Source organism: Clarias gariepinus, chromosome 26, assembly GCF_024256425.1.
Source record: "Clarias gariepinus isolate MV-2021 ecotype Netherlands chromosome 26, CGAR_prim_01v2, whole genome shotgun sequence".
Classification (NCBI taxonomy): Eukaryota; Metazoa; Chordata; class Actinopteri; order Siluriformes; family Clariidae; genus Clarias; species Clarias gariepinus.
This window is the reverse complement of record NC_071125.1, coordinates 4,815,182-5,103,539: the sequence shown is the minus strand read 5'-3', so window position 1 is coordinate 5,103,539 and position 288,358 is coordinate 4,815,182. Positions and strand designations below refer to the sequence as shown.

At 39.3% G+C, this 288,358-nt stretch overlaps 5 protein-coding genes across 6 annotated transcripts; 4 read left to right on the top strand and 1 right to left on the bottom strand.

Moving 5' to 3' along the window:
• The first annotated feature begins 2,540 nt into the window (after positions 1–2,540).
• On the top strand, positions 2,541–6,532 carry LOC128513836 (free fatty acid receptor 3-like). Its single transcript, XM_053487386.1, has 2 exons — positions 2,541–2,568; positions 5,535–6,532. The coding sequence occupies exon 2, from the start codon at positions 5,552–5,554 to the stop codon at positions 6,530–6,532; it is 981 nt and encodes a 326-aa protein (XP_053343361.1). The 5' UTR covers positions 2,541–2,568; positions 5,535–5,551.
• A 4-nt stretch (positions 6,533–6,536) lies between these two features.
• LOC128513995 (free fatty acid receptor 3-like) lies at positions 6,537–26,172 on the top strand. Of its 2 annotated transcripts, XM_053487604.1 has the most exons (3): positions 6,537–7,134; positions 21,086–21,169; positions 23,286–26,172. In XM_053487604.1, the coding sequence occupies exon 3, from the start codon at positions 23,309–23,311 to the stop codon at positions 24,275–24,277; it is 969 nt and encodes a 322-aa protein (XP_053343579.1). In that variant the 5' UTR covers positions 6,537–7,134; positions 21,086–21,169; positions 23,286–23,308; the 3' UTR covers positions 24,278–26,172. The 2 variants fall into 2 exon arrangements, with proteins under 2 accessions (XP_053343579.1, XP_053343580.1); XM_053487605.1 differs by lacking the exon at positions 21,086–21,169.
• A 21,635-nt stretch (positions 26,173–47,807) lies between these two features.
• LOC128513996 (free fatty acid receptor 2-like) lies at positions 47,808–51,101 on the top strand. The gene is made up of 2 exons (XM_053487606.1): positions 47,808–47,935; positions 49,791–51,101. The coding sequence occupies exon 2, from the start codon at positions 49,814–49,816 to the stop codon at positions 50,777–50,779; it is 966 nt and encodes a 321-aa protein (XP_053343581.1). The 5' UTR covers positions 47,808–47,935; positions 49,791–49,813; the 3' UTR covers positions 50,780–51,101.
• A 5,500-nt stretch (positions 51,102–56,601) lies between these two features.
• LOC128513994 (free fatty acid receptor 3) lies at positions 56,602–62,928 on the top strand. Its single transcript, XM_053487603.1, has 2 exons — positions 56,602–56,685; positions 61,711–62,928. The coding sequence occupies exon 2, from the start codon at positions 61,771–61,773 to the stop codon at positions 62,749–62,751; it is 981 nt and encodes a 326-aa protein (XP_053343578.1). The 5' UTR covers positions 56,602–56,685; positions 61,711–61,770; the 3' UTR covers positions 62,752–62,928.
• A 14,422-nt stretch (positions 62,929–77,350) lies between these two features.
• iglon5 (IgLON family member 5) lies at positions 77,351–241,090 on the bottom strand (the record flags this gene model as incomplete). Its single annotated transcript, XM_053487385.1, has 8 exons — positions 77,351–82,206; positions 84,775–84,926; positions 91,790–91,910; positions 93,743–93,874; positions 104,546–104,665; positions 106,284–106,516; positions 109,270–109,351; positions 240,718–241,090. Coding segments are annotated over 8 exons (1,314 nt in total), but the record flags the coding sequence as incomplete, so codon positions are not given.
• Positions 241,091–288,358: the final 47,268 nt, after the last annotated feature.

Here is a 288,358-nt window from a genome sequence, read left to right as displayed (position 1 = left end):
TGTGGTTGTTACATGACAAAATGTGGAAAAGTTCAAAGGGTGTGATTACTTTTGAAAAGCACTGTATATAAAGAGCTGCTCTCTTTTCTGGCATACAAACTGGCATGCCTTTTCTTTAACTTTTAATTTTGTGGTGGAACACTTACGTTTGAAAATCAAATTTGTTTTCGTATTAATTGAATATTAAATTCCTAGAAAACAGGAAAGTTTGCTTAAGAAATTATTTAAATGCTGTAATTATTGCTGCAGTAGCTCATATACAGTTCACTGATAATCTTCAATGACAAGTGAAAAATGTCTCCATTGTCATGAGTGTGTACATTTCCGCAAGTGTTCTGTAATACTCCTGAGGTTAAGTCTGTTCTGAGAGATGCTTTAGATCTACGTGATTATTACTGAGCAGAACTAAGAAGGCCTCCTGCTGAAAAACCTAAAAGAGGAAGTAAGTGTTGTGTTTTTCTTGTGTGTATCATTGCCAATTTTTTATATAGAACCCTAGACAACATTTTGACCAAACATGACATGTCAAGATCATGTGTTATCACGAACAACATCATTGTAAGTTGCTTTTTATTATATTCTTTGGATTGCATTAATTTAATGTTTAACACTTTAGGCTCACTTTTTATAAGTAAAGCCCTCAAGGGAGTGGTGTATAGGGAAATGATCAAATAAGCCATGATAGGGTTCTGGTTCTGTGACCAGACATAAAGCAGCGTCACTGTTACTACCCAAAAATTGATCGATTTCTAATAAAAGCACACCGCAAAGTGGTTTTCATTTCACAGAAGTCATTTTGTCACTGATTATTATCCGTTATCAACTTCAGAACAATACATCATACTTTTAATTGACATATACTGCAGTTACTGTACATTCAATCTTGTAGAAACAAATTAATTCCTATAGACTTTACATTATAACAATCAAGAACATTCTCTCATTAACCACTCTCTCTTTAAAAAAAAAAAAAAGACATATTGTAAAATGCACGGAACGAAACCATCGCTTATCTTGTAACATTGAAACCAACATCCTGAAGAATTTCCTGTTGCATTGAAAAAAACTAAACCATCTGTTACAAATAACAAAAACTGAAACTCCTTCCAGGAATGCTAACTAAATATGTTCCTAGTCAAAACGTCATCCTCTTAACAAGTTTGTAGTTGTTTGTTAAATAACAACACAGATAACGTAGATTATGTAGCGCTTTCAAAGAATATAAATTACCCATACTGTGCCAAAGTATTGAACCCACCTCATTTAAGTTAAAGTATGTCGATTAAATTGAAGAAATCGGACCAAATGTTTTACTGTGACAGGCCGCACTAGGGCATAAAGATAAAGATAGTTTAAAAATGGGTTGTTTACGAAAGAAACTTAGCAGCAGCCTCATTTCCCCTCTCGTCTGTTTCAGCCGCTCAGTATTCAGCATCATCAGTATACAGTACTCATCACTGGCCAGATCATCTGTTATCATCTGCACCTGTTTCTCACTGGTTCATGCCTTAAGTTAGGTGAATCTTTACGCTTGAAAGACTCATACTGTATGTCACTGTGAGGCTTAACAAACAAAAACATTCCTCTGAAACTGCTCAGGTACAGGGACTGGACTGTACATGAGAGACGAAAAAAGTCCTTCATGAAGCCTGGATATCTGTTCCTCAAGACTATATTAACCCTACTTTTCCATTGCAGAAAACAAAAACTCCATGCATGTTGTTTTAGTCAAGACCTTTATAATTATTCTACCATCATCACTTACAGTAGCAAAGAGTTTTGGCGCTGTGATTACATTTCCATCTTTTCCGCACGTCGGTCCTCGCATAGTCAAACTGCATAGGTGGGATAACAGAGGATAGGATAGGAATAACAGAGGGGGCGGGTTTTCAGGGGCGGGGCTTGTAGGACGACTCTCACACACACACACACACTAATGGATTAAAAATGTCTGTTGTATGCCTTACAAATAACATAAATTGTCTGAATAACGGATGACATTTTTCGAAATAATAATAACTAAATAACTGAGTAAATAAATGGCGGACATAACACGTTAGATTACTCGTTACATCAAAAAAGTAATCCAAGTACTCTAACGCGTTACACCCAACACTGCTGACCAATCAGAGTTCATATGAAGGATATATGAGAATGCAGGCTGTTGTGCCATATCCTATGCGCTGCCTTTGTCATTTTTAAACTGATTTTTTGAACCACTGCACATTGTCTGTCTTCTTTAAACTCCTGTTTCTCCATCATATTGGAGGTGATTCAAATATTTATGTATTTTTTTTCATTTAAGTGTTACTTTTGGTAATTCCTAAGTACTACTTTATTTGCTACTGGGTATTGTCTATTTTGTACAAAATCTTGTTTATGCATAATGAATGCTAAGGAAAAAAAAGACATTTGTAAAAAAATGCAATCAGTTTGGTAAACAGTGAAGCAAGCATTTCGTCTTTCCTGTGTGTTGATCTTTAACTTACAACATTGGTAAAGTGCACACACAACAGTAAAATCTCAGACAAACTAAAATCTCCCCACGCAGACAAGCAAAGGTAAGAGGTACGAGTATGTAGTTATTTTTTTGTATTACTGTATGAGGTGTTACTTTGGGAATATAAAAATCCAGTTTAATAATAATAAGAATAAGAATAAGAATAAGTATTGCACTTTGTGCTTCTTATCATAAATCATCATTCTATACCATGTCTTAGTTTTCGTCTTTGAATTTTATATGGTTGATTTTTTTTAAATAACAAAAAAATGAATACTGTAAAGTAATACTGCATATACTTAGGCATTGCTAAGCCTATTGTAACCTATATAAAAATATAATAAAGTAATATATTGTACCTATGTAAAAGAAAAAATGAAAATAGTAATTTATTGGCTTATTAGTTGCTAAATAATATGGCAGCAACTGTGACAGCAACAATTTGGTAGAAGAAAATAAGGTAAAACACTTGTAAGTGGGAAATAATGCTTGACTGAAGGCCTAAAATTTTTTATAAATGCATAGCACGAACTCATGAACCACAAAAAAAAAAAAAATCTTGTTACTGTAGATAACAAGATTGCAACATTGGTCTTAAAAGGATGGCGATTGCAAGGTTGGTCACAGCTCAAAAACTGTACAGCATTTTAATTTAAGCACGACATATTTTCTTTGCCTATGCCTACTAAGACCTTTGCTTAGTACTGTAGTTGTCAAAACCAATGGTTACTAAAAGTGTAAACCAGGCTTAAATAATATTATTGCCTTTATAATCATCAGTAGTAAGTATAGGCAAAAGTTATGGGTGGGCCAATACACCACTCCCATGTATCATATAATATAATATTATTTTAATGTATGAAATAATAATGATGAATTAAAATGACTAGTACTTATAAAATGGTTGGATTACTTGTTTCAATGTAATTAGCATGCAAAGAATAACACCTTCAAGTCTTTGCAAGCATGCAGCAGTAGCCGTGGAGCAAGCACTTACACAATGAATTGAAAAGGAAGAGTAAAAGACCAAACAACATTTTAAAAAAAGATAATTTAAGCGGAAAAAAGAGAAAAATCTCTTCCAAGCAGGAGGTATGCTAATTCTACCACTATGGCCCTATTACTCATAAATAGAAAAAAAAAAAAAAAACTATCACTGTCTTAGCTGAACTGTAGCTGAAGCTAGCTTGGCTAACAAGTACATTTGGAGATAGAGTTGTTTCAATATGTCATTTCCTCATAAAATTAAAGTGAAGCAGCCTATTTGAAAAAAAAAGTTTGAGGATGATAAGCAACAGTGTAACTTGCTAGTGATCAAGTACTGTACTGTAACTAGCAAGTTAAGTAAATTGTAATATATTGCTAATACAGTAATTAGCAAAAAGGATCAAACCAGCATAAAGTGTAACTAGCCATCTTTTGTGCATTTTCCGTCCCACATTCTATCAAAATTCCTAATATATATACACTCACCTAAAGGATTATTAGGAACACCTGTGTAATTTCTCATTAATGCAATTATCTAATCAACCAATCACATGGCAGTTGCTTCAATGCATTTAGGGGTGTGGTCCTGGTCAAGACAATCTCCTGAACTCCAAACTGAATGTTAGAATGGGAAAGAAAGGTGATTTAAGCAATTTTGAGCGTGGCATGGTTGTTGGTGCCAGACGGGCCGGTCTGAGTATTTCACAATCTGCTCAGTTACTGGGATTTTCACGCACAACCATTTCTAGGGTTTACTAAGAATGGTGTAAAAAGGGAAAAACATCCAGTATGCGGCAGTCCTGTGGGTGAAAATGCCTTGTTGATGCTAGAGGTCAGAGGAGAATGGGCCGACTGATTCAAGCTGATAGAAGAGCAACTTTGACTGAAATAACCACTCGTTACAACCAAGGTATGCAGCAAAGCATTTTTGAAGCCACAACACGCACAACCTTGAGGCGGATGGGCTACAACAGCAGAAGACCCCACCGGGTACCACTCATCGCCACTACAAATAGGAAAAATTTGCACGAGCTCACCAAAATTGGGCAGTTGAAGACTGGAAAAATGTTGCCTAGTCTGATGAGTCTCGATTTCCGTTGAGACATTCAAATGGTAGAGTCAGAATTTGGCGTAAACAGAATGAGAACATGGATCCATCATGCCTTGTTACCACTGTGCAGGCTGGTGGTGGGGGTGTTATGGTGTGGGGGATGTTTTCTTGGCACACTTTAGGCCCCTTAGTGCCAATTGGGCATCGTTTAAATGCCACGAGCTACCTGAGCATTGTTTCTGACCATGTCCATCCCTTTATGACCACCATGTACCCAACCTCTACTGATGGCTACTTCCAGCAGGATAATGCACCATGTCACAAAGCTCGAATCGTTTCAAATTGGTTTTTTGAACATGACCGTGAGTTCACTGTACTAAAATGGCCCCCACAATCACCAGATCTCAACTCAATAGAGCATCTTTGGGATGTGGTGTAACGGGAGCTTCGTGCCCTGGATGTGCATCCCACAAATCTCCATCAACCGCAAGATGCTATCCTATCAATATGGGCCAACATTTCTAAAGAATGCTTTCAGCACCTTGTTGAATCAATGCCACGTGCAGTTCTGAAGGCGAAAGGGGGTCAATCACCATATTAGTATGGTGTTCCTAATAATCCTTTAGGTTAGTGTGTGTGTATATATATATATATATATATATATATACACACACAGTACAGGCCTGTACTGTATATATAAACAATCACTGTCTTAGCTGAACTGTAAGCTACCTCGGCTAACAAGTACATTTGGAGATAAAATTGTTTCAATATGTCTTTTCCCAATACAGTAAAATTGAAGTGAAGCAGCTTATTTGAGAAAAAAAAAAGTGTAACTTACTAGTGATCAAGTACTGTAACTAGCAAGTTAAGTAAACTGCTGTTTGTAACTGCTAATACAGTAAGAAGCAAAAAGGAGCAAACTAGCATAAAGTGTAACTAGCCATCTTTTGTGCATTTTCTGTCCCACATTCTAATATTCTTATATATTTCCAGAGCTCTACAAATCAACCATGTACTGGACAAAACCACTTAGCGATTTGATACTGACGGTAGACAGCATTACCCTAATGATTGGCCTCCCTGCCAACCTGCTGACTCTCTACACCTTTGTTCGGAGGATAAAACAACAAGCTATGCCCCTTGATGTGATCCTGCTTAGCCTCACCATCTCGGACCTGCTCACCCTCATCTTCCTCCCAATCCGCATGAAAGAGGCGGCTGACATGAAATGGACCTTGAGTTATTTCCTGTGTCCTCTGAAGAGATATGTCATGTACACCACCATCTATACCAGCACCTTACTTTTAACAGCTATTAGTGTGGAGCGCTATCTGGGAGTGGCCTTTCCCATTAAGTACAAACAAAAACAAAATCTCCGGAGTGCCACGGTGGCTGCTGTCTTATTTTGGGTGGTAACCATGGCCCATTGTAGCTTTGTCTACATTGTGCAGCAGTATGAAAAGAACAATAATGACACCCATGCTGTGCTATTGTCCAGGAACTCTTGCTACACGATGTTTAATGATAAGCAGTTGAAGATCATTTTGCCGTTCCGCCTAGAGTTGTTCATTGTGCTTTTCTGCATACCTTTTATCATCTGCAGCTTTTGCTATATCAGATTAATTCTTATCCTTTCCCGGTTACCTAACTTCAACCCTAAGAAGCGCTGCAGGGCCATTGGGCTTGCCCTAGTCACGTTCCTGGTCTTCATCATTTGCTTCCTGCCTTTTAATGTGTCTCATCTGGTGGGTTTTATTAAATGGCATAGCCCCAGCTGGACAGTGTACACTTTGCTACCCATCACGTTCAATGCCTGCTTGGATCCCTTCATCTTTTATTTTTCCTCTTCAGCGCTCCGAGAGACTTTTAGTCAAATCTTAGGGGGACTCGTCAACAGGCTTAAAGTATCCAGCTTCGGGAGATTGTTCAAATGCTCTACAGTTGAGAAGGGATTACAAAATTCCAGGGACAGTGTTCAATTGACTTTCTGACTGGAAACAAGTTCAGATTCATACTGTATTGTGGCTCTGCTTATCAGAATGTAAAGGGGGAAACCTAACAGCTGTTGATAAAGCAAAGGGTAAAGCATTGTTTATCTGTAAGGTGTAAAAAGTAACAATTTCCTTCTGCCAAAGAAGACTTAAAGCACAGTAGGGTTATGAGACTGTAAGCCACAGTAAAACATTTCAATTGTGAAAACGGCAGTACGTCCGTGAATGAGAGGTTTTTACTTTTAGAACTATCTTCTGTTATACTATATAATCAAAAGTCCTGGTTTGACTAGAACCTCTCTCATAAAAAAAAGGAAGAAGAAATAGGGCCTTTTTAAAAGGTGGATTTATGTATTTTCACTTTGAGTGTGGGGAGAGGCAAAAAATGTGTCAGTTATGTGGCATGTGTCACTTCCTGAAATGCCATGACGAAAGTCTATTCTGTAGCGTCATTTATATGCGTGATGCACAACAGGCAGTCAAATTACATATGGACATGGACAGAAGATTTTAACTGTATTTCACATTCGCTAATCGTTATATACAGTAGGGCACTTGAGCAAATTCTGGAGACATCAGAGCCAAGAGTTGAATTAACAAAGGTAAGAAGTCCTTAGGTTTATTCATGTACATTAGTATTACATTCCATATTAATGTATTATTTGTATAATCACAATTATATATATATACACATGTGCGCTTAATTTTTGGAAACATTTCAGAAATAAACCTCTTAATGTGTGATCATCATGTTATCAGATTATAATCTGAATTTGCTCAGACAGGTTGAAATAAAACGAGTGGAATTTTAATGACAATGAGAAAGGCTTGTCCCTAATTGGTCTATATTGTCGAATCTATTAATGCATTCCTCAAATGATTGTGTATATCTTTGCCTTATACACTAAAACAGTCTCATTCTAAGTTTTTATATACTGTACATTCTCTAGATCAGGGACTAATAATAACAACTAAAAATAATAATATATTTTATGTAATAATAATAATAATAATAATAACAGATTGAGAAAAATTTAACAAGTAATTAAATTCTGCCTAAAGAAAGGCTGTTGTATAAGCAGAGGATGGACAGGTCTGCTCAGAGGATGGTCAGGTATTCTCCATAAACAAAAGCGTTGGCTGACATAAGCTTTATAACAAGAAAGGAATTAATATTATCAGAACTTACATATCTGGGATAACTGGGATACTGTATGTCAGCAAGGCTTACAGTTCTGAAAGAAATGTCCCAACAGGGCCATCTACGTGTGTAGATGTGTAAGGTACCAAGTAAATGTCATAGACACACGCAAGTTGGGCATGTCTTGCACTTTAACCACTTTTGCAACAGGGACTCTCCGAGGGTTTTGCCATAAAGCCATTATACAGTATGTCTTATTCTAAAATAAGCCATACAAATATAATTACAAGCCATACAAATATAATTTTTTACCATTATACCTTAAAGGTAAAAAATATCTTGAATCTAGTTAAATTTATCAAAATTATTAATCTTCTTGACATAAGATTTTAACAAACCAAATATAAGATTATTAAGGCTATTTCTAGGCAAAGTCTACTTTTATTTTTTAATAAAAACATACATTTATTGTTCTATTGGCAGAAAACCTTGATTATTTGAAGAAATAAATGTTTAAAACTCACTAGCGACCTACTGTGCAGTATTTCCTCTGGACCATATTCTTCCCAGACAGTAAAGCCTGGCTATATACAGTACAGTACAGTAGATAATTTATTTGCCTCATCGCTAGGAGTCAAGCAGAGTCCAAATGAGCAAGAGTAACAGTCAACATCTTGGATACACCTTCTAAATAAATGTTTTTTTTGTTTTGTGATCTACTTTCTATATTCCGGAACAATACTAAAGATTTCAAAACTATGAAATAACAAATATGGCATTAGGTAATTAAGTAACAACAACAACAGTCAGATTATTTATTTTATGTTTCTTTTTAACTTAGGTCAAAAGAGGTCATTAAGATTACATTAAGGTCAGCTGTTCTGGAATAGTTCTTGCAAAAATTGTATCGTCAAGTGCATTTGCAAAACCATGATGAAACTGGCTTTCATAAAGACGATTCCCAGAAAGCAAGACCAAAACCAAAAGTTTATTTAGAGTTATCAGCCTTGAAAAGCACCAATTAGATTAGAGTTGTTGAGAAGGATTAATAGAGCATAAGTTAGCAGTGTTACTCTTTATGTTCAGTTTGCAGACTTATTCGCCTGTAACAGGTTTGAATAAAAGTTACAGATGTTGATTTTTACAATGCCTTTCCATAAGAGCTAGCACACTGGAAAAACTGTACATTTTCCTGCCTCACTTTTCAAACTTGTAACCTACTGTACCTGTAGTGAATTAAAAAAATTTATATTTTCTGTTGCAAAGTTTTGACATTAGTTTTACTTTTTATTGAATCTTATCAAATCCATTCTTGGAAATAAATGACATTAAACTAACTGCAGGGGATCCTGCTAATCTGCTGGGACTCTACATCTTCATTTAAAAGATCAAGCAGCAGTCTATCCCTATCAACCTGTTCTTGCTCAGCCTCACCATCTAAGATCTGATCGTCCTCTTCTTACTTTTCTTCTGTATGACATAGACATGACTGACATGAAATTTCTGGGTGGTTTCTCTGGCCCATTACAGTTTACATTTAGGCATTTGGCAGACGCTCTTATCCAGAACGACTTACATTTTTATCTCATTACACATCTGAGCAGTTAAGGGTTAAGGGTCTTGCTCAAGGGCCCAACAGTGGCAACTTGGTGGTTGTGGGGTTTGAACCTGGGATCTTCTGAACTGTCGTCCAATGCCTTATCCACTAAGCTACTCCTGGCCCAGTTTGGTCTTTATTGTTCGGTAATACAAACTCAATGACACCGTCCCTGATTTATCTGACAGTGGACTGTGCGATTACAAGTTTAGGGAAGAAAAATAAACGAAAAAGTTAAGCCTGTCAAATTTTCACTACGTTACATTACAATTAAATCCTGCTCTTCACACACCCCAGCATAAGACATCAGACTTAGAGCACTAGGGTCAGCCATAATACATTGCTCCTGGAGCAGACAGGATTGAGGGCCATGCTTGCATGCATTTGCAGCTTGGTGGAGCTGGGGCTTGATCTGCTGACCTTGTGTGACCCAGTAACCGAGATCCTTAACCTGCTAGTTTTTTAAAGCCTTTTTTCGTCTCTATTCGGTATTGTTCTTCATGCTTCTCTACATTCCATTTATCACCTGCTGCTTCATGAAATTCACTGGCTACCTGGTATCAACCCTCAGGAGTGTTTCAGGGAATTTGGGCTTGCCTGAGCCAGCCTCCAGGTATTCATCATCTGCTTCATGCCTTACAATGAGTCTCATGTAGTGGGTTTGTATTGGATGGTACAATCTTGGCTAGAGAATGTATGCATTGCTCACCAACACCTTTAATGCCTGTTTGGACACCCTCATTTTTTATTTCTGCTCTTCAGTTCTCCAGGGTACTTGCAATCATTTGAAAAGCAGACTCATCAATCAGATACAGCCTTTCTATTCTATTAAAGATTGCATAGCTGTCCCCAGTTAAACTGCACACAGCATAAAAATGGCATATGAAAGGCATGTTGAGTCTTGAATTGGATTGTCACTGTGAATGTATTTGCTAGAATGTTATACAGAACTCTTGGTAGACCAGTAGTCTAGCCCTTATACTCACCCATTAAAGTTCACTGAAATCCATATTGTATATCAACTGGTTTAATGAAGTTAAACTTTCCTTTTGTTTAAGTCAAATTAATGTCCATTTATGCAAATCAATACAGCTAAAATAGGTTTGTGCCGTAATGTCCCTTAAGGTACCCTCAGTGGTGTTAATAAATAAATAAAAAGCTAGTAATGTCTCTATTTTGATTACCATGTAAATGTATAGTTAAAAAATTGGTAGAGAATGTTATGCAAAAGTCACAAATTAAAGAGGAAAAAACGAAATACAAAAAGTAAGGAATCAATCCAGTTTTATTATTATTATAGACATAAGAGCATGTTAACTTAAATCAGTACTACTTGTTTAAACTGCGATTAAAAAAAGAAGAAATTTCATGAAGGCATAAAGCAGATTCATATTTATAAAGACTTAAAGCACAGTATGATAATGAGACTCTTAACCGCAGTGAAACTTTTGAATGGTGCAAACATTTAAAAGAAGGCTGTATTTCTGTGAATGACAATCCGATCCAGTTTACAGTTCAGGGGCCCACTACTGTCATTCCTGTGAAAATTTAAAGTGAAATGCTCACAGGGAAAATGGCCTGGTTTAATAACCACAGGTGTTCTGTTTTTGCAGGACAATGCACAACCTCATATTGCCCACTGCACAAGTTGCACATTACAGGAACTTGCATCTATACTTAGGCAATTGTCAGACACTCTCATCCAGAGCGACTTACAAAAGTGCTTTGAAGTTTCCGTCATTAGATCGATCCTGGGTTACTACAGGGTTACATTGGGTTACTGGGTTACTAACTAAATACCATCACTCAAACAACGCTGAAAAGTTTTTTTTTTTTTTTGTGGAATTAACCTAAATATCGAAACAGATGGGTCTTTAGTCATTGTTTAAAGATGACTCAGCTGTACAGGTATCTAGAGGAAGTTGTATCTTGACCACATACTTCACAGGAACTTGGCCACATCACATTGCTACATGTCCAGTACAGTCGTGTTTTTCAAATATTTAGGCCATTAAAGGAGTTCCTGGGAGGCCAGTGATTCAGACATGAAGCAGGCAATTTAAATATGGCTCCGGCATACTGGGAAAACTTCTTTCTACCATTATGGTTTCCAAGCACTAGTGAAACACTAGGATAAGTGCTTTAGTGTAGCAGGTGCCTATATAGAGGAATTACGGTAGTTTTGCCTCTTTTAGTTATAAAAATGGTTTCTCTAGGTTCATTGACTGTGGGCAGCATTGGTACTGTAGGGGGACCAGATGACAGGCTTGGAAATCAGCCTATGTTACCATTATCATTGTTGTATTCCTTTGAGATTCAGGTAGTAAAAAATCCATGGGTATATGCGAGCAGTGGTGTCAGGGAATATCGGATAACTGCTATAGAGTTGTATGTACTGTACCACATACTTTACAGGAATGAAAAAAACACCAACAGAATTTGTTCGTGACTCAATTATGAGTTCTCTATATACCAGGACATTCAGAGTTGTGAAAACCTCTGCTGTTAGATTTGGGACATTATGTCCAGTGTGTGGAGCTATAGTGCAACTGAGAGGAACGATAGCTGGAATTAATTCCTCCATTGCAGATTCTTCAAAGAGCATCCATTATCATGTTCTTGCATCCAGGTCGGTAACTCAGACTGAATTTGAAACAACTGAAGCACCTGCCCATCTAAGCTTAATGAAAATAAAGTCTATTTGTGTATTTAACTTATTCTACATTAACAGTGAAAATGAAAAAAAAGAATTATGAGGGAATATGTGCTGCTTGGCTAGGAATAGCTAGGAACTCATGGTATCCAACATCATGACTGCTTTTCTGCAGAATTTTAACTGCATGGATACATTTGTTGGGGGCTGCTATGTTTTTGTTCTAAGATCCCTCCTAGGATCCTTTCTGAAACATCTACTGCTACTTCAAAGGGTAAGCCTGGACCTGGATGATGAAGAAATGGAGTGCTGGTAAATTTGTTTTTAGGATGTTCAATGCACTGGGGCTTTCTTCCTTCATTTTAAGGTTCTTGAGATTTGCTCTGAACCAGAACTTAAGAAGAGCAGCCAAGGATTTGAACTCATGAAAATCAAACAACAGTCTTAAGAATCTTCACAGTTCTTTGATGTATAAAGTCATGATTATTGCATTACTGCTTTAACTCTCTCATACTGTACACCTTACCTCTTTGGGTGTCTCTGGTGTATCCAAGACTCATATTTCGTGAATAATAATTCGATAATGAGTATCAGTGTATCATCATAACATTAATTGATTAATGTTAAGACTTAACGATCAGTGAAGATGTGGTTCTGTCATGTTTTTATTTGTTTTTGAATTTTTTTCTGTGCAAAAACCCAGAACCAGTGGAACAGCTGAGAATAAAACAGGTTTCCATCCAGTGCCTAAGTGGTCCCCGGGATTTTGAGAGATCCCTGATATTTTTGCTATTTTTTTTGTTAAAACGACATATGTTTAATATGTTGCAACCTTTTTTCCTTTTACAAAATTTAAAAAGCAATGTTGTGCAAAGTAACTAAGAAACTCTTCCCATAAATGTTAAATTAATGGCTGCTTACAGAAAGTCTCATCATACCAACTGTCCTCTTTACTGTAGATTCTATACATATTCATATACTGATATACTCGTTGTGCAATACATTCACTCTTATAATTCTAATATTAGGACAAGCATTTTTAAGTACAACCCATGGTTTGGTCAGAATCTAGAATTGAAAAGAGCTATAAAAAATCCACTTAAACAATGTGCTGATATGGCTTTGTACAGTATGTGTGAAATTTCTTATGAAATTTCTCATGAATTTCGTCATGAACTGACGTCTACAGATAAAGCACATTGGAATGATGATAAGACACATCTCTCTGTGGAATCCGTACATATAATCCTTTATGAACACCACTTGCACATTAGTTGGCTGGGAGTTATTGTCCAGCCCTCACTTCAATGTGATTTCAGTGGAGACCAGTGTTTCAGAAATGAAGCATGGTTTCGGAGTACTGAGAAAAACTTTCTACCTTGATGCTATACAAGCACTAGTGGATGATGATGAAACATTGGGATAAGTGCATTAGTGTTGCAGGGGATAACAAAGCAGTAGTTCCTAACCTTTTCTCCTTGGAGCCCCCTGTTGGCATCTAAGAAAAGCTGAGCCCCTTTTAAAAACTGCCAGGTTGAGAACCTATAGAGAAAAAAAGAGTTTTCTCTCATAACTGTCGTGTTATTCTACACAATCAAATCTGTTCTGTATAACTAACATTGTACTCTTGTTGTGTCATATGTGTTTAATTGCAATCTTCGTCTTTAATCTAAGAAGCGCCTCACTTATCGGGTGTGCATTCACTTCCTAAATAGAAGTGAAGATCCTTGCTATTTATGTACATTGTCTGCTACTCATGAGTCACCAAGGGCGTGTGATCTGAAGACCAAAGATGCTGGAAGGAAGCATTTGCATATCGAGTTAAGGGAGGGTACTCATGTGAAACAATCCAAATGATAAAACTGTATTTTTTAATCACAGTAGAAACATCAGCCTTCTCTTCTTTGATTAATTGTTTACTCATCAGATATTGTCCTGTTTTTTTATCCTGTTTTCATTTTTAATTTTTTTCTTGCTGATTTGTCATCCACAAAATATCTAACATGGTAAAGCTTAGTCTTGAGTAATCTCACATGGATAAAATGATCTCTTCAGATGACGACCTGAAGTACGTAACTTAGCATGCTGGTACTGTATGCTCTCTCTTCTCTTTGAAGAGAGAGGCTTTTAATTATTTTAGTAAAATCTCTGATTTTTTAAAATCTTTTATTCCAGTCACTTTCGCTGATACAATGCCATATTTCAGTGCACAATCAGCTGCTGATTGTTTCCCTGGATTTAACAACAATTGTTGGTCTCCTGCTTGTCTCTTTGAATTTAAATTCTCATTCAGACTGAGCAAACAAGCTAAAATCTGAAGTCACCTATTTTTATTTATTTATGTAATTTTAATCTATTTTTCTTTTTTGGGGCAGGGGTGACCAGTTCACTAGAATAAAAAATGTCTTGTCCTATACTACTACTACTTCTTCTATTAAAAAATAGTAGTAAATATTAAAAATATTTGTATTGGAATACCAAATTTTACCTTAATAATTCGGCTCCAGGACGAATTAAATTCGTAGGCCAAGGTTCCACTGTACTTCAGTTTATTTGCTTGTTATAGCTTAAATTCAGTGTAAAGGTCATAGTCGTGTATTGTAATGCCTACATTCTATACATTTGTCGGTTCTTAAAATTTGCTCTTAACTCATATTCACCTAGTTTTAATCGTGGATACTTTTTTGCTTTTACTCCACTACATCTTAAAACAAATATTTGTAATTTTTATTCCACCACATTTTTGCACGACATTTGCCTTATATAATAAGAGTGGCGTGTTGTATTCGAAGAGGTAATCTTTGCATTAACCTCTGCCTGATTGACAGATTTGCCTTCCCTAAACATGTAGCGGGCGACTAAAATCAGGAGTGCAGACAGTTGCAGAAAGAAATGAAACAGAATGTTTGCAATCAGGAAGCAGAAAACCCTAGTAATGTTAAACGTTTAACAGAGACATAGTCCCTAACAAGTTTACAGAAATCCGAATGTGTAGAACTAGATCCATAATGAGCCAGCCAAAGGGGACAGTGGTGGTCAAAATTTTCAGAATTTACATTCAGAAGAAGAGGAATCAGACTTTGAAGTGGAACCCATCCTCTTCTGGGTGACGTTGGATGGCGGGATTATAAATCGTTATAGTATGCAGCTATGGATGGACAAATGCAATCAGTGCTAAATTATCCACTTACAGTACTAATGTCCAAGCAAGACCAAATCAATGCATTTGGTCTGTAAAGCTGTGATGAAAATCACATCATAGCAACACTATTAATTACTAAGAAAATATGCCACGGGGCACTGAACCTAATTCACTAAACAACATTAGTGGAGCCAGAGGTGGACGTGCAAAACTTACTTTTGCTCAAACATGAGGAGTAGCAGTGGCACCAAGAAAAAGGTTTGCCTGATTTGACCTAGCATTCTAAGAATGAGCTATTGAGAACTGCTGAATTTTATGTAGGAAGTAAAAACACTTAAGGATGTGCTTGTCCCTGTAGGAAGATGATTCAAAGTTGGTTGGCTAGTGTACTGTGGCTACAGCTTTTACCTTTCTGTAGGTAATTAGTTCCCTTTTAAAGGCTACACTCGATGCTGCGAGAAAGCGCTATAGGAACATCTTTTTGTGTTGCCGGGTGTGAAGCACCCACTAAACATTGGACGTCGGATAGACGTGCAGATCATGTCTATATTGGGTCCGTCGGTCCATGACCAATTCTGGACATCTATTCGACGTCCAAACTAGGTCCACTATTTGGACGTCCAACCATGACTCAACTTGGACAGTAAATGTGTTTTACAAAATAGAGCCTATCAACATACGATTATACATATGAATACAGATTATTTATAAACTAACAATATTTATTATCTGTATGACTATTTATTCATTTGGTAGACCATATATATATATATATATATATATATATATATATATATTTTACATTTTCCTGTTTCCCTAACAGTTTTTATTTTATTTAAAGTAGCCTATGTTAAGGTATTTAAATTTTTATTTTATATTGTATTGTGGCCTAGGCGGGGCGGCGGCTAACGACCATCATGCATTGCAGGAGGGTTTCTGTGTGTTTACCATGTTGGGGAAGTCAACATTAGACGTGCGGTAGACGTCGAAAATGACATTGCACAGTGGGCATGTGTGTGTCAAACACGCCAAATTTTGGCATATATAACCCACGGTCAGGTGACGTCATCTGATGAAGCGCACCTGCAGGTTATAAATAGGAGTGAACCGGAAACATTCCTCAGATCTTTTTGTCTTTAAAGGACCAAATATTGTGTTTGCATGTGATGTGTGCAAGCGAATTTAAAAGTATTAACTCACTGATATGGTGAAGTTTGTTAGGAGATCCATGCCTCCGCTCTTTCGGAGCCCGATTTCCACACCATTGTTTCGGCGCATTCCTGGGTTAAACAGTGCAATCTGGCCGACGTGCACGAGACGGGAATCCCCCTTTCTCTTGCGTCCTCGCCGGATCAGGAAGTTTTCCGTCCACTTCTCAAGCGCTCTGGTGCTTCTTGTGAATGGATAGGAAAGACTTACTCTCGCTTCCGCAGGTAAGTAACACATGCGATCGAGCGATCGCGTTTAGTATTTGGCCGCGGAAGCGGGATTTTCCAAAGCGCTCGGAAAAAAAAACTAAAACGACAGATTGGCCGGGGGGAGGAGCCTCGAAAAAAACGGCGCTCTCTCTCTCTCTTCTTTCTTGGCAACCTTCATGACGAGTTAACTCTTTCATGGAATAGCCTTATTCATCCCGTGTTTTCGTGCCATCATCTTCGAATTATTCGAATGTTGTTGATGCGAAGGCATGGTTATATGATGATGTCACAGTTAGAAGAGACGCTTGGGCTATCTCTCCCCTGGGACATCATCCTGCCTAAAAAGAAGCATACACTCCCCACCAAGCTGTGTAGACTGACATCTTCCCTGGTTCAGTCAGCTGATCAGGCTGGTGCTCTACTGCACACCATGGCGGTTTTGCAAGCTTACGAGGCTGACCTGCTGACCTGCTGACTTGAGCAATGGCGGGGCTCTACAACGTCGTTCCTGGAATTACGCTGAGCCACAGACCTGTCTCTTCGTGCAACAAAGCAGACGGTCCATGCTGTTGGCTGTTTATGGCTGTGATGGTGTTTCGCAGAGTTACCTGTGGCTAAATCTCATGGGAGAATCAAGGATAAGGATCGTGCATTCCTCCTTGATGCCCCTCTGGCATGTTTTGCGACGCTGTTAACGTGTTAAGGTTCGGGCGGCGAAATCATATGAACAAGCCTTCGGGAAAGTCCTTCCCCGCCATGCTCAAGTTGGGACTGTCGGCCACTCAGCCCCGACCAGGTCTGACTCTTGCGAGGCGCTAAAAGCAGGAATAGAGCGTTATGAGCCGGGCACCCACTGGTGTTTCGGACAACACCGGTCTACAAGAAATGTTAGTTTTTCGGTTTTTCCTTGCCATGTTCAGGATGCCGAACAGCTAATACTCTATCCCCCCCCCAGTCTAACCGCAAAGACTCTGCCCCTTTCCAAGAAACTGGCAGTGTGAAAGCTACTGCCAAGTATATCTCCTTGGGTACTGAGCACTGTAGTGAGAGCTACAGGATCCAGTTCTCACATTGCCTTCCGCGTTTTAACGGCGTGGTTTCCACTTCCGTGAAACCGGAAAGTGCGAATCTGCTGACTCTGGAGTTAGACGTTCCTGGGAATAGGGGCCATAGAACATGTTCCTCTACCAGGCAAAAAGTCAGGCTACCACAGTCGTTTTTTTTCTTGGTTTCCAAAAGGACCCGGGGGCATTTTGGTCTAGCTAACCCGCAGATTAGACGACTAGCTATGCTGGCTCAGTATCAGTAGCTAGCGCTTCGACATCAGGATGTCATCCTAGCTCATCTCTGTTCCTGGATTGAGACTCAACGCCATAAAAGCGTTCTCTTTCCTGCTCAGAACACAACATTTTGGGTGTCACCTAGGATGTGATTGCAATGCGGGCACAGGGGTCTCCTGCGCGTGTCAAATCCATTTCAACACCCTGAAGGAAACCATGCTAGGCCAGAAAGTGACTGTTCATAACTTTCAGATATTTTTAGGTCTCATGGCAGCTGGCCCACGGTGATACCTTTGGGCCTCTGCACATGAGATTGTTTCAGTTGTGGCAAAAATCAAGGGGATTGTACTTAGGGCCAATCCCCAGAGGCAAATAAGGGTTACGCGCCAAGGGCTTTGTACCCTTTCTATGTGGTTCAGACCCCGGTGGACAACACTACGGTAGTCTTGTACATAATTGCCAGGGCGTACTGTGCTCGTGCCGCTTGAATAGCTAGTGCACCAGGTTCCCCTTGGGGGCACAGGACAAGTTCCTGTCCCGCAGGGCGATGTACATTATAGCTAAAATCCAGGGGATAACTCTAGGGCCAATCCCCGGAGGCAAATATGGGTTAAGCGCCAGGTGGCTTCATACCCTTTCTATGTGGTTCAGATCCCGGTTTCTGACTTTGGGTCCCACTCTACGTGCATCCTTTTGTCGTCACAGATGCTAACGACAGACGCTTCCCTCACGGGCTGGGGTGCGGTCTTAGATGGCCGTCCAGCCTAAGGGAGCTGGAGAGGCCATCTTCTCGCGTGGCACATCAATTGCCCCGAACTGATAGCTTTATTTTGGCCCTGAAACACCTCCTCCAGTAGTTGAGAGGCTACCATGCCCTAGTGCGACTGGACGACACTAGGGTAGTCTCGTACATAATCGCCGGGGCAAACTGTGCTAGTGCCGCTTGAATGAGCTAGCGCACCTGTTCTGTTTTGGGCACAGGGCAAATCCCTGTCCCTCAGGGCGATGTACATTTTGGCCCATAATCGCCAGAGTGCACTGTGCTGCGCTGCTTCAATAAGCTAGCGCACCAGTTTCTGCTTTGGGCACAGGATGAGTTTCTGTCCCTTAAGGCAATTTACACTTCAGGGCATATGGAGCCCTGGTACCTTCAACGCACTAGAAGAACGTATGCCCTCAAGGAGAGGGTATTTAAAAGTGGTGCATGGCGGAACATGTAGACCCAGTCCAATGCCGAATTGTTTCAGTGCTGGAGTTCTGCAAGAAGTTACTCGGGCTTATGCCCTAGTACCCTTGGAATTTAAGTAGCCGCTATTTCGGCTTGTCAAGTTCTGACAGATGGGGACTGGTTGACACCCCTCCCAAACTACTAGAGTCAGCGCCTGTCTGGCTTCTGACCCCTTATTACAATCACTTTTGGAGATCTGCAGGCTTCCCTTCCTGCCTAGACTTAGTCCCTGGGCTCGTCAGAGCTATTCAGCATCCTCACCCGAACTATTTTCATTCTTGACCATGCACCCAGTTTCCTCGAAGCCTTCTGTCCTCCGCCTTTTACAGCTCCGGAGCAGGATAGGTTTCACTTACTATCTTTAGTACGCACTCTTCAGATTTACGTCCACCGCACTAGCTAGTGCCGTAAGTCAGAGCAGCCTTTTTCATCACATCAGGAAAAGATGCTATTGCCCTAGCCTACAAGGCGTGTGGTCTCACTTCGCCTAGAGGAATCTGGGCTCATCCAACCAGGGGGATTGCCTCATCTATTGCGCTGGCAAGAGGGTTTCCCCTGCAGCAAGTGTGTCATGCGGCAGGTTGGTCCTTTCTGACCAAGATTCTATAGTCTGGATGTTCATGTTACTCCGGGCTCACAGGTCCTGGAGTCAGCCTCCCAGAGATTGTTCTGAGACCTCCTCTGCCTTTGTGCACACACGCTTCACAACCTTGGGGTCCAGACACTTGCAGTGCGGCGACGTTGGTATTCTCGTTCCCATAGCGTTTTCCACACTGCACTGCCTGGACGTCCTTTTTAGACAAAATTGATCTGAGGAATGTTTCCGGTTCACTCCTATTCATAACCTGCAGGTGCGCTTCATCAGATGACGTCACCGAGGTTATATATGCCAAAATTTGGCGTGTTTGACACACACATGCTTCACAACCGGCAACACAAAAAGATGTTCCCATAGCGTTTTTACGCAGCACCTTGTTCCCGCCTTTTCAGGGAATAGGGTTACACCAAAGTAACCCGAGATGTTTTCAGCAACCATGGCTTTTTTTTTTTTTGTTAAAACAACATATGAAATATGTTTTATCTTTTTTCCCCTGTTTCTAAATTTAAAAAGCAATGTTGTGCAATGTAACTGAGAAACTCTTCCCATAAATGTTAAATAAATGCCTGCTTACAGAAAGTCTCATCATACCAACTGTCCTCCATAGATTCTATACAAACTCATATACTAATATGCTCATTGTGCAATACAGTACATTAGCTCTAATAATTTAAATATTTAAAAAAACATTTTAAGTACAACCTACAGTTTGGTCAGAATCTAGAATTTAAAAGCTGTAAAAAATTATAATTTAAACAATGTTCTAATATGGCTTTGCATGCATGAAATTTCTCATGAAATTTCTTGTGAAACTGAGTGAAACCAATTGACATCTACAGATGAAGCACATTGGAATGATGATGAGACACATCTGTCTGTGGAATCTGTACATATAATTATTAATGAACACCACTTGCACATTACAGGAACTCGGCTGGGAGTTATTGCCACATGCCGCGTATAGTCCAGACCTCACTCCAAATGATTTCCGTGGAGACCAGTGTTTCAGAAATGAAGCATGGTTCTGAAGTACTGAGAAAAACTTTCTACCTTTATGCTATACAAGCACTAGTAAAACATTGGGATAAGTGCATTGGTGTAGCAGGGGATTATAAAGCAGTGGTTCCGAACCTTTTCTCCTTGGAGCCCCCTGTTTGCAATTAAGAAAAGCTGAGCCCCTTTTAAAAACCGCCAGGTTAAGAACAAAAAAAGGAATAACTGCCCTGTTATTCTACACAATCAAATCCGTTTTGTATAACTAACATTGCACTCTTGCTGTGTCATATGTGTTTAATGGTAATCTTCGTCTTTAATCTAAGAAGCACCTCACCTATAGCGTGTGCATTCACTTCCGGGAAAGCCTGTGAGTAAGTCTATTCTGTAAAGCATATGACATGAAAAAAATGGCAAAAACTGATGATTAAATACCAGACATTCAGGCGATGTCTCTGGTGTGTTAAAGAGGATGTACTGTAACTGCTTCTTCTTTTTTTTAGTGTGTTTCAACACTGGCAAATTAAGCACTTATCAGTTGTTTTGGACCCATCTGAGCGTAAATAACATCGCACAGAATAACAAAGGTAAGCAGATCTAGGGTTTGTTCATTAAACTCATGGCTACGTCCAATTAAAAAATTAACAAAAGTAATCAGATTTATTTATAAAAAACTTAATTTTGAAATTTGCTGGCTGAAGTTCACAGAATTGATAACCAGTACAGAAGTCCTGAAGCATTTACTCCAATATTTAAAACTTACAAATTATTGGACTCTTCATGTGTGATCAGAAAACCTGTTTAAACATAATCTGAATTTGTCCTGAGCAGTTAAATCAGTGGAATATATATATAAAAAATTGGAGATACTTGCATGTAATTGGTTTACTTTAGAATAACTATTGTTGCATTTGTAATATGTTTTTCTTAGCCTCATTTCTTAGCTTTTAATATAAAAATTATTCTAATACTTCATCTACTATAATTTCTGCATTAAAATAATTTTTGGATGCAATCTTAAAACTAGGTAGGAGCTGTAATGCATTTCTATCACTCACATTGATAGAAATAAACTCAAACATGTGCCTTAGCTTTCAGCTTACTTAAGACAAATGTTCAAAGTGAAGTGTTTATTAAAGGTTTAACATCTTGCTAAAAAAAACAAAAAAAACATAGAATAACTCCTGTCATACTGTTATATTATAGATTTTTTTTTTTTTTAGTAACATTCTACAACATTCTCTTATTCTCTTAAATTGCTGATGTCTCATAGTTTTTCTTTTCCAAAAGAGAAGCGTTTTATTATGATGATAAACTTTAACCGCTGAACTTCAGCAGCTTAAATTGCTGATGTCTAATAGTTTAAAAGTCACACATTTTGCTGCACACTTCTTGATTAATTAAATATTTTAGATTACCACTATTTTTTTTTTTTTATTACTAGGCACACATAATGTTTCACTCTTTAAAGTTCTTTCTTTTTCTGGACGAACCCTTAAATACGACCCTAAAACAGAACCCATCTCCTGCCCCTTGATAAAGATTTTTAAGTTAACTTATTTAAGAAGAACGCTTACCAATACAACTAAGCCTTTAAAGTATCTGCTTTCTAAGATAACTCTTTTCTTTGGGAAATGCATTAGGAACCGTTAAGGATGTAAAATATCATTTGAGGAGTGCTTTTTTATGGGAATGTATTAAACACTGTCAGTGATCTTCTTATCGTCTTATTTGGATCGCATTGAAAATTAAGAACCATTGAAGAGTGTGGTAGATTTAAGGATCTTTTGACTGATACTGGCTGCACAACTGTCTGCACAGCAAGGCTGAGGGGTGAAAGTCTATTTAGTAACTTCACACATGTCATCTGTATTGTTTTTTAGGACAGTTAATGTAAATCCTTGACACATTCTAGGTATTAAAAAATAATTCCAAATCCTATTGGAGTAAGGAGATCATGGTGACACACCAGGTAGTGTTGTCACCTACTGTAACAACTCCAGAGTGCTCACTATGGTCAGCTTTCTACTCTTAATTGCCCAAAGATGTTGATGTGTGAATACCTGTGATAGACTGTATATACTCTGGATCCACCAGATAAAAGTGAGTCAGAATACGTTGAACAAATGGAGTCTTGGATTTCTTGTCCTCCAAAAACGTGTTTCGCTGATTGGAAAACCCTTTTTTGGATGATCCTACATAGAACCTTTAAGGAATTGAAAGCCCTGACTGTAATGGTGTGATGATGTTATTTCTAAAGTGTGTAAAAGGAGCTTAATGTTTTATATAGACTGAGCTTCTTACAAAAAAAATCATTCTGTAACGCTCTGGCAGCACAAAGTCTTTTTCTAAAAGTAAGCCTCTTGTGGAATTCTGAGCTGCTTTCAAATGAAGGGAAATTCTTCTTTTCAGTAATTGCACGTCTTTAGCTTCAGAGGTTTGCTAATTGGTTGTCATTCAGTATTTGAGAGTTTCTCTCTGTTTCAAAAAAGAAACAAATTTAGCAGTTTTGGCTGGAAGTAATGGATTTTAAATTACTGTGTTAGTAACTTAGAATATAGAACTAACATGAAGTAGAACTGCTCTTCAAGCTAAAGTATTTACTCTTTTGTCTTTCAGGTCTAAATAATGTAGGGTGGCAATTGTTAACTGAAATGGAGAGAACAATATTTTCTATTAAAATTAAACTGTTTCTCCTTACAGGAAGATTGGGTTAAAAGTCAACCATGAAGTGGAAGGACAATCCTGAACTAAGCAATTTGGTCCTGGCGGTGGATGGTATCACACTGATCACCGGCCTTCCTGCCAACCTGGTGGCTCTCTACACCTTTGTTCAAAAAGTGAGGCATCGACCTACGCCCATTGACGTGCTCTTGCTCAGCCTCACAATATCAGACCTGATCTTCCTTTTCTTTCTTATGTTCCGTATGAAAGAAGCTGCCGACATGGACTGGACCCTTCCGCAGTTTCTCTGTCCTCTTTCGGGATTCTTCTTTTACACAACCATTTATAACAGCACGTTTCTCTTGACGGCTATCAGTGTGGAGCGCTATCTAGGAGTGGCCTTTCCAATCAAGTACAAACTCAAACGACATCCACGAAACGCTGTGATTGCCAGTGCCATATTCTGGATGGTTTCCATGGCTCATTGCAGTATTGTCTATATTATTCAGTACTACAAACCCAGTGAGGTAAATAATACCTGCTATGACGAGTTTAGCGTCGAACAGTTGAAAATTCTTTTGCCTGTCCGTTTGGAATTGTTTGCTGTGCTGTTCTGTATACCTTTCATCATCTGCTGCTTCTGCTACGTGAAATTCATCCACATTCTCTCCCGCTTACCCAACATTAAAGCTAAGAAGCGTTTCAGGGCCATCGGGCTTGCCCTAGCCACCCTCCTGGTCTTTATCATCTGCTTCATGCCTTACAATGTGTCCCATGTTGTGGGTTTTATTCAAAATGCCAGTCCTGACTGGAGAGCGTATGCCCTGCTCCCCAGCACCCTGAATGCCTGTTTGGACCCTCTGATTTTTTATTTCACCTCTTCAGCACTTCGGGCAACTGTAAAAAAGCTGATATATGGATCCAACAAGCGGATGCATCCTTCCTGCTGCCGGAAATTGCTCAACTGTCCCAAGTTGAGCTGTATTGCACGTGAAGAAAGCACACAGAGTTCTAATGACTCTACTCTCTAGAGCTTACAAATTTAATTACAGATATATGGGGATAACTAGATAATTACACACACACACACACATACACACACATATTTTAAAGGGTCAAGTTAACCAATAATTTAACTAAAGTAGCTTACTGATGCTGATAAACAACAGCTAAGGGTGTACTGTAAGTCAGCCAAATACAGGATTTTAATTGTTATATATATCTTCAGCTTCAATGACTCTTCGATGTCTACACTGATAACCAGAAGATATTCCTAAGCTGATGATGCACCAAAGGCAGCACAATGGCTTAGTGGTTAGGACTGTGGCCTCGCACCTCTATGGTTGAGAGTTTGGGTCTGTATGTGTGGAGTTTGCATGTTTTCCCCATGCTTGATAGGTTTTCTCCCACAGTCCAAAGACATACAGATTAGGTTAACAGGTTGTCACCCTGTCCATGGTTTTTCCCATGACCCTGTATAGAATAAGTGCTATAGAAGACGGGTGATTAGGCCCCAAAAGTTGAACAAACATATTTAGCTGTAGCTTCAGTAGTTTCTGAAAATATTAATCTATGCTTTTTTGGCCACTTGTTGTTTGTCCAACTTTTCTCTGCAGATCAACCCAAATCACTTGGTCCTTACTTTAATCATAATAGGCCCATAGTGTTTATACCAAAACAACGACCGTCAAATCTGTAATTTGTTTGTATAGGGATAGCACTGTGTCTACCCAATAAACGTAAATATTGTCTTCTATTTACTGTAGATCAGAATAGCATTATTGGGCAAACACCATGGAATGTAATAAACAATGAATGTAAAAACACTGAATGTAGGAAAACTGTTATAAAAAACTGTTTTCTTCTTCTTTAAATTATAAGCTACAGTATTTATAGACGTTTATTTAAATATAGAAAGACTGGAATTTTTGCAACATTTATTTATAGTTTTTTTTCTTTTTTGTTACTTTTCTGTTTTTTTTTTAAAAGCAATTAAGCTACATTTCATCAATTAGTAGCTTGCCTTCCTTGCATTATTATGATACTAAAATTCTGCTGCACTATTTGTAAATTATTATTTTTTTTTTATTCACCTTGTATATCTATTTTTTTCTTTTCCCCCTTGTTCTTTTTCTAAGTTATTCCACAAATTATTGGTACAGGTTTAATTTCAAATGCCTTTCCTGCTGCAACCTACTCATTTCTCTAGGCTTCGGACTGGCATGGAGGATGCTCTGTATCTTAGTGGCTGAGTACTGTTTATGGGCAGTTTATGGGCACAGGGTCAAACAATAGTGGCAACCTGGCAATAATGATGTTCAAACCTAAACCCTCAAATCAGCAGGGAAAAAATGGCATGAAAAAATGTAAGAAACTGAAGATTTTATGTTACATAAATTAGCATTATTTAATACCATATTCAGTGATTCTTCTTCATAATAATAATAATTATTATTATTAATAATAATCTATTGTATTATTCCAATCTAGTGATGGAAAAATATTATGCCTATTGTATATTATGTACATTCCTCTGAGTTTTAAATGTTGCATTAGGTTAAAAAAATGAATATGGTATCCAATGTATATTTGATAAAAACATTTTAATCAAAGCGACCTGTAGGTAATAGGTTTAATTGCCTTTAAAGGTATGTGTGTGTGTGTTTTTTAATGATTACTATAATTGTTGTTAAAAAATTGTTGAATTTAGCATTTTGGATAAATAATGGCATTTCTAAAACAATGGCAAAGTCTATAATTAGAAGGTTTGGAGTTTAAGTCCCAGCATTGCCAAAGAGTGCCAGAGGCAGTTGAACCAGAACCTTCAAAGAGAATGTGCTTAGGTACAGAGTTGTGCCATTGCAAATAAGGAATGTATTTAAATGTATTCTGTTTGAACAACTGCTGTAAATTAATAAAGTTTTTTTGTTTATCTGTTTGTGAAGGTCATTACTATTGGCTCATGAAAATGCGGATGAAAGCAGAACTGGTTAGCACTGTGTAAGGACAAAGTGAAGAAATAATAGTAATAATAATAATAATGTCTAATTCTTACCATTAAACAAGCTCAAAAAGTCAAAGTCATTTCACTTAAAAAGTTGTCAATTACTATGTATATAATTTTACATGCAGATCTTATAAGGTAGTATAGACCATCTTTAAAAAGGATGTTAAAAGGGATGCTTGTTACGTGCGGCTGTAGTGCACGTATGTGCGCGTGCGTGGCTGCTGGTGCTGATCTTTCTCTCCCTGCCTTTCTCTCTCTCCCTCGCTCTCCCTGCTGCAGGAGGTCCCGCCCTGATTGAGCGTGCTGTGACGTGCGACGGGATTGGCTGGCCGTGAAGAAAGCGCGTCCTTTTAAGCTGGCTGGTGAAACCCGGAAGCGCGCGTTGTTGGGAGTTGGAGATTTGTGTTGTGTTGGATATTGTATTGGCTATTGATTATAAAACTGTTGTTTCGCGCCGGTATTTTGTGGGTTGTAGAGTGTTGGTTTCTTTTTTTCTTTTGTTGCTATCTTTATTCTGTTTTTGTTGTAAATATTGTAAATAGTTTTTCGTTTGTTTATATATACCTATTTTTCTCTTTGGAAGCAGTAGGGGTTGGGTGCCATTTTCTTTAAACCCATTTTTTCTCCTGTTTTTGTGATAGTTAGGAAGTTAGGTTAGTTTATGTATTTTGGTTAAAGTTTTCTTTGGTAGGTTAGTTAGATTGCGGGAGGAGATAGGGGGAGTTTTTGTTTATTGTTTTGGCCTTGGCCCAACCCTGAAGCCTAGAGCTTCCTGTGTGTATGTGTGTGTGTGTAAAAATAAAAGACCACGCACACTCTCTATCCTGTTGTGAAGGATTTCTTTTTTTTAATTTTTCTTTTGTTGCGGCCCTGAAACCTAGACTAAGGGGTCGTAACAATGCTAATATCTGAGTATGAAATATCTTGAAAATATAACAGTATTCAAAAATCTGCATGGTTAAACTAATAATGCAATAGCTTGTTTATTAAAGCTAGCTGGGTTAGAAAACTTAATTTTAAACAACTAATACGGTGGAACCTTGGTCTGCAAACGTTTTGCAAGATGAGCAAATTTTTTAAATAAATTTAAACTTGATAAATTAAGAAGGTCTTGACATACGCATGCGTTTTGTCGGTCGAGCATCACATAATCAGATTGTCACAGTCAGACCAGGCTCCGAACTCAATCTAACACAGCGCCCCTTTTCACCCGAGTATTAATCACCACCACCTGTCGGTAATTAGCACTTGCACATAAAAACCACACACCATGCCTCAGTTGACGTCCGAGCTCGTATTCCTGAGTGTGGACTCAAATTCTGTCTTCCAAGCTAGAAGATTGATACCTACCTGTTTTACTTACCTGATACCTTTGTTTTCAGAAGTGTTCCAGTCACCGTCCCTGATCGTGGAGCTCCCTGTTGCTGTGGTGTGTGGGTCATCCGGCCATCATTGGTTCGCGGTTTAAGTTCCAGGACATTCTAGGTTATCTCACGAAAGAAGGAGAGGTGAAGTTGAGCCTTGGGTCTGGTTACCACTCGATATTCCCTTAACCGCTATCTTAGCCCGGGCGGCTAATTAAGCTAAAGAGTTTTATTCAGCCGTGACTTCCTCTAAACTAAATAAACTTTGCTCAACGTGATATTTATCTTTGTGTGGAGTCCATCTGTGTTACACAGATCTGAGCCAATGTGTCTTTTCTCTTATGTGCTGCAGGATTGTGGGTAATCATAAAGCAAAAGCAAGTGTCATTAGTTAAAGATTAGAGGTTCCTTGTTAAAGATCCAGTTACCTGAGAGCAGTGATTCCATTAGTGTGTGTGTATATATATATACACATACACACTGCACTCCATGTCCCAGACCATGACCTTGGACATTCCACCACCCCTGGAATTTCTGGTTGGTTGAAGCATATTGATAACGGCTTTCTTTCCCCACAAAAAGTCACGCAAGTCTGCAACTCCTCGAGCACTTGTTTTAGGTGGTGTAGATGATAACATTATCCAAATATGCGATGGCAGATGGGCGGTGACGAAGTAGTACAAGTCTATTAGTCACTGTAAAGTAGCTGGGGGACTGTGCAGACTAAAAGGACGTGGCACTGCCAATGGCTCCTTTTCAGTTGTCATGTCAGTTTTCTGGGCCACCTGCCAATAGTCCTTGGTCGTATCTAACATCGAGATATATGCACCACCATATGGATTGTGATGACATTGAAAAATGTCGATTAGCCACTGAAAAGTAGCTGGGGCACCGTGCAGATTAAAAGGTTCCAGTACTGCCAATGGCCCTGGGCAATTGTGAAGACAATTATCTCCTTGGCTTGCAGTGTAAGGGCCAACTGCAATTAGTCCTTGGTCCAGAGACAACAGTGGGGGAGGAGTGAGCCTTATTTGGGCTCGCTGCTGCCAATCTGGACAGTATTAGTGGAGGTTTTGGACTTTAACATTGAGCCCTGGACAGTGAAAGAGATCTCTAATTTTCTCAATGGTATTGTTGGCCCTAGGTAACTTCTGAGTTCATGTTGAGTGTTCATGTTGATATTTTGGCTTAGGACACCACTAGGAGATGGCATGGCTCACCTCTCCATAGCAATTGATAGTATTGTACTATAGTACTTTACTATAAAGTAGTAGTTGGGCCATCCGATACGGGGATGCATCGGTCAGAACCTTCTGCCAATTGCAATGGAGACAGATAACTGGGAGAGGTTTACTTGGCAGAACACTAGACTGAACCACCGAGTGGAGGGCACTTCCACATGCAGCCAATTCTTTTTGCAGAATGGTACAGTGTGCATTCCAACATGCTCACTATTTCTTAAATCATCTCAAATAAAATGAGATGCTCTGTCTGGTGCCACCAGCAGGATATTTAAGATCCAGCTGGTGTTGTTGATCTCAATCTGGTTTAGACCATTCAGTTGAGCCCTTGGTGCAGTGTGTAGATCGTATGTCCACTTGTGTAACCCTTAAGCGACCCTGCATGCTGAAGGATCATAACTTTCCACATCCTTGTTGGAGAGAGAGAAATAGGCTTGTTGGGCCTCACCTGTAAGCAGTGGAATGTAAATGCTCTATTCGCTTTGAGGAAATTCGTGTTCCTGCTACATGGTATTTTTAAAGGTGTGTAGGAATTATGTTTCATGCGGCATGAGCTTAGTTAACAGGTGCTGCGCATCTCTGCGTGAATCAGGAGGGGCGCCTCTATCTGCCTCTATCGGCTGCTGTCATCTGCAGACCCTGTAATAATTGGATAAAGTGGAATAAAACATGGAAACCAAGTTCCACCAAACACAAAGTGTTCTTTATTAACAGTACCCTAAAGCTCAAGTTTCCATCTAATGCTTGAGTGCTCCCCGGGATTCTTAGAGATCCTTGCTATTCAAATAAAAGTACATAAACATTGTCTGCTACTCACGAATTGCCAAGGGCATATATTCAAAGTGTGATCTGAAAACCAAAGATGCTGAAAAGAAGCATTTGCATGTCTTAAGTAATAAGGTAACTAAGGGTGCTCATGTGAAACAATCCAAGTGAAAAACACCAGCCTTCTCTCCTTCTACTGTTTACTCATCAGATTCATCAACTTGTTATTCACTAAATATCTAACATGGTAGTGCTTAGTCTTGAGTAATGTCACATGGATTCATTTATCTCTTTAGATGGCTGATTGGGCGATTTGCCTTCCCAAACCATGTAGCAGGTGACTAAATTTTAGAGATCTGTGATGTTGTGATTACAGATCCCTAATGGTGGTGTAACGGTGGTGGTTAGCCTTGGTCCTTCTGCAGCAATAGATAAAAGCTTGGGCAGAAGGAACCACATCCTTCTCCTCTTTTAAGGGACATAACAGTGGCTGATAACCAAGGTAGCAGTGGAACGGGGACATCCATGTGGAGTAGGTGGGGAGCGAGTTGTGGGCATAATTTACCTAGGAAGCGGCTCCAGGAGAATACATTCCGAGAGGTCATGCACTATAACATCTTCTCAACTCGGCTGTTTCCTTGGCAGACGGAAGCTTTGGTAATGGAATGAAATGGGCAGGTTTGGAGAACAGTTGTCGGATGGTGGTAGTCCAGTAACAATGTCAATAGAGATGTAAGACAAGGGGTGATGTGTCACAAGAGGCTACAAAATCCTCAACATTTTCCTTCATGGTAGCCCACCAGAACCATTGCTGTAGGAGGGAGTCGCCCCAGGGTGTCACGTCAATCTGAAACTGTGGGCCCAGTCTAGTACTTGGGTTCTCACTGAAGCAGGAATAAAAAAGTATTCTATGGGGGATATTACCTGGTTTCTGTAAAAAAAAAGACAGGGGGAGAAAAAGCAAGGGTGAAACTTGTCTTTGGGGGATCTTTGTCAAAGGACAGCCCCTACGCCGGTTTCAGAAGCAAGGGAGCACTAAGACAAAAAAGAGCAGCAGGTAAACGGATCTCCATGTGTTTGCTGTAGCTGAGTGACATTAGGGTTTCTTAGATTTTTTGGAGCATGGAGGTCATCTGCTTGTTTTCTTGTTGGTGAGTGCCTAGGTGGGCTCCTTGGCTCTCTAGTGCCCCCTCAGGCGAGCCACCTCTGCTGTATCCATTTGTGGCCAGATTATACTGTTAGGCATATGTGAGGTCGTGATTGATCCAAGTCCAGGGGAGAGATTGGAGGAAGATCCTTGCAGTTTATTGTGTTGTATATTGGTTTTAGTGAAGTTTGAAGCGGGTTTGGCAGCTGACGTGGGGTTCTTGTTAACACGCTTGGCGCTGGAGCACTGGTTGCTCTGTGTCAGGAAGCATTGTGTGCACAGAGATGTACCGGAGTGCGGAAGTGCAGTGAGCTAGTGAGAAAGCTCTGTGTGCAGCCTAACCCATGCAGGAATGCTGAAGTGCAGAGCACAAGCCTTGCATGGAAAGGCACACAATAATCTGGCAATCGGGTGTTGTTAGGTGCATGGCTTAAATAGGGAAAAGAAGTGATTACTAATGAAGAACAGGTGGGCAGAGTGGAGAACGAGGCGGTGGGAAGAAAGAAGCAGGGTGGATTATGGAAGCGGATCGCACGGGTGATCATCATGCGGCTGTGGCTTGGCGAGTTGTGACACTAAAATCAAAAGTGCAGACGGTTGCAAATAAAGATGAAACAGAAAATTTGCAGTCAAGAAGCAGAAAAAGAGAGAGAAAGAGTGACTCTTTTACTTTGACTTTAATACAAACTTAATAGTTTTGATACTTACAGTAGGCAAATACTTTTGTACTTTTGCTCAAGTAGAACTGGAAATGAGGGACTTCTACTTTTATGCAATAATGCAATAAATGCAATAATTTAATCCTAAGGCATGTAAGCAAATAAAAGATGAATCCAATGAACTTGACCAAAATTATTTCTAATTATGTTAAACTTCTAACTATACTTAATTTATATAGAACATGTATGAATAGACATTGTATGAACAGACAAAGTCCCTAACAAATTTACAGAAATCTAAATGTAAAGAACTAGTGTAGATCCATAATTGAACAGCCAAAGGGGACAGTGGTGGTTAAAGTTTCCTGAGATTGAGATTCTAAAGTGGAACGCATCCTCTTCTGGGTGACATTGGATGGCGGGATTATAAATTGTTGCTCACTCAGAAGTGCACTGAAGCTCACTCAGGAGTGAAGATGTTTAGTATCAGTATTGTATTTAGTTGTAAAACCATGTCATTTTAAATCCCATTTACACTTTTATGGTAGTGGCACCAAGAAGAAAGTTTGCCTGATTTGACCTAGCATTCTAAGAATCAGCTGTTTGAGAACTGCTAAATTTTATGTCGGGAATAAAAACACTTGTCCTAGGATGTGCTTGTCCTAGACAGATGATGTAGTGCGCTGTGACACAAGATGAAGCACCTTCCTGTAGATAATTAGTTTTCAGCAACCATGGCTTTCTTTTACTTTTTTGTTAGAACAACATATGAAATATGTTGCACAGTGCAATGACAATAAGACAACTCTGTCTGTGGAATCTGTACATATATTCATTTATGTATACCACTTTCACATTACAAGAAAAGAGTGTTCTGGTCCCTTTTATAGAGATCAATAGAGATGAACGGTGTTGCTTGTATCTCTTGAGACTTACTCTAGTACAGTAACTGATGCAGAGATTAATGGCTAAGATGATAAGTCTACTCCATTAGCCTGTTTTCCCAATTGAGTCTTGCACTAAATTACTCCTTTGGACAGATCTATAAGAGGAGTTATTGTTTTACAGTGACTAAGGAAAAGCTTCGGGACTCGGCTGGTCCAGACTTATAATACTCAAAATAATTTCCCATAATTGCGAAGAAGTTAATGGGAGACCAGTGTTTCAGAAATGAGGCATGGTTCCGGAGTACTGAGAAAAACATTCTACCTTGATGCTATCCAAGCACTAGTGAAACACTGGAATAATTGCATAATTCAATTCAATTCAATTTTACGGTGGCAAGGAAAAACTCGGTAGTAGGAAGAAACCTTGGGAGGAACCAGTCTCAACAGGGAACCCATCCTCATTTGGGTGAAACAGAAAGCAGGAATTGATCTGCATTTATACTGTGTGGTACTGTAGGTGGCAGGCAGTTCAGCTATAACAGTTGATGTTAATTGATGTTTATATGGAGTCCAGGTAGTTATTGGAGGCTCAGGTAAACTTGTAGGAAATTCCAGTCTTGAACTATCGAGCAACTGCAGCCAAGTCAAGTCCTCAGAGAAACAGCTGTCAACATCAGTCGATGCCAGAACCATCTTCATGGTAGAGTGAAACTGAACCCAGACACCAGATGCATCCCAAAGAGACACACGGGGCATCCATGTGATGAGATCTACAACCAGAAGAGGGGCACCAGGATGGGTCAGACAGGTCCAGAGGGCAGAGGGAGTTTGGATCACTGGCAGCTCAGGAACGACATGTGTAGCTTGACAGAGAGAGGGAGAGAGGGAAGAGAAAGAGAGGGGGAAAGAGAACAGGACAGGGGAGAGCAGAAGAGGAGAGATAACAGTTTGGTATGGTCGCAGTGACATAATATATAAGGTGAATATATATTTAGTGTAGAGTGCAAGTAGGGACTCCGGCAGGACTAACTATAAAAGCATAACTAAAAGGGAGAGCCAGAAGGAAACACAGACATGAGGGCTCCCTGAAAACAACATCTAAACATACCATTTCATGAGTCCCCCAGATCTGCTCCTTTACTCAAGACAAATCTATTTATAAAAATACTTGATTAAATAAATAGGTTTTTAGCCTGGACTTAAACACTGAGACTGTGTCTGAGTCCTGAACGTTAATTGGAATTATGCCATAACTTTGGGGCTTTGTAAGAAAAAGCTCTGCCCCCTGCTGTAGTTTTTATAATACGCGGTACTGACAAGTAGCCTGCATTCTTTGATTGCATTAGTGTAGCAGGGGACTATAAAGCAGTGGTTCCTAATCTTTTCTCTTTGGAGCTCCCTGTTTGCGTCTAAGAAAGGCTAAGCCCCTTTTAAAAACCACCACGTTGAGAACCATGGCTATAGAAAAAAAAGAAAATTTTTTTTTTTTGATGACTGTCTTGTTGTTCTATGCAATTAAGTCGGGTCTGTACAGTATAACTAACATTGTACTTTTGTCATGTCATATGTGTTTAATAGTAATCCTAATCTTTAATTGAAGAAGCGCCTCACTTATCAGGTATGCATTCACTTCCTGGAAAGACCGTGTGTAAGTCTATTCTGTGAAGCATATGAAATGGAAAAAAATGGCAAAAACTGGTGATCAAATACCAGCCATTCAGACTATGACGCTGGTTTGTTAAAGAGGATGTAACTGCTTCTACTTTTCATTGTGTGTCAATACTGCCAAATTAAGCGCTCATCAGGACCCATCTGGGCATGAATAACATCGCCCAGAATAACAAAGGTAAGAAGATTTTGGGTTTGTTTATAAACCTCATGGCTACGTCTAAACTTGTTTAAACATAATCTAAATTTGTCCTGAGCAGTTGAAGTTTAATTACTAAATATTAGAAAATAATTGGACACATGTGTATGTAATTGGTTAACTTTATTAAAAATAAAAATTCATATTTTATTTGTCACATAAACTGTACGGTGTGCAGTGAAATGCTTATACGACTGCCTATGGCGTTAAACACGATAATCAATAAGAAATAAATTATGGAATAAAATTGAAATAAAATATAAAAAAAAACTTTAGCTATAGAAAATAGAAGGTGAGTTTGTAATATGTTTTTCTGATGTTTGTTAGCTTTTAATACAAAAATCATTTTAATATAGCACTTCATTTATTATAATCTCTACACTGAAAGAACTTCTGGATGCAATCTTAAAGAAAATAAGTAGAAGCTGTAATGCATGAGAGCACATTCATGTTAATGGAAATGAAATCGAACCCATGCCTTACCTTTCAGCTTACTTGAAGGTTTAACCTCTTGCAAAAAAATTAAAATAATAAAGCCTACAGTATAATAACTTTCCTGTCATGCTGTTATATTATGGGTCTTGGAATTTTTCACAATTTTATTAACATTCTTCAAAATCCTCTCATTTCTCTCTGCAAGGTTTGTTTTTCTACAAGAGATGCTATTTACTAGGATGATAAACTTTAACCGCTAAACTTCCGCAGCTTAAATTAATGATGTCTAATAGTTTAGTAGTCACATATTTTGCTGCACACCTCAGAATTAATTAAATATTTAATATTACCATATCACTATAATTACCAGAAACACATATTTTTTAATCTTCAAAGTTCTTATGTGGTTTCTGTGGGCAAATCCTTGAATATGACCCTAAACCAGAAAATGTCTCCTGCCCCCTGATAAAGATTTTAAGTTAAAGAAGAAGTTAAGTTTAACTTATTCATAAAGAAAGGTTACCAATGCAACTAAGCATTTATCTATACCATTCAAGGGATGTTTTTTTATTTATTTAATAGGAATGTATTAAATACTGTAATCTTTTTATCATCCTATTTGGATTCTATTGGACATAAAGAACCCTTGAAGAACCATTAAAGAGTGTAGTAGATTTAAGGATCTTTTGACTGATACTGTCTGCACAACTGTCTGCACAGCAAAGTGGTAACGTCACACATGTCATCTGTATTGTATTTCAGGACAGTTAGAAAATGTAAATCCTTGACTCATTCTAGGTATTAAAAAGAAAATAATTCCAATTCCTATTGGATTAAGATCATGGTGACACACCAGGTAACTTCATCACCTAACAACACCAGAGTACCCACTATGGTGAACTTGCTACTCTTATTTGACCATCTATGTATATGTGTGTGAATTTATTTGTGCATGATGGCATGAGTGGGTCAAAAAACATGTTCTACTGATTTTAAAACTATTTGTTAAAAGATCCTACATAGAACTTTTAAGCAACTGGAAGGCCTGGTTATGATGGTGTAATGATGTTATTTTTAAAGTGTGAAAATGGAGCTTAATGGTTTATATAAACTACTTACCAAAAAAAAAAAACAACAACAATAAAAATAAAAATCTGTAAAGCGAGGTCTTTTTCTAAAAGTAAGTCTCTTGTGGAATTCTGAGCTGCCTTTGAAAGAAGAATGAAGAGCAATTCTTCTTTAGCTTGAGAGGTTTAGTAATTGGTTGTCATTTAGCATTTGAAAGTTTCTCTTTGTTTCAGAAAGAAAGAAAACTAATTTAGCAGTTTTGGCTGGCAGTAATAGATGTTGAAATACCATGTTAGTAAATATAAAAATAGAACTAGCATGCAGTTGTTAACTGAAATGAAAATGGAAAAGACCAATATTTTATATTTAAATTAAGCTGTTTCTCCCTAAAGGAAGATTTGGTTAAAAGCCAACCATGAAGTGGACAGACCAACCTCATCTGAGCAATTTGGTCCTGGCGGTGGATGGTATCACACTGATCATCGGCCTTCCTGCCAACCTGGTGGCTCTCTTAACCTTCATTTAAAAGGTGAAGCAGCTACCTATGCCCATTGATGTGCTCTTGCTTAGCCTCACAATATCAGACCTGATCTTCCTTTTCTTTCTTACGTTCCGCATAAAAGAAGCTGCCGGCATGGAATGGACCCTGCCGCAGTTTATCTGTCCTCTTTCTGGATTCTTCTTTTACACCACCATTTATAACAGCACGTTTCTTTTAATGGCTATCAGTGTGGAGCGCTATCTAGGAATGACCTTTCCAATTAAATACAAACTTAAACAACATTCACAAAATGCTCTGATTGCCAGCTTTATATTCTGTGTGGTTTCCATAGTTCATTGCAGTATACATGCCTTGCAGTATTATCATTTGCTTCATGCTTTACAATGTGTCCCATGTTGTGTTTTTTTTCAAAGAAAAGAATCCCGACTGGAGAGTGTATGCCCCCCTCCCCAGCACCATAAATGCCTGTTTGGACCCTCTGATTTTTTTATTTCTCCTCTTCAGCAGTTCGGGCAACTGTACAAAAGCTGATACATGAATAGCTGATGCATCCTTCCTGTTGCCGGAAATTGCTTAACTGTTTCCAGTTGAAGTGTATTGCAGATGAAGTACAGTAAGCAAACAGAGTTCTTATGACTCTACTCTTCAGAGCTTTTAAATATAATTCCAGATAATTGCAGATAATGAGATAATTATACACAACAAACATATATACACATGTGTTAAGGGGCATGCTAATCAATTATTCAATTAAAGAAGCTTACTGATGCTGATAAACAACAGCTAAAAATGTCCAGCAAAAATTACAGGATATTAATTATATATATCTTCAGCTTTAACAACTTTTTGATGTCTACACTGATGTTTAGGAGATATTCCCAAGTTCCGCACCAAAGGCAGCATGATGGCTTCGTGGTTAGGACTGTGGCTTCGCACCTCTATGGTTGAGAGTTTGATTTCTGCCTTGGATCTTTATGTGTGGAGTTTGCATGTTCTCCACATGCTTGGTAGGTTTTCTCTCAAAGTCCAAAAACATACAGATTAGTTTACCAGGTTGGCACCCTGTTCATAGTTTACCCCATGACCCTAAACAGAATAAGTGGTATGGAAGATAAATGATGAGGGCTGAGAAGTTGAACGAACATGTTCACCTGTGGCTTCAGTAATTTCTGAAAATATTAATCTATGCTTTTTTGGCCACTTGTTGTTTGTCCAACATTTCTCTATTAAAGATCAACCCAAATCTTTAAATGCAGATGCTACTGTATAGTAGTATCCATCATCTTTAAAAGGGATTATAGAAGGGATATCTGTAATATCTGATTATGATAAATATTTTGGAAATATAACGGTATTCAAAAGTCTTCAAGTTAAGATAATTTAATAGCTTGTTTTTTAGCTGCGTCAGTAAATTTTATTTTAAATAAGCTGTTAAGCATACCTAATAAAGCAGAACTTTGGATTGTAAGTAACTTGCTTTGTGAGTGTTTTGCAAGACAAGCAAACATTTTTTTATACATTTTAACTTGATAAACCAGTGAGTTCTACGGTGGCAAGTGCAAAACAAAATAACAAAACAACAAATTCAAAACCAAATTAACAAAATGGAAAACAAAATAACTAATATCTGACTGGCCGAGAAGTGCAATACAAATTAACAAAACGGAAAACAAATTAAAAACCAAATAACAAAACCTAAAACTATTTTTTTTTGTTTTGTTGTTTTGTTTTTGTTTTTGTTATTTTGTTTTCGGATTTGTTCATTTGGTTTTGAATTTGTTAATTTGTTTCCAGTTTTGTTAATTTGTATTGCACTTCTCGGCCAGTCCGATACAAACCGGAAAAGGTAGGTATAGATTGCGAATGAAATGCTTACCGCTAATTGGACGAGACATCTGTCACTCAAGATATACAGGAACTACTGTTGTAGTGGTAGATTTGTGTGTGTATGAATGTGCAAACATTATTGTGGTTTCAAATATGGCGTACTTACGGTGGCCCTGAAGTCAGTTTTGTTAATTTTTTTGCACTTCACGGCAATCATAGTTTAAATTGAAGCAGAACACACAAGAAACAAAGATAAAGAAACAAGTTCCTACTTCCTGTATATCTTGAGTGACAGATGTCTCGTCCAATCAGTGGTAAGCATTTCATTCGCAAACTTTACCTACCTTTTCCGGTTTGTATCGGACTGGCCGAGAAGTGCAATAAAATAAAAAAAACTGGAAACAAATGAACAAATTCAAAACCAAATTAACAAATCCGAAAACAAAATAACAAAACCAAAAACAAAACAACAAAACTCCCCCCCTCCAAAAAAAAAAATAGTTTGGGTTTTGTTATTTGTTTTTTAATTTGTTTTTTAATTTTGTTAATTTGTATTGCACTTCTCGGCCAGTCAGATATTAGTTATTTTGCTTTCTGTTTTGTTAATTTGCTTTTAAATTTGTTATTTTGTTTTGGGTTTTGTTATTTTGTTTTCAGTTTTGTTAATTTGTTTTTCACTTCAGGGCCACCGTAGAGTTCCCTTTCAAAAGCTACACTCGGAGGGCGATCTCCACACTTTTTGCCTGAGTGTTTGGGTAATAGTCCTCCAAGAGCTCCAAGGGATCTCGCCCTCTCTTCCGATCTGGAAGTCTCTCCTTCCACTTCACAAGCACACTCCGGTGCTTCTTGTGAGTGTGTAGAAGAGACTCGTTCTCTTGCTTCTGTAGAAATGGAAGTAGCTACCTCAGAACGCTCCTCTAAGGAAGATAGAGAGTATGAGGAGCTGCTTGAAGTTAGAACGCGTGCAGTCGAGCAGTTGCACACTGATTGGCTACAGGAGCAAGCCTTCCCCAAACGTTCAAAATTAGACGACATATTTCTGTTGTGTGGCCAGGAGATGGAGCCACAACACCGCTCTAGCCCCCTTTTTGACGACCTCCACAACGAATTAACTCGTTCTTGGAACAAGCCTTATTCATCCCGTATTTTTGTCGACTTCGTTTTATGCGAATATCGTTGATGCAAAAGCACAAGGTTGATGCCCCAGATAGAAGAAGTGCTAGCGGGCTATCTCTCTCCCGGGACATCATCCTCACTAAAAAAGCCAACACTTCCTTCCAAGCCTTGCAGAACAACTTCTACCCTGGTAGGAAAGGATTTTCCAGCAGCAGGTCAGGTCGGCGCTTCTTTGCACACCATGGCGGTCTTGCAGGCGTATCAGGCTGATCTGCTAAAGGATTTGAGCACGAACAGCACTGTGAATGAGATAGCAACTTGTCCCTTCGCGCGACCAAGCAGACGGCCCGTGCTATCGGCCGTTCTATGGCTTCCCTTGTGTCCGCAGAGAGGCACCTGTGGTTGAATTTGACAGGCATTAAGAATAAGGATCGAACATTCCTCCTTGATGCACCTGTCTCACCTTCCGGGCTGTCCAGCGACGCTGTTAATTCCGTTGTCACTAGGTTTCGGGAGGCTAGGCTATATGAACAGGCTTTTGGGAAATTTCTCCCCGCCGTGCTTAATAGTCAAGACTGTCGGCCACCCAGTCTCGACCAGCTCTGATTTTCGCCAGACGGGAGGCACAGAAGGAAAGTGTCAGCAGCCGGGCACCCCCTTGTAAGTACTGGGGTACGGCTCGCCGCCCCTCACAAGCCGCCTCAAAGAAATCAGACCGCCGCACTGTCTTCTTTTCAAAGAAGAAGTCCTGAAGCTTATGCGCCCAGGACCGTGGGGGTGACCCCCCACCAGGGGAGGGGCGTGTAACATTCTTACCTATAAGAAGGTGCCCTCCGTGTCGGTGTTCAGTTTTCGCCGCCTTTGGTGTTTTGGACAACACCAGTCTCCAACAGCATGTTAGTCCTTCTGTCATATCCTGCTGTACTCCAGGATGCTGAACCACTAACACCCCCCCCCCTCCCCCGTGCAGCCGAAGTGCTAAGACTTGTGCCCCTTTCAAAGAAATTGGCAGCGTGGAAGCTACTGCCAGGCATATCTCCCTGGGTGTTAAAGACTGTAGAAAAAGGCTACAGGATTTAGTTTGCACATTGCCCTCCACGTTTCAATGGCGTGGTCATTACTTTTATGATACCGGAAAGTGTGCATCTGCTGACTCTTGAACTGCAGGCGTTGCTGGAGAAAGGGGCCATAGAACAGGTCCCCCTTCCAGACATGCTTCCAGGCTATTACAGTCGTTGTTTCTTAGTCTTTAAGAAAAACAGGGGGCTGTGTCCAATCCTAGATCTTCGCGGGCTGAACCGCTATCTCAAAAAGTACAGATTCAAAATGTTGACTGTCAAAATTATTGTTTTACAAATCCAACCAAGGAATTGGTTTGTGACAATAGATCTGAAGGACGCATATTTTCACATAGAAATTTTGCGTTGAGACTCAACGCTACGAAAAGCGTTCTCTTTTAGGCTCAGAGGACAACATACTTGGGTGTCACATGGGACTCAATTGTCTCAAAGCAGCTTCACAAAAATGAAATAATTTTTTAGAAAAGATAATATTTGGAAGTGTGTATGTGTGAGAAAAATGTGTCTAGATAATAATGAGATGAATGAATGATGAATGAAATGTCTCTGATGAGCAAGCCAAGGGTGACGGCGACAGTGGCAAGGAAAAACTCCCTGAGATGGCAATAGGAAGAAACCTTGAGAGGAACCAGACTCAATCAGGGAACCCATCCTCATTTGGGTGATAACAGATAGAAATAACATCATGTGTGTTGTGCAGGTGAAAGTTCAATATAACAGAAGTTATTTAAATTAACATGGAGTCCAGTTCAGCACCGGGAATCAGTAGGCAGATGGAGAGAATTAGCGTAGTTAGAATTCAGGATAGGTGTACTGGAGTATGAGGTTATGGGATGAGGTACGTGTATGCCAGATTAAAGAGATGCATCTTAAGTCTACTTTTGAATTGGAAAACCGTGTCTGCTCCCCGAACACCGTCTGGAAGGCTATTCCAAAGCTTTGGAGCTAAATATGAAAATGCCCTACCCCCTTTTGTAGATTTTAAAATTCTGGGAACTAACAAAAGTCTGGAGTTTTGTGATCTTAAGGAGCGTGGTGTATTTTAGCGTATCAGAAGACTGGTTAGGTATGTGGGTGGTTTAAGGCCTTGTATTTAAGTAATACTATTTTGTAATTAATTCTAAACTGAACAGGTAGCCAGTGCAGCGATGATAATATTGGGGTTATATGATCATATTTTCTGGATCTAGTGAGAACCCTGACGGCTGCATTTTGGACTAACTGAAGCTTGTTTATAGAGGATGCAGGACAACCACCTAGTAATGCATTACAATAGTCCAGTCTGGAGGTCATGAATGCATGAACTAGCTTTTTTGCATCAGATATGACTAAGATGCTCCTAAGTTTGGCAATATATTTAAGATGCAAAAAGACTGTTTTTGTGATATTGGAAATATGATTTTCAAAGGACAAGTTACTGTCTAATATTACGCCCAGGTCTTTTACTTTTGAGCTAGTAGTAACAGTACATCCTTCTAAACGCAGGCTAAATTGTAAAAGCTGTTGTGTGCTGGTTTTAGGACTGATAAGTAATATCTCCATCTTATCTGAATTTAGTAAAAGAAAGTTATTAGTCATCCAATCTTTTATGTCCTGGACACACTCAGTTAATCTAGACAACTTGGGTATTTTATCTGGTTTTGTTAGAATATATAATTGGGTATTATCAGCATAACAATGGAAACTAATCCCATGTCTTCTAATGATGTTACTCAAGGGAAGCATGTATATTGAGAACAGCAGAGGTCCTAAAACTGACCCTTGTGGGACCCCATATTTCACTGGCATTACACCAGACGGTTCTCCATTCAGATCAACAAAATGGTATCGATCAGACAGGTATGATCTAAACCATTTTAATGCCTGCCCCTGGATACCTATATGATTTTGTAGGCGATCTATGAGAATATTATGATCTATAGTGTTGAATGCAGCACTAAGATCAAGTAAGACTAGTATTAAGATGCAGTCTTGGTATGAAGCTTAAAGTCGTTTGCAATCTTAACTAGTGCAGTTTCTGTACTATGATGGGGTCTAAAACCTGACTGAAATTCCTCAAGGATGTTGTTTTCCTGCAAGAATGTGCATATTTGAGCTGATACTACTTTTTCTAATATTTTTGATATGAACGGAAGGTTTGAAATCAGTCTGTACTTTGTTATTTCATTCGCGTCCAAATTAATTTTTTTAAGAAGCGGCTTAATAACTGCCAACTTGAAAGGTCTCGAGGAAAGAAACGGAAAGGACTCGATCATTATGCGGGCACAGCTGTCCCCCGCTCCTATCGAATCCATTCTTAACGCCCTGAAGGAAATCAGAGAGTGACTGTACATTACTTTTAAAAATGTTTAGGCCTCATGGCAGCTGCATCCACGGTGATACCTTTGGGCCTTCTGCACATGTGAGCTTTTCAGTTGTGGCTAAGAGCCAGGGGATTTCATGCAAGGGCTAATCCCCAAAGGCAAATAAGGGTTACGCGCAAAGGAATTCGTACCCTTTCTATGTGGTTCGACTAACAACAGACGCTTCCCTTACCGGCTGGGGTGTGGTCTTGGATGGCTGCGCTTGCGCCACTTGAACAAGCTAGCGCACCAGGTTCTGCTTTGGGCACAGGACAAGTTCCTGTGCTTCAGGGCAATTTACATTCTGGGGCACATGAATGTGGGAGCAGACTTACTGTCCAGACAAGCTGTGACACACAGGGAATGGAGAATGAAGATTCTTTGCAGCAAAGGTGGACCTCTTTGCCTCCCAAGAGACAGCACAATGTCCCCTCTACTACTCTCTGACTCGTCCAGCTCCCCTGGGTCTGGACGCCATGGCCCATACAGTATGTGGCCCAAATTACGCCTTTATGCGTTTCCTCCGATAGATCTGCTCCCGGGAGTCCTGGCATGCCTTTTGAACCACTAGAGTCAGCGCCTGTCAGGTTTCTGACCCTTAAGATGTTTTTTCTGATGGCCATTACCTCTTTGAAGAGGATTGGAGATCTGCACGCGTTGTCAGTCTCCCCATCCTGCCCAGACTTTGCCCCTGGGCTAGTCAGGGCTATTTGGATCCTCACCCGAACTATCTTCCGAAAGTTGCATTCTCAACCATGCACCCTGTTGTTCTTGAAGCCTTCTGTCCTCCGCCTTTTACAGCTCAGGAGCAGGAGAGACTTCACTTACTGTGTCCAGTACGTGCTCTTCAGATTTACGCCCACCGCACCAGCCAGTGGCGTAAGTCAAAACAGCTTTTTTATGCTATGGGGGCTGCAACTGGGGGGTGGCCACCACTACACAGACCTTGTCACACTTGGTGAGAGTTGCTATTGCCCTCTCCCATGAGGTGCGTGGGGTCTTTAGGAATTTGGGCTCATTCAACCAGGGGGATTGCCTCAATTATTGCGCTGGCAAGAGGTATTCCCCTGCAGCAAGTGTGTGACGCGACAGGTTGGTCCTCTCCGCACACATTTGTTAGATTTTATAGCCTGAATGTTTATGCTACTCCGGGCTCACGGGTCCCCGAGTCAGCCTCCCAGAGATAGTTCTGAGACCTCCTCGGCCTTGTGCGCACACGCTACACAACCTTGTAAGTTCCGCTTCCGCGGAGATGGAAACTATCACTTCAGAGCGCTCCTCTAATAATGAGGGAGCGTATTAGTTGTTATTAGAGGTGGTAACGCGCGGACAAACGCATACGCCTCAGATCGCCGTTAAAATTTTTTTATTAATTCCCCAAACACTCAAGTTAGACGACAGGTTTCTGTCGGGCATCAATGATGGCCCCTCCCCTTCTTGGCGACCTCCATGAGTGCTATTGACATTGATTTGTTCCAATGTCATTGATGGAAGCGCGGTCCTTTATGATGATGCCCCAGATTAAAGAGATGCTTGCAGGCTATCTCTCTCCTGGGAGCTCATCCTCCAGGAGCAGCAGCCTCCAGCGAAATGTTAGGTGTTTGGTTCCTTCCTGCCACATTTCAGGACGCCGAACATCTAACCCCCGTCTAATCTTACATATCATGGGTGTTACATGGGATTTCATTCCATTCTCAATACCCTAAAGGAGATCAAGCTAGGCCAGAAAGTACCTTTTACTACTTTCAGAGAGTGTTAGGTCTTATGGCAGCTTTTGGTTTCCACGGTGATACCCTTGGACCTTCTGCACATGAGACTGCTCCAGTTGTGGCTAAAAGCCAGGGGATTTCATCCAAGGGCCCCATTCCCTAAAGCAATAAGGGTTAAGCGCTGAGCGCTTCGTACCCTTTCTATGTGGTTCAGACCCCGGTCTTTGACTCTGGGTCCCACTCTAGGTCTGTGTTGTCGTCGCAGATTGTTAACAACAGACGCCTGTGGTCAGGTCTTAGATGGCCGTCCAGCCCAAGGGATCTAAAGAGGTCATCTTCTCGCGTGGCACATCAATTGCCTTGAAATGATGATTCTATTTCTGCTCCTGAAATACTCCCTCCAGCAGCTGAGAGGCTGCCATGTCCTAATGCGGGTGGAGAAAGCCCTGGCTCTATAATTCCAGGGCATCCGTATTCTGAAATACATAGACGACTGGCTGATTCTGGCTCAGTCTTAGCAGCTAGCGCTTCGACATCGAGATGTCATCCTAGCTCACTCTGATTCTTAGGATTGAGATTTAACACCACGGAAAGTGTTCTCTTTCCTGCTCAAGTACGACATATTATGGGTGTCACATGGGATTTGCCCGCAATGCCAAAAAAGCATGGATTAATATTTTACACATCACACTGGACTTCAAGCAACTTGCAGTGTGTGCCTCTCCATTCTTCCTTCAGACTCTGGGTCCTTTGTTTCCAAATGAGATGCAAAAGTTGCTCTCATCAGAAAAGAAGACTTTGGACCACTGAGCAATGGATCAGTTTTTTTTTTCTTTAGCCCAGGCAAGACATTTCTGATGTTATTTGTTGTTTAGAAGCGGTTTGACAAAAGGAATGCGACATTTGAAGCCCATGTTCCAGATCTGTCTATGTGTGGTGGCTCTTGATGCACTGACTCCAGCCTCAGTCCGCTCCTTGTGAAAGTCCCCAACACTTGGACTTTTCCTGACAATCCTCTCCAGGCTGCAGTTATCCCTGCTGCTTGTGCACATTTTTATTCCCCACATTTTTACCTTCCGCATAACTTTCTATTATTGTGCTTTGATACAGCACTTTGGGAAGTCCAACTGTTTTTGCAATAGCCTTTTGAGGCTCACCCTCCTTATGGAGGATGTCAATGATGGTTTTCTGCACAACTGTTAGGTCAGCAGTCTTTCCCATGATTGTGCTTCGTACCGAACCAGACTGATAGACCATTTAAAGGCTTAGGAACCCTTTATGGGTGTTATGGCTTTATTAGCTGATTAGAGTGGGACACTTTGAGCTAAAAATATTGAACCTTTTCACAATATTCTAGTTTTCTGAGATTGTGGATTTGGGGTTTTCATGAGCTGTAAGCCATGATCATCGTAATTATGACAAATCCAGGCCTGAACTATCTTTCTTTGCATGTAAGGAGTCTATCTCATATATTAGTTTCACCTTTTAAGTTGCATTACTGAAATAAATGAACTTTTTGCACAATATTAAAATTTTTCGAGTGTTACCGATATATACCGTAGTATGAATTTTTGAAAAGGCACATGTGTGGCAGTTATTTTTAACTATTTTCAATTTCCTAAACGCCCCAAAACTCCTGACTGTCAAAATGCTAATTTAAGAAATTGCACTCTTCTTTCAGTTCCAAAATTTGCTGATTGATTTTCATTTTTTAAATTTGTTCCACAACCTAAAAATATTCATATAAAAAGAATTAATACAAAATGTAAAATAAAACAAATTAACCTGCACTTTACCTTTGAAAAGAGAAAGGAGAGAAGGAGCCACTATGTGGGATGACTTTCACACACACATGGACAGACACATGGGCGTACACACACACATGCGCGCGCACGCGCGCGCACACACACACACACACCATTGTGTGTTGTGTGCTTCTGTGTATAATGACTTTAACACACACACACACCAATGTACTAATAGAGTCTCTCAGTCACACAAGCGTGCATGCACGCAAACGCACACACACACACACACACACACACACACACACACACACACACACAGAAAAATGGGCATACACACACCATATGGGCATAAACAGCCATAAAGTACCTTTGAATCTTAAATCAGAGAGTAGGGGAAAAGGAAGTGGTTACTGTGTAGGACAAATTTCACACACACACACGCACACGCACACACACTCATTTCTTGCTTTGCACAGTTTTTTACTTACACAAGTGTGCATGCCCACAAACACACACACGAACACAAATTAACACACAAACACAAGTTACAAAATGCTTTATGTGCACTCGTGGTCACAGTGTTATAGTAAACAGTATATTTTGATTATACAAGTGACGCAAGCGCACTGAGACGAACATGGAAGACAATTATCCACAATACTGCTCGTATTTCAAGATCTTGCTAATTTACAGAGTTACAATTTATTAAAAAAAAATTCTTGTCCTGCAAAATACACTCGCAGACCAAGGTACTTGCAATCCAAGGTTCTACTGTACTTATATATTGCCAAGCCCTCCTGGAAAATGAAATCATCATCTCCATAAAGCTGTTCTGCATAAAGTGTTCTAAAACTTTCTGGTAGATGGCTTTGCTGACCTTCGACCTGATAAAACACCTCAACACCAGCAGATGAAAGCTCCACACTTCACCACTGTCTGTGCAAACTTTACAGTCGACCACAAGCAGCTTGGATTCTGTGCCTCTCCTCCCTTTTTCTAGACTCTGGGACCTTGATTTCCAAATGCAATGCAAAATTTTGTTTCATTTGTACTTCAATAGGACTTCGGCCCACTGAACAACAGTCCAGCCTGTTTTTTTTTACTTAGCCCAGGTAAGATGCTTCTGGCGTTGTCTCTGGTTCATGTGTACTCTTTCATTATCAATTCTTTAGGACCTGGTATAACACCATTAAATTTCTTAACACTTGCTATTGAAAGGTTATTATGTCGCAAACACTTTATTATTGCCTGTAGAGTACTTTTATGTCCTTACGATTTCTGTAATTATTAATGGCTCGATTTTGTGTTACTACACATGAAAAATTAACCGAATTGGTACCAACTGCAACAGGAGCCGATTTCAAGTCGGCAGCGGTTGCTAGCAAATTTGACTGAATGGAATGGGTGTATTAGTATTATTTAATTTATTATAGTAATATTTAATATAACATAATATATTTACCAATGGTGGAAGATGTCTTAGTGCATTAACTTTGTTATTGTACTTAAATAGATATTTTACGTACAGTATCTGTACTTTACTTAAGTAGTTTTACTGTATTAGCACAAACTTTTTAGTTTTACTTCACTACACACTATAAACCAATATTTATAATTTTTATTTCACTTCATTTCTGCACAGTGTTGAGTTACAGTACATAACAAGAGTGTTGTGTTGTGCTTGGAGGAGTAAGATTTGCATTTACTTTTGCCTGACTGCATGATTTGCTCTCCCTAAACATGTAGAAAGAGCAGTCATCAGACTGTGGATACTCAGTTGAAAAATCAGACGCTGTACTCTGGAGTGTTAAAGCGGATGTAACTGCTTCCTTTTTTAGTGTGTCAATATTGGGCAAGCATTATAAAAAGCACTCAAGTTGTGTTGGACCCATCTGAGCACGAATAACTTCATACAGAATAACAAAGGTAAGGAGATTGTGGGTTTGTGCATCAAACTCCGTGCTATGTCTAATTGCTTAATGTTTTTTTTTTTTTTTTTAAATCACAAAATTTTTTATCTTTTTCTGAAATACTTCTTTCACTGAAATAATAAAACTTATTTTACTTTAACTTACAAATCCTCAAAAAAATATATATATAAGTTGCTCTGGATAAGGGTGTCTGCCAAATACTTAAATGTATAGTTTGTCAAATCAGTGGAAAAACACCTTAATCATGCGTGCATGTACTAGCTTTACTTAAGGAGAACTATTGGTGCATTCGTAATATTATTTTCTGTAATTTCTTGATACAAAATCATTCAAATACTTCATCCATTATAATCTCTATATTGACAGAACCTCTGGATGCAATCCTAAGGAAAATAAGTAGAAGGTGTAATGCATGAGAGCACATTCTAGTTAATAGTAATGATGTTAAACCCATGCCTTACCTTTCAGCTTACCTGAGACAAATGTTTAAAATGAAGTGTTTAGTAAAGTGTTAACATCTTGTTAAAAAAAAAAGTAGCATAACTCTATTGTCATGCTACATGACGGGGTAGGAATCTTTACATTTTTGACAATATTATTCAACATTTTGTTCACCCTGGAAGTGTTTTTCTTTTTCCGCTAAAGAAGCTTACTATGGTAATAAACTTTAATCGCTTAATTTCAGCAGCTTAAATAATTGATGTTCAATAGTTTAATAGTCACATGTTGGGTAGCACATCTCATCATTAATGAAATATTTAGTATTACAACTATCTAAAAAAAAAATCTATTACTACACACACATAATGTTTCACTCTTCGAAGGTTTCTCTGGGCGAACCCTTAAATATGACCCTACAACAGAGCACAACTCTTACCCCTTTTTCAAGTTAAATAGGTTAACTTATTTAAGAAGAACCAATACCAATATAACTAAGCATTTAAAGGACCTGCTTCCTAAAACAACTCTTTTCTCGCGAGCTAGGAACCCTTAAGAATCTATTTAAGGAATGCCTTTCGAGGAATGAGTAAGTGTGTATAAAACGTTGTCAGAGATCTTTTTAACATCTTATTTGGATCCCATTGGAGATTAAGAACCTTAAAGAACCAGCGCAAAGGGTAATAGATATAGGGATCTTTTGACCAATAATTGCCACACAACTTTCTGCACAGCAAGGCATGAAGACTATTTAGTAAAATCACACAATGTTCCTTGAAACAGTTTAGATAAAATGTAAATCCTTGATTCCTTGACACATTCTAGGATATTCTCAGGATCCACCAGATGAAGGTGGGCCAGTATACACTGAACATATGGAGTGTTCATGACATGATAAAAGATTTCTTGGCTTTCAAAAACATGTTATACTGATTGGGAAACACTTTGTTGGATGTTCCTACATCGAACCTTTAAGGAATTGAAAGCCCTGACTGTGATGGTGTAATGATGTTATTTCTAAAGTGTGTAAATGGAGCTTAATGGTTTATATAGACTGAGCTCTGGCAGCGCGAGGGCTTTTTCTAAAAGTAAGCCTCTTGTGGAATTCTGAGCTGCTTTTGAATGAAGGGCAACTCTTCTTTTCAGTAAATACACGTCTTTAGCTTGAGAGTTTTGCTAATTGGTTGTCATTCAGCATCTGAGAGTTTTCTCTCTTGTTTAGGGAAAGAAAACTAATTTAGCAGTTTTGGCTGGAAGTAATACTGTACTGTGTTAGTAACTATAAAAATAGAGCTACTGTAGCAATAAATAGAACTGCTCTTCAAGCAAAAGTCATGGCACTTGTTAACTGAAATGGTGATTTAAAGAGAACAACACTATAAACATCAAAATTTAAATGTTTCTTATTACAGGAAGATTGCATTAAAAGCCAACCATGGCATGGACAGTACATCTAAGAAATTTGGTCCTGGCGGTGAATGGTATCACACTGATCATCGGCCTTCCTGCCAACCTGGTGGCTCTCTACACCTTCATTCAAAAAGTGAGGCATCGACCTACGCCCATTGACGTGCTCTTGCTCAGCCTTACAATATCGGACCTGATCTTTCTCATCATCCTTCCATTCCGCATGGTAGAAGCTGACAACATGAAATGGACTCTGCCGGAGTTCCTCTGTCCTTTTACGGGATTCTTCTTTTACACAACCATTTATAACAGCACCTTTCTCTTAACGGCTATCAGTGTGGAGCGCTATCTGGGAGTGGCCTTTCCAATCAAGTACAAATTCAAGCGACATCCTCGATATGCATGGATTGCCTGTGCCATATTCTGGGTGGTTTCCATGGCTCATTGCAGTATTGTCTACATTGAGTATTATAGTGAAGAAAATGTCACAAACAAACAGGCCTGCTATGCTGAGTTTAGCGATGAACAATTGAAAATTCTTTTGCCTGTCCGTTTGGAATTGTTTGCTGTGCTGTTCTGTACACCTTTCTTCATCTGCTGCTTCTGCTACGTAAAATTCATCCACATTCTCTCCCGCTTACCCAACCTTAAACCTAAGAAGCGTTCCAGGGCCATCGGGCTTGCCCTAGCCACCCTCTTAGTCTTTATCATCTGCTTCATGCCTTACAATGTGTCCCATGTTGTGGGTTTCATTACAAATAAGAGTCCTGAATGGAGAGTGTATGCCCTGCTCCCCAGCACCCTGAATGCCTGTTTGGACCCTCTGATTTTTTATTTCTCATCTTCAGCAGTTCGAGCAACTATAAAAAAGTTGACACATAGATCCAAAAAGCTAATATGTCCTTCCTGTTGTGAGAAATTGCTTAACTGTCCCCAGTTGAGCTGTATTGCACGTGAAGAAAGCACACAGAGTTCTAATGACTCTACTCTCTAGAGATTACAAATTTAATTGCAGCTAATTGCAGAAAAGTAGATAATTGTATATACACATATGCTAGCAAATTTTAAGGGTTAAATGAACCAATAATTTAAATAAAGTAGCTTACTTATGCTGATAAACAGCTAAGAATGTCCAACAGCCAAACAGCCAGGCTATAAATTATATATATATATCTTCAGCTTCAATGGTTCTTCGATGTCTATGGCGATGTCTTGAAGATATTCCCAAGCTGACAATGTTTATAACGAAACAGCATGACAGTGGATAGCTCTTTTATGGATAGCACTCTGGATACTCAATAAATGTGAATACTGTCTCTTGTCTTTTGATCAGAATAGCTTTTTTTAGGCAAACACTGTGGAATGTAATGAACAATAAAAGCAGAAACAGTGAATGTAGAAATACTGTAAAACTGGAATTTTTTTTTTATATCATCAACTTTTTTATTTACAATTCCTTTTTTTTGGGTTACTGTTGTTCGTATTTTAAGCAACCAAGCTTCATTATACATTTTAAAATTTAGTAGTTTGCCCTCCTTTCGTTTTTATGATACTAAATGTCTGCTGCACTATTACTGGTTAACAAGTGTTAATATTTTTAATCCACTTTTTCTTTAGGATTTTCCCCTTTGTAACCCCCCCAATCATTAGCACAGGTTTTATGCCAGATGCCCGTCATGCTGCAACCTACCCATTTCTCCAGACTTGGGACTGGCATAGAGATAGCCCTGAATCTCAGTGCTGGGTATTGTAGGCATGGGGTCAAAGGCCTTGCCCAATGGCTTAACAGTGGCAACCTGTTAGTAGCAGTGCTCAAACCCAAACCCTGCTACCAGAAACCCAGAGCTTAAACAATCTGGCCTCTCTGACTTTATCTACAAAACATTTAACGTGGGTTGTCCCTCTGATAAACTCATTCTTGAATGCCCTGCATACATGGATGGATAAAATTCATCAATACTTCTCTTTTGAGGAAGAAATCTATCAATCAATCTTTTATGAAAAAGAAAGAAAATGAACTTATATATTATTATTATTATTATTATTATTATTAGTAGTAGTAGTAGTAGTATAATAATAATACAATATGTAAACTCTATTGTTTATTTTATTGTTTAAAATAAATAGTAATTTAAGTAATTGCAAAATATTATGCCTATTATATATTATGTATATTTCTGAATTTTTAAAAATAAATTGCAATATGTTAAAGAATGAACATGCTATCTCATATATATTAAATAAAAAAACATTTTAATTAAAGCAACCTGCTAGGTATTGGGCCCATGTGTTATTATTATTTTTTTTTCTATTTTACTGATGACTATAATTGTTGTTAAAATTTGTTAAATTTAACAATTTGGATGAGTAATGGCATTTCTACAACTATGGCTAGAATTGTAGATTGTTTAGATTGTAAATTCCAGCATACTGTAGAGTGCCAGAGGTTGTTGAGCAAGAAACTTCAAAGAGAATGTGCTTAGGTACAGTACTGTACAGAGTTGTGGCATTGGAAATAAGGAATGTACAGTATTTAAATGTATTCTGTTTGAAACTACTGCTGTAGATCAATAAAGTTTATCTATTTATTGAGGTCTTTAGTAATGGCTCAGAAAAATCTGGATAAAATCTGGATAAATGCAGAATTGAGTCTAGGTAGCTAGGGTTTTTTGAGCTTGCTGGGTCAGTAAATTTAAATTTACACAAGCTGTTAACATAACTAATAATCTCATCATGCATACATAAAAAAAATTGATACTGCACTCCATCTCCCAGACCACGGACATTTCACCGCTCCCGGGATTTCTCAGAGGCTCTAGCATATTGATGACAGCTTTCTCTCCAACACAATTCACACAGAATATCCAGCAAATTGAGTTTTTGAGAAGAGTGAGAGAGTGAGTGTGCATACTGAATCATCCCTCTTTGCGCTAAAGGAACGTATCAGTTACCTAGTGGACATGGCTTAATGTTTAAATCTCTCTCTCTTACCCCGTTACCCACAGAAAAAAAAAACACCAAGAGCCACAAAACCCTTGAAATGAAGATAACACTGCATATATAGTTTATTTTTTTTACCTTTATGCTTTTTTTTTTTAAATGTGTTGCATTTATGAAATCAATGAACTGTTACAGAACTCTGAAACTTCAAACTCTGTTGTAGGGTCTGATGACTTCGCATCAGTGTTCCGAATGGTGGAGTTTTGTCAAAGGAAGTTCCCTCCACATTCATGCAAACGGAGCAGGGAGTAGGGAGCACCCTGTGAAGTAGAATTCAGAATGGAATACAACTCGGGGCTCGAAAAGTTCAATAATTCGCGTGCCTGCGGGTGTCGCACATCGATGGTTGTGATGCATATTTTGTGAGACAAAAATTTATACACGTTTTTTCATTTTTTTATGTTACAGGATCACCATAATCTTCAAATTTAGAACTTACATTTAAAAAAAAAACTAACAAACTAAAATAAATTAAATATTAATAAAATATTAATTAAATTCTAATTTTCCAAAGCCACAGGAAGCCACATGCGCCTCCAAAACCACCCTTTGCCGACCCCTGCCCTATAAGATAAGGTCAAACGTTCTGTATACTCAGTTAAAGTTTATTAGAATACTAAAAAGACACCATGAGTTGACTTTTTTTTAAAAGGGAGTCCCCTTGTTGTGAGTCGCTCTATATATTTGGATTTATCCCAAGCCCGGCAACTTCAGGATACATTGTTTGAACCACTGGGTGCACATGGTCTTCCAAGATGGGTCGTTAGTCCTTGGCAGTGACGCACACATCTAGCACAAGTATTGGGCCTAAAGTAAAAGCAATGATATTGCAGCCCAAACCATCACGGTTCCAGCCCCATGCTTCACTCTGGGCATGCAACAGTCTGGGTGGTACGCTTCTTTGCGTTAAGCGTTAAGATGCACATTTAATTCAGCTGTAGTTTTATGTTTTTTGGATACAATCCAGGTTAGCACCCGGACATCCCTTTTAGACAGCTTCCTCTTGCATCCACAGTTACTCGTGTTGGATGTGGTTCGTTCTTCTTGGTGGTATGCTGACATTTCCCTGGATACCGTGGCTCTTGATACATCACAAGAGCCAGACTTGCTTTTGCTCAGTATTTGAAGCAAAACTCTGGTATTACTTTGCTAATTAATCCTTCCTACTCTGCAATTAATTAAGATTGGCCACCAGACTGGTCAAATGTAACCATGAAACCTAAGTTTAAAATATAGAGAAATGTGTTTATATACAGTAGTTTACTATGGTTCACTATGGTAAACTATACTATGTACCATTATATACTAAAATATTTTCATGCTACTTCAGACATTACCATGAAAGTCCCTAGGACTTCATCGAGTGCCATGCTAGTACCCAAGAAGTATAGTACCATGGTATTCAACAATTTATAGTATATTAAGCTTTAGGGGTACCATAACAGATAAAAGGCCAAAGTTGAGCATACTATATAAAGCTATATTTCCGTTTTGGTACATAAACATGTAGTACATATTTTTTTTAAAAGCATCCTGTTTCATAGTGCAATGTACAGTGTTTGATAGTACAATATGACAGTATATGATTAAACCATGTACCATACTATATTACATGTACCATTGTATCAAATTATGTACCTTGGTAGAACCAAACAGTAGAACTGTCAAAAGCATAGTTACCTATACCATGGTGAAATCTCTTAAGGATGGTGTGCAAACATTTTGAGATAACTGACAAAAATTATAGCTGGTGATGGGGCTAGCTAGCATGAGCATGGAGTCTCCTAAATACATTTAAAAAATCTTATATTAATACTGAAAGTTACCCTAGTTTACCTACTGTACTGTAGCTAGGAAGCAATGCTTAATGCTTAGTGAGAGGAAGAAAACCAACCATAAAACTGCATACAAATAGTTAGTATTCATTTCAGTGTTTCCGTTTCTCATTTAGAGATGGATCAAGAAACCTAACCATGATCTTCTTATTCCAAGTCTCTAACTTTAAAATTCTATTTTCAAGCTTTCTACAAACACATGGAGACCTAATGCATTTTTTTCCCACAATATGTAACATTAGAATTCAGAATATATCTGAATGTTTGAAGAGACACACGTGTGGGACAGTTATTTTCAATATTTCCTAAATTACACTTTTTTGGAACGTGAAGCACAATTTTATTTGCTTGTGGTCACAGCTGGTGTCACACAATAAAATATTTTTATCTCCCACTGCCAAAATGCTAATTTAAGAAATTACACTCTTGCTTCCATTCCAAAATGTGCTGATTGATTTTTATTTTTAATTTTGTTTCAGATTTATATTGTTTACTTTGTTTAAAAAAAATAAAATAAGGATTAAACATACAAAAATGATCTACATTTTGGCTGTAAAATTAATTTTAATTAACTTTTAGAAAAAAAATAATCAGGCACAAGGTGGCGTACACCCTGGACAGGGTGCCAATCCATTGCAGGGAACACATGCACACATTCACACACTACGGCCAATTTGGGAACACCAGTTGGCCTAATCTACCTGTCTTTGGACTGTGAGAGGAAACTGGAGTACCCTGAGGAAACCCAACAAAAAACAGGACGAACACACAAGCACAGAGAACCAACTGACTCTTGGGGTGCGCGGTAACAGTGCTAACCCCTGTGCCACCGTGCTGCCAACACATGCTGCTCAATAATTTATAAAACATAAAGAAACCCTGCTGTTATAGAAAAATAACCAACTCCAACATACAGTAGTAACATGAACTCTTCCATTGTTACGTCTTGATTAGTTTCCTATAACCTCACATCACCAAGTGTTTTTATTACTTTAAAACCATGTTATAAAATGATCAAACCTCAGCCTCATGGGTCTAAACAAAGACTTAAGGTGAAGACCTTCCTTAAACCTTCATTTCCTGAATCATTTATCCGGGAAGCGTGTTGGTATCCGAGCTGCAGATTATTCAGAAACACCTCTATTTTCCACGTAGGGATTTTCCAGAGCTTGAGCTACTGAATAAGATATAAACCTTTCACTCGGTGGAAAAAATTCAGCGTGCTATCAGGGACGTTTACACACACATTGTGCAGTGAGCGGATAGAAGATGCGGAGACAGCTCGGTGCTGTGGAAAGGGGCAAGCTGGAGAGAGAGATTTGGGCAACAGAGGGGGTAGTGTGGATTAATTAAATCAATCACACACTCACACACGCACACATCAAATAAGAGCCAGATTGTCTGTAGCTGCATACCTTTCACGTAACACACACAGACACACTACAGTACAGAACTGCCTGTAGCGCTAGACTTTCCCACAACACACACCTTCATCCCTTCTGTCCCTGTCCCTTCCTCTCTCTCCCCTAATCAAGACACACACCTAAAGGTGCATGAACCGTGATAAGAACCAGCCTCCCTGAAGCTGCTCACACACTCATCCTTGTCCTCCCTGTCTCACTTTCCTAATCAAGACACACCTGAAGTTCCAGATAAGAGCCGGGCTGTCTGTAACTACTGACCCGTACGCACACTCACACACCCTGTTCTCACAGACACAATAACATACGGCAGGGAGAGTATCCACTGAGAGCTGATAGAGAGTTTGGGTGGCTCAGGCTTATTAATTTTCCATGATCAAATTTTGAGAGCAAACATTAAGGCGAGGAAGCAGGCTGCAGATAGACCCTCACCTCCAATCAAAAGCAAACCATGTCAACATGACCATCTACCGCTCGCCAGCACTGAGATAAGCACCACTCCTCCTTTTCTTTCCCCCCCGTCACAGTACTGAGAGCAGACCACAGCACTGAAGGAGTATTAGATCACTCTTAATTTTTCTGCCTTTTGCAATCTGGTATCTTTTTCGTCCACAAGGCGGGAATGCACATGAAGAAGTCGGAAGGTAATGCCAGCACTTTTATAAATAGAAAGAGCTGATTAATTTTTTTTTTTTTTTCCTGGAGAGGGAGTTAAGTGTGAGGCACAATTTAGTGTCATGCATTGTTCCTGTTCATAAAGAAAAGTAGTAAACTTTTAGACTTAAACTTTGAGGTATCCTGAGTGGATGGTTTCTCTTTGGTATAAAATTGAACATATTATTATTATTATTATTATTATTATTATTATTATTATTATTATTATTATTATTATTATTATTAATTATTATTATTATTATTATTATTATTATTATTATTATTATATTATATTTGTGTCCAATATTTGTTTTTATTAGCCTTTTAATTAGAATTTCATTGCTGTGAAAAGAAGCAAGCAAAAAACAAGCAAGCAAAAAGAAAATTAAATGACATTTTAAACTTTATGTCACCTTTTTTCCTGAAGAAGCTTAAATCAAATGTACAACCCCTTAAGCGTCCTTCTGAAGGATGCCTTGAAGGTTCTACTGTACAGTCGAAGTACTTCCCCTTTACCTATGGTTAAATGACCATTCTATCTTAATTATAGAATCTATATTAATTAAACTACATGAAATATATTAATTCAATGACATTTAACCCAAGTTCTACATTTGTCCCTGAAAAAAAAGAACCATGAAAGATTCTGATAACCATTGCGAACTGTACAAGCATACTTTAAACTATTTTTTCCTTTGGGACTGTATGATTCCTTAACAACAAACAGTACAATTTGTTGTAATTAATTTGACATATTAATTACACTGCATTCAAAGCAACCGACTCGTGCTACATTCTCGAAACAATAGTGAATTGTCGCAGTTGAAGGTCTCCCACTGCGCTACAGAACGTTTACATAGATGCCACTACTGACAAGAGCAATGTGCACAGATAGATGAAGAAGTTTAAGGATGGAGAAACCAGCATTGAAGACAAAACCATGCAGTGAGAGACCATCATCTGTGACAAAAGGGGGTTTCTCAAAGAGGATTCAAAAGTTAGGTTTGACGTGTCACAAATGCATGGAGACAATATTAAGTAGTATCGTGTGTACTGTAGATAAAAAGTTGCTACAGTAAGAGTTGCTATTGGAACATCCCACTGTATGTCAGTTAATAAAAAAAAAGTTATGCCCACTTTTGCAATACTTTCAATACGGCTCTTGAATGTAAATTGGACAAAAAAATTTATAATGGTAAAGACAAACAAACAAACAATTATTATGTATGCACATTACAAACTTCATTTTTTAAAGTTAAACAGATCTAATATCAATATGTAAAAGCTGCACAATTTTGTTTGAGTGTAAGGCCTTTTTCACACGGGCATTAAAATCAAGTGTTTTTCTTGCGTTCATAGCGTCCGGTGAGCGCGGATCAAACGGCGAGTGTTTTCTACACATAGGAGTCAATGAGAGTGTTCACACGGGCTTTGGTGACGTGCGTTTGTCCGGCTGCGCGTTTATACGGCATTTAAAAAACGTTGCATGCAGCTTTTTCTTGGCGTTCAAAACCCAACGAACGCAAGGAAACCGCTTCTAGTTCGTTTTCTTCGCGTTCATTTTTACGCTTCGGAGGGACGGATATATCCCATAATCCTACATGCTGTCGGAAATGCGGAAAAGGGCAAAATAAAAAAAATCAATTGTTGAAAAACTTAACTTAATCTCTTCTTAAACCACAAAAAACTTTACCGACGTTGTGCAGTCAGAGAGTGAACCCAGTAGCGGTGGGCTTTCATATCCAGTTCCCGACACACTGCCCCCACAGGTTAACACACAAACTACAGTTTGGGCTGCAGGCTGACGTTAGACAGAGACGAACGAACGCCGGTGTAGAAGTCAATCAAGCGCCACTACAAAACACAACATAAAAGTCTAAGACGTTCAAAGCGCGTTCGTTTATCCAAGAACTTAACGCCCGTGTGAACAAGGCTTAAAACCCTGCAAGTGTTGATTCTATATCAGACTCTTTTTAAAAGCTATACACTCATAATTATACTGAGCCAATTAAACACCTTATTAATTAAGCTGCATTTAAACAAATGCAAATAATTCAGCTTCTCTGAGGGAACCCTTAAAGGTTCTGCTCTTTAATATGCAAGTATTTCTTCAATACTTAGACTAACCGTCCCTCCAAAAAATAAAAAAACCTCCTACCAGTTGTGTTAACTAATGTCATGCAGTTAGAACTTACTACACCTAGTAACTCAGTGTCAGTATCTATCCAGTGATGTAAACTTTAAAGCACTTTTTGTAGGTCTGCCAAATGCCTAAATGTAAATGCAAATCTAAATGTGTTCTTATCTAAAAATATTCTAAATTAGATATATTTAGGGAGTCATAAACCCTTAATTACACACAAAACTATTGACAAATGATTGACTTTATTAATAATATAACACGTCATTTTTATATACATAAAACATAATTATTAATTTATTTAGCATTTAGAACTTTACAAAGGTCTGTTTCCCAGTCTGGGTTCAGAACTAGAACCTTTGGAAAGATATGAACCCTAGTTATACAAAGACAAATATCTGATAAATGTAGCCTAAATGTGTAATTAATTACATTTATTACATGAATTAATATTAAAAATACAATTTAAAGCGATGTCTTTAACCTTAATTTATGGAGCTAGAGTGAACAGATGATGTCCATCTGAATGAACCCATGAAGGTTCTTTGCAAAGCCAAATACAAAAAAAAAATTCTTTATTAGAAAGAGTTCTAAGCTAGAGCCTTTGCTACAAACCTTTAATTTTTACAAGGAACCATTTAAAATCCAAGTAATTGTCATTTAAAGCAATTTATTTAGCCACTATTCTAAGAAGCAAAAAGGTTATTGATTTGTCCTGCTGAGAACACCTTAGAAGTTTTTCTCTATCAGAGAGGGCTTCAAAGTAGATAGTTTTAGGAAGCCATAATGCAATTGCTAAACTCGTTACTATATTAATTACTTTGATTTAGTTCAAGCAACTTGTGTATATAAAAAGATCAAATGTAGGACCCCTGGCTATTTTAACTTTAGTTTTTAATTAAATGGCATTTCAGCTAAAAAGCCAAAACTAAAACCTAAAAGTGCCCTGTGATCTATTGGCACCCTGTCCATGGTGTACCCTGCCCTGCGTAAGAAAATCAAGCAGCCAGAATGCGTAATCTGAGTTACACTTTAGTTTGAAAGTTAGCAGACACACAATAAAATTATGACTTACTAATTTAAAAAAAGTAAAGAATCCATATACAGTAGGACTCTGCAAAAAAAAAAAAAAAAAAAATATATATATATATATATATATATATATATATATATATATTTATTTATTTATTTATTTATTTTTTGGCAACAATGGAATTTTTTGAAGTAAAAATAGTCTTGGAAAAAGTCATGACATTTTGGCATGTTCAGTAAGTGGAAGGGGAAGTATTTCAGTGAGTGAAAGGGTATGGTTCCTTGCCCATCTTGGGTAAGAACTTTTCCTAAATGTGCGCATATAAAATGTTTTAAAAAATGTTAAGCCCACGTTTATTTATATAACATGCTTAGATGCAAATTTTAGAGTTTAAATTAGTATTTTTGCAAAATAGCCCTGACAATTAAGCATAAACTGTATTCATTGCATGCTTACTGTGGAATGTACTGTATATCGCAATAAATATTATCGCTTATATTACAGATTACAACTTACTGGCAGCTGAATAAGTGTTTATTGCTCTGTAAAATTTTCTCTGTAACTCAGGCTTAGCAGACAGAACTTCAGGATCTCAGCTGTTTGCTTTAATGCAGTGAAACACTATGAAGCAATCCTAACCCAGAAACGTGGCATTGTTCCAACACTCAGCTATGACACATAGTGGGATGTGTCATAACAACCAAGTGGCTTGTTATGACATACTCAACTTTTTCTCCACAGCAAAATTACAATCATAGACTTACAACGAAGGTGGTATAACAAAAGGAAAAAGCAAAGTAAATAAAGCATCACACGTTGTTCTGGTATTCAAGTATTTATTTTACTGTAGGTCTGTGTGGCTTAGCCAATGTTTCTATCAGTATTACCCTGTATTCAAAGCTGATCATTTATTTCCTACTTATGTATGTGACACTGAGGCACAGTTTCCATGACCAGAGCAAACAGCTAAGCAACAGAGCAACAAACAGTATTTCAATTGAACTTGGTCAATTCTATGCACATTAAGAAAGTTGCAAATTTGGCTCAGACTATTCTTTAGACCAATCCTGTGGTGCATGTGGTCTGACATGTCAAAATAACATGTTGAATACAGTACGTGCTCCATTATGCATTTAGTTCACAAAAAATGGAAGCTCAACTTTTATACACCTACTGTACACTCTTGGTGTTCAAAAACCATGTACTGTATAGAGACATTACAATGCAAATACAATGCTATCTGGGTGTTGCTTTTTCCATTCAGCATTCAATGAGATTACGACCAATGTATCCTGTGTTGGTCTCCGTCTTCCTCGGGGCGCTCTCCATGCTCCATCTTAGCATTGTCTACATCATGCCATACTACAACCCAGCTGGGACAGGGTCACCGTCTATGAACCTACTGTATAAGAGTTTACAGATGTTCGATTTCTACAAACAATTCTTTAGACCAATCCTGTGGTGCATGTGGTCTGACATGTCCAAGTGACATGTTCAAAACTTGTTTCTTTATGCAGTTAGTTCCCATTTATTGTTTGATATATATATATATATATATATATATATCCACTTTATTGGTGGATTTGCAAGCTCTACATGTACCTTAACCTTTTTGCATTGTTTTTTGCATTATACAATAATTATAAATAATTATAAAATATATATATATTGCCCTCATGTCTGTTCCTTATCAAGCTCCTGAAGCAAATGTGTACATATCCATTTTTTCTTCTTCCCTTCCCTCCCTTTTTTCTTCTCTTCCCTTACGAAAACATTCACACTTTCTTCAACTGTTCAAAATATCCCACACTTAATACTGCTCTCCGTTTTTGTGTTTTTCAGAATTGACTAAAAAAATGAGGTAAGGCCTCCTGGCAAATACATTTTTCCAACAAGCAAGCCATGCAGGACTGCAAGACCATTCTTTGCCTTTCAGTCTACATCATCACCTTCGTCACAGGCTTCCCCTGCAACATTCTGGCCTTCTACACGTTCAGCTGTAAGGTGTGGAGAAAGCCAGTGCCCATTGACATCCTCCTGCTCAACCTGACAGTCTCCGACCTGCTATTCCTTCTCTTTCTGCCGTTTAAGATGCAAGAAGTGGTCGACGGCATGCACTGGGACATGCCGTACTTCCTGTGCCCACTATCTGGCTTCGTCTTCTACATGACCATCTACAACAGTGCGTTTTTTCTCACTGCAGTAAGTGTTGAGCGATATCTGGGTGTAGCTTTCCCCATTCAGCATTCGATGAGACGACGACCCATATATGCCGTGATGGCCTCAGTCTTCCTCTGGGCGCTCTCCATGCTCCACCTTAGCATTGTCTACGTCGTGCCATACTACAACCCAGCTGGGACAGGGCCACCGTCTAGGAATGTGTGTTATGAAGAGTTTACAGATGCCCAGCTGCGAATTCTGCTGCCTGTACGCTTGGAGCTGTGCATCGTGCTCTTCTGCATCCCGCTGCTCATCTGCACTTTCTGCTACATCAACTTCATTTGCATCCTGTCGCGTTTGCCAAACATTGGCAGACGGAGGAAGCTTCGAGCCATTGGACTTGCCTTGGGCACGCTGCTGGTGTTCGCTCTGTGCTTTGGACCCTACAACGTCTCGCACGTGGTCGGATTCATCACCAGACGCAGCCCTGAATGGAGGGACAAGGCGCTGCTACTCAGCACTTTCAATGCCTGCCTGGATCCACTCATCTTTTACCTGTCGTCGGCAGCCGTCCGGAGCATGTTGGCATCAGTGGCGCAGGGTGTGTGGCACAAAATAAAGGCAGGTTGTCTTTATGTTTTTTTCTGCTGGAGGCTGAGAAACAACGAGCACGAAAGCACTAAAACCACATTTCCAATTCCGGCCGAGATTAACATTCTTTGACAGAAATTGTTGGTGAGAACAGGATTCCAGAATCCTTCCGGGAATAACGATGCAAGCATTTCATCTGAATTTTCTTTTTATCCCCAAAGGAACAATTATACGGCGCATGGAATAGCTGGGGATTTGTAACTTAGCTCAAAAAGACACTAAGATGACACTTCAGGCAGCAAAATCCGCTCTTTGGAGGTTATATATATTTCTGTTAACCAAATTGTGATGTTATATAGAAAAGAGAACTTTAGTGAAGTGAGCGGACCAAACAGCATTATGGGATTTGAACATAAAATCTGATCCACCACAGGTCTTCTTGCAGTGTATTTCGACATGTCTGCATGGCTTCATATATGTACTGCCCATATGCTTTCTCCATAGAGTAAGGGCGAGGCGTCACACAGAAGATTTATGAGTCCTTGGTACCAGAAGAAAGACATCATATACGACCCACTGTGTACACACGACAGCCATATATTGAGTGTTTGCAAACAGAAGGCCTGTGGTTTATGAAGGTCTGGCCTTGGATATGTTTTCTTGTCCTTGCTTCTTCAACCGGAATTAAAGACACGCACCGCGCCGGACATATTGAACGGTGGGCGAAAAAAAAAAGGATCCTTCACCTGGACTGTTCATTATGATTGGGTGGAGATTAAGCACAGAGTCACAGTTTGTTCAGCGTAGAGATAAAGGATCTGCAATACTTGGGTCAATAGAACTCACTCTTTCACCTATTCCATGTTAATATTATCAGCTTATTTGGTTCTGGGAAAAACGAACAATAGGTGATGGACTGGGAGTTAACAGCAGACGTTTATTCGAGAGATAAAAAGGGAAGATAGAGCAAACACACATGCACACACACAGACACAGACCCAGGCACACGCACATATTCCAGCTTTCAATATGAACACATTTTTACCTTCATTTCAGGAAATGACAAAACATCTAAACGTTTCATACCTCAACACAGGAAAACAATAAAAAGCAAAGAAAGAAATAAAAATAAAACCTTGTTTTTAATGAAATTTCTTAAATCTTACAACCGCAAAGTCTGATTATCTTGTCAACCCTACCGCAAAGGGCAATTCATCAGGCCCAGACTGAAATTAGCTGTCATTACTTAACGTGTTTATTGGAGAACCATGAGGAGTATATTGCTTATTGTAATGTCTGCCGTCCGTTTCCGGCCTCTACGGCATCGTAAAATTTTTATAGTATATTTGCCTCTTGCTCATAACCGTCTCGAATCTCCCTACAGGATACTGGTGCATGAGTTATGATTTATGACCCTAATAAATATTTGGATAAGGTTATTGTTTTTGATTGCTAATCTTGGGCTATGTGTGTGTCTATGTTTGTGTGTGTGTGTGCGTGTGTGTAAATGTACTCCAATAAGCATGTGTGGCGAGAAACAAATGCACAGTTGCTTTGGTTTTGTGCCTCATCAAGTTTGATACACAGTGAACAAGTTATTTATAATTTATCATCTGCAGCCTGTTAGCAAACATAAGATGGCCAATTTTTTTTCCGAAGGTAAATACCCAGGGAGTGATGGAACTGAACACAGATTACGGTTTGTCACAATATATGGCTATTCTAATAAATTTGACCTGTTGTTGACCTCCTGTTTACCATGAACTGTATTCACACCAAATTATTGAACAGCACTTCACTTTACAGCATCGTCAGCATCCTCCTCTTCCACCGACGTTTCACTCCGGTACATGATGGCAGCTCCTTATATGTTATAGTACAGGTATGCAGTGTGTAAGGTTCATCCGTGCATCAAGCGACCGCATGGTCCGTCAATCATCCCCTAAGGTTTATAACAGAACAGTAATACAGTAGCAGACAGAATGCAACAGCTTTCCAGACTTATAGAGTACATGTCTCGTGTACTGTACGCACATCACTCCTTAAAGTCTGTGGTTTTTACTGTAAGTGTTGTAATGCTACTTCTCTATTTTTCAAACCTGTGAAAGCAAAAGAGAGAGAGAGAGAGAGAGAGAGAGAGAGAGAATTGGGGGAAAGGGACATTTATTTGAAAGTAAAACTAAATTTTGCACAACAGTTCACCACGGTGCTTAAACTACCGTATCTGACATAGTTTTGTTAACTATACTGTATAACACGGTGTATAATTACAATCATTTTATTTCAAGTGTTAAAGGATTTTATTGACCCTTATTTTTCCAGACCTCTGCAATCCAACCTGGCATGCTGTCAATCAACCATCTATCACATTATACATGTTATAGATAGATAGATAGATAGATAGATAGATAGATAGATAGATAGATAGATAGATAGATAGATAGATAGATAGATAGATAGATAGATAGATAGATAGATAAAACATTTTACTGTATATAAAACAGCTGTTGTTGAATACACACTGATCTCAAATCAATGCAAAAATGCCCCCAAACAGCTGGCTGTCATGATAGCAGTTCAGTAAGCATGCAACCTCATTATTACCTCAGGGGCGAATATGGTGGTGTAGTCAAGATGAAGCTATCTAGTGTGTTGTCCCCTTGCACCTACACTGATCTCACATTTCTGTGCTACACAGACGAACGACAGGTGTAAAATGCCATAGAAACATGCCGGACATTTCTTCGTCCATCATTACTGTGATTATTCTGCTTATTTATCCTCAGTCATGCAGTCATATCACACCCTGCTTCTGTTTGAATTTCAACACTGAAAGGTTGGGTGGAAGGTTTTGTCCGATATTCAGAACCGATATTTCTTACACAGAATGTTAATTTATTGTAGTATGTTTCATAGGCACAGTATTTCTCATTTTAAAACGTTTAATGCTTCACCTAAAACATCTGCCAGTGGAATTTTGGGACTGTTTGGGACTACAGGCTAAATAAGACTTCAATAATTTTGGAAGCATTTTCTAAGTAAGAAATAAAAGCCTGAACCCAAGTGGTGTGCTGTTTTATCAAAATAATAAATGATCATGTGATACCATATGGCCTAATGTACTGTACTGTAAATCGAGATCCATGTTTAGTTCCCTGGGACAGATTCCAAGCCCAGTATAGGCGGAATAGATAAAGAATGTTTATTGCCAATATAAACACTGTACTGTATAAACACTGCACTTTCCCTGTGTAGTGTAAAAGTAATGTGCAATGTTCACAAAGCACATTCTTACTTTGTTTCTTTACTTCCTTTTGACGTTAACAAGGGAAAAAAATGCACCTTGTTGATTTTGCTTACTAACATTGGAGACTCCTTCCGTACAATTTAGGTAATGTCTTATAGAAATCTTCACCACTTAAAAAATCTCACTGTGGGTGTGGGTTTGAATCTCACTTTCACTCTACTGTACCTGTGCTTGGTGGGTTTATCTAGGTCAAAAGTCATGCAAAGTACCGATGTTTTGATTGATGTCATGTATAGATGTCTTAGTACATGATATGGGTATGTAATTGTGTGTACTTGTGCCATGCATAGGGTTGGCGCTCCCTCCAGGGTGTACCCTGCCTCGTGCCCCAAGTTCCCTGGGATAGATTTCAGGCCCCTGGCAACCCTACAAAGTATAGGCGGAACGTATAAAGAATGTTTATTGCCAATCATACACTCGGAAAGTTCTGTGAATGAACTGTTACTATAGAAAAACTCAACGCACACAGACCTGAGGCAATAATCGAACCACGACCCTGGAGGTGTGAAGCAACAGCGCTAATTCTTTCATCCTACTGAAATGAGTGCACTTAAAGCAAGCACACAGTAATAAAAATGACTATAATATAGGTTATAATCATGATTAAACTCAGCCTAAAACGATCGAATTTGCAATGCACGCTGTGTGGTTTCACAATCCAGGTATCTGTGAACAAGGAGAAGGAAACTGCACTGTGTTACATTCGGTTTCTCCAATAAGCAAAATCTAGAGCAAAGGTTCTTAACATGCCTGAATGCCCGCATTAGGTAATAAATGACTGGTTCCCTCTCTGCCTGTTTTTAGTCAACCACATAAAACACAGCCTGGCTAGGAGGGTCATGCAGCGCCTGTGCTATAAAGCAATATTCTTGTGTTTGCTAAATTTATACAGTGTTTTAATGCGTTTCGTTTCCTCTCTCAGCTGAGGCTTAGGTCCATCTCGGGGTTGCCTGGGAGTTGCACAATTAAAAATGATTAGCTGAGAACAAGCTCAGGGTTAAATTATGGCTAATTTTTGACGACAAAGTTGCAGCGGGTAACCACCGCACACGGTCCCCATTTGCAGAGAAACTGACATTGCCTGGAGCAAGTCTTCACTGCTTTGTGAGTCCCTGTGATATCCTCAAGAAAGCCATCCAGTCATGAATAAACATGAGTTGAGTTAAGGTTATATGGAGTGATTTGTCGAATTAGAGGACTGTTTTCCCATTAGAGCTTCTGCAGATGGGGTGAACTCCAACTCAATCTAATACACTTGGCTCTAATATGCAGCTTCTACATAAGGTGTTGTGTGCCACGCTATCCGTCATTCCGTGCATTTCATGAGGCACCAATGGCAGAGTTTCATTACTATGGAAATCACCAAAGAAATCCAACCAGCGGAGGAAAATATCCTTATGCAAGCATGTGTAAATATATGCAACATGACACAGGGGAGACACAACAAGCACAATAAAGACTGATAATAAATAATAAGATACAATTTTGCTGTTATTTATGGTAACAGGTGGTTATTTAACATTTAGGCAAGGAGTCTCCAGTGTTAGAAAACAGTGTCTTTTTTTTATTAATAACCCTTTAAGGTGGTGCAGTGGCAGGTGGTTTGTTCTGTGGCCTCTCTCTATTAGAGTGCTTGGTGGGTTTCCTCTGGGTGCTCTGGTTTCCTCCCACAGCCCCAAAACATGCAGACTCGGCTAGTTGGCTTTACAAATTGTCCATAGTGTTTGAGTGTGTGTTTGTCTTTCCCAAGCCAAATAGGAGGAGGGTGAGGTGATAGATACCTCTATTTGTAAAAAATCAAAAAAGAAAAAAGAAAAAAGATGGAAATCAATGAAAGGTAAAGTGTCATCACCAACAATGCCAATTCGGCCAACACACACCAATTGCCAATTCGGCAACGCCTTTCTGCGTTCTCTCAATTTGCCTAATCTGCATGTCTTTTGTATGTGGGAGAAAACTGGAATACCCGGAGGTAACCCACCCATCATGGGGAGAAGATGCACTCTCACAACTGCATCTTAAACTCTTAAACTGCATACACACCTGAGGCGGGAATCGAATCCTCGACCCTGAAGGTGCAAGGTGATAGTGCTAACCACTAAGTGACCACTGTGTGTAAAGATGTCTAACAAAACTCTGGAAATTAAGTCAATCTTGGCTTAATTATACTTTACAAATGTAATACTGTATATACAGTATAGTTTTTTTCTGCTGCCTTATTTTTTGTTTTATCACTGTATATTTTTGTTTTATGTCTGTTATGTCCTTTAGAGTTAATTATAATGAATGCTATACTGTATATGTTTGATCTGAATCAGATCTATGGCTAGACCTCCATCCATACTTTTTGATGTTCTTCATTTTGGTTTCAGCCAAAATAAAATCTTGTACACCAATAAAAGTTTTCTGGCTTTACCTTGACTGAAATCGCTCACACACACTTTCTGCTTTTCATCAACTGGAGGCACTGCAGATTTTCTCACTTTACTCGTCAATGCCAGCAGAGAGAGCAAATGCGCTTCGGATTGGAGCCTTTTTCGATAAAGCTTAGATGGGAACAAGTAGCCACATTCGATTCCATTCCTTAAAAAACACTTAAAAAAAAAATTGGTTGTCATATCTAAGAATTTAAACATTTTTGTTTTTTAATAGTACACCTTTAAGTATTCATACTTAATATTTTAAAGCTTTAACAACACAGTTTAGAGTGTCCTGGCTGTTAGAATGTTCCTGGATGGATGGATGGATGGATGGATGGATGGATGGATGGATGGATAGATAGATAGATAGATAGATAGATAGATAGATAGATAGATAGATAGATAGATTATTTGACATACATTATATGGTGGAATAGGGGTTAGCACTGTGGTCTTGCACTGTGGCCTGACACCTTCAGGATTGAGGGTTTTTGTTCTAGCTTGGGTTTCTGTGTGGAGTTTCCATGTTCTCTCCGTGCTCAGGTGGGTTTCCCCCAGGTGCTCTGGTTTCCTCCCATAGTCCAAAGACATGCAGATTAGAGTAACTGGCAGTGGCGGCCGGTCAATAAAGGGTGCTGGGGTGCCCACCCCTTAAAATTAGGCAGAGAAGAATGCTAGTTTAAAATGCAATTATTTAACATAATAAATATTTATTTTAATAATGAAATAAATTCATTTGGTCACAATATTCCAATGTATTTCTTAATATAATTTATTTACAGTAAACAAAATATAAACTGTATTACTTTAATTTTTGTTCATGTACACAGACAATGTGTCTATGTAGGTACATAAATTTTTGAAAAGCATGTGTTTTGAGGCTAAGCTCTAATAAGATTTTTTCCAAATCATCCTTGGCGCGCAGCACCGTGCGCCCCGAACTCTTCCACTTTTGTTCTTAGCGAAACAATATATATATTTTTCATATTTGGGCTCATGTGATTGGACCATTCTCAATCAGTCTTATTAACGGACAGCAGATTGTTAGTTAATGTATTGAATGGTGATTGACGTTGAAGCCAACTAAGTATGAGAGGAAATTATGTAATTTCCTTGCTAAAATACCCCTTTGCAAGGCGATCGAATGAAGAAAGAAAAAAAAAAGTAAAGAGCTTGGACCAGATCGACCTGATCTTCTAATTAAGCAGCAGTCAAGTGATCGTGGCCGAGCTTACAATCATTGCTTTTCCAGCACTTCTTATGGCTATTTACAGGTGATTATTAATAGTTTAATTTAAATTTTGTTTGTGCACTGCTAATTGGCATTCCCAAATTGCCCATAGTGTGTGAATGATTACGTGTGCATGTATGCCCAGTGATAAACTGGCACCATGTTCAAAATGTACCCCGCCTCATACATGAAATACTCCAGGCTTTCAGCGATGCTGTACAGGATAGGTCGTAAAGACAAATTTTAATTTTATTTGTCACATAATGAATGCAATGCAAGAATATATACAATATACAAACTTATATTATGTATTTTCACCCTCTAAACAAAAACATGTTTATTTCCTAGTATCACACTGATCTAACACGGATAGAGAAAACAATACTATCTAATAAACTGATAGGCATTTTTTAAATAGCTCACGCAGGTCCCGGTTATTGTTGCCGAAGTTTGTCCTCATGCTTGCGTATCCCCAGGGATCACAACATAGTTTCTGGACATTTCCTAGCTACGTCATGGTGAAGCGCTGCCTGAAATGTCACCACTTCTCCTCGGCCCAGAGGTGTTATTGGCGGGATGAGCTGTGTCCTGAGGGAGGACATGTACCGCTGCACTTTATTCCTCTTAAAGACTACCTCATTAGACACAAGGCCGTCTGCTTTACTCATGGTTCGTTCAACCGAGACGGAGAGTGATTATCTGAGGCAGCAGGGATGAGCACTTCAAACGAGGAATGCAGAGGTGCTTGTGTAAGTTATTGGGATGGGGATTTATCGACGTCCAAGGTTAGTTGTAGGGAAAATCCAGCGTGCTCTTTCTGCTCGTTAGGAATTAGTGAACTCTGGCTTGTATGAGTGCCTATAAAATGTGTTTATGCGCTTATTGGATGATTACGTCATTGCTAAAGCCATAGTCCCACATTTAGCCCAACCACATATCTGATTTAACCTTTATCTATCTATATATTCATAGATAGATAGATAGATGTATAGATAGATAGATAGATAGATAGATAGATAGATAGATAGATAGATTATTCATTCCCGTGGGGAAATTCACATTTCATGAACAATCAATTAATGCACCACACTTGTCAATTTTATTGTACAGATCAGTTGCAGGTGTTTAATGTATGTATTATAATTTCTTATTTAATTTCTTTATTCTGCAATGGAATTTAAAGAGTGACTGTGTTTGTCCACTCATATACAGTAAATTAATTCCGGAAGCACGCTGTTGAAAAACTAACCTGAAGTTTCAGATGTGCAACGAGCGCCCATAAAACCCACAAAAACCATTAAAGCGAAGAGCATGTCAACCCAGGCAGGGTGTCATTTCAGCACGTTAGCCAAGTGTTTAACTGCACTGAGTTTGTCTCTTTAACAGGTTTTTATTGTCTGACTCAAGGAACAAACCTTCAAATGTCCTTATTAAACAGACAGCGAGAGGAATTTGTGACCGCACTAAAGTTTGCTTAGCGTGTCGTGTTTGCTTGACATTCAGAAAGGAAGCTCTTGTACTGTACATATCGTACTTTGCTAAAACAAACATATTGCCTTTACTCATCGGAGGATATCAGGAGTAAAAGCTGTTTTCTGAAAAATAATCATTCTTTACACAGTGTACAGTGTTTCGTCGTTCTTGCCGAATGTCATAACATCATCTAAACACTAAGCCAGTGATCAGTTTTTACTTTTCCTCGTTTTTCCCCTCCCATGGTGCTCTGCTTTTCTGCACTTCAGACTCCCTCGTCTTGTTTAGCAACACTTTCCACATGCATCCACAATCAGCTGGGGACCTTTTGTTAGCTCCACCACACTCACGCCCAGCTGCCCAAGAAACAATAAAGCAGCCAATTACTTTTCGGTCCCCTGAAATGAGAGGACTGTGTATAAAAATGACTGTAATTCCTACATGATTCATGCCATGTGATCATCTGTAATTACAGCTGGCAGTCTGGCCTTTCATTTCAAATCGAATGCGCTGCAGAGTCGACACGATTTGTGTGACCATCTGAAAACTTGGACTGCGCAAAGACAAGGGGGGAAAAAAACCTCATAATGACCAAAACACATTTTAACCTCTTCAAATAAGTAGTTCACATTGGGACTGTTGGTAAATAGCAACATTACGGGTAATGGGATTATACGGTTTAAAGCTGTGTTTTTGTAGTTTCGGCTTCTGGGTATGTTCTGGAAAGCAATCATTATTAGTTGTATTTCATATTAAAGAGGATATTTGTCTCCAGCAGCTTAAGTAATAATAGGACTGAGTTTTATTATAGTATTATTGGTTTATAACCTTTAAATTAACTTTATTACTTCCTGCTTAAATCTCCCGAAATCCTGATCATTTATAATCATATGGGGTTACAGTTTACACCATATTTTCTCTTATTGTCCTATAACTTTTGTTAAAGAGGCGTTTAAGTCAAACGAGTACTTGTGATGAAATGTCTCATGAATGAAGGCATAAAACCGATTGAGGTTTTAAGCACAGTGCGGTGATTAGAAACGTTTTACAGAAGGCTGTACGTCTGTGAATGAACTTCCCAGTGAGTGAAACAACTGATCCTTGATCATCAACACATAACTTGCCACCAACTTCTGTCTATTAGAACTGTACACACAACACCGCTTGTACATTACATTTATCGTCACATCCCGCGTAAAGTCCTGACATCTCTCTCCAAGTGATTTCCACATATGTGGGCCGTTAAAGGTGTTCCTGGGAGGCCAGCACATGGTCAGACGTGAAACAGGCAACACAGCGCTGATAAAACCTTTCTACCTTTCTTAATGGTATCCAAGAACGAGTGAAACACTGGGATAATTGTATTAGTGTAGCTGGGAATTATATGGTATCCTGCACACATGTTTTATGTGAAACATGCCATTCAGCCCTTATAGTAACTTGCAGTGGTTGAGAAAACTTTCCCTATTTTGTATTTTTTTTATTTTTAACTAACCTTTAACTGATTTTGACCTCTTGGGTTATATCATGTTGATCTGCAAAATATTTGGCACAGTGGCCTATTTAAGTTAAAAGGAAATTTTGATGAAACTGTAGGGAAACATTACAGTACCTGAACGTCCCCCACACCACCAGTATTTTGTAAAAAAAAATTTTAAACCATCATTTTTTGCAAGTTTTTTTTTTTTCTTAGGCAATTTAAGCAACATTGCCATCAATCAATTGTTATGGTTAACAAAAAAATCTGTTAATTAATTCTGTAAACCTTCTGGATAAACATTGTGTTTTAGCTTGTATGGCTTTATCAAGGTTCATCTTCAACATTGCACCACGCTCTGAAATCATTTAGTACATGAGAATAAGGCCCATGCACTCTAATGACCATTAGTCATAGGGGATGTGTTGGGTTTCTGTGAAAAGGGAGGTTTTAAAGTTCAGATGTTAATAATAACAGAAGTCACTTTGCAAGGTTCATCTAGAGCATTGCATGATGCACAGAGGTCAGGAAACCATGCGGTACGTGACAGGAAGGCTCACTCGTTCTAAAACCTGTTAGTTATTGGGGAAGTGGTAGCTCTCTGGTTTGGAGAGTTAAATGAAGTCACAATTGTAAGTCTTAGGTGCGTGTGAAAGCATTTTTTCGATGGGCCTGTGAATAAGCCTGCAACTCTATATTAGTTTAATGGAATGATGCTGTTGTTGTCTCACAGCTCTAGGATCACTGGTTCGGTCCTGAGCTTGGGTTATTTACTGCCTTTAGCTTGACACATTCTCCCTGAATGAAAGAAACCCGTTGAGAAGCCTATGGAGATGCATGGGTTTCTTCCAGGTTCTCCAGTCTTATTTTTTCTCTTTAAAAAACTGCTGGTAGGTGGATTGGGTACATTAAGTTCCCCCAAGGTGTAAATAAACATGTCAGGTACCAGTGATGGACTCGTGATGACTTTACACCTTAACCAGGATAAAGAATTTATGAATGGTTGAAAAACTGATTTTGATGGTTAGATTGGATGGATTCTCAGAACACTCAGCATACTTGATTCATCGAATCATTAAGAAATGGAAAGGCCCTACATAGAACCATTTAATAGGAAAATGTTTCCTGTTTCAGGGTACTTTTAGAGTTTTACTAGATAAACAACTAGATTTAAACTAAACTGAACTGATAAACCTCTAAACTCCTGACTTGTGTTTAGGCTAGGTCCTACCTTTTGGCACCAAAACAGTCATTCACTGTTTGTTTTGACACTTTTCATGGTAACCAGCATTAACTTTTTCAGCAATTTGTGCCAGCTCTACTATTAGATCAGACTAGACGAGCTGAGCTGTCCATGACCCTGTCACCAATTTACCGGGTTTTCTTTCTTAGACCACTGCAGCCCAGGAACATCCCACCAGAGCAGGAGTTTTAGAGATACTCTGATCCAATCCTTTAGCGATCACAATTTGGTCCTTGTCAAAGTCACTCTAATCCTGATGCACATGGGGAGTGAAGGTTGGCTGGTGTAGTCCGATCCAATAGACACGCTACTGTAGCTCAAATGAATAAAAAGGTTAATGCTGGTTGTGATAGAAAGGTGTCAGAACACACAGCGCTTCACTCAATATTAGATGGGTGGTCAGAATGTCCAGTGATGTTAGTGGGCATAATGAAATCTTGGCCATTACAACAAACTGTAGCATCATGAAGGCTATTTCACAACATCCAACTGTCCTTTCCAGTGTTTGTATTTCTCTCACTCTTGATATGTGGTGCACGTAATGGTGCGCTTTGCTGTCAAAGCAAAACAGTGACTGTCTGAAACTGTGAAATTTTGTTTCTGAAGCAACAGCCCATTGCCTAAGCGGTGTTCTTCCTGTCCATGAGTAACAGTGATGTCTGAGCATAAAACAAAACAACGAGGCAAGCATCAGATTATGTTAAAAACAAAATTCAGTTTTATTTTTCTCCCCTTCTGTTTTGATTCCTTCACTTTGTTCTCTCCTTTATGGACTTTAAACAACAAAACAAAACCCAGACACAATAAAAATGGCCAAAAAAAAAAAACAAAACAAAAAAACCCCAGACAAAATATGAAACATGACTCGGAACACGGCACAGGATTTGTCGAAGGTGGAAGACAATGCTCTGGATTTTCCATCTTTTTCGTTGCAGAGAAAACACACCGAACTGGAATGTGAAATCATGAAGGTCATGATCAATTAAGGGCAGAGAATCCACACCCTCACATGCATGTACGCATGCACACACTCAAACAAACATACAAACACACACCCACACATAGACACACCTTAATACAACCAGAACGGACCTTCTGGAGGACGGAGTTGCCAGTGGGATTTCATTTGATTTTCAGAGGACAAGGTTTGAAGAAGATGAGGAAGAGGCAAAGGGCACAGAGAGAGGGGGAGATGGGCTCAACTCACTGACCGACCCGGTCCCTGTTAACCTCAGGACGCTTGACATTACCTCAAACGCTTTTAATCCAAACGCTGCCGGAGCGCTATGCCGCAGCCTGTACTCATCCATTCGAGTGACGGAAAATCAGTGGGCGAGCGACACACTCCGCTGACATTCAGAGCGTCGGGCTTGTTTTTTTTTTTTTCCTGCACAGTTGTTTGGTATACCTCCTGCTTCGAGGAAAACACACGGCCTTAGCTCTGTCTCACTTAATACACCGACTGTATTACGTTCAGATAATTAGCGGCGTACATGACTGACAGCAACACCTGTTGCATAAAAACCTTATGTCCAAAAAAAAAGCTTGATAATTAGCATGGTAATTAAACATTAAATAGAGAGGGATCATTCAGGATAAAATGAAATGTACACATTTGTACCCACATGTCAATTCCTTCAAGAACAAGCCATCTTCTGTCCAATAAAACATGCCAGGTTTTTTATGTAAGTGTTTTTGTTTTAAAAATGAAGTAAAAAAATGTAATTAATTTACCCTCTGCTTACTAATTACCACAGCTTTCTGGTGCAAGCCCACCTTTGGTAGTCAGAACCCCGAAAGCAACTATAACAGCTTCTTACAGCTTCACTTTATCCCTGCTCTGTTATAGGTTTGCTATCCATGTGTAATCACCTATATTAATTAATTCATCCATTTATCAGCTATACCACTTTATCCTGCGTACAGGGTCACGGGGGCCCGGAGCCTCTCCAAAGTGACTTTGATTGAGAGGGGGTATACACACTGGACAGGGTGCCAATCCATCGCAGGGCATGCACACACACACACACTACGGGCAACTTGAGAACGTCAATCAGCCTACCTTGCATGTCTTTGGATTGTGGGAGGAACCCGGAGCAAACCCCCGAAGCACAGGCAGAACATGCAAACTCGGGCTGAACATGCAGACCTGCGGTGGGAATCGAACCCTTGACCACAGTGCTAACCACTATGCCATCGTGCTGCCCACCTATATAGCGTTACTTATTAATTAGTTGTCTATTTGTACTATTTATAAATAGTGTGGTGAAATCATTCCATGCATTAATGTTCTTATGTTCAAGCCCTTATAATTTTGCATTTTTTAGTTTAGTAAACAACAGGTAACATGATTAGATAGTGACAGTTAACTTCAAATGCTTAACCATTTAAAGTATATGTTTCATTTTACACTAGTACGTCAGGCTACCACAGTTAACTAACGCACCATCTCACTAAAAGCTGAAAAGTCTATTTTTAAAATCGAAGAGTGCCTGAATAAATGCGTACTTTTCATCTTTAAACACAGTTTTGTTTATTTAATCTTTTTACAATCCATGTCGACAATTTGGTAATCAGACCAGGCAGGGTAAGTGAAATGCCAAATCTCTAAAAGCTCCTGCAAACACTTTCTGTTCTTGATGATCATCTTTCGATGAAATAATCCATGTGATTGGCTGCAACAAGCCACAGCCGCTGTTTTTTCACTCAATCAATCAGCCAGTTTTTTTTTCCTTTTTTTTTTTTTCAGTCATTGTTTGGCTTGGCTACAGTATGTTTGAGTTCTCTGTGTAATTCACTGAAATTATGCAGGATATGCATCCAGACCTTGGTCTGCCAGTATAGATTTTTATAAAGAACACTGTAATGCTTGTGTGACATCACTAAAGAACAGGGTCTGGCTTTGTGACTTTTTAGGTACAGTACATAAGCCTAAAAGGTAATTTTTTTTTAATAAAAATTATTAAGGAATTAAATCTATCTATCTATCTATCTATCTATCTATCTATCTATCTATCTATCTATCCATCCATCCATCCATCCATCCATCCATCCATCCATCCAATTTCTCTTTATTCCATTTGCCCATCACAATGCTCTTATCTCTGAAAAGTAATAAAATTATGCTATTTCTTAAAAGAAACACAGCAACAGTAAAACCCCTTGATGCTTACAATATGTTGTTGTGTCCAGTTCTAACTCACAGAGATTTCATCTTCACTTTAAGATACACAGTATCCGTGATCCATGGACTGACACATTCAATATATTGCCACTGTATTTTCAACTTAAATTAACAATTGTTATTCTATTATTAAATTTAAATACTTTTCATTGGACATATTTGAATATCACTGTACATTACAGATAAAGCAAAATGGACCTAGATAATAGTAAAACTATGACAAAGCATCTCATTCAAACATCTTAAAGTAAATCCATATGGGCCTAAGATTTCTTTCTTAATTTTTTATCTTAATAATATTTATCTATCTATCTATCTATCTATCTATCTATCTATCTATCTATCTATCTATCCATCCATCCATCCATCCATCCATCCATCCATCCATCCATCCATCCATCCAAAGTTAAATTTGCCTTATATTTACTCAAAATATCGTTCCCAGGTTTGGTTAAAAGCGTTCAGATAATTCCGCTTGGGAATTCAAGTAGTGTATTTCTGATCAGAAGGTTGTCAGTTCAAATCCCATTACTGCCAGCAAGGCACCATTAAGCCCTCAAGCGATACTCTTAACCCTCAGCTGTTCGGATCTATACTTTAATTGAATTCTATCTCACTTCTAAGCCTCAGAAATCAATCTGGCTTGCTCTGAGCAGAACTTTCTAACTTATTCTAACGTTTCCATTGCTGTCTTCCAACCCCAACATAACCTCCCTAAGGTTAAAGAACAAAACGGTTTGTGCCTTTAAAAAAAAAACTATGTAGGTGTAATATAATAAAATTCTATGTTTAAAAATTGTTTTAAACAAATTTTGTATGTACAGTACGGTATTTGGTAGTAAAATCAAATGAATGCTTTTGTATTAGTTAAGCTCTATGATTAAAGGGATAGTTTGGGTTTATTCGAGTCTGTGTTGAATCAAAATTGAGGCGCATTTAAGTACAATACTGTGGGTCTCGGTCATTATAAATTTTCTTCCTTTGCACACCAACTATGAAGTTTATCACGCAGAACGTAAGTACAATGTACAGTAAGTAATTGCGCCAAATACCACAACCCTCATTCTGCGCAAAAAATGCATTCCAAAGTTTAGCTGAGACTCATATGATGCTTCTGCAGTCTCACTGAGCTAAACTGACTTGGTATCTTTTAAAGATAAGGATGCAATTTATCTCTTTTCTTTCCATGAAACTAGCCATATACTGTAGGTAGTTCTTGGTAGCCATACTGCTTTTTCATGCAGAGCAGGATAATTTAAACAATCAAGACCTATGGTAACGTACTTACTGTATATGGACCTGAATTCTGATTTAAGACAAATTGAAGCTCTTTAAGATAAAAGATTTTAAGATTAACCAACAATGGTTGGTTTTTGCTTTTAATTTCTTTCCATGATCTGGTTTTATTAGAGACACTTTGAGTAGTAAAATTGTAAACAGAAGTGTAATAAACTGGGACATCAGAGCTATCAAAAAGTCATATAGCTACAAATTTTATAATAATAACATACAAAAAAGTGCATTGGCTTAATGGTAGGCTTCTTGCATGCTATGGAGAAGCCGAAAGGACGAACATACCAAAAACTATGAGTTGTATTGTTTCTCCAAAGTACTACAGGAAAGTTCAGATGGCTTCTGATTGGACAGGTGCAAGCTCAGGTGTAAGCCCTGATTGGACATGCATAAGCTAAAATGGAGCTTGATTGTACACTTGTATGCTTGTAGGCACCACCTGATGGGACATAAGTAATCTTAAGCGCTTCTTGATTGGATGTGTAATCTCAATTGCCTCCTGATTGGCACCTGTGGGAGTTCGAGTGCATCCTTACTAGATACATATAAGGTAAAGTTGATTTTTTGGACATATACTCTCCTGTCTGGACACACGTAAGCTCGAGTACTTCCTGATTGGAGATTTGTAAGAGCTCTGACTGGATAGGTTGTGAGAATCCATGTGGTGAAAGAAAAAAAAGATGGCGCGTTTGTACCGTAGATCAATTGGAGGCCTCTTACAAACGCGTGTGCTATCCATCATTCTCAGTAGACACTAGTAGGACATTAGCATCGGAGCACATTTTAAACGTGTGGACACAAGCAGCAGAGCGAAGCGGTAGGAAAAAATCAATACACGCTATCTGCCTTTATAAAAAATGGATCGGCGAGCTGATTTGTAGCTGCTGTCTTCCAGTTAATCGCATGCATACAAAGGGAGTTCAGTGTCTGGTCAGCGCCGGCCCATCGCACCCTTTCTCCCTCACATGCCTCTCTTCACCCCCCCCTCAAAGCAGACCTCCAGGTTACCCACAATCACTCATCTCTACAGGGGAGCTTATATCAAATCATACTTCAATCTTCCAGTTTTTAAAACCAATCCACCCCCTCCTTGCCTTACACACACACACACACACACACACACACACACAAACACACTTTTCATATTCTTTTCACTTTTCACACGTTTTTTTTTTTTAAAGGAAAATCCACCCATAACAAACATTGACATGCTTTTTTTTTCTTTCTTTTTTTCTTCTTTTTTTAACCCACATTGAGAAACATGACATACTTGCTATCTTTTTTGTTGTTTACTTATTGTTCAGGAGAAAACATGAGCACAGATAGGTTCACCATGGATCATTGGGCTTTACACGGGCAGCGCAGTCATGAACAAGATAGAAAAAGATCGGGACGAAGACAGATGGGTAGAGAGAGAGAGAGAGAGAGAGAGAAAGCACTGGGACTGGTTGGTTTTGTGCTTCGAATTGAACACAAAGGAAAAGAATTTGGATGGGATCTCAAAACATGCATGTGTGTTGCATTTGTGGCGATACAGTACAGATTTGCACACCATAGATAGATCCATACAGATAGATAGATCGATCGAGAGAGAGAAAGAGAGAGATGTTACAGGTATGGAGACGCATACAGGCCGGGTCAACCTTTAAACACTGCTCTCAGAGCTCCTTCCATCACACACATGACATTAATTTATCACACAACACTTTCAGGATTAGATTAGCATGGCACTCCGGTCAACACTTAACAGATTACGCCAATTAGATACTTCTTTACATTTATGTTTTAGTTTGGTTATTGCTGGTTTTGACAAAAAAATTAAATAAAATAGCTATGGGGACACAACATGCTATATACAGCAGTCACGTGACTCAGTGACGGGCTCCTAACCTTTGCTTTTGTCCATGAATGGGAGAAATTGCATACGGCGTACGCGTTTCGCGGAAACCAGCGCTCACTGTTAAGCCATGCGCCGCCGAGCACATGGTCGCAGCGTCTTCTCTACGTGTCTGTAAGTGGCGGTTAATTAGTCACCGCCGAGACACTGTCGTCCTTGAAGAGGGTCCCTGTCAGTGCCTGGATTGAGCTTGATTTATGAGCTCTGCTCCTCAGCAGATGGAGCGATGAGGAGAAGAGCGACGGCGCCCTCGCTTAGCGATCTGCTCGCTAATTACGTCTCTATTTCCCACTAATTTGGCTCCCTCTCGAAAAAACGGCTGGAGGAAGGAAGGAATCAAAGGAACGAACGAAGGAAGGGGGCGAGCACACAGGATTTCAGAAATGCCGAAAAGATTTTCGGCCGAGATGGCTAACGATGTTACAGCGAAAAACGTTGGGACGGCATAAAGGTTAGCATACATTCGATACAGTACAGAGCCTTTAAAAAGGAACGTTTTTAAATACGTACACGGTACAAATTATATTACATTTCATCAATCGCTCCCTTTGCGAGCTGCGCGTGGATGCGCAGCAAAACCCCACATTGCGTAATAACTCTTAGCTTGTTAGAGCAGTCTAGCATTGTGGCGCGCTAGCAGCGCAAGGGGGGGCTAATTCAAAGCGGGGTTTTGCTGCGCTCTAGCTCATCAACCTGTTTTTAAAAAGTTTCTCATGGCAAAATAGAGCACGACACTTTGAAAAAAAAAAGTATTATTATTATCATTATTATTATTATCATATTTTTTTTTGTTCAGAGCAAAGTACAAAATATTTTTCGCACACATGGCTCTGGGATTATGTTTTTTTTTCACATGTAATTATCGTAATATCGATTTCAAATACTTCATCAACATCATCCATATTATTATCATCATTTTCATCATCATCATCATCATCATCATCATCATTATTAACACCAAAAAAAAAAAAGCAATTAGCAGTTAAGCTTGCAGATTAAATGTACACAGTGCAGGGGCTATTGAGGGGGCTTGGGCTTCGATGGACAGCACAACAGGAACATTTCTAACCAGTACATGCTATCAACAAGCGACAAGGAAGAGTGACCGAAGGGGCAACGGGGGTCGGGGGCTTGTTTGGGAGACACCAGAAACATAACCTCCAAGCCAAAAAGCCTGAAACAGAGAGGCTGATGGGAAATTGACTAATGTATATGGAATCATGGGATGGCCTCTACTGCATATATATTTACACTGAGTGTATGTAGTAATGTGATGAAATCGTGGAAGGACTGGAAGGTTGAACTGGGGTCACCTGCTTTGCCCTGGGTCAAGACCTCCAGCGAATGCAAAAAGAGAAGGGCGGTGTGTGAAGGGGGGAGGAATCATTCTTCCCTCCCCCCATGATATTGTTGACCCTTAGCGTAGATGAGATTTGACATCATTCACAGAAAAGATTCTGCTGCTCAGATCCGAGAGAGCGAAGGCCACTGAGGCGTGGCCTGCTGGTGAACAGCCACAGCTTCATCATCATCATCTTCATCATCATCATCATCATCATCATACATATATCACATTCCTCATAAACACCATTAATGTCACAGCATCCACAAATATACAACCATTTTCCAGCACGTGCACACTCAGACAATGACGCGCTCCGCTCGGCACCTTTACATATTTAGCATTCGTTTTTTTTTTTTCTTTTTTTTTTTTTTTTTTACAATCATCACCACAACAGCTATGAACATCGAAAAGGTGACCTTCGCTGGAGAAGCGGGAGAGGCAGTGGCCAGTGGTTGCCTAAGATGGGTGGAAATGGGATGATGAGCAGGGAGACGGGAGGAAGGGTGATTATAAGATGCAAGAGATGGCTCCTGGGTTAATGCATAATTCTTTTTTTCTTTTTTATTCACAGTGATGGGTTCGTCGTTTAAAGACTCCTTTCCGAGGTGGCGACGCGTTAGACCTTCAGCAGGACGGAGATGGAGAGGCTGAGCCAGAAGATGAGTCCTGATAGGCAGGCGCTTAGCGACACGCTTCCGCCGTACACTGCCCCCGGCCCTGCGGAAGACAGGAAGAGACATGACAATTATATAAAATAAAGGTTACACCTGTCTAATGACTAATGACAGTAAACAATTATCTGTATTCGGTTGGGTGAATTCTCAGGAGCGAAGCTATTAATATTAATCGTGTGCAAAATAAAAGTACAACTAGCGGAACCTCAGAATACAAATTTAATCCGATTCCGGAGGTGAGTTCTTATGGCGAAAACACGGTTTCCCATAGGACTTGTGTAAATGCAAATTATCTGTCTCAGACACCCACTATTACCAATTTTTAACACTATAATCTTTTTTTTGGATATAAAAACAATCAAAGCTTTAAAAAAAAGACATTTAGACATTAAAAAAAAGAAAAGTAAAATATGAAATAAATAGTCATTAAACCTCAACTTATGATTCCTCTTGGCACTGACTGCTTTAAAAACCAAACTGAAAACCGTTCCCACTTCTTTATGCTACCATCCTTGATAACATTCTTGGAACCCATGGTGCTTTACTAAATCTTGTACAAAAGGGAAAAAATATGTAAGTTAACTTTGAGTTAAGCCATTTACTTAGCCATTAAATTTGCACAGCTCTCGGAACTATGTGCAACTTAGCCGGTGTTCGGCTCAGTTCGTTAGCTCGTGTGCCAATAATGCTTCATATGCGGATTCATATTCCGTGCACAATTTTTGTTCTTAAGGTAAAATCCATAAAGTCGGGCATTTATATGCTGAATTACCACTCTGTTAACTGAAAATTGTAAGCTTTTTTTCAATTTCCAATTCCACCCCATCACTAGGGGGCTCCTACATTAAGGCTACTACTACCACTCAGTTGGGAGTGCCAAAGACTATCACGTGTTTCCCCCGAACCACGTGACGCCAGCCGAGCGCATCTTTTCAAACTGCTTGCTCACGCACCGTTGGGGACGGCGTAACACGGACATAGGATAGGATGGTGCTATCTGCTTGCATGAGCTCACAGACGCCTCTGATTGGCTGTAGAGCCGTGATTAATGTGGTCACTAAGTATCTCTCATCCCACCCATCTGAGAGAGCTCGGCCAATCAGTTCTCTCTAGGCCTCCAGCTTCGAGAGGTTACAGCATCACCTGGTAATTGAACTTGCGAATAAATAAGTAAAACAAAATTTAAAAAATTATTGGTTAAGCAGCAAACTTCTGTGAAAAACAAACCCTTTAATTAAAGAAAGACAGCAAGCAAGCCAGGTGGCACAGTCCAGGTTCAATTCCTGCCTCTGCATGCATGTTCTCGTCGTGCTTGGTGGGTTTCTCGCCGGGTACTTTCTCGCCGGGTTTCCTCCGCAGTCCAAAGACATGCAGATTAGGCTAATTGGCATTCCCAAATTGCCTGTATTGTGTGGATGATTGTGTTAGTGTGTTTATGTGTGTGCCCTTCGATAGATCGACAGCCTGTCCAGGGTGTACCTCACTACGTGCCCACATGACCCTGTATAACTAGCCAAAAGAAAATTTACTTTATGCTACAGTAGTTCCCTGTTGTCATGCTAGCATTGTGTAACAACTCACTAGCAGCAAGCTGTCCTATCTACTTGTCTACTGTTTTTGAGTGACATATGTATCTCCATCATCAATGATGTATTTAGGTTTTTGGAAAGCTACTCAAATCAATAATAAAGAAAAAAATTTTGAAAGCTCATTTATTTTCTGAAACATAAATTTCATTACATTTTAAAATGTCAAATTCCACCTCCTCTCTAGTTAAGTAGTTGTTTTATATATCTACTTAGTATCTGTTTTTTTCAGCCATGAGATTTAAAAATTTTTATTTTAAGAGAGTAGTATCTCTTCTTTCCTTTAAATACGAAGGATGTAAAGATGTGAAGCTAAAAGGCAGAGCTGAGGGCGGAAGCGACGGCACGAATCAGCCAAAAGATGTATGAGAATGACAGCGAGTGACTCACCGAGGTGAAACTTGTGGAGATAATAGGAGCGAGAGAGAGAAAGAGAGAGAGTAAAAGAGCAAGAGAGAGCAAAAGAGAGAGAGAGACAGAGAGAGAGAGATGGAGGACTCACTTACGATGGTAATGTGCAGTAGTGTGGCAGGAGCGAAGGAGGGAGCGAGGGAAATCACTCACTGGGGGCGGTAATGCGAGGAGCAGAATGAGAGAGAGAAGGATGGAGGGAGAGAAATCACGGCTTTGTGGCGGAGCGGACAGAATGGCGCGAAAATGGGAGGACGATAAACGACAGAGAGCATAACGGCCCAATGAATGGAAGGATCGGGAGAAATAAACGGGTAAAAGGAATGAGAAGAAAAAGAGGGCTTAAAAGTACCTGGGGACAAAAGAGACACCATTTTATTATTATTTTTTATTTTTTTGGTGATGCACAAAACGACTAGAATTGATATTAAAGTGTGCATCTTTGTGTGAACACAATTCTTAGCGGAAAAAGGAAGAGGACTCAAAACACAATAGCATACGTGCATGTTGTTCTCCCTGAGGGTGTTTATACACTTGACACCGCACCTTTGTGGATTTATGAATTCAAGATTATGCGGTTTCAGAGAGCTTCACGATTGTCTGGGTGTACTCACTGAAGAGCAGCATGCTGGCGTTGGAGGCCCCTAGGCGGTTGGCGGCGAAGCAGGTGTAGTTGCCGAAGTGTTTCTCAGTGACGTTGGTGAAAAGCAGCAGGGAACGCGTCTTCTCGTTTTTAATCCTTAGCGTGTTGTCGGTATCCATCAGTCTAAAGGAAAAGATGCAAGCAAGAACATTTGATCACCAAGAACGGTTACAGTTAATAACCATGAAGATGGCTTTGATTTGCATTGAAAAAAAAAAACAGTTTTTCTGTGAAGTGGCTTGTGGTGGTTTGATTGCCACAAACAGTTCCCATTGAAAAGCTACACTCGATGCTGCGTGAAAACACAATGGGATCTTTTTGTGTTACCGGTTGTGAAGCATGTGTGTATTAAACACGCCAAATTTTGGCTATATATAACCTTGGTCAGGTGACGTTATCTGATGAAGTGCACCTGCTGGTTACAAATAGGACTGAATTAGAAACATCCTTAAATCTTTTTGTCTTCAGGACTGCATTGTGTTCGTGTGTGTGTGCAAGCGAGTTTAAAAGTGTTAACTCACCAGTGGAGGTTGTTAGGAGATCCGCACCTTCAAATGATGGATCTCTTTCAGAGCACGATCTCCACACTTTTTGTTTGCTTTGTTTGCGGGACATTCCTGGTTTAAACAGTGCAATCTGCCAGACACACACGAGACGAAATTTCCCCTTTCTCCCGCGTTCTCGCTGGGTCAGGAAGTTTTTTGTCCACTTCTCAAGCGTGCCTCTGTGCTTCTTGTGAACGGACAGGAGAGACCTACTCTCGCTTTCGCAGGTAGGAAGGAGTCACTGCGGGTAACTAATGCATGCGATCGAGCGATTGCATATCGTCTGGCCGCAGAAGCGGGATTTAACACACTGTATCACACTGTATAAATGCAGATCATTTACTGCTTTCTGTTTCACCCAAATGAGGATGGGTTCCCTGTTGAGTCTGGTTCCTCTCAAGGTTTCTTCCTATTACCATCTCAGGGAGTTTTTCCTTGCCACTGTCGCCCTCGGCTTGCTCACCAGGGACAAACTGACCATCTTGATTCATACAAATTCAGATTTCATACAAACTTAAATGATTCTTTTGACTGTGTAAAGCTGCATTGCGGCAATGGAAATTGCTAAAAGCGCTATACAAATAAAATTGAATTGAATTGAATTGATTTCCCCAAGAACTCAAAAAAATTTTGTAGAGGACAAGTTTCTGTCGGGTGGCCAGGGGAGGAGCCTCAGCAACGCACTCTCTCTCTCTCTCCATTTTTTGGCAACCATGACGAGTTAACTCTTTCATCCCATGTTTTTCGTACCATCAACTTTGATTCATTCAAATATCATTGATGCGAAGGCGCGGGGTTATATGATGATGCCCCAGATAGAAGAGACGCTTGGGGGCTATCTCTCTCCTGGGACATCATCCTCCCTGAAAAAGCACACACTCCCCACCAAGCCGCATAGACTGACATCTTCCCTGGTGGGGAAAAGCTTTCAGGCAGTGGATCAGGCTGGTGCTTCACTGCACACCATGGCGGTTTTTGCAGCCTTACCAGGCTGATCTGCTAAAAAACTTGAGCACTGGCAGGCCCTTCATTATAGGGCGTTCCTGGAACTACGCCGAGCCTGTCTCTTCGTGCAACAAAGCAGCGCAGAGGCACCTGTGGCTAAATCCCACTGGCATCAATAATAACGATCGTGCGTTCCTCCTTGATGCCCCCATCTCGCCTTCGGGCCTGTTTGGCGACACTGTTAACTCTGTCTCCACTAGGTTTAGGGAAGCGAAATTATATGAACAAGTCTTGGGGAAATTTCTTCTCCGCTGTGCTCAAGAGTCGGGACTGTCGGCCACCCAGTCCCGACCGGGTCTGACTCTCGCAATGCGTGAAGCACAGAAAGAGAGTGTTATGAGCCGGGCACCTCCCGTAAGACTGCGCTTCGCAATCCGCCTCAAAATAGTCTGACCTACGTGCTATCAGACTACACCTGCCGCCCACACCATCCTGCACATAAAATATGTTCCCCTACGAGACAGAGAGTCAGGCTACTATAGTCGGTATTTCTTGGTTCCCAAGAAAAACGGTAGGCTGCGTCCAATTTTGGATCTTCGCGGGGCGCGCTATCTAAAAAAGTACAGGTTTAAAATGTTGACTGTCAAATTGATTGTTTGTCAAATCCAACCAGAGCATTGGTTTGTGACATTTGACCTGAAGGAGGCATATTTTCATATAGAAATATTGCCACAACACAGGAATTTCCTGAGGTTTGCTTTTGGGGGCGAAACTTACCAGTATCGGGTCCTTCCATTTGGCCTAGCTCTGTCACCCACAACCACAATGTCAACCTAGCTCATCTTGATTTTTTAGGATTGAGACTCAACGCCATAAAAAGCGTTCTCTTTCCTGCTCAGTATATTTGGGTGCCATGTAGGATTCGATCGCAATGCAGGCACAGCTGTCATCACTTTCAGAGATTTTTAGGTCTCATGGCAGCTGCGTCCACAGTGATACCTTTGGGCCTTCTGCACATGAGATCGTTTTAGTTGTGGCTAAAAGCCAGGGGATTTTATTCAAAGGCCAATCCCCGGAGGCAAATAAGGATTACGCGCTAGGGGCTTCGTACCCTTTTTATGTGGTTCAGACCCCGTTTTTTGACTTTGGGTCCCACTCTATCTGCGTTTATTCATCGCGAGACGCTAACGACAGACGCTTTCCTCACGGGCTGGGGTGCGGTCTTAGATGGCCGTCCAGCCCAAGGGAGCTGGAAAGGCCATCTTCTCGCGTGGCACATCAATTGCCCTGAAATGATGGCTCTATTTTGGCCCTAAAACACTTCCTTTTTTTAGGAGCAGTTGAGAGGCTACTATGTCCTAGTGCGGGTGGACAATACTATGGTAGTCCCATACATAATCGCCAGGGCAGACTGTGCTCGCACTGCTTGAATAAGCTAGCGCACCAGTTTCTGCCTGGGGCACAGGACAAGTTCCTGTCCCTCAGGGCGATGTACATTCCAGCTAAAAGCCAGGGGATTTACCCAAGGGCAAATCCCTGGAGGCAAATAAGGGTTACGCGCCAGGGGCTTCGTACCCTATTTATGTGGTTCAGACCACTGTTTCTGACTTTGGGTCCCACTTTAGGTGCTTTTATTTTGTCGCAAGGCGCTAACGAAAGAGGCCATTTAAAATTTGGTGCATGGCAAAACATGTAGACCCAGTCCACTGCCGAATTGTTTCAGTGCTGGAGTTTCTGCAAGAAAATTTGTCCTCGGGCTTATGCCCTAGTGCCCACAAAGTGTGCGTTGCCACCATTTTGGCTTGTCATGTTCTGATTGATAAGGTTTTTGTGGGTAAGCACCCTTTAGTTGCCTGTTTATTCATGGAGCTAAATGGCTGAGGCTGCCTGCTAGAGCGACGGTCCTCTTTCGGGACTTAGCGATTATGCTTGAAGGTCTGATTGACACCCCTTTCAAACCACTAGAGATAGCGTCTGTCAGTGTCTGACCCTTAAGATGTTTTTTCTTATGGTTACTTCTTTGAAGAGAATTGGAGAGCTGCAGGCTTTGTCAGTCTCCCTATCCTGCCTAGACTTTGCCCCTGGGCTAGTCAAAGCTATTCTGCATCCTTACCTGAACTATCTTCTAAAAATTCTTGACCATGCACCCAGTTGTCCCCGAAGCCCTCCGCCTTTTACAGCTCCGGAGCAGGAAAGGACTCACTTACTGTGTCCAGTAGGCACTCTTCAGATTTACGTTCACCGCACTAGCCAGTGTCATAAGTCAAAGCAGCCTTTATATGCCAAATGCTGTCACAACGGGTGAGAGATGCTATTGCCCTAGCTTATGAGGCGCATGGTCACACTTCGCCTCTAGTAATCAGGGCTCATTCGACCAGGAGGATTGCCTAATCTATCGGCTGGAAAGAGTTGCCCCCTTGCAGCAAGTGTGTGATGCGGCAGGTTGGTCCTCTCCGCACACATTTGTCAGATTTTATAGTTTGGATGTTCATGCTACTCCAGGCTCACGGGTCCTCGAGTCAGTCTGAGACCTTCTTGGCTATTGTGCGCACACGCAACACAACCTTGGGGGTCCAGGCACTTGCAGTGCGGTGGCGTTAGTATTCTCGTTTCCATAGCGTTTTCACGCAGCATCGAGTGTAGCTTTTGAAAAGCAATGTCTTAGGTTACTTTGCTGTAACCCTGTTCCCTGAAAAAGCGGGAACGAGATGCTGCACTGCTTGCGTGACTGGACGTCCTTTCGGACAAAATTGACCTGAGGATGTTTCGGGTTCACTGCTATTTATAACCTGCAGGTGCACTTTATCAGATGACATCACCTGATCAAGGTTATATATAGCCAAAATTTGATGTGTTTGATACACAAAAAGATGTTCCCATAGCGTTTTCACACCGCATCTCGTTTCCGCTTTATCGGAGAACAGGGTTACAGCAAAGTAACCTGAGACGTTTTGCAGCCAATTGGTATCCGAGCAAAGTTGGCTCCATGTTATCTAAAACACATTATGTTATAGAGTCGCACTTTTGTCAATATAACAACATTAGGAGGGATCGATTTATGCTCGGACTGTCCTTGACCCAAATCAGGATAGGTAACCTTTTGAGTTTTCATAAAAAACTCTGAAATTTTTAAGCTTGTCCATTCTTAAAAGTGCTTTGCGAATAAAAATAAACTGACTTTAAGAGTTTTCAGGTACAAAACAACACACACAAACAAAAAGCTTTTCAATTTTGCAAAATGTCAACATTACCAAATTCTCAGTGCTGAATGTACTGTACATAATTTCACATGCATGTTATTTTCTGTGCATTCTGAATAATCACCAGGATCCATGGATGTCCTAGAAAATAGCATCCCAGGATGAAACTATTAATGTTTTTATTATGAAATTAGAATTAGGCACCAATTTATTAGAATTAAGCAGCTTTTGCACTAGGCATGATTTCAATGTACCATTCTCGGATACAACTCTTCCTTTCTCTCCTGAAACAATCTTTCAGATTTCTTCATTAAAAAATGTTTTATACAACGAATGCACCACTGACTTCACTTCATCATCAGAAGGGACGTAGAGATGCTTTCGGACGTCCAATGAAGCGAGATCGGAAACACTAAGGATTGCCCACACTGTCGACACTCAAAACTAAATCTTACCAGGGTGTCGACAGATGTGGGCAGATGTGTGCTTATGAGTCATGCAAGATCACGATGCCCTTGGATATCAGTCCTCTATGTTTAGTCCGAAGTTCAGGATTCAGGTCTTCAATAAGCGTCTTACTGTAACGAGCGCTGTTGATTGTTGAAACTTTTTCCTTATAATGTTCCAATACTGGCCTTGAGAATCCCAGAAAACTGTAAGCATCAATTTTCCAGCAGATGGTTGACTTTTGAATTTGTTCTTGGTTGGTGATTGAAGATGTTTCTCTGCTGTTTACTCTCATGCTCTTTTCTCTATAAGAAAAGGTCACCTTTCTTAGAGTATCAGTCCAGATTTTTTGTTTGCAGATATCCAAATACTTTCTCCATCGATACATTTCAGCATCAGGTCCACTCTCGGACCACAAAAAAACAAAAAAAAAATCACTGCATGCTGCTCTTCTTTCATGCCAATCACAAATGGGGGATTCATTATTTCTCACACCAAAGTTACAAATGAACAGGTGTAACATGTTCACTCCTACACAGCAGTGACTGGGGAAGATGGTAGCCTTGAACGGAAAGCGTTGATAAGACAGTGCGGCCGATAGAAGTTTTAATGTAATATTTACACATTTGAATATTTTTGAATTATATATTAAAAATAGAACTCATTAATATTTCTGAAAAAAATATCAATGTGCTTGCATGCCTTCCTACTTTATCAGCTATCAGAGAATGAGATCTGCACATGCGATAACGGAGGAGATAGATGGTGCCGGAGACATCATGTCCTAAAGAGCAGCTCACTAATGTGTTCAGGTACAATTGCCTTTTATATTTGATGTGAGCCGTGCCCGAGTTTCCTTAAAATCACCTTTTCACGTCTAACCAAGTAGGGTACGCCAATCCATTCCCAGGAACAGCAAACAAATGTGACAAAATTTGGGGTTAAGCATACCGGTGGCTGTGCCATGGGCTGTAGTGTAAAAGCACCCTTAATTATGGCATAAAATTGAAAATGATAATCAGTCAGAATCATGGAAGATGCTGAATTCCTATGTACTATGATTTATGCTCCTATGATTCTGCAAGGATTAACAAAGCTGAAAAATATCTTTATGAGTAAAACTCATTTAATGTTAAATATGCCTATATACATATATACTTTTATTAAAGCACCATCTAGTGCTCAAATAAAAAAAAAAATTTTTTTGGGGACCCAGACACATAATAAGAGTTTAAGCATTTCTTTGCAAATAGTGCCCCCTATTTAAACTCAAATGGGAAGTACATCAAACTGACAATTCTTTACCCTGATTCTGATAAGGCCTGATTCTGGAATATATAGTTCATGAAGTACTCTTAGGTACAAAACATAAAAAAAAAAAAAAATCCCAAAACAATCTAACTGGCGGACATCCAGTGTCTTGAATGAACAGCTTGTGGAGCAAAGGTTCCACATGACTGGCAGCATGTGTGAAAGAAATATTATGGTAAAACCATAATAATTCCTTCAGTTCTTCAATTTTGTAGGCAGCACTGCAGAGTTGCTTTAACACTCAAAAAAAACAATGAAAAACCGGCACACCTAAAAGTGATAAGGAAAGTAATGAAAAATGACTGGTGCTGGGGATCTGAAAGAGAAAGTGTTAGTCAGTGTCCCGTTCCCTCTATCATTTAAACTCCCACTTGTCCACACACACATCAATATTGTTTAGATATTAAATAATAGAGATACGGATAAGATAGATCAGGGATTTTAAAATACATTTCACAATTGTCAAGAGATCCCAGCTGGAATATGGCAGCAGGAGCTAAAACCTGTGTGTACTGCGTAAACAGTTTAAGACAGTTACCTCCGGTCGTCCCTGTACCACTCAAAAGATGCTGTCGGGACAGCCAGGGCCTCACATCGCAAGATGGCCGTCTTCCCCACTTGAGCTGGCATATTCTTTATGTCTGTGATTATGGGTGGATCTGAAGGAAGAGCGAGCATTTACTGGAATTGTCTTTCAACTTTCAGACAGATCTGATTATGCTAATAAATAAAAGAACGAGAAGTGTTGTGGTACAACTCTGTCGATATATTATTATTATTATTATTATTATTATTATTATTATTATTATTTTCATTTTCATTATTATTTCCTGTATATCTTTGTGCAATCCTATACTGTACATAGAACAGTTAGCTATAATTATTTTCCCAAAGACAATAATTAAATTCCTATTTATCAGGTGCTAATAAAGAGAAAGGGAGAGAAGATATTGCAGTGTATACAACAGTAGAAGCTGGGTCTTAGGAGGATAATATGTCAGAACAATTAGAAATACAGTCTACATTTACGGCATTTGACTGAGGTCCTTATGCAGAGCAACTTACATTTTATCTTATTTTAAATCTGAGCATTTAACCTGGTACCTTTTGATCAGTAATATACAGTACAATGCCATACACTCAAATACAGCAAAATACAATACAGTGAAGCACTTAAATTGTTCTAGAGCATTGCACATTTTAGCACAAATTGGCATGACCTTACATTGATACATATATGAAAATCGCGTCCCTTAGTCTGCTTTACTTCACATAATTACTCATTCATTTATTCACTCTGGACAGGGTGCCAATTCTTTGCATACACACACACACACTCACAAGCTCATTTACATTTTACAAACAACTTGGTAATGCTAATAAGCCGAATTTGGACTGTGGGAGGAAACCGGAGTACCCTGTGGAAACCCACCAAACACGGGGAGAACACGCAAACTCCATGCACACAGACCCGAGGTTAGAATCAAACCCGGTTCCTGGTGGTGCGAGGTGACAGTGATAGCCAGTTAGCCACCATGCTGCCTCACAATACTTACGACTTAGTTTCTGCTTTTAGCCTAGTTACAGTAATTGGATTTCCAGCAGAGGATAACATGAGGTATGTCGGAGTTTTGACTTGCCTGTTGGTCTGGCTAATGAATTGAGATCCCAAGAAAAAAAGATAATCAATAATAGACCAGCCTTGCCACTGGTAAGATAAAAGGCATGGAATATGGCAAGCCAGTTGAAAAGATTTATTTATTTCATTTTATTTTAAAACAGATTTTATTGCTTGCTCCAATGTTGTGTACTGTCCATTTAACCGGATCAGCCACCAGGTAAATTTAATTACACTGATTTTCAATGATAAACTAGAGAACTGATGGCAGTGAGATGCTTAATGCTGGCTACGAGAGAAAGGTATCAGTAAATATCCAGTGCATCACAGCCTGCTGTGTCTGGGGATTATCAGGCAAAGAGGTTAATCTTAATGATCCACCTTCCAAATTGCCCAGAACTCAATTTGACCGATCAAGCATGGAATGCACCAGACAAACAAGTCCGATCCATGCAGGCCAGACCCCATAACCTACAGCACCTAATGGGTCCACCACTAACTTCCTGGTGCCAGACACCGCAGCACAACCCCAGAGGTCTTATGGTGTCATGACTAACGGGCCAGAGCTGCCCTGCCAGCCCAAAGGGAAACTACACACTATGTAGCATGATGTTTTGTATTGTAATATTATGGTTGATTAGAGTACAGGATAAGGTCATGTTTTTTTGTGGGTTTTATCTGATTATGGATCAATATTTCATATTAAGTATAGACGGCTACACTGAGTGACATATTTAGGCTAAATATTCTTCTTCTTATTAATATTATTATTATTCATAAGTTCAAAAGCAAAATAGAATGTAACATGTAGCTCCAAATAGCCGATGTTTGTGTGTATATACTGTATGTGTGTGTGTGTTTCACCAGACTCACAATTCACTGTGACCTTGACCCGGCGTGTATCCGGTGGCGCCACACCGTTGTTCGTGATGCACATGAACTCTTCAGCTTGATGCCGTTTGATCTCTGTAATGTCCAGAAACTCTCCCTCGTACATGCGTCCAGCTGCAAGCCACACACACACACACACACACACACACACACACACACACACACACACACAAAAAAAAACCTCAGACAAAAGGGTCAAATGTCACATCTGAACTTCCCACTAGTAACAGCTGAGCATAATGTGTTCCTGTTGCTAATAATAAATTAGCGCACCCCCAACGAGATCGCTCTAATTAGCGGCTGCTGACTCTCAATCACTGTTAGCATGTTTGATCAAATGGGTTTATTTAAACTCAATGGGCCTAATTGATGGTTTATTTAGCTGCCGAGATCGAAATGTTTGGACTGTGGCCGGCGTGAAGCATTGCCAAAATGAATAATGTTCAGTAGACGTAGTGTCATTTAGCTCAGAAATGAGCTACAGCACTTCGTTAACAAGGCTGGATGATGAGTCGACGTTTATTCTGGAAAATCTGACAGAGTGGATGGATATGAAAAGGGCACAGCATGGAGGGGAACGGGAACACCCTAGCGGGGCTGTAGTGTGGCGTATTCCACTCTGCAGTATTGCCCCTTTAAAAAATTAGACACCTTTAAAATAATGGTGCCATCTTTCTTGAGTGCTTGTTTCCCTTCGCATGTTTCACAACCTAAAATTCTGAGCAGTGTGTGTCAAGTTCCAGACAAAAATCATTTTGAAACTAATGCGAATTTGACGAAGAGGGGAAGGATGATCTTTTGCTTCTCTGTTAAAGCAACAAATCCATCTTGTTGCTTAATAATCTTATCAAAAACGCCTCGGGGAGTCACGTTTTCCAAGAAATCTGAATCTCGATTAAAAATTTGTTGCACTGGATGTCAGGATTCTTAAACTTAAAATGTTCAATTCTGTATATCTGTGACCTTTGTGTGACCTGAGTAGTGTAAAACTGTAATTATTTGTAATTTGCCTGTAAAAATTAAAATGATTTGTAACAATCTTTTACCTTTTTCTTTTTTTTTGCTTCCCATCTTGCCTTACATGATTCATATTTCCTGCTTTTGTCACTTGGTGTCATTAGGTTTAAATATTATATAATTACTATTCAAAATAACGTATTATAATATAATTTTTGTTGTTGTTGTTATCTTGTGCTATCTCGGATTAGACATCCGATATTCTTAAATAAACTTAAAATAGAGAGGAAAATGGGCTGCAGCAATCATGTAATCCAGCTGTGAAAATCTCCATGTAGAGCCTGCCTTTTCAATATATTTTGGTCTCCTGTCGTGTCAGTAAAGTATTCTGAAAGTATACTATAAGTACCTGCTGCATTACATTCAAATCCTAGTTTCCTAAATGACTCAAGTTAAGATAATTTTGAACACTAGACAGTGTGTTTAATGTTCTATTCACTGGAAAAACCTTTCGTAGTGTCATGCATAGGAAGCTTAAATGACAAAGCTCTGGTTCCATAAATGGACAAATAAGCAGAACAAACAGAGCTGGTGGATTACAAAAGTATTCACCCGCTCATGGAGTTGATTTGAATGGGAAAGACCAAAAACTTTTATTTATTTAATTTTTTTTTTGGTACCAGTCTGCAAACATGTTTATTTCTGTTGTAAAGTTGAATATGTTAACATGGGTTTCTATATGGATTGACTTACTTTCAGTGTCAAGTCATTTGAGGAACTGCATTTCTGCATCGGTCTCATTTTTCAGGACCGAAGTTTGCACTATATAATCACAATTCCTTCTTACAAAGTCTTGCCAATTTGTGCAATTTCAAACTTGTGATTTCCCCATTTGTGTTTTCTCTTTTTTTTTTGTTTACTCTTTTGATCGCCCCATCAATTTGATGATTAGTGCCATTCCTGTGCCCGATCATTGCCTGATTAATGACTTGGAATGTGCATTTTGTTGTAATAAGCTATCCACACATATATAGCGTTTCTCCCAAGTCTCCCAAGTTGTTACATCCTGTTTACATGTACAAACAACTTGACCCATCATTTTGTTGCTGTTTCTTGAGGGAAATTGCATCAGATCGAAAGTTGGATCTCCATGGGCTCATCTAACGGACTTCACCTGAGCTAATAAAGTATTGGATTGCTTTTTTTTTTTTTTTTACAACGGCAACAGGAAATTAACCGAAAGGAAATTACGATGGGAAGTCAATAAGGGCCTGTTAAAACATGCTAATGAGAAGATTTGATAATGTGCTATATGATTAGCATGGTTAATGGGCATGAAAAAAAAAGTGATTTTTATACATAGCTCTTGCTGTGACATATAAGTTACATTGATGCATTTTACATGGTTCCATTGCCTTTAAAACACGTCTTCTCTGAATTCTTTCACTTTAAGTCTTCTATATTAACCTACTTACAATTTTGCATACCTGCTGCTAAAACTTATCATCTGCTACAGATTTAACTTTTATATTAACACCACTGTCAATGTAATCGAGTTCATCATCTCATAGTTTGCTAACAAAACAATCCGAGTCTCTGCTACAACTCAGAGCAACCGTCTCATACAGTATAACAGCATTGCATTCTGGGAGTTTGAGTTCTACACTTTTCATCCCCACTATTATAAATACTTTACTGGTTTTTTTATTAATATGGAGTTGGATGTTACTGGAAGATTTAAAAGTCCTTGTTCTTTTGTTTTTAAGAGCTAACAGCAGAACCTGACCTTTCTTCCACATGCTTGGAGAAGTGTGCATTTTTACCCTCCCATGTGATGTCAGAGCAGTAGTCAACGGTTGACTTCTCGCAGGAAGACTAAAATACAGCACAAACCTACTAACAAACTAGAACCAGGATGGCTTAGCAAAGTAGAAATGAACAGTTTGATGGCAAAATGTGATAAAAGAATTTTTTTTTTGTCACAAATTTGTTTTGGCAAATTATTGTCCACAGCTGTATATTGCTTTCTCTAAGAAACGATTTTTGTCATACAGTGGGGCAAAAAAGTAGTTAGTCAGCCATCAACTGTACAAGTTCTTCCACTTAAAAAGATGAGAGAGGCCTGTAATTTTCATAATAGGTATACCTCAACTATAACTGACAAAATAAGGGGGAAAAAATCCAGAAAATCACATTGTAGGATTTTTTATAAATTAATTGGTAAATTTTTGGTAAAATAAGTATTTGTTCACCAACAAACAAGCAAGATTTCTGGCTCTCACAGACCTGTAACTTCTTCTTTAAGAGGCTCCTCTGTCCCCCACACGTAACCTGTATTAATAGCATCTGTTTGAACTTGTTATCAGTACAGCATAAAAGACACCTGTCCACAACCTCAAACAGTTACACTCCAAACTCCACTATGGCCAAGACCAAAGAGCTGTCAAAGGACACCAGAAACAAAACTGTAGACCTGCACTAGGCTGGGGAGACTTAATCTACAATAGGTAAGCAGCTTGGTGTGAAGAAATCAACTGTGGGAGCGATTATTAAAAAATAGAAGACATACAAGACCACTGATAATCTCCCTCGATCTGGAGCTCCACGCAAGATCTCACCTTATTGGGTCAAAATGATCGAAAGAACTAAGAGCAAAAATCCCAGAACCACACGGCGGACGTACTGAATGACCTGCAGAGAGCTGGGACCAACGTAGCAAAGGCTACCATCAGTAACACACTGCGCCATCAGGGACTCAAATCCTGCAGTGCCAGACGTGTCCCCCTGCTTAAGCCAGTACATGTCCAGGCCCGTCTGAAGTTTGCTAGAGAGCATTTGGATGATCCAGAAGAGAATTGAGAGAATGTCATATGGTCAGATAAAACCAAAATAAAACTTAGTGTTTGGAGGGGAAAGAATGCTGAGTTGCTTCGAAAGAACACCATACCTACTGTGAAGCATGGGGGTGGAAACATCATGCTTTGAGGCTGTTGTTCTGCAAAGGGACCAGGACGACTGATCCGTGTAACGGAAAGAATGAATGTGGCCGTGTATCGTTAGATTTTGAGTGAAAACCTCCTTCCATCAGCAAAGGCATTGAAGATTAAACGTGGCTGGCTCTTTTAGCATGACAATGATCCCAAACACACCATCCGGGCAATGAAGGAGTGGCTTCGTAAGAAGCATTTCAAGGTCCTGGAGTGGCCTCGCCAGTCTCCAGATCTGAACCCCCCAAAAAATCTTGGGAGGGAGTTGAAAGTCCGTGTTGCCCAGCGACAGCCCCAAAACATCACTGTTCTAGAGGAGATCTGCATGGAGGCATGGGCCAAAATACCAGCAACAGTGTGTGAAAATCTTGTGAAGACTTAGAGAAAACGTTGGAAATCTGTCATTGCCAACAGAGGGTATATAACAAAGTATTCAGATGAAATTTTGTTATTGACCAAATACTTATTTTTCACCATAATTTGCAAATACATTTTTTTTTTTAATTTTACTCTCATAGTTAAGGTATACCTACAGTATGATGAAAATGAAAGGCATCTCTCATATTTTTAAGTGGGAGAATTAGTACAATAGGTGGTTGACTAAATACTTTTTTGCCCCACTGTATATTCTTTTTTTAAAAAAAAGTTTTTAACTATTTCTAGAACTTGTTCTGCTGCATTCGGGAGACATCGATATTTAGAAAACAATAATTAGGAATATCTATTAAAGAAAATTGTGTGTAGAAATAACACTAGAACAGTCAGTGACTCATTACAAAATCAAACCATAAGTCCGCTCTATTGTCTTTTATTAAAACCCAACCAACATTACTATTAATATTAAATTACATACAGGACTGCATGCTGTTTAATCCATTGGGACAAAACTTTGGCACATAAAATTCACACTTATATAACCAAAACAATTTTGATGTCAACTTCTTGGGTTTGTCCTTTTTTACCCCCTTTGTGACTTGTGGAAACGATGCACCAGATATTTTCTAACAGCCTGTAATTCTACTTTTCTAATTTTCCTTAAAACAGCCAAAATGAAGATATCGTATCTCATTTTCCTCTCAAACTGTTCAAATACTGCAGTATAAACATGTTTTGTTCGTGGTAAACTCTTCACTGAATCTTCCTTAAATACAGTCATGGCCAAAATTGTTGGCACCCCTGAAATTTTTCCAGAAAATCAAGTATTTCTGATACAAAAGTATTGCATTAACACATGTTTTGCTATACACATGTTCATTATCTTTGTGTGTATTGGAACAAAACATAAAAGGGAGGGAAAAAAAGCTAATTTGTCACACAAAACTCAAAACAAAATTATTGGCACCCTTAACTTAATATTTGGTTGCACACCCATTGGAAAAAAAAAACTGGAATCAGTGGCTTCCTATAACCATCAATAAGCTTCCTACACCTCTCACCCGGAATTTTGGACCACTCTTCCTTTGCAAACGGCTCCAGGTCTTATATTGGAAGGGCGCCTTTTCCCAGCAGCAATTTTAAGATTTCTCCACAGGTGTTCAATGGGATTTAGATCTGGACTCATTGCTGGCCACTTCAGAACTCTCCAGCGCTTTTTTGCCATCCGTTTCTGGGAGCTTTTTGAAGTATGTTTGGCGTCAATGTCCTGCCGGAAGACCCAATATCTCAGATGCAAACCCAGCTTTCTGACACTGGGCCCTACAGTGCGACCCAAAATCCTTTGATAATCCTCAGATTTTATGATGCCTTAAACACAGTCAAGGCACCCAGTGCCAGAGGCAGCAAAACAACCCCAAAACATCTTTGAACCTTCACCATATTTGACTGTAGGTACTATGTTCTTTTCTTTGTACAGTAGGCCTCATTCCATTTCGGTAAATAGTATAATGATGTGCTTTAGCAAAAAGCTCTATCTTGGTCTCATTTGTCCGCAAGACATTTTCTCAGGAGGATTTTGGCTTACTCAAGTACATTTTGGCGAACTGTACTCTTGCTTTTTTATGTCTCTGTGTCAGCAGTGCGGTCCTCCTGGGTCTCCTGCCATACTGTAGTGTTTCAATTAATTTAAATGTTGGATAGCTTGCACTGACACTGATGCTCCTGAAGCTTGAATTTCTTTGGAACTTGTTTAGGGCTGCTTATCCACCTTCCGTACTATTCTGCGTTGCAACCTTTTATCAATTATTCTCTTTTATCCACGCCCAGGGAGATTAGCTACAGTGCCATGGGTTGCAAACTTCTTGATAATGTTGTGCACTGAGGACAAAGGCAAATCCAGATCTCTGGAGATGGACTTGAGATTGTTAATATTTTCCCACAATTTTGGTTCTCAAGTCCTCACACAGTTCTCTTTTTCTCTTTGTCCATGCCTAGTGTGGCACACACAGACACACAATGCAAAGAGTAAGTGAACTTTTCTCCTTTTTATCTGCTTTTAGGTGTAATTTTTATATTGCCCACACCTGTTACTTGCCCCAGGTGAGTTTAAGGGAGCATCACATCTTATTTATCTTAATAATCTTATTTAAGGGGGCCAACAATTTTGTCCAGCCCGTTTTTGGAGTTTTGTGTGACTTTATATCAAATTAGCTTTTTTCCTCGCTTTTTTTTTTGTTCCAATACACACAAAGGGAATAAACGTGTATAGCAAAACATGTGTAAATGCAATCGTTTCCTGTGAGAACTACTTGATTTTATAGAAAACTTTCAGGGGTGTCAACAATTTGGGCCATGACTGTACATCTAGAAAATGTGTTTGTACATTTATTATTATGGATTCCTGACACACCAGTAAACCAGTGCCGCTACAATAAAACTAATTTCACATAAAAGTATCTGCTCTCGAGTAGCCTCGCTCTCCCATCATTAATTCCAGAAATATATTTCTCCTTATCAATATGCTAACTTTTACACTTCAGAGAAGTGTCATTTCCACTCCCAAGTTTTCTTGTTCGCGAACGGAAAATTAGCATAATAACAAGGGAGACGGAAGGCACGCTAATGAGAGAGTGGGAGAAATCTCTCCGAGGGTCTTTTGGTGAAAAATTCTGAGTCATTCAGCCCTTTGATTTATTAAATATCTGTCTCGGCATGGTGTCCGTGTTCATGTTTTATGCTCCTGAAAGCTCAAGGTGCGCTACATGTCAGGAGAAAAAGCGTCATTAACTACCGAATCCACTCAGGATTTGATTTCGTTCCCACCTGCCCTTTGACAAGCTCGCCCACAGTCCAGTGCAGGACTACTAAAGACTTCCTTCGTAAAGCTATACGGGCATTTCCCTGTCACAGATTTGCGGGCCTGTTAATTGAAGATTAAGCCAGAGGATTATTAGCACAGCCACTGAGCTGGAGCCGATTATTTTAGCGTTGCTCTTGTTTACCCTGACGAGCATACGCAATCCCAGCTACAACACCATTCACCTACTCTCTTACGTTATTAAATCTCTCACTCTCTCTCTCTCAACACTTCATCTACTCTGCCAGCCATTTCAAGCTCACAGGTGACGACGGAAAAAAAATGACATATCCGATCCAGGCGATGTTTTTTTTTCTCCGAGGTCGGTAAGTAGACTACGGCCTTCTTCATGTGAGCGTCAATTTGTTATTCCCTTAGCGGCGAGAAGACAGAAGACGTGAACGGAGAAGATGAAAAGCGAAAAAGAGAAACCCGACGCCCGTTAAGTAGACCAAATTTTCTTCATTTTCTTTTCGATTTTCCCTCAGCCATCAGACTGGCTTTTTCACTTTTTTTTTTCTTTCTTTCTTTTAGCCAGACCTGAGTGCCTGGCAAAATGGACTCCAACACTTGAAGACCTCTCTGACAGAACAGCAATTTTGATTGAAATCAGCTAAGGTTGTGATAATGGCTAGATTTACCTTCTTCTACGCAGACAGCGGCGGGAAAAAGCACACCCGGGCGGCGTCTTTGTCTGACGGGTATTGTTTTGCGGGCTGTATTTAGTCTGTAAATATTTTCGATCTGTTCTGCCTCACCTCAGGAGACATGGGTAGAGTGTAAAAAGAGACAGATGTGCAACGTTTGAGGATCAAAGATTTTTCATATCTGCGAAAATTTCTATGAGAATTTTTGCTATGAGAACCGTGATGGACAGGGCTGATCTTTTTGTACGACACATGATGCTTATCTCTGACAGGCGTACGTCTGTTTGGGCGGATTTGTTCCTGTCACATGTGTGTGTGTGTGTGTTTGTGTGGCATCAGCTCTGGAAGCTTAGAAGTGTCATTATGGTATTGGCAAATGATAGTGTTTCAGCAATTCCTTCAAGCAGGAAGCGGGAAAAAGTAGGCGTGACTAACAAAAGGCAGATTAATGCCGTGGGAAGGACAGTAGACGACTGACAGATGTTAAGATGTACTGTTTGATTGTGAAATAGCCTTTTTTCATTATGCTTTTCTTTCCTTTTTTCCTCCAGCTCTTGTAGCTCTCCTCCAGAAGTGTGTGAGGTGTGTGTGTGTGTGTGTGTGTGTGTGTGTGTGTGTGTGTGTGTATAAAAACTGCTGAATGTGTCGATTTTGAAAGGAGCCTGCAGCAAACTGGAGCAAACTAAGAGATGCTGCAGTGCAAAAGCTAAACTAGCTCACCTTCCTGCAACCTCACAGTGAGCTACGATCATTAGCCGCGTTTGAAGGGAAGAAAAGAGTTTACAAACAGCCAAGATCGCCTTCGGATATGATTTCCTTTAGAACTGAAAATAGCTACCGATTAGCAAGTCATGATATTAAATGAACAGATATACAACGAGGAAGCATGAATGCTAATTGGATACGAGGATCTTCACTACCTTGATGTGCGTTTTTCAACCTATGGAACAAAATACAACAGGAATGATGTAGTGAAAATGTATCATTTTCCATTTTCAGCATGACCTGAAGTGTTTTTCTCCAGTGATGTATTTACTGTGATTTGCAATAATTTCATCCATTTACAGTTACATGCTAAATGTGTGCAAGAAAAGTTCCTGTTATCTCTTACATTATAGCAGCTACCGTCATTCTATTGAATGCATGTAGATTTTTATTTGGTGAAATAAATAAATAAAAATTAAAAAACACAGTCCAAAGGTGGGAAATCTGCTGACTCTTTCTTTCAGTGTGTTCACCTTGAAAAAAAATCTTATATAGATCTTAAGATAAATCTTATCACAGAAAACACTGTGTGTGTCATTCATTCATTTATTCATCTTCTCTACCACTTATCCCGTTACAAGGTCATGGGGAAACGTTGAGCACAAGGCAGGGTACACGCTGGATTACTGTATTTATTTCTACAGTATATTTACAACTGTGGTTGGTCAACATTCACACACTACAATCAATTTGGGAATACCAATTAGCCTTATCTACATGTCTTTGGAATGTGGAAGGAAACTGGAGTACCCGGAGGAAACCAACCAAGTACTGTATGGGGAGAGCATGCAAACTCCATGCACACAGACCTCGACCATCCAACCCTCTACCATGAAGGTGTATGGCCACAGTGCTAACCACTAAATATAGTGACATCTGTCCGTGGGAACTGTACACACAATTATTCTCCAACACCACTTGCACATTACAGGAACTTGGCTGCAAGTTATTGCCACATCTCCCGTACAGTCCTGACCACGCTCTAAACCATTTTCACTTCTGAAATGCCAGTGTTTTAGACATGAAGCTTTTTTTGTGCTCTTTTCTGTGCTCTTTTAATACATCAATCATAGTAACACTGGCCAATCATGGGCATGTGTCAGCTCACGCAAGTCTAAGGTGCTTTCCTCCAAGCAAACCCAATGAGTGATCAGCAGTTCAAAAAGATGGAGGAAACACATTATAGTCTTTGCCCTCTTTGGTTGGCAGTGTACAATAACAGGGTGATGGATGTAAGAATTTCTTACTGTACGTCTAAATTAGGACAAAAATCTTGGGGGGGGGGGGGGAGATCAGATTTTAATGCTAATATTATACTATTGTAGTGTTTCTTACTACAAACATTCTGCAGCTGTTAAAGTATTATGTGTCACTGAATACAAGCAGGCAATCTACCTTAATAGCTGGAGAAGCACATAAATTCACAATAATTCCTTTAGTGTCTACAGTAAGTCAGTGCAGGTGCTAGCAGGTTCGAAACTCCAAGTAACATCCTATTTATCGAGTTTGCTACCAAAAATAAAGACCACTTACTCCAGTGTTATTACAGAACAGAACTTACATGACAAAAAACTCTATGTTGATCATTAAGGAAAGGCTTGACTGAGATCTTTCTTTAAATTGAGCAAAGATAAAAAAAATATATAATATCTATAAATATACTGTACGGTAACTATGAGCATGTTGGTTCATGTCATTTTTGTTATAAATTTTTAATGCCATGTACTACTAACCCACCTCCTCCACATGCTCGTCAATCATGTCTGCCAGCTCGAAGTGTGTGTAAAGGCAGTCTCACGAGACAGACATCACGACTTAAGCGGTTTCGATTCCTCAAAGTTGTCGTAAAAGTGAGGACAAACTTTTAAAATGAATAATGAATGAGTGTAGACTGTTTTCAACCGTTCTGGGTGAGAGTAACATTTACCGCCAATATAAAAATAAAAAATACGAAACAGTTTTAACATGTTTTTTATCTTGGCTAACCACGACGAATGTGATTTATATCAACGAAGATGGAAGTTATAAATAGGGCCTTAATGACAAACATGATTATTAGTGTTAGAGTGATCGCGGTGACAGCGACGGCAGGCCTGATGACAGATGCTGATGATTATCGTTCTGGTTACGGCGGTAATTACGCATGATGTGATTGTGAGATGGCCGTGAAATCTGGAATTCAAGAGATGTGACTCACATTTTAAGTCCTTCCAGGTGATGGTGGGCTCGGGCCGGCCAACCGCCAGGCAAAAGAGGTTTACATCATCGCCCTCGTTGACCGATTTATCCTGAGAGATGTTGACTATCCTCGCTGGGACTGTGAAAAAAAAGAAAGAAAGAAAAAAAACATGAAATGTTAGAAATTATAATTCTTTATTCACAATGTTGGTGCTGTAATTGTTTTGATTAAAAAATGATAATTAAAAAAAAAACTCCCTGACCCCAACCATTTAAGTTTTGTCAGTCAAGCACCACTTAGATGCCTTTGTTATCCTTCTTTCTTTGTTAAAAGTGATGGCTACAAGCTGTTGTCTTGTGTCACAACCCCTGTCGTGAAAGCCCACGCATAATAGCAGCCCAATAACAAGATGACCCTTGAATTTAAATGGCTCATCATGGATTCTTTTAATGAAGACAGCCAAGCTATTCATCCTGCAAGGCATTCTTTAGCCAGAGAATGATTTTTTACCCTTTTTTTTTTTTGCACCAGACCAAAGCTGCTTTTAAAGATGAAGCAGAAATTGGACCTGCTGCAGGGTCTCTGCTGGAGCACTGACTTCAGGGTGTAATTATTTTTTCTCTGATATCATAAGAAGACTTAAAATTGAGGGCAACGCAGTATCAAACAAACACGGTACAGAGAGAGCTTTTTTACAGAGGTGCGTCTTGTTCATCGGACGCCCGGAGTTGCTTGGGAGCATTATGGGAGACAAACAAAAGCAAAAAAAAAATCCTGCAATGTCTTCGCTGCTCTGTGGGCCTTTATTTGTGTTCCGGGGCAATTTTTCATTTTCCTAAGTGGCCGTCTTGTGTTACGGCGAAACGCGATGCAGAAAATATGATCTGCATAAACGACTGTCATGTTAGGGGGGTTAAGGTTTCGCCATCCATCACAGGAGCAGTGATAAATTATGTGACACATCATCAATAACAGCTCAGTCCCTTAAAATGCTTATAGATGGCTCCCGTAGCTTATTTGCTGAGCAACTAATGTACAGTGTATTTATTGTTGGTATAATGCATAGTCGGGTTTTTTTTTTTTAACAATTGATGATAGGTTCTCAATTAAAGGCTCTTAACTCTCAGTTCAAAGTGAATATACAGTACATAATGACAGCAACAGAAAAGACTTTGGCGTTTAGGAAATAGTTAAGCATGCTACTCTTTGTATCATCATACTTTATACTGTATGAATAGACTCAATCATAGAACAATCCTGAGATTAAAAACCATTTTAATAGTGATTAAGAGATTAATCAATTAAATGTCAAATCTAATTGGATCATCAAACATCTGTTATAATAATACTGTACTACCCATAATATACCATAGTATTACTGTGGTACACCAGACATTACCTTACTAGGCACTATAGTGCTTACCAGTCTAGGTATTATGAAGATACTATGATAGGACTATTGTGTATACTATAATACTTTGTTGAACACCATGGTCCTTATTGGGTACCTCATTGCCTACCAAGGTATCTAATATGGTACATACTATATCATATGAAATTGTAAGAATGAACCACAGTGTGGTTTATGCACTATATCAGCGAAAAAGTATCTTCCGCCTATTGTCCCATTAAAACTACTATGGTACTATACACCATGGGAAAATTCCTTACAGGTTAATAGTTCATATTTATATGGAGACATTCATAAATATTGTTCTACTGCAATGATGGCATGAATGAATGGATGAAGCCTCACCTTGGACAATGAGGTAGACGTGTGCAGTGCGTGGCTTGGTTCGTGCCTGAAAGCTGCACGTGTACGGCCCCTCGTCAGCCACGGCCACCCGCTCGATCTGGATGGAGAAATCGCTCTCGTTATTGTTGGCCATCGACACCCGTGAGTCCAGAGACCACTTCTCATTCCCTGTGAACAGGATGTTGGAGCGGTTCAGCCAGGCCTTGTGGGTCACTTCCTCATCGATCTTACACCTATAAAAAGATGAATGCGTGAAAACAGCATTTGTAAATCACTTCTATTTATTCTGTATATACTTATAGTTTAACATTATCATAAACGTTAAATGGTAAAATGCTTTAATTTACAGCAAGGTTAAGCCAGCTACATTTAAAGTGACAAGATGTATCTCAGAGAGCATCCCTATCCCGCTTACTGCCTTCCACCTGGCATCTTCACACTCCTCAAGCTCCATCCTAAACTTCTGCTCCAATTACCGTCTACACCAGTCTCTGGTTATTGGTCTTGTTAGACTCAATTTCAAGCTGTGCTTTCTCTACTTTTCCCATTCTAGATTCCTTTTCTTTTTTTTCCCCAACAAATCTCTTTCTACAATTATTCTACTTCCAAATCCTTCATCATTTATAGTGTCAAATATTTTCTCATTTTGATCTCCAATACAGATACAACATCCTACCTCATTATACATTCATACTCAAACCATCTTGACCCTGGATCTTATTAAGTAGGGCAAAATAAGGAAATTTTCAGCAACTCGAGGGTAGGTTAGGATTTCTGTTTTTTTCTGATAAAGCCCGTCTTCTGCATCATGATTTGTTACAAGAATTTGGCCTCATCTATGGTTAGATGCTTTAATGCTGTACGTATAAAATGCCTGCCAATTTCCCTTCCTGTTCCAAAGACCCAGTGGATGAAAGTAAAGACAGGTGGGAAAGAGTTTAATTATGATTATGATTGAAAATTCATTCCAGTCGGGACGGATCAGGTTAGACTCTTCTGACTAAGGTGTTTATATGATGCACTTTTATTTGATTTGAGCTATTATTCCTATTATTAAGGGAATTTAAGGGTCCATGTAAACACACCTTTTGAAAGCAAGGGACTTGACTGAGAGTATAAAAAAAAAATCCTCAAATATATAATTCTATTCGCCCATTCGCTGTTGAGCCTGTGAAATAGTGGCACTGTGCAATAAATGGCTGTGATTCCTAAACAGGTAATGCAATATTTTTATTAAAGATTATTAATTAAAGCTAATGTCTTGATGTCAGGATGTCTCTTATGTGTTGATTACTTTATTTCAAATCAACTGTGGTGAGGTACAGGGGCGAAAATATAAAAAGAGGTCTGTTAGACCCCCCCCAAAAAATCTGTAGCCTTAGTGCCTGTTCCTCAATCTGTCTTTTTTAGTGTGGCTTCAGTGTCTGTCATTCTAGTGAAGGAGGTGTGGCTTCGGTGTCTGCCTGTCATGTAAAGGAGGTGTGGCCTCAGTGTCTGCCTGTCATTCTAGTGAAGGAGGTGTGGCCTCAGTGTCTGCCTTTTCAGTGAAGAAGGTGTGGCCTCAATGTCTCTTTCTATTGAAGGGGGAGTGGCCTCACTGTCTGATTTTCTAGTGGAGGAGGTGTGGCCTCAGTGTCTGCCTTTCATTTAAAGGAGGTGTGGCCTCAGTGTCTGCCTTTCATTTAAAGGAGGTGTGGCCTCAGTGTCTGCCTTTCATGTGAAGGAGGTGTGGCCTCAGTGTCTGCCTGTCATGTGAAGGAGGTGTGGCCTCAGTGTCTGCCTTTCATGTGAAGGAGGTGTGGCCTCAGTGTCTGCCTTTCATGTGGAGGAGGTGTGGCCCCAGTGTCTCTTTCTATTGAAGGAGGAGTGGCCTCACTGTCTGATTTTCTATTAAGGAGGTGTGGCCTAAGTGTCTGCCTTTCATGTGAAGATGTGGCATCAGTGTCTGCCTTTTCAGTAAAAGAGGTGTGACCTCGATGTCTCTTTCTATTGAAGGGGGAGTGGCCACAGTGTCTGACTTTCTATTAAGTGGGTGTGGCCTTATCCTTCCGGGTTTGATGTATACAGTACGTTTGGTTTACCAATCGATGTGGCATCAGTGTGAAGATGTGGCATCAGTGTCTGCCTTTTCAGTGGAGGAGGTGTGGCCTCCATGCCTAATCCTCTTGAAAGGAGTGGCCTTCAGTGTCTGTCCTTCTAGTGAAGGAGGTGTGGCCTCCATGTCTCTTTCTATTGAAGGGGGTATAGCCTCAGTGTCTGCCTATTATGTGAAGGAGGTGTGGCTCAAGTCTCTTTTTTTTCTGTGAAAAAGGTGTGGCCTATTGAAGGGGGAGTGACCTCAGTGTCTGTCTTTCCACTGAAGTAGGTACTGTATGGTCTCTTTCCATATCTGTGGACTCAGGGTCTGTGCTTCCAGGAAAGGAGGTGTGGCCTCAGTCTCTGTCATCTTAGTAATGGAGGTGTGGCCTCAGTCTCTTGTCATTTTAGTTAAGCAGGTGTGATCTAAGGGCCTGTCTATTTTGTAAAGAAAGTGTGGCCTCCGTGACCGTCCTTTTAATAGGCTCAGTGACAGTAAGAAAGCGAAGGGGCATGACCACACTGTCTGTGAAAAAGGTATGCCGTCAATGTCCGTCAGTCCGGTGAAATGAGTGTGGTCTTGGTATCTGTCAGCTCAGTAAATTATGCGCGGCCTTAATGCATCGGAGACTAAAGAAGGTACAGCTTGGGTGGCTATACATCACATCACACAGCTCTAAATCTAAAAAAAAAAATGTCTGTTTAAAACATATTTTCCTTAAATGCAATTCTAGATCATGTATTATGATGTGCATTATATCATACTGTGTGATGGACACTGGATTGGATCCTGCCCCATAAAATCATCTACCAAATAAGCAGATTTAAATGTAAATAACAGTGTATATATATATATATATATATATATATATGTGTGTGTGTGTGTGTGTGTGTGTGGATAGAGGATCACCTCAGAATCACGCTCTGCCCTTCCAGCACTGTAATGTTGTCAGGGAAATAACCAAACTCCACTGCACGGGCGCCGCTGGGTCCTGCCAAGAGAAACGAGAAAGACAGGAAGAAGGTGTTTAACATAATTCTGTTATTGAAGCACGACACAGCTACCACAACGTCATCGAGCCAATTTTCTTGGAAGTTTACTTAGTTATTTCTGAGGACAGCGTAATGAGTACACAAGCATGGGAGTGTGCGCCAACCCTCCATGTATTTGAATAATGATTGGGCGGACGGGCCGGCCGCATGCTCGCCAAAGAGGCCCGATAATGAGCCGTGGAAAGAGGATTCACACAGAGGCGGCAGAGCGTGAAATGAAGGGACAGGCCTGGCCGCACAAGGGATGCAGTATCACACACACACACACACACACACACACACACACACACGTACACACGGTCACATTCACAAAGTCACAGCATACAAATAACATATTGTCGCATTGGATGGACATGAGGTCAGGTACAATTACTGAGACACATGCAGCCACACACTCACACACATACACGCACACCAAGCTCACTCTGAACCTGTGCATGATAACCTGGGATGATGAGCAGGTAAACCAAACGTACTGTTTACATCAAACCCGGAAAGATTATACGGTAATTGTTAAATAATAATAAACTTACAGTAACTTTGTTGATTATTTTCTTTTAAGTGCATGCCCTGATCAGGCTGCATATCTTTATACACACATTTTATGTCCCTTAAAGGTTATTTTCCTAGGGTTTATCATTCGGGACATCGAGCATAGGTCGGTGGCAGTGCGTCCCGGTTTCCCCGCCACACCCCCACCATCTTTAATATCTTCCAGTCAATATTTGGTCCCTGCCTTCGAGCTTTAATATGCGGTGTCTTATGAAGAAAAACGTTAAGAGGCTTGAGGATATTTGATGTGTTTTAGTCCAGAAGGCAGCAAAGTGACAGTTCGTCAAGAGAATGAGGCAAAGAATTTCCAAGCAGTGCGCCGTCTGATGACCGGCTGCTTGTTTTTTTTTTTGTTTTTTTTTTAATTAGTGCATGGAAGGGAGACGGCAAATAGCCTGAGTCTAATGAAAAGGAAATGCAATGCGAGACGGTGTCACGTCTAAATTGAGTAAAGCAATGACATTGGGAAAAGACAGAGAGAGAGAGAGAGAAATAAACAGAAAGGGGCATTTTAGAAGAGAATTGTAAGATTGAATATTTTATATATATATTTTTTTTTTCACATTTATTCATTTAGGAGACATTTCCACCCAAGAAAGACGGAATCTAATCAAGAGGTCGAACAGTTAGGGGTGAAAATCTTGCACAGAGCTTAAAGAACCAGCAGAGGCTCAGTGGGATTTGAACTTGCAACCTTCTGAGCACTAGAGCAGAACAATAACTCTCTCTCACTCTCATTCTCTCTCTCTCTCTCTTTTCCTCTCACTGTCTGAAAGTCTCCAGCTGAAAGGTCTAATCACATTAGCGACGGCAGCTAATACTGTGCCAGTGACTGCGGCACTGTGCCTGTGTCTGTGAGAGCAATAGACGGGTGCTTGATGTACTAAGTGTGTGTGTGTGTGTGTTTATTGCAGCAGCAGCTACTTTCTCTCGCCCATGTGGAACAACAGCAGTTCATCGATGTAGCGTATTGAGGTTAATTCAATTCAGTGCTTCCCCTTGCACACTCATACACTCACGAATGCCGGGAAACCTGGGGAATACGCACACACTCTCTCACACACATAGCCATTAAATAGATGATGTGTGCATAAGCTAAAGCCCCAAAACAACACGGGGAGAGCTGTAAATGGAAGGACTGGGAGGGGGATGGGGGGGTGGTATTCCCTATTCCCTATTCCATTCCCATTTTCACAACTCAATTGCCGCCTCTGATTTCACGCCACACTCCACCCCCTGCTCACTGTCTGGCTTAATGCAGCATTTTGGTATTTTCTGGCCATCACAATGAGTCTATTTTTGCATGCACAGAGTTTAATCCAGATATCCTATATGGCAGCGCGCTTCTCAAACCTAATATTCAAAAGTCTGGGTCTAAGTTCTATTCAAGGTCAAAGGTCTGGAACAATTGCAGATAAGCAAATAAGTTTTATTAAACTTGCTTATAGCTTACAAACAACATACATTCACACTTGACTGCAATCAGTTGCTTAAGTCAAAGCAACTCTACTGTAACTATAAGGAAACAAACAAGGGTGAGTCGAAAATGATCCGCACTCTGGTTATATTAGAACATATCAGCTCACTTATCGTCTTATCAGTGCTTTCTGTTCAAAGCTGTTGTCCCCTTAGTCACTGCTGTGCAGGTGTACTGTAAATGGGAAACAGTTTTCCCAAGTTGTGGTTTGCACGAAAGAAGAGCAGCGTGTAGTGTTTATTTATTGATTATTTTTGTGCTCAAAAAAGAAATTATTTAGATATCAGCAAACACAATTTGGACCGATACTCTAAGGAAAGTAAAAATTTCTTAGAAGAGAATCATTACTGGTGAAGAGACATGGATTCATATTAAAATAAAAAATAATCAAGTGCTGATCAAGACAAAGGTTAAAAGTAAACCATCAGCTGGAAAAAATTGCTGCTTATAGATTTATGGAATTTTCAAAGCCTGTATTGAGAAAAAAGGTTCCACAATTAACAGTGTTTGTTACAGTAAAATGACTATTTACATAAGAGCTAAAGCCTAAACTTCAGATTAAGGCCGAGATCCTACCGCCAGGTAACATAGACATTATTACATTTTATTAATATATTCCCGATTTGAGGTGGGCCGGTTCCGGATTACCTTGCCATGTGGTCCAGATCCAGATTTGAGAAACTCTACTTGTATATTTTTTAAAGTGTAAATACTTTAATCAGTGTATTAACGTGGGGTTAAATGTACATATGCTGCGTAAACATTTTTAAATGTCATCTTTATTCTCTATTATCCGTATTCACTATGGGAGAGGATTTAGTACTTAAATTACATGCATGGATATTAAAACCTCAGGCATAAATGCAGAGCTCTTGTACTCACACACTTCAAATCAAAAAAGGTCACACAACCTTTGAGGCTCGATCTTGATCACACACTTCAAAAAAAGAGGCGGACCTTTCTTAATCCTTATCCTGGTTGGCTGTGTGTGTTCATAAGCACTATTGAGAATTGAAATTCAACCAAGTTGGGTGTATATACAGTACAGTAGGTGATGGGTCGTTCATGAACGATACGTTCTTTTTAAATGAGTCTTTAAATTAAGTCAGAAGAACGAGTAGTCTCAGAAAATGATTTGTTCGTTTTCTATTGGGCGTGCATGTGCAAAGCATCGCAAAACCTCTGTAGATTATATAGAGCAAACAGAAATGAGTAGTTACCTCTCAAGTCTTGGTCCGAATCGTTTCCCCCATAGACGCTATGCGGTGCAGTACACAGGAAACAGAATTGAGCGGTTCTTATGAGTCTTATGGTCCGAATCATTTGTTCTTTAGTCACGTGACTCTTATAGACGCCAATAGAGTAAAGGAAAGAACGATTCAGACCAGAAGATATGAGAGGTGAGCTGCTCATTCTGTTTATCATAATATGTCCTTAGCTGCATTGTTATATTTTCATTACTGGAACTAAAGCCAAAATTTGTGAATGTAGACATGTTGGGGGTCTGTTTATTGAAAATGTAACATTTTATTTTATTTCTGTTTAAAAGAAACATGAACTAAAAGACTCAAAAAAAGATTTGTTCATTCTGATGAACGAGATTCAAAGAACCGAGTCACTAAAATGTTCCGAACTTCCCAGCCGAGTTTATAAAGAAAGCTGCATTACAAGATCTACCGCCTCACATCCTGCTGTCAGACGTAGCCCTGAGTTGCTAAGGATCACAGACAGGGTGTGAAAACACCTGGGAGCCTCACGGAGCACAGCCGCCACCCTTCAGCATTAATAATACACTATGAGTATGTGAGTGAGAAACAGAGAGGGAGAGAGCAGGGAGTGAGGGGTAACGATTGGGTAATGTAGTGAGATGGTGTTTATGTGAGTGTGTGTGTGTGTGTGTGTGAGAGAGAGAGAGAAAGAGAGAGAGATGAGATAGCAGGACAGACGAGCAAAATGGAATAGAGAGAATGCACAGAGTAGCAGGGGGAGGGAAGCGTGGGTGGGCGAAATTCGAGAGACACTTTATGACTGTACACCAGCTCCAGCAAAATTGATATAACCTTGCAGTTTTGTGCTGGCTGCTATCGCAATGGGCTGGAGGATTCAATCAGCACGACTCGGAGAGAAGCAGCTCTCATGGACAAGCTGTCTTTTTTCTTTTTTTTTCTTTTTTTTTTTTTTTAACTTTCTTTTCAAACTACACCATGTTCTCTCTCCAGACAATTCCTGACACTCAATAGCTCTGGCATACATTTAGCTCTGTCGCGCTGTCGAAAATGTCCTGAATATGAGACAAGATGAAAACATGAGCGCTGAGAAAAAAGAGAAGATGACATTTGAGAAGGGTATACTGTACATACTGCACAGGAAATACCACAGGGATCATATCTACATGGTCCTAGGGTGCCATATTCCCAGAGCTAAATTCCCTCAGTACTAGTTTCCCCAATATGATACCGTGGTTTGTTAAAGTCTTGGGGTTACCAGAAGACAAAGGAGATGTAACAAACTTGGAACACAAAGCGGGGGACACCCTGCAAGTCTATTAGGGAACACAAACACACATACACACACATTCATACACTAAAGATCAGCCTATAGCTATGGCCAAGTGTTGAGAGTGACACTAATATTAATTTTCATAAAGTCTGCTGCTTCAGTGTTTTTTTTTAGATCTTTTTGTCAGAAGTTACTGAAGTACTGTATAATTACAATCATTCCATAAGTGTTAAAGCTTTTTTTTTTCTTTTTGACATTACATTAAGTTTATGCAAAGATCTAATATTTGCAGTGTTGACCCTCCTTTTTCAAGACCTCTGCAGTTCTCTCTGGCATGATATCAATCAACTTCTGGGCCACATTCTGACTGATGGCAGCCCAGTGCTGCATCGTCAATGCTTGGATTTGTCAGAATTTGTGAGTTTTTGTTTGTTCACCAGCCTCTTCAGGATTGACGACAAGGTCTGAATGGCATTAAGGTCTGAGGTGTTTCCAGGCCATGAACCCAAACTTTAGACCACTTTTGCCTTTTGGCGAGGTGCTCCAGCATGCTGGAAAAGGCGTGTTTTTGGATGGTTGGGAGAAGTTGCTCTCAGAGGAATTTTTTTGTACCATTCTTTATTCATGGCTGTGTTCTTAGGCAAAATTGTGAGTCAGCCCATATTACCTTGGCTGAGATGCAACCTGAGCAATGGTGCTGGCATGACACAGGACTGATGGCTGATGTGATACACTGTTTAATAAGTTGTTATAAAACTTTATGACAGTAATACAGCGGTTAGCACTGCTATTTTTATTTTACCTCAGAAATGTTGCAGCTGCACAAGCTCATTCATTTACATTTACATTTAGGCATTTGGCAGACGCTCTTATCCAGAGCGACTTACATTTTTTTTTTTATCTCATTACACATCTGAGCAGTTGAGGGTTAAGGGTCTTGCTCAAGGGCCCAACAGTGGCAACTTGGTGGTTGTGGGGTTTGAACCTGGGATCTTCCGAACCGTAGTCCAATGCCTTAACCACTGAGCTACCCCTGGCCCCTTCATGTGACAAAGAAAGACAATGCTGTGTTAGACTTTCACCCAGTAGGAAAAAAAAAGTTGAGGAAGAACAGTTTGTAGAAATAGTTAAAAGGTTAAGGCTAAAAAAAACTGATCAGCTTTAATTTTATTAGTGATATTATTTCAGGCAGGAAGAACTCTCTGCTTAACGTATTTTTTAAGGTTATGTTAAGTATCTTACGACTTGTTTACACTAAGTTGTCTCTGTATCTCTCTTACACACACACATGACACACACTCACATACACTCACACACACACAGATAAATTCCAATAATAATAATAAATTTAATCGTTTAGTGTCATGTTGAAGCAGCTACATAGATAACTTGGCAAGTTTGTAAGTTAGCCATTAGCTATATTGATGTTACCTCTGGGATGTTAGCTTTGTTAGCCTAAACACTGATAGGCACTGTGTTCTACTAGAATAAAAAATGAAATAAAAATTTACATAAGCCTGGGAGGATTTCAGGAAAATGACTGTTGCTGTTATTTATTTATTATTCTTGCCAAGTTCGAGAATCTAGCGAGTAGCTTACTAATTTCAACAAACATACACATAAGAGGTTAACTGATTACTTGTTTTTTACCTCAGAGAAAAACAATGAGATAAAAATTCCTGCTCATTAAGCTTACACACAAACACACACACACATACACACATTGTGCTATGTTGGCACTCCGTTTGGAGGAGCTTTATAGCACAATAACTAATTAGCATAAAATGGAGAACATTTTCATTTGATTGATCGCTTGTTGGATGAAATTATAATTATAGTTCTGGGTCACATATTTTATATGTATGACGAAAAAATGGTTTATTATCACTTAGAATTTGTTAGTGGGACTGTAAATTCAGAATCTCAGGGTGACACGAGGGTGCTTTTAATCACACCAGTAATCAGCTATATAATATGTAAGGAACAAAACATGACATGGTCTGTTGTTTAAGGAAATAATTAGCAGCGTAAAGTGAAGTTATTGTTACCACACTGCTGTTGTTTACTATAGCAGCTTATTATAAACTGTTTTCTTTTGAACCGCAGTAACTAGTCAATGATTACATGTCTGTATTAATTAAGTTGGCCACATAGTGGCTTAGCGGTTAGCACTGTTGCCCTGCCTCAGGGTCTGTGTTTATGGAGTTTGCATGTTCTCCCTGTGCTTGGTGGGTTTCCTCCGGATACTTCAATTTCCTTCTACAGACCAAAGACATGCATATTAGGCTAATTAGCATTCCCAAATTGCCTGTAGTGTGTGTGTGTGTGTGTGTGTGTGTGTGTCAATGGTGACTGGAGGTCCTAACAAGGTTGTGAAAATGGGAATAAATACTGTAGGATGGTCAGATTTGGCATCTACGGATACTAGTTGGGCTACAGATGCTACTAAATGAATGGATGGATTAATTAGGTTCAGTTATAAGTTTATAGATTAAATTATAGATTAAGTGTTTCATCTTTACCTGTTGCAGAACATCTTCAAAACAAATCAGATCCTTTTATGACTTTTGGTGAAACAGCTATAAACTTTTGCATCTTTGTTGTCATTTGGGCCCCCGGTACACTGAGCCATGTTACTCACAAAAAAATTGGGTAAATGCAGTAAGAAGTTGTACAATTTGGCAGGAAGGCAGTAGAAACCGGTAAAGACACAGTATTGTCTCTGTTGATGTGGTGCTTCTGTGCTTTTTTGGACATATTCTAAAAAAATGCCTGGTGAGGATGTTGTCAAAGCAAGATGCAGGAATAGCTGAATAAGGACTTGGTAATGACAGCATTGGTGACAAGCTGAAAATCAGACGCCATAACTGCCGATACTGGGGAGTATCTGTCGCCTGAAGTGCCGGATGGCACGTAGACTGACCCTTTCACCTTTTTAATGACTGCATTGACATAATAATGACATAACTAACACCTATTATTGACTACATTAACGATGCAGATGGGAAAGGTTGAACATCCTAACTGAGCTATAATCGGGTTGTCATTGCCCTGTTGCTACATGGATGGACTTCTCACAGCGACCTTTTCAGACGTGTGCTATGACCATAATATTGTAGGTCTACGCAATGTTGTTGTAGTAAATCAACATGTTAAGTTCATATTATGTTTTTGTAGTGCTTATCATGTTTATGCCACACATGCAGCAGGTTACCAGCATGTCTTTGTCACGTTCTGAGAATTTAGTAAATACTGGAGCGCGGTCATACTGGTAGCATTACTAAGTCTGATTATAACTTCGATCTCATAGGACCTGGTGAGTGCGATGTTCACATGCATGATAGTAAATTAGAGGAAATATGGTAGACACATTAAGGACCTGAAAAGAGAAATGGCTAGGAAGTAGTATGAAATTGATAAATACACATTTAACCATTTTAACCTGGTTCCTGCTGTGTTTTTCGATACTTTTGGAAAACCATGTAAACTTGCCCTGTGACAGGGGCCTTAGTTTGTCATGTTAATGAAAAAACCACACACTCTTCAGAAAACTGTTACACAGTGCTGATGCTGGAGGCCCCTTCCATAAATGTAAAATTAATATCCTCTTAATTTTATGCAGAATACAAGTGAATTTGCACCACATCTGACCACATCAATGGTCCCTTAAGTTTTCAAAAGAGTTTAGAATTCTAATCTAAAATTGGGACAGACACAACAGCTTCCCACACTTATGACATGCATCCACTGTTGTAACGTTACCTCTTTGTTAATTTTTTCCTATTTCTTAAAATATTAACATGAGGTGCATCTTAGCTTACAAATTTTGTTTGGTTGTTTGTTTAGTCGTTCCCGACTCTTCATACTGTAACATCATTGACCATAACATGCCAGGCCTTCCTAGATGCTGTCCATGGGGTTTTCTTGGCAAGGACACTGGAGTGGGTTGCAAATTCCTTTTCCAGAGAACCATCTATGGGAAATTTAGAAGTGCCGCTAAGCCTAATCTGCATGTTTTTGGACTGTGGAAGGAAACCAGAGAACCCGGAAGTAACCCACCAAGCACAGGAAGAACATGTACTCCATGCACACAGACCTGACGCAGGAATCGACCCAGGACCTGGAGGTTCAAGGACATTGATGACCACTAAGCCACCAAGCTGTCCAGCTTCCAAATTATTCTACTTTAATATGGTGTCTGCACAGCATCCAAACTGCATGCCCCCTAGTGTTCCAGTGGTTTGGTGTACAACAAGTGCCTAGAAACAGACTTCTGATTTGAATTAAAGCCACAAGCTTCTGTCAAAGCTGAAGAGGAAAATATTCAATTGACCTTCTGAGCAATCATAAATCGAGCATTCAGCAGCACTTTGCTGTAACAAGTGATACTAAAAACCTACAGTATATGATTAGGTTGTATTCAGGAAGTGGTTCCCTAGTTAGGTATTTTTGCAGTCTGTCTCATTCAAGGGCATTATAGGGTCAGCTGCCTCCTAAGGGTACTTGGAGTGTCCTTGTCATGGAAGGCTCATGATTTTGTTTACCAGACAGGGGTTTCTTTAGGAGGTTAAAACTGTCACTCTGACCGAGTGGTAATGCTTCAGTAATGTACTCCTTTCTAAAACACCATATAGCAATAGGATCATAAACGATGAGAAAATGTTTTTGTTTATTGTGATTTGAAAATGTAATGTTTGCGTGCAGTATGCCTAGTCTCTAACCTCTCTTTCACCCTTATCAAGCCGTGCTCGAGCTCTGTCCGGTTACACATTGCTTCAACACATGTTGGACTCAGCTTGCTTTGTACGATTCCCCTAAACACCCTCAGAACATTAATTTAAACATGATTTGTACCCTTTGACTTTTACACACTCCGCTGTGTAATCGCACTGGCCTCCAGCTCAGAGTCATTAAGCAGAGCGAGTCGGAGTCAGACAGGAGAAACCTTGCTGTCTTTGTCCCGTACGTCTACTTGTTGCCCTTGACGAACAAATAAAGACGAGGAAAGCAGCGGGTAGAGACAGGCAAAGAATAATCCGCTTATGAGTGGTGTCAGATCGAAGGGGCGAAAAAAAAAGCACGGATTCAGAAAAGCACGAAGCAAAGAAGAAAGCAAAAGAGGGAGGGTGGATCAGAATGCAGCAGTAGGGATGTGGAACGAGGGATGACCGAGGAGAAGGAGGGAGGATGGCATGAGAGAAGGAGCAGGAGGAGGATCTAGGGAGGGTGACACACACACATACCCACACACACATGATTAACAACAGCACACTGCAGCCCATTAAATATTTACGGAGGCACTTTCCTCCGCCACCTCGGTGATGAAGACAGGCGGCCGGAGGATGATCAGATGGTAGAAGCCCGAGGCGCAAGAGGATTAAACATTAACTGGCAGACAGATCCCGTTTCTTTGGCGTCTGATCCCATTAACACTGGCCAAGCCGCATTGACCCCCCCATCCCCTACCCCGTTTTCTCGCACACACACCCACCCACACATGCACACACTTCTCCACCCACAGAGCCACTCAACTCTCTCTCCGTGATGACACTGAAGGATGGAGAAGGAAAGGGTGCCCTCTGGATGCCACTTGCTCCTGGCACAAGATGGATCACTCGACACACATACAAACACACACAATCAAACACCTACACAAACACACACACTTTTCATCTGGTTGTGGATTTGTAGTCTGCAGTAGGATGAGTGCAGGGTGTGGAGGAGAGTCAACAGACATGATGTCTAAGTGTGATGTTAGTTGCGGTTGTCTAATACACATTTCAGGGCTTTTCTGGGGAAAAACTGGGGGGCCACATCACCAATCACTTCCATAATCATGCACACCATTTAAAAGCTAGTGAGACACAGCATTCAGTAAGAATGTACCCATAAACATTTAAATCAATCACGTTTAATGATGTAATTTCGATCAAACATGCAGTAGTTTGATTGAACACTGATTCACTAAGATATGTGTTTACATGCTCATTAGACAATAATAAGATTTTTCCCCGTCAGATTACCGGTTAGGATAGTGTTTATCATTTCTGATAAATCCCGCCTTCTGCGTTATAATTGATTATAAGAGTTCAGTCCCATCTGTGATTGGTTAGATGCTTTATTACAGTACTTGTGAAATGTGTGCTCTTTCCTTAGCCTGATACCCAAGAATTTAAGGACCCAAAATAGATCCCTCTCGGGAAATATTATATTTATTTTGACAAGTAAGTCTAAACGATTCAATTAAATGCAAAATCTTCTATTCTATCATATACATACATCGAAGGTAATCAAATTATCGCACAAATGATCTTGTTATGATAAGGGTATTTGCTAATATAGTTTTCCAATAATAATAATAATAATTATAATAATAATAATAAAATAATAATAATAATAATAATAATAAGCATCTAGAGTATTATCTAGCTCTATTATGTACCTTTAATAAATTGCAGATTTTTGCGATGAAATAATTGCACAGGTCCATAGATTTTTATTTGATTATTTGATTAATCAAGGCAATCACTACAGACAAATGAAAAACAGATCAAGTGTTCACATGACTAATATGTACCCATTAAACAGATTATTAAAAGTTCACGCCCCACCTCCCTTCCTGGTTGGAAAAATTGTTCCACTAGGGTCTGATAAGGTAAGACTCTTCCAACTAAGGTGTTCACATGATGCAGTAATAATGTAGATGTAATAATGTACTAATTTAGCTAACTACGTGTTTATATAGTACGTTTAATAAATTTACTCCGATATCTTCATATGATGCAAACTCACGTCGAATACCTAAAGCTGAGTAATTGTATGTATAACGACAGATGGGGGGCAAGAGTCTTGTCACCCATTTGTAATACAGTAAAATATAATTATCATACAGGCCTGCTCAAAAGGGCACTTGTATACTCCGGGGGCAAAAGGACAGCGGCTCAGCTCGACATCTATCTGTGACAAAAATTTCACTTCGAATAAAGAGTTCTGAGGTTAAGTAGGGATCACATTGAGCACTGCTTAACCATAATATAGGATTAATTGAACGTATTCCATGCAGCGTGTTTTATGTACTGTCTAAATTTGTTTTGCATAATGCATTGTTTCGAGCAGTTTGCCCTATATTAAAGCTCAGGCAGCAGAGCGGAGTATATTATAATATTTGCATTAGCTTAATATCTTCTGCTTATTCTTCTGAACATAAATGCCGACTTTAGAATGTATGGTAAAAGGTCATGTGGAATTGCACGACAGGATAATTAGCATGTTTATGAACAAAAGCAGTAGCCATAGCAACCAGAAAACAATAAAGTAGAGCAGATTGAATTCTTCATTATATCAACACGAATGTTATTTATAAACGGTTAGTGTAAAATTGGCCTCAGCAACATAACTTCTTCCACTGGCATCAAGTCATAAATTTCTGTGTAAAAGTCTTGACCCCCCCATCTAATTTAAGGCATGAATTAGTGAGAATCATGATGACAGTAGAGATGATGACGGATGATCAGGCCGGCATGCTAAATGCTAAGTTGCGGGAACAGAAAAGAAGGGAAATAAGGTTGCTGCTGAGGTTGTTACATACAGTAAAGGAAAAAGAAAAATCATTTGTATCTTTAGGCACTTTGCAGCCTATCGCAGTGAAACCTTTTTTTTTTTTACATTTCTTGAAATAACAAGTGGCTCAAGACTTTTACACAGTACTGTAGGTCATCTTGAAAGGAGTGTTAAATTGATTCTAAATCTGTAATAACCCCATTAGCCTAAAAAAGAACAACATAATTTCTCCCATGAGGTGGATTTGGCTTGTTTCCTAGCCAGTCCTTTCAGATTTCTTAGAATCCTTTCAGATTCATGTTGACCTCCCTAAAAAATAAGCTCCTCCTATTAGCTGGAAAAGAACGATATTTATTTGAAGGTCAACTTGCAGGAACTGTAGACAGGGTGGGGACATTTGGTGGGGGTGTGGTGTGTTTTTTACCCTAGAAATCAATTAACAACTAGTGATTTAAAGTGGCAAACTGCTGCATTCATGATGAACGCACTTTCTACGCGAGCGACGTCAGCATGTTTGACATTCAAACACTTGCAAATTTGTAAATCCTTTTTTAAGACATATATTAACCACACGGCCTGTCTGGAGACGTTCCTTTCAACCTTTGATCAATGTTAGATAAAGACTTGTGCCAGGCCAGACTTAGCTGCGAGATGTTGCGCGAATACCCTACGTTTTCAAACGACATCAAACCGCGAGTTGTTATTTTAAGGAAATCTCTCCAGCAAGGGATTTATCAGCAGCCGAGAACGTGATAAAACTACCTCCTTTTCTGTAACTAGATGGAAATGTTACTCTTTGATGCAACTGAATAGATTTCACGCTGCTGATATCGATGATATTTTTGCAATTTAGGCCCAAGCTGACACACAAACTAGGCACCTTCCTGGACAATGAACATCCGAAAACTTGAAAATAAACAGAAAATATGCAGTCCTGACCTTGGGTTTTGGTCCACACCTTGCATTTGTAAAACAATTTCCCAGTTTCTCTGTCAGTTTGAGGAAGGCTAACATTACCAGCGGTTATCATTACACTCTCCAGACACACATCAGTCAGTAAAAGCACGTTTGTACTTTCAATCAGTCCGTGTTGAAGCTGCCACTCGGGAATTTCCTTAAAGCCCTGTCAGATCTTAACCCCCATTTTTACTTGGAAAGAAACCCCAAACCCTTTTTTCCTCTCAGAGATCAATACACTTGTTAAACTGTTATTTCTCCCATGAAAGAAAAAAAAAAACCACACATACGCTATATCTACTATCCTAGACAGATCATCAGATGGAGTTAGCGGTCACATGGGAAGAGTGTGAGTCATTTTAAAAGATTAAATAAAACGCACTGTCATCCGCGGCTATAACTAAGGGAGTTAGCAAGAGGAACGGCGAAGAAGCTGTACTGCTCGAATACGAAAAGGCTGAAACCTTCTGTAGACTTGATAGATAGAAATAAAACATATTAATACATAGAAATAAAATTTTGTAAGGTTGAGTATTCTACACCTAAGTTGTACTTCTTTCATTGTCAGGTAAATACACTCCGTGTTCGGTAATCGAAGAGTGAATCACAGATAAGAAATTCGAAAAAGTAGATTGGATAAAGATTAAGTTTAATCTAAAAACAACTACATTTGCACAGGACGCTGTCAAACCTTGCGGTTTCTAATCTGGCACATAGCTGCTCATAACTTCTATTTCACTCAACATTTTGATTTTATTTTTCACGCAGGTTTAACTTCAGGTAAATACCCAAGTACTACCAAAGCTTCATTAAATTCTGTCTGGCCAGTTTTGTGTGCAGCTGTGACAAAATCTGGATGGACAGACATACATACAGACAAAATCACATCATTCTTTACGTTTAGGTTTATAAGCCAGCCTTATTTAGACAGGATTAGTTTCTTGGCACAAATAACTGTTTTAATAGATTTCTCGTTACCACAGAGGGTTGATGTTTTGCCTGTTTGTTTCGTCTGATTGCTTGAACATTTTTGTTCATTATTCGACTAATGTTAGAAGATTACAGAGCACCATCTGCTCCTTCATTTATTTCTAGAAAACTTACATTTCATTGTTGCACATGTGAATATTAAGTGCCCTTATACATTTAGCTGACGTACTGATGTTAATAGCCTTTAATCACCCTTTGGGATCATGTACTTATGATGGATTTTATTTTCCTTTTCCCACTAATGGGCTCATCTAGAAGGAAGAATAAAGTTAAGTTAAGCACGAGCCATGTAGGCTGCAGAGCAACTTGATAGATGTGCTAGGTGAAAAAAAGTGAAAAAAAAACACTTTTGTTTACAATTCAAAATATTGTATGTGCCTGCAAAATAATCAATGTGTGTATCCAGACTGAATCGGTAAGGAACAGTAGGGCGGTTTGTATTTTTCTCGAGGGAAAGACAGAGAGAAAAACAGTGACATGGCCGATTCTAAAGGAAATAAAGTCAAGGAGGAGCAACTGCAACTTCTGGGATTATCCTGAGACAATATGTTTATCTAATCTTACCTTTCTTTCCAAACTTTGAGTTATGTTTCCCATATTTTTTTTATTAATCCCACCTCCTACGTATGTTATGACTGGTTGCAAGAATTCAGTCTCTTATCTATTATTGGTTGGATGCTTTACTATGATCAGTTTTCGATGTAACGTGATACAAAGTAATTTGTTATTCAATCAATTTATGTAATCCCTGAGCCAGACAGCAGTCATTCCCAATCTGATAGTGTGTGTAAAAGTCGACCTACAAGCTCCGCCCCTGATAACCCGCTCCCCTCCCGCTGTTATACCGCTATCTCACCTATGCCGTTTGACTATGAGAGGATCGATCGCGGAAAAATGGAAACCTAATCACAGCACCAAAACTCTCAGTGTATTACGATGAACCGTACCGCGTAGGTGAGATAGGGGTATTTGTAGTTAACAGATTATGGCCCAAACTTCGCTGAGTGATGATGGTAGAATAATTATAAAGGTCTCGACTAAAACAATATGCATGAGGAATCACAAAGGAGTTTTCATTTTCTGCAGTGGAAAAGTACTCAAACTAGTTACTTTTATCAAAAAGTAACGCTGTAATGTAACTGATTACTTTTTAAAGAAAGTAAATTTGGAATGTAATTAGTTACTTTAAAAAGTAACGTCCCCCAACACTAACTATGATGAATACTATGATACTATGATGTGAGCCTCTTCCTCAGCCAGAGATCCAGTGGATAAAGGTTAAGTTATGACTGATTGGGGAAAGTTGTTCCCAGGAAGTTTACTTCCCTTAAAAATTTCCTTCCTGGAAATACGTCATATCACCAAATGTCACCTCCTCATGGGAAAACTTGCTGAAAAGGAATATATTTATTCCCACGAGAGAGAAACGATCAGATCCAGTGTTTACATGGCTAAAATTAACCTACTTATCAGATTTTTAAAAGTTTACATGCGCTCTCGTTCACATTGATGATTATTTTTAAATGATACAGCATGATTTCCCTCCTCCTATGACTACTACTTTCACTACTACTCCTACATCTCCTCCTTCTCCTTTTGCTACTCCTCCTCCTACTAATTATTATATTTTATTAATAATTAAAAAAAAATGAAAATTTTGTCATTCAACTTTTTAGCTTAGTATAAGGTCAGCTTATATTTATTCTTTTTTACATTGTCATCATCTCATCATCATGCCGCGTTATCCTGTGTGTATAGGAGACTTGGGCGCGAGGCAGGGTGCCAGTTCATCGCAGGGCACACACATGCTCATTTACACGCTACGGGAAATTTACGAATGCCAATTAATGCTCATGTGCACGTCTTTAGATTGTCCGAGGAAACCGGAGGAAACCCACCAAGCAAAGGGAGAACATGCAAACTCCATGCGAGGTGACTCGAGGTGGGTGCAAGACGACAGTGCTGTATATATAGGCTATTTATGTATATATATATATATATATATATATATATATATATATATATATATATATATATATATATTTACTGTATACAACTGTATTATTTTAATAAATTAATATTGCTGATCATTTGACTGTAGTGTGTTGGCTAGACAATACAGTGTAAATACTCTCTCTCTCTCTCTCTCTCTCTCTCTCTCTCTCGTTGGCAAGAACAGTGACAGTTGTTTTGATTTATGGCATTTTTAGGCAAATTAATGACAGCTCTGGGGATCTCCGACTTAATTAATAATAAATCCATGATTACTATCAAACACAATTAAAGCTGTTTAATTTAGTTATTACAGGTTTAAGTCAGTTAAACCGAACAAGTTTAATCCAAAGCGTCAACAGGTTAAAACAAGCAGAAACGCTCAATATAAATCAAACTAGGGATGAATGGAATTGTAAAAGGTGCTGTTAGTGTGATAGAAAAAGTTAACAATCTATTTTTCAACAAATATTTAAATAAAGTTTATAAAATGATTTAATGAAGCAGGTTGATGAATTTGTTTATATATTTATTTATTCCGAAGTTTGAGAAGCCCGGCTCTAAATAGCTTAGTACCTTATATGTTATAAAAATATTCCCAATGCAGTTACTGGAGCAAATGTTCAAGGATCTGTATCGGGAATGTAGGCTCAGGAAGAAAATCATTGTTGGAGTGCTGGCATTTAGATGTCGTTTGACTTTTTGTTCAATTTTTGTGTGCATGAGTGCGGTGCATTGGAATGAGCTTCTGAACTCCTCCGTGCCATGGTGCAGCACTTTTGAATAATTCACTCTTGTTTTAGTGCTCAGTGCTCAGTGACAGTGAAAACCAAGGCCAGTGACAGAGAAGAGCAGAGCTCAAACCACACAGCCATATGTCAGTTTCTCCGCTCGGTTTCTGCGGCGCGAGAATACCCGTCACTGACGCAGAGGCTTAGCAAACTGAGGCTCGGCTCAATATCTTTCACGGTGTGAATGCACATCCCTCGTATTCATTCGCACCGCTCTACTTTCCGACACTGATAAATGAAACTAGTTGTAGGTATTATCTGTCTTGCATTGATCCGGAGCTGATGAAACAGTATAAAGGCTCATTTTCGTACACCAGGGGTTTGTTGGATCCATCTGTTGGTAAGAGAGAGGGAGGAAAGAGGAAGGGGTGGAAGGTTCGGTACCCCAGGAGCCTGCGGCTGTCAGGATAATGCAGCACTACAGCAGTCGTGCCTAGAACAAACGTGAATTACCTTGGGGAGCTGAAACCAGATAGCACCTGCTTAGGCGAGAAGCCTCGGGGTCGAGAGAGAGAGAGAGAGAGAGAGAGGAATGGAGCAGAATCACAGCATGTGACCCTGACAGGTTGGCAGTGAAAGACAGAGTGGCATGTGGGAAACCGTCTGCATTTCCTTTAAACTCGGTGCTGTCTGTCAGTTCAGACTGTCTGCATTATTAGATGAGGATGGTGAGCAGAACATGATGTCACCATAGGGAATAGATCCAGGTGTACTGCACATCATGCCAGCATACACTACATATTTAACACTACAGGCACTGAATCAGTGGCTGCTCCGGAGCTCTGGAGTACCCCGATAGTTCAAATACACCACCCAGCGGGTCGTGCTGTCGCCCCCAGAGTTCAACCCAGACCTAAGCTCAGTCTGTCTAGAGTTTCGCATGATCTCCATGGGGTTCCCCATCCTAAACTAATGGCAGTAGATAGATTGGGTATTCTTAATAGCTTCTAGTCTGGGTCTCCATAATGATTCAAGGACTATTTCCTCATAAAGGATTAGTTCTTCCTCCTTGTGTGCTCTAGGATAGGCTTCATGGTCTGACATAGACCAGGATACAGCAGTTACTGAAGAGGAATGAATTTAAACATCTCACATCGGTAGGTACATTATAGGGCACCTGAGAAAAAACAGATTCAAGCTTTTCTTTGTAGGGCAAGTGAGGACAAATGAGGGTGTGAACATGATGACACATTGAAAACTAGCTAACAAGTCTGTTATACGATATTCACATTAGGTTAGCAAGCATTTTCAATCAAGTTTCCGGGCAACTCAGCATTTCCCTGGTGGTCTAGCTAATAAATTTAACATTTGTGTGTCATACTATCCATTGTACTGCCAGATACACTGGACAACACTTTTAGAACGGCAGTGATGCAAAGCGGTCCAATGTTTCTCAGTCTCAAGAAGACATGTTTGGATGAAAATAAAATTCAATTATTTGTCACACGAACCTTACAGCACAGTGAAATTAATTTTTTGCATATCCCTGTAAGGAAGCTGGGGTCAGAGCACAGGATCACAGGTCAACCAGGATACAGCACCCTAGGATCATATAGGGATAAGGGCATTGCTTAAGAGTTTAACAGTGGCAACTTGGCTGTGCTGGGGGTTCAATCCCACTTGAAATTTCAAGTTGCCACTTGAAATTTTGATGACATTATGATTCCCCTGTTCCAACATGCAAACCCCTTATTAATTCCTTTGGAACGGGATGTTCAGGTTTCCGCGTTATTTTAGTCATGTAGTGTATGCGTACATCATTTGTTGAACGTGTTTAGCTTGCAAAGACTTAGCTTAAGAGCTTGGAACAAAGACCACGTGGGTAGAATAGCCGACTGGCTGGCAGCACATTGGCACCGTTTCTCAGCATTGTGCTCAATTTGCACACCGCTACACCGCTGCTTGTGTTTTGCTCCCGGACTTGGCCACTGTCGAGCTTCTCGGCCATTGACCGGGTCATATTTCAGCAGTGCTTTTGTCTTTGCCATTGAACGAGTCTCGTGTTGCCACCAGGCCTATTTCCCCAATACGGTCCAATGAGGAAATCCTGGAGCGCCTCTGTAATGCACACCAATCAACCCACCAGCCATCGAGCCTTTATTTTCCTGTTCACAGGAAACAACGCAGCAGTTTTCAGAAAAATGCATGTTGATTTTTTTTTCCTGAATCATCACCAGAAGGAGAAGGATGTCATTGGTTTTTTTTGTCCCCTTTGTAAGCAAAGTCCCATTAAGAGAGCTGCAATCAACAGACGGCTATTTAAATTAACTTTTAGAACCTGGACGAGTTGGGATCGGGTGAGAGAGGCACAGCGCTCGTCTCATGAGAGTCGTGTCATTTACGGGTTTTAGATAGATTCGGTCTGTGTAGGATTAGCTCTTGGCTGTGCACATCAGGCATGGTAAGATGCTACAAATTCTAAACATAAAGACAATCACTCTCTTACTCATTCATTCACTTATCATGTACAGGGTCATGCGAAGCCTGGAGCCTACCCCAGGGCACTCAGGGCATGAGGTAGGGTTCACCCTGGATGGAATGTCAATCCATTGCAAGGCACCCAAGCACACTCTCGGTATTTGGGATTTGGAAACACTAATTAGCATATATTGCATGTCTTTGGACTGTGGGGAGTAACCAGAGTACCCAGCGGAACCCACTAAGCATGGGGAGCCACCAGTGTGCTAACCACTACGCCATCTTTCCACTTGAAAGCAATCATTGTTTTAAATATTTCACATATTTATTATTTTTGTTGGTGCCAATTTGGTAACACCAGAAACCAAGACATCTCACACTGTACAATTCCAGTTTATTATATCATCTGTAGCACATCAGGGAACCCAAGAGACAATTCTGTTTAAAAAAATAAACAAGAGTACAACAGAACAGGTGCATTTATATCAACCTGTGCTTTGTGTTGCGGTCACATCAGAGCTGCTGAAAATTTTTAAAAAGTCATCCTCTGGATGAATAAGGTATAAGGTATATGTATGATGTCGCTGTTTTCACTTAGCTTCTTGAGAAGAACTCGTTTCACTTTCTCGTCTTGCACACACACACACACACACACACACAGCCAACGAGCACCATACGTGTGAAAAATCCCTGCACATTTATTACTTTATTTATGAAATGTATTAGAGGATGTACAGTTATATATATTGGAGGATGTCTCTTTAGCTCTGCATCCTGTATTCGAAACGACTCGCTGAACTGCCGGCTGTCAGCGTTTTTAATTTAAAAGTTGCCCATATGCAGTATTATGGGAATGATGGAGTGGGTAGCGTCCAGACGATCTATAAATCAAGGCTGTGAAAAGGTGTATGATCCATTGTGTTCATTTTTTTCTCCCTTTTGCCAGTGGCTAATATAAGTGGCAATTTCTTTTGTGTCAGATTTGTTCATATTCATGTCGAGTATTCAGCGAGACATTGCCATTTATTGGCATTCCAGTGGTATTCACTCAGGCTGTAATCAAAAGCAGACGACACCTGGTGAACACCTCATCTGCTTGATTACATAAAGAGCTCAGACATAAGTGAGTCTCGGCGGTGTTCTAACATCTATGTCAGCTCTCGGGTTTACAAAAGCTTCTTTTTTAATTAATTTATTTATATTTCCAAAAACTTGCATAATGCGGTCCAAACAGCTTAAAACAGTGCCATGCTAGGTGATTCATAATCGTGTGCAGATCTTGAAAGAATGGTGCACTCTCCGAGGTGTGAAGCGTGCACACTCGGGCTCGAAACATAAATAAAACAACAGGCCTCGGCTCCTGAATGCCAGTCACGCCTCCAAAAGAAAGGGAAAAAAATCCATCAAATGAAAGCTGTAATGATTTAGTCATGTTCCTGCTTCAGAGTCAAATCAGGGGCTGTGTCACAACACTGTCGGCGTACGTTTGGCCCTCATCGATCAAAAAGCGTTTCCCTGATTTCTGACGCTCGCGAAGAGAGAGAGAGAGATTAACGTCCCTGACATCAGAAGCCTTAGGGCTGCCTTCCAGCAGCTCGTCTAATCAGTTATCGGACACGTGTTGTCTTTTGAAAGTGGAAGATTTCGGTCGTGGTCGAGTCCGTAACAACATCTATCCCGATCTGTAAACTCATCTAATATATAAACTCATCGTCATATTTAATACCTTATTGGTAATTAAAACGCCCCAATATCTCAATTGCGTCTGAGTGATTACCGATATGAACAACACTAATAGGAAAAAAGAAAAAACATGCACAAACCCCACAATTTAAAAAATCATTCCATTAAAATTTTACGTTTCTTTAAAACTTAAACCTGATCGCTTTGATCCAATCCGAGCGTACAGGTTCTGTCTAGTAGCTACTGGTCAGGGTTGGCTGGATGCGCCGTGCCTGTTACCGTTTCTGTGTGCGATCTCATCGCTGACACCGAGGCCGCCTCTAATTCCCCAGCTTATCTGAGCACACACGTTTGACAAGACTCTCTCGCAGTTCGGATCCCCATGGAGCGGCAATCGGAGAGAGGCGGGGACGAGAAGGAGGTAGGGAGGAATAAGAGAGGCCCCGCGGGCCGGAGATAAAAACCGGCTGGAAGTGACTGACGGACAATTTTGTACAGATGTGTCACAGAAAACCAGATCTTTAGTCACCTGCCAGGCTCAAAGACCCAACTGTAGCTTCGTCTGTCTCACTTTCTCTCTCTCTCTCTCTCTCTCTTTTCCTTGCTTTCCCCTATCCATCCCCTCTGGAACAGAGAATGGCATCATCTCCATTCTGCTCCCCCTCAGAAAGTTAATGAATTTCAGGCACTTATGCAGACACAGATGGCGTCACAGGCTGTGGAGAGAAGGTAACATGAGTGCTTTCTCTCTCTCTCTCTCTTTCTCATGTCCCGGTTCACCAAAATCAAATGGCCCATCCTTCCATTTTCTCTCGCTTTTCCCATTCTGCAAGCTACAAGCTCTGTGACTCTACGTTTGCTCTCAGGCCATTTTGCACTTTTAGTCTCATGACACTTTTTTCACTCCTCTCTCTCTCTTCATACATTCTTTCATCTCTGCTCTCTCTCTCTCTCCCTCTCTCTACCCCCTCCCTCTTCATGCTCATTCCTTTATCTTGCTGTAGTTAATTGCAAACCTCTGTTCGTTCCTCCTAGGCTTAAAACGTAGCTCTCCCAGAAGACCGGTGAACATTGAGGAAGTTTCTTATTTAAATGTCACACTATTTCTCACCCTCTTTCATTTCGTCTTTCAAACGCAGTTCTGATTTTATGCGTCTTCGCCAGTCAGCTCCAGCTCCACAGCCTTTCAATTAGCAAAACAAAATTAGATGTAGTCAGAAAGGTTAAATCCGTATCTCTGCGAAGAAGGGGGCGTTTCGCGGGTCATTAAGACGGCTGAAAGGTGCAGCAGTGGCGCCCCCTGCTGAACCCCGTGCCTGTGGGCAGTGCAGCGTGGGATATGTGGTTAGGACGACAGCCGTGGCCTTTTAGCAGCAGGTCTGCAGAACTCCCAGCAGGCCCAGAGTAAACAGAATCTCCGTCTATCTAGCTTCCTCTCTCTATTTCTCTAGCACTTTCCCCCATTGCCCTCCCTCGCTCTCTCTGTCTCTGAAGAAATGGAGGTTGATCATTGCAGTATTTGTTGGCGCCCCTGCTAATCTGCACAGCATTAATAATTGATCAAGCCCTGCAAGCTGTTCTCAGCTTCTCCCCCTTCTTTCTCCCAGACTATTACTCCTAGACTAGGCCAAAAGTCTGAGTCCAACAGCAAGAACGGATTTTCTTTTCATCATTTATCCAAACCGAATCCAAAGTTTATTTAATCTGGGACGTCTAATTGAAGGTTTAGATTTTAGCTGTTTGAGAAATCTCAGTGTAAAACCCATGTGAAAAGCCAATTCATACTGCTTTTTCTTACCCATCACCTGAAATCAACCTAATTACGGTGCTACGCTCCTTTCCCATCCCTACTGCATTTAGAATAAAATATACTTCTGTGGCATATATTATTAAAGAAAGATGGAACGTAATGGTGCGTACATCTGTATGATGCAGCCCACAATGTCATATATCAGCAAGACATATGAAAGAGATATAATGCGATCAAAAGCTGCATTGATGCAATACAGCGCAATACAACATTTTTCAAAGCGCGCTAGTGAAAGATATTGTAAGACTGCCGAAAATGGGTCCGACAAATACAGAGACCACACTCCTAAAGGCATAAATGTAAAAGCATTTTCACTGATACTGACAGATACAGAGGCCATGTCTCCCACAGGAACTGTAAAGACACACCTACTTCACTTTGACTGATGAATAAAGAAGCCATGCTATGCCAGGAACCGAAGGATTAGAAGGAATGCCTTTTTCAGAGCCTGGGGGTGTGGGGGTATACTTCTTTACTGAGACTGAAAGATATTGAGGGCACGCCTCCTTCATTTGAACTTAAAGACAATAAAGGCACACTTACATAGATAGATACACAGGCCATGTGTTGTCCACAGAAATGAAGAACATGGACAAACCACATTCACTTATACAGACAGATACAGAGGCCAGTACACCACATGGGCATAAACACATGGAAAGGAAAAAATTTTGTATTTAGCACTGTCCCCTCGCACTTCCAGCGTGCGGGTTTAATTCTTGCCTCGGGTCTGTGTGCATGGAGTTTGGAGTTTCTCCAGTTATGGAGGTTTCCATGTATAGACAATTAGTGATTGAGTTATCATAACAGAACAGCTTTAAGGTCATCCCGGTGGAAAGACAGTCAGGGCTCAATCAGCACCACGGACAGCACGGAAACACTCCACTAAGGGGCAGGGTGCCGCGGCGAATAATTCACCATCTACCTGTCAACTGCTCCCTATAAAAAGCCTGCGACGGGCATGCCGGTGAGTAGGAAATGTATATGCTTAACTCATGCGGCTCTCACCCCACCCCGCTGAGAAGCCACCTGCGTGCCGGCAGCTCCGATTCCTCGGCACAACCTGTATCCACCCTTCTTTCTACCTCCGTCGCCACCGTTATGGAAGACACACCCATTTGGACTGATAGATACATAAGCTTTACTAACCAGTATAACATTCAGACAATAAAATAACCTTTCTAGCCATAAAAATATCAGAAGAATAACCAAACACATTAATGGTCAGAGTCATAATGTAACTGTACTTAAGTACAGTTTTCACATACTGTATATGTACCTTACTTGAGTTGTTTTATAAGTGAATATTTTGTTTCTTTTACTCCACTACATTCTATGACAAATATCTGTACTTTCTACTTCACTACACTACATTCATGCATGGTACTGGCTTACAACAACCTCAGTGCTGTTTCACTTTTTAATTGGCCACCTGCTGACTATTACACATAATTGCATGCTTTTCCTTCGCTCCATTAGTAAGCTCAGTACTTTTTAAAAATAATTTTTTATACTACTTTTCATTAATTAAATGTAAAAGTAAGTGTTTTTGTATTTTTTTCAAGTGAAAATGTAAATGGACGACTTCTGCTTTTAATTAAGTTTTTTTTTTATTTTTAATTTTTTATCATTTTTCCCCTTACTTACATACTGTACCTTACATACTGTAAACAAGCAGAGCTTCACCTGCAGAAGTTAGATCACATGTCTGGTGTACATTATAACGATTCAAAAAAACAAGGACAAGATGATGGAATGTGTTCTGTTTTATACTATGTATAGTCAATTGTGTTTGCATCCTAGTACCTGGACAAAGCTTTTGGGTTTGCGAACGAACTCGTTCGTATGTTGGGGACTTACTGTACAAGATTTGTGTATTTTGCCCACCTCTGCGAATGGTTAACAAAACATTTCTTACAGTATGTAGCTTGGGTGCAAAACGTGAGTGCAAATGTGTATTTTAGAAAGATTTCCTAATGAATTGCATGTCTCGAGCAGCCATATCCTCCAATCCGACCATAACTACTATTTTAGTTGTGAAGCTTTTCTGTGCTGTCAAAACCCAAAACTTCTTTCAGTGCAGTTTTTCAGACATCCATGTAATGCATCATATTTGTAACTTGCATTGTAATTTCTGTGACCTTGGGTGAAGCACTTTGACCAGGTCAAGTTGCAAAAATCGACCTACACCTGATGTACGGGGGATACAACAACGTACACATGCTGGGCAGAAACATGTTTCGACAGAGTAATGGAGGCTTCTCTTAATAGAGTCACCATCCGTTAAAAGATAAATGGCACGCCTTTACTTTTCTTCGTCCCGTCTTATTAAGTATACCCATTAAATTTTGCACAGAAGGTCCATACTATTTTAATACCACAATGCTGTGAGCAATTCATTTCCAATATGTTGAATACTTTTGACATATTTTGCCTGGAGGTGAATAAAATGATGTGTCTTAATTTGACTTTGGGCGAGATAAGCAGAGTGGCTCAGGTGGTAAATGCGCGTCAAGAAAAACATTATCTAGTGCCCTGGGGTTGTGAAAAAGACGCCTCAAGGTGTTTAAGCTGGGCGTTTTATGCACGCGTTGTTGATAATGACAAGCGAAGAAGAGAGAAGGCGTTCTAAAAGCCTCCACTGCAGAACCAGCAGCACGAGCCAGCACTTGGCAAAGCATCTGGCTGCCAAACATCCCGACCTCCACAAAGCCTGCTTTACACTTGAGAGTTTCTACAATTATCAAAATGTTTTATTGAGAGTTTAACAGCTCTTACTTCAGGGAAGCAGCTAACTATACTTTTCCTGCATAGTGACTTACGGCACACGAGACACCACATTTGCATCTTCGTGATTGCGGTCACAAATGAATCTCTCGATTTTTTAAGAGCATAATAAAATAGTGGTGTTGAAAACAGAGAGAGGTGTTGTGCATGCAAAGCAGCAGAAACTGGAATTATGAATTAATGCTGATTACCGGGGCGTGCACGTCGCGCGATCTGTATCTCCCTCCGTTCCCTGCTCCTTGACTTGTGTGTTAAGGAGCACTATTTTCGTCAGCGTTGTTTTTTTAATGCATGTTTGTGAATGATCTCATGTCTAAATCTAAAGATTTGCTCTTCCTGGAAACACTTTATCTCCCCAATGCTTCTGTGGATAATTTTACATGGACGTACTTAGGAACTGCTTCCGTGATCACAATACGCTCATACTACCTAACTTTCCTTTCAACACTGTTAGAACTGTTCTTCTAAATATACAAGTGTAAAACAGTAACTATGTACATTATATTTAACATTTCAGTGTAATTCCAGAAGAGGATGAGTTTGAGTCTTATTCCCCCCCATCATGTGCTCAATAATCTCTGGTTTGCTCATCTGGGATCGCAATCTACATTTGGATTCCTGTAAAGCTGCATTGCGATAGTGTCTATTATTAAATGATTTAAAGCGTATATCACTTATAAAGCAGTGATGGCTCAGGTGTTGAAGGATCTGGGTTGGCAATCAGAGTTTTGAAAGTTTGAGCCCTACCACTGGGTTGCCGCAGTTGGGCACACCGTTGCTGTTCCAAAAGCATGGACATGAAAGGGGAGGGTTGGACATTGGGCATGCCCACTATTGAAACAACAGAATTTGTTGCATTTGCATTTGGCAGACACACCTGGAATTGTTATCAACGTCAAAAATTCTGGTATCATGACAACCCTACTGATATTTGTTTTTTGCTCCGTTTATTCATCGTCACTAACCACTTTATCCTGCAGGATCAGAAAACCTATCACCTCAGTGAAGCACTTTGTTCAAGGTGGAAATACAGCCTGGATGGGATGCCGGTCAATCACAGTGCATCATCCACACACATTTACACACTCATTCACACCAATGAGGTAGCCAATCCATTTGTTTTTGACAGGTAACCATTGGAAGCCAGAGGAAACCTACTGGAAAGACATGCTTAGAAACTCAGATTTGACAGGTAAATGAGACCATGGTGCTCTGAGATGGGAAAAACAACCCCCTGAACCACCATGTTGCCTATACACCAGTTGCAAATATAGTCAGAGTTTCCTGAACTGCAGTAGTCCATGGATCTCCCCAGATATTTTTTAAGGTGTATCGAGCTGGGAGAACAAAAACATAGTTTCCAAAGGACCACTTTGGCAGACACTGACCTAGACTTACAACTCCAGGACATTTTTCATCATGTTGTTTCTTATTTAAAGCATCCCACTACGCCTGTTCAGGGGAATGACAATGTGCCATGGGGCGTCAATATCTCCATCCACTTCTCCACACAAAATAATTCTGCCACGGTGCTGCTCTTGATTTATGGCGCTGAGGACGCTTGCTAGACCGCTCTGAAAGTGGATATCCCCCTACGGGATGAGTCCATGACCGTCACAGGAGCCATTCAGCATTTCGTCCCTGGACACTTTGTTCAAAGCACTGCAGTGTCCATTATTCATATGTGCACTGCCAACCAATACTGCACACAGCTACCCGTATGACCCACATGCACCAAGACGCTTTTTACGACCGCATAAATACGCTCACATGTGCATACTGCAGTGTCATAAATTCACTATGAAGCAATCACCAAGGCAGCGTAAACACATCCACTCCCCTCCCTTTCTACTTTTCCCTCCTCCGCACGAACAACAAAACCCGTGCACGGATGTAAGGCGGAGGTGTGTATACGTGTCACGCTCCATTAATGAACAGAGGTACCAGGAGTGAAGGAAGGATGGAAGGATAGAGCGAGGGAGGGACCGCAGGTTAGTGGGACGACGATGTTTGAGAAAGGGAGTCGTGGATGCAGCACTCTTGCTCTCTCATGGGAGGAGAGATTTTCCACCGTAGCGTTAAGGTGGAAACGAGCAGCCAGTCTCTATTAGAGCAAAGGAGGCAATGAACTCCGACAATCTGATAATGAGATTATCCTGTTAGTGGTCATTTGGCCTTTTATGACCAAATGAGACAGTATAGTGAAATATTGAGGCTTGGGAATCATGACACATATAAATACAAGGGCATTTTATTCGGGCATCAGAGATAACTACGGACTTAAGCGATGAAATAATTAACTGTCAAAACATGATAAACATCTCTTTCCTTTATGATTTTATATACTGTATGAATGGAGCATTCGGAATTGACATTATGTCAGTGAGTCTAAATTCATGGGACATTTTCTTGCATAACCATTTGTCAAACCTTCAAATATTCTTCAAGGGTAATATTTGGGGCTTTTACGTGCCCAAGCTTATGGCTCAAACCTTAGCAATAACTTCGACTGGTTCTCATGATAGCCAGCCCAATTTAAACCAGCATATCTGATTTTTACAAAATTGTAAAAATAAACGAGTTCTTCTGGTGCCATTATCAATTTTGATTTGTTTATATTGTACTAATTTAAGTGGTTAAGGAAAAATGGAGTCAACCAGTTGCCTGTGAGAAATGGCAGACAGTGCCAATATTGTCGATAAATAATAACAAATAAAGTAATTGACTTTTTTTATTTTTTATTTTTTGCTTTGGTACGTTTAAACTGGGCTTTGCTTGTTGCAAACTTCTCCAGCTGCAACCAGAATGCAGCCCCAACTGAGGCAAGAAAAGTGTGCATGTCTACTGTTTCATGGCAGTATAGTATGGCATTGTGAAATATCAATGTGAATGTGTGTCTGTGTATGAAAGACCCATTATTGCTATTTTGGACTTTCATTCAGCGCTGAAAAACGTTTTTTTGAGCATTGTGGTTAAAGTGGCCCAGTATTCAGATTTGTTCCATCTGGAAGAATAGACCCTATTTAATAAAATGGAACAGATTTGTGGCCTGGTTCAGGAAATAATACACATTTGAATAAATAAGATCGCTTGGTGGTCTTTTTCAGAAAGGAGTTCAGCCCACTGGGTGAGTGAAAAAAAATAAATAAGTTTTTTTTATTTTATAATAGTTCTAAGGAGATACAGTAAAGCTAGGTTATTTTTTACTTATTATATTTTTGGTTAGGATTATAAAAGCGAATTAAACATTCATTTATTTATCCTCAGTAAGCTCTATATCCTGGTTAGAGTCGAGGTGAATTCGGCTCCTGTTCCGGGAACACAGAGGAGGCACCCTGGAAGGGATGCGGAGGCATCATGCATATACACACACTCAGAATCAAACCCAATTTAGACTCGGTAATCCACTTGGGAGAATGGAAGAAACAAGGAACCTAGAGGAACCCCACCTGGACACAGTGAGAACATTTGAAACTCCACACAGATTTTAACCCAAGCCTGGGAGTGATCCGGAGCCCCTGGAGCTGTAAGGTGAGGTGGCAGTGATTCCTGCTGTGCCACCATGCCACCCACATCTGATTCATGAGCAATTATAATGAAGCCTGGAGCTAAGATGCTTCCAACACTTCACAACAGACATGACTTTAACGGCTTTAAAGGTTTTTTTAAATTAGTCACGTAATAGTGAGTCACGTACCATCATAAAGACTTTTGTACGTCTCATAACAGGAGAAGGTTTCCATTTATGTAGGGCATTTCAGGGACTTCCAGAGTTATATCTCCTACATATCTGTTCTGGGCCAGCAGTCATTGATGATATTCCTTGCTCATATGGCTTCACTGTCACAATAAACCTTAACTTGGCTGATTGAAGTCCCATTTTCTGCTGGTATGTAAAACCTGTGGTGGATGAGGTCTGCAGGCTGGCTTGTCCTTTGCTGACCTTACTACGCAGCATGACATAAAGTTTTCCAAATGGATGTATTTTCATGCTGTGGTTCAGACTCTCTTAACGGCATAGCTAATTGTACAGGACAGCCATAACCCAGGACGGCTTTAACAGCTGCTTTGGCGAATGTTCACTGGCAAAAAAAAAAAAAAAAAAAAGGTGCATTTGTAAATGACTGAGAGCTCTTTGATTGGGGGGGGAAAAAGCAAAATCGCTTGCAATTAAATTTTAATAAAGGGCCAGTTTTTTTCCCCTTCCCCCTAGCATTTAGCAAAACGAGATGGATAGAACGGGCTAAAAAGGATCCGAGAACGAGCAACAGCAATGATGGATAGAAGCTCTAAATCTGGCTGAATGCACATCAACCGCTTCTCATTAAAATGTAATCGCTCAATTGATTTCGGACGAACTCGGCACTGCTTAAATAGTTACAGACACAATAGAGTGACCTCGGAGGACTGAACAAGAGACAAGTACTCTAGATGTGACGAAGATACGACCGGCATGCTTGCATTTATTAACGCATCTTAGTGCACAACTTGGATCTAGACTGAATGACAAAGGATGCTAATCCAACATCAGCGATTGTGCCCTTAGCATTTAAATACGAACAGTGTATACTATTATCGGCGCATTGCGGATAGGCTAATGGCCGCTTAACCTGATAGCGGACGTTTCAGCAGAGACAGATTTCCGATTACATTTTCGGCATCTCGAAGACCGGAGCGTTCTACAAATCTTGGCCGGTTATAAACCCGTCGCGGGTGTGATGTTACGTTAATTTATTCATGAGCTCTTTAAACAGGGCCTAATGACTGCAGACTTTGATCTCAGATATTATCCATGGAAGCTGGCAATATTTCCGGGAAAAGGATTGTCAGCAGTGACTGCAAACTGCAGTGCGACCGTGTGATCATGGCAACAGCACATCCCTGCTGCCCGCTCACTTAAACGCTCATCCATTCTGAGCAGCCCTGGTGGTTCGGCTCTTCGTTTTGGCCTCGCTCCCAGGCTAAGTAATGTCCTTGCAACACTCTAGCATATCAAGCAGAACAAACCGCCCCTTCATACTCATGCAGCTCTTTATGTACTTTATGTACTGCCATGCTTTCTTGTCCTACATGCACACACACACAATGCACTGTAGGCTCTTTGTATGCTGGATTCTCAGAACTTCCTTTTCTTCATGCTCTTGCCAGTTCAGTGGTGTGCACAGAGAGCGGCTTGGTCAATGCTCGCAGCATTTTAGCCATTTCCCGTTATTACTTCCTTTCCAACAAGAATAAGCCTCTGTGGTGGTGCGTAAAGCGAAAATGTCACAGCGGGCACAGGCCATGGGAGAGTCTCTCTCTCTCTCTCTCTCTCTGGCCGGAGTGTACCCGTTTCTGTTGAACGACACGGGGAGATGAGGAAGCTAAAGCTAGACACTCATGAATAACACATGATGAGCAAGAGTTGTAAAGCAGCCTGTTTGCTTTGGAGAAAGCTATGAAGAGAGATACGTGTCTAAGACAAGTCTAGACCAGAGTTTCCAGATTTTGCAAAGAGCAAACAAGGGTTGATTTTGCTTTAATTTGGTTCCAAAATGTAGGATACACGGGTAACGACAATGCATCAGAATGAAAAGAAAAGCAGAATCTTTGGTACTTTGTCTGTCTAGTCTCTTCAACTGTACAGTACACGGAGGGACGGGACGGAAGTAGGATGTTTTAATTTTTAATCTGTAATATTTCCCTCCCGTAGATTTCACTGAAATGATTCTCAGAAATACAGATTATATGATGTCCTGTTTTGGGTCAATACAGAACAGGTCTAGTTTCCAAATACGATTTCATATTTTTACGAGACAGCCCTAATCGTAACTCTCTTGAATTGTAAGTCTGATGTTTTGCTGTTTCCACACAGTTATATTAATAAAAATAACACTGCAGGAAAATGGTGAATGACAAAAGATGTCTTTGTTAGTTCGTTTTTAGGAAACGAGAGAAAATCCTGACCATTTTTATTTCAGCATTATATCTGTGCCAGAAACGCCACCTCTCACATCAGTGCAGCACGCAACCTCTAACCTCTGACAGGAATAAAGAAATTACAGCATTAACCAACAAAAATTTGCACCATGATCGCTTAGCGCAATAATTCACTATAAACACATTTCAGGGTGTAAGGTCGTAGAATTATAATGCAGCTAGAACATTCAGGACTAATTAACATGATGTCATTTGGTTTAGTACTAGCTCCTACCGGCTAATGTCCAGCTTTTCTCTGGATGAAGTTTTTTTTTTTCCCCAATTATGCATATTTTGACTTCCAACCTTGTACCGAGGTCAAGAAAACAGTGATGCAATCTTAATTACCTTGGAACAGCACTAGTTGCATCACTTTCCTCTTAGCAAAAACATTTCTATTGTTTTTAACGCGACAACAATCTGGCAGCAAAGGCGACATGTCGCGATGTGCTGTCACTCGCGTTTTTGTACAACACTAATAAACACGGGCTGTTTAATAGAACGAGTGCTGCTGTCTAAACTCGGAAAACGAGGTAAGATAGTGGATCTGTGCACCTTAACCATGCTGTCACATTTAGCCTCAAGCGGTATTTTGGGCAGGCAAGAGCACTAAATCCTGCTTCACCTTCACTAAGCCGTTATTACACAGTATTTCAAAGCGAGCTTTTGCGGATGATCTGGCTATTGCCCACGCCAAAAAGCGCACCGCATTACCACCCTCCTACACCATGTATGATTAGGATTAGGAGAACATTTTACCAAAAAACAAAAAAGGGCAAACTGGATTTCAGTATTGTGTGAAGTTTACCTATTTACGTATAAAAAACAAAAGCAAAGTTGTTATGCAATGGATTTATAATCACCAACTACAAATGCGCAAAAAAGACAGGTTTATTATACTTCATATTAAAGCATAATAATTAGAAGGGCATTCATTTTTTTAGTCCTTCTCCATGACCTTAGAGTTTGCACAATTGTTAAGTTCTCAATACTAATAATTTTGAAGTTGATGAAAGGTTAATACAGTATTAATACACATTGATGTTTCTATAGTAACGGCTTATACCCTGTGCAGGGTGGACTCTCCATCATAGATTGAGTTTTTCTGTGAGCTATTAAACAACTTGTTTTTCAGACAACATTTACTGTACACTGCACACACACACTCACCAGCCACCTTATTAGGTCCACTTTGCCAGTACTGATTGCCTGCCTAATCCACCCCCCCAATTTGCCTTGCCTTAAAAAACTAGATTTAACAAGGTGATGGAAACATTCCTTGGAGACATGATAGCGTCAAAGAGTTGCTGGAGATTACTCAGAAATCAAGACCTGTCATACCAGTCAATGTTTTCCTAATCTTCTATTGTCCAATATTGGTGATCTCATACAAATCAAAGCTTCAGTTATCAGTTCTTAGGTGGCAGGAGTGACACCTGGTGTGGTCTTCTGCTGCTACTAGTTTCAACCTGTTGTGCATTCAGGGTTGCTCTTTAACAAACCTCAGAACCACAAGATGTTCCATGAATTACTCTTGCCTTTCTATTAGCTTAAACCAGTCTGCTTATTCTCATCACTCAGAGAACTGCCCTCACTGGATATTTTCTCTTTTTCATGCCGTTCTCTGTAAACCATGGAGATGATTGTGAAAATGCTAATAGTTTCAGAAATACTCAGATCAGCCCCCCCGACACCAACACCCATCCCATGTTCAAAGTCACTTAAATAATCTTACTTTTTTATTCTGATGCTCAGGTTGAACTTCAGCAGATCATCTTGACCATGCCTACATGATGAAATGCATTGAGGGGCTGCCATGTGATTGGTTAATTAGATATGTGCGTTAACCAGCAGTTGACCAGGAGTAAATGGATAAGAATATACACTGCTGTAGTGCAGTATAAGAGGAATAAGAGGGTTAGGGAACATAATCAACCTCACTTTATTAGACCACATTAAGTGGTCATTAGGTTAAGGCATTGGACTACGGTTCGGAAGATCCCAGGTTCAAACCCAACAACCACCAAGTTGCCACTGTTGGGTCCTTGAGCAAGACCCTTAACCCTCAACTTGCTACTATAGATGTGTAAGTTGCTCTGGATAAGAGCGTCTGCCAAATGCCCAAATGTAAATGTAAGATCATGGTATACTGTGATGTGTCACAAAAGGATTCACAGCTGACCTGTATAAGCTATGATTTTTTTTCTAGTTCCATAAAAAACGATTTTTGGCTGCCGGATGAAAAAGGAGAAGGGTTGGGCGTTGGGCTAGCTGGGAAAATAACAACCCAACCGCTTTGGAAACAGCGAAAGTCTTCTACAATGGAGAACTCTCGTTGCCCTATGCACCAATTGGTGCTGGTGGCCTTAAGGATTAAGGGAAGTTTACTCAGTATCCTGCAGAGCCAGCTATAGTTCTCTGAATGTCCAGCAGCTTCCACTTTGTGTTTTTTGTCTGAAAAGTGGTCACTTATATAATATGCTGCTTTCTTCTTTGCCATATATATATACTCCCTAGAAAAGTTTGTACAAAAAACACAGTGTGCCTAAGACTTCTGTACAGTACTGTATATTTCTTCCTGAGCACATTTTTACCCACATATGACCCCAGCTAATTTAGGAATGACCACTAGGGTATGTAAACACATCACCAGTTCCTCATTAGAGCAGCATATCTGAACTCTGGTCCTGGAGGACCACTGGCCTGCACATTTTAATGCATTTTAATGCTCAGCTCCCTGAATACCTTAATTAACTAATTAATCTAATTAGCAGTCTTTTGTTTAATTGAAGTGGGTGTGTTAGAGCAGGGAAAAGACTAAAACATGCAGGGCAGTGGTCTTCCAGGAACAAGGGGGAGGACCACTGCATTATAGTATGCTTCACCAGTACTCCCCTGGTTAATGTGTCTGGAAATCGTTTGAATCAAGAGTCCGTCAGCATGGGACGTGTTTCATATTACATCTCTGTCAGGGTCAGAGCTACACACTGGCAGCAGCACCTGTCGCTTTTTCCATCATCTCCGCTCCTCCAGGCTTGAATATTGATGCTTTCTAATGATTTTAAATAACTTTTTCACCCTGCCTTTGTGAGTTCGACATGGTAAAAGTCCCAGCATGGAAATCAGACTATCGGGCTACGTATTGAACAAAACATGGGAGATATATTTTTAAAAAAATATGAAAAGCTACAGTATTGGTAATGGGTAGGTTGGTAAGTATTTCTGCTTGAACTGGCAGCACGGAATTGGTTAATGATCGCTGAGAAGTGCATCCCTGTGGGAGGTCACGCTTACATCGATCTGTCTTTCTCTCCCTTTTCTTCTTTTTTTTCATCCCTCGTCATTTCTGGCAGACCAAGGAGCTGGGAAATCGATAAGAAATCAAGCAAACAGATAGAGAATAAGCTGTTCACAAAATGTTACTCAGTGAACTTTTACTTCAAAAGAACTTCTGAAATGAAGAGTAAGGAAGACTTTGATTTCTTTTTGGCAACAACTTTAAAGCCCAGACGCTAGAAAAGTGATGGCGAGATTGAGTAAGGTAGTTAGCGGCGGGGGCCACATTGCTGCATGATTAAGGATCAACAAACACTACTGATGGATTATTATAAGTGAGGCATATGGTGGTATCTCAATCAGTCCAGGGCTATCTGCATGGGGTATGAAGCTGGCACTGAAATACCTTTCCTTGTACTATCTCACCTTGCAAGACTGCCGTCGGCATGCTTCTCAAAGATACATAGTTACGGTCAACATCTGAAGCCTAGCCCTCATAATGGTGTTATTATTTCAGGACGATTTTCGGGGCATATGATCAATATTTACTGCACTTCAAATGCCACAGGAGCTAAAGGGCTTTCCAGAACTATCTGGGGGGCTACTATAGAGGAGATGATATATGACCCTGCACCTACTGCCCATAAGGATTTTGTGTGTATGCAAGTAAGGTACCAGTAGATACGCAAGCCAACAAATAGGAACGGACCATATACCAATCATGATAAATGTACAGTGGAACCTAGGATTGCGAATAACACAGTTTGTGAGTATTCCAGGAGACGAGCAAAGATTTTTAATAAATTTTGACTTGAAAAACAAACAAGTCTTGGTTTACGAGTACCGGGTATCATGTATCACACCAGTGTTTTTTGTTTTAATGCCTAGCGTCATGTGATCACAACCGAGCCAATGGCTTTTTTCTTTTTTGCGCTGCGGAATTGTGAGCAATCATCTCCCCTGCTGGGTCTTAGTGAGCGTCTCTTACTGGTATAATCAACAGCCGTGCACGCACGTACTGTTTACTATAACACTGTGACCACGTGTGTTCACGTAAAACATATTTTATTTTGTGTTTGTAAGCGTGTGTGTACAGTTTCTTATAACACGTGTGTGCGCACGTGTTAAGCAAAAGTAAGTCTCATTAGAGAGTTTAAGGATCCATTTTCTTTCTCTCTGTCGTTATGTGTGCGCACGTGTAATTTGACACCATGCCCCTTCACACATACACTCTTGCCTTTACATTTATTTTTACTTTATATATTGTATTAATTATTTTTATGTACTTGTTTTTTTGCACTGTGGAACGAATAATTTGAGTTTCCATTATTTCTTATGGGAAAATTTGCTTTGATTTACGATACAAGTGTTTTGGAATAAGAGTTATGCTCATAATCCAAGGTTCCACTGTATGCGGTCCTGCGAGAAAAATGCACCCATCACCAAAGGCATGAAAGTCCTGAGCTGTACTGCAGATTGGCTGTGCAGTTTTGCCTACTTCTTTGCTGCTCAGTCTACCCTCTCAGATTATTTTTTTGGGAAAAATCATGACATCAAAAATGAAGGCTTGAGCCCTATCATCTTACATTTTTGTTCTTCTGAAACACCCTAACCCCCAAACTCTGCATCCCTGGAAAGTGGTGCATAGGCTTAAGATACAGTACAACCTCGTTATAAGCTCAAAATGGGGAAAAAAAACACAACATGAATTGGATCTCTGGCAAAAAAAATGGAAGCCAGACAGGGAAAATAATAAGCAGTCCGGAAAAGAAATAATTCCGCTCTGGTGGTGTTAATTAACGGATCACAAACAGACCAAAGGCAGAAGGTGAATGGCAAGCAGTGGTAGCTATTAGTCGCCAAGGGAGTAACACATTCTTCAAGACATAACACATAAATGGGAGTGTGGTGAGCTGCTATGTGGTAAGGGGCTCATACTATGAGTAATGAGTAATGTTCATTATGATCCAATGGGAAGAAGAAAAGGCTTTAATTAAATCCAGTGTGGCCACTGGAGAATGAGAAAACACATACCTCTGGGAATGACACTAGAGAGCCAGAGAAGTAGTCCAGGAATGTGGGGGTGGATATCTGTGGGCACAGTGATAATTGTAATTGTGTGATGGTGTGAGAGTGGAGCACTGAGTGACAGGACGAGGAAGGAAATCAGGCTGGATGGCTAAGACAATCAGGACAGACCCTTCGGGAGGGCAATCTTGGTCGAACTGGGTAATTGGAGGTGACGGTGTTGGGGTTATTTAGTGTCAAAAGAAAAGAGAGCCGGGTGGAAAAACAGAGAGGGTAGTATAGAAATGTGTACATGTGGTAATTGGTTGGCAGACCGTTAGTCGGGACGGTATTCTCAAGGTTCAGGTCAGGAAAGGCGAGATCGATCATCAGATTTGTTCAGGGCTGCGGAAGGCCTCGAAAAAGCCGGAGGTGCCAAATTGAACTGGTGTGCATCTCTCTTCGAGAGGAAAGAGAGACAAATAGAATGGGGAACGTGAGCTATACGAGGGATGAGACAAAGTGTCAGAGCGACTGAGCTCAGCTTTGGGCAGGGAGCAGACGGCAACATAAAGAGACGAAGCAAAGCAATAATCAGAATAGGGTTGGGTTGAGAAAGAACATAGATTTAACAAGTGAGGGATGGGAGTGAAAATAAAAAGAGAGAGAGAAAGAAAACACGACAGAACATCTGACTCACAACGGATTTGAAATGAGATGCAGTGAAGAAGGGTTTTCAATTAAAAAGAAATGGGTCATGGAAAGCAGGAGGATGAGTTTAAAGCAGTAAGTGTGGGATATTTGACAGGATTCTCATGTTAGAGCAAAGACTTGTGACCTTCTCGACCTTCACTCATTGCGTGCGTTTGTTGTGATGTGTTCAGGTAATGCAATGCGCTGGGGATTTGGAAAAAAATTGAAATTCTAAAAAAAAAAATCTAGCTTTTATGTTGGTTTCTTCCTTTCTGGGAGGCTTTACTTTTCAACATTCAAATTCTTTCAAGCCTTGGATAGCCTTTTAAATAGATTTTTTTGGCCCTTAAAATGGATACGTTCACCAATATTGATTGGATAATAAGCAAAGACCAGTGGTGTTAGGTCGTTAAATCTAAAAAAAAAAAAAAGCTAATCCCTTCTATTAGCTAATGATACCAGTTGGTTACTAAGTAAAGTATTCCTTTAAAATACAATGCTCAAATAGAAGCTGTCACACTTTTAGCCTGTTAGCCCCATTATTCACCATAATGTGCTTTTTTGTTAAAATTCAGAATCACTTCTCAGAAGCACTACTCTCTTACCTCCTGAAATGACTGATAAGAGCATAAACATGTAAATCCGTCCTGAGGAATTAACACAAGACGCGGTGAGCGATGTGTTGCATTAAAAACCCAGAATCACTTCACCTCGCTACTCTCCTACCTCCTGAAGTGACTGATAAGATAGTAAACATGTAAATTGGCTGAGAGAAAGTAGCAAAGACATCGCACATGATGCGTTGCTTCTTTTTAATGCGTATGTTTTGCTTAAGGTTATAAGGGATTTTTTTTTAAAGCAAACGTTTGGGGATTACCCTTGATGTGTCAATCAAATCCAGGTTGAGGTACAGAGCGGAAAACGAAAAGATGGAAAAAAGAAGAGTTTGGGAGGATGAAAGGAGATGAAAAGTGCACTCCCAGACATTCGCTCCATAGTATTGTTGATAATTAATGTACTGTATAAATAGTATTGTAGAACAGTTAGATTTGACTAGTTTGAGTAATCTGATTGGACAAGTGGCATCAGTCCAATAACTATCTGTTATTATGGGTGAATGTATTTTGGTACGGTTTGCAGAACTAGAAAGAGGGGAGAGCAACTGCCTGCCACATTCAAATCCAGTCGTGGAAGCACTTTAAGCAAAAAAACACACCTGATAACGTTATGTCATCTTAACAAACACTTTTTCTCCCTAGTAACTGTTTCTCAGTCATTCTGTATTGCCTCTGAGCCACTCGTGATGTTCTGTTCACGGCTAACATGGGGTACAAACCTAACTAGCTTTAAAACAAGGCAGACCACAGATCAAGGGAACGACTTGATGTGTGGAACAAGGGACTGTACACCCATTATACAGTAGTGCACTAGTTTTACATTTAACATTATTTAGGATTGTCAACCTGGAAATTAGCTGATATTCTAAAGCGGAGTAAGTGGATATGTAAAATAAATCTTGCATGTTTCTTAGGACTATCCACCACCTCTATGGTTTATTCTCATCATCTATTCACTACATAGAACCGACGATGAATGTAGAAACTACTTTGACCCATGTTAATTTCGCTAACTGTTAGTTGCCAGTTCAGTTGACCAAAAATAACTGGTTAAACAAGTAATTATTCTGTAAAGCTGCTCTGCGACTATGATCATGGTTTAAAAAAGTGCTATATAAACCAAACATCAAAAATATTGTTAATAATGAATGCAGTTTGTTAAACTTTTATATCCGCATGAGACCCAAATGTCCTCATATAAGGACATGACATTTTATCCAAACTGAATTGTCCATATATACTGTATTTATACTACCATCCTCATATAAGACCTATAAAGTATAACTGTTTTGCCAAACATCTTAAATTTATAGATATAAGCTATAAATTAAGAGAAACAGTCAGTAGAAATTGCCATGTACTGTACATAAGAATAGAGTCCGGGTCTCAGGAGGGTATAAAAGCAATATCACACCCGAGGTCATGCTGTTGTACTAAATATTAATTGCTAAATTAACGCTCTTTATGTTCGACTAAAGTATTGATTGTTCTAGCCTTCTAGCTTGCTTTCATGCAAAATCTCTAGTGACTTATATCAATACATAACCTCATTTTTATAGGATTCGTTCTTCCATTAATTTTTTATCCCATTTTTCCTAATTATTTTTTACCTAATTGAAGATTACACAGTCTCTTCATTAGACAGAACGTGAAGAAAATAACAGCTTGAAGAATAATTGCATCGCATCCTCTGGCTATCATGTGAATTATGAATGAACGTTGACAGTCAGCATTCTATCTATGTTAGCTTTATTTCTCAGTCTCTCTGTCTGCGAGTGATGATTACAGTATATACACACTTTCAAAGAAATAACGAGTCGATGATCCACAATTTTGCACAATTCTGTCATTTCCCACACTAGCCAGGAGCACTAAAATACTGGCCCGGAGCGTTAACAGTTCTGTTAAGCAGTAAGATTACCTGGTAATTACCAGTAAGATTAAACAAATTGCTGTTATAGGAAATAATCAGGTTGCATGATTTAATATAAACCAGAGTTACACTTTGAGGGTTGTTACAGCCCACCCAAACTGTTTCATTCCTTTTTTTTTTTTACCACAACAAGTTGTTTTTTTAATTCATCCTCAAAAGTTCGGCATGCATTCTGAGACAGGATGTGTTTTGCTCTTGCATTGTTTTTTGTATTAGCTCCACAGCCTATAAATCTCAAGAGATCAGCAATTTTTTAAATATCCAAACCAGACTAACGGGCATTAACAACCACAAGATTGTATCTACTGTAATAACAAATCCCCAGGTTCAAGTTTATTTCTGCCTGTGTCTGTGTGTTTAGATCCACCTCATCCCTAACAAGAATAAAACAGTTACAAAACTGAGTTTATGGAATCGTAACCCAAACTAACATGGTTTGAAGAGCATTCTTTTATTCTGCACAATCAGAAGTCCTGGTTTGACATGAACGCCCTTCATAAATCAAGAGTTTGGGTCACATTATCACATGATTCCATGAACGTTTCATTAGTACCAAGTTTTCTCAGTACATCAAAGCCGTGATTGTGTAAAGACTGCCTGCTTCACGTCTGAAACCCTGGCCTCCCAAGAACTTCTTTAATGACCAAAACATGTGGAAATGACATGGAGTGAGGTGAGGGCTGTACTGTGGTAATAACTCCCTGAAATGTTCAAGTGGTGCTGGTGAATTATTATGTGTACAGTTCCCCCAGACAGATGCGTCTCTTTCCACAAGTTATCCACCGATTTTTAAGGATCAGGCGTTCCACTCGCTGAATGTTCACAGAAACGATTACAGTTCTGCTGGAATCTTCATTCACAGACTCGCGGCTAAGTTTCATCACATTACTGTAATTGAAGTCTTTTGTAAATGTCAACCAGTTTTACACCAGTCATTAAAAATTTTATCCCAAGTCTCGGTTTGACTTGAACACCCCTTACATTTTAATGCTCTATTTATAGTGAGTCTGTAGTTCCTGCTCACATCTGTGTGACAAAGCTGTTATATTCAATAAAAACGATTTAAGAAAAACCGGTTTAAGCCCAACACATGGTTTTAAAGATTTTTTAAAAAAATTTTTACAGACCATCTGTACAGCGTTGTGAAATTTTCAGCTTTTGACAACTTTACCTTTGAGAGATGATTTTCACTTTCTGCTCCATTACATATTCTTTAACAGTACACTGTCTCTTTTTTTCACGAACAACGAACATGTGCTCAGATTGCAAAAGTGCATATTTATTCAGTTCGGTCTCTCCAGCAGCTGTGATGGCGCCCTGAACTAATCAGAGCGGCTGAAGCTATCGATCACTGACGTGACACGGGCCGGTCTGCCAGGCCTCTGAAAGAAATTGACATAATTGGTGGATCTGTTCGTCATTTCACAAAGCAGCGAAAAGAAGGTAAACAGCGTCAGCGATCGAGGCAAATCAGGTTGCAGTAATTTGGTAAGCTACATAATAAATGTTGGTCGTCAAGGCGTGCTGAAACCACGGGAATTTCAGAAACTTCTGTCAGCTTCACCTAGCAGTACATCCATCATGTGCTACCCGGACGGCAGGCTGAATTCATCAACGACTTTATGTATTACTTACTGAAATGATAAGGCCTACTATTCGCCGGCTCACTTTTACCTCCGATGCTTCAATATCCTCTGAATAAAACAGTATCCGGAATATATAAAAAGTGTTTATTTGTGCCTGGATGAAAAATACATGACTTAGTCAGGAATTTTGAAAGGTAACTTAAAAATCAGTTTTCTTTTTACTTCTGTAGTTTGATTTCAGGTATTGGAACTTTAGACTTAACTTGGTCCTAAAGTTTAAAGTGAATTTATTATAGTAAGAGAAAGTATAAAAGAAGAAAAAGAAAACCTTAACACTATAAAGCATACATGAATTCATAAACCATCGACTTCTCCTATTAGAATGGCCTATGCATTGTAGCTAGCTCATTATCTCTCTAATTATGAGTATAATACCTTACATAGCTGGCTGTAATGCTACATAACAGGCGTAATGACACTTATTTGGTTTCTAGCTAATACTGTAGTTATCTTCCTTATCCTTAGAAATCAAGCAAGCTAGATAACTATCTGTACCAGGAAACATGTGGCATGGTGGCTAAGTGGTTAGCACTTTCGCCTTGCACCTTCATGGTCTGGGTTTGATTTCCACCTTAAGTCTGTGTGCATGGAGCGTGCATGCTACGTGCTTTCAGCTTGGTGGCTGACACATAAACGAATAGCAATTTGTTTGGCAGATTGACATTAAGATAATTATTTTATTTATCCAGTGTGCAGGTAAGAGCTAGCTAGTCATCTTGATAATTCTGAGCTAACTAATAAGCTAGCTTACTAGATGTACTGTACCACTACAAATCTGTTACAAAGACATCTTAATTTTTGTATTTTTTTAGCTAGCTAATTATCTGAATATTTCTGAGCTAACTAACCAACTTTCTAGTTGCATAGCTATCACGTGCTAGTCATTTTGCTAATTACTATCTATCTATCTAGCTAATACCACGTATTTAGGTGTATACCACGACCTAAGCCAAGGATTGTTTTTTACATCAAGTATTGAATTTAACATGGCTTAATGGGAATGAGATTATTTAGCTTTATTTTAATTAGCAGTAAGCTATGTTGTTTTATCTGTCCTGATATGGATACATATTGAAGGAGCACATGTTGGCTAAATTTCCTTAGTTAGTTTCCTTAGAAATTAGACTGAATTTTCCTTAGGCCATTGGTAGCACACTAAAATAAAACCTTTTTTTGGGCAGCATGGTTGCATGGGGTTTGATTCCCGCCTCCGGTCTGCATGTGTGGAGTTTGTGCTTGCTGGGTTTTCTCTGGTTATTCCGGTTTCCTCCCAGAGTCCAAACATACGCAGATTAGGTTACTTGGCATTCCCAAATTGCCCGTACTGTGTGTGTTCTGCGATGGATTGTCACCCTGTTCATGATGTACACTGTCTCGTGCCCTAAATCTCCTGGGACTCCAGACTCCCTGTGACCCTGTACAAGGTATAAGCAGTATAGAAGTTGAAGAAATGTTTTTCTGGCCATGACGGCTTGCAAAAATATTAAATGATTGAAGTCCCAGCCAAAAATTTATTCCTGACTTTTGCGCAGTGTTGCTTTGATAGACTCCAGATCCATCGCATCACGGAACAGAAAAAAACATCTCCTGAAGTGGCATGAGCCATAAACCATGCACTGCAACTGTGGTTGTATTTGAGTCCCGAAAGATATTAAGAAATAAACTTGTTAGTCTAATTAGTTTTTAAGCCTTGATCTGGGCTTCGGACCAACGTTACGGGTGCCCTGCACCCCCAAAATCTGGGTGTGAGGCATCCTTCCACTTAGTCACCAATGCTCTGAAAAGGAACATATATAAATAGATTAATAGCATAGCTGTCTTCAGAGCTGTTCATGACTCAAGTCTGAAATATCCTGACTCACAAAATTCAACAGCAGAGGGCTGTGGAAACTCTAGGGAAAGAGGTGAACGAAGGGAAATCAACAAGAGTGTCTCTGAACTTTCGACCCGTGCCGCAGCCATACAGCCAAGGGCTACTTAAATGGGAGTAAATGTTTTGGTGCCAATCAACGTCACTCCCCACAGGAGCTGTTGAACAAGAGGGGGGACGATTGCCGGTCCATCATTATTCCAGCCCACACCTGCTCCTTCATCACCCCCATCGAGCCCTCCCCATCACTCCCTCGTACCCCTCCCCGGCCCTACGCTCCCCTGGAGGCGGATTGCTCGCACTTCCTGTCAGTTTCCACTTATCAGCGCAAGAAAACTGGCGCTCGTTGCCATGGAAACAGCCACAGTAAGGGGGGGAGGATGGGGGGAGGGACTGCCGCATTGCTGGACTTGCGTATGTATGTTCCAGAGTATGTGCCTGTGTGTGTGTTTGTGTGTGTGTGTGTGTGTGTGAATGAGACAGAAGTGGCCACGATGTCCATGTGGTTGAATTTGAATAAGCTCTGTTTATGTAAGCATGGCCAGATTATGCGTAGGCGCACGAGAGCTGACATATGACTCCCATTTTACATATATTGCTCATCCTGTTTTCCAAACTGCGCTAAGTAATGAATGCAGAATGCAAAAAACAAAAAGTTTTTAGTCTACACAGAGGCTTGAATAGGTGCTGTTAAAGAACTTCCTCTTTCTAACGAATGTTCAATTTACCATCTGCTAGCGAGATGCGCAAAGGTCGTACCTGTGGCACAGGTTCGGCCCGTGCCGTGACGAGAAGTGTTTTATTAGCGAGTCGGTGAGAGTTAGGGAGCGTGACGCAGGCCCATTTTCATTCTGCCACCGTGCCATGGCCTGTTCTCAGCTATATTGATCCCACAATCTCATCAAGTACGTTTCCTTGAAGATGCAATTTCCAGTATGTCGCCGCAGTGCTTTGTTCCAGGCGAGTCCAAAGCAATTGATCCTGGATCGTCCCTCTCAACTCCTACTGCCGGCCATGCCGAAATGGCCTGCCTCGGGTTGCCTCGAAAGTCTGTGATGCCCTCACTTGTCAAATGAGAGCCAGGGTGAAGCCAGAGACACCTGCTCTAATGGACAGGCTGAAAGTAGGAGGGAAACCTTGGTGACACAGAGGTAAGCACGGAGGGATAACTGGTTACATGCAGTGTTTTCTACTGATCTGAATACAGTGTTGGTTTGCATTTGTGTACATAAACAAATAGGCAAAAATCTCATGCGTGTGTTGGCGTGTGTGAACTGCTTCACCATGGGGGTTAGAACTATTTGTTGTCATCTATTAAACTGGCATTTAGGACGGCTCATGGGACTTCAATAAACCTCCACACACACACAGAGAGAGAGAGAAGGAGAACAAGATTTCGTGTGACCTTCAGAATATTTTTTTAATGGAATCTGGGGCAAAACGAATCTAAAGAAGCCTCACTAAGTAAGGAATTATATATATATATATATATATATATATATATAATGTTTGTTTTTTTCGGGCTATATCCTGTACAGGGTCGTGTGGGGTCTGAAACCTATCCCAGGAGACTTTGGGCATAATTGGGGGGGACACCCTGGACAGGTTCAGAGGAAACCGGAGTACCTGGAGGAAACCCACCAAGCATATGCAAATATGCAAACTCCATGCACACAGACCCTGAGGTGGGAATCAAACCCTCGACCATGGAGGGATGAGGCCCCAGTGCTACCCACTACACGACTGCGCTGCCATATATACAGTATAAATGCACACACATCATATACATTAATAATACATAAATGCTTAACCTTTAATTAGGAGCAACATTATTATTATGTTGTACAACCGAACCCTGTTCTCACAGCAACAGACTTTGACAGCCATTACATCGGGGAATCCTTTCAGCATCATCACAAACCATTACATATGACATCTGCTTATTTGCTTATTTCTTAAAACTTGCTTGTAGTTGAATAAAAGAATTCCAAATAAACATTTGTGGAACTCTTCACACACCCTTCCAGCTTGAGAGTAAGAAAAAGCCCAAGGTGTTCGGAAACCCACATACACACACTCACATGATATAAAAGGACAAGCGGTCTGTTTTTTGGACAAACCAACATTGTCTGCCGTCGCAGCCTGGCAGCCGAGACACGCTACAGCCAGCATCCTGCCACATCACTCAGCTCCGCCTCCTTCCTCCCTCCTGTCGTCCTCTTGTGTTTTTCTCTCTGTAATCTTGTCACAAATGCATCGCCGACATGACTAAGCCCCTTCCTCATTCTTCCTTTCCTCTGTCTCCCTCCTACTCGCCTTTTTGTGTTAATTACCATGCCAGTCATACCCCCCCCATTCGCATCCTTATCACGATTTTTTGAAATTTATTATTATTTATTTTTTTAATTCCACAACACCGAACTAGCAATTTGTGATATTTAATTTGCCATCGACCCTTCAACTATTCACAAATAGAGAGGAACGTCTGGAGTTTAATTGAACGGGTCACTGGAAGGGAAAAATCAAGAAAAAGAAATAATAAATAGCTCAAGGCAAGGCGACTAGTAGCGAGCGGCATGATTAAAGTGGGTTGCGTGCATGGTACACTACCTGACTTTTTCCATTGCTGGATGTCAAACCTGTCCATCATGAGCCTTTTATCTGGAGACAAGGCGCAGAGATGCATACTCTGCACTGTCTGGCCTTTTATAACATTACCCTCACTGTTCATTTCTGCATGCATAATTATAAAATCAGGAGTTTTCCAGGAAACACACACACACTCACATGCCACACCACACCACCCTCTCATTCATTTTTCATTGACTCTGCCTGTCCTTCTGCCATGCTTGCAAACATTAAATGACATACGCGCTGTTAAGGGATTTTACGGCAACGTCTCCGACGCAGCATTAATGAAAAACCCTAACTTAAAACGCCCTTAAAAGCACACACACAGTCTGGGACAATGAGAAGCTGTCCGCCGTTCGCTGCGTCGCGATTGCTGTGAGTTAACAAATTAATAGCTGACCTATCATGATGATAAATAATGTAAGTGTCAGTATGATGAATAGCTGTCCCGATGCTGCAGGCATTGTGCTTCTTGTGCTGGAAATCATTAAACGTGATGTGTGCATCACTAGACCATAATTTGCAAATATCATCCGGGGTAAATTCCATGGCCTGTGCTTGAATACGAAAATCTGTAAGGCAATGTTTATTTGATTACTTTGGAAGGAGAAAAAAAATTGAAGCATTTTTTTTTTTTATAGGAAATTACACACACACACACACACACTTACAGACATTTACTGTATAGATACAGTACTTTGCAAAAGTCTTGAGCCATCTCTTGTTTTCATATTAAATAAAATGAAATGAAAGATTAAATGACATGTTTTACCCAAAATTGGTTGTTTATGCAGCAGCAACCTCATTTCCCCTCTCGTCTGTTTAAACCATCACCAGTACACTAATTACCGGCCTGATCATCTGTAATTATTTGCCCCTGCCTTAAGGCTACGTTCACATTACCATCTTGAGGTAACTCAATTTCAATTTTTATCCTGATGTGACACAGATGTGACTTTTTAATGCTGTCTGGATGCACAAATCTGATGCTTTCCGGTTGGATCTAAATCGCTTTTGTATGTGGTCTTAAATCAGAATCATATCCAATATGCGGTCATACGACTTGAATGAAAACGGGCAGATAGGAATTTATGCAACTTTTTGCGTCTGCGCTTACGTACTGTAGGGTGCTCGCTGATGTCATCGATCATCACCGGCAGTGTGGGGATGTCGTAGCAGTGCTAGCAACAGCTAATAAAACAGCTAAAGCAAGGCTGTTTCGTCTAACTGCTTACCATGCTTAAGAACAAAATCCTAAGGATATTTTTTGCTAAAATCGCATCTGTTTGAAAAAAATGAGCGGTTGCACAAATATGAAGTGTAAACCAGATAGTTAGCGCAAAGACGTATTGATGTGCAAATGTACTGTACACTGTTTTAAAGAACAGATCCGTCCATGTTAGAATCACATAAAAGTCACTTGTAATTATGAACTTGAACCGTCATGACATGCAATCGGATCTGACCCAAAAAAAATCTTGGAAAAATGTGGCTTGGACTAAACTAAAAAGACAGGACTAAAAATGAGAGTCAAAAAAGTTCTAAAGGAAGCCTGGAGAACTATTCCCCAGGATGTATTAATACATATAAAAAAGTCTGGCTCTTTGGAAGCAAAATAAGGAAAAAATGAGGCGGTAGATATTTTACAACCATGATAGGACCTCCAGCCAACTTTCACACACATTCAATTCACATGTACACATTCTATAAGCAATTTGGAAACACCATTTAGCCTAATCTGCATGTCTTTGGATTGTGGGAGGAAACCGGTGAACCTGGAGGAAACCCACTGAGCACAGATTTGCTATGATAGTGTAAAAACTAAACATTTTAAATTATTAAAGACTGTCATTTCCTACGTTTATACGTTAGATATTGTCTATTATAAGTTTCTTATTATCACTTATCCTTTGGCACCCATAAACAGTCACTCCTTCACTTTTCTCTTCCCTTTCTCCCTTTCTCTCTCTCTATTTCCTTAAATTAATAAGAGCTTAACACTAAAGACTGCTTTGACAAATATTAAATAAACACCTCATTACAGAACGGCTAATAAATACCTTTGATTATATGTTCAGTCAAATAACGTTATTAATCTGTTTATTATTAAATGTGACTGACACAGTTCCTGTTACTATAGAAACCATCTAATCTATTAGCGTGATTCCATTCATATAAATCAAAGCTGCTGTTATAAAAAGTAAAAAAAAAGAAAACCTTTAACCACTCAGATTTGGTCATTCATGACATCTTTTAACGATTCAACAATAATTTTTTTGCTTGTTAGCTAGTTTGCTTTTAATTCACACCAATTTCCATTAAAATAAGAAAAAAAAATACAAGGTCATGTAGCACTTTTGTCCACCACTCTACTCTCTCTGCTTCACAACACTCCACCGGATGTGATACGACTTAAGAAATGCTTACGTGGCCAAAAACATGCAAAGTCAAACCTATATTATAGTAACAAATTTCCAGTGTATTCTAACGTTATGCTTTACCATGCAATTAAGACAATGAATCGATCATAGACGCATAACCCGCAGCAGTCGTCTAATCCATCAGACAGAAACGGCTCATGTCTTTCAAAGCAGCGACGTGGATCATTCTTAGAATGGTGGCATGTAATCACAGAGAATATAAAGCCATTAAATCCACTGGGGATCTGAGTAACAAGAAAGGCTTGAAGGATACAAAGTCTTATTTATCGAATCTGTGCCTGGGCATTTGACATTCCATTAATTAACAGCTAACAAACCATAAAATCTAATTTCATATTATAGTCTGATATTTATATTAGAATAGTGTAAATATGTGTAACATTTTACTGTAAAGTGTAGGAGAAGTCAGTGTAGGGGAAATAAAAGTGTGTTTAAATTGGATACATGAGTATCTGTATCATCATGGCATTATAGCATGCATAGCAAAGCACAGACCCTAGAAGTAATAATAAAAAATGGCTAATAATTACAGTTGTGCATGCAGACAGCTTAAACTACAATGAAGGTAATCAGGGTTAAGTGTCGAATCCGATTTGTGCATGTGACTCAGAGGCACGGACTCGGCTCTTTGTCAGCTGATTAGTCCTTTAATTGAGTAACAGGTGCATTTACATACAAAAAGGTATGACGTAAAGACGGCATTTCACCTGTTAATTCCCTACATTTTAATTGCAGCCACAGCCTCTATTCATGCCCGCAACCTCAGTGACTTTGAATGTGCTACGGTTGTTGGTGCCAGATCTGCTGAACAGGTTTTTATGGTCTTCAGCCACAAGTCTTCAGCTCTCCAGCATTGGTGATGTATAGCCTAATACTTCTGTCATGTGATCTTTTACTATTGCCTCAAGGCCTAATGTGCTGTGTGATCTGAAATGCTTTATTGATTACCATGTTGGTAAAGAGTGATGTTTAGGGTAACCATACCCGCCCTGATAGATTGAACCAGTCTGGCTATTCTCCCATCTACAAGGCATTTCTGTGCATTGTTGAATGTCTGATCGGGACGCTGCCACCTTTTGATGACTGTGTAAATGAGGCGGTGCTCCTATTAAAGTGGATACTGAGTGTACATTAAGAAATATACATTTACTGGTTGGATTCCTTTTACAGTTGACTGTGATATGCAGTAAGTAATCTAATTTACACTCATTAGCCATAACAACAACATCACAGCCAGGTGAAATAAACAACATTATTGTTATTAACTATAAACCAGCTGTTGACAGGACCATGGACACCCAAGGATCACAGATGCCCACTGGGAACAAAAGCCAGCCTGTCCAGCCCCATCCTACGGAAAGGCTAATGCATCACAAATCACCAAAGTCAGTAATGGCCACAATAGAAAGGAACCCGAACAACCAGTGACCTTGACCCACCCTTCAAGTTTTCCCGATTCCAAACAAGTATGAACTATAAAGGACGCACCCTACAAACCTTCACACTTAAAGGAATTGTGCCAACATCCGTTTTCTGCAGGCCTTTGTACTTGGCAAGCATGCTGCAGGTATATCAATGGCTTGTTGTGTGGTTACTGAATTTTTGGCTTAAACATCCACCTAAAATATTCAATTTGTGAATCCAAAATACATTAAGGACTATTTTCATTTTTTTTTTGAGTTTGTGGAGTGAAGGTTAGTAATACCTTTTTTATTTTACAAACTTCATTCCTGCTTAAAGATTTTACACTACTGAGTGGAGTCAAATTGGGAATGCTTCCTATACCTTTAAATAATATATATATACAAACCCGATTCCAAAAAGTTGGGATACTGTACAAATTGTGAATTAAAACAGAATGCAATGAAGTGGAAGTATCATTTTTTAAAATATTTTATTCGTAAAAGAATATAGATAACATATCAAATGTTGAAAGTGAGACATTTTAAAATGCCATGCTAAATACTGGCTCATTTTGGATTTCATGAGAGCTACAGTACACAGTCCATAAATATATGAATGTGTCGGGACAGGTAGCAATAAGACGCCGGAAAAGTTAAATGCACATATAATAATCAGCTGGAGGACCAATTTTCAACGTATCATGTCAATTAGAAGTCAAGATGGGCAGAGGATCACCAATTCCCCCAATGCTGTGGCGAAAAATATTGGCGCAATATCAGAAAGGAGTTTCAGAGAAAAACTCAGAGAAAAATTGCAAAGAGTTATCAACATCTACAGTGCATAATATCATCCAAAGATTCAGAGAATCTGGAACAATCTCCGTGCGTAAGGGTCAAGGCCGGAAGACCATACTGGATTCCAGGAATGCTACTGTAATTGAAATTAGAACATGGGCTCAGGAATACTTCCAGAAAACATTGTCAGTGAACACAATGTCAGTGATTCAGAAACGCAGACATTTCTGTGTCTGGGCAAAGGCTCATTTAAAATAAACTGTGGCAAAGTGGAAAACTGTTCTGTGGTCATACGAATCAAGTTTTTACGTCCTTTTTGGGGAACTGGGACGCCATGTCATCCGGACTAAAGAGGACAAGGAAACAGATAAGTTGTTATTAGCGCTCAGTTCAGAAGCCTGCATCTCTGATGGTATGGGGTTGCATGAGTGCGTGTTGGATGGGCAGCATACACATCTGGAAAGGCACCATCAATGCTGAAAGGTATATCCAAGTTCTAGAACAACATATGCTCCCATCCAGACATCGTCTCTTTGAGGGAAGACCTTGCATTTTCCAACATGACAATGCCAAACCACATACTGCATCAATTACAAGATCATTACAAGGGTACTGAAATGGCCAACCTTCAGTCCAGATGGTTGATGCCATGGAATTTTAAATCAACTTATTTTTCCCCTAAAATTATACATTTTCTAAGTTTAAACAGTTGATATGTCATCTATGTTGTATTCTGAATAAAATCTTGAAATTTGAAACTACCACTTTATTGCATTCTGTTTTTATTCACAATTTGTGCAGTGTCCCAACTTTTTTGGAATCGGATTTGTATATAATATTAAATATTATGTCTATTGTTTTAACAACCGCATGCAATGTCACAATATTTATTTCCACCCAAAGTCACAAACAGTTCTCAATCAATTCCAGTAATTTCCTTAGTTGTTTTCTTTGCTTGATGCAGGCCAATGATTTGCCCCTTCTGATTCACAGTTATTTTTTTTTTACGATTACAGAATACTGTACGCCTTCTGACATGATTGTATAAATAATGCAAACTCTATGGTGTCAAATTGGGGTCATAAAAAAATATAAATCTGTAAACGCATGATCTAAACCTAAAACCTTAAACATGTCATGTTTTTAACATGAAAATCATTCTAGAAATTAGAAACCAGAAACAAAAAACATAAAGCTCAGCTTTATAAACACAAAAAATATATCCATAAACGCAAACTTAGGAGTAAAAACTAAAGCAGGAAAAGAAATGTAAACCAGCAATATAAAGCAGAGATCAACATTTGGCCATTGCCACAGTCGCTCAAATCCTTACGCTTACTCATTTTCGTCTGCTTCCAGCACATCAACTACTAGGAAAAAATGTTAATTTGCTGCCTAATATATCCCACCCATTTCCGGCCACTACTGTAACAAAATATTGTAACTACAGTATACTGCAGGTAGGAAAGGACAAATTGGGACAGGTTGTGTCATGCATCAGAGCAACTCCAAAACTGCAGCTCTTATGGGATGTTCCCAGGCTGCAGTGGTCAACACATACCAAAAGTGATCCAAGGAAGAAAAACTGGTGAACTGGCAACAAGGTCATGGTTGGACACGGCTTACTGATGCACGTGGGGTGTAAAGAAGGCTTGCACGTGTAGTCCGATCCAATAGAAGAGCTACTGTAGATGTAGACTGTACCATAGAAAGGTCTCAGAACACACAATGCATAATATCTGTTTTAGTAGCAAAAGTGGGGACCTACTCAATATTAGGCTGGCGGTCATAAAGTTATGGCTGATCGGTGTAATACAAATCAGCTGATGCTGTTCATGTTTTTAATTTCCTGCTTACTTTTACGGAATAATTTTCAGTTTATAGTTAAGATTTATATAATGCATTTACAAATGAGATTTTTATGCTCCTTACTCGATTCTTTCTTTTTTTCTCTTCATTTCCTGTACGTTAAATTGACCCTGATTTGCCACCATACGACTCGCTGCATGACTTAAAAGAATTACGCTGGCTGAATCTCTAATTATCCAATCAAAGGTTCTTTTTCGATTCATACTGTACCCGAGAGTACCAGAAAATGCAATAAAGCACTAAAACACAGAAAGTGTATTTTTAATCAACATTTCAGGTATGGAATGCACAACGTAATCAGTGTTTGAGATGTTATTTCTGTATTTGTGACACTTAGCCCAACTACAAAGAGGGCCAAAGAAGCAGATGAGTCCATGAGAACACTGCTTGCTGAAAGTCTCCTGAAAGGATGAGCCTGTCCCTCTCCTGCCTGAGCTCATTTTAATCAGCAAGGGGCCGAGGTCCACCGGCTTGTCTAAGGTAATCACCATCAGGGGCCGTAAACTGCCGCTAATTGAATGCTCTCCTCATTGTCATGCACGATGGCATGCCGTCTCCTTGCATGGCTCTCCTCACGCTGGCCTCTTCAGCTCAGCCCTGTCTCTCTGCGCCTATGTCAAGTCCCCCAACATCATTTTTCTTTCCCACAGATAGAGAAAGAATGCCGGCCTTGTTTAGAGCAGCTACTTTTGCTCAGGGAATCTGGTGGAAAAGGAGGTCAAGTTGTAGGAGGAGGTGAGGGAGGGTGTTTTTAGATTCCGAGTTCATCACTGACACAGTTTGAGTCGATTCTGTTCCTGCCAGTCTCTCCGCACAACCGCTTCGTGTGTTTCCAAGGGGGCCGAGGAAAACGCCTTGCATAGTGGACCTTTCTGGCTTCCCATTAACATATAGAGGAGCTTATTCAGCGCGAGTGAGGACGAATCCACCAGGTTAACACGGGGCGACAAGGGTAGGTTTACCCAGACGACACCTAGGGGAAGAACAAAGCTTGAGCTACTTTTTACTCAAAGACAACTCCCTACAGCACCAATTACAAAACAAGGTCATCAGTCTAGTGCCTTGTGCTCTTCATTTATAATTCAGCCACGTATCAAATCTTCTTATTCATAGTAACACGCCCATGCGAGACTTGCATATGCATACGGTGGTGCATTTATCACTGATGGCATTGTGCATGGCAATAATTAATCTGTGTGCACTGCTCCGCTAATAGCTACTCTCACCTGCACCCTCTGTACACACCACCTCTGGCACTTGCCTAACAAGGTCAACACCTTCACCATTACATCAAGTTCTGCAAGGCCCTGGAGCGAGAAGCAGAATCCAACCACGCTTCCTTATTGATTATTTTCTTTTTCCGTTTTTTTTTTCCCCCTCACAATTTTCACCTGGCTGCTTCAGAGAGCTGTAATCATTCTTCACAGACCCCCCTAGACTTCCCTCTCATCCCCCCTGGTGGCAGCTGTTGCTCAGTGAACCATCTGGAGAGGCACGAGAGAGAGCCCTCATCACCCTCTGCCCCTCTTCACAGCTGGCAAAGAGATGGAGAGGGAAACAGTGAGTTGAAGGAAGAGCATTAGCAAGATGGAGAACTAAAAGACGTAGCAAGGAAGTTTTTTATGGCTATTAATGAAAGCTTCTGAGCTAAAATTACAGAAGTCTAACAAAAAGAAAAAAGTTGGTGTTCCTGTTTCAGCCAGTTTAAGTCAGAAGGGACTATATAAAAAAAAAAAATAGAAAAGATAATACGAGGTATAAGAATGTGCTTACATCAGCTACCCAATTCACCCCAAAACAAAACTGTTCTTTTTTTTATCTTACTTAGACTCATTTATCTTTGAATAAAAAATGATCAAAACAGAACATATCAAGCAATCTTTTTGCATTTCTTATATGAAGCATGTTCAAGTCAAACTGAGACTTTTGATTGTGCAGATATTTTATTATTTTTTGATTATATTTTATTATATTTCTTTATTTCCCCTGCTACACAAATGCACTGTTTTCTCAGTGATCAGACTGTCTGCTTTACGTCTGAAACACCTCCCAGGAACTCCTTAAATGGCCCAAACATATGAAAATCACTTTGTGCCCGGTGCAAGCGGTGCTGGTGAATGATTGTGTGTACAATCAAAAAAGCTGGCAACAATTGATGCGTTGATTTTCTAAAATCAGTCATTCCACTTGCTGAATGTTTATGGGAACACCCGCAGTGGGGTCGCACTTTGGGATCCTTTGGGATCCTTAAAACGTTTGCACCATTCAAATGTTCTATTGCAGCTGAGAGTATCATCACCGTACCGTCTTGAATTTTTTTGTGTTTTAGTTTATTTATAATCAATTTCATCATCTATTTTATTTAGCATTATTCAAGTTTAACTAGAAAACTCCTTGGATCTCCTTGTCTGTACTGTGAGCCCTAAATGTGAGGTAGGAATACACACTGAATGCAACGACAATATATTAAGATCGATGCTGGTATTTTGGGTAAGACTGCATTCTGAAGGCCAGGTTGGGTGGAGAACCGTATTTAAAACAGGCAACATCTAATTAATACCATGTGCTTTCCTGTGCACACCAAAAAAAAAACTAAATGACAGCAATCAAGTACACTTAAACAACAATTGTACCACACTTCTGTTCCCAGTTGAATACATACGTAAGCAAGGTTTTGACTCACGCATTCAAAAATATCCTACTTCACAACAATGTTGAATCCTCAAATTGAAAAGTGTTAATTAATGTACTATATTAGCAGCTTTTGACTATAGTGCAAATGAATGCCCTCACTCCATTACATCAGTGTTTCTATAGTAACGCCTAATTCACAGGGACTGGGTTTGACATAACCTACCTCTAATGTATGACTGTTGATAGAGAGAAGTTTTCTATAACAAACAGCCATATTCCTTTATGGAAGGAGTCTTCGGTGACGGGGATTTGTCTCTGACAACACTTATAGATAAGGTTGTAACTCTAAGTTAAGTTTTCTGCAACAGGAAAGTTTTGCGGACAGAAACATTTTGTGCTTTGTGGTTTCTCGGTAACAAGCTGCATTATTTTTTCTTACCTTCAAGAGAGACGAAAAGAGAGGCTGGCGTGGGAAAGGATGTTTTTCGATCTTAACGTACAGTACAGTAAATCATTAAAGATTCATACGGTAACTCGTCTTGGAAACATACAGAAAATTTTTTAAAATTTTATGTCGTTTATGTTGAGTAGAACACAACACATATAATGAATAATAATGAATACAAGATCATAAATACCATCATACCGACCTGTTTTCTACTGTATAACACCACTATAATACCAGTGTTATCCATTTTTCACTTAAATTCCATTCACAGTTCCGTAATTCTTGGATTTACTCTCGGGTTAGTGCGTAATAAGCGACAGATCTAGTATCACTTTTTTTTTTTTTATCCCTCCAGTTTGAAACCATGTAGGCAAACGCTTTAAGGTTCATAAATTGTCTCTCAGTGTCTTTCAGCAGAAGGGCTATTGATCTGAGAAAGACAAACACCCCTTCCTGCGCTACGCTTCGACCTCCTCCATCGACAATGATTTCTGCTCCTTTCCCTGGTTAAGCATCCCTGTAAGCCCGTCTGGCTCTGCTGAGGCAGAGAAGGAAAGATTCTCAGGGAAACGCTCCTGAGGTTTTCGCTTCCTCACGTTTAATCAAAGTTGGTGTTGGTATAGTGAATCAGTGTGTCAACCACGTTGCCTCAGAATCGCGCTGCCAGGCAGGCAGTCAGTCAGTCAGTCAGTCAATCCGTCAGAGATCTGGCATGACTCCACTATTAGCATTCAGGTTAACAGCTCCAGAGTTCACTGTATCTCTCTCATCAACTGTCACAAACCCTTTGACACTGACTGTGATTAAACCCAAAAAACTGATTTTCTCCAGTTTCTGAATCCCATGAACCCCCTGTAATAGCTCGCCGCCTCTCTGCCGCAGCCCAGCAGTGGTTTTCTCACCATATGCAAGAATTCTATTCCCGTTTTCCTGTTCCCTGTAGAGCATGCTCTATTTTCGGTGCACGCTCAGCACCTGCTCATTGAAAAGCCTTCAACAGAGAAACTTGATTAGGCCATAGTAACCCCCCTTCCGATAAACAGTGCGGGGAAAGTCTGAGATTTTGAAGTTTACACATCTCTGTACTATGCCGGTCTGTATTAGCAGCTGAGAGACCACCAGCTGAGAGAGAGTCCACCTGGGGTTTGAAGGCCCAGGTGGCCCGCCGCATATGTGATCCAGGTCCAGGTGTGGCTCAACACCTTATTCAGATAATCACAGAGGCTGTGTTATTTTTTAATTCCTTTCCCCCCCTGTTGTTTTCATGAGTCGCTAATTAAGAGGTACCTGAAGGATCTCAGCCTTGGAGAACAGAAGGATCTCATTAGCTTTTCCTGAGTCACTGTGTCACCAGGCGAGCCGGTTTCGCTCCACTGCCTGGAAAGCTCCTTAGAGTTCGAACCATAATGTGTGCCAATAAAGGGAATGTCGGGTTTTGTTTTAATCGGTGGTTTCATTCTCAGGATCGGCATCTGTTGATTGTTTGCACTTACTTTTCAGTGGGACAATGATTGACTTGTCTCCTGGCAAATAATTACAATCGCCATTAAAACATCTGAAAGGACTACATGTATGTATAATTTTTTCCATAGTGAACTATCACAGTGAGACACAGCGAAACAGTGCCTTTGCATAGGATGGGTGGCTAATTAGTCTTGCTGTTTTACAAAGACTACTGGTACTGTACAAAATGTGACTGACGGGGCAAGAAAGTGTTTACTGACCCAAAGAGAGACAGTGGACAGAGGTCAAAATACAGACAATACATCTTCACAAGCTAACGCCATCCCTGATCACGTTCTGTGATTTAATTAGTCTTACTAAAGTTCATTAGCGAACCAGACTGAGGAGACAGAGAGGCTAACACGTCTGCACGTGCTCTTACCGCGATTCTGATTAACTGACTGGATTTTAACACGCATGGCACTTTCAACCGAGCTTCTTTATTGTCCCAGTCTCAGATGAGTAGAACACCAGGATTAGTCAATCCAGGGATTAGTGTTCTTTGGCTAATGATCATTCATCCCACTGACCGTGAAGTCTATTTCTCTTGTCTCTTTGATTAGTGAGCCAGAAAATATAACATCACGGCTAGCACTCTAATGAATATAACCTCACAGAGAGCGGCAACCTTTTTAATCTGACTTACATGCTCTTAGATATTAACAAGCGGAGGATTTGTTTTATTAGCGCTACACTGTCCGGCCTGCTCGGAAGAGATCTTCAGCCGCCACCGGGATGATGGAACATGCATTTGGATTCAATTGAATAGATGATTCTGGTATTGAGGTTGAAAAAAAAAAACCTTCAGCTGAAGAGTCCCCAGCTTTTCAGAAAAAAAAAGAAGTAAATCGCAGCACTCTGTAGGTGAGTCACCCTGTACGCACAAGGATTTTAAATATAGTGCATGCCTTTTCATAAGGATCGCATTAACAATAAAGTAACAGGATATAGAAAATTGTGTGATATGCGTGCTTGAAAAATATAGCAGAGTGCATCTCATTTACGCCTGACTAGCTAATTAGATGCCCTTGGATCGTTATATCTCCTTTAAGACATAGCAAGACTTCAAGTTAATAAGAACATTAACTGGTTCTGTTCCCTATCGCATGTGCCATAGCACTTCGGTAACGGGCAGTTGTTAATTTAGACTCTCTAGACCCGGAGAAAACAGCCAGCCACTTCAGAGAAAAAATGAAGTGTCAGTGTGAAATACGGCTAAGACTTAAGGTATCGTAATTGCACGTAGCTTCACAACTCAGCAGCAGAGATGGGCTTAAGCTATAATGTGACACGTTCAGCAAAATAAATCGTCAATTTAAATGACGCATATGATCAACCTTAGTGAACGGTGCACCACTGAAAGTCCCTCTACCCATTCATGTAGTCATCCATCCATCCATGCATCAAATTTTCTCTTGATAATGCCATTCTCCATCACCATCCAGCCATCAACCTTGATCAATCATCCTTTCATTCATCCATCTACATCTGTCCAGTTTTCCCTGATTATCCCTTTCACCATTCCTCTACGCATGCATAACCCCTTCATCCCATCCAGTCATCCATCCCCCCACCAATTCCCCCCTGAGAACAGCACTTTTGAACATCCTATCCTTTAATAAACCTTTGGATCATCCATCTAAACATCCGTTTTGTGTGTTCATCACCTGCTTCATCATTCTATTACCTATGTACTCATCCACCCATTAATCATCCATTATTCGTCTATCCATCCAGTATCTCCCTGATTAATTGATATTTCTCTATCATGCTATCTTTGCATGTAGAGTATAACCCATTCTTCGTGTCCACCCAATTTCCTTAAGTAACAGCTTTGTTCATTCTATCCATCTACAGTATCTATTTCCCTGTTGCTCCATGAGCCCATTCTTCCTTCCTCCCTTCCGTTATCACACTGTGCTTCCAATCCAGATATCCATCCACCCACCAAGTTCTCCATACTACATCTGTCATTTTATCCATGAGTAAACCTCTGTTTACTGTCCATTACCCCAATCACCCATTATTCAATTATCAACATGCAATCATTACATTTCTCTATCCATCCCTCATCCACCTGATTATCCCTTTCTCTTGGTGGGTGGATGGATATCTAGATTGGAAGCACAGTGTGATAACGGAAGGGAGGAAGGAAGAATTGCTTGCTCCAATCGATCAAACTTTCTCACACGTTACACCTTCATCCCATTAGATATTCTATTTGGATTCTCTCACAAATGTCTTTTTCCACCAGTTTCTTATAAACCCACCCCCAAACATCTATTCCTGTTGCCCCGATTATTTAAGTAAAAAGTACTAGGATTTTTAGGTTTTGTAGTTTTTGGCCAAGTTATTTAAGATAATGATACTAGATCCAAATCTAGGTTGACTGTCAAAATATATCCTGCTCTATCTCATTCATGCTACCCCACCTCATCCATCCATCCATCCATCCATCCATCCATCCATCATTTGCCCATCCATACAGGGGTGGGGTATTTTGCATTTGAATCTTAATATATTTCTATATACTTTATTTGTTCATGTAAACAAATATGTAAAGAAACTTTGTTCTGTACAGTAATTGTTCTATTACAATGTTCATGACAGGTCAACAAAGCCGTTATTTTAAATCCTCCATATTTACCAACCCCAGACATCAAGCAAACACGTCTCTAAGTTTGTTTAATGACATTTTATTGGCCACCAGCTGCTATGGTGAGAAACAATATTAATCAAGTACAACCCCATTTCTGTTTCATGCCACTAGCCAGCTAGCGACACTCCGAGCATAGCGTGATTTAGGTGACAGACTATGAATTACTTGAAGCGTCAAAAGAAGAAAAACGTTTGATCGGTCACAGATTTTTCATCATGCTTTTTCATTTTGTGTAAAATTCATTTCACGAAGGTACAGTACGGTGCAAAAGTCTTGAGCCACCTCTCATTCCTTTGTATTAGTTTAAAATAAATTATTAGTTTAAATAAACAAAATATGAACGAAAGTGACAGGCTGAGAAGTACCTAAAGATACAATTTAAAAGTTTTTTTTTTTTTTTCTGTAAGAACCTCAGCAGCAACCTCATTTCCCCTCTCATCTGTTCCAACCACTCAGCATGAACCAATGAAATCATCTGTTATTATCTGCACCTGTTTCTCACTAGTTCATGGCTCAGGTTAGACGTTTTTTTTAATACTTGAATGATTCAAAGCTCACTGTGTGGCTTAACAAACAAACAAACAAACAAAAATCCCCTCTGAAACCAGTCAGATACAGTTCAAATGAGAGCCAAAAACTTGCTAAAAATGAGAACTATATTTAAAGAGTACTGTGTGGCTTTTTAGAAGCAAAATATGCAGAAATGAGGGTTGCTCAAGACTTGTGCATACTACTGTATTTTATTTGCTAAGCCTAATACTGTAGCATTATTAATAGCAAGACTGGTTGACAGTGAGATTGTGCCTTAAATAATATAAACCTCAAATTCTCAGTACTGCCACCACTTCTACTACTGTCTGTCTGGCATCCACCCAAAATGCATAAACTTGGTGCACCTCTCAGTTAAATGTTATACAGATCATGCATTGATTTTATTTAGCACACTTTCCCATCACTCCCTGAAATTAATTCCTGGCTCACACCACTGCACTTCTACAAGCTTCTTCTTCTCCAAATGTTGGAACGTCATCTAGCCTACTGTTTGACAGCCTAATCAAACTTACTGATTTGTAAATATTGCAGTATTTCTATATATTACCTTTCAGAAAAAAAACAAAAAACTAAAGCCTACTAAGCAAACAATCTGAATCCAGTCGGCCAACATCCTCGTTTTGTCTTTATGTACTCTTCGGGGCTAAATTGCTTTGAATGTAGAGTGCAATACAAATTTTGCACTTTGCACAGCTGCTGAATTTGATCAAATGGGTCAGTGGTGTACAGTTTGTGATCACACCACTCAGACAGAAAAAGCCTATTTGTCACATCTACGATGTCATTTACAAACCTTGGAAGCTGCTGCTGCTCGAAATGAAGAAACATAAATTCAACACAGAGCATTGAGTCTCGGAGGAAAGGTTGTTCTTTAAGCAATGATTGCTGGGTTACCATGTCTGACTGTTCCACTATAGATCACTGTTCGTTTGTTATTTGCCCGCCAAATACTGAACCGGCTAATTTGTTGATCTTGTTCCTTCCTAAAGGACTCATTTAGGTAGCGCGAGCTTAACGGAGTCTGTTATATACCAGCAGTGCCACGGACAATTAGATGAAGCAGTTGAAGAGAACAATAGTTTCACACATAATTTGCAATTGTACAGTATAATGCAATATAATGTGGGTGAAATGCCGGGTGCAAGCATGTACTAGATACGAGTTAAATAACCCTGGTCCATACACCAAGAAGGATGCAAAAATGGGTGGCAAAGAAGTACAGACCTCCAGGCTTACTGTAAGTTTAAAGCAAAGAACTTTCCCACTAAGCAACTCCAAGTGGTGTTCAAGTCAATCCGGGATTCAAAAGAAAGCAGTACATCCAAAAATGATGATCCAGGCCATGATGGCATAGAGACCACTGCTATATTTCTTGCGAACATTCAACGAGGGGAACAGACAATCCTTGAAAATCGACAGATAACTTTTTGCCGACTTGCGGAAGAAATACATCATACAATTATTCACCAACACCACTTGCACATTACAGGACCTTATCTGGGAGTTATGGCTACAGTCCTGACCTCGCTCCAAGCCATTTTTGGGCAATTAAAACCTTTCCTGGGGAGGCCAGTGCTTTCGACCTAATGGCAGTAAACAATTTCTCCCTAAATGGTATCCAAGAACAGGAGATGGTATAGACAGATAATGGCAGTTTTCAATTCTCCTAACTGTGTTCTGTTATTCTGCAAAAACAAAAGTCCCAATTTGAAACAAAAGTCCCCAGTAGAAACAAAAACTGATGCTTTAAGTCGGTTCATGCATATTTACCACTGCTTCGGTGCGTTTACTATGTCTGAACGCTTTTTGACTACTATATATCGTGTAATTCATTCGTATTCAGAGTTGAGTTTCACATGTGGTACATTTCTTGATGCTGCATTTAAATTATGCAAATTGCCTTTCTCTTCTGATGACCTTCAATATTTTATGGACAATCATATTTATTCATTTACTGTATATTCAATATTGGTATTATATGGTTTATTTCTTTAATGTCTTTACAGTTCAATTGCACCCCTATATTAGACTCTTAATTCTAGTTTATCCGAATGGAGTCATGAATTATTAATATTATCATTATTATTATTATTATTATTATTAGCAATTTTTTTTAGCCAGCTTCAGAATGCTTCCAAGAACTAGGTATTTTACAGGGTAGTGGTGCATGACAGCAAAAAAAGAGAAAAGTTTTCAGTCATTTGTAACATTTACATCCTTGACATGATGATAATGACATGTTATGTGACTTGAAATAAGTCAAGTCCGTTATTCATTTTCAGAAAGCTCTTTAGCCAGGTCAGGTGCTTTTCACTGGGTGGGAATAAACTTTAAATGGGATCACATAAAAGACACACACAATCATTCACACTTAGAGGACATTTAATCTAGACATTTCACCTACCTCCTGGAATGTTTTTGGAAGAAGAAATCTAGAAAAACTTGTGGACATCAGGCTTGAACTAGAAATGCTGGATATTTGAGGCAGGAACAGAATCCTTTTTAAAACTGTGTTCCACGCTTATACCGTCTATGTCGCTTTATCCTGTATACAGGGTTATGGGGAACCTGGAGCCTATCCCAAATGACAAAGTGCATGATGCAGGGTACACCCTGGCTGGGGTGCCTCTCCATCGCAGGGCACACACACTTGCTTATTCACACATTACACCAATTAGCCTAACCTGCATGTCTTTAGACTGTAGGAGGAAACCAAAGTACCCGGAGGAAACTCACCAAGCACGGGGAGAACATTCAAACTCTATGTTGACTTGAACCTGGACCCTGGAGGTGCAAGGTGACAGTGCTATCCACTAAACCACCGTGCCACCCAAACCTACCCACCAGTAAATAAATAAATAAAAAACACGCAAACCTAAGCTCGGACAAGCAACAAGTAAAAACATTAACAAATAAGAGCATAAACCAATAATTTAATAATGCAAGCATTGCGTGAGAAAGGATAAATGTTGTTGCCAAGTGTATGGGTCATTGAAAACAAAATCAGGACAGACATAACACTTTTTTATTATTGAGTTATCATCGGAAAAAGAAAAAAAAAAAAACTAAATTCACCAAGACCAAGCAATTTGAATTCTTCTTGCATAACAGGCTGCGAGTTTTGAAAAACTGCCCGAGTGTGTGGGTGGGCTGCTTTTGGTCAAGTGCAAACATTTTGGCCTTGAGAGGGAGAGACGATGTGTGCCAATGACAAGCCCTTATTAACGCCTCCGCCACTTCCACCACATTATCGCAAAACACTTCATGCTGCATTCACACTCACACATTATAAGACTTTGCAAAGAACCCGTAGTTCCAATAATTCACTATTATAGATTTGTCTCCTTGTCTAATAGAGAATTTCCAGCTTTTATTTTAAATAGATTTTTTCTTCAAAATTAACAAAAGCTGTTAATACTGTAGAGACCTCTTAAAACAATTAATACAGGAAATGGAAAAAAAATATTATGCTTCTGATTTTTTTGCTCCTAAATTTTTTTAAAATTTGGTTAGGATGGTGAGGGAGCAACTGTTTGTCTAATCTAAGTGATAACAAGAACTTGATTTGTGGACATTCCCCAAATATAATTAAGCACAAAATAGAGTGCTGTTGTACTGGATATCAGCACTCTGATTTGTTTCTTTTTTTACTCGCAGATGCCAGAACTACTGTAACATGCAGAGCTGGCGAGTTGGTAATTACCAGGGATGAAAGTAGGTTTAAAGTCCTGCCAGTGCTATGTAGCCAATAGGTGAGGAAGATAAATCATGGAGTTGGTGGACAATCTTGTAGTAACAAGTTTCCCCTTATATTTCCATGTTTTACACCTTAGAATAGCAGCTTAATTCTATTGTCCAGGGGTTAATTCTCAAATAGTGTTCAATAAATGTTAGTGCACTATGTAGGGTGTACCTTTGTTCCACACACCAAGTAATGCCCTTGATCAAGAGGTAGAGATGGATTTGGGATTCAGCCTTCATCTCACTGTAGCTATGAACAAAACAACATTGTGGGAAATAATAATAAGAATAATAAGAATAATAAGAATAATAAGAAGAAGATGCATATTAACTCTGCATCATGCCAGTACCACTTTTCATTTATTATTTTCCTATAACACCACAGAGAGAACATACAGGGTATGATTTTCTTTTATTTTAGAAAGGCATGTCTTTCCGCCACCACATTAATCATTTTAAATAAAACCTTTATCAGAAAGGAAAGTTCTTTTTTTCTTTTTTCTTTTTTTTTTTTTAAAGAACCCCCTTGTTTTTTTCTATTAGTTGATACTTCTGTCCATTCCCGCACATAATATCTGGATGCAGTAGATTGTTTTTGTTACATCGTGCATTCTTTCATGCCAGAATCTCAGACTGCAGGGAACACATCAACCAAGCTTAGCAATTTTATTCCATCAACCTCATAAAAAAATAAAAAAAAATCTTTAAGTAACAAGCCTCCTTTTTTTGATGCCTGAAAAAAACTCCCACACCTCTGCAATTTACCTTTTCAAGCCTCCCTTTTTAAAGAGCTGTCTATCTCTATAAATCTCTCCACATCATTTCCAAGCCACGCAGCCCTGTCAGTGCCCAATGTGGAGCGGCGGAGCAAAATGAAGAATGAAAGGCGGCAAAATGTGGCAGTAAGTGGGTAAAACAGGCTTCACAGAGCGCTACTCGATGTTGCGCTGATTTGCAGACCTGGATACTACTGTAGCGAGAGTTGCCTGTTGTTATTATTATGCCTCTTTGCATCTGATTAATCACTGTAATTTTTATAATTGAGAGTCACCCTTGGAAACTGTCAGCCAGGGCACCAGCAGTCCTGACTGAGTGCTATTGGTTTTCTATTTCTGTCCGTTCTCTCACCCTGCGCTTCACCAAACTCTCACCTTGGATAAATGACAGCTGAACTGCACCAAGCACCATGGGAGCAATTGGCCTAATAAAACAATTAACTAATTAAGTGCTCGTTTGGAGATGTAATTGGATACATGGCCTGCTCGTTTGTATAAACAATCAGTTCCTGGTCGTCTTTAAAGCTCAGTGCTATGCATCAGAATACACACAGGCCTACCATTCCCAAATACGGTCATCCATTCGCCTTAATGGAAGCGCAGCCGGCAGGCGGGTGCGTACCGATTCGATTTGGCTCGCTGCGTTCGAAAAAAGGTGCTCTGTCGGTTGCTGCCCGTCACTTCTATGACTTTTTAATGAAATCTGATCATAGCACACACATGAATATAAATGTTCACATCCCCAAACGTCAATCTGTCTCATGCGGTCGGTGATGGCGCCCGAGCTTAAACATCCTCACTGATCAAAAGGCTCATTGAATCGCTTCAATGCTTCTCAATTCCGGTCATTTATGTGCCTTTTTGCTATGCACATTTTATTCCAGGCTTCCAAATTTACCTAATTTGAGCAAATTATCTTTCTAACAAGCCCATTTTGAGCAGCGGTGGACAACGTATGCAAATCCTGTACTTGAGTGAAAGAAGAGATATCCCAGGTAAAATATTACTCAAATAAAGGTGGATGTACTCTATTTACATTTCTATTTGAGAAAAAGTATAAAATTACTCATCTTCAAATTTACCTAAGTCTCAAAAGAACTAGGCTTTTATTAGCAGCCTCTCTTTCTTCTCTTAAACCTTGAGAATCCTGTTTTTTTAATCACTCTCTAAAACCACCTTCACTTCTTGAACACCTGCTACTTGAATTAGGGAAGGCAAATCATGCAATTTCGCATAATAGTCAAATGCAACATACCACAGTGGTTATGTAGGGCAACAAGCACAAATGTAGTGAAGTAGCAAGTACAGAAAATTGTTCTAAGATGTAGTGGAGTAACAGTAGACAGAATCCACTAATAAACTACTCAAGTAAAGTACAGATACATAAAATATAACACGAAATGATTTCCTTTGCATCCTCTGTTCATACAGAAATGTTCTGCCAGTTGAGTTAAATCAATTTCCTGGGCTACATCCTTACATTTACTGAGAGTAGTTCACACCTCTGAGGTTGAATTTTGAACATATTATGGTAAGAGTTCTCTTGTTAAAAAAAAAAAAGAATTTATAATAGCTCATTGGGGTGGAGTATATTAATTGACCATCTACTACAGTATGTTACACATCCATCCATCCATCCATGCATCCATCCATCCATCTATGAAGCTCTGTAGTTCAACTAGGGACCATGGAGGCCAATAATGACCACTGTATTTATTCCTATTTTACAATTATGGTAGGAACTTCCGGTCAACATTTATACACTTATTCACACACTCCGGGCAATTTGGGAATGCTAATTAGACTAATCTTCATGCTTCAGACTGTCGGAGGAAACCGGAGTAATGGAGGAACCCAGACTCTGGAGTTGCAGAACAACCGTGCTAACAACTATGCCACCATGACGCCTATGTTACCTACATGGCTACATATTCTTTATGATTCTTTGTTTACAAAATATGAAATATAAGAAGTGGTCAGTCAGGCTAGTCCTAGCACTGAAATTATGGGTCAAAATAAGAAAACGTTCAACTATGTTACGCAGCAGTGTACATAATCATTCATCATTACCATTATTAGTCTACATACTGTATGGTGCAGCACACATTACTCATACGGGTACACTTTCTTTCTCATCAACACATTTTTAAAATCTGGTCATTTTACTGTAAATTGATAAAAAGATGAGATACGGTGCTCTTCATTTTTGGAGAAGTAGACCTGAACCCAGATCAAAATGTATGGCACAGAACAAAGTAACATCATTTATTTTTGAGTAGCTGGATGAAGTGTTGTTGGTAACATAGTTGACAAACTGAGTGGTGAAACCGTCTTTTACCTGGTACCAAAAAGCTAGTTTTCTAACTAGCAGCTATGTTACGCGGAGGTAATTTACCAGCTAGAGCCATTATTTGTCCTATTGAGAAATGACATGTTTTTTTTTATTACTTATGTGAAATGTTCTTATTTAATAATAGCATCAAAATGCACTGCATAGTCCTTACCAGTGCATTCACACCACAAACCATAAATTTCAGCGTGACATTTTGTGTTAAGATCAAACTGTAAGACAGTGGGGTGCTGGACTTGCTGAAGCTGAGATTGCAGAAGAAAAATGGGCTTAATTTCAAGGACAGAATGCTGAAAAAAGGCAGCGAGACACACCTCTATTCTTGTTCTTCATGAGTAATGTTGAAATCTGTACTTATACCTGAGGTGTGACGAGCAGTGTGCGCAATTCTTTTTACATAAAAATCCTTAACACTACTTTGAACATGTCCCCAGTACACCTCAGAGCGATGAAAAGAATATTGAACAGGCCATCACACAACATGCAATCGTCAACGTTACCCAAATTGTTCTGCGTGTCTTCTCTCAAGTCCAAAAGAATTGACCCTTTGATGATTCTTTCACATCAATAATGAAGGAATATTGAACAAAAGTGCAGGTTGCACTGTGAATACTAATCTCCACTTGTTCCGGAAGCCTGGCCTGATCTGAATGCATGATGGGGAGTTGTGAACCAATCCATATTCCATAAAAACACAGAGCCAAATGTGTATTGGGACACTGATGGATATGCCTGATTGAAATCCTCCAGGCTCGATGCACTAGAGGAGCATGTGTGAGGAGGGTTAAGGCTTGGAACGAGGAGAGATGGCAGGAAAAAAAGGGAGGTGAGAAGAGAAAACGAGACACCGGAGATGGGGAGGGAAATAGGGAAATTGGTGCTTGTAAAAATGGCAGGCTGTTGGCGCGATTGAGGGGGTAACATAGTCAAGGGGATGAAAAAAATAATGGGGATTAAAAAAAAAAAACAACAAGGAGTGATGCAGTAGGAGATCTCAAGCTCATGTGAGGGGGTTAAAAAGGGATTGAAGTTCCGGATGTTGACCCGGATTATTGGAAGGAAGAGTGGACAGAACAGCTGAAGATTCAGCTCTCTTAACCTTCTCAACAATTTCTTCTACATTTTTTTTCCCCCCAGTCAGCGGGTTTGCTCCCAGACCGCAGGGAATGGATCGATGTGAGTTTCTACAGCCAGAACACTCCCCTCCATCTCTGTCACACTGATACGGTAATGATAGACCAGAAGGCCATGCGCGCGTGTGTGGGGGTTGCATAGCTGGCAAAATTATTGCAGATGCATTATAGCTGTACGCTCTTGCGTACGGGATGAAAAAGTTAAATGTATTAATCTCAGTCCCGGAGTGTGTGCATCCGTCACCAAAGTTCCATCTGAACAGAGATGTGAGGGAGATGATTAACAAAACTCATCACCCTCTTTTCAATCCTCTTTGTATTCATTCTATTAGCTTGATATCAATTTGGTGATATTTTAATTCCATCAGCGGTTACGGAGAAAATCTTTTGACCGTTTTGGTGCAATGAAAGATGTCTGGAGCTAATTTGAGTTTATTAACCTAGGGGAATGTTTTAAAATATAATTATTTTACATTGCATTAATGAGAATATTAGGAGAGATGATTTGTGGTAAGAAATGATAACGTGATGCAGCCCAACATGAATCTGTGGAAACCCCAAATGTGCAGATTCTTTTAGAATGTACCAATTTAACTATTTAGATTTTTTAGTTTTTTTTTCATTTCCAGCAGCATTCAAGTCAAACCGAGACTTGAATGAAATTTCTCATGAATATTGGTAAAACCAATTGACATTTACAGCTGGCTTCAAGCATAAAAATGGTGATGAGACTATCGGCCGCAGTAAAACATCCGAATGGTGCAAACGTTTTAACGAACGCCGTACAACCGTGAATGAAGATCCTGGAGCCTACTGCAGTCGTTCCCATCAACATTCAGCACTTGGAACACCTGATCCCTAAAAATCAATGGATAATTTGTGGCAACTGTCCACATATTCACACATCACTCACTGCTCGCACGTTACAGGAACTCGGATGTGAGTTATTGCCACGTCCCCCGTACAGTCTTGACCTCGCTCCAAGCCATTTGGGAAATTAAAGGAGTTTCTGGGAGGCCAGAGTTTCAAATGTAAAGTCCGATCATGACTCCAAAATACTGAGAAAACGTTCTACCTTTGGTGATAGAAACAGTACATGATATGATGATAAGTGCTTTAGTGTAGCAGCAGATTATAACTGTGTTTTCTAATTCACTTGTATTTACATTAATTTTCACGGTACCCCTACAGAAACCTTACCTACTGTATATAAACAACTGTTTGTGCCAAGGTCTTTAAATTCATGCATTAAAAGAAACCTGGAATATGAATACAAGGCAAAATCTGTCTGCTTTTGGTGAATAAAAAAAACAAGAATGTTTGACCAATCAAAACTTTTCTTGACTGTATAAAGCAAAAAAGATCTCACAGTTCATGCGGTTTGTTGCTTTACATCTTGTAAAGTTGTTCTTGTTGTGGTTCTTTTGATTGTACCAGGTATTTATTTTTTCTTTTCTTTTCTTTTCTTTTCTACAATTCAACTGCTTTCAAACCATCCAAGAAATGAGTCTTCAAATATTTTGCCATGCAAAAGGTGGCAAATTCAAGGCAACAGAATGATATATATATATTTTTTTTTTCCCTAGCTAAAATTCATTACAGGAGACAACATTGAGTACCGCTCTCACTACACACGAGTTCAATTAGTAAAAGCAGGAATCCTTGACATAAGGTCATGCGCTTACACAAGCATTCAGAGCGAGAGCGCCGGTTCTCTGAGGGGTAATATAAAATTCCTCTGTACCTTTGTAAAAGGATTCAACCTGTTCAATTATGTAAGATTGGGAGACTTTCTTTTTCTCAAGTCTGTCATCAGACATTTTGTGAAACAGATGTGGATGAAAATTCCACTTTCGAGACTGTAAGATGAAGGAAGTTCGGGTGGGGGTTGTTCTCTCAAGTGGCCACGGTGCCCTTGAGCAAGGTCTTCACCACTCGTGCAGATCTAAAACCGTTTATATACATGAAAAATACTTTTTCCTACACGTTTTTATCAGTGATGCCATCATGACCATTAAGCAGCACCAGGACCAGGTGTGTAGAATTCTGCACCCTTACACAAAAGCGAAATGAGGACCGTCTGACCCATTCATTAGCCTTCTAATATATTTTTATTTGGGCAGCAATTTGCTGCTATAAAATAAGAGAGGAGGAGAAATGGACAAAAATAAAGTGCTGTGTTGTGAGGTCTATTTTTTGCCTCGGTGCTGTTTTGTGCGAGGCCAGGTGGCAAAAAAACACAGTGCTATACGTTATCCTACAACAGCAGGCTCTCTTGAGTGTACAGCCTGTCAGCTTACATTGATTCCAACAGCAAAAAAAAAAAAAAAAAAAAAATTGCGTTTGCTTTTGCATGATTAGTCTTGGGCTGATAAGTGGAGAAATTCGAAATGTACAAAACTATGACATATAATGACTCAGAATTATAAAAGCAATAATACTGTCAAGGTTTCTATGAGAGAGAAATTGGCAAAAACATTATCTTAGATATATCACCCAAGCTCCCTAAATTTATTTAAAAAAAAAAAAAAAAGTCTATGTATGGCGTCTTTTTTTTTCTGATTTCAAATCTAGTCCCATTTACCAAAATCATTACAGGAAGTGGACAGTTGATTTTTAATTGATCTTAGTCTTGAATTATTGTGTTTGGTGGAAGCAATGGACTACGATTCCATCCAGTGTGTATTCCCACATCATGCCTGATGTACCTGGCAGAGGTTCTGCATCAATAGTGAGAATTGACCAGGATAAAGCATGTTTCCACTGCAGGGAATGACATAAAAAAAGTATTATTCCATTTGTTTAAGATGGCTGCCGTCAAAATATTGACACATTCAGATACACCAGACACGGCGTAAAGGCTTAATTATTTCTTTATGTCCATTGATTATCACAGAACACATTGTGGCCTCTAAACCATATCAGCAAGAAATGTCTAAATCCATAACACCAATGCAATAAGAACCCTACTGTACACTGCCTGGCCAGAACAAGGTTGCACATGCTAAAATTTTGTCATCTAAGATCGTGCATTCAGGTGGTCAGCTGACTTCATTTTATTGCCACATAACATTGCTGAGTATAGACCTGAGCAACTGAAGCAACCCCTGATCATAACACTGCCTCCATAGTCTTGTACAGTGGCCACTCTGAATGATGAGTGCATCGCTTCATTCATTACTCTGAATAGGGACCGTCTGGACTCAAAACATCAAAACATATGACCTTTTTCCATTTCTCCAAAGTCCAGTCTTTATGCTTTCTAGAAATCTAAATGTCTGATGATTCTCACTAACAAGTGGATTACTTTTGGCCACACAGCTGTTTAGTCCTAATTCTGTGAGTTCTCACCACATTGCATGTGTATGGAAATGCTCTCACTATTAAACATGTTACTGTTGATGTTTTACAATGATGTCATCCCAAAACTCGGCGTCACTATGGTATCTTTCCAATACCATGGTACTTACACTGACCCTGGTATAGTAACCCGAGCAGCACCATTTCACATGTTATGGTACCTTAACCATAACCAAAGGTTAATACACAATACTTTGTTGAATACCATGGTACTTATAGGTTCTGCCGGTATCTAATACTGTACTGATTGTACCACAGTATACCAGTACTATGTACTAACATATCTAATATGATACATACTGTACATAAATTATATGTTTTCTTTAACCACTCTGGTACCCAATATGAAGCATTGTATTTGTCAAAGTATTGTGGTACACACTGTAGTACTACCATGGTACCCAATGAAGTGCCTCCGTACTGACCCTGGTACTCTATAAGTCCTCTCATACAGTAGTTACCATGGTTTTGTCTGATGTACCATTGCAATGTTGTATTACAGTATATTGTGGTATGTATTATAGTTTTCCATGGTTTACAATGTCAATTGATAAAAGTATTGCCCATGAGGAAAGTTACAGTTTAACACATTTTCCTGCACATTTCCTTCGCAACTGACGATTGCACGTCTCCGAGCAGAGCCCCCATCTGCATTTGGCTTTCTTTCGACCCAGATACCAAAATGTCATAAAAGCTTTACACACGCTACTGCTTAGGTTAATTTTGGCCCACGGTAAAATTGTCACAGCTGTACCTGACCCTCTTGCGTCTAGACTTCAACATATTTGGCCAAGAATGATGGTCTAGCTGGACTGCTTGTGTTTTGACCTTGATTACAGACCTACTCATGTGTCTGTCTAAGCTTTGACTTTTACGACGGGTTGTGTTACCACATGAAACGTTTCTACGATTACATCCAACTGCCTTTTGACTTGAATTTGATACCAGTGGTCTGTCAGTGAAGTTCAAGCGGTCATTGTCTTTTTTGACCCCAGATACTGCCAGCATAAGCCAGACTAAATCATGTCTCTTTGTACTTTTGCACCGGCAGCTTTTTTAAGTAGTGCTCTAGAGTATAACAGGATTCAAGAGATATGGGATGCTTCCATAAGGCTTGTTGTAGGGGCACAATGCAATGCTGATTATTATTATTATTATTATTATTATTATTATTATTATATAAATACAAACATTACAATTTTACTGGAAAAATACTTTCCAGTAAGCACAGTAATCACATGTACTTCAGTTCTCAGCTGTAGAGCTGAGCAAAAAGCCAGGTAAGGGTGTATTATTATGTGAGGTCACATTAGGGGCGGCGGTGTGGGTGTGGTGGGGTAGGGTTTAATTGGCTTGTTTAAGCCCTGACCCATATAAAAATGAATAAAAAAGGGACAAAAACAGGAACTTTCCTTCTTACTTTTTTTTGTTTGTACTTTACAAAAAAATTAGATAAAAAAGAATTTTGCCTAATAGTTCCCCTTTACTCTGCAATACACTTTTCGAAAGAAAAAAAAAAGAATGTATATTTAAGAATGACCTACACTGATCAGCCATAAAAATTGACATGTTAGCATTAATTATTAATTATATACCAGTAAATTGGTGTCAGGCTCACCAAAAGATGTCAACGCTCACCCATGCCTGTGTGGACCAAAGGCTAGCCCATCTGGTTCAATTCAACATAAAAGCCAATCCACAAAAGTATCCATCCTGCCAACCTCCTGTTGCCAAACACACATACCCGGAGGCCTTGTGGAGCCATGCCGCGAGGGTCCGGAGCCACAGCGGTGGCACAAGTGGAACCTAAAGCATAGGTATTTAATTGTTTATTTAATTGTAATTGTAATTGAGTGTATAGTGGGGGCCCTGGAGACTCAGGTCAGGAGACAGGGTGCATCCTGGATGGGGTGCCAACATATTGCAGGGCATTACACTACATGCAATTTGGGAATGCCAGTTAGCCTAATCTGCATGCGTTTGGACTGTGGGAGGAAACCGGAGTACCCGGATGAAACCCAACAAGCGCACAGACCCAAGGCAGGAACTGAAGGTCAAGGCGACAGTGTTAACCACTACACCACCGTGCCACCTACTAGGCTGGGCTACTGGAGGGATAAAAAAAAAAAATGATGCATCTTCTCTTCATTTCTGTATTTCAATCTGTTTAGAACACTTCATCAGATCATTAACTGTACTGTATTGGCATCCAGTTACATCGCTGAATCTGTCACCATGACTCATGTAAAAACGATTTCTTTATGTAAAAAAAAAAAAACACACACAAACACAAGATGTACATTTTGTTTAAACAAAAAAAACTAAGTCGTGCTTCTTATTTGGATCAGAAAAGCTTGGCTGTGCTAGCACGTTGCATCTGTTGCTGATGCAGGCTGGCAGAAAAGAGTCCTACACGGCCGGCATATTACTTGGAACCGAATCAAACACATTAAAAGGAACCGCCGTCCCGCCTTAACGTCGGATATGTCTGCAGTCCTGGCTTTCCTTCGAGAGCCCTAATGACGCCTCTCTTATTTGCAGTCATATCGGAAACACTCGACGACCTCCTCGGCGGGGTCATGAGCGAAACGAGCAAGACAAGCATCTTTGAAGATTATGATAATGGAATGGAGGGAAGGAATCAGACTCGTGTTGAAATTCACAGCCACGTTTCCTCCTTCTTTCTTATTATCTTTTCGCATGGAGGTCTGTATGAAATGTATGAAAAAAAGAAAGAAGGGGGGAAAAAAACGGTTGAATAACATTGCTATTCAATATTCCAGCAAAAAAATATTACCTGTAAGGCTCATTCCAGAGGGTCGGGAGACGAATAAGGAGAAGCCGGCTGTAATACACTTTAGCATAAACCAGGGTATTATACCGTATAGCGTTTTTATCAACACAGAAATGCTAACTCTGCTAATAACGAATGAACGGCGATGCTTATGCGATCCTTTCATTAGCCGTAAGACACATTAGCTTAATAGTATACTTTTAAGACTTAAGATCATTCCTGGGGGGAAAATAACAATGCAGATGTGCGACGCATCATTTACTTTAACAGCTGTCTGGAAACTTCTTTGTTTTTTTGTTTTTTTGTTTTTTCTTTTCTCTTGTTCCAAACTGAAGCCATTGGTGGTGGCGCAAATTAAGCCATGCTAAAGAAGTCCTCCCATGAATGTTGACACGTATTTACCGATAACGAATCAAAATGCAAAATTAATAGCAGTCTGTGTGCGCGGGTTCCTGCCTGCGTCTGTTCCCCCAGAGATGCGCAGTGCGACAGAGGCTATTTGTTTGTCTGTGAAATGTCATTCTATTAATGTTTTATGAGCTTATCATTATCGCTGGTGTGTGCGTGTGTGTGAGTGTGTGTGTGTGGTTAAGTCGTGGTGGCCTGGGAAGAGTGTGCGACCGAGCAAAATAAACATGTTCATTAAGAAACACTTGGCACAGCCCTCGATCTGCGGGAAATAATCGCAGAGCCGAGACCTCGGAAGCAAATCTGCACAATTAAACCGTGGCTCCAGAAACTTCTGTGCATCCAAGGTGCCTGCATTATCACCTTACTTTATTGATTCGTGCTGCCAGAAATCTTCCCCCCTCTCTTTTTTTCTTTGAAGAACATTTTAGAAATTAAATAACTATTACTGGATACGTGCGAGTGCACAGAGTTTCATCGGTTTTCTGTAAAGCGCCGCTCGTGTCTCTGCATTTTTTTTTTTTTTTGCAAACACAAGGAAAGTGCCGTCTTCCTGAGTACACGCTGAAACTCTCGAGATTGTTGCGCTCACAAAAATCTGAAGCTGGCACTACGTAGCATACCAAGCAACTGCACTACTGAGGCTTCGTCCCCACGGTTAGCAGTCACATCCAGTTAACAGGAGAGCTAAAATGCCTGGAATTTTTTCCCCTACCAAATTTCTTCATAGCTTTTTTTTTTTTTTCTTCTTCTCACCCTCAAGTGTTCACATGGTGGCTGAGAGATAATTGAGCGGAGAGTTACTTTATGCAAAGAACGGCACTCTGGGGATGGTTCGGAATCCATGTGCAGGAGGTTTATTAGCAAATCCAAAGCACAATCCAACCCTCAATGTCATCATGAAAGCATTGCAGGAAGCCACGGATATATCCAAACAAAACCCAGCAGGAATTCTTTTAGTCGTGAAAATATCGTGGTGATGTTAATTTGAAAATCTTACGGACATTGGGACAATAATAATGTTGGTATTAGGTTCACTCTCTCACTATCATTGTCTATACTGCTTTATCCTGTATATACTGTAGGGTTGCGGTGGTATCCCAGAAGACATAAGGCACAAGACCCTGGACAGGGTTCCAATCAATCGACATGGACACACAACCACATGTCCATTTACACACTACGGTTAATTTGGGAATGCTAGTGAGTCTAATCTGCATGTCTTCGGACAGTGGGAAAAAAACGGGGAACCCAGAGGAAACCCACCAAGCACAGGGACAACATGCAACCTCCATGCACACAGAGCTAAGGTACGAGCCTGGAGGTGTGGGGCAACAGCCACCATGCTGGCTTAGTATTAGGCTTTGGAGGGTAAAAATTATTTTGATGAAATGACTTCTAAACAAATTTACCTTATAAGGTAGCACTAAAAAAACTAAAAATGTGGGTGGTTCAATTCAAACCAGGACTATTTATTTTGCAGAATAACAGAAAATCATTTCAACCTTTATTTGACTCAAAAGTGAGTCAATCTCCGTAGAGCCCCATGTTAAAATGTCCAACTTTACAACAGAAATATTTTGCAGCCTGGTTTTGTCACTTTTGTCATCCACATTCTGCCCATCATCCTGTGTCAACTCCGATATTTCTAGTGGTAAATGGAACTACAATTATTCCAGATAGCTGGTTGGCTGAAGTGATGCAGCTTGATATATTTTAACTATTAATAATGTAATAATGTAATTAACTATTATTGATGTAATAATTTACATCAAAATTCACACCTGTACCTTAGTAATGAATGGGAAATTTAGCTATTGAGAGCAAAACCAGTCTGGAAAAATGTTTATTTGCTGTTGTAATGTTTAACATGGGGTTCTATAGGGATTGACTCACTTTTAAAACCAGCTCCTAGTGGTCATTTAAAGAACTGCATGTTTTGGCACTTCCACATTGGACTCATTTTTTAAAAACCAGAGGTTACCTGTTAGTGTACCTGTGGGAACGATACATATCCAAATGTATTATATTCCTTTCGTGTAGCATATTTTTTCTTCTTTCTTTGGTAATCCTTGTACTGTACTTCTCCCTACTTATTACGAATCCATTTATGGTTGTATTTACCGTTACACAGATTACTGCAGCTGTGAGCACTTGTTTCATCATCATCCTATTTTTTCTCCCTCTGTTAAAATTGTTGGGAAAAAATAATAAAATGCACGTTGTCATGTTATCAAGAAACGTATCAATCCTGCATCGACACTGGAGAATCATAGCTAAAAATGTTCAACATCTCAAGACACCTTTTTTTTTCAGTTCTGTGGAGCCTTCCTGTGAAAAAGTTATTAGAAATAAATACGGTTATCATAGTATGGCTAGATGTCATGTTAGACTAATAATTTTCCTTGATCTGTGCTTAAGCTGTAATAAAGCACAGGAATCTCCATTGGAAATTTTCTTTAAGACCGTGCCTCTGCAGGATCATCTGCATCACCGCACAGGAGGGCGTATAAGTCCCTGCGGTGCATGGATATTTACAGAACGCAGCACGACACAAGGAAGTTGTGGGAGGAAACGAAAAAGGAAGGAGGAGGGACAGGTGAGGGGAGCAGGAGTTCCCCAGGAGAGAGCCGCGTGGGCACGAGGCACGCAGATGATGCTCAAGCAGGTGGCGGAAGATGACTGATGGGCAGCGAGCGAGGCTCGTGGCCGGAGTCCAGCGCTGGTGAAGATGAGTCGTGTCACAAGGACGTCAGCTATGAGCTTTGTGATTGCAGAAGTCACAGAAGTGAGGATTATATCCACCTGGTCATTATGAGACCCTTAATATTGCATTCAGGTTGTGGCAGACGTGCTACGTTTTTCGTGGCAATAACGAGATGTCATTAAATGGTGAAGGAAACAGGCTGCCTACGATAAAGTTTGTGTGCGTGTTTGAAACTCTACATGACTGTGTGTAGGTGTGTTCACAAATCCTCTCCAGCGAGGCTGTATTTCGATGCCTTCCACCCGATAAAGATTTATGCGCCTTTTTTGTTTTGCATATCCCGTAATTCTTAGCTCATAATTAGAGTAGGACCTGTTGGGAAAAAAAAAAAAAAAAACAGAAAAGGAATTCACAAGTGAAATGGAGTTGTAAACTATAATAGTTTTTGACGTAAGAATTTATTTATAATGAGTAATAGCTGGTGTAGCCACAGAAAATCCATTTTATTATCCACAGCCGCACTTTACTCCATCCAGCCTAATGGATCTTTTGGGCTTAGTACTCATCAGCATATGTTTGTATCTCGACAGCGTTGTGTTCAGAGTGTTTTTTTATTGATATTAAAGCTCTGCTGCATGGCAACTGATATTTGTTTTGGACTCAGCTCGTGGGTTTTCCTGGCCCTCATTTAATGATGTTATCTTGTTGTTTACTTAATTTTATTTAACAAGTTTATGGAAAAACAAAAATGGTTTACTGACGTGTTCTTCTATAAATGCTGACGAACACTTTGGAAAATTTTAAATGGGTCTCTGTGCCAAATAATTCCAAATTATTAAGCAATGTGTGTGATATTTCATGTCACAAGCAATTTCGGAGAATAGATAAATATATCATTTTTGAATGCATTATTAAAAGTGTCATGGTATCCTTGTAATGAATAACACTATTCAGGATGAGCTAGGCTAGGAAAATAATCAGGGTGACATTGAAATGTGATACCGCCTAAATAAGGATGAGTTCCCCTTTGAGTCCTCTCATGGTTCCTTCCTATTGCCATCTCAGGGAGTTTTTCCTTGACCATTGTTAAGAGGGTTTTATTAAAAAAATAAAATGTAATAGAAGTTAAATTGAGTTAAATTGAATTGAATTAAATTGAATTGAATTGAATGCTGACCAAAATGGTCACTATGCGTCCCTGAAATTAATATTTTTTTCTATAGCAGTACCAGAACAGTTTTATTATTGAAAAAAAAAGAAATGTTGCCTTTAGGATGAAGCAGAGTATTGGGCTGCATCAAGCAAAGAAAGCAACTAGGGAGACTGGAATAATGATGGAATTAGGTTAAGAGCTGTTCAACGACCTTATTAAAATCTGGAAGGATAGATAGAGCTGAAGCATCAACTTCATGAAGGAAATTTTACAGGGAAAGTAAAACTGTGTGGCTATAAGAAAACCACTTGTTAGTGAAGGTTATGTTAACATTGTCGAGATTGACACCATTCCAGAGCGATGGGTGCATCAGGTCATCCATCATGCATAACCCTAGATTCTGGAGGCAGTGTTATGATCTGAGGTTGCTTCAGTTGCTCAGGTCTAGGCAGAGGTAAAGGTGGCCAAATAAAATCTTAAAATGTGTGGGGTTTTCTTTCTTTTATCTTTTTTTTTTTTCTTTTTAGACAGGCGGTGCAGTTACCTTTTGATTGTAAAACTAAATATTTCATAAGGTGCTTATTTTCCAACAACAGCACATCATGTACTGTATGTTTTCTCCACAACCACCGAAATTTGCTAACACTAACTGTTTTAAATGATTAATTAATGCCAATCCACCATACAACTTCCAGTGTACTGTGATACAGTAGAAAAGATAGAAGTAAAGCATACTGTAGTAAAGCAAAATCAGAGCTGTTTTTCGAGAACATTACCTTATACAACTTTTATACTCCTGTTACATGAAGTGTATTGAGAATATACAGTAAGTCCAAATATCACAATGCAAATATCAGAATTTTCACCTCTGCTTGAAATACCCAAAACTTGCAGCTTCAGATTTTGCCACCCTCATGCACTGGTTTTAAATTGTGTTTTTGCTAAGCACTGATATTTGAGCACATGGAGTTCTTTAAGTTCTTCTCTGGTAGAATATCAGGGATTTAACAATGCCTTAATGCTAGGAAGATGAGGTATACCAAGGTGATCCTTAGGGATGTCCAGTAACTTCTGGTGCCCCTCACGTCCTCTCATAGACCAGATAAAGCACACTCTTATAATGGAATAAATTTCACAATGAAAAAAACCTTTTTATACGACAGTTATCTGCCAGGCCTCGGCATTAAACCACCAGTTTTTTTTTTTGTTGGGAGCTGGAAAAAAAGCGAACTCATTTTATTTAAAAGTGTGCATAGCAAGTTAAGTGGAACAAAATTTTGACTGATAAGCATGACTTCTCATTTTTTTCACCTACCTTATGCTTATTGACGTCCTAGTCCATGCAAGTCCACTACAGAAATCATTTTAACGAATAAGACATGATGAGGTGTGATCTGTAGTGTTACCCACAACAAAGGCCCCCAAAGGCATGTACTGTATTAAGAGTTTTATTCTTAGTACACTACTCTATACATTACATCATACTGTATATGTTGCAGATTGTGGTTTTTTTTCTCCCACTCTTAAGTACAAGAGAGTTAACTAGTGACTCTCCAGTGCTCTCGCTAGACTTAAAAAAAAAAAAAAAAAAGTTAATTATTTAAATAATACCTTATTTCCATGGGGGGTAAAGGTACTCTAATTCTTCACTCAAGCTAAAAAAAAAAAATCTTCTTTAGTTATAGTTAAATATTTTTTTTCCCACAGGTTAAAGCAGGAAATTGTAAACATCCTGTATTTAAAGCAGAAGAGATAAAGTTAAGGCTAACAGCCATGTTTATGGAGTTCATGACAACTAGGAACTCAAAAGCTTCTTCTTCCAGAGGTGGAAGGTAACTAAGTGTATTTATTGTTTTACTGTACTTAAGAACACTTTTTATGTATCTGTACTTGGACACTTTTTAGTGTCTTTTAACTCATGTTGTCTGTTATTGGACACTTTTAACTTTTACTCCACGACATCCTACTGCAAATATCTATACTTTCTACTTCACTACATTACCACAGTGGTGTGTAGTAATTAACACAGAAGCATGATTTGTTTTTTACTATGACTTTAAAGCTAAGTTAAAACAAGCTCAGTAAATTTGAAGTTGAGTACTTTTGTACTTTTAGCCAAGGATGGATCTCTACTTTTACTTAAGTAATATTTTATTAAAGCATTCCCAATTACATTAGCTGTCTGAAGTTAAAGCATTTGAAACATGTATTTACTGTAAAGTCTACAAAAAAGCAAAAAGAAATGAAAAAATGAATTATCAAGTATTTCACAGAGTATATAGTGATTTTAAATATAAACAGAAACTTAAAAAAAACTTAAAAATCAAAATTTACACTGTTATTTATTTGTTCCCACAAAGTTTTGACTTTCTGAATAGGATTTTTTTTCCAGTTTCCATTAGGTCATGAACGCAGCATTTATACCTATTTTCTTGAATGAAAGCTAGTAAGATAGATGATAGAAACTTACTGGATGATAACAAAAATCTGTTACAATACAAACTGTCTGAGTGAATAGTAATGATTTTTATTTTGAAACATAAGAAATAAAAAACTAAAATGTAATGTACAGATAAATACAACCCAGGCCTAAGTACAATATTGCATCAATTCTTATTTCACATTTTTCATGCCATAAACAAGTTTTTCTTTATGGGTTGAGGAAAATGTCCAGGTGACGTCCACCAATCCACTGCTGTAAAAGACTTGAGATAACATTGGAGGTTGGTCTGGATGTCTTTTATACTTATTTGTACATATTAGTCTCAAACAGCAAGCTTGGAAATCTCAAGGGCAAACCACCTTTTCATAAAATTCTGAGTATCAAATTAAGGAGCAAAAAAATATGCTCAATGAAATAAAGAAGCTTTCAGTCAGTTCTGAACAATATTTCATGTGCACTTAAATCGGCGGTGAATTACTGCAGCACAAGCCAGTGTATGAAAGCTTTAATAAATCCAGACCCCGTTCCTTTCACCAGGACCGACAGGAACAGAAGCCACGCTTCTTTCCTTGGAACGGAGAGATATATAGGCCTCGCCTTTTTCATTAGGACTGAGACGGATTTTCCTGGAACGGACAGTTATAAGCCATGCCTCTTTTCTTAGGATTGACAGGTAATAGGGTCCACAACACAACACACAACACAGGGAGACACGCCACACCCTAAAACTGGAACTAAGGCTACGGTCAGATTGAGTAAGTCCCTTAACCATCACCAGTTCAGATGTGTAATGAGAACAAAATGTAAGTCGCTCTGGATAAGAGCTTCTGCCAAATGCTATAATGTAATATAAAGTAATGTAAATTACCAGCATGGAGTGACTCAAATTTCCTTTTTCTCTTATTTGTAATCACAGGACTGAGTGACTGCACCTCCAGTAATCCAAACCCTTAACATGTTATTTTTTAAAAGCAAGGTTTCACAACCATCATGGCTCTTTTACAATCCTCAAGAAAATAATACAAGGTATTCAACCTTTGTTGCACTATGAAACGTATCGCATAGGTTGAACTGGCCCTGTAAACACACTACACATTGGCCGGAGATCAGCCTGGTATGCTGGACACCAGAGGTGAAGATTACTAACGGTTGCACAGCCAGTGTAGGCGGTTTAATCCTAAACTGCTCCCTCAAATCTCTGTTATAATGTGAATTGGTTATTTTTCAAGCATGCTATTTTGTCCTGAAAAAAAAAAACAGCAGACGAGGTTTTGAACGAGAGCATTCTTTTTCAAAGCTATCTGAGAGAAATGACCAGACAGTTTTTTTTTTATTCTTCCTGTCCATCTACACCACATAAATACCAGCTGAAATTGGTCGAACACTGTCTGACAGGAGGCAAGGATGCAAAGGGAGAAGCTCTGCTGTGAGTCAGCTGACAAAGCTAGCAGTTTTGGTTTGATTTATCCAGGAGCTCAGCAAAAGGCCGATCAGTAGAGACCTTCACGATCCGGAATCAATCAGACTCCATGCTGTCCGATCAAACACATTCACCCTGCTTTCACAGCAGACTGAATTAAGAGAACATCGATGGTTTGATTGCCGTGTGTGTAATGAATGAGCGAGCATTAAAAATACTTCTCCACTCCGAGAAATATCAGATGTTTAAATCGTTAGCCTCTTTTCTATGCCTTATTACAATTACAAGTTTTTCGCATTTGTCATTTTCATATTTGTTTTCCACTTTCTCTGTACCTTTTTTTAAAATTTGGGCATTTGAACTTTTGGAATACTCTCAGTAATTTGTCAGTCTTTAAATAATCATTAATTAAATATTTACCAACTTTTTAGTAACAAAAGTTCTCCCACTTGAATGTTGCTTAAACGTGAATGAATCACCTTTTAAAAACCAAGTACACTAAATTAACAATTAGAAACACCCACAAGGCGGCACAGTGGTGTAGTGGTTAGCACTGTCGCCGTGCACCTCCAGGGTCCGGGTTCGATTCCCAGCCAGGCTTGATTCCCGTCTCTGTGTGCATGGAGTTTGTATGTTCTCCCTGTGCTTGGTGGGTTTTCTTCCACAGTCCAAAGATATGCAGGTTAGGCTAATTGGTGTTTTTAAATTGCCCGTATTGTGTGTGTGTGCCCTGCGATGGATTGGCATCCTGTCCAGGGTGTACCCTGCCTTGTGCCCTAAGCCTCCTGGGATAGGCTCCAGGTCCCCGCGACCCTGAATACAGGATAAAGTGGTATAGAAGATGAGTGAGTGAGAAACACCCACAAAATACACAACGCTAATGTATTAATAAAAATATATATACACTGTCTTTATTTTTATTATTAGCTTTTATGTCCTTAACCTAAAATGTTGTGTTTTGAAATACATTTCCTAAATTTGTGCGTGTAATTAGTATAAGTAAAAGATTTAAATGAAATTCTTGAAAATTTTGCACAAGATTCTATTTATTTATATTGGTATGTACTACAGTATATCTTTACACTGCAAAAACCTATAGTATAGCAAGTGAAAATATCTTAATTCTAATTATCTTGAACTGATCTAAAAAATGTTTATATTTGATGACAACATCCCCTATATAAAATATATTTAGCTTATTTGTAGACATATTTAGCTGTTTTTTTTTTTCACCATAAATTTCTTGTCCTGTTGGCTGTGTCCTTACTGTAAGTGCAAGTTATTAATATTCTTGTATTATGTTTTAACCAAACCTTCCAGGTCCATACCTCAAATATGCCTACATTTTATGGAACACCAATCTCCTTTTGAAGAAGCACAAACAGATTATAGAGTAGTATAAGCCATGGTTTTAACATAATACCCATACAAGATATACCCACTCTGTGTAGTTTACCATGGTAAAACTTTGAATGGGATCTATTACAAAATCTACAGTCCTAATTTAATCCAAACTTAAATGCATACCTCAACATTTCCTTAATTTGATTGACAACCATTAATTCTTTTGGACTAATGTCCAGATGTACCCCAGCAACTATTCTGGCATTTTTTGTGGTAATTGGTGGGAGAGGTGGTATAAGGTTAGTGCAGGGGGGTTAGTGTAGTATATCTACCTATAAGACCTTCTAAATCAGCCGATTATAATAATTTTTTTTATAATTATGTTTAAAATAATAATTAAAAAAAAGTTTCATCTTTTGCACTAACATGTGTTTTGTTTTGTTCCTCTGGAGAAAGCCCTATGTAGACCTTTACAACTAAAGTTATTCTTTTCTTTTCAAATATCCCATCGAGGGGTCGCCACAGGGTGCCATCCGATCCACACACAACTTTATGTGGTCTGACATCAACTTGGCACAGGTTTTACACCAGATGCCCTTCCTGATCAACCCCTTCCATTTTTTTAACCTTGCATGGGACTGGCACTGCATGGGTATGTAGTATCCCATAGAATGGGATGTTGCAACCCACCAACGGCGAGGCTCAAACTCAGATCCTCAGATTCTTAACATACTAATTTTAAATCTTTATTTGAAAAGGATTCTTTTCAAATAAAGGTTCATAATAGGCATATCAGAATCTGATAGGCCGTCACATTTAATGGCAAAATAACTAAGACTCACCTCTCTCACATTCCGTGCTAACGCATTTTCCATGGAGAGTTTCATTTCTGCATGTATTTTTTAAAAGAATGTGACAATAACTGTGCACAATGAAAAATTAATTCCCTAGATAAGATTTAATCATGAAAAATACATTTGTACAAAATTCAGGATGACTTTAATATGCAATAAACTGTGATGTTTTTTTTCGCATTCTGTAGACTTATGAAAGGGAAACAGACCCGGGCACAGATTTGCTGTCGTTCTCTCGTTCTCCTTCGTTTTATCTCTTACTCACTGCTTACTAATAATAAACCAAGCACGTCACAGAAACAGAAGCCTCGGGGGAATTGGTGGATGGGCACATCCCAAAATCCACCCCCATCCCACACACGTCCTCTGCAGACAGAGAAAAGCATCTTCTCTTAAAGTGAGGGAAAGCAAAATTAGCAATCCTTTGTTAATCTCCTCAGGGTCAGTGTGGATGTTTTTGTATTCTGTTTTTTAATAGATGCAGAATCATGTTCACGGACCATACTCATGGGGACAAATAAGAGACATTGGGGGGGAAAAATTGCTTCTTATAAAGAAAGTATATTAAAACACACTACTGTATGTAGAGGCATAAAGACGAAGCACTGAGTAACAGTGTTAGACCGATATCAGCCTGAAGCGCTGGCTTGCTATAACAGTATACATGTGTAAATGATGTTTTTCCTGTTTTTCCATGCAGGTGCCTTGCTCTGTCACCTCATTCATAGAAGGAGTTTCTAGTGTCAGGTATAAATATATATGCTTCCCAAGACAAAAATGTCTTAGGATACTGATGTTTTCTTTTCCTCTTAATTTTAAGAGAGAGAAAAAAGAAAGGGATTTGTGAAATAACACGTTTATAGATATTATACATAATAACAGAAACTAGCTTGGCTCAAAACATTTACTTACCCACTCAATCATCGTCTTTATCCTGTATTCAGGGTCGTGGGGGGCCTGGAGCCTATACAAGGAGACTTAAGGCACGAGGCAGTGGCCAATCCATTGCAGGGAATACACACATGCACACACTTACACACTCATTTACACACTATCTGCAGGTCTTTGGACTATGGGAGGTAACCGGAGTACCCAGAGGAAACCCGCCAAGGACGGGGAGAACATGCAAACTCCATGCACACAGTGACGGGAATCGAACCCAGACCCTAGAGGTGCATGTTGACAGTGCTAACCACCACACCCACAACATTTAATGTTACTATAAATGCATAAAAAAGTATAACATATCAAATTCTCATCTTATAAGAGTAGTAAATGACTTGGAACATGCTTTTATAGGGACTTCAGAGTAATACCTTACTCTGATTTATGTCAGACCACATTGCACCACCACCGTGTTAATTTACTTCCAATAGTAACATGCACCCCATGTGTTTAATTCCTCGCTTATTTTTTTATTGCCAAAAAAAGGGTTAAATCAGTTGGCTCAGTTTAATTAGTTGGCTCAATCAGTATCCGCTTATATTGCGTACCACACAACAATAACTAATGTGGACTCAATACAACAAACCCCTACCAGACCCGCCCCCCACTCCCCCGCAGACCTTAACCGAAAGTAAAAAAACATAAATACAGTATAAGCTGTTGCAACACCATTCAAAATGTTATCAGTTTATCTAATATCTTAAAACATATTTTTGTAAGTACTGTAACTTTTACCATGAAGTGACATCTCAACCATTTGGAAGAGGTCCATACTTGGATTGGTTTACAAAAAAGTTATTATTCAATATTTTAATTGATTTTTTTTTCTTACTGAGCCTGAGTTTCAAACTAGAAGCCTTTAAGAGCACAAAGAGCGTCTAAATGCACATGCTTCCGAAAAGAATATTTTTTCCAAGAATAGAACAGTCCATAAATACTGAAAAATAACTGCATTCATTGCACCAGTATTGTGACAAATTCCCCAAAAGGCAGTTCTATGATTCTGAATCACCATAGCAACCCTAGCAAAAAAAGTAGACCATAAGTAGCATCCTATGTCATTATTTAGCTATGTATGGGAAATTGGTTTAATTTAGCTAGTGTGTCTTGTTTAATGCTTTACTTAGTCTATCAAGTACATGATGTACTAGTGTTACATCAGCAGGTTTGTTTTTAACCATCTCTTCGTCCTGCATGAGCGATGCAATGAAGCAACATTCTAGTGTAAAGACATCAGATGAAGCAGCAGAACCGTATCTTGCCTAGAGCGCCCATGCTGCTGTAGCACTGCATTTTAATGTACTGTGAGTTAGCTCCTGGTTGACAGTCTAAACATGGTGTAAACAGGACAGAATTCAATAAAAAAACATGCCACATCGATGATTATGGAAATATCACCCAATAAGATCTGACAGCCAACAGTTTCACAGCATTGCAGTTGGCATGACAGCTCTGTATGTGTGGAACGTGTGATATAGATTGCACTGTTTATAATGTGACTTCGGGAAGTCATTCTGTCACGTTCCCGCGCTTAGGAAACCATTCGGTCCCTACGATGCAACAAAACCTGAATGTGTGTTTAAACCTTGCAGTCAACATGCTGTCCATCATCATCAATCACCAGTTTTCCACTTTATGCCAATTTGACCATTCTCTCACTTCGTGTCTTACATCTCGCTGTATCACCCTCATCCACTTGTTAACTCACTCACATGTTCTGGCTTTCCGCTCAGTCAGTCCATGTCGGTAATAATGTATGAGTCGAATACGGTTCCCAATTCGCCTCCTCCATCTCTAACTCTGCTTTCTTTACTGCCTGTCATTGTGCATTTACACAGTCATCATCACTTATTCCATTCCTCCCTTTTTTCATCAAGTCTCACTTTACGATTTTCCTTTCTTTCAATATGGACCGTTGTTTCTTGGATATCTTCTCTCATCTCATTCCCACTTTCCGTTCCAAACTCCCACCTCTCTTACACCTCCCCCGCCCCCACCCTTTATCTTTTACTCACCACCTCCTAATAAGCCAAGGCGAGTTACTGAAACAGGAGGCGCAGGGGACTCGGCAGATGACCACGCAGTCGACGCATCCCTCTGCAGGGAGCACTAACGCCATCCTAAGTGGGATTAGACCATGCCTGGTGTCTCTTATGTATCTCTCTTAATTAAAAACAGAGCTCTGGAGTGCACCAGGCTCTCTGGATGCTCTCTGTCTCAGAGATAGTCTGAATTAAAGCCCGGAAAGAATTCGCAAGGCTTTCGGTTATGAGTATGGGCTGGATGCGGCTTTGCTGCTGAAATAGGTTTAATTAGGCTTGACTAATGAAGTGATGTAACATTTTCTGGCCAGACGTGATGACACGAAAATGTCACAGTATCAGGATAGGAGGATTTGGCGTGGCTTTTTTTGAGAGCCATGTTCCTTCTTATTTTCTTGTTCTTCTTTCACTTGTTCTACTACTTCCTTTTTTTTGTTCATCAAAAGGCGTTGTGGCATCAAGTGACATTGGTGTGGGACCAAAGAACCCTTGGTAATGATAATGTACAGTATGTGCGCATGGGTATATTTGCATGCTGGCCTGGGAAACCCCTTGACATGATTGAATTGACATTTTCTCTAGTGAGTTTTAAAATCTACCTGTTTGTCAAACGAAAAGTGTTTCTCTTTTGGAACATTCATTTAAACCACAAATACTATTCTATTATTTTAAATTCCATGTCCCAAGATGTGAAAAGGGAGACAATCATATTTAAAGGTTAGAATCCCAGTTCCACTGATTCCCCAAGATGCTTCATCTACATCTACTACCTGTTCTACTTAAAGAAAAACAATGTTACTGCCACATTTTATAGAAAATTTTTAAAGAAGTTTAAACAAGGTTAGAAAGTAATCAAAATCTTTTTTTTTTGTCATTGGTGTTACCATTTTAGTTGTTTTCCAGAACTCAGCCATAGGGATATCCATTGTCCACCAACCACAACCACAATGGGTAACCATACTGTATATGGTCGTTTCAGTGTCCAATAAAGACCGATGCTAACTCACATGGACATGATGTTACCGTAATACTACAGTAGCTACATACACTGATTTATCCTTAAAACCACCTAGGTTTCAGGTTCCCCTTTTGCTTATTTTGCTATGCTGGGGATCTGGGTGCTATGGGATACGGAGTGGGTCCTCTTTGGATCAGACTTGTCTCATGGATACTTAGTTAAATTTAGAGGTGGGGTCAACAACCTTTGGCTCTGTGTCTACTGGCCCTTGTGTTATGGTCAGCAGTGATGTTTTTCAGCGATTTGTGCTGCATTGACTTTACTATGATAACAGTCTAGATGGGCTGGCCTTTGTTCCCAGTGGGTGTAAATAAACCCTGGGTGACCATGATCCTGCCACCAGTGTACTAGTATATACTGTAATTCATAATTAACGTTATTCAGGTCACCTGGTGGTGGAGTTAATGTTATGGGTGGTCGATGAACAGGGAGAGTCATCTATACGGAATGGCAGAACAGATAAGCTACCCATATTAGGAACAAAATAAACCCAATAGGAAAGTAACATGGACTAAATCTATTGCGTTTACTGTAGTATTGTATTTTAAAAAAGTAGCAGACACATTTAATTTTTTTTTTTCTTTCCTTTCTCTCTTTTGTTATGATAATCAAGACTCTTTTTTTCCCCATTTTTGGAAGGATCTGGGCAAGCATCCTCATCTTCCATTTCACAGCAGATTGTGTTGTGCTAAATCATCTCGGGCCGCCCTGTTTCCCTCCGTCGTAATGCGATCAAAAGGCCGCATATGGACAGAATTATGTGCTGAGTTGAGAGAACGCCAGAATCAATATTCTAACCCCTAACCCGCACAGAGTTCAGACGAGATTTTAAAGTGGAATCGAATTAAAGTTTGTTGTGTCTCCTGTGCCAAACAACAAGCCGCATTTATTTGAAGGACAGTAGCAGTGTGTGGGAAACGCTGTGTCTTCTGTACAGATAGATTGGGAGCATGGTAAAGGACAGATCTAATCTACGACACGTATACATACAGTATACTGTATATTTCTGCATTTCATTCTCTCTCATCTCTCTTTGTTCATTGTTCTGGATGGAAATTGGCTTCGGAATTCAATTCAGCTGCTGAGACCTGTGTGCCATGTCTGTCTCCATATCGCCTTAATGTCAGCGTCTTGTTGACAACGACACCAGACAAGGAAGTCTGCAAGACAGCAAACAAACAAACAGCAGAGTCCTCAGCCAGCAGAGCATAAACATTCAAGTCTTTCAAACTGCCTGGACGCCTCAACCTTGTTTTTTTTTTTTTTTTCTTACTTTCTTTCTTTTCACACAGCCAAATGCATAAATCTTTCAGGAAACCATCATTCCGTATTCAGCTATCCGTCCAGTACTCCAGCCTCTTATTGATCGGCACAGCCTTTATTCATGCTATATTATTTTGCTTCGGGTTTGGAAAATGCAGGCTCTTCTTTTTTTTTTTTTGCAGATTCTCTGGCCTACAGTATTTGTGGCCAGCGCTGCTAAACAGAGGTGAAATCGAGCCTGGAAGAGGCGACATGGCGTGGCGACGAATTTAAGCAGGAGCTCGTTAAGAAAAGCATGTTCCTCATTTTTACGCTGATTAGTTCTTCCTTTCCCTTTTTTTCCACTCTCCTTCGGATGCTGTTTTCAAGGGTGACATTTAATCAGAAGCGTTTGAGCATTACTGTTCTCTTTTCTTCGTTTTTCTTTCTCTCCCTCTCTCTCTCTCTCTCTCTCTCTCTCTCTCTCTCTATATATATATATATATATATATATATATAGTATATAGATAGATGATAACCTTTGTATTTACTGTTTAATACATGTCCTATTTTTTTTTTATTTCCATTAATTCCACATAGTTATGTTATTGTTTGTTTTATTTGATAACATTAATTAAAACATTAATAATGTTAATTTTTCAGGTAACATGATTAACAGCTGAAATATGAATCTCTCACTAATGTACTTGTTGTTGACCTTGACTATAAGGCCTTACCTCAAAGCACATGCAAGCTGTGCGAGCTAGCTACAGAACATATACTGTAGGTTTCACTGCAAAATTGTGATAAATACCATTGTGTTACTTTCACTCAATCAAATCAGGAAAATAATTTTCTTCAGGCACACAAAGTTGTCAGAACTTTGGCTAAGTGGTAGGTTTCACACCTGCCATACAGAAGGCCTGGGTTCAATTTCTACCCAATGCCCAGACCCCAGCCACTGGATGGAGTGCCTTTCTTAAGCCTGGATAAAAAGTTAAGGGTCACATCAGGAAAGGCATCCGGCGTAAAACCTGTGCCAAGTTGTGTGGGGATGACATGACCCGCTGTGGTGACCCCTCGATGGGAACAGTCCAACAACATATTCTAATTTTAGAAGTCTTTAACATTAGTTGTAATTTTGCATAATTTGTTTTGTGTACAACAAAACTCCTTATTCCAGTTTGTTGCCCAAGAAAACATGCACAAAATATTCCTTGTCTTTCGCCACACCCCATACTCACCCTATGGTCCGGTTTGAGAAGATGTGTTTGATACTATAAGATCTGTTTCCTCTAACCAGTTTGTCATGCATTTCTTTATTCCAACATACAGTATATAATACAAGTAAATCTGAGTGTTTTTTATTATGATTATGATTTGCAGATGTTGGTCTCAGCCCTTTAGTTCCAGTGCAAGAAACTTGATATGCTGAAGCATCTTAACCAAGACATTTGGATAATTTCATGCCCCTTACTTTGTTTGGTGTGGAAAACTGGCCTGCAGAGAGTCCTAACCCAACCTGATAGAACACCTTTTGGTCAGTACAAAAACATTTTGGATTTTTAAACATCAAATATTCCACCACAAAATGAAAAGTTTTGCAAAAAATATTTGTACTGTATGTCAGAAAAAAAATCAGCTTATTATAGAAGTAAACACTATTCAGATAAAAAAAAAAAATCGGATACTGCTGGGTTTTACATTCTAAAAAGCAGCAGGTGCGACACTCAAATGGTCAGAAGAACTGTGGGTGGTCCTGCAGTATGCTGAGTAAACCAGTAGCTAATTTCCTTAAAGAAACTGCACAAATGGTACCTGAGACTAAAGGGCCCTTAAACAGTGTTATGGCAAATACAGACTTTGTTTTGTTAATTATTGTTTATTGGGCTTCGTATAGCAATGAAATAACTAATTTGTATAATGATCCTTTATTTTATTTATGTTTGAAGCACTTATTCACATGTGCCTAAGACCTTAGCACAGCGTTAAATAAGGAACTAATCTCAGGGCCTTTAACAGGAGCAGATTCGGTGGCTATCTCCTGACCCCAGGAGAGATCGAGAGGTGAGAATGTTGTGTGTGACAGCTTCAGATAAACAGCCATGTTTGGTGTTCGAACCGGTGTGGGATCAAAGTCAGGTCTGTGTGGACCCTCAGGGCCAAACCGGCAGGTCAGCTGGTACGAGTGAATGAAACAGCCGAACACATATTAAAACGTCAGCATGCATCAGGAGCGGAGGACAGAGACGTGACCTAGCCAGACACAAGGATACACGCCACGTGTTCTGATAGGGTTTGGTGTCACTAGGTAGAATTGTATGTTGTCAAATGCAAGATATTGTTTTTTGTGGAAACAAATATATTATATATATTATATGTATGTATATAAAGTATTAAGTATTTTAAGGCATAATTACTATACTATTGATGGCACTGAATTTTATGAACCCCTGAACCGCAAATATATATATATATATATATATATATATATATATATATATATATAACTCATTTTACTATATTCTATCAAATTTAACATATTCAACAAAGGATTGAATCCAGTAAACATACAAAAATACACATCACTTTCATGTATAAAGTTAAAACCTAAGCTTAGTCTTCTTCAAATTATCTGGCAGGTCACAGGTTGATATGATTTGATGGGGCTAAAGCTATGCAGCTACCTTCCCATCACACCACTGAATCAAAATTAGCTTATCTCTAATAACACCTCATCTTTGTAGAACAGCTGCCTGGTCTTCATGCCAAGCTTCCGGGTGGCACACGGAGCCGGGGCGCCCTATACTTAGCCCTGACTCAGGGATGTCGGCCATGCATTATTTAGCGAAAGGATCGCTTGAGATGACAGAGGCAGAGCCAAGGAATGTGCCAGTGCACCACGTTTCTGATTAGCACCATGCCTCGTCGGTTTCTGTATCGCTCTGAGCGCCGCTGTGTCTGTCTTGCTCTGACGTTTGTCCCTGATCGTCTCACTCTTTCAGATCGGTGAGATGGCGCTCTTTGGTGAAGTAGGTCATGTTTAAAGTCACAGTCCTTGAATTTTGGTCGCTAGCTGGAGTGGTCGCTCCCAAGCTGCTTCACTAAAGAGTCCAGATGTATCCTGGTGCGCATTTATCCCCGTCTCCGCTGGCTTATGATTTCGCTGGACGCACTCAATAAATCGTATCGGATTTGGCTGCCGCGTTTTTACCCCCTCTCCTGTTGACTGCTCATCCTCTCTGAATCTGCGCCGCTGCACCTGTAACCCTTGAGCAAAGTATGATTGCACCTTGCAAACTGGAAATTGAGCTCTCTAGCTGATACGCGCACACAGACCCACACACTCAGACACATACCAATCCAAACACACCGGATGAGTTATAGAAGAACCTCCAGCACTTTATATTTACGACCACACTTTGATACAGGCTGATGAGCAAACTCCAGAGTGGCTCTGTAAACCACAGACGACCAGATGCACACTTGTATTCCCTTTCTCTCAGACGCACAGATATAGTACACACAGGTTGCACATGCTCACCAAACCAGAGACTGGCTTCTGGTATTCACTTAAGCCTGGCGGCTAAACGACAGCTAATAAATTCTAGCGTGTGAACACATATATGGTTATTTTTATTTTTTTTTTTTAAATGAATAGACAGGCAAAGATTGCTCCGGCGCCCAGGTTAGTCTTCAGGGGAAATTTCGAAAGGCAGAGATAGAATAGCGTGAGAGAAGGAAAGAAAGCGAGACACTTTGCCAGCTTATTTACACGTAGCACTGGCTATGACAGGTAATTTGGACAAATTCTCCACAGACTGCAGAGCACAGACAGACGACGAGGATGGAGAGAGAAGTGGAAGAAGGGACTAAATCCGGAATCACGAAGGAGGACGGAGGAGCGAAAGCAGCAGGACGTTTATACATCCCGAGCGCCTGACACAATCTAGTTAGCTCGGTAGAGGGAGATAGGAAAAAGGCGGCAAGATTTCAATCTGGAACTGAGAAGCGTTCGTGTTTTCACCCGGAGAAGCCTAGCTGCTGACAGATCCCAACAATTTTATTTAGCGGTTGTGTAAAAGATATCAAAAGTGTCTTTTAAATTGTTTTTTTTTTCTACCTCAGGAGATCAAGCTTCAGGAATGAGACTGAAGACTATAAATAAAACAAGTGGGGGCGGGGAGAGATGTGGCACCCTAGGTCTACTGATTAATGCCATCTCTGTTTTTCCCCCCTCTTGTTTATATCCGTCTGTCATCCCCCGCTTCTAGTCTTTCTCCCTGCATACTAGCAGGAACAGGAAGCCTGTTGGGTCGTATTTATAGTTACTGCTCATCGCGAGTAGCGCTGTGCTGTCTGTCAGAGCGCTGAGTAAATTGGAATACATTTGTTAATGGGACGTCGGTGAGCTCGCAGTGAAGACATGATGACTCTATTTTATTCTTCCTCTTTTTCTCCTTTTATGCTGAGTAAAAAAAGAGAGAAAGAGAGAGATGCGTAGGCCCGCTTAACTATATTAAATTAATGCTAGCTAGCTAACTTTATAGATAGATAGATAGATAGATAGATAGATAGATAGATAGATAGATAGATAGATAGATAGATAGATAGATTTTTGGTTTATGTGGAAATGTGTGTGTTTTCCGTGACTCATGCTGAGCTCCACAGGCTTCCGGCAGATGATAACCTTTGTACCACCACTCCTCCTGCATTATTCCCTTTGACATGTGCACACACACACACACACACACGCACACACACCAGTCGAACTACAGTGGATGCTTTTATTGACTTGGAAAAATCTGAAATATAATTCACTGTAGATTTTCCCCCTATTAATTCAACATAGTCTGTTATTGTTTGTTTGTGTGTTTAATCAAATTAATCAAAACATTACGAATAATGTTAATATTTTCATGTTAACATGATCAACAGCTGAAATATTAATCTCTCACTAACGTACTGTACATGTACATTGAACAATTATGTGTTGTGTCCAAACGACCCAATTACATCGCTTCTTTTCTGTGATCAGATAAGCAAAACTATCAACAGGGCAAACCAGCAACTGTTGTGAATAGACGAAATGCATCAAATAGACTTTTAGATAATTTAAAGCCAAGAAAAGGATGTTTACTGTCATTGCAGTTTCCCCGGCAGTCATGGACTTCTATGATAAGAAAGTGTCGTGAAGTATGGAGTTAAACTGTAACTGGTGGTGGAGGAGAAGGTTGATGATGCATTATAAAATAAACTTTAAAAAAAAAAAAATTTTTATGTTTTACACAGTTTTTTAATATTCTTTGTAATTTTGCATAATTTCTTTTGTGTACAACAAAACTCCTTATTCCAGTTTGTTGCCAGTGACTCACTAGAAAAACACAAACTGTGACTCAGAGAAAACATGCACAAAATAATCCTTTGTCAGTTTTTATTTCTTTCTCATCTTTTTGCATAAACTCATTTTACATGAACCTACTTTACCAGAATGGATTTATCTCATTTTGCAATGAAACCAATTATATATACATATCTATTTAATCACAAATCAGATGTCTTTTTTAAATAAATAAACACAATCCTATTAAAACATTATTGCTTATGAAATGCATCCCTTCAGTGCATCATGTTCTATTAGTGTCATAGTGGAGTTCAAATCTGTATAAGAATTTAAACCCATGGTTGTTGACTCAGAAATGCTTGTTGCTTGATACAGTAAATCACATTTTTTTTTTTGCTTGAAAATAAACTTAATATTGTTTAAACTTGTCTATATTTATTCTCTGTCATATGTCTTTAAAACAACCGCCTTGTTGCACTTCCTCATTCGTTACATGGTACAGTATATGGCTCCTATGGGTGACGCACTTTTGCTCTCCCCGGAGCATGCTAATGTGCCTCCTATCATCTGTCTGTCTCCTGCTCGCCATCCAAAACTCTTTTGTTCTCCCTGAAACATGTTAATGACTTTTGTTCTTTTGATGTAAGGATGTACATGACTCAGGGTGTCCAGCCAAAGGCTTAAATATGCTCTCTTTCTGACAATAAGCAGAGATCATCAGGCATTGTCATCATGACTGCTGTCTGGTGTCTCTCCTGGCAGGTAAAGCGTATCGTGCCACCGCATATGCACCAAGCAAATATTTTTCCTTTAAATAATTGTAAACTTGTAAAACAATGGCTGTTTACCATTAAACCAGTTTTAGGAAATAAACTGTGTGAAACCTCGATCACAGATGTTTAACAGATGTTTCGCAGTTTTGATTTTGTCACATATATACAATGTGTCCCAAAAGTCTTAATGCTTTTTAGTAAAGTGTAACTTCACGTACAAAGCATTTGCTACATGATTGCCAATTCTTTGCAAATACACAGTCTTCTCTCCCACTCATGATGAACTTGAGTTAACACATCTGGTGTTGTGCAGTTTAAATACATTCCAAATCCGTTAGCTTTCTGATCCATACATGACAATGATTTTAATATGATATTCTTTTGTCAAAAGCAAAAAGCCTATCTGAATAATATTATTAATAATAATAATAATAATAATAATAATAATAATAATAATATTTATAAAGCATGAAATGATTGGTGGACATTTAGTTAAGAACTGTTCACTTCCACTATGCATAGGGAGTTTTGGGACACCCCATAGTTGAGCTGAGCAACTGGTATATATATAATATATATATAGCTATCTAGAGAGAAAAAATGAGGATTGAAATACAGCTTGAATAAAATAAAATATAATAAAATAAGAGACACTGAGAGTGGGGATTACCCATCCTGCTCCACTGGAGAATGTAATTGGAGTAAGGAAAACCTCAGCCAGCACTGCTACTCCACACAAAGCTTCCACAGAGCCAGGAAAAGTAAAACAGTATAAATTACAGTAAGATTGCATTTGGACATGATTAGAATTATTAGAAGACTGGTGGTTGTGGAGGAAAGGTGACAGCAGATTGATAGGAGAAGTTGGAGGTTTAATTACCTCAGTGATTTATGGATAGTGCACTTTTTAATCAGGCTGTGTTGTTAAGGCCTTATGGAATAATAGATTTAGTATTGGTGTATCTCAGTCTGTTTCTTGGTTTTAATTCTCATATGGATTGTGACTTGGCCTGACCTCGGCCTTGGCCAGATCTGGGACCGTTATCAGGTTAGTTTGGTTGTGATCAGGGTCTAATTTTGGTATTGCCAGGTCTGATTTTTACACTGTGCTATACAGTACCTGGGTCGAATTCCAGATTGATCTGATTGAATTCTGGGTCTGATTTTGTTCTGCATCCACCCTGGGACAATTTCTAGCTTGGTCTACTTGTAATCTTGGTCTAATTTCAGTTTTCATATACCCTGGGCTGAATTCTGCATTGGTTTGATTCTATTTTGGGTCTGATTTTGCATCTACGTTTAAACTGGGTCAAGCCTGGCTTCACTCTACTCAGGGTGGAATTCTCAGTTTGCATCTACCCTAGGTTGAATTCTGGGCTGGTCTAATTCTAATCTGCATCTAATCTGGGACAAATTGTGGGGTTGGCCTAATTTTAATCTGGGTCGGAATTTGAGTCTGCTTTTGCATTTGCTTCTAATCTGGATCAATTTTAGTTTGGTTTGATAATAATGGGTGTCTGATTTTGAATTTGTGTCTAACCTCGATCCTTTTTTCTGTGTAACATTAAGTTTTCTGCTTCAACTAGATCAAATTATGGATTAGTCTAAATCTATGTACAGTACAGTACATCTAATTTTGCATCTGCATATAACCTGGCATAAGTTTTGGGGTTGGTTAATTACTCATGTGTGTCTGTGTTTGAACCTGAAGCTAATCTGAGTCGTTACAAAAAACTGAACAGAAAGTGTTAGTTTTAACTTAAATATGAATTGCACGCAATCTAACCAAACACAATACCCAAAAGTACACGCAGACAAATGCATGTTTTATTTATGGCTTAATATAATGTCTTTCTGCTAAATTGGGGTGGTTTTGGATTGATCAGAGTCTGATTTGGGTCTAACTTGGTCTTTCCAAGTAGCCTGGACGTAATTTGGGATTGGTCTGGATCTATTCTGGGTTAAAAAACCAATCTGGGTTATTTTAAGTACTTGAATGCCTTCAGATCATTGAAATACATTATTGAATGAGAAGAAGATGAGGAGGTGATGTAAGTATGTGGTAACTTCTCATCTGAGCTTGCTGTTATTGCTCTTCTGTCCAACATCACTCCCACATTCCTCTGTCTTTAGCTCTCTCTATGGCTAGCCTTTAGCTCATTAGAGTGCACCACCGCAAGCTCTTTACTTAGTAATTGCCCCCTCAATATAGCATTCCATTAACCTACGCAGTTTTCCAACAACCCAGCCAATGCACACAAACACACAGTCACAACAAAGCTAAGGTGGGCGGGAAAGAGCGGTAAAAGCCAGGGGATGTCGAAAAACAGAAAAAAAGACATCATTAATATTAAATTGCATCAAAATCCTGACTGATGACTCTTTAATGCCCTAAAAACCACACATGAATTTTTCAGGAGGTGGTGTGTGCGTGTGATCTGGGTGGGCGAATTAGAGATAAAGCGATGGAAGAGTAGCTTGACTCCTTTGGGGGTTTCAAGTGATTCTCTGCAGGATCTGTTCGACCCTGTCCAAGCCTCTATGTCCTTCACCCCAAGTCTGACATGCTATTTGTAGCATAGCAATCCCAATGTCTATAAAAGTATTTATGCAGGAGACCTTAGTTCCTTCATAGAAGGTGCCAGTCTCAATGAAGGAGGCATGTCCACTCACTTCTTTAAAAGAGCTTTCTGCTCATCGGCACTAATTAGCCTAAAGATCAAAGTTTCTAGTCATTCGTCCCTGGCTTTGTCACGGACAATTTGCGAGTGTGACGTGTGCATCGCATGTCTTTGGCAGAGGTCGGCAGCTGGGAGAGACGAGCGAGGTGATCTTTAACCTGGCGTCGCCTTTGAGAGATCCACAGCATTATGAAATTCGAACGCAGGCTCGTCTCTGCGGTAATAATGTTGTTATTAATATGCGTGTCATTTCCATTAACCTCCGCAGAAAGCAAGCAGAGTGTCAGGGAGCTAGACGATTCTGATTAGGCCAAGAGATGGAGGGGACGTGTGGGGTCTCGCCTACTCAACAACATCTGACATTAACACCTCAGTCTGCCCACAAGAGGCCAACAGATGGTTCTGACTCAACAGTGTAAGTGTGTGTGTGTGTGCCCACTCAACATCTTGGCTAATGTTCGCATGTATTTTGAGTAGGTGGTGTGCTGATTTGTGGTCTGAACACAGTTAAAAGTGTGCTTGTGTGTCTAATGATGGACATTATTACACACTGATTACGCCTGATTTGATTCTCTCCAGAGAACCTCTTCAAATAACCTCAACGATGCAAGTTTGATTTGTTTGTAGGCTGAAAGGACTTACACTGCAACATGTAGATGGTTTCTTAAGAAAGAAAATAATGTATCTGCAACTTTACAAAAAATAAAAACATGACTTTTTATTATTTATTCAGTTAATTCAAATCTAGTGTTCGCAGTGAAAATCATAAACATTAATGAATATGAGTCAAAAATCTATAAATATTTCAGGTACTCCTGTTTGCTAGCTAGATATGTAGTGAAAGAAATGAAATAAACATTTACGAATAGGACTTAAAAATGTTGTCTAGGTAGGTAGTGAAAACATGGAATAACCTTCAAATCAAATTTCAGTTAAGTTATTCCGGTTTGTTGGCTGGCTAGTCAAAAATCCTTTTATGCTATGTCATGTTAGCTAGCTGGCTAGCATTAGGATTACAAATTCATAAATATGACTGGCACATTTTGTATGTGCTAGCTGGCTCTGTTTTGTTTATTTTTTTTTTTACAGGTCATAAAAATTACCTCAGAAATCCGGTCACGTTAACCACCCACATTTTTTCCCATATAACTTTTATGGAAAACAAAAGATAGAATGTAATGAAATGGACTAGCCGTACAAAAATAGTGAAAGACATTCGAAAAACCATTTAAGTGATGTTTTACGGAAAATGTGTCGCTAAGATTACACCGTCTGCTGGGTGCTGTTGAGTACCGGGTGTGCACAAGGTGCAGATGGGAGGAGTGCGGCACTAATTTGGGTGTGAACGTGCTTTGATTCAGGTGTAATGAGTGAGTGATATTATTGCGAGAGTGAGACTCGGCTTGTGCTGTGATTAAACCTGCCACTCGAGCGAGAGCTGACACCGTTGAGATACGCCGCTGACATTAAGTGGATGGAATAAGCGTGCTTGTCACTTCTGTGCTATATTTAAATAAACCCATCAAGGGTGCACTTCAACCTGCTTATATAAATGATACAGGCAGTATGCGGCATAGGTCTCCTTAGTGGCATACAAAAGGATGAGGTAAAGTTAGATTTAACATCTAGACACATCTGTTTGGCTAGTGTCATAGCTGAGTGAGAAGAGACTATTGGAGTTACAAAAACAAAGCCTCTAACTAATTAAAACAAACTATATATGCACTGTTTAGCCATATCTTTATGAACACCTGCTTAATATTAAGTAGGCCCCCCACAATTTGAGCCACAGTAGCTCTTATATTAGACTTCTATTGGCTTGGACTACACGAGCTAGGCTTCATTTTCCACGTGCATCAATGAGCCTTGGCCACCCATGACCCTGTCGCCGGTTCACCAGTTTTCCTACTTTGGGCCTCTTTTTGTTGGTTCTGATCACTGCAGACCAGGAACATCCCACAAGAGTTTTGGAGTTTTTGGAGCTTCTTTCACAGTACAGTAGCTACAGTACAATACCTCATGCCAATGGCACCTACTGTAGAAGGGGGTGGGTATATTAGGCAGCAAGTCAGCACTTTGTCCCTGAAGTTAATGTGTCGAAAATAGAAAGAATGGACAAACATAGGGATTTGATTTTTTGACAAGGGCCAATTTGTGATGGCTAGATGACTGGGTCAGAGCAACTCCATGTTCCTGGCTGCAGTGGTCAGTCCATACCAAAAGTGGTGCAAGGAATTACAACCGGTTTGCTTTTGGCAGCAAAAGGGTCACGGATGGCCAAGGCTTACTGATGCACATGGGGAGTGAGGGCTGGTCTATGTACTCTGATCCAGTATAAGAGCTACTGTATCTTGAATTGCTGAAAAGGTTATTGGTGGTCTCCATTAAATGGTAATATAACACACAGATCATTGCTGTTTTGGTGGCATAAAAGGAGACCTACTCAATTAAGCAGATGGCCATAATGTTATGAGTAATATGTCACTCATACCATTATGACCATCATAAAATCACAAGATATCACATGATAAAAATGACAGTATTTAGATACTATTAAATATTTCATTTAATTCTTTTTAATTATTAATCAGATTTCATTAAAATCCTAAACAAACTGGACAAATAATTTGCTTTTACCACACAGGAGCCTGTGTGAACAGAGCACTATGTGAACAGTTTAAAGCACACCACCTGAAGGATTATAGACGAACTGCAACATATTATCACCTTAAATCCAAACACATATACATTAAATTTAAAATCAAATTTCTAGTCAATGTGGCTATACATGCACTTCCACACAAAAGAACTGTCACGTGTAACTGAAACGCTTATTTCCCCTATTACAGTATATACTGTAGGGACGTCTTAAATATTTAGAAAATTAGAACTAAAATATAGGTTGCAGAATGATACTGCTGCTTACAAAAATAGTGATGAACAATTAGAAGGGCAGTGGTGCAGTATAGTAGCAGCGGCGCAGTGTAGCTCAGTGGTGGTTGTGTTCCAGAAACTAATAGAGTAATGAAAACTAACAGCATAATTGTGTATGGTGTAACGGTTGACAAGAGCAGATAATGGGAGTGGCAACAGACAAGTATGTGTAGCAGTCTGTTACTGTGAGCTGATGTTGAGTGTGTGTGTGTGTGTGTGTGTGTGTGTGTGTGTGTGTGTGTGCGCGGCAAAGTTCCAATTCAGGGATGACAGTGGTTTGGGAAAAACTGATTCAGCAGAATGATGACCCTGGGGAAAAATTGTTCCTTAGTCTGGAGGTATTGTGAGGTGGCAAAGCAATCTGCTGCACCAGTGTACCACCAGAACATGTCTTTCGACTTAATAATGTCTCCGCACATAGTGTTTCTCGGTCTAGCAGACTGTATTTAATTCGATAAAATATACAAAAAACACTGTATGACAAAAAATTATGATTACAGCTATTTGTCCTTATTTAACATTTCATTCCAGGTTTAGTCCTCGTTTGCTGTTTAGGAAGGTTTGCGACTACAGTCGAGCGTGGCTGTGGGGGTTTGTGCTGAATCAGATACAGTACTTAGATACGGTAATCAGCGTTACCGAGGACTAGAGCTGTGCGATTTATTTTCTTATGTAATTTAACTGACCTTTTATTGATAGACCTACAGTAATTCGGTGGATCAGTTTTTAATTTGGAATCAATTCCCAATTTTCATGTAAATAGGTAAACTTTTAAACGTTACGTTTTCTAAAATTGTCTAAAAAGTCTTGAGACATTCCACAATTCTAGCAGGAAATGCAAATTGCTTCCATCTTCGCCGTTTTGCAAGAGTGTCACATCTTTTTTTACTTTAGAGTTTATTAGTGGTTAGTGCAATACCGCCACTTACTGGACTGGAGTGTGGACCAGTCATTCATTTATTTATTCCTTTATTCATCTTTTATTCTGTTTATTCTGATACAGGGTTGTGAGAGGCCTGCAGCCTATCCCAGGAGACTTTGGACACAAGGTGAGGTACACCCAGAGTATTGAAAGGAAGGAAGGAGGAAGCCCACCAAGCACAGGGAGAACATGCAAACTCCACGCACCTTCGAGGGTTGAGGTGCGAGGCCAGAGTGCTAACCACGCCGAGCAAGGAGCAGAAGACTTGCAGGAAAAAAAGATAATTGCTTTGTATGAGATATGACTTTTAAACAAGGCAATTCGTAATAAACATGTCATGCTTATACAGTAAGATTGCTTCTTAATCCTTTGTAATCACTCATAAAAAAAAAAAACTTATGTTTGAGAAAAATCAGACAATAAACATTTCGAATGAAATGTCACAATGCCCAAAAATTAAACTGAATCGATTCACAGGTCTACTGCATTAAGGTCAGGCACTGATGTTCGGCATGGAGACCTGGATGGTTTTTTTGCTCCAACCTTTACAAACCATGTCTTCACTGTCATGCTCGAACATGTTTAGGCTTCTTAATTCTAGCGAAGTGAAACTGTGATTCTGCATCATCTTATGCAATTTAGGGAAAGCCTGCATGTGAGTGTGATGGTCAGGTACCCACAAAGTTCCAGGCATATACAGTAATGTGTCTTATTATGATTCCGCTCTCAAATATTGTTGTTTTGATCTCCTAATGTCAAAGCTCTATATGTGCTGAGGAAGGAAATGAGTCAGTTCTCAAGAGGATGCGTACTACATGCATAATTTAGAGCATTTTTAACCAATATAGATGTGTTACATTGACCAAAGTCTATGTAAAAACCACTTAAGCAAAAAGCTAAACAGCTAAACTTTGTGTTTGAAACCATGCATGGTTTGGATAAATGACCGCATTTGCAGTAAGTGGTCTGTCTTTTGCTATTATTCAGCAATAGAAGAAGTGCATTCCTGGATTGCAGTGGCTATGCAAAGCTGTCGTGCTGATATAAGAAGATAATGCGCTCACGGTAGTGGGGTACGATGGTGGGGGGGGGAGGTTGCTTTAAAAGCATGTTTAGAAGCATTTGAATTTCAATGGAAGTCAACAGTAATTGCTGAGAAGGCTGCACTTTGTTTCCAAACATTATTATGGCATTGTGTCGTCTGGCTACGCAGCATCTGAAACTGTTTTGAATAGTGTAGCGAGAACACAAGCACAAAAGAGTCTGGAGACGCATTGTTTCGTGCACTCGTCTGACTTGGACTTCTTTCATCAGGCTACTTTTGTTTTTGCGTGTGCGAGATTAGAGAATATATTTGCCCGCAATTCATTTAATAGGACTGGAATTGAAATTGAGCAACATCGTTGAAATTATGAACACCACCATAGCAACATTCTTCTTCTTCTTCGTCTTCTGTATTTTAATGCATGCGTGAATCACATAACCTGGCACATGTTCATTAAAACATTCCATGGAGAACCAAGGACCTGATTTTAGAAGCCGCTGGAGGTTTTTTTTTTGTAATGGAAGGTCCTCAGGAAAGAAGAGCTCATGGTTTCTTGGTAACATGACATGTATTTTTTGACATGAGGGGAAACTGTAGCATTGGCAAATTGCTTTATGTAAAACATTACAGAAATATAGACATTTTGCACCTGACTTGACAACGTCTGTCCACCATGGTCCCACCTACCTTATCTCTGGTTCCCAAAAGGGCGTTTTGTGCCAAAACCCACACACAAAATGAATTGCCTCTGAACCACTCATGTTGTATTTCACTTAGTGCGAAATTCTAAATCCAACAAGAGCACTACTTGGTGCTTGGAACAAGGGATTGTACACCCTACATAGTGCACTGGGGTTTTATTTTACACTATTTGAGATTCAATCTCAGAACAGATAGCTCTGCAAATGGCACCATTTCCAGGACCACATGCTTGTAATCTAAAAGGTTATGATATCAAATCAAATTTCTGCAAACTAATATACTTATTACCTTCTTAATCAACTTGAACATGCTTGTTTCACAGCTGAATAAGTTACAAAGGCTTAAACAACATACTGTATATGAAAATAATTAGCAGAATTGCCAGGTTACCCTGTTATCAGTGCTACCAAGCATTAGATAATCCGGTAGGTAATCAGGTAATCATCTGTAATTTTTTGGGCTTTGAAATACACGTATGTAATTGTAATGTAATCATCAACAAAAACCCATAGTAGCCTAATGTCGCTTAACAACGCTTCTGTCATGTGCTGTTGGGACTGACGTTACAGTAGTAGTCACTATAACAGTGTGCACATTTATCCATCATAGAAGTAGTCACGGTATAAGGTCTATAGTCAACCTTATAGCAGGAGGCACCTCGAAGCACCACTATCAAACGGCATTGATAATTTCCATACCAAGGGTTTCATTCCTTAGATGTATAAAAATGGTGGTGTGTCAATAGCCCAGTGCCTTCCTTAGCTTCGAAGCATGTGGCTGAATCAAAAGAATTAACATCAACACTCCTTATTTGATCCCCTTAAAAGCAACGTTTTAAAGAATTCTATTACTAAGCACTACTACTCTTCACTGCTGTCAAAAGACTGCAAAATATGCTTCTCTTTATATTTTGATAATATATTACTTCCACATTTGTATAAATCAATGGGTTTCATTTTGGCAGTCGAAATCAAATTGATTTAACATCAAACATAAAAAAGAAGATTAAGAACCTCAAGTTTGTGTATAATTTATCACTTAAAGAATCATCGTGAATAGAGAACATCTGGCTAGGCTTTAATCAACTGACAACTGGACTAAGTTTACTTCATACTTTATCTACTCGCTCACAAAGCTTTAAGTGTTTCTAAGCCTCTTGCAGTTGTATTATAAACATTTCAAGAGCTCAGAATTATTAGTCATGTGTGGCTTTCCTTCTCGTGTATTCGAGCTATGCAAATATCAATAAGAGACGCACCTAAAACAGGTCGTTTTAAGGGCCAGCACTTAAGAATGTACTTTTATTAAACTAAAAACCTGAGATTATGGAGTGCTGTCTGGATAAACCCAGCTCACTGTAGGGTCGAACCCAAGGCGCCGTCGATACAGCTATCTATTTTTACTCGGAGCACTGGATCATAACGTCTTATTTGTCGATGTGAGCTGACTGTGATGGATCTCACAGGCTTTATCTATGGGCTCAGCTTGATGGGAGCGACGCCATCGTCACAGACGTGTCTGAATTAAGGGCTTGGTGGTAAACAGATCAATTTTCATCGAGGCTTTTTGATGGACAATGTTCACATCCAGACAAGGAGCGACACAGACAGTGCACCTAAGCTGGAGCCATCCGACTAAAACCGCAAAAGCTAGCTCCAAAGATGCATAAATAGCTGAATTACATCTAAAATGCAGCCTAATGAACCCCTACTTCACTTTATATTGACTCCTTAGCACAAACTGGAGGGTATCCTGACAATATTGGGGAAGTTAATCGAACTCCATAACACTTTCATTACCGTTACAGAGTGGACTGCACAAAGGTCACTGCAGCTGTGCAAACATGCCAGTCATTACTGTGCATTTCGTACTCATTTCCTCAGGGATAGAACGTTAAAGCAGATAAAAAAGAAATGGGACTTTATTGTGCCGATTGTGTAATATAGTAAGATACCTTATCTATAATGCATGCTTATCTAATAAGCTGTAGGGAGGAATGGCTGAGAGAAGAGCGCAACCCATGAATGATGTCAATAATAAATGACCTTTTATTATGAAAATCGCATTCAACAGCAACCGAATGATGTCATTTCAACGTATTTGACAAATCTGAAGAAGCTCCGAACTGTCACGCAGATGCCGACAAGCTGCAAGAGCTACAAGAGCAATTCCGTTTCGAAATGAAAGGGAATTTCATTAACCATGAATATCTAATCCACCCAAACAGGACATAATGCAGGGAAATTCATTACGATTAATTAAACACACGAAATTGCTTTTTTGTTTAATGACATTGAAAATGGAAAAGTGAGGGAAATTTCAGAGCAAGAGCACAAGCGCTGCTTGCAGATGCAAAAGAATGCTGGACTATTTCCAGAATAATTTGTCATTCTTGCATATTTGTTGTATTTTAAAAATGGGTGTAATTTTTAATATGCTGATCTTATCCAGAGAGGGGGGAGGAATCTCCCTAGTGTCAGTGCACTGTAATGGTTAGAAATAAAGCTGTAAGTTTACATAAGTTCTGCGACGTGTCTTCACCACTTTGTAGCTTCTCAGTAACATGACAAGCTAAATTTTTTCCCCCTGGAGATCACACATTTGAATGCTAATGACGCCACATTCATAATGGGCAGGTGTCCAAGAGGGCTAAACCGACCGTATTCTCAGAGAGGAAGGAAGGAGTGGTCTACACTCTCTTGACGAATCAATCACAGCCACAGTAGCCAATAATAGCACATTCTGAGGAGGCACGCGATAGCCTTTGCTCTCTCTTTGGTTGGTTATTGTCTGAGAGGTAAGAATTGGGGATGCCCTGGTTGGGGACAATCAAAAAAGAGCAACCAAAAGGAGAGGCTGGTGAGGAGGCCAGTTTATATCTGCTAGACCTTAAATTATGGAAATGATGCAGTGTTCTTCATGTTTGTGTTTTCTTAATAATAAGAAGAAATAATAAGGGATGTGCAGTTACAATATAGGAAAAACAACAGTTTTGTGAAATTCTTATCTAAATGAATGGGAGACCTCCCCTGACCTCCCCACAACAGCTCTAATTTGATTATTATCATACCTCAGTTAAGTATTTAAGACTAACCCTGAAGTCCCAATAAGAGTAATAATCACTCAGTCATCCCCTACTATCACTTTCTTCATATCGTTTAGTGGGATCTACCATTAATACAGACTGAAAAAAACTGATTAGCTGGTTATCGAAACACTATACGGATTACCTTTGTGAAGTGCAAACACCTTGACTCCTTTATGTGCAAATCCTTTGTAAAATGTCTTTAAACTGCCTGAATGTGATGCTAATATTAGATTCTTATTGTTTAAAAAAAAAAAAAAAGTATTGGCACCTTCCACAGCTGCAATATCTCCCGTGTGCCAGGCCCAAGAAGTGACAAGGAAATTGCAATGCAGAGTGAGACAGGTCTGGACACCCCAGTCCACGCAAACTGTATATTACTGGTTATTGAAAAGGACTCTTTCCTATTAGCTGTCTGGCAAAATGACTGGGTGCCAATGATAATGCTGCGATCCAACACTAGCACCCTTTTACCAGACCATAAGTGGAAAACAAAACCTGTTTTCATTAGCAAGACCTAGCAAGGCTAACAGATTAACTTGCTGGAACGATGGACTAATGAGGAAGGGAACATGGGGTGTGAGGAAAATATTAGTTCGCTGCCAGTTCTTTGCTTCTGCAGGAGGGACATTATGACTTTACAGGCCGCCCACGCCGTATTTGGCCATGTTTTTCTGACTAGTCTGAGAAACCTGTTGTTTATTATTGCATGTAATGACTGCTTTTAGATTAATTCATCTCCCTCTCTATCTCCCTCTCTCTTGTCCATTTTTTTCCACCTCTCCTACTTGCCATCTGTCTCTTCTCCAGCCACCGATTTCGAGCCAGTGTTGTTTTCCCCCCATGTCACCTCTTGTGGCCATTTCCAGACCACATTTTTATACTTTCTCTCTAACTTTAAAACTTTTCCTACCTACACATAATGTAAACGAAGACAACAGAATAATACTTTTGTACAGTAAGTACTTTATGTGTTCCATTTGTAAAACATGAGCTACTGGAACACCAACACAGAGGTTAAGTAGAACTATAAGCCTTCAGACAATTAAGGCACAACAGTGCTCCAAATGCTCCATGTAACACTTTTGATTGCCATTACAGACCTGGAAAATAACAAACTATATATTCTCTCAGCAGAGTTCTGTACTTGAGTACATAGTTGACTGTAATGGTAATTCCTGAGTACTTTAAATCATAGTACCTTTATAGCTACAACCTGTAGGAAACACAGTTTGGCTATTAAACCTACAAAACTTTAAAAAACACCAACCACATTTGGTTATGTTAGAAATCCAAAACCCCACGGGTTCAATTTTGTGACTGATGATTTTGGTACTGTTGTAGGGATTTTCTTCAGATTGTTATTTGTGTCATTAGGAGTGTTGTTGGGACGGTCACTGGAAGTTTTGAACAAATCGTTGCTGGGATTGTTGTAGGAATAACTGTAAGGATTGTTGTTAAGTGTATCTAGGATTAGTGTTGGAACTGTCATAGGAATTTGAATTGTTGATGAACGTGTAGCGGCATGGTGGTTTAGTGGTCAGCATTTTTGCTTTGCACCTCCAACATTTGGATTCGATTCCTGCCTCAGGTCTGTGTGCATGAAGTTTGCATGTTCTCTCTGTGCTTGGTGGGTTTCCTCTGGGTAGTCTGGTTTCCTCTCTGACTCCAAAGACATGCAGATTAGGCTAATTGGCGTGCTCAAATTGCCCATAGTGTGTGTGTGTGCCCTGTAATCGCTTGGCACCCCATCAAGAGTACCCCATGTTAAAAAACGTAACACATTAAGGTTAAGAGTACATCATGTTAAGAGTGGTGTTTCGGCATGGTGTTTACAGTTTACTTTAAGAGTGTTGCTGGGATTGTTACTAGGATTGTTGTAAAAATTGTTGTTGGGAGTGTTTTAGGGATCGGTGCTGAGACTGCTCTAGTCATTGTTGATGAAATAGTCATATAGAGTGCTGTATAGTTTGTTACTAAAATTGATGTAGGCATTGTTGTTAAGAATTTTGTAAGGAATTGTTTTAGGGAGTGTCGTTGACATACCTGTAGGGTGTTTTATAGGAGTTATTTTTGGGAGTGTTTTTGGAAGTGTCACTGGAAGTGTTGTTAGGACTGTCAGGACTTGTTATTTGGAGGTGTTGTTTAGAGTTATGTTTGCAATGCCATTAGGAGTGTTGGTTGGGATTGTCGCTGGTTTTGTAAAGATTGTTGTTGGGAGGGATGCAGAAGTAACCGTATGGTGTTTTAAAGGGTTTGTTGAGAATGTTGTTTGCGGTGTCATTGTTGCAATAGTCACTTGGAATTGTTGTAAAGATTTTTGGGAGTGTAGTAGGAATTGTTGCTGGGATTGCTGTAGTAATTGTTGATGAAATTGCTATAGGGAGTATTGTGGCGCTTGGTAATGGGATTGTTGGAGAAATTGGGGTAGGAAGCGTTTGGATAGTTGTTTGAAGTGTCAATAGGAGTGTTCTTGGAAGTGTCCTTGGGAGTGTTGTTGAAAGTTTTGCTTGATTGTGGGAACAGCTGTGGGCAGTGTTATAGGGATTGTTCCGGGATTGTAATTGGATGTGTTGCTGGAACTGTTGTCATAATTGTTGCACTGCAGGATTTTTGCTAGGATTTCTGTATTGACTGTGAGTGGAATTGTTGTACAGAGTGTTGTAGGGTTTGGTTAAAGGAATTGTTGCTGGTAGCGTTGTACTGATTGCAGGGAGAAGCAACAGTAATGTAATGTAATGATCAACTTGTGCTTCAACAAGCATTTATACAAAACAACAAATATTGCAATAAAATGATATAGTATGCATATAATGTTTAGTGTGGCAACTATTCATACATGGGCATATACTGTGCATAGACTGCAAAGATACAGGAAATGTAATATTTTAAAGAGAAGAAGAATTAGGGATATTCTTTTTGTATGCTTTTGGTATTCGTTTGATTTCCCTTACAACTATAACTAAAAAGACGTTTGCACACTGAATACATAATACATATTTGCTTACATTTACTGGGATATTTTCAGACTAGTGTGAAAATGTCTGACTTTCACACCTCCAGCCTCAAGTTATTATATAATGGCCCGATTCTGAAACAGCTGGAAAAGGTGTGAAAAGGGTATCTGTTACACCACTTACACCATGTTATGTTTGCTCCATGTCTGATCGGGGCACTTTGTTTTTTTTATAAGGCCACGATGTCTCCCAGGTCTTAACGGGCCAAATCCCAGTGGAGCACCAGCATCATTGAAGTAGCAATCTCCGTCACTACTTGTCCATTACTCCACCTTTAGTACTTTCCCCTTTATCTTTCTCTCCGCTCTTGTTCTGTCTTACAGTTTCAACCTCAGTGTATTCACTCTCTAAATTCATCTTGGGAAGTGATGGCTATGCAGTGCAAGCACAGGTTACATCAGGGTTCACAGATCCACCAAAAAGCTGTCCAAAAAAATGTAGTCTAATTACAGTATATCTCTCTCACACAATATGATATAATTCTTCACTCAATATGTCAAAATGCCGTGTAAAATGCAGCAGTAGTGATGGAGCACAACATGTTGCTGAACTTGTTATGTAACTGCAACACTACCTACCTCATGTCCAGCCTGTGTTATTCTCTATTTTCAATCTCTCTCCTTCTGTCTGTCTTTTTCCGTTGCTCTCGGCCTGAATGACTATCTTACATCCCCTCACCTTCACGTCCAGTGTTTGGCTTGGGAAGGTGTGCGAGTGTGTAAACGCAGGCAGCTGCTGAAATATTTATCGATCTGTTTTCCTCAGCGTTAGCCTTTGTACGTTCTGTGTGTCTCTCCTGATCTCACATCAGCTTCAGCTGCTGATCCCTGCCAGAGACGGAGGAAAACGCTAGAGAAGAGACCGGCATGAGTTTTCTGCACCGTGTCATTCCACTGCACTCGTATTAAACAGGAATTGGTGGAACAACCCCCATTGGGATTTAAAGGTATTGGGTTGCGTATAGACCTCAGTCTGGCACATAGAGATTAAAAAAAAAAAAAAAGTCAATTTCTGGGTCAGACTTAGGGCATTTCAAGATTATAATGAACATAAAGAGTATGACAGCGTTGATCTGTATGTCCATATCATATAATATCAGGAAACCATGCGGCAAGGAATATGATAGAAGTAATGATTGGATTGTTGAAATATGTTTGAAGATGTGTGCAGTCCAAGTGAGTATTTAAGGGGATTACTTTTTTTGCAAGATTTAGTGGTTAGTTTTTTCTTACATTTGTCTTTAAAGGAGACCAAGTATGAAAATATATCTTTTGGTAATTTTTGGACAGTTACATATATCATAGTGAGTTTGTATGTGTGTGTGTGTGTGTGTGTGTGTACAAGCAAAAAAAAAAAAAAACGTTAATCTATATCAGCTCTGTCATTGCTAAATGCTAACGGCTAACCTAGCCTTCTTCAGCTTTAAGTTTCTTTGTTTTTTTGTAATGTTGTATCTTTCATATCGCTGAACACTGAATTCTACTCACTCACTCACTGCCTATACCGCCTGTAGGGAATATTTAATTTAAGTGTGTTTCATGATATTCTGTGTGCATAAGAACAGAGTGTTTTTCTTTTGTTTACCTCGACACACTGCACTATCAATAAACACATTCCATAGTCGTAAAACTGTTGAAGGCTCGTAAATGCAGAACTACTCCCAAGTTTCTTCACTTGAACATTCCAGACCAGATGTAAACACTCCCGCACCCACCTTTTTGGTTTTTTGTGTGTGTGTGTGTGTGTGTGTGTGTGTGTGTGTGCATACAGTATATATACTTCTGTCTCCCACAATAAACTTTAACATCTCACTGAGCACTGACTTGTGTGTTTCATTGAGGGGTTCCCTGGCCAGGCGAGACAAGCAGAATACAGGCTGAGCACTGAGTAGACAAAAGGGGGTCTACCAAAATTTAAGAAATCATTACACCGCCTTTTCGTGTGTACAGGGTCACGGGTGGCCTGGAGTCTATCCGAGGAGGCTTAGTGAACAAAACAGGGTACATCCTGGATGGGGTGCCAATGCATTGCTGGGCACAAACGTATACACTCAAACGTTCATTCACACATTACAGCGAAATTTAGCAATGCTAGTTAGCCTAATCTGCATGTCTTTGGACTGTGGAAGTAAACTGGAGTACCCGGAGGAAACCCCTCCAAGCACAAGGAGAACATGCAAACTCCATGCACACAGATCCCAAGGTGCGAATATAACTCTGGAGACTCTGGAGGTACAAAGCAACTAAGCCACCACTACTGAATATATATATATATATATATATGTATATATATATATATATATATATAAAATAAAAACTCTTACACAGTACACAGTAAAATGGTTTGCCACTGAAAACCCTTTAGGCAATTGTTTTGTCCATCTGAAATTTAAAGTTGGCAAAGCCACAAAAACAAGTGGGAAACATTTCAGAACATCCCGAATATTAATGGGTTTAAAAGGAGGTCCCCCCCCCCCCCCTCTTTTTTTGGTGTACATGTTCTGATTGGCTATGCAAATGCACAAAGGAAAAATCAAGCATGCCAGAATTCATGATATGAGTTGTATTTTAGCTGGAACATTAACACATACGGGTTTGATTCCAAACTCATTTATTCAGATGTCCATGTGGGGTTCCACCAGATTCCCTAGTTTCCTTTCACCTCCTAAAAACCTTCCAGTAGGTAGACTCTATACAATAAATTCCCACAGAATGTGGATGTGTATGTGGTGCCATGGTATTCGCGTTTTGCATCAAATGTTCCAGGGATAGTCTCTGCATCCACCTCAACTCTGGCCTAGATAAAGTGCTTACTGAAGATTGAGTGAGAAGCCTCATTTGCTTTTCATTTACCCCAAACTAATTTAAAGTGGTGCCAACTCAGATAAGGCAAAGTACTTTTTTACTTTAACGTTCCGTGATGTTGCTCTGATTTTGCTGTTGTTTATGGATGAGTTGTTTTGTACGAATTTACAATGAACAAAACGTGCCTGCAACACCCACAGCCGTATCTTCACACTCGGGTTTGCGAGTCTAAAGCACTGGAGCTGGCAAGATGTCAGGTTTCATGAAATAACAGGAAGATGAAGCAACGAGGAAGAAAAAAAATAGGAAGAACAGAGAATTAGACGGCTTTACTCTAGAGTAGAGAGCAGAGATGGAAAGGGGGGAAAAGAGAAAGAGAAGGGAGAGAGCAGAGAAGAGTAAAAGAGGCTCAGGAGAGGAAAGAGAGGGGTTTAAAGAGAGAGGGACAAGGGGGAAGAAAAAAAAGGCAAAGAGAACAGAACTGAGATGATATAACAGAGGAAATGAAGAGATAGGGAAGTGAAAAGGGATGAAGGCTGGCAAAGGAGGAAAGGAAGAGGAAGAGGAAGAGGAGGAAAGGGTGCAGAGAACAGTGAAGAAAATGGGAGATATAAAGGGGGTGTATGAAAAAAGGAGGATGACCAATAAAAAGGAGTGAAAGAAGAAAGACATGTAAAAGAGAAATCTGGAAGAGGATAATAAGAAAAAGATAAAGTGAGACGAAGGATAAATGAAGAAGAGGAAGGAGGACAGAAGAGCTGAAAGGAAAAGGGAGAATGTGAGATAGGAAAGCGGACGAAAAAGAAGGGACGAAAGGGGGAAAAAATAAAAGAGACAAGTGAGAGAGGATGAAGAGAAGACGGGGAAGGATTGGCAGAAGAATGGCGTAAGGGAAGAGGGTGTGAAAAATGTAAGGCAGAAACATGGGAGAAGATAACAATAGAAGACGGGGAAAGGAAAACAGAAAATCTGACAAGGGACATGGATCAGAAGCGGATGAACAGCCAAAGGGAGATGTGGCAAAGGATGATAGTGAGGAAGAACAGAACAAGAGGAAGAAGGGAGCAGGACGCTGCCCATCTGTCCATTCCGTACAGCTGTGCCGAACTCTCTCGACCGTTAAATACTGGAAAATCACACAAATTGGACAGTATACGCGGTATATCTCATCTAAAACTCAGAAACGAGCTCATTACAGCCGAATTACTCACAAGCACGTGAGTCATTATCCTGATTGAGCGGAGGTAAAAGTTTACGATGCGATGAACCGATTAAACTCAAGTCCTTCTTCCTGTATGCTTGTGAAACTGGTAAATAATATTCCTCCTGTTTAGCTCGGCATGCGGAGCTCAGTTCTGCCCGGACATTAAGCGCTGTAAGTTCACAGGCCAGGTTCATTTTCCTGACACAGATTAAGACTAAGGGGGATTTACTGTGCTCGGAATCTACTTATGGTGTAAATTATTTGGGAGAAGTTGCACAGGAGTGGTGGATGACAAAAAAAAAAAAAAAACATTAGAGCAAGTAGAGGGAAGGGGTACAGAAGGTAAATTATTGTTATAAAAAAGATCATGCATAAATGGGCTTCCGAGTTTTTGCATTTTAGGGGTTTGCCTTATGTGTTATACTACATGCATCATTTTGGGATAGTTGAGGTTTGAGGTTTGTGTTTCATATAGGAGTGTATTCTTGCTTTAAATATTAATAACTAATAATTTCTAATAATTTATGTCTGTTCCTTACATGGGTGCATGTTCTGGTATTAGCTAGCTAAACTTTCCTTCAATTTACGAGGCATGTTTAAGTCAAACCAGGACTTGTAATGACGTTTCTCATGTACGAAGACATAACAGGGGTTGACAGAAGACTTCAAGATGAGACATATTTAAATGGTAGAAGGCTGTACTGTTCATTTGTGAAATCTGGCGGGCCTGGTTGAGGTGGCTCGGAAACCACCTAGTCGTTCCTGTATACATTCTGTGAGTGAAAAGCCTGATCCTCGAAAATCGATAGATAACATGTGGCCAACTTGTGGAAGAAACACATCTGTATATGGGAAATGTTCACACATAATTCACCAACACCACTTGCACATTGCAAAAACACGGCTGGGAGTTATTGACACATCCACCGTACAGTCCTGACCTCACCACCATCATATTTGGGCCGTTAAAGGATTTCCTGGGAGGCCAGTGTTTCAGAAGTGAAACTACCTTGATCGTTTTTAATTACTTTTGCAACACTAGGATGAGAGTATTTTAGGTTTTTATATAGCGAAATTTAAGTAGTTTTTATGTAGTTTTAGAGATAGTTAAGCGAGGTAGAGAGTTTCATAAGGGTGTGTGTTGAGTACTACAAAAACTCGAGTAGCTCAGTGGTTAAAGCATTGGCTTAAAGCTTGGAAAGGTCCCATGTTCAAACCCCACAAAACCTAATTACCACTGTTGGGTCGGTTAAACAGTAAAGACCCCTATGTGCTTCTCTATGTGCTTAATGCAAGCAGACTTTTAGACCTAACAAAAATTACTGCCTTGACATTGTTGCAATACTTTTGATACTTGTAGAACAATTGGCGACGGTGTTTTTTAACAAACCTAGGCTTGTCTAATCATTTTTTTTAATCAAAGAAATTTTTATTATAACATTTTATTTGATTCACTCGTTCATAAGACACTAATGTAAATAAAATTATAGGAAATGCTTATTGTTTACTCAACAATAAACAACACAGGATGATAGATGACAGAATGTGATTAAAAATATTACATAAAATATAAATGATCGTAAAATATAAATGATTGGGAAATAAACCATAACATAAATTATAAATGATGGTAAGAGTTATAAAAGTGTAGCCTTGCATTAATAGCTGTCTGGTCTAAACACAAGGACGTTAAAAGTACTTCTGTAAGTCAGAGAAGGTCAGCCAAACGTTTTGAAAGTAAATAGAAATAGAAATGTAATGCTGTGCAGATAAGGCAAAGCAATGCAATAAATGTGGAACTATGGTGGAACGCGCAATTTTTTTTTTCTGTCTTGGGGGAACCACCACAACTGGGCAAAGTGCAATTTAAAACATTGAAAATATTATTTTTAAATGCCTGTCACTTACTCTCTGTACAGTATGTATACATATACTCATTGTGTACAGACATATTACTTAGTCAACTTTGCTTACTTATAGTCTACATATATATTTATGTAAATATGTTACTACACAGATATCCATATTCTATAGCCAGATTGTAATAGCGTACATTTTATACTGTTAGTATTCTATTTTTGTCTATTTTATTTAATTTTACCTTTTTTTTTTTTTTTATTCTGTTGTTACTTAATTTTTAACTTTGTACTGTCCACTTGCTCCCGTGGCAAAACAAATTTCCCACTTGTGGGACTAATAAAGGTTTGTCTTATCTTATCTTAAAATAATTGAAACAAATAAGGCAAGCTATTAAATCAGGTCAAAAGTAATGGAATTACTCTCAGTTAGCGTGTATCAGTGGTAGTTGTAGTAGATGCGTTGCACTGGCTGAGCTGCATTAGTGGAGGCTGGAGAAATTTTCAGCCGTTAAGCCTCAATTTTGATGGTTTCAGCTTTGTAAAGTTTGCTTTTTTTAAAGCTTAATAGGTATCATTAATTATTGTAAATTGAGAAGGTATTAGCAATTTGGGGCATTAGGCCTGATTTGCATTTCTTAACGTGTGATTAAAAATTAAACACAATAAAAGTCAGCATTACATTACGCTCCCTTTTAAATCAGGGGTAGCTAAGGCATTGGACTATGGTTCAGAAGGTCCAAGGTTCAAACCCTACGAACACCAAGTTTCCACTGTTGGGTCCTTGAGCAAGGCTGTTAACCCTCAACTGCTCAGGTGTATAATGAGATAAAAATGTAAGTCGCTCTGTATAATGGCATCAGCTACAGTAAATGTAATGTAAATATTAAGCAGTGGTTGGCCGCAATAGCTTATAGTAGCCTCATTATACAAAATGTGGCATTCATGCCAATCAAGGCATGTCTTTGGACTGTAAGAGGAAACTGGATAACCTGAATAAAACGCTCAAAGCATTAAAAATGTGAACCCCACAAATGCACAGACTGGAAGCAAGACTCAACCCCCTAACCCTGTCATTTTTTGATAACTACCGTAGTATAATTAAGCAATATCACGTGAGAGGGAGTGCTATTAGAATGAATATCAGCACAGCTGTGAAATTTTTTTGAGTAGTCCTTTAAATCACTTACTGTAAGTTTCTCTTTCTTATACCCCTTAGTTCACTTTAGAATATCAGCTCCAAAAACAGCTGGGTTCTGGAGTATAATCCCAAATAGTGATAAATGGAAAGCTAGTGCACTATGTAGGGTGTACAATCCCTAGGTCAACACATTATGTAGAGCCCTTGATCAAAGGATTGGAGATGTGTTTTCATGCTGAAAGTGCTTTTGTGACTGGTTTTGAATGTGGGTTTTGGCAGGCAGTTGCTCTCTCCTCTGTACTGCAGACCTTCTTCCAACCATGCTGGTGACCGACAGTTAGTATAATTAACAGTTATTCAAACACCTGAGACATGAAATGATAAATATACATAGTAAAACATCCCTGTGCTGTTACTGTCCATTATTACCACTCGTGATAAGGAGAAGGTGGTCTGCCCTCTGTGCCTGATAGTCCCAATAAAGTAGGCACAATGTCTTCCTTATACATTTTGTAGCTGGTTTGTTCATGCATTGAAGCAGCACTCAGCCATTTTCTATTACATAAAGCTTGTAGCTCCTTCTGATGGATCCTTTCTTTCCAATGCATAGAGTAGACCATGATCATAAAGTGCTTGTATTCGTATCATCTATTCATTAGGAGAGTTTATAATAGCTTGCACATTTCAGCTCTTGTGTAAACACAGCTAAATGCTAGATGACTGCCCTTCCTTTTACAGAGCAATTGTTTGCAGTGGTTCTTACTATAGGATCTCAATCCATAAGAAATATTTACCATTGTATACAGTAGGTACCAGGGTATTTTTCACAGTACCCTGGTAATCATTTGTTAATATAGTACAGGTACCACACTACGCTACATGGTTTTACCATGATTTATACTTTGGTACAACAGTAAATATATTCAAGTATGGTACAGAATGGATAGAATGTGTACTATGGAACACATGCAGTATGCTGCGAAAAATGTTATGCATATTTATGCACCATAATAGTAATATTCATATACAGTAGTATGCTACCACTGTATGTTACATTAATTAAATACCATAATGTTGAAACTCATAATATTACATAAAGTAACATGGTACTGCCCATACTATACTATACCAGTGTCATATCTAATATGATACAGGGTGCACAAACATATTATATTCGATACCTGATAAACTTTGGTAGCCACTGTAATACCCAATAAGTTCCATGGAATTGTGGCACACGCCATTGTACTACCAGGTTTGTTAAGGAGCTGCAATAATAATAATACACCATACAACAGATACAATATTACACAATACCAAGCAAAACCAAAGTTGTATTGGTAGGATCCTTTATCCTTTAAAAAAGGATAAATCCAGTATAATAGGACTATTTTTGGTCTGTTATTGCTTTACAACACTATTTTGTGCATAGCATGCAGTTGGAGACACAGCCTTTAATTCCTTAGCTTTCATTGCAAATGACTAACGTCTAGACGCTTTGTTGTGTTGCGTCGCTCCTGGTGTAAGCAGTTAAATCTTCCAAAATTACATCTCCGTGAAAGGTTTAAAATGTCTATGTATATCGAATATGTATAAAAATTTGTTTTTAATCTGTAAGAAATGGAAAAAAAAAAAATTTTGCTTTACCCTTAGATCCTACATTACAATCTGTTGCATGCACATATACTACATCTTTTAAAAAAAGAAAAGAAAAAGAATCCACTCTGAAATTATGCTCGTGACATTTTCATCTGCTAATGAGCTCATTATTCATGCCGTTATGAACTCACCCATTTTGAAGCATAGGCTACCTGTGGGATCTGCGCTCGTGTAATAAGTCAGAGTTAAAAATGACTGCAGTGCATGCCTTTCTTTAGCTAGTACTGCATCAAGCAGCAGGGGACAGACAGACAGACAAACAGACAGACAGACAGACGGACAGACACCACACAGACATATACACAAGGCTACGTGTAGGGTATGGCTGGTGTTAGCAGCTAAGTCTTTCCCATTGATTTGCAGCTGAGCACCTTGTCCTGTGTAACAAAGGGAAAAAAAAAATAAAGCAGGTTCCTGTTCGTCAAAGAGCGTACTTCAATCTGCAGCTCTAAATCTGTATGCACACCAAGACACACACATATATACACAACCCCTAGAGCAAAACTATTCCCTTTCGACAGTTCAATCCGGCGTCTCGGTACAACCTTATAGAGCAAGAATTTTTCCCTAGGTCCACAACTTATTATGTTCTCCCTATATGAGATTAACTATTGATACGAGATCGATGGAGGCTATTTGCAGCACGGCTGCGGCGTCTGATAAATATATAGATGTTCTCTCCCGGTGCTGGGTGCCCTCAGCTCTTTTATTGACTCGCACAAGCCCCCTTTCGCTGGAGGAATGTTTTAAATTCATCTTGCTCCGGGCGTCAAAACAAGTCCGCCTGCAATAGTGGCCATGTTCTAGATTTCTTCTATACATGCATGAATATACCTTATGGTGAGGATGAGATAAGAGATATATGTGTATTTGTGTGTAACTACATTTCTGTGCATGTGCCTTCCTCTCGTTTCCCTCCCATCTCTCATCTCTCATTTCTACCTCACTCCGTGACCACCAAAGCGATTGCTTTGCGCTCCACTAAATAAAACATGGCTCTCTTTTCACTTTTATTCGCAGAAGATCCTGTGCATATTCATGTACCCGACAAAGAGAAGAACGGAGGAGGAAGTGGGTAGTATTACAGTAATTAAACACGACGAACGAACCCATCCCACGCCACCAGCGACCCAAATTCGTTCCCGTTTTTTTTTTTTTTTCTCTTTTTTTTCTAATCACCGAACACTTATAATGACTGTAATTATATTAATGAATAATCATTGCACCGTGATCTCCGCTTATTGTCCTGGACCCAATTGCAAACCGAGTGGTCAGGATATAATGAGATAGGAGACTGAGATGTAGACCCGCTGAGGCATATCTCTGAGGCGAAACGTCAGCACTTTCAAGGTGACCTCAAGGTCACAGCTAAAAGCAGGAGAACCGAGGCTAAGGGGTGGAAATTCCCTGCCATGTGACTGTTAATCTGCTCTTTGTGCATGGGGTCATTTCTGTGATTTCTTCACGCATGCACTTTCCAAAGATGCCTTTAGTGTGGTTCATATTTCTAGGGTAACGTCTCGACCATGTTTAAAGCCCTGCATACAAATTTATTTTTATTACTTTTGGTTTGTATAGTGTGAAACCCGATCGAATAGCAAAAGCCAAACAAAAACATCAATTTAACCTTGATTTGGATTCAATATCACTCATCGCATCAATTAAGAACAGTTCTAAAAGGGGATCTAAGAGGCTTTTGGGTTCTTCATGATATCACATAAACAGATTAGAAATAGGATCTGATTCATGAAATGTTTGAGTATGAAAATATATAATTTAATGATCCAATGACATCATGATGTTCAAATTGTATGCTTTTGGTTGATTTGCTATTCCGCTCGCCTATGCCTAATGAACCAAACTAAAGTGACATATTTATTATAAATCTTGTTCAGAAAAACAGTATTTCGAAGAAATCACAAAGCAAACAAACAAACAAACTACCAACATTAAATAACTCATTTACATTTTTTCTTTTTGTTTGTCAGTCCAAATCGCCATATGAGTACCGCTCAGTTCTTTGGTTCAGGTTAGCCAAAAAAAAAAAAAGAATACACAGTATATTTAGTTCCCTCCCTGAAATCAGATCGAATCAAATCACTTTCTCACCGCAATCAAACCAGACAGTGTGCTGACACTGAATCAAAGCAAAATTTATACTTTTAATCCATTTGCGCCTTACATTGACGGTACATGTGTACTAACTGGAAGTAGCCACATGGCAAAAGAAAAGGGTTAAATTTGTACTAAATACACAGTAACTTCGCAACATAGCAAATTGATTTAGATCATACGAGTCTCTGCTGAACTTTGGAACGCATTTTTAAATAAAACGAATTTTGTGGAATTTGGCTCCGATTACTTACGTTATACTCCCGTTCCGGGTGACAAACTTCACAGTCGGGATTTCAGAGCAGGAAAATTTATAACAATCAAGACATATTGTAATGTCTCCATAATGCACCTCAGTTTTGATTTAAGACAGACATGAAAAAATCTGAACTATCCCTTTGGGTTATACGTTGGGCCTAAAATCTGCTTGTCTAATATTTCACAATATTAAAATAGATTTGAGGCAGTACTTTTTTTTGTTTTCTTAACCTTTTAATTCACTGTTTATTTTCTGTTTTTGTTACTCCAAATATCCAAATATCCAAAATTGCATTTCTGTTTGCTCTGACCTTTTGCTTAATTCAAAACACACAATGTGTTTAATTCAATTTCCTGCAGTTTATTTGATTCCCAGTCTAATTGCCGCGGTTGGATCGCAAGATAGAATTTACTCCGACGCAAACAAAGAAGTCAGTCTGGATATGAGTATGATTGCTGAGTTTTCACCTGCCTAAAGAACCACACTGAGCGCGAGAACACACCAGGGTTCCTTTTAAATGAACCTAACACTGTATAAGTGAATACACCCTCAAGATTTCTGACTTTTTAAAATAAAGATGTGCATTCATTACACATTGTTCGCTTGCCAAAACAGCACCTCATATAATAACCCAGGTCTGAAAACAACGCAATCTGTTGGTCTTCAGTCCAACAGGTGCAAGGAGTGTGTGCAGATCTCCAGGCATCCTGCCCGGGCACTGCACTCTGCTTTGGCTAGGGTGCCAAGCACCATCCCTTCGCCTCCTGCCTTGGATTTTCAAGCTGACTCGCAGTCCAAAACTGCAAAGCTAAGAAGCGACGACACACTCTAGATACAACGGATGGAAGATAAAGAGCACAAGGAAGCCTGGAACATGACGCAGTTCAGGCGGCGTGGATTTGACAGGCGAAGGGAGGGGTTGTGGGTTTAAACGAGGCGGCATCTGTTGGGGTTGGCAGCATACGCCATCCCTCTATCCCTCCTATCCCTTCATCCTTCCATCGCTCTTTATCCGTCAGCCAAATTTGCCGTTCCAGTTTCCAGTTGAGATGCCAGGCTGGCTAACATGTTCTACATGTGCCGACCCCACTTGTATTTTCCATATGTCGTAGAAAGAAGCCATGTTATTGGTGAAGCACTAATTCACAATCAACCCAGCAAGAGTGCTTTTCTCTTCAGTGAGTAAATTCGGTAAATAGGGAAAAGATTTCTAATCTGGTTCCTGAAGTATTGGCGGGCCACCATTAATTTAATGGGATGCCTTCTCAGGGGACTATAAGAGCATCCGGTTTCTTCCTGTAATGTTTAACAAGGTTGAAGAGGAGCTCGGATACTCCCCCGTGCAAAATCCTTTATTATTCCAACCATCTAGCATAAGGCTATAGAGCATGGCTAATTTTGTTCTCTTTGACTTTTAGCCACAAATGGCTGTAGCATCATCAGCATTTAAACTTGCAATTTCGGAACAACAAGCCTCTCTAGACACTTTTCTGTTGGGCTCCACAAGACAGGCTGTAAGATTCATATCTTAAAGATGTGCACATGTGGCAGTATATGAAATAAAAAAAAAAAAATTTGTCTAAAAAAAAAAAAAAAAAACTAGAGCCCCCAAGAGGACGGAGAGTAATTTTATTTAATAGCGTCCCAATGGACCCACCATTTTGAGGATGGTAATTTTAGTAATTTTTTCATAATATCCATAGTCATTTTGTTCTAAACGGAAAAAAATGAAGACATTTTTTCTTTTGTCTAAGAAAATTTAAGTAGTTTTTCCAGCTGTTTCAGGGAGGTCCAGAGCTTTGAGTCATTGGATTCATTACTCATTTAAAATTTTCATGTGCAATTCCAAGTGTAATAATTGTGGATTTCCATTTTGTCTGTTCAGTCCAGTTATTAAAATTAGCACCTGGCTATACTGAAATACTTTTCAAATCTCTATATTTAAGAGTTGGGTGCGGGATTAAGTGGAATTTAACATAAATAGAAAAAAAGCTCACTATCATCGGGCTCCTAAATGGCACCTTAAAGTTATCTATGGAAAGATCAGCCAGGTGAAAATAGTAACACTGACCAAAATGTGTAAGGGGATCTTAGAGCTGTGGAGCCACTGGAGTGGTAAGAGGCCTCAAATCAATATCTGCTAGGTTCACATCTGAAACGGTGTAGAAATTACATTACGTAGCCCTCGGTTTCTGATAATGCTTTCTCTGAAATTTATTTATTTAAATTGGGGGGTGTGGGGGGGGGGGGGGAGGGGGCGTCCAGTTTCTAGGTAGCAAGGAAGTCCAATAACATCATGCTGTTTTGCAAATTACCAACAGTTATTAATGTATTAATGAAAATGTTTTATATATAATTAAAGTATTTTATTATGAATGTGCACCAGGACAATAATAATAATAATAATAATAATAATATTCTTGTTCTTGCAAGAACAGTATTGTCAAGTGCATTGCAAAACACATCAAGCTCCATGATGAAACTGACTCTTGTGAAGAACTTTTTAGGAAAGCAAGACCAAAACTTACCTCTACTGTAGAGAAGAAGTTAAATTTGGGGGTCACCAATCTCAGAAATCGCCAATTAACAACCAGCACTTTAGATTAGAAGCTTTATGAATACTATACAGATCATGAGTACCAGATACATTTCAATATCAACTACTTAAAGGAGATTATTGCATATTTAGGACGCCTTTAGCATTATCATCATCATCTATCTAAACAGGAGAGATCATTGGATTATAAGGTGTGTCTAAACTTTTGACTGGTAGTGTATATTGACTGCATATAAGCCTTTGAGTCTTGTTAGTTCAGGGACTGCTGTCAGAGCGGATGTTATAATCACCAGTACTCCGACTGAAGAATTCAACAGCGCTGTGGTACAAGTCATATGACACACCTCGTGAGATGTGATTATATAATTTCATACATAACTAAAGGCTTCAATATCATAGTGGCATATTGCAAAGTCATAGTGCTCCCCTCTGAATGCTTTCTACCTTATAACTCTTAGTATTTTTTTTTCCTTTCTTTTTCTTTTTTTTCTCCACCTGGAGTGCAGGTGGTGCGTCAGGCATCAGCCAGGAGAGCGGCTTAGATGAAACCATTAATAACATAGCTGGGAAATGGCAGAGGGAATCCACAGGTTTGAATAATGACTGTATCTCGAGGCAGTCTGCGGTGCCATTGTAATACATGTGAAAGTGCAAATTCCCCTGTCTTGTTAGAATCCTTCTTCTGGTCACTAGACTATGCAGTGCTAATGCAAGCTGACTATTTGACCTGTTTATAGGAATATTCCAGGATTCTTTTTTTCTCTCTAGTGTGTGTGCCTTTCCTGCTTAGAATTTCACTATATTTCATTGAACTGACAGGATTCATTTACTCAAAACTCACTTAAAGTGGAGGCCTAAGGGCAGTTCATCAATATTTAAACTGTAAATCCAGAGCATTGTGGTATTCCGAAATCAGATTGGTCAACAGCAGCTCTTATAATAGTCCTGGCTTTAAAGTTTATATTAAGGCAGTAGTTTGAATTGCTTTTTGGCATTGCTAGACATAAAGCTCCCATAACTCAAATCACAAATTCTATTTTTCCTTTGTATTTGTGAAATGTGCTATACAACTCAAAGCCTTAGGTTGAAATAAGATCATGGGTATCATTTACAAAACTTACTATGGTTCCATCATGGTATCATGCATCAATCCCAATTCTTGTTCTTGGCAATTGCGTAAGGACCGGGATCGAAACAAAACAAAAAATCCTTCCCATTATTCATTCATTCTGTATATCAATTATACTCGCTTGCTGGAAGCCTGGAGTCTATCCCAGGAGCCTTCGGGGCATGAGACAGGGTGGTCAGGATGCCAATCACACACTACGGGCATTTTTGCAACGTCAATTAGCCTACTTTGCATGATTTTGGCCTGTGGGAGGAAACCAGAGTGCCTGGATAAAACCCACCAAGTACAGGAGGAACATGCACACAGGCGCAAGGCAGGAATGGAACACACGACCCTGGAGATGCAAGGCCACAGTGCTAATCACCATGCCACCATATGCTCTTTTCATTAGTATCAATAAGAGGAGCTTTTTAAAAGTTAAATTGGAGATTTTAGGGGGGCAAATGCCTGTGAACAGAAGAAAGGAAGGAGTCTTCAGTAGTAAAGACTTTCCTTTGTCGAACAAACTTCAGAAAATCAGTAAGGGTTTGAGTCTTTTGGATGACATGAAAGCATTACAGAAGAAAAACTAAATTTTTATAGCTGCTATAACGTGAGTGATAACAGGAACTTTTTTGTAGACACTCTACAACATTAAAGTTGAATTGGTTTAAAACCGTATGACAGGTTCTTCTTTAATTAATAATAAATGTAATTATTTGCCAATTGCTCTGATGTATGAGGTCTAACAGCATAAACTTCTGATGTCTTCTTTAAGAACGATTGCATTGAAGGTCAACCGCCCTAAGATTTCTTTAGTAAATTAAAGATGTAGTCAAATTATATTGAACAAAGTCAGAGTATCCGTTTAACAAACTTGCATTGAAGTAAATACTGTAGATAAGAAGGTGCCTCAAAACAACCAAGGGTGCTACTCATCGTGCAAAAAAAAATCCATTTTTGTCTCTTTCTTAAACTCAGTTGTGTTTATTTCTGTTTCATGGTGCATGCTGACTCAGCCCTAGAGTCTGTTTTTCTGTGGGTGATGAGAGGTCATTGTAGGTGAAGTGTTTTCCCTGCTTTTCCCCCTTCTTTCATTGCAATATCCAAAAACTAATAAAAAAAAAACAAGAAATCGATATCTATAAATAGATATATACAGGATATGATGTACAGTACATTGGATGTCGTCTTGGCATAAACATTTGTCCGCTGACTGAGAATAAAGAAATGACAGTCTTGTTTATATTTGATTTCATGTACAGACTATGGGATAATCCTTTGAAACCATAAAATAATAAAAGGAAACCACAAGGTGGTATGTTGAACATGTGAGTTAATATGCTGAAGCCATGACATATCAAATGATACCCATGTGATGAGATGATATATTGTGACTCTATGTTAAAGATAATAACTTGAGGTGATAACATATATATAGAGTGGTGAATGAGATTAAACTGTATATTGAGTATATTGATACCAAATAATGATAAATTAAGGTAGAGATAATATACCTAGGTGATGATAATATAATAAGGGTGATGCCTTAGAAGTGCATTGACGCGCTCTTGTTTCAAGAGCCAGTCTGTTGATATGTATCCAAAATTAATATTCCTAAAACTAATAAAACTAATATTTTCCCATAACCTTTTCTACACGGCCACTGCGACTGAATTTTTCCAATGCAGGTTATATTTAGGCAGTAAGATATACTGAAGTGATGAGACACTATATTGAAGTGATGAGATAATATATTAAGGGGATGAGATAATATATTGTATAATATCTATTGTTTAATATATTGATAATATCTTGAGTCAAGGAGATATATTTAGGTGATAAGGTAATATATTGAGGGGATAAGAAACTATACTGAGGTGGTGAGATACTATATTTAGGAGATGAGATAATACAATATATTAAGGTGAAGAAATAATATATTGAGAGACGAGATAATATACTGAGGTGATGAGATAATATATTATGGTAATGAGATAATACATTGAGGTGATTAGATATATTGATCTGATGATATATTATTTAGAGAAAATGAGGTATACAGAGGTGATGAGATACCATATATAGGTAATGAAATGACAAACTAAGATCATGAGATATTATATTGAGGTAATGAGACAATATACTAAGACTGTGCGATATTACATTGAGGTAAGGTGGTATATGGAAGTGATTAGATATTATATTTTAATGATGTTATTAGTTATTATACTGACAAAGGATATATTGAGGTTATGAGATATTATATTAATATTATATGATAATAGGACAATACGTTGAGGTTTTTTTTAGTTATTCAAAAATTACTATCTTGAGGCAACAAGGTGATCTTCTAAGGAAGATAATATATCAAGGCGATTAGATAATATAATGAGACCACGGGTTCATACTATATAGAGGCAATGAGATAATATAGCAAGGCTATGAGATAATTCTCAAGGTAATGAAACAATATATCAATGCCACAATTTGTTGTGTTGTGGCCGCGAGATAGCAAAGTTGTGTCTGTTGAGATACTTTAAACATGGCCTCCAGGAGATTTGATACAAGAGAAAAACCTACTTCAGAAGATTTTCCAATCCAGCATTCGCCAAAGCATTGATTTCTGCCATGTAGCGCTAGTAATAAAGTCCTAATTCTAAGTTTTATGTTTCAGACGTCATGGCATTGGCGTAGACTGTACCTTGACTCATGAACAAAGCACACGTGTCTCCGTGCTGGAAGAATTGAAGTGCTCTCACCTGTGACATTTCCTCTGCATGCTCACTTCACTGCTCCATGCTCATAAAAAAGTTCAGGAAATTTGTGGCACCTTGCGCTCATTTGACCGTGACAACGATTGCTTAGTAAAAGAATGCTGGTATTGTCACATTGGTATCAGTATGAGTGATAAGATCAATAATTTCAATTCTTACGTTCCACTGGTGACAATGGTCAAATTGAATATCTGTGCGAGTCAATCATGTTAAAATGCAGTGCGTGCCACAAGCTAAGTAGTTCGTACCCACAAACAGATCTAGATTGATTCTCTATTCATCTGTGGCCACACCTCATTAAAAAATAACCACATGGTTACTTCAAAGGCTGTAAATGTTGCAGTACAAACTAAACAAAGAAAAGCCCATGTGACCCAATGTAACCTTACACGTTTCCAATAAACACAATCCTAAAATCCCATGTTAACAGCTCTTACATTAAGCCCGCCCTACCAGGAGAGCTTGTAATTACGTGCTGTGTTGTTTATCCAAATCCAGTTTTTACACACTGACATTCAATTAAATCTTCATACAGTCGACTTTATAATAACTTTATTTATTTGATTTACAACATTACCCTAAAAAGACATGGTAATGAAAGGAAACCTGTTAAAACAAACATAAAAAAGGTAAAAGCAAAAAAAAAAAAAAGATAGAAATTCAACAACAATAAAAAAAAAAAATACAGCAAATCAAGATCCAACACAAAGAAAGTCTTCAAAGAAATGAGAAAATGATCGGATAATGATGTGATGATGATAATAATAAATGCAAGAATGATTAAAACAATGAGACACAGCAGACGTTTATTTTGCTTGCTGATTAGTATCCTTAATGAGATATTCATGATGTGTAGAGTTAAATCTTTACTAGTGATCACTGAGAATTTCAAAAAGGAGAGGCAAAAACAACAACAATGTATCCACAGAAATGACTGAAATAAATTACTGGTTAATATGAAATGCGAGCAGGATCACATGGAGTGACAGAGAATTCCACTGAAACCTTGTAGGGAAGCCAAGTGGACAAAGGAGTCTCCATGAGAGCAATCTACGAGAGCTGGCATGCTAACTTGTTTCAGGGGGAAAAAAAGCAAAGAAAGACACATCTACTTAAATAAAAGGTGTGTTCACATTTTAAACATGTACAGTAATATTATGGTTAATTATAACAGTGCTTTAATTAATAAAAAAAAAAAAATCCTGATAAATTAATCTGACCCATAACGTCTGAGTTCACATCAATTACAGGTTAACTTTTTTTTTTTTTGCTTTATTTGACATTGAAATTAAAGCTGTTCAATTTACAGTAAGTGAATAATCAATCAAGCTCAACTCAATAATAAATATAAGTGAGCATTATGATGTTCACCACTGCAACAAACATGCCTTAGGTATCCAGACAGACTACAGTGCCACATCTGGTCATCCTTCTCAGGAATAGATGCAGTAGAGGATTGTGTGCAAGTGACAACAATCCAGTAAATCAGGTCGATGGATACTGCCCACCCTGCAGATAACCTGGCAATTACTTAAGGGGTTGGGTTGCCAGCTTGACGCCCAATTGTCATTCACAATACACAATTTGGGAACGCCAATTAGCCTAACCTGCATGTTTCTGGATTGTGGGAAACCGGAGTACCCAGAGGAAACCCACCAAGAACGGGGAGAACATGCACACAGACCCAAAGCGGAAATCAAGCCCCAATCCTGGAGGTGGAAGGCGAAATTGCAACAAGGTTGCATGTTTAAAATCTACAGAATCCAAGGGTAACCATGTTGGGGGTTCACAGTTGTAGTTATTGATAGGGAAGACAGTCAAAATTGGCTGGTGGGTACAAACTGACAAGTTGACCAAAAATGAGAAGCTGAATAAGAGTGACTCATGTCACACAACCTCAAGCATTCAGACAGATCAGAATATTTTCCAGACACTGAAATGGTACAACATGTTCATATCGAAGAGACAACATACTCTTGTCTTCCCTGACACTAGCCAATTGTGTGCATCTCTGGATTCATCTCTGGATTTGTAATGACAGAACGTTTCATGGAATATAACTGATTATATTTGCAAGCAATAATGATCAGGCCCAAACACCAGTGAACCAATTTTACACTCTGATCTCGAGATCATATTGACCTTGTTTGGTGGCGATTATATAAATTCACTAGGAGGAGTATATACAAATTCGCAAAATAACTGACTTTCTGTTGTGTAAAGCCAATGACATGAAGTGGGAAAGTTGTTCAGCTTAATGAGGTCTAAATGTGTACCAGGTTTCGCATGTATACATGCAAGTGTGTATGAGCTATGCAGCAAAATCTTGTGTGTGGGCCCCGTGCCACACCCAGGGCCGAGACACTCAGGTGTCTTAATGGCAGCAGATTCCAACCTGTGTGCTTTGAGCATGTTAAGACCCTTCCAAATGCCCTAAAAATCTGCAAAAAAAATATTTAAACAATAAACAATTATTATATTACACTATGATGTGACAGAGCTGATGTCTTAGTACTGGGCCCTATTAATCCTTAGGAAACTAGATGGACCTGATGTCATAGTGCTTGAGCCATAATAATAATAATGTGTACACAAAATTTCTGGAGACACCACCTAAACCCATAAAGGCTCATGAAGACAGACTCATCTATAAGTTACTGGTTTGTGTAAAAGGTTCTCAGGTGTGGGTGTGGTTTAAATACATATTTACATAAAATAAGTGAATACAGGGGCGTGGTTTGTGACCTAATCAATAATTAAACAGCCCTCACCAGGACAGATCACAAGATTTATCTTATTAACTTTTAAAATAATGAAATAATAAAACAAATGGTTTTACTCATTAGTTTAATGCTCTGTTTTATCAAATGATGTGAAAAAAGTTAAATCTGTGAAAGAAAAAAAAGAAGAAAAAAAATCCTCGTATACATAGCAGAGGGAGCGCGAGCCGCAGCGCATTAGTATGCGACTGGAGAAGCGCACGAGCTGAAGAAGCAGAGCGCGAGACGAGACGCGCTCCAGAGAGAGAGAGAGAGATGGAGAGAGAGAAAGATGGAGCGAGATAGAGTGAGAGAGAGAGAGAGAGAGAGAGAGAGAGAGAGACATGCATTCAGTATTTCCAGCACGCGATCCTTTGCGACTTACCTTCAGGCAGCAGCGCCAGCAGCAAAGCGGTGAAGATTGAGATCGCGCGCATCATGTTTACGAGTTGCACCGCGATGCAATTCAGCAGGTTGTCCTTAATGTTTGTTTTTTCTTTGCAAGAAAGACAGAAAATGCATAGAGCGCACGACACGCGCTCCTCCTCTCCCTTGATCTTGTTTACTTGTTTACAGATGTTCCAACAACAACAACAAAAAATGCAATTGTCTTGGATGCAAAATGTCCAGGGTTTATTTTTTTTTGTAGTAGTATTTCTCCTCCTGCTCCAAAGTGACCCCTCAGGAGATCGATATCCCTCATGCACAGCGCATTCCCGCACCAGATGAAGTAACGAATTGAAGAGAAAAATAATAATAAATCACGGAGCGCGCGCTCTCACTGCTGTGATCCGGACTCGCTCTGTCTCTCGGAATGCGGCGCGAGCTCAGCGCGACACTACGCGCATAGTTAGCGCGAGCCAGAGTCTAAAGCTGAGCCCCCCGCACGCGCTCTGATTGGCAGCTCGACGAGGAAAAGCGGCCGGTCCACTTTCTAAGCGCGGGGGCGGGGCTCGGAGGAGTCGAACTAACCAATCAGGAGGTAGGAGGGGCGGGGTTGAAGACAAGAGCGAGAACAGAATATTAAAGTGATTTATAGGGAAAGTGTGCAGGTACTGCGGTATTCCTCCTGACAGTGTGTGTGTGTGTGTGTGTGTATGTGTACGGGGAGGGAAACACACTCAGTCACACACGTGACACGTAGTAGTATTTTTTTTTTATATCGGATGGGGAAGAACAATAAGAAGGAGAGGCTGTAACATATGACAAGTTTCATTTAAGTTCAAATGTAAGTATAAATACTTCACAGAAGAAATACAGCATAAATGGGATAATCTTTTACACACATGTTAAGCGGATTAGCGCCTTGCACCTACAGGGTCCGGGTTCGATTCCCTCCTCCAAATGGATTTTGCATGGTCTCCCCATGCTTGGTGGGTTTCCTCTGGGTACCTCAGTTTCCTTTAGTCTAAGGACATGCAGATTGGGCCGTAGTGTGTGTGTATGAATGTTTACCAGAGTTCCTTTCACAGTCGTTATAATAGGAATAAATACATTACAATGGTCACCAATGGCTCCACTCGCTCTTTCTCTTTTAATAATATATTTACATTTCATACATTGAAGGACCTGAAATCAGTCTTACAATAGTACTAATATCACTGATTACAATAAAGCTAATCAGCTTATTTTTATCTTTACCTTTTTAACTATTTCTACTTCTTTCCCGTTAACAATGTATACTTACGATAGTCAACGATTACACTGTGTACTCACAATAGTGGTAATCTCAGCCTCTAGATTTTGAACATCTTGAACCTTGTTGCATGGTGGATTTCCTCTGGTCCAGTTTCCTCCCACAGTCCATGCACATGTTCAACTTCTTTTAATGCAAATATATAATAAGCCTAACACATGGCAGAAACAAGCATTTAGTCATGTAGACAAGGTCAAGATGATTTGAACGTGACGTGGTTGTTGGTGCCAGACGGGCTGGTCCGAGTATTTCCAAAACTGCTGATCTAATGGGATTTTCAAATACAACACAATGCGCTACTTGCACACCTACTTCCGTGTTCTTTTCAATAGGGCTCAGTTAGTTCCGGTTTAGCAATGGCTACGTTCTACACCCGCTGTCTCCAGGATCTCCCACGGATTAACGTTACTGATGTGCATCGTATTTGCAAAACAACCATATTATATAAAAATATATATATATATATATATATATATATATATACACAGTGGTGTAAAAAACTATTTGCCCCTTCCTGATTTCTTATTCTTTTGCATGTTTGTCACACTTAAATGTTTCTGCTTATTAAAAACCGTTAACTATTAGTCAAAGATATCATAATTGAACACAAAATGCAGTTTTTAAATGATGGTTTTTATTATTTAGGGAGAAAAAAAATCCAAACCTACATGGCCCTGTGTGAAAAAGTGATTGCCCCCCTTGTTAAAAAATAACTTAACTGTGGTTTATCAGACCTGAGTTCAATTTCTGTAGTCACCCCCAGGCCTGATTACTGCCACACCTGTTTCAATCAAGAAATCACTTAAATAGGAGCTACCTGACACAGAGAAGTAGACCAAAAGCACCTCAAAAGCTAGACATCATGCTAAGATCCAAAGAAATTCAGGAACAAATGAGAACAAAAGTAATTGAGATCTATCAGTCTGGTAAAGGTTATAAAGCCATTTCTAAAGCTTTGGGACTCCAGTGAACCACAGTGAGAGCCATTATCCACAAATGGCAAAAACATGGAACAGTGGTGAACCTTCCCAGGAGTGGCCGACCGACCAAAATTACCCCAAGAGCGCAGAGACAACTCATCCGAGAGGCCACAAAAGACCCCAGGACAACACCTAAAGAACTGCAGGCCTCACTTGCCTCAATTAAGGTCAGTGTTCACGACTCCACCATAAGAAAGAGATTGGGCAAATACGGCCTGCATGGCAGATTTCCAAGGCGCAAACCACTTTTAAGCAAAAAGAACATTAAGGCTCGTCTCAATTTAGCTAAAAATTATCTCAATAATTGCCAAGACTTTTGGGAAAATACGTTGTGGACCGACGAGACAAAAGTTGAACTTTTTGGAAGGTGCGTGTCCCGTTACATCTGGCGTAAAAGTAACACACCATTTCAGCAAAAGAACATCATACCAACAGTAAAATATGGTGGTGGTAGTATGATGGTCTGGGGTTGTTTTGCTGCTTCAGGACCTGAAAGGCTTGCTGTGATAGATGGAACCATGAATTCTACTGTCTACCAAAAAATCCTGAAGGAGAATGTCCGGCCATCTGTTCGTCAACTCAAGCTGAAGCGATCTTGGGTGCTGCAGCAGGACAATGACCCAAAACACACCAGCAAATCCACCTCTGAATGGCTGAAAAAAAACAAAATGAAGACTTTGGAGTGGCCTAGTCAAAGTCCTGACCTGAATCCTATTGAGATGTTGTGGCATGACCTTAAAAAGGCGGTTCATGCTAGAAAACCCTCAAATAAAGCTGAATTACGACAATTCTGCAAAGATGAGTGGGTCAAAATTCTTCCAGAGCGCTGTAAAAGACTCGCTGCAAGTTATCGCAAACGCTTGATTGCAGTTATTGCTGCTAAAGGTGGCCCAACCAGTTATTAGGTTCAGGGGGCAATTACTTTTTTACACAGGGCCATGTAGGTTTGAATTTTTTCTCTCCCTAAATAATACTGCATTTTGTGTTTACTTGTGTTATCTGTTATCTTTGACTAATAGTTAAATGTGTTTGATGATCAGAAACATTTTGTGTGACAAACATGCAAAAGAATAAGAAATCAGGAAGGGGGCAAATAGTTTTTCACACCACTGTGTGTGTATATATATATATATATATATATATATATATATATATAAAAGAACTTAATAAAGTCAAAGTCAACTTTATTGTCAATTCTGCCACATGTACAGGACATACAGAGAATTGAAATTGCGTTACTTTCAGACCCTTGGTGGATAACAGATAACATTAAATACAAGAAGTAGAATTTAAAAAATACAAAGAAAATTATACAATTATACATATAATATAAAAAAACAAATACAATATACAAGTAAGGGCACATGGCAGAGAGTGCAAACCAGACAGAGTAGTGCAAATGCAGACATACTGTAAAGTGCAAATAGAGCTTGTAAGTATGATAAAGTGATAGAGAGCAGCCCTGTAACAGACAAGAGTCTTATGAGGTAGACTAAGAGTAGTATATATAGATAAGACATTGTATATACTACCCTGTACTGTGTTCTGTAAATGTACAGTACAGTCACGCTGAACGTGTAGCTCTTGTAGCTGGTTTTTCAGCTTCTCCACTTCATTAGAAAGTTCTTTCTATCACATGCCAGGTCTAATAATGAAGGCACAGGAATGCTACAGTAATCATAATCTATCGTTACATCCATGGGTATGGGTTCGATGGATACCACTGGGCCGCGATGCGGCGTAATCATTCCAGGCAAAAAGCACTGGTACAGCGCTAGTTACTAACTTTGATACCTTCTGCTGTCTCACACTTTTTTTTCTGAACATTTCCTCCAAACTCCAAAACAATGGCCGAAAAAATGGAACTCAGCGAGCCCTTTTACTTCAAAGCGGAAGTACGTAACGAGTCTGCGTGCAAGTAGCGTATCAACAACAATCTTTAGGGTTTCAAAAGAATTGTCTGGAAAGTGAAAATATCTAGTGCGGGGCAGTTCTCTGGGTAAAAAATCCTTGTTGATGCCAAAGGTCAGAGGAGAATGGCCAGACTGGTACAGTACAAGCTCATAGAAAGGCAACTGTAACTCAAATAACATCTGGTTACAACCGAGGTATGCAGAAGAGCCCCTCTAAAAACAGAACACGTTGAATCTTAAAGCACATTTCATTTGCTGCGACATATGGATGAAAGGGTCAGAATTTGGCATCATTATGAAATCATGGATTCATCCTGCCCTGTGCTGGCTGTTCAGGCTGCTGTTCAGGCTGCTGCTGCTAGTGGTGGTGTAATGTTGTGGGGGAGATTTTCTTGGCACACTCTGGGCCCCTTAGTACCAACTGAGCATCATTTACATGCCATAGCCTGCATGATTATTGTTGATAACCTTGTTCATCCCCTTATGTCCAAAAGATAATGCACCAAGTCGCAAAGGTAAAATCATCTTAAACTGGTTTCTTGAGCTTGACAATGAGATCACTGTAATGAACTCAAATAGCCTCCACAGTCACCAGATCTCAATCCAATAGAGCGCCTTTGGAATGGGGCAGCATGGGAGATTCTCAGTATGGATGCGTAGCCAACAAGTCTGCAGCAAGTATATAGTATACAGTATACACATTGATCTAAAACCCAATGGTAGATGGTAGATTGGATGTGTGTGTGTGTGTGTGTGTGTTTGTGTAAGAGAGAGAGAGAGGGAGAGGGAGAGAAAGAGAGAGATTCCATCAATTCAAATTAAATATTTATTATATTTATAGTAAACAGGATTTTGTTGTGTTACATTTTCTTGTCCTCTGCACACCATAGTTTGTCGTCCGGAACTACAATTTCAATAATGATAATAAACAATTTAAATAATGAGGGCCAAATTCCACAATTATCGTTCAGCGCAAAAATGCATAATAATGCATAATAAAGAGACAAATAAAGAAATATACCATTCCTACTTATGAGATATAAAATGCATAATAATGAGAGCCAAATAATGAGAGCCAAATTCTGCAACCCTCGTTCCATGCAAAAATGCATTCCAAAGTTCAGCTGAGACTCATATGAAACTTCTGCAGTCCTGCTCTGCCAAACCAAGTTTGAATTTAACTACAGTGGTACTTCGGCATACGAACAGGAATTTTTACCTTAAGAACTGAAATTTTGCAAAAGGTTGGCCTCAGCATATAAAGAATTTTCGGCATACAAATTGAACACTGGCTTGTTCAGTTGCATGTACATCCAGGAACCAATTAAAACTGGTTTGTGTCAGTAGAAAACCTTTTTGTGGATTCTTTTGCATTTTGTGCAGGATTTACTGAAAGCATACAGTAGCACCAGGGCTCCAGCAAGGACGGTAGCAAGAAGAAAAGGGAGCCACTTTCAATTTTGTTTTTAAAGCAGCTGGTGTCAAGAGGAATCATGAATTAAGGTTGTGGTTTAAGGTCTGTTTATTTAATATTTACGTCTTTTAACAACGTCTTTATAAGCAAAAAATTTATTATAGTGCTGGAAATTGGTTGTTGGTCTTTTGGCTGCTCCCGGCAAAGGGGCCGCCACAGCGGACGCTTGGTCTGCACATACAAGCTTGAAACAGGTTTTACCCCAGATGCCCCTCATGACGCAACCGCTTCCATTTTACCCGGGCTTGGGACCAGCAATGCTTCCAGTAGCTGGGGTTTGGGCACTGGCTGGTAATCGACCCGGGCCTTTCGCATGGCATGTGATACACCAAGCCACCAGTGCAACATTGAAGGAAATTGGTAATCTTGGTAATATTTTTGGGTGACTGAAATGGATCATCTGCATTTACATTATTTTCTACAGTAAAATGCGTTTTACAATATAAAATTTCACTTTAAGTACTTTACTACTAAGTACTTTAATTTGTACTCCGAAATACCACTGTATTTTCTTTTCTCGGGAACTAGGCTTAAAGAATCTGGAAAAGAAAAGAGTTAAATTCATACTAAATACACAGTAACTTTGGTTTAGCTCAGCGGGACTGCAGAAACTTCATATGAGTCTCAGGAATTTAAAAAAAAGTTTGTACAGAATGACCATTATAGAATTTCTCCCTGATTACTCAGACAGTACTTTAAAACAATTAACAACGGAGACCTAATGTAATATACAGTACTTATACGGACATTAAATTTTGATTTAAAAATTGAACTTTCCCTTTAAGCTCTACGCTGGCCCATAAAAAAAAAATGCCTGTCTAATATTTAACAATATTGGAATAGATTTTGAAGCAAAAAAAAAAACAAGTTTTTGTTATATTTTGTTAAAAATATACCTTTCAAGTATATTTGTTATACTTTATTATTATTATTATATTTTGTTATAAAACTTTCACAAATAGCACTTTAAAATAAATTGTACAGCACATTAAAATAGGGCATGCAATTTATTCTGTTTTATTTCAAGACATGGTGTTAAAATAACCATAAACAGTTGCATACACATTACTGTTTTATGCAGATCAACAGCTTTGATGCAGTTATAACCACATTTTGAAGAATGAACAATAATTAATGATTATTTAAATACATCCCAGACAAACAAAAGGAAATCAATAAAAAGTATAATTAAATATATGACTTTTTATTTAGTAAGAAATGACAAGCCAGTGAAGCGAGAGGTTTAGAGACATTGTCATACCTGTAAGATGAAGTGAGTTAAAACTGAATCAGCATGATAGAAGATGATCAGACGATACTGTAGTCTATTTGTATGCAATACATGCAGCACCCTGCTCACCAGTGAACTGTCGCTATCAAGTGCTCTTGTCACAATATTTCCTCGTTCACTGACAATTAATATTTAAAGGACATTAAATGTGAAGCCTTATGGTCCCACTTTTGATGGTCTCCACTTTTTCCACCACTAATGCCCTTATACTTTCATCCAACTACTCCCCCATGGCACATTCCTCAAAATATTCAGTATGTAAGACATAAGTGAAACGACTGCGCGGCACTGTGTCCCCGCAAGGTCAGCCGCTCAGGATGGACGGATCTCCAGCAGGGCTGAGCCGTCTGCTGCTTCGGACAGACTGATGACACTAGAGAGGAGACGAGACAAAGCTTGCGAATGTCAATTAGCCAAAGGCTGAATGACACGTATCATGCTTATGCAGATGCTCAGCTCAGTAGATAAAAGCAGCCATGTTTTAATAGTACTTCAGAGACACGCTTTCAGAGAACAACGGAGAATACAATGTGCATTAATTACGTTTGATTTACTGCTCAGCCCATTGAAAAGCAATTAATCAGCAAAGCGTCACCAAGTATTGCATACGCATTGCTCCAGGTCTGAGGCTTTCTTTTATTGCACACGCTGTAAAACTGTTCATTTTTCGTTTTACCCAAACCAAAGTAGAATTTACACTGTAAATAAACTGTACACAGCAAGATGCTTAATTTTATTTGTTTTTGTTTTCAATATTTCTACTGTTTGTAATTGTGGCTGCTGGTTTGAAGATAAAACTTATAAGCCATTGTTATATAGATTTATTTTAATGCCACGGTGCTGTTCAGGTCTTTATTCTGGTTGGTCGAAATATTTTGATTAGTTTTCTATAACATCAGCTCTGACAGTGGTACCAGTTTATGGAAATTGTGTGGTGGACTTTCCATGTCACTTTAATCTAATCAAAATAGGATTAATTTATCATCTATACTGTTAGTCCTGTGTACAGGGTCGCAGGGGCTTGGAGCCTATCCCTGGAAACTTAGGGCACAAGGTGGGGTACACCCTAATGGGGAACACAAATTAGGAGGACATGCAAACTCCATGGACACAGACCCGAGGTGAGACTCAAACCCTCGGCCCTGGAGGTGGGGGGCAACAGTGCTAACCACTACACCACTATGCTGTCTAATAATAGGATATGCTTTAACTAAAATGTAAGCTTTTAACATTTAGAGTTTTTCTCCACATAAAAGCGCATCTGATTTTATGTAAAACAATATTAAATGATATTAATATTATTCCGATTGAAATAATTTCCGCCCATCCTATGAGATGTGAGTTTATGTGCTTAAAGCATTTAATCAAAATATTATTTTTAACATACTCAAAGAACAATGTGAAGTATTTAATATAAATAAAATATATATATAAAATCTTTTTTGATAAATTTAATTTCTGTGTTATTAGTTTTATTTCCATTGGCATGATATTCTGTGTATTAATGGAATATTAGGGTCCATGTAAAGACACCTCTGTGATGGATTGGCCTCGTGTGCCAAGTCTCCTGGGATAGGCTCAAGGCCCCCTGCAACCCTGTATACAGGATAAACTTGCATAGATGAGTGAGTGAGTGAGTGAGTGAAGGCACCTATAGGATTTAGCATTTTTAAGCACATTTTGAGGCAGGAGCCAGGCTGCAAGTATTAAAAAATGATATGATGCGTTTTTCCTGGACTATACACATCTATTACGCGAAAAACAGTCATAGTGAGCGTTTTGTCACAAGTATAGTGACAAAATGCATATCTGAACTCAGGTCAATTAAATATGCACAGATCAAAGCAAGGAACGATAACACAAGAAACAACAACTATAATTTTCTAAACATTAAAAAAAAAAAACTTTGAAAAGAAACACAGATCAAAGGCACAAAAGTGTTTTTTTTTATTTATTTCTTTTTTGAAAAAAGTGCACTTGGTAAAGAAAATTCTCCTTTACAAGTAATAAAATACTGTGGTTATAGGCAGATTCTTTGTGCCTTAGGCCTGAAAAGTATTCTTTTTGGTTTCTATCTAAAAGATCTGTAAGGAACCACTTGTTTTGGGGTGTTCTTCAAGGTCTGGAAACTTTAACCGAACTTTGGAGCTTTTCTTATTAAAACGCTGTCATTCAGCACTTGTATCACTGTGTCTGTCTTTGAGCTGAATTTTGTATGTTTCAGTTTGAAACCATTTCTTACACAACTTAATGTCAAATATACAACTGACAGCATGTCTTAATTAGCTGATCTGTTGAAAACGGAGATTTCTGGGATTTAATATATCTTGTGTGATGTGTTTTCCATGTGTTTGCCACCAAATGTTTAGTATAGTTACCGAGACTGACTTATTAAAAGTGAAATCGTAAATATTTTTCTTATGTTATGTTTTTTTGTGATAATTTTTTTAGTTAACGCACATTAGAGACCGTAGCAAAAATTTGTAGTAGGGGTCAGGAAACTAGGGCCTGAGATCACCCTACTACCAATCCGTTTTCCTCCAAACAAGCATTTAAAGTGTAAAAGCCAGGAAATAATGCCAGAGAAAGATCAGTAAGGTCTATAAAACCATGTTTGGTCTGGTAGCCAAATAAATTAGAATATGTTTTTAGGCAGTCTACCCGAGAAAACAAGCAAGATAGACTGGATTAATATACTGTATATGTACTATACGTGTTCAGCTTCACAACTGGGTGCCTCGGCTCCCTGGAAAGCTCTGAAAACAATAACACATGGACGTGCACCTGAGGCAGGAAGAGCTCCAATCGCCTGCGGCTGGAGGGCCATGATTACCTCAAGCAGTCCCAGCTGGCATGTAATCAGAGACAGACAAAAGAGCCGCACGCTAGGGAAACAGAGTTAGATGCTGGATGTGTTGTTACAAAGGAAAACCGCTTACTAATCCTCTCTCTGGTAAACATACCCCCTGGAGGAAATCTGTCCTCCAGCCCACCACTGGCGATGTGCACCGCTTGCACCGGATCCCAAAACGACGACGTTGTTACCTCAGTTTGCATCGTCGATCCAACTGCTTTAGTTTTACTTTGTTAGGCAGATCGTTTGGGACAACCTGCTGTATGGTTTGTGTCCACACTATAAAGTGACAGATGTTCATTCAGCATTCAATACTGTGTAAAAGTGTTGAGGCCCTTACCCAACATTTCCTCATCTTTTGCTTCCAAAGAGCCAGACTTCATATATTTTACATTTTGTCTTGAGGCAAAATTAGTCTCCAGGCTTCCTAAAGTGCTTTTTTTTTTTTTTTTTTGCCACCCAGTTGTTTTTGGCTCTCGTTTTCAGTTCTGTACCTGTACCTGAGCAGTTTCAGAGGAGTGCTTTTTTGTTTTGTTTTTGTTTTGTTTGTTAACTTACAGTGACCTATGAATAATTCTGAGTTCTGAGATGATCAGGCTGGTGATTAGTATACTGGTGATGCTGAATCCTTAGTGGTTGGAACAGACGAGAGGGGAAATGAGGTTGCTGCTGAAATTGTTACATAAATAACCAATTTTTAAATGGTATATTTAGGCACTTTGCAGCCTGTCACAGTAAAACATCTGTTACTGTTTCTTTCATTTAATCTTCATCACTTTATTTTATTTAATTTGACATGGCAACAGCGTAATAAATGACAATTGGCTTAATTTTAAGCAACTATGCCACCATTGGCAAATCTAAATTTGTAACCCAATTCTATGGTGCTTGTGGATCTTACATTGATGACATAAATGCAAGTTATCTTTATTAACCTCTTTTCATAATTTGGTAGCTTAGCGAGCTAGTTTGCTGCCCTGTGAAATGCCTTCTGATGCAGTTAAATGTCTGCATATTGCAAGCTTAAAGACTACAATATGGTTAAAAAAATTTTATGGTTGTAAAAAAAAAAATTAATAAAAAAAAAGGTGAAACGTGAAAATTGACAACTCCTTTTCTAAGTATGTTAGCTAGTCAGCTTGACCGTTTCTAATCTTATTTTTTAACAAATGCACCTGTTTGAGACAAAAATTTAGCCAGGAAAATCTGCACCCTGGGATCCCAGGTAACCGTCAATCACTTTGGTGCACTAATCAGTCTGTATTTTCATAATGAACTGCCAGTAATATCATCATTTTGTTTCTGTAGAGCACATTACATATAAACTATTATATATGGAATAGCATTGCTAGCTACCTAACTGATGCTAACTAGCAAGTGATTTTTTCATGGATATTAAGACACATACATACTGTATGCTTGCTACTGAAGATAAGAGGTTGTCCAATTTAGATCAAATTAAATTAATTTTCTTGACAAACAGCTTGTGCCACATTGCTCTGCCATGTATGTCTGGAGAGCAGACGTGTGATATTTTGATATTTATGCCTATGCTGGCCTTCCAAATGGAAAGCATTTATCTCAAGAGTGCACAAAATGCCTCCCAAAAAAGCTGTTAACCTTTCATTCCTTGCTTTCTCCTGCGCTTAAATTAAACACACACACACACACACACACACACACACTAAGGCAAGGGCTGGTAAAACTGAATCACAGGTGAGCACAAGGTAAGACTTTTTCTATTCTGAAAACTGTGTAATGCCTTATGATGCTTTATGAACTGCTAATAATATTGCACATAAATGTTTAAAAGTTTCTACACGTCTACGTTCATCTACCGACCATTTTAGTCCCCAAATCCAGAAAACAAACCTCGGCAGCATTTGGGACGTGTCCAGCTAACATAATTAAGGAATGCCATCTGCGAGAAGATTTCTCAAATGTTGCTTCAAATGTGTCGGAAATTTAGGTACCCAAGAGCCAAGCTGTTCTTATGGTGCTTACCCAATTGGGAGAGACTTCATCTCTAGGTAGCTTTATTTTATGTGTCAAACTGTGGTCAAACCGATATATAAATCCTAGGGTCGTTCAAGTCAAACTACCTTTCCCCTGCTACATTAATGCACTTATCCCAGTGTTTCACTAGTACTTGAATATCATCAAGGTAGATCTCAGCAAGTTCTCTCAGCCATGATCTAACAGAATGCTTCATGTTTGAAATGCTGGCCTCCCAGGAACTTCTTTAATGGTTCAAACATGTCAAGATGGCTTGAAGCGAGGTCAGGACTGTCAATAACTCCCAGCCGCCTTCCTGTAATGTGCCAGTGGTGTTGGTGAATGATTGTATGTTCAGTTGATCTGTCTCTCCTGCAAGTTACTGACGAGGTATCCATTGATTTGCAGTGAGTAGGCGTTCTACTCGCTAAATGTTTACGGAAATGACTGCAGTGGACTACGTGCCACCTAGGCCAGGATCATCATTTATGGACGTACAGGCTTCTTTAAAACATTTGCATCATTTAAATGCTCATATAAAGATTCTTATTACTGCTTGAATTGTTCAGTTAATGTCAATCGGTTTTAAGCCTTCATTCACAAGTCTGACTCAAATTATATATATATTATTGTTGATGGTATCCAAGCACATCTGTGTGGCAGAGGATCATATAGAGAAACTCACACAATGAAAAGTCCTGGGTTGACACCCCTCATAATAATAATAATAATAATAATAATAATAATAAATAAAATAATATAATAGAAGCTACAGTTTGTAAGTATTTACCTAAAGGGTTGTCAAGAAAATAAAAAAATATCCAAAACATGGTTCAAACTAATCAAATCTAAGAGCACACAACTCGCGTCAAATATTTATCCAATTATCTACTCTGTAAAGCTCATTTGCAAAGATTTAGGAGGAAAAAAAAGAAAACACGGCATGTACTTGTTCTTGGAGAAGAAGCTCCTGATTTCTATCCGAGTGAGAGTCTGATTTCTCCTGGAGTTAAGTTATACATGAAATTTTCAGATGATTGAACATGGTGTGTCTTTTTCTCTTAGTCTGTCTTAAACAGATTGAAGCTCAGAAGGAGCACAGCAGGTCAGCGCAGTAAAAGCCAATGCACATCAGATAGTCAGAAGAGGGTTCTTACTGCAAGTAGGATTTGTCTGTGAAAGTCTCAATGACTCGCTCACTTGGGCACTAATTCACTTTGAAAAACATAAAAAGTAGAAATTGCAATTAAGTGAATATACTATTAACGAGCATTAAAACAGACATTCAAATCTTTACAATGAAATACAGCTTGCAGTCCAGAGAGCATCAGATGCTTAAAAAGAGCTACTGTATTTAACCCTCCATCGAGGTCAGGTTGTTTTTCCATCATGTCCTGCGAAAAGCATGTAAATGTAATTGCACTGAATCTGAATGCTTTTAGAGGTCTAATACAGACAAAAAATAACAACCATTATTAGGTTTTAGCTAGCTCTGAACCTCACTAACTCTAGAACAGTCATTATCACTGAGCTTGTTCAGACCAGCCCCGCTTTACAACCTGATATAAACAGCAGTCAGATCATCAAACAGTGTCAAACAGCCTGTGTGGATCTATGAAACTAACAGCCAGAGTAAATTAGAGCGCTGCCGGGTCATAAACACAAGACGGATTGGCAGAGTCAGAGCCGGAGTAAGAGATACAAAGCAGCATGGCTCCGAACATTATTTAGTTTAAAAGATGTTGTAACCCTTCGTTCGTGCTTTCATAACCACACACTTAAATTATACTGGAGTACAAAACCCTGACTTGAATAAAAATACTACAGGGTCCCAATAATCCAAACAGAATAAACCACAGCATGACCCAATCTGTCCCGATCGGAATGAATTTTCAATAGGAATGAGAGGGATGCAAACTTTTGATAATCCCTTTAAAAGGTCAATATTAGCAACACTTGATTTGTTTCTCTCCTGTTGGAATAAATATATTTTTTCTGCACATGTTTGCCCCACATTGGTGTGACCGATTTCCAGGAAGGAAATTTTTCCTGATCTGTAAACCCTGTGAGAACAAACAACACTCTCCCACCTGTCATTACTTAAACTTTGCTCCACTGGGTCTCTGGATATGGAAGAGGAACTGATTGGCTCACATTTCACATGTAGTAAAGCATCTCACTAATTTTAGATTAGACCAAGTTAAACAGATTATACTTCAAAGCTGGGTAGACCACTTTTGCACATGTAACCTATAAGGTTACATTATTAAATATATCTGATGAAATGCATTGTGCATGTAAACACACATCTGTTCAGGTCTTTGACCATATAAATAGTTAAGTTGGAATCTCTAATCAGAATGAGTTCCATCAGATTGAATAAACCTTTTCCATACTGTATATATGTAGCTAGTGCTGAACCCCAGCGTACAGAATACATTGTGGCCTACAAATATGGCTGCCACAGAATTTCTAAACACACACGCTCCATTGGAGTGTCTCAATTAATGGGCTGCCTTCTTCGAAGGATGCATTTGAAATACTCCCTCTAATGCAGACAACAAATGGAGACTTTTTCTTCTTGAAAACAAAGGATGCAATGGTGTATATACAGTATCCAACTCCATCTCAAAATTCTTTGCAAACCTGGGGAAAAGACGGGAAGAGATGATGGCAGATGCAGAATTAAGAGAACATTAAGAATTATATATAAAAGACTCTGGGATTGTATTCAATCTCCTTCAGCTTTGCTTACAGACCAGTGTGTAAATATGATTCCTCATGCTCCCAGAACCACTCTTTCACAATCTGAGTCCTGGAATATGGCCGTGCTATCAGCGAAGAAAAACACCATAGATGTGATACCCTGGTCATTCAGTACATTCAGGTCAAAAGCTGACATCATTTTATTGCCAAATAACGTTGCTGAGATTAGTTCTAAGCAACTGAAGGTACCTCAGATCATAACACTGCCTCCAGCGGCTTGTAAAACGGCCATTATGCATAATCTGTGCTTCTCTTCTTGCCCTACTGCACCCATCGCTCTGGAATAGGCTCCACTTGGTCAAAAGTTATTTTTTATGCTCTCTAGCAAATTTAATCTTTTTTTTCTGATTAATCACATTAACAAGTGGTTTTCTTATGGCCACACAACTGTTTAGTCCCAATCCTGTAAGTTCTTATAGCATTGTGGGTATGGAAATGCTCTTAATATTATTATTAAACATAGCTATGGTTTTACTGTTTTACATGCAACTTCACCAATTTCCTCTGGGGTTTCCTCCTACAGTCCAAAGACAATGCAGATCAGGCTAACTGGTGTTAGTGAGTGTGTGTTTGTGTGCCCAGCGATGGACTGGCACACCATCCAGGATGTACCCCACCTGGTGCCCCGTGTCTCCTGGGACAAGCTCCAGGCTTCCCACAACCCTGTACAGGATAAGAGGTATAGAGAGTAAGTGAGAGTGAGTGAGTTTACTACAGTATGGTTTACTATTGTAAATAATAGTGCATCCAACAATTCGTCACTGCACTGTCACCCGTCATAAATCCCATAAACAATAACTGTCTTAAACCAAGAACAACATAGGCTGCACCAATACACACAAAGTCGTTTATCAGTTTGGCCGATCACTTTAGTTTTATTTTACCTGAACACAGCAATGCTGAATTATATGCATGCAGACAAAGGCAGATAATATAAAGCTTCACTTCCACATATATATGATAACATCATAGAAACACTCAATTTCTACCATTTGTACATCAACAATTAGCATCAGCACAAAAAAGGAGAACAGCTACATCAATGTATGTTTAATGGAACTTTGCTAAAGCTTAGAACCCATTTACAGCTGCTGTGTTAATTATTGTGCAGTTGATGTGGTTAGAGAAGTTTTAAGTCATAAAGAACTATACCCAGGAGTAGTGGTTAGCACTGTGCCCTCGCACCTACAGGGTCGAGAGTTTAAGTCCCACTTTGGGACAGCATATGTTTAGTTTGCATGTTCTCCATGTCTTGGTGGGTTTCCTCCAAAGTCCAAAGAGTTGCAGAGTACGGTAATTGGAATATCCAAATTTCCCCTAGTGTGAGTGTATGTGTGTGTGCCTTGTAATGGACGTACGCACTGGGATAGGCTCCAGGTCTCCCACGACCCTGTAGAGGATAAGATGGATGGAGAACGAGTGAGAGAGAAGAACTAGGAAAACTGTTTTGAAGCTATTAAAGAAGATTCCATTTTCAGCGGCAGCATCTCTACTAGGAGTTTTTTTTGCAATCTACTCATTGATTTGAAAAAAGCAGAAGCCATACCACTAGCCATAGACCCATCCTGTGACCAAACCAACATGGAATAGCTATCTGTGTTTACAGAAAATTTTATGATAGGAAAAATTTTAAGTAAGTTTGTTTGCTCGGGTGAGGATATTTTGATTAAATATACTGTACTTGTGCATGCAGCAATGTAATCGACAGAATATTAATCTTAGTAAAATAATATGGAGGCAAGGTGAAGAAAACAGAAGTAAGCCAGGGAAAACAAACACATGGTGTCCAAGCATGAAAGCAAGTGACACAAAGATATGAAATATATCAGCAGATATAATAGAACAGGTATTGAATACACACGGAACATGTGCACCCACAGTTGCGCACACGTTTGAATAAAGAGCAATAGACAAATAATAAAAAGGAACACAATTAGTTTTATGAATAATATTTTTAATAAGAGTAGACAAAAAATAAAATAGTATATGCATCTACTTTACATAGTGAGTAATATAAAACACAAAGTATAAGGCCCAACATAAAAGTACAAAAAATACAGGGGGCCTGGGTAAGCATCAACAATGTAATAAATTACATAGCAAACCTTCTCTGATCCAGAACAACACCGAAGATCAGTGAGGGAAATAAAAGCAGAGATGCCGCGATTTAGAAGTGGCACAGGTGCTCAAGGAAAATCTGTTTGGGTACCAACAGAGGCACTCTCGTTAGTTTGTGTACTATAACGGACACTTTAAAATCAGTCTGAGTGCCAACATTTACATGACAAACAGACTTTAGGACCGAATGGAGCTGGAGTAGTACTAGACTCTGGCCGTACAGGCCTAAAAGAATGAGAAGAAGGATTAATTTCCTCCAGATGCAGTCTTTTAGAAGGACCGGGTTTGGAGTTCCTTAAATACGTAAGCTCTCTCTCCTGTAGATATTGCCTTAATGATCCAGGCTAGTTCTGAATAGAACTCACTGAGGTCCGGTCCATGACAGGTTCAGTAGGGTTGTAATCCTCAGTAGGGTTATATTCCGGACTGCCCTGGCCATCCGAGTCGTCAAGAGGGATATAAGCAATTACGATTAGCTATAAGAATAAAATAAAAATCGTAAATACAGCCAATTGGGAAAACAAGACAAGTAATGAAAATAGTGCGAAGAAGATGCTTACTCATGGCCTGTCTTTCGAGAACTATAGAGTGAACCAGGAAAACTAGGAATGTATAGTAAAAATAAGCGCCACCCCAAAAAGCGCCACCCAAATTATTTATAATGGGAAAAAATATAAGCACGAGGTGAAGTCAGATGACGAGGTATATGACGTAACAGAACAAGGTAGAAAAAAAAAATAATTATAATAGGTGAATTAATTGGAGAGAGTTGGATTATAATAGGTTAATAATTTGGTAAGTAATGGTAAAAAATGTACAGAGGAGGCGACTAGGTGTGCACATGTCTGTCAGAGTCAAATCAGTCTGCTATCTGTAGTGCTTGGATTCTCAACCTGGGCATTGCAAGACTCGCTCACTTGGGTTTTATTGCACCACTAAATCCTAAGTCTTAAGAAATACAGTATATGTTTAATATTTTAAATTAAGGGCAACATTTACAAGTGGAAGATAAAAATCTCCCACACTCGCTCTGCCTGGTCGGACACCTGGCAAAATCATTGTTAATGTGTTAAAACAGTACTTTGAAAGAGCTAAATCATGTCTGTTGTCACCGATGTGGCTCTGTCTATGATGGGCCAGCGTCTATGATGGGGCAGCACAAGGGCTTGGTGAGCAGTGTCATTCGGCTCTTCTGGCGGTGAATGCGTGGGTAGAGATGCCTTGCTGATAGCTGTTTATGTGGGAAACTGTTGTTGGTGTGCAGGCTTTGTAAAAAAGTTGACATAGTTATCTTTGCCTCAGGATGCTCAAGCAAAGCTGTTTGCTGTAGTGAAGTTGTAAGTCATTGCTTTTGCTATTTGAGGCACAGAAAATAACCATGTTTTTGTTTGATTCAGATATAAAAATGTGTGTGTACCAAAAGTGTAAACAGTGTTTTACCAAGCACAATTAGCACTAAGGGAAAATTAATTGGGGACCAGTGTATGACAGAACACACCATAAGGACTCAGTTATTTAGTTTTATTTTCAAAAAGGTAATCCGATATTCAGAGAATTTATGTAATCCGTGAGCCAGACAGCAGTAATTCCGTTAGCGTGTGTGTGTGAAAGACGTCCTACACGCCCCGCCCCCACCCCTTATAACCCGCCCTGCTCTGTCATTCCTGTTGTTAATTTCAGTTAACAGATTATGGGCCAAACTTCTAAGCGATGATGGTAGAATAATTATAAAGGTCTTGACTAAAACAACATGCATCATTTTCTGCAATGGAAAAGTACTCGAACTAGTTCCTTTTATCCGAAAGTAACGCTGTAATGTAACTGATTACTTTTTTAATGACAGTAAATTTGTAATGTAATTAGTTACTTTAAAAAGTAACGTCCCCCAACACTGTGTATATCACGGGTGTTCTCACAATCGTTAATTACACTGTCGGTCTCTAGCATGGGGGAAAATAGGTGATGATCTGCAGGACTGGAAAGAGGCATAAGCAGCTGCCCGCCAAAACCGACATTCAAAATCAGTCACGGAAACAATTTCAGCAAGAAAATAAATCTTATATAGTTATGTCTTAAACAGCCCTTTATCTGCTTTTACAGTATATCCACCTCCTTCTAAAATGCTGTTGTTTTGTTCATGGCTAACTTGACTTACAAAACTAACTAGCTTCTATCACAAGGTTAAATCCCAAATCCGTGTCTAACCTGTGATCAAGGGCACTACTTAGTTTATGAAACAAGGATTGTACACTCTACATGCTGGACTAGATTTCCATTTAATGCTAATTGGGCTTTAAGTCCAGAACCCGGACGTTAGCTGATTATATTCAAAGGCAGAATACGTGGAAATATAAAGTAAATCTTGTTGTTTCTCAGGACTGTACACCATCAGCATTGTTTATTCTCCTTATTTTTTGGATATATAGAACAGGTAAGAATTTAAAACTATTTCCCCCCCCCGTTAATAATACTAACTGTCAGTTCCAGCTAATCCAAGTTATTTATAGCAAACGGGTGAAATAAGCAAGCTAATCAAAATCTATTGATTATAAATTGTGTTTTGTAACCAACTGTGGAGTGCGCCTAACAAGGGGCTGGAGATCAATCAATCAACCTTTTAAAAGGCCGCCATGCCACATTCCAGTGAGTAGTGTCTGTCCAACTCTTAACTTACACACGTCTCCTGTCTCCCCAGAGTTCCCGAGTTCCGTTTGCCTAGAAGAAAGCCACTTGCCACCCACTCACACGCCCGCTCTGCTGTCTCTTCGCACAACGCACCTTCTGCTCAGCGCCGCTGGTCTCACCTGCTCTGCACAAGCCTGTGCGTCTCTGAGGGCACCGCGTTTGCTGAGGATCGACCCAAACAAACAAGACCTTCACGGAGACGGCTGTAAAGCCGGTGCCTATACAACACATAGCGAATTCACATAAAAATTGAATACTTTGCTGCTAAACCAGAGCTTTTAAAGACACCTGTTTTCCGTGTGCCAGACCTGTTACAGTTGACTCAAAGTCATGTTATTGTACTGAATATCCGCATAGCTGTGATGTATGGATATTCAGTACAACAGCATGACCTTGAATGTGATATTTGTTTAATATACTATATTATTATCCTGGAACTCTACCATAACATTACCATGGTATAACCATATTGGACTTTATAGAGCACCCAGATAAGTACTATGGCACTTTACTCGGTACTGCAGTAGTACTGTTGTGTGTACTACAATACTACAATACCATGCTACTTATTGGGAAACATATCGGCTACCAGTTCAACAGGTATTTGATATGATATGTTTTTTACATACTGTACCATATTAGATTAGAACATACTACTAGTATGCTATAGTACAGGTAGGTATCCACCAAAGATACCTTGTGTATTAACATTTGGAGGGTACAATTATAGGTAAAACAGCACTGCAGAGGTTACTAATAAAATATTACCAGTTTGCTACCTAAAAATGTATAACACTTGTTCGACAGCATGGTTTGTACATGGTAAAAATGTTCCATACTATAGTACAGGTAATGTGGTACATGCACTATATCAGCAGATAAATAACATAAAACTGTCAAAAATACCAACTCCATCACTAAAATTTTATAGGATGTCCTGGGCATTTAAAAAAAAAACAGATAAAAGCTGATGAATTGGGTCAGAGATGCCTATTTGTCTTCACTCTCTCAGACTTAGCTGCTGCTCCAGAAGCATTTGATGCCTGAAGTGTAGATTTTCAGTAAGCTTTATTTCTCCCGGTGGTGCCTAAGACCAGATTGACATCAATGGAAGTCAGATCTTTAGTGCCATAGCTCCCAAACTTTGTTAACTTATAACAGGCATTTCAACCGACGTTTTTCTCTTTCTTCTTCCTGAAAAGAATCAGAGATCGTCAGAGAGAAAGGAAGCGTTGTAGAGAAAGAAGGGGAATTATAGATTAAGGCAGGAGAAGGAAAAAAGGCAGATTTAGGGAGAACGAAAGTGAGAGGGAGACTGATATAGAGAAGAAAGGAGTATGTGAAAAGGAGAGATTTCAAGGAGAAAGAAAGTGAGAGTGAGAGAAGGAAAATGGGGTGCTTAGAGAGAAGAAGAACAAGAAGAAAAAGAATCAGGGGGAGAAGGAGGGGGAACAAAAAAAGGAGATGATCGGAAGAATTAAATGGGAGAAAGTAAGTGAAGCAAAAAAGAATGGGTGAATTACAAAGAGGAACACAGACTGTGAACAGAAAGTGTGAGAGACTGATATACAGAAAAAAAAGGAGAAAGTGAAAAGGGAGACTTGAAGGAGAAAGAAACTGAGAGGAAGAGAGCAGGAAAAACGAGCCACTTAGAGTGAAGAGGAAGATGAAGTTAGGAAGACTGAAATAAGAGATAGTGACTGATGTAGAAAAAAAGAATGAATTACAATGAGAAAAGGAAGACGGTGAGAGAGAACAAGAGGGCGGCTGATATGAAAGGAAATCAGAAAGGAGAAACATAAAGGGAAAAGTGTTTATAGAGAAGAAAGGAGAAAGTGAAAAAAGATTTGGAGAGAATGAGAGGAAGAAGGAAATAAGGGGTACTTGGAGAGAAGAAGAAGAAGAAGATATATGATATATTGACCAAAAAAAAAAAGATTTCCAAAGTGAAATTGAGATGGTGAGAAAGGAAGAGAGGGATGCTGATATGGAAGAAAAAAGTAACAAATTTGAGAATACAGTATAAAGAGAGAGAGAAAGTGATGTAGAGAAGAAAAGGAAGAATGAAAAACAGGTAATTAGTAGAAGGAATAGTGGGTGTAGAAAATGGGTACTTAGAGAAAGAGGGAAAAAGATGATAGACAAGAAGAAAGGAAGAATTAAATGATTGAAAGTGACTAATGTAGATAAAAAGGAAGAATTAAAGCAAGCGGAGTTAGTGACAGCGAGATAAAGGTAGGAGCGGTGGATTTGGAAGTTAGAGAAACAAAGGATATAAAGAGAAAGCGGAGGTGACTGGTGAGAATAAAAAGGTAAAACAGAAAAAAATAAAAAAGGAACATATAAAGAAAAGAAGAGAGATTCAAAGTACATAAAAATGGAAAAATGGAATGACAAAGAAAAAGGTGGGAAAAATAAAAGAGGAATGGTAAAAAGACAGAAAAATCATGAGAGAGAGAGAGAGAGAAGGACAGATAAATCGCTCATCCCTCTTCATATTTCCTAGTGAATGGAGAGTATGTGGAAGTGAATAAGGGAGAATAAAATGTCTGTGTGTGCGTGTGCATGTGTGTGTGTGGAGAAGCGAGAGGCCTTGAGTACACTGTAGTCGTGCTCCATATTAAATGAAGAGTGGTGTGTGTGTGTGTGTGGGAAGCAGACGATTCACACACAGCACAGAGGAACAAATCAGTCAGCGCTAATCTCGCTCGCTTTAGCGTCGAACGTGTCGTTACATTCGCTTCGTTATCGCGCCTGTTGTTTTACGCTGATTGCTCCAGCGACATGTCATGCCTATAAAGCACCTTGAAATTGAACAAGTGAAACTGTATCAAGCAAAACACAGACTAAATGAGAAAACTGCACTATTTTAGAGGGGGAAAAGGAATTGGGCCATTGCTCTGTAGCTTTAAAATGCTAAATGCTAAATTGAATTAGCACTTCACCCCAAACCTATATTACTGTAACCTATAAACAGGGGGGGTATTTAATTAAGTTCCTCCCTTAGGGCGTACTATATTACTGATATGAAAAGTGTAATGAAACGCAGCCATGGGAAATTCCCCTGACACACACACAAACACATACACACACACACACAGTCAAAACTTCTTACAGAATCTATTCAATACTCCAAATAGTTTCTAATCACATTAAAAAAAGCTTTTGTTTAACAACAAAACTATTTATCACCGAAGCAATATTGTTGCTAGCAAGCTAGCTAGCTTAGCTATTTTCAGTAGCCTGGTCAAAATATTAGCTCTGTTTAATTTTTTACTCTGATTGAATAGATTGTACAGAAATTTCAGATTTATATTAATACCAAGGGGCAACCTCTAGTTTTAAAACATGTCCAAAATCAATGTTCAAAAAAGTGCAGTTCCCCGACTGACCACTAGCTGGCTCCAAAAGTGAGCTAAGACCCCATGCTAAAATAGGCAAATCTCACTCACCGTCTATCCTGCTTTATCTAGGATACAGGGTTGCAGCGGGCAGGCTGGACCCTATCCCAGAAGTCTTAGTGCCAATCCATCTCGGGGCACACACATACACACACTCACACTACGGGCAATTTAACTTTTTTGGGAACACCAATTAGCCTAATCTGCATGTATTTGGACTTAGCGAACTTCATGGACACAGATCTGGAATTAAACCCAGACCCTGGAGATGCAAGGTGACTGTGCTAATCACTATGCTGTGCTGCCTTAAAATTGACGAATTTACAACAGAAATAAATGTGTGAACACATGAATGAAAAACACCTGGTACAAAAAAAAAAAAAAAAAAAAAAGGTTTGGTCTCAAAAGCTAAATTCCCCTATTCATGACTAGCAGGTGAATTTTTACATAACTCATTGGTTAAAATTATAAAAAGGATTGGATTTTACCCAATTTGCACCCTGCACTGCTCCATGTTCTCTCCGATCCGCCAGCATTCCTCAGCTGATCCCACTATCTCTCAGGGATTGAGGAAGACCTGTATTCAGACTTTTTCTTCTGTTTTAGCACCTAGGTGGTGCAATGAACGTATAGTCAAGTCACTGGCAATTTAAGCAACAACTAAAGACCTATTTGTTTCTCAGAAATTTGGGTTAATTCTTGCCCACCTCTCCAAAATAAATAAATAAATAAATAAATAAAAAAATAAATCTTTGGCAGAGTCAGTTTCTGTCAAGATGGCGACGGCCAGAGCTTCCACACCTGAGTGTTATAAAAGCTCTTTATAAAACCTTTGGGTGTCATCATAGAGGGTTTTTCCATTTCTTATACAGTTTAATTAATGTTCTTGCTTTAGTGTGTTACTATAGTAACATGTATAATAGTAGAGTGCTCCACATACAGTATTATATTTTAGTTAAACTGGATATTATAATTAGATGTTTATAAGGATTGTAAGATGTTTTTTCAACATTGATGGAAGGAGTCTCCAGTGTCAGTAACATTTAATATGTTTTACGATACTTAATTCTGGTTGTGATTGTGTTTTATTATTAATTTAAAAAGATAACCTGAAAAACTAACAAATCCATTCTGACACGATAACTGGAACTAAGGAACTGGAAGTAAGCATAAAAGGCGGCATGGCGTTCCTTTCCTCAAAGCTAACACTTTTCCAATTGGAATCAAACTAAATTACTTTGCATTTCTCTACACAGATCTAATATATATCATTTACTGTATAGTACAACAAATATTACATAATCTCAGAAGGAGATCCACGCACTACCTCCTGTTTCTTATTTCTCCTTAATCCTTTTTCAGCGATGCAGCTCAGGTAGGCGTTTACTTTGAGCATATGGACAGATTAATGGGAAGCCACTTTAGGCAGAACGCTGTGGAAAATTGGATTAAATCGATGAAGTAGGCCGGCATGCCTCTTTATTGTCTGCGGCAGTGGAACATAAGCAGTTAGACAGGCACTTTACCTGCATTCTCCGCTCACTAATGCCCTGCGTTCTGATTCAGCCATAAACAGAGTTGTGTCGATGCATTTCAGTTGGCAAAAAGTGTGGTTTAAGATCAATCGCCTTGCATTATTATCTGCCTGCTTTTGACTGACCGAGAGATCATTCCTTAGATTAGTAAACTAGGACAGGGTAATGAGAATAATGTGGTAATGATGCATCTGGACTTTTAGATACAATTCATCTGTTTACAAGTACCTTCTGTTTTCTCAAGACTTCCCTGAGGAGCATGCATAAACAGTGTTTTATTTGTATTAGAAAATGCTTAGGTGCTAAAAATTATATCATGATACACAATGATTTGTTTGCTTAAACTTGCCAACAACTAAGTTGCATTACAAAATAAATATGTTGATAATATCTTTATTTAAGACTTTAATGCACAGGGTGTTCAAAAGAGTTAGAAACCAACAGGGAATATGTTGAGTATAAAATATATATATATATAAATTTGGTATTAAATATCGTATTTTTCCAGCTGCAGAGTTTATAATAAATGATAAGAGATAGGACAAACTGACATAAGAATATCTTATGTTTATAGCTAAGAAATAAAAAATAAATAAAAAACTTTCATATGAAAGTGTTGACTGTCAATATGAACTGTTTGGCACAGAATGAGATTAATCCCTTTTGCAGTTTTGAGAGATTTTATATATATTTTTTTACATTTTGAAAATGATGCATTGCAAACTGATAAAATATGTTGTGCATGTTTCTTCAAGTCACAATCATGTTAAAAGCTATAACAGTATAGCAGTATATTTGGTATATTTGGCATACCGCATAGAGTTTGGTCACAATAGATAAATCGCCTGCAACTGCGTTTTTGGTTATTTAATCATTACATTTGGTATCAGTAATACTTAAGCTCATGCTATGTGATATATTTTAGTCAGTTAAACAGCAAGTTTAACTCACTACAAATTATCATCATCACTACAAACTATATCATCTCATAATGTCCTATTTCACAGAACATATTGTTGATGTTAAATGACATATACCTGTCATTTACAGAGCGTAAATCTTCTTTTCTGGGCTTCAGCATTTTTTAAAAACCTTTTGAACACATTAAAAACAGCAATGGATGCCTTTGCTTTACTTATCATGTGACAGAAAGAAGCAACATGATTGGCTCGTCACAGCATGTTGGCTATTCATAGTGATTTACTTAAAATGTGGAAGTTTAAAGCTAATAAATCAGGTTAAATAAGGGTTAGATATGGTTATATAGCAGTTTCCAAATTAACTAGCTTTGATATACTGTAGACTGTAGAACCTTTTGTGTCAGAGAATAATAATTTTCCAAAATGAATAAAATTTGGAAAATGGTGTTTATCACATTTTGCTGTGAAACTGTTCACATCAATCAAGCATTTTAAGTGGATGCTGGAAATGCTAGTTCTACATATTACAAAACATATCCTTTCTTTACCTGGTGGTCCCAAGATACCATTTTTGGCCTTTAACTGCTCAAATGTGGTATATACATGAGATTCCAATATAAGTTGCTCTAGATAAGGGCATCATAAATGTTAAATTATCATGTAATTTTAATTTAATTTAATTTAATTTTTCCATTAATTGCATGCACAAAAGCACAGAAATCAAGCATTGTCCTGTTAGCATGGTTGCCTGCTGTTAGGCAAAACTAACACAGCTCATTGTTCCTTGTTGTTGATATTTGTCATTGCTTGCTTATGCCGTTTTTGTCTGATGGCCTGCAAATCAAATGCAGATTAGATGATGCGTAGCCCTTCTGTACTAAATTAATACATAATCATAGACCTATTACAGGGAATTTGGGTTATGAACCTTGGTCATGGAATACGATTTTTTCTTTTCATTTCAACTTTAACTAGCGGATAAATGTACAGAACAGGACGTACTCATGTACAGTACACGACCTATGTTGATAATTCGGGACCAATAGAATAGAAGTCAGGCATCTTTAGGGATCGCTTGGCATAAGATACTAAATGTTTCGAGCTCAAAACTTGAAAATTTGTCCAAAGCAGCTGCCAAACCAAACATGATGAGTCATAATGAGTATAATTTATCTCTTTTGCTTATTAAACTGGAAAAAAGCCATCTCTATGATGGGTACACAAATTACTTTGTGGCTGAAAGTAATATAGAAATGGAATAACAAACCAATAAACCTGTCATGAAAATACTCTAAACAAAATATCGCTCTAAGATCTTAGTTGTTGCTATGTAATTTGCAGAGATTATTTCATCTCGCTTAAAACACTGTTTTTATGTTTATCCTAATCCACTGAGATACCATATGCTCCAAGCACTTTTTTTAGACTAAAGATGTACAGTGTTATCCAGAAAGGGTCAATGCGGATGGAGGTTTTTATTCCGAGACATTTCCTTTATTGATAAATGAAACACTTGTTTTTGGAAAATAAGCCACAAATAAGCCACTGTGGGATAAAAACAGTGACTTTGCTTCCTGCATCACATATTACATCACCTATTCTATTCTTACAGCAGCATGTGAGCATCCAAGTGTGTAATTCCTAACTTAAAAAATTTAAAAATATAATTTGTTATGTTTTGCTCATTCCACCAGATCGTCTCTGTAACCCAGTTCCCTGAAAATACGGGAAAGAGATGCTGCGTGAAAACGCTATGGGAACGCTCTTTGCATGACCGGTTGTTGAAGCATGTGTGTCAAACAGGTCAAAAATTTTGGCATATATAACCTCGTCAGGTGACGTCATTTGATTAGGTGCACCTGGAGGTTATAAACAGGTGTGAACCGGAAACATCCTCAGGTCAATTTTGTCCGAAAGGACGTCCAGTCACTCATACAGTGCTGTATTGGAGCGCAGCATCTCATTCCCGCTTTTTCAGGGAACAGGGTTACAGCAAAGTAACCCGAGGCGTTCCCTTTCAAAAGCTATACTTGATGCTGCGTGTAAACGTTATGGGAACGACAATACCAACCCTGCTGCACTACAAGTGTCTGGACCCCGAGGGTTTTGTAATGTGCGCACAATAGCCAAGGAGGTCTCAGACATAACTTTGGGATGCTGGGATGCTAAGTAGCATAGACATCCATACTATAGAATCTGACAAATGTGTGCGGAGAGGACCAACCTGCTGCATCACAAACTTGCTGCAAGGGGACACCTCTTTTCAGTGCAATTGATGAGGCAGTTCTCCTGGTCAAATGATCCCTGAATTCTAAAGGCGAAGTGTGACCACACGCCTCATAGGCAGGGCCAATAGCATCTCTAACCCAATGTGCCTATGTTTGTCTAGGCCCAAATCTAAGAACCTGCTCAAGCCTCGTTGATGGACCATCGCCGGGACTCCCGAGAGCAGAGCTACGGGAGGAAATGCATAAGACGCAGTCTGGGCCACATATGGGCCATCACCTGACTACTTCGGGGTGGGGTTTCCAAACACTGTGTGTCACAGCTTGCCTGAACAGCAAGTCTGCTCCCATATTCATATGCCCTGAAATGTAAATCATCCTGAGGGACAGGAACTTGTCCTGTGCCCCAAAGCAGAATCTGGTGCATTAGCTTTTCCCAGCGGTGTGAGCACAGTCTGCCCAGGCAATTATTTATGAGACTACCGAGTGTTGTCCACCCGCACTAGGACATGGTAGCCTCTCAGCTGCTGGAGGGAGTATTTCAGGGCCAGAAATAGAGTATGAGTAGAATTGATGTACCACGCGGAAAGATGACCTCTCCGGATCCGTTGTGCTGGACGGTCATCTGAGACCGGACCCCAGCCTGTGAGGAAAGTTTCTGTCGTTAGCAGTTTGCGACGACAACACAGACCTAGAGTGGGACCCATAGTCAAAAACCGTGGTCTGAACCACATAAAAAGGGTACGAAGCGCTCGGCGCGTAACCCTTATTGCCCCTGGGGATTGGCCCTTGGATGAAATCCCGTGGCTTTTAGCCACAACTGAAGCGATCTCATGTGCAGAAGGTCCAAGGGTATCACCGTGGAAACAGCTGTCATGAGACCTAACACACTCTGAAAGTAGTAAAAGTTACTTACTGGCCTAGCATGATCTCCTTTAGGGTATTAAGAATGGATTTGACACTCGCAGGAGACAGCTGTGCCCCCATTGCGGCCGAATCCCATATGACACCCATAATATGTCGTGCGCTTTTTGTGGCATTGAGTCAATCCTAAGAATTCAAGTGAGCTAGGATGACATCTTCATGTTGAAGCACTAGCTGCTAAGACTAAGCAAGAATCAGCCAGTCGTTTGTGTAATTTAGTATACGGATGCCCTGGAATCAGAAAGCCAGGGCTGCATCCGTACATTTTATATATGTGCAGGGTGACATGGCTAGGCTTAATGGAAGGACCCGATACTGGTAGGCCTTGCCCCCCAAAGTGAACCTCAGGAACTTGTGTTGTGGCAATATTTCCGTATGAAAAAATGCGTCCTTCAGGTCGATTGTCACAAACCAATCCTCTGATTGGTTTTGAGAAACAATCATTTTGGCTGTCAACATTTTGATATTCAGCTGACAAAGATGTAAAATTGGGCGCAACCCCCCTTTTCTCTTGGAAACCAAGAAATACTGACTGTAATAGCCTGATTCTTTGTCTGGCAGGGGAACATGTTCCATGGCCCCTTTTTTCAGCAAAATCTGAATCTCTACAGTGCTTTGTACCTAAAGAGACATACCTGGCAGTAGGTTCCCCGCTGCAAGGAAGAAGTCTATATTCATTACTGGAAACTTTTACGCGGCCCTCCCTGGAGGGAGATGTTCGGAAACGAACACCCAACATTTCACTGGAGACCGCTGCTCCCCGAAACACCAGTGATGGCGGAGATTGAACCACGGCCTCCTGGGGATGCTGGTCCTCTATAGTGCTTTGTACCTAAAGAGACATACCTGGCAGTAGGTTCCCCGTTGCTCCCCTGCTCCCCGAAACACCAGTGGTGGTGGAGATTGAACCACGGAAGGAGTTTATATTCTTTATTGGAAACTTTTTGCGCCCTTCCCTGGGGGGAGACACCCCCATAGTCTTGGGCACATAAGCCTCAGGACACCCTTTTTAGAGGAGATGATGCTCCTCAGGTCTGGCCTCCTTGAGGCGGACTGCGAAGTGTGGCCACACTCTCCTTTTTGCACTTCATGCCTGGTGAGAACTGGAGAGTTTCCACCTCCGCGGAAGCGAGAGAGAAAGTTTCTTCTGCCCCTTCACAAGAAGTGCGGAGCACGCTTGAGAAGTGAACGGAAAAGGCTTATGATCCGGCGAGAAAGCAAGAAAAAGGAAGATTTTGTTTCGTTTTAAAGACGGCGAGCCGAGCGCGAGGGACTTTAATAGGGAGGAGATCGCAATGCTCACCTGCTCCCTCAAGCCCAAGGATAGCATGCTCTTCCCCCAAACACTGAAAACAGAAAGCGCGTAGATCGCCCTCAGTGAGATATTATTTTACATGGAGGAACGGCACTCGTGTCTAGATCTGCCATCTTTCTGTTGTATAAAATAAAACCCTTTTTTTTTTTCTTTCTTTTAAAAAAGTGCTTGCGCGCACACACACACACACACACACACACACACACACACACAACAATGCAATCCTTGAAGACAAAAAGAGCTGAGGATTCGATTTGTGCCTATTTATAACCTCCAGGTGCACCTAATCAAATGACGTCACCTGACCGAGGTTTTATATGCCAAAATTTTAGGCGTGTTTGACACAAATGCTTCAACAACCAGTCACGCAAGGAGCGTTTCCATAACGTTTTTCAGCATCGAGTGTATCTTTTGAAAGGGAACTCAGTCATGTTCGCAAAACAACCTCATTACCGACCGGCACTAACTCGTTCCTGAATCTAGGACCTTCCACTACATCCATACAATTCCACACTGTAAAAAAAGATTGAGGCTGGAGCTGGAAATCTGCACTTAGCAATCTCTAAATTCATGCATTTCAAGGTTTTAGCATCATTCCACGGTCTGTGTGATCAAGCCGACTTTGCATCTTTTATGAGGCAGAGCCTTCATTCCTTCATTCTGCCCCATTTTTTCTCTATCTGAGTCACCCTCCTTATACTGTATCTATAACACAAACCCCCCGCCTCGTTTTCTCCTCTACCCTCCCCGCCCCCCTTTTCTAAATCATTTCCTCTATTTGGAATTGATTCCAACACGTCTTATCATAGAAACAGCCATCTATACCCCCTCCTCCAATCCCCCCTACTTCTATCTCCACCCATCTCCCTCTCTTTTCCTCTAGCATGCTGTCAGTCATCCAAAATGCCTCTCTTACATTATTCCTTTTCCTCTCTCTGTCTGGGCTCTCCTAGCTTTGCAACAAAAGCTCGATCTGTTGATAGAGAAACATGAGCACCTGGTACGTTTTATCATATAGAGTAGAAATTTCCATTTACTAGCAAATATCAAACAATCCAGGTCCATCATAGAACATACAAGATGAGAGATTGGGATCAGATATTAAAAAAGGAAGGAACGATTCACAGTTATTAATTAATTAGTAGGCATTTTGTTTTTCATAGCCAACGATTTGAATTGTAGGATATACAGTATAATACCATGTACTCTGAGCAACCAAAAAACATCAGAACAGAATTTTACAAGTAATTACGCAGCTAACAGAAGAACTGGTTATTTATCCTGATAGCTTACAAACTTTATCCAAGTTCATAATTATTCATAGAGTTTTTTTAAATGTCTTCTTTCATTTTGTTGTTATGTTGAGTATTTTCTAAACTGCAATCATTTTCACATGACATCAGTCAATATGACATCCATTGCTAAGCAGTGAACATGAGGGTTGAATGGAACTGTTCTTTGAGTGACCTTGAGTCACAAAGAAAGATACATAAAAAAAGGTGAAAAAAGAGCGAAAAAATACTGGCAAAGCAGGGATCCTGAATGCATCGTTAAAGGAAAGCAGAACCTGGCTAAAGCAAATTTAAAACATTTGTTTTTATTTAACAACCCAGTCATCGATTTTTGTAGAACCTCAAAAGTAAAGGTGCACAATGAAGTGTTTGATTTTGGCTCTGGTGTTCCTCTTTTCAAAGTCATCATTTTGTCATTTATTTCAGCTTTGTGGTTTTGATCTCGTATAGGATCTGTACACCAGCAAGGAAAAGAAGAAAGGCCTCTAATGAAGTAAGCTCAGGAATCGGTATTGTCATTAGCATCTCTTAGTAATCATTGCTGCTATCACGCTGCTTCAATTTATCTATTGATCACACCCTGGCGTTTTCCCTTTCTCTCCTTTTCTCTCTTGGCCTGGGTGGACAGATGAGAGGTTGCTACTTCACCTTCCCGCCTCCCTGTTAAACTCTTAACAGATATGTTCTTCTGGTGGTTAATTAAACATGTCCCGAGGCCTGCTGGTCGATGGGCATGAAATCGAACTCTTTAGTGCTGACGTGGCTAGAAGCTTCTGCAGTGCCAATCAATAAAGGGTTTGAAGATCACACACCAAAAGGAGTGTCTTTTGAATGGGACAGAAGGACATATTTTTAAGTCATATAAAATAGTTTTTAAGCAACCACTTAGTACTTAATAGTGCTCTTAAATAGGTTTTTCAGATATCCTTAGTTTAGTCCATGTTAACTAGCTACTACAGCTAACACTAATAAATAGGAATCTAAACTTAAATAAATATTTATTAAGATTTACTATCAATATATTAACATAATAAGCTTATTCTAGACCGCAATCTAATGTTTACTGTAAAAATAATAAGGATTTAACAAAAAAATTCCAGAAATGCTGTCAGGTTATGTTAGTTAGCTAACTTGTATTTTCACTTATAAATATTTACATTTAATAAAGACTCATGCTAACTTGATATATTTAGTTTACTAGTATTATAAGTGAAAATTGAAAATCTTGAAAAGTCTCTCAAAAATCCTGTCAGGCACATGTATTCTACCTAGAGTTAGCAATAAAGATTATAGACATTTATTAATATCTCAATAGCGGTTTTCCAGCTAGCGAACATTATCAGTGAGGATTCTGAATTTTTGTTTTATAAATATTACCTAAAATGTTATTTTAAATAATTTTATCAAAAAGCTTATTTTAGCCTTTGGCAATACTTTGGCAAAACTTTCATAAATCCTGCCAGGTTATGTTAGTTAGCTAACTAGCATTTTTAGTGATAATTATTTAATATATTAAGTTTATTCGCATCATCAGTAAATATGAACCCTTAGGAGTGTCTTAAAATGCTCTCAGAAACCCTGTCAGGTTTGTTTATTTTAGCAAACTAGCATAATCAGTAAAGATAGTGAATAGTTACAAATGTCTTAAACTCTTCTCAGAAATCCATTTAGGTAAGCTTATTTTAACAAGCTAGCTAGAGTTAGCAACAAAAATCATGAACATTTATAAATATCTCAAAATCCTCCAGTGGTTTTCCAGCTAGCAAGTATCATCAGTGAACATTATGAACATTTAAAAATATGGCCTAATGGTTGTTGATGTAAAATAAGAATTTATCATAAACTTCCAGAAATTCTGTCAGGTTATGCTAGTTAGCTAACTAGCATTTTCAGTGGTGATTATTTACATTTATTAAAATCCTAAACATCTATTGCAACATTTATTTTACTAACATTATGAGTAAAGATTATGAGCATTTATGAACGTCTTAAAATTCCTTTCAGAAATCCTGTGATGTTAGCTTAATTTATTCATCCAGCTAGCATTGTTAGTGAGGATTATGAACCTTAGGAATATCTTAAAATCCTCTTAGAAATCCTGTAAGGTTAGCCTGTAAAGCCATTGGCAATGAATATACTAACACTTTTAAATATCCCCCTAAAATAATTTTAAAATCCTCTTTACTCCTGTGTAAGGATTGAAGATGATACATCCAGAAATCCTGTCATTTTATGTTAGTTAGCTACCATGCATTATTTGTGGTAAGCGTCCAACTAGCAAAATAAGTTTTAAAACCACTAACAGGTGACATGCATAGCAATGATTATTATTTCATTACAATTGTAGCAAGTAAACAGTCAGTTCCTGAATTTGATTTGTTTGTATGAAAAAGTGTCTGCATCTACAAAACAGCAGGTCTTGTGGGGTGTGCAGTGGTTAGAACCTACCAGAAATGGTCCAAGGAAATGGATAATACTGTCGATGATAGAAAAATGTCAAAACACACAATGCAAAGCTTGTAAGTTTGATGCTGCGTAGGCTCAGATCAGTCAGAGTGCCCATGATGACCCCGTAGCCCCCCGACCAGCACTGAAAGCACAATGGACCATGGATAAATGGAAGAAGGTGGCGTGGTCTGAATAATCATGTTTTCTTTTACATCATGTTGATTGGGGGGAGGGGGGGGGGGTACTTGTGGGTTGTTTAACTGGGGAAGAATTGGCACCAAAAAATTGGCACTATAGAAAGCAGGCAAGGTGGAAGAGGCAGGATGATGCTCTAGGCAAGAAAACCTTGAGTCCTGCCATTTATGTGGATGTTACTTTGACACCTAGCACCTACCTAAACATTGTTGCAGACCAAATACACTCTTTCATTTCTCAGTGCCAGTTGCTGCTTTCAGCAGGATAATGCGCCCTGCCACACTACAGAAATGTTCAGAAAAAGAACATGAAACAGAGGCAAAGGTTTTGACCTGGCCTTCAAATTCTTTAGGTCTCAATTTGATCGAGCATCTCTGACAAACAAGTCCGATCCATGGAGGTGTCACATCACAACTTACAGGACTTAAAGGATCTGCTGACAATATCTTGGTCAAGAATATCACAGCACACCTTGAGAGGTCTTGTGAAGTCCAGGCCTTGACACTTCAAAGCTGTTTTGGTGGAACAAGGGGAGGGCGGGAGGGGTGTACAAAACACTAGGTGGTTTTAACATTATGGCTGATCGGTGTACGCTCTCATACACATCTTTCTCTGCCATCTTCCAATAAATTTAGCTTGAGTTCCTGTCTATATCTCATTCTCTGTCCCTGTTCATTTTTTCCTCGTAGATAATTAAAAAATAATCTTAACTCTATTTCACTCTGCTCAAGTCTGACTCTTTCTTTCTTTTTCTTTCTTTCTTTCTTTCTTTCTTTCTTTCTTTCTTTCTTTCTTTCTTTTTCAGCTTCAGTTACCATAAGTCTACAGTTTATTCCCTTTGCTTTACGTCCCCCCCTTTTTTTTTTAGTCTTTGAGTCATCACTTACTGCTAACTTTCATTTTATTCTGGCACAGGCTCTCGGTTTCTTCACTGTTCACAATTTATCTTTTTTGTGTGACTATCTCTACATCTTTTTCTCTGTATCTAGCTTTAATTTCAGTTCTTAGTGTTTAAGTTAGGGTTTTTATTCAAACAAATTTATGAGCTCTCTCTCTGTCTCTTTGTCCCTCTGCTACCTTTTATTTATCTAATGAATCTTTAACAATGATGACAATTTAGCTCAAGTTAGTTATGCTATCTAGCATTATAATTTCTATCCAGATTAAGTTAACATGCTAGCAGTTAGTGATGCTCATCTTCCAAATAGTTAAAAGGGCTTTGTTTCCTTGTTTCTTTGGCCACGCAGACCAAAGTGCTATCTCTGTTAGTAAGCTTTTACGTAAAGTTTTTGTTAATGACATATAGTATAAGGTGGCACAGTGGGTTAGTGTTTAGCATTTTTGCATTGCACCTTCACTCTGGTTTCCCCCCACAGACATGCAGATTAGGCTAATTGGTGTTCCCAAATTGCCAGTAGTGTGTGAACGAGCATGTAATTGTGTGTATGTGTGCGATGGGTTGGCACCCCTTCCAGGGGAGGTATTCCCACCTCCATGCCCTAAGTCTCCTCGGATAGGCTCCAGACCCCCTGAGGCCCTGTATACAGGATAATGCGGTATAGACGATGAGTAAATGATGAGATGATATATGGTAGGAAATTATGCCTAATATTTTAGCATTCTGTTAACTGTGTCAAAAGATATTCTTTTATTTTGTGTTGTGCTTTTTCAGAGATAACAGAGATAAATGTGTGCAAGTCTGTCCAAGAAACTTAAGAATTCCTAAAACAGTGATGAGTCAAGCATGTGTGCATAATGCTACAGTAAACTGCTGACTAAGGTTTCATAACTTGCTTAAAAAACATTTTTAAAAAATGATCTTTGGAAGAAATTTCTTGCCCTTTTTTTTGGTCCAACTATTGTCTTTTTTCTCTCTCTCTTCCTCAAGGTCAAGACACACAGCGTAAGATCTCAAAGGCTCGGTGAGTTCAGACTGCCGCTCTCAGCACCTCTGTTCCACGAAGAGGACTGCGTTAAGGAAACCCCATGCTCAGGCTGAGTGTTGAATCTGCACTTTTGTACTGAACACATTTGCAGCGCAGCACGGCGCTCGTTAGTGGAGATTTGTGGCCTGGATTTTGTGCTGAGTTCTGCACTCGACTCGTTATGCCTGGATGGAATCGAAGCCCAGTAAATGTCCATGTAGACATTTTTCAGAGAGTAGAATAAAAGTGTATATATGTTAAACTGACTGGTGAAAGGATCATGTGCACCCAAGGCTCACCCATTCCCAAAAAGACCAACGGCCAGCCTATCCGGTCTAATCCCACAGAAAAGCCAATGCAGCACAAATCGCCAAAAATGTCAATGCTGGTCATGATAGAAAGGCACCAGAACACCCAGTGCACTACAGCACACCATGTATAGGGTGTGCACTACAGCGCACTATACATGGTGTGCTGTAGTGCACACCCTATACTTGGTGTGCACTACAGCACACCATGTATAGGGGTTGCAGCGGACAAACAAGTCTGATTCATATGTGTGCGTGTGTGTGTGTGTACTTACCACCAATTTACATCAATCAGCTTATTTCACACACATATACACACACACACACCTACCTCTGCTCACAAACCCACTGACATACACTCAGGGGCTGTGTGCATATACACACTACACAAGCAAGCTTTGTGTTTGTAGGTCTGATCAGCTCCTTCTGAGCACTGCTTCATGGACACTCACATACACATACAGAAGTAAAGTATAATGTGCACTTGAGTGAGCACACACACACACACACACGCACAGGGTAGTGAGGGAATTTGACTCTCTTAGCACATAAGAAGGTGAGCTGTAATTAACACTGTAATTATCCAGATTTCTCCCATTAAAGTCACATGAACTGGAGCATTAATAAAGCAAAACAACAAACATGCCACAGTGCATAGTTAATGGAAATCTAAAGGACTATTTTTTAAGTTATTAGTGTAGTCACGATGTCACCTTTGGGAATATGACTGAGAGCTTTTATTTTTTAAGATACAGAAAACTTTGATCTAAAAAAACATTTCTGAGCAGAGAAAATAAGAGTGAAATTATCATCAGTCATTTATTGTCATTCGCTCATGTCCTACATGCCTATGCTTTAAAAATTTCAAGTCATTCATAATTCTGTGTCCTTATATGTCCTTATCAAAGATTTTCAGTGAGAATTTTAGGACTTTATTCTTATTTTAACATAATTGTTCCTGTGCATTTTTTTTTCTTTTATGAGACAAAAGAACTGATATTTACGATAAGTATCTCACTGATATTCAGACACTCTTCGTTTGGACACAAGATTTAATTTATTTTCTACATTCTAAAACAATTCTTGATTTTTGCAAATCTATAAAGTAACACATATGGCATTAGGTACTTAAATAACGATAATATCAACAACAACAACAACAACAGTGAGTTATTATTTTATGACATGAATGCTAGCCGTAACAGTATTGTCAAAAGCTTTTGCAAAAGCCCTTTATCATCATCATGAAAGTCTCGTGAAGACCTTCCCTGGAAAGCAAGACCAAAGCTTATCTCTGCTACAGAGGAAAGGTTCGTTTAGAGGTACCAACCTCAGAAATCATCATACGTTTGACACCTTTGACATCTAAGTTTTATTAATCATGTAAGTTTGACACCTTTAATAAAAACAAGCGTAATTATAACATATAAAGAGAACAGTGCATGTAATATGTACTATTCTAAACGTATTCATACAGAAACATTGTACACTTATGCATTTTTCCCCATGATTAAAAAGTGATTTTGAGCACTCTGCATTTGTATACCCCATGGTTAACGGCAAAAGAACACAAAGATTTTATTATGGTGTGCACTACTTATTTCATGTAATCATGTTTACAATTTTTTTTGAAAGGCTGTCAATAATTTTGGTTGCCACTGTAAGGATAAAGAGAGCAAAGGTGGTGAAAGGTGTATATATTCCATGGCAAAATGAAGTGCCTGAGTGATTAATGGTACTCCATAAATAGCCTTAGGGGGCACTTGAAGGAGTTTTCTATAGGAAATAAGAAAATAAAATTATTTTATTTCTGAAACAAATTAGACCCAACAACAAAATGCGATTACATGGATTTCATAAGTGCAATGAATTTAATAAACTGTGCATCAGAATCAGCTTTAAAATTAAATGCATTTTGCTTGTGTAGTGAAAACAGGAAAATATTACTGCCTTGTAGCATCTAAGCACAAGGCTAGTCACCTGGTGTATTAATGGGATTTTGTCAAGAAGGGCATCCGGCGTAAAAGCTGGACCAGACCATTTTGTGCATCAAGTGGTACACTGTGGCAACCCTTGACGGGAGCAGCTGAAAGAGCAACAAGAACAGCAATGTGTTGGAATGAAATTTGCACCCAGTTAGAAGTAACTGTCTAACTCTTTTTTATGGTATACTATTAATTTTCTTATGGCTATACAGTATTTGTTGTTCCAAAATATATAACTAATAAATGCACCAAATGTTGCTTTTATGTTTTAAATTAAATTACGGTCTGCCCAGTCTACCAGCAAAGTAGTCTATTGTACTATAATCTTTAGCAGTTTTATGTGTTTATCTTTTTTATATAATAACGCAAAAAGGCCAATGCTTAAACCTTGGTGTAAAGGTGTCCAGGATGATTTGGTTGATTTTTGAAGTCCACTTGCCATGAGGTATTTTGGATAATGTATCTTGTTTGTTGTCATTAAAATGACCATGGAGTCTCATAGTCATGAGAGGTAGAAAATTCTTTATGTCATGAACAGGAAGTGAATTCATCAATCTACTGCATGGACACTCACTCACTCTCACTCACATCACGCATCTTCTATATCCTGTTTTCAGGGACGCGGGGACCTGGAGCCTATTCCAGGAGGCTTAGGGCATGAGGCAGGGTACACCCTGAACAGGGTGCCAATCCATCGGACACACATACACACACTACAGGAAATTTGGGAACCCCAATTAGCCTAACCTGCATATTTTTGGACTGTGGGAGGAAACTGGAGTACCTGGAGGAAACCAACCAAGCACGGGGAGAACATGCAATCTCCATGCACACAGAGACGGGAATCGAGCCTGGTCAGGAATCAAACCCGGACCCTGGAGGTGCAAGGCGACAGTGCTAACCACTACACCACCACTTCTAAGACAGAACGAATATATTTTGTGCTCAATTAAATTATCACATTAAAAATCCTCCAGTATTAAAAAGACAGCTTATCTTCCATGGAAATGTTCTTTTATTTCATATTTATTTCACCATATTACAAATGGGATAAAACATTACAGACCAGCATGCTAAGTCAGCTGATCAAATTACCTTAAAATATTTAAAATAGTTTTATTAAGCATTAGATTTCTGAACTGATGAGACACTTCACCAGGTTACATAAATGGTTTCTCTTTAAACATTCATCTTAGTGGCATCGAAGTGAAACTTAATTGTAGATGCACTGTACATAATAAATAAGACTGATTAAGAATGTGGGTTATTGGGTTACGGATCGGAAGTTTGGGGGTTCAAATGCCAGCACCGGCAAGTTGCCACTGTTAAGCCCTTGATCAAGGCCCTTAATCCTATCTGCTCCTGGGGTGATGTATCCTGGCTGAACCCAGTTTCCTGATTGGAATATGGGAAAAAGTCATTTCACTATGCTGTAAGGAACATGTGACAAATAATTAAATAATTATTATTTTTTATTATTGCTGAGGTAGTGTTTCAGTACAGAACATGAAATTAGATTCCACCTCTCCCCACTGAGGAATACAAGCAACATTATGGTATTTTAAAGATAAAGAACCATTGAAGATTTTGCACGTAACCTAAAACAATCTACCAGCCAATTCCCTTAGATAACTGCACAACTGTGTATCTAAGAGAATTTATTTTATTAGTTTTACTGTTTGCTGCTCAATATAATTTAAGTAGTTTTGAAGTTGTGGTCAGGAAAAATTAGATCAGATGTCTCTGCGGATTCTGGCCAAGGATGAAAAATTTAGTTTTTACCCCAGATCAGGTCAAGATCAGATATTAAGAGGATAAGGGATGTTTACCGTCACTGGAACAGGCCAAGATCTGTCGGTAGCAACAGCCAATCACAGGTCTCTGTAAGTTAATGTATGGAGAAGAGGTAGCTAGTTTCTTCGTCTGAGTGTTTTACACCAACTTGTGACAGCATAACAGCATGAGTAAAAAAATAAATGTAAGTGGGTAGTTTTATGTGGCTTGGACTGACCATGTGTTAGCCTTCACTGACTGGTAGCTGCTATAAACTACCTAAACCCCATTTTTTTTTAAAAGCACATAATAATAACTCATTCAGCTTCCCTTCGCTTTGATTACAGAGCACAATGGTGAGGCTGATTTAGTTGTGAAATGATTCCTCATGCTCCCAGAACCAGTCTTTCACAAATCAAGCCCTGGATTATACCATCAGGGATGAAAAATTCCATGGTTTTTGATACCCTGGTCATTCAATACATTAAAGTCATCGACTGGCTTTATTTTATTTTCACATAACATTGCTAAGTCTTGGCCTCACAATTGAAGCAACCTCAGATGATAACATTGCCTCCAGAGGCATGTACAGTGGGCACTGCATGTTGGGTGCATCTCTTTATGCACTTCCCTGCTTAGCCTGATGTACCTTTTCCATTGCCTCAATCTTTATGCTCCCTAACAAACTGAAGCCTTTTTTCTGATGAGTTTCGCTAACAAGTGGTTTTCCTATGGCCACAGAGCTGTTTTTTATCAAGCGTATAAATAATCTCCATTCATGATTTTCCAACCAAATTTCTTCTACAGAGTTGATGGTTCAGCACTATCCTCTCAGGTTTTGATAATGTGTTGAAGGGTTCTTAATCCGTTTCCAGTCATTTCAATCTATATATACTATTCCATGTAATGTTTTATGGATATTTCATTTAGGTATATCACTACCATATACATTTCCTCCATTACCCCTGGAGAGCAGCTTTATTTAATCAAGAATAAGTTCTCAGGTGATTTATATCCTGCTTGCACTAAAATTTGTGGCCTATAAACAACATAAGCAGCACTTGAGTGAGCTGATCAATGTAAATTGGTGAACGAATGGGCTCAGCGACCTCTGGACGTCCTTGAAGGAGGACTTTAATATCGCCTTGTTGTTTGTTTCCATAAACGCATTGCTGCGGCCAACCTCTGAATCCATGAAGCTCATCGGTTAATGCTCCTCGGCCCTGCCTAGAGCCCATGCTGTGAAACAGAGAGTACAGTCAATTTACCGTACCTGCAGCTCTTAAATGCGCTCAATTAAGTCAAATCTTTTAAACGAGATTCCCTTCACAGTGCTAGATTAACTTTGGGGCTATTCACTACTTAGCAATGAATGCCCCATTGACCCAGAGCGTCTTTTCAGATACTATAGCAATAAAATTACATTTCCATTTATTTCCTTTTTTTATTCTTTCCATACAAAACGTACAGGGTTGAATCCAAGCGTTCAAGCATTTAGCTGATAATTTGAGGTTTAAGTTGTTGGTTTGATTTTGCCCAAGAGTTTAAATATGACTTTCTGTTCAACCTGGGATTTAAATTCACAACCTTCTGGTTCAAATTGCACATCCTTATCTAAACCATCACTACAATTTGTAGGTAATTACATTACAATGTTAAAAATGCTGTAAAAGTAAAATTAGCAACACCTGGAAGCTTTACAGTAATACAGCCTGACTTGGTTGTGAATAAAATTGTTGTATTCTTCTAATACCTCACCACACCATTTTTTATAGAAATGTTTTTAAAGAGCAACGAATGCAGGTGTGAGAAGGGGAAGGGCCGCTAGATCGAGCACGGTTGGTAAATAATTATCGTTAATGGATCTTGGGCCTTCATTGCTCTATAAAATGAAGCAGGCAGCTTAGCTCTAGGTGCGGAGGTCTGTTAGAGTGGCATGCGAGCAGGGTGATGTCATGCGCCCCAGGGACTTCAAAGGAAAGGACTAAATGTTGCTGTTGATCGAAAGGACTGCACAAGCTCCTCCTTTTACTCTAACCAAGAGCCAGGCTATATGAAAAAGATAAACACATAAAACTGCTAAAGACTACACTTTGCTGGTAGACTGAACAGACATTAATTGAATTTAAAACATAAAAGCAACATTCAGTCCATTTATTAGTTATATATTTTAAAATACACCTTTTACTCAGTGAGAGTAAAAGCGACTTGAAAATGTAAATACCTCAAAAGCACCCTCATTTCCTCTCTCATCTGTTGCAACCACTCAGCATTTAGCATTGCCAGTATACTAATCACTGGCCTGATCATCTGTTATCATCTGCACTTGTTTCTCACTGGTTCATGCCTTAAATTAGATGCATTATATAAGATTTATAGGTCACTGTGTGGCGTAACAAACAGAAAAAATCATTCTTCTGAAGCTAGTCAGATAAGAGACAAAAATTTGCCAAAAATGAAAGCCAAAAAGTCTTGACTTTGGAGAAGCCAGGAGGAAACTTGATTAAAAAAATACATGAAATTCCAGCTCTTTGGAAGAAAATATGGAGAAATATGGAATGACAGCATGCTTTTATCCAATTAAAGTTACATTTGATTACTAGTTGGTTTATAGATTAGAATGTGCAAACATCTCTAGCTTTAAGACTTTCCTATAGCGAAAAACTTACAGCCTTATACTAGAGAAATTCTTGGAAAAATGGGAAATACAGTAGAAATCTCATCACAGAAACTTTCTCTGTATCATCAATTAAACCATTTAAACAATGACACCAATTTAAAACTGGTTATGTAAAGAATTTACATAAGTTCCATGTAATTCGTTTTTTTTTTTTTGTAGAAAGTAGGAACGAATAATAATATAAACACCACAACCAGAAATTACTGTTCAAAGCGTTTGACAGTACGAGCCTGACATTCATATTGAAAACATCACTTTTCTTAATGTACTGCTCCACTTTTAGAAAAATTGGAACAGAAAAAATGGGTCATTTTGACCCATACAGGATGTAAAAGCTTAAACATCTTTGCATGTCCTGGACAGAAAGGGACAATAGTCTTTCAGACCATCTAAATGCTGCTGCCTGACATTTTTTTCCCTTTATCAGAAGACATCTGACAAGACGTTCAAAAGGGCCCTTGACAGAAACATTTGAGAAGAGAAAAAGTTTCACATCTTAGACATGATGTATATAAAAAAAGAAAAATAGAAAAAAAAAGAAACCTCTCAACACCATCTCCTGATAGATGTTCCTGACAAATGCATTTCATAGAAACAGTCTGTTCTGAGAAACAGCACAGCACTTTGGAGAAATCTTTCACAGTCATCAAAAGATGGGTATGTGCAAAAATAAATGACAAGAACATCATTAGTGTGGTAAAGGAAAATTTTAGAAAGAACAAAAAAACAGGTATGCAGATGTGTTAATGACTGATTGTTGTGAATTCTTTTTCTGATAAGAATTTTTCAGCTGCAAATACTGCCAGATTGCTGGAATGAAACACGAACAGGTTTATAAACAACTTCTTTATTTGGGTATAATATTTTATTATACTCAAATCCTGAAGAAGTCTTGCCTGGTGAGAGGATGCTTCCGTGTAATATTTAGACTCACTGGCTACTTTATTAGGAGCACTTCTTCAACTGCATCCGAGATTGAGAATGGGAAAGAAAGGTGATTTAGGTGACTTTGAACGTGGCATGGTTGTTGGTCCAAGTATTTCCGAAAGTGCTGATCTACTGAGATTTCCACGAACAACCATCTCTAGGGTTTACAGAGAACGATCTGAAAAAAAAAAATCCAGTGAGGACAGTTCTCTGGGTGAAAATGCCATGTTGATACCAGCAATCAGAGAAGAATGGCCAGACTGGTTCAAGCTGATAGAAAGGCAACACTAAGTTAAATAACGTCTCGTTACAACTGAGATATCCCAAAGAGCATTTCCGAATGCAAAAGAAGATAAAGAAGATAGCCACTTCTGTCAGCTAAAAACAAAAACCTCAGGCCTTGTATCCACAGTTTAAGCTGCTGCTGGTGTAATGTTTTGGGGGATCTTTTTATTGTACACTCTGAACCCCCTTAGTACCAACTGAACATTGTTTAAATGCCACATCCTACCTAAGTATGGTTGCTGACTATCTCCATCTCTTTTTGCCAAAATCATCTCAAACTTTCTTGAATATGAAAATGAGGTCACTGGACTTAAACTATTTTGGAAGAGTGTTACACAGCACTAATATTTTTTTGAACTTAGCAGTGATGTTCTTCAGTTCATAAAAAATTCAATAATTGTTGGGGTGCAAGAGCCATAAAAACAATTTGCGAGATGCTGTTATTGGTAAATAATTATCTTTAATAGTTCAGATAAAACCAGACTGGTGTTTGATTTTTTGCCTACATCCTTATAATACTCTCATTGTATTGCACTGGCACTTTGTAGCATTCTGCAGATAATATTTCATTCAATTCAATTCAGTTTTATTTGTGCAGCCCTTTAATCAATGGTCATTATCACAAAGCAACTTTACAGAGTAAAAAAATATGGAAATGAGTTTGAAAAGCATGAGGAAATATGTATAACTTATTGTCCCTGATGAGCAAGGCAAAGCCGACGGAACCAAGGCAAAACTCCTGTGATGGCAGTAGGAAGAAACCTTGAAAGGAACCAGACTCAGTTGGGAGTACTCAGTTACTCAGTTATATGTGTACAGTATTATAACATATATTGCTATTGGAGGCTCAGGTACAAAACTGTTCATGGGAATTTCAGTCCTGAACTACTGAGTAATTGCAGCCAAAGATCATTCTAAAAAACAGCTGTCACCGGGTCCAAGACCATCTTCACGGTCAAGTGGAGTCGTCCCCAGTCACCACATGCTTCCCAAGAAGACCACATGGGGCTTCCATGCGACCTCCAAATCTCCAAACAGAAGCGGGGCACCAGGATGAGTCAGAGGGCAGGGTGGTCTGGATCACTGGCAGCTCAGGAGCGCACATGGTAGCTCAACAGAGAGAGAGAGAGAGAGAGAGAGAGAGAGAGAGAGAGAGAGACGTATATTCAGTGAAGAGAGCAAGCAGGGACTAAGGATACAGTAGAGGGAGAACCAGAAGGAAACACAGACTTGAGCTCTTCACAAGAATGACTTTCAGATATATATTTAAAATTTTGCAACGGCAATTTGTTGTTTATTAGATTATAATCATGATTACATTCATGTTTTAATATTAGCATATTAAACTGTGTTAGCTAGACTTTAAATGGATAAACTCTGCAACTCACAAGTAAGACATGTTTGTTTTTTTCCTCCACAGTTCTAGGGTTTCTCCATTTTCTTCTTTTAGCACACACTTTTTTTTTTCAAGTGGCATGTCCAGTCAAACAGTTTCTGACACAGCAAGGTAATCATGATCCTGACCTACATCGCAAGCCATTAACTTGCTCATTACGTCTGACTCAGATCTCAGTATAGAGCGATTATTTCACTCAAGCAGTAACAGCATAGGCACTTTCACACATTTCTATTCACTTCTGGGTTTCTTTTTCTTTTTGGGGGCTTAACAACTCAATCAGGAGTCAAGTGCAGTTTGCAAACTTTTATGTGTGATTCCTGAAACAATCTTTGTTTTTTTGTCTGAATGCGTGTGTTTGAGTGTGTGTGTGTGTGTGTGTGTGTAGAATCAAATAGAATATTGTATCATGAACAGTTCAGTGCTTGGTATAAACTTTGTCTCGCATTTGTCATTCATTAATATGGTATAAACAGTAGCACTAAAGAGCAATTAGAGATTTCTAATCGAAGTGTAAACGGAATTGTGTAAACTGAATTGTCTGTGTTTGGAAATAGATCATTTAGAGCAGTAGAAGGATTGAATTGTGGCTCACTATCCCAGGAAACACCAATAACCTGGCAGTTATACTATAATATGGACACCTATACAGTACATGCATAGTCTTGCTGGACCTTAAATAAAAACATTCTCTAGGCTGGTTTACACAGTAATTGACGCAAGGCTTCACAAGCGGCATTCTCACATACTCACCTGCGTCTTATTTACTATACATGTGGTACAAAAAAGGCAACAGCGACATCAACAACATGGCCACATCAGAGTCAATCCATTCCTGTCCATATTGTTTCCAAGTTTATTCGCTGTGACATTAAACAGTCTCACGAGCTCTGATTGTCAGATTGTAGAAGTATTTACTAAACTATAAATTGCATACAGCTGGTACTTAAAACAGAGATTTTTTGGTAGGTTTCCAGAAAGCACACCAACTGTATTATAAAATAAGTGTTTAATTTAAGATGTGTTGATTTGTTCATTATGCACTGTGATGCATTGGCACTCTGTTCAGGATGTACCCCACCTCGTGCCATAAGTCTTCTGGTACTGTATATGGGCGCCGGGTCCCCTGTACAGGATAAAATGTATAAAGATCAATTAATAATTTGTTCAATCATGAGCCACGCCCCAACAGGGGAGAAAGGGTCTGAGCACCAAGTGGCCGAGGAGTATTTTCTTATATGAGGTCACAATACGGAAAACGTCAAATTAGCCCTGGTCAATACAAAAAGTATTATAAAAAATACAAAATATATTTTTTTTCTTCTTGTTTTTTTTTTTATGTTTAAAAATGTAAATTGTCTTCTTGCTCACTGGGGTGTGTAAAATGCAACGTGGGAGCGTAAAAACACAATGTAACCCGCTGATGAGTCAATGTTACCAGTGGCACTGAACATCCTTCCCTAATTATCACGATTATTCATCCGTCTCATCAAATCCACACCCATTACTGTTGCTTTGATCAGTTTCATTTCTGTCAGACCACCGCTAACGCTGCTAGCTAGTTTATTGACCTCCGTACTGGATCGCAGAGGTCTGTAAATTTAAATGAGTCAATTGGGAGTTGACAATTTATACATTTTTTTTAACAAGTGAAAACTCCATTTTGCTGCACTGTGCCTGTGAAATAAAGCCCAGGGGAAATAAGACCCTCTGATTGTTTTGTGTTTTGATGGAAATTTAGTCTTGCACCACTCATGTCCATGTTCCTTTGACAGCACTATGCATTGCATTGCATTGCATTGAGTCTCATTTTTTGTTTTGGAGTCGTTGCTTGATAAATAATTAAAAACGTAATGCAAAGAAACTCTTTCTATCTCCTCATGTTACCTCCTCTATTCATTTGCTTCTCTCTCTTTTTCAGACTCGAAAGAAACCTTGAAACCAGCTTGAAACCTTCACGGATCCTGAAACTCAGAGCCTAAGTATAGTTACGAAGCTGTCCGGCTCTAACATGTGCGCATCATCTACACCTGTAGCTAGCACGTGCTTACCTGGCCCGATCCTCCAAACACATCTCCTGCTAGGCAAGATCTGTCCAGTCAAACCCAATTAAGGCCCACATGATGTACAGCATGGTGTGCGCCTCTCCTGGCATCCAGCTGGCGAAACAGGAGGTCTGGCATGCTAGGGTGCCAAAAAACCGAGGGCGAGCTGTCTCAGACTCTCCAGCACTGGTTAAATCCTAGTGAGACACATCTGTAGATGTCCTCCAACACCTTATACAATGCTCTGAGACCACAACCAGGAACTGTTTTTAATCATGATTCTATTTAATCGTTTAATGTTAAGACTAATGTTAATGGTAAGAATATTAGTGTTGGCATTTTTAATGAGTAGCTACTAAAATCTTTATTGTTTTCAGTCAATAATGATATACTTTTCCTGGACTTCTTTTTCTGAGAAATTAGCGGGATATTTTTTCATGGACACATACTGCTTAAGGGTTTAAAATGTCATGCTGAAATAATCACCAGAAGCCAAAATAGAAACCAAGTATTAACTTGGCATGCTGTTCGCCAGCTTCATGCTCAGAGAGCTGATTGATGTGATTAATACACGTCTGGCACGCAAAGCCTATAATAAGTTGAGTTTTGGAGCTGCTTTCTGCGGGATGAATGAGATTTATTTTTTCATCCCTAAGCCAAATTTTCATGTTAGAC

Excerpts from the sequence above, each read along its gene's own strand:
- LOC128513994 (XM_053487603.1), top strand. The coding sequence starts at position 61,771 with ATGCAGGACTGCAAGACCATTCTTTGCCTTTCAGTCTACATCATCACC.
- LOC128513995 (XM_053487605.1), top strand. The coding sequence starts at position 23,309 with ATGAAGTGGAAGGACAATCCTGAACTAAGCAATTTGGTCCTGGCGGTG.
- LOC128513996 (XM_053487606.1), top strand. The coding sequence starts at position 49,814 with ATGGCATGGACAGTACATCTAAGAAATTTGGTCCTGGCGGTGAATGGT.
- LOC128513836 (XM_053487386.1), top strand. The coding sequence starts at position 5,552 with ATGTACTGGACAAAACCACTTAGCGATTTGATACTGACGGTAGACAGC.